This window comes from Heterocephalus glaber, unplaced genomic scaffold (assembly GCF_053883595.1).
Source record: "Heterocephalus glaber isolate CG9 unplaced genomic scaffold, H.glaber_assembly_v1.0 deba00000071, whole genome shotgun sequence".
NCBI classification, from domain to species: domain Eukaryota; kingdom Metazoa; phylum Chordata; class Mammalia; order Rodentia; family Bathyergidae; genus Heterocephalus; species Heterocephalus glaber.
In genome coordinates this window covers 12,054,234-12,342,591 of record NW_028258137.1, presented here as the reverse complement: position 1 = coordinate 12,342,591, position 288,358 = coordinate 12,054,234, and the positions used below count along the sequence as shown (strand labels likewise).

At 44.0% G+C, this 288,358-nt stretch overlaps 4 protein-coding genes, 1 long non-coding RNA gene and 2 pseudogenes across 9 annotated transcripts; 2 read left to right on the top strand and 5 right to left on the bottom strand.

Annotated features, from left to right (window-relative positions):
* The first annotated feature begins 4,058 nt into the window (after positions 1 to 4,058).
* Pdpr (pyruvate dehydrogenase phosphatase regulatory subunit) lies at positions 4,059 to 54,839 on the top strand. 2 transcript variants are annotated; one of them, XM_004842857.4, is made up of 18 exons: positions 4,059 to 4,246; positions 25,341 to 25,626; positions 31,010 to 31,143; positions 34,631 to 34,712; positions 34,805 to 34,968; positions 35,743 to 35,864; positions 36,667 to 36,784; positions 37,511 to 37,660; positions 39,270 to 39,462; positions 43,353 to 43,477; positions 45,390 to 45,545; positions 45,720 to 45,853; positions 46,220 to 46,368; positions 46,783 to 46,895; positions 48,017 to 48,111; positions 49,499 to 49,588; positions 51,805 to 51,987; positions 53,195 to 54,839. In XM_004842857.4, exons 2-18 carry the CDS (start codon positions 25,403 to 25,405, stop codon positions 53,597 to 53,599), a joined length of 2,637 nt encoding a protein of 878 aa, XP_004842914.2. In that variant the 5' UTR covers positions 4,059 to 4,246; positions 25,341 to 25,402; the 3' UTR covers positions 53,600 to 54,839. The 2 variants fall into 2 exon arrangements, with proteins under 2 accessions (XP_004842914.2, XP_004842915.2); XM_004842858.4 differs by lacking the exon at positions 51,805 to 51,987.
* Positions 35,453 to 35,656, top strand: LOC147830611 (U2 spliceosomal RNA; annotated as a pseudogene).
* A 331-nt stretch (positions 54,840 to 55,170) lies between the features above and the next one.
* On the bottom strand, positions 55,171 to 64,379 carry LOC110348769 (uncharacterized). Its single transcript, XR_002394296.2, has 3 exons — positions 64,173 to 64,379; positions 57,181 to 57,553; positions 55,171 to 56,325 (listed from the first exon to the last, which is right to left on the bottom strand). It is a non-coding gene; the product is annotated as an uncharacterized LOC110348769 (long non-coding RNA).
* Positions 64,380 to 80,289: 15,910 nt separating this feature from the next.
* Positions 80,290 to 216,079, bottom strand: Glg1 (golgi glycoprotein 1). Of its 2 annotated transcripts, none has more exons than XM_004842855.3 (26): positions 215,582 to 216,079; positions 141,129 to 141,161; positions 131,263 to 131,349; positions 127,310 to 127,525; positions 120,741 to 120,944; positions 119,813 to 119,884; positions 118,862 to 119,045; positions 117,529 to 117,743; positions 113,983 to 114,104; positions 112,277 to 112,378; positions 109,636 to 109,789; positions 107,206 to 107,343; positions 103,922 to 104,008; positions 102,726 to 102,788; positions 101,898 to 102,011; positions 100,706 to 100,794; positions 98,829 to 98,946; positions 97,428 to 97,520; positions 94,496 to 94,633; positions 92,325 to 92,448; positions 91,329 to 91,471; positions 91,041 to 91,142; positions 90,013 to 90,120; positions 88,081 to 88,201; positions 87,469 to 87,575; positions 80,290 to 85,064 (listed from the first exon to the last, which is right to left on the bottom strand). In XM_004842855.3, exons 1-26 carry the CDS (start codon positions 216,047 to 216,049, stop codon positions 84,897 to 84,899), a joined length of 3,570 nt encoding a protein of 1,189 aa, XP_004842912.1. In that variant the 5' UTR covers positions 216,050 to 216,079; the 3' UTR covers positions 80,290 to 84,896. The 2 variants fall into 2 exon arrangements, with proteins under 2 accessions (XP_004842912.1, XP_012926943.1); XM_013071489.3 differs by lacking the exon at positions 80,290 to 85,064 and adding an exon at positions 85,196 to 86,087.
* Positions 216,080 to 225,476: 9,397 nt separating this feature from the next.
* On the bottom strand, positions 225,477 to 259,502 carry Rfwd3 (ring finger and WD repeat domain 3). 3 transcript variants are annotated; one of them, XM_087204506.1, is made up of 14 exons: positions 259,356 to 259,502; positions 252,156 to 252,888; positions 247,586 to 247,782; positions 245,240 to 245,310; positions 242,397 to 242,591; positions 242,226 to 242,317; positions 238,444 to 238,558; positions 236,914 to 237,139; positions 234,257 to 234,407; positions 232,166 to 232,342; positions 231,092 to 231,306; positions 229,734 to 229,945; positions 228,272 to 228,434; positions 227,150 to 227,332 (listed from the first exon to the last, which is right to left on the bottom strand). In XM_087204506.1, the coding sequence occupies exons 1-13, from the start codon at positions 259,396 to 259,398 to the stop codon at positions 228,291 to 228,293; spliced, it is 2,571 nt and encodes an 856-aa protein (XP_087060632.1). In that variant the 5' UTR covers positions 259,399 to 259,502; the 3' UTR covers positions 227,150 to 227,332; positions 228,272 to 228,290. The 3 variants fall into 3 exon arrangements, with proteins under 3 accessions (XP_087060631.1, XP_087060632.1, XP_087060636.1); XM_087204505.1 differs by having other exon boundaries at positions 225,477 to 228,434; XM_087204510.1 differs by lacking the exon at positions 227,150 to 227,332 and having other exon boundaries at positions 227,599 to 228,434; positions 259,002 to 259,357.
* LOC147830610 (small nucleolar RNA SNORA1) lies at positions 249,391 to 249,515 on the bottom strand (annotated as a pseudogene).
* Positions 259,503 to 262,780: 3,278 nt separating the features above from the next.
* Mlkl (mixed lineage kinase domain like pseudokinase) lies at positions 262,781 to 287,953 on the bottom strand. Its single transcript, XM_087190474.1, is given in 11 exon segments — positions 262,781 to 264,071; positions 264,646 to 264,695; positions 265,038 to 265,164; positions 267,559 to 267,641; positions 269,496 to 269,631; positions 270,579 to 270,607; positions 270,609 to 270,674; positions 270,771 to 270,789; positions 276,222 to 276,474; positions 281,470 to 283,471; positions 286,425 to 287,953. Coding segments are annotated over 10 exon segments (1,473 nt in total). The 5' UTR covers positions 281,983 to 283,471; positions 286,425 to 287,953; the 3' UTR covers positions 262,781 to 263,874.
* Between the last annotated feature and the right edge of the window lie 405 nt (positions 287,954 to 288,358).

The window sequence follows — 288,358 nt, the reverse complement described above, 5'->3', positions numbered from 1 at the left end:
TACAAGAGACAGGAGAGGCCGCCGAGAAAAGAAGGATTTAGGTGAACACTGGCTCAACGGACTAATATCCAAAGGAAGATCGGAGAACTAAGGAAAGGTCCTAGTGTTTATACATTTGGTTGGGGGGGGGTGTCTTTTTAGTGACATAGCAAGTGAGCTTACAAGGGCAGATGGTTTTGTAATTTAGCCTTGAAAAGACAGTGTCTTATGAATCATATGAGAACAGTGTCATAAGCTTTGTTTACTGGACATAGTTGTCAATTTTTTTTTAATAGCAGCATAACCTTTATTTGGTGTAGGTGAAGAGTTCTCAAAGTTTTGAACACTAAATTTTATTCAAGTGATAATTTATTTTCTAAGCAGTTATGTGCTTTAAAAATACACATTAGGAACCCTGCAATTGGGTATATTCTATTTATTAGAAATATTTTTCATGGTAATACATGGTGGGGTTTTTTTGTACCAAGGATCGAACTCAGGTCCTTGTGCTTGCAAAGCAGGTGGGGAAACCACGGAGCTAAATCCCCGGCTCATGGTAATACGTTATGTAACTTTCTATACATAGTTGTCAATTTTATCTGTACCAGAACAAGGAGTTACAGCTGGGGCAGGGGTGGCGAGGTGAGGTGCGTGTTATCTGAGGTAGGGGAACTGCCCAAGGCTGGGAAGAACTTGTGGTTCTTTAAGTCCTGCTTCACTAGCACTGGATGGAAAGTCAGTGTATTAGTGCTTACTAGAGCTTGCAGGGCTAGGGGAAGGTTCCTCAAAAGACTGCGCATGCTCTGAATCAGATTTAATGCAGTACACAGAAATTTATAAGATTAGCCTATAATGGCTGCCCACAGAGTCAAATATAGAAGAATGCAACAGATCTGTCCCTATGCTAGAGATCTGAACGATCCAGCCAAAAGCCTGGAGCCCACAGAAATGTCCCATCCAAGTTCGCATCAGGAGGCCAAAGGATCTGTGACGGAAGACCGAGGGGTCAGCGCTAGAAGCAGAAGTGTGCTGTTAGGCCAAAAGGCCAGGGCTGGCAGCTAAAGAATCCGTCTGAAAAGCCAGGAGCTGATGCCCAAGGTGAAGGGGAAGACCGGAGCTCCTCCAAAGAGAAGACCCAAAGCTCCATTGAGGAAAATCAGCTGTAACAAAGCTCTTCCAAGAAAAATTAGCTGAAATCCTTTCCTTCTGATCTCCTTTTTATCCTCCTTAAAATGGGTCTTCCATGCCCAGAACTATGCTGACTCAATTCAGCTGTATGTTCCCCACTCAAATTGACAATTAATCAATTAACCTCCACAGTCAGATGTAGGCCTGTATCCTCCCTACCTTGGTTTCCAAACCCTTCCTTCCTTCCTTCATTTCATTTCACTTCATTTCTTTTTGTGGTACTGGAAAACTGAACATCTAGGGCCTTTCCACTCAGCTATACCCTCTGTCTTTTTATTTTTAATCTGGAGACAGGGTCTCACTAAATTGCTAAATTGCTCAGGATAGACTCAAATTTGTGATTGTCTTGCATGAGGCTCCCAGAGTGCTGGGATTATAGGTGTGTATCATGCCCAGCCAAATTCTTTCTTACCCTTTGATAACACAGGTATACCTGGCCTTATGTACCCTGTTTATCCTGTAATGTCAAATAATATACCATGCCAAGTTACTGCAGATGATGGACATTTCACTGGTCACATGGCAAGAGGAATTAAATGACTGTTTATTCATTTACATGGTTAGTAACATAAAGTAAAGATGTCACTTGAAACTCAGCTGGCTAGAAATATAGTGCATAGGGCCAGGGATTTAGCTCAGTGGTTCTTCGGCCTGCCTTGCAAGCACAAGGTCCCGAGTTCAATCCCTGGTACAAAAAAAAAAAGAAGAAAGAAAGAAATATAGTGCATAATGTTAAGACTGCATTCACAGACAGTAGAAATGGCTGATCACTCCATGAGTCCAACATTACTTTGGCTCTTGAGCAAAGGTCCTATTTACTCAAGTGTCTAGAATGTTTTCAGAATTATCTGCTACCTCTGTACAGGCACTGAAAGGGCCAACAAAACACGCACTTAAAAACACAAATAATGAGTTTCAGGACATTATGATCATTACAGTGGCATTTTACACATTTCAAGAGTTGAGGAAAGAGTAAAGTGTGAACTAGAAACCCTTTATTGAAACCAGCTGCTGGACTTTCTACCCTACACCCATCTGTTCTGAGGAAGGAGGGGCTATGTGGAGTGAAGGGAACTCACACTAAAATTAACTTTCTTTTTTCTCTATTCTTCCCATCCATATCACCATCTGACATCCTACAGTATAAGAGGCTAGTACCAGGCTTAGAGGATGGCGCTTCAAACTGCAGTTCTTCATGTCCAAAGGAAATCCTAGCACAGATCTTTTGAGACAGATGCTTAAAATAGTCTCCCTTCCTCTTGTAATCTGTCTTTGACAGGAAAACAAGGAGGCAGAAGATATTTGCAAAGGACAAAAAGTTAAATGCATCCAAATCTTATCAGAAAAATTACCCATAAAAATGTTTGACTCTTCAAAGCACACTCAGTACAACGAAACCAGAATCATTTAAGAAACAACTCTGACATTTTATGGAAAAAGAGAAGCCAAAAAATCATAAAAACATTCAATCCTCTTGAATATGTTTAACAATTTACTAGTAGTTATGAGCAACTATGAAGGACAATAATTATCACTTAAATGCAGGTTTTTGCACTTAGCATTTTATTTATTTATTTTTGGTACCGGGGATTGAACTCTGGACCTTGAGCTTTCAAGGCAGGTGCTGGAACCACTGAGCTAAATCTCCGGCCTGCACTTAGCATTTTAAAGTAGAGAGCTGGTAATTTCGATCTGGGAAGGAAGTAGGGGAGATCTGTCGAGTTCCTTACTGCATTGAAACAACATATTACATATCACTTCATCTCACCCATGACATCCTGTGGACACCTAGGTTTCTCCCAAATTCATATGCCTGGAAACAGCATGAGCTAGGTGGCTTATGAAGAAAACTTGAGACTTTTTCTTTGGAAACTGCCACACCTGAGCATCAGAAGAGGTTGCTCCAGGAATGTCTCTGATGGGACAGTCTCTCATTTTATGGACAGGTAGGGTGAAAACACTGGTTAAAATATGAAAGGATTCATCTAGCACAGGACCCAGATGCCTTGAACTTTCATGGATCAGAAGAGTCGGGAGAAGAATCTGAGTCTTCTGGGTGTGGAGTGTAAGTCCGCCAGCCAGTGAGTGGCGTTGCTAAGGTCCCCAGAGTCCCTGGGCTTGTCACTAAGGGCAGAATCCCTCACTTCCCTGTGTCCTGCTGTACCCCATCACTCAGCACAGTGCCTGGGTACAGGCGGCCAGCAATAACACTCATGACTGGTGTGTGGGGTAAGACGGGCTGCATTCCAAAGAATGGGACCTGAGAGCATGGCCCACGGTGCGGTGGTGGCCTCTCCATCAGGATGGTCGGGTCCTTTCCAGGAAGGACGCACTGGGAGAAAGGCCAGGCACCGGCTGAGGTGCAGAGAATACAACTGCGTGTGTCACTGAGGTTCTGTCGTCAGATGTCAGAGGGCTGGGCTCACGTCCGTGGGAAAGGCAGCCAGCACTTATACTTGAGGTAGTGACGAGCCCTCCGAAGGAAAGACAGCTGGGCGACCTGACAGTGGGGCGATGGTGGCGGCAGGGGACTCCTCTGAGGCTCCAGTGAATGATTCCGCCTCCTCCGGAGTAGTTACAAGCCGGGAAGGAACAAGAAGTAAGGTCGGGCGGCGACTCGTAGTAGAGAGGTCTCCCACGCCACCCTCGCTGTCCCGGGGCCCACTGCTCAGCTGCGACGTCAGCTCCACTTGGAGAGACCTGCTTTGGAAGCCCCAGCTTTAAGCCGCCTCAGTCAGACTCAAACTGAGGATGAGGCTGAGGCTGACACTGAGGTGCCCCGGGGGCGGAGCCTCGCGAGCCCCAAACAAGTCCACGTGGCGGGGGCGGGGATTCGCGTGACGTCACGCGCGTGCGCACTCGCCGTACCCTTGCCGGCCGTAAAGCGCGGAAGGTCGCCGTGCTCGGGAACTTTTCTTTCCTCCTTGCTCCTCCTTCCCATGTCCTGTGAACCCTTTTCCGGTCCGCCACGACCCCCGGCGACGGTGGTGTGTGCCTCGCTCCCGCCAGGGCGCCTCTGAGCGCGGAGTGTGCGTCGCTCTCGCCAGGGTGTCTCAGAGCGGAGTCCGCGCCCGGGGAGGTAAGGAGCGAGCTGCGGGCCGTGTGGCCTCCGTGTCCGCGCGGCCTCGGCGTCCCGGATCTTGGGCGTCCCCGCCTTGCGCTCCCCTCTGTCCTCGGGGTCCCCGGTGTCCCTTGACCGTGTCGGTTCCGCCGCCTCCTCTCGGGCAGGGGCGTCCTGGCGCTAGGACTCGGTCCCGCGAGCTGTCAGGCCTCGGGGACCCGCGCCTGCCCACCGGCTGTGCCCCGGGAACCTCGCTGCTGGCCGGCTCCTGGGCCCTCAGACCCTGCAGGGGGAGTTGTTTTCCCGCCTGGGAACGTGCGGTGCACCGCGCTCTGCGGACTCTTAGACTGCGGCAGAGTCCAGGGGAAGAAGCCACCAGCAAGGCCTGGGCCGGGGGAGCGGGCTTTCTTCTTAATGTGTGACACTTTGGGACTGTTGTGCTTGCTACTTGGGTTCGGGTCAGCAGTCTTCAAGCGCATTTCGCACCTGCAGGAAAGCACGCTGTGAAGGGAACTGTGTGGGGGAGGAGAGGCGGGGAGACAGATCGAAGCGTCCTCTTCACTGTGGTAGAGATTTTATTAGTTTTTTGTTGTTGTTGTTTTCTTTTTTGGTACCGGAGATCGAACTCGGATCTTGTGCTTGTGAGGCAGGGAGCAGAACCACTGAGCTAAATCCCCGGCCCGATTCTATTCGTTTTTATAACTCTTGATCTGTTGCACTCGTTGAAAAATACAGCAGTCTGGGCCTGTTGGATCCTTGGATTTGTTAACTGAACCCAAGACCTTCACACTGATCTATATCCCCGGCCCTTGTTGTTGTTGTTGTTGTTGTTGTTGTTATTGTTATTTAGGTTTTGTTTTTGAAACAGTCTCACTATCCAGTTAGGCTGGCCTTGACCTAGGGGCAAACCTCCTGTCTCAGCCTACCGAGTGCTGGGATTACAAGCCTACACCACCACTCCTGGCAGCCCTCGTTATTTATTTTTATTTTTGGTACCAGCGAACGAACTCGGGTCCTTGCGCTTTGTGAGACAGGTGTGGCCCCCCTTATTTTTTGAGATGGGGTCCTGCTAAGTTCTGAAGTTGCCCAGGCTGAGCTGAACTTGTGATCTTCCTGCCTCGGCCTTTCAGAGTATCGGGATCATAGGTGTGTAGCCACTACGCCCAGCGAATCTGTTGCTGTAAAGCAGGACTCCCAGATGGTTCTGTTGAGGCATGCTCGGGAAATGTGTTAATTCACCTTTACTTACCTCCTCTTGTGACCAGCATCCCACCTCTAATGCTGTACCTCAGGATGTTAGTGCTTGCTGGAGTTGGTGTGAGCACAGCTGAGCAGCAGCAGCCCCAGTCCTAAGGTTGTTCAGCAGAAGTTATTTTTCTTAAAGAATATTACCGTTATTTTCAAGAATTAAAAGCATATAAAATCTTTTTCTTTTCTTTTTTGGTACCAGGGATTGAACTCGTCCTTGCGCTTGCGCAGCAGGCGGCAAAACCACTGAGCTAAATCCCCGGGCCTAAAAGCATATAAATTCTTTATAAAGAATTTACAGGGCCAGGGATTTAGCTCGGTGGCGCTGCGCCTGCCTCACAAGCACGAAGTCCTGAGTTCGATCCCCGGTACCAAAAAATATATATATAATAATTTACAGAGGCTGTTTTATTTCTTTGAGTGTGACATCTTCAATGTCTTCCTTACTGGCTTTACTTCCTTTGCAGTCAAGCTTTCTTTGATTTTGCTGTCAAACCTCCTGGAGTAGGTGGGTGGGGAGTGCCTCCCTTTCCTTCCTTGTTTATTTTAAGCTGTCTGCCTTTCTGCCAGCACCTCTTCAGTTTCTTGGAGATCATGATGAGCACAAGGTCAACAAGTTTTTTCTTGTTCCTATCACCCTGGGCTCTCTCTCTCTCTCTCTCTCTCTCTCTCTCTCTCTCTCTCAGCACTGGAGATTGAATGCAGGGCCTTCACACTGAGGGTGTCCCTCTAGTACATTTGCAGTACATAGTGTTTATATTTATCTTAGGAAGCAGGTACATGCACTTACTATATCTTGATTCTTTTTGGGGGGGGGGTACCGGGATCGAATTTGGGACCTTGCGCTTGCAAGGCAGGTGTTTGAACCACTGAGCTAAATCCCAGGCAGATCGTGATGCTTTTTATTCCCCTTCCCCTCTCCTCCCTTTCCCTTCCTCCATTTCTGGATCTCCTTCTCATTTGTGAAAGATCTATCTCCCTGTATCCTACTACCTGTTCTTTTGAACTTTATGCTTAGAGTTTCTTGTGCAAGAGAAATTATGTGATATTTAAGCTCATGTGCCTGATTTATTTCACTTAACATTGTGGTCTCAAAGTGAATCTATTTTTCTACCAATGACTCAAATTTATCTTTCTTTATGGCAGAGTAGTAGTCTATTATGTACAAATACCACATTTTCTTTATTCATCCATTGATGGACATATAGATTGCTTTAATATTTAGCTATAGCCAGGGATTTAGCTCAGTGGCGCTGTGCAAGGTCCTGAGTTCAATCCCTGCTACTGGAAAAAAAAAAGATTTAGCTATAATGAATTGTGCTGCTATAAACATGAATATGATGTCATTAACTCTTTCGGGAAGATGCCTAGAAGGGGAATAGTTGGTTGAATGGAATTTCTAGTTTTTGTTTTTTGAGGGCTCTCCATACTGATTTCCATAGTGGTTGTACCAGTTTATGTTCTCACCAGTAATGTAGAAAGGTTCCTTTTATTTGTTGCAGCCTCACCAGCACTTGTTATTGTTTGATATTTTGATGATAGTTGTTCTTTCTGAAGTAAGATAGAACCTCTTTTTATTTACTTATTTTTTTGAGTCAAGGTCTTGCTGTGTACTCAGTATGTAGCCCAGGCTGGTCTCCAAACTTGGGGCGATCCTTCTGCCTCAGCCTCCCAGGTGCTGGGATTACAGATGTGCACCACCTGTAAGTCATTAGTAAAATAAAAATATTAAAGCAGAAACTTAATCTGCTGGAAGAAAAAATAGATAAAACTCTTAAAGGCATAGCACAGGAAAGGACTTTCTGAATGGAATCCCAATTACAAAAGAAATAACATCAAGTATCAAATGGCGTTATAGCAAATTAAAAAGCTTCTGCACATGAGCTGGAGATTTAGCTCAGTGGTTTTGCCATCTGCTGTGCAAAGGCAAGGACCCGAGTTCGATCCTGGGAACCAAAAAAAAATAAAAGAAAAAGCTTCTGCACAGCACAGGAAACAGCCAAGAGAGTGAAGAAACAACCTATAGAATGAGAAAAAAAAAATTTGCTAGCTATTCCTGACAAAGGACTAATACCTAGAATATACAAAGAACTTAGAAAAATCAGACCTCAAGTGGGGGATTTAGTTCAGTGGCACCGCACCTGCCTTGCAAGTGCAAGATCCTGAGTTCAATCCCCGGTATTAAAAAAAAAAAATCAGACCTCCAAAATAAATGACCAGGTCAAAACATGGGTAACTGAAATGAATAGAAATTTCTCAGAAGTGCAAATGACCAATAAATACATGAAAAAAATGCTGAACATCTCTGGCTATTAAAGAAATGCAAATTAAAACATCATTGAAGCTGGGCATCTGAATCAGATTAGTTGTATACTAAGACAGTATGTGGCAAATCTTCTGTTCCATTGATCCACATATCTTTTTTTTTTTTTTTTTTTTTTATACCAGGGATTGAACTCAAGTCCTTGCACTTTGTGAGACAGGTTGTGACACCACTGAGCTAAATCCCTGGCCCTTGAGGTTTTTTTTTTAGGTTTCAATTTAACATTTATTGCCAGGCATGGTGGTGCGTGCCTGTAATCCCAGCTCTGGGGAGGCTGAGGCAGGAGGATTGTCACGAGTTGGAGGCCAGCCTGGACTACATAATGAGACCCTGTTTCAAAAAAACCAAAAATCAATAAATCAATAAATTTAACATTTATTGCACTCACTATTGGATACTGTTAAACCCTCAAAATACGTAGCTTACTCCGCAAAACTTTATTCTCAAGGACTGCCGCTATTAGCGGCATAAAAACAATTTCATGGTGGGCTGGGGATTTAGCTCAGTGCTTCCGCCACCTGCCTTGCAAGCGCAAGGACCCGAGTTCGATCCCCAGTACCAAAAATCCCCACAAAAAACAAAACAAAACAAAAACCAATTTCATGGAAACTAGGAGAGAACAGTAATTTGAAAAAAATGGTGATAAAGGGATTGAGTTGGATATTTTTCTTTTTGAAGTTTTATGGTCAGTTTATTAAGTTCAATGGTGATTGTTATCAGAAGAATATTCTCCTGAGAGTTATTTTTTCTTAGAAAAAAAAGAAAGGAAAATTAAAAGCCTCTCAGCACAGCCGCAGATGCTGTGTCTGTGGAGCTCTCTGGAGATGGTGCATCAGTCCTCTGAGCCACTCCCTGGGCCAGCAGGGAGTCTGGCCTTGTAGTCTGGGTCATCCTCAACATTCTCCAGCTCCAAGTCATCCAGTTCCTGGAACAAAGACTCATCTACTTCCACATTATTTCCAGCATCCTCCAAGAACTGGATATCAGATGTGTCAAGATTATGATCGGTTTCAAACAGCTGTTTGCCACTTAGTTTATTTTTTCCTGCTTGCTCTTCTTCTTTTATCCGTTTCTTTGTAATTTCCAAGAGTTCTGCATCAAACTTGGCTTTCCAACATAAGAAATTCTCAATTGTAACAGGGGTGCCGTGGAATAATTGCTTCTCTGCTTCTTTTTCTTTTAGTTTCTTTTCTTCCTGTCTTCTCGTTTTTATCTGATCTACTTTTTCATTTAATTTTTCTTGCACTGCTGTCACTAGAGTAAAGATCATAACCACACGAAGATTTTCCTCAGCCTGTAATGCTAATAATTTTTAAATGTCTGTGACATCATTATCTTCTAGGTTTTCCTGGGAAAATATTTCATAAAGAGGAGCTTCATCTGGGTATTTTTCACTATGTAAACTTGAGGGTAGTCTGGACAGTTTCATCATTTACTCCAGCCTCAGATGTCTCAGTGATGGTGAAGCTGAGTGGATTTTCTGATAATACTGTGAAGGAGTCGGGGTAGATAGACTCCAGAGCCTCCAGCTCATTTTGCTGCTTCTCACTGTAGTCTGAGTTGGATATTTTACAAAAACATAAAGTTCATAAGCTTGAAAATAAATACCCCCCCCCCAATCTGTTATTTCACCTAATGACCCCAGGTCCTTAGTTTTCAGTCTTCAGGCATCGTTTTTTTTTGTTTTTTTTTTGTATGGGGGGAGGGTCAAACTCTGGACCTTGTGCTTGTAAAGCAGGCACCAGCACCACTGAGCTAAATCCCTGGCCCTAGACGTCTTTTTAGTCCTACTTTTTTTTTTGTTTTCTGAGGCAGGGTCTTGCTGTGTAGTTCAGGCTGGCCTCAAACTCCTGATGATCCTCCTGCCTCAGCATCCCAAGTGCTGGGATTACTGGGGTGGGATACCACACCTGGCTTGTACCTCTGTATCTGTCTTTGCCACTTTATACTTGCAGCTTTCTCAATTTCCTTGTCTCTGTCTACTTAGTTCACTAGCTTCCTAGCCACTACAAGAAAACTTTTGAGGGGACATTTTAGCAAAGCTATTTCAAATACATGAAAAGTTCTTGATTTTACTTAGCAATTTATACTTAGGAAACAGATCCTTCCAAATTCTTAAATTATTTAAGTGTTATTTATATTAGTATAACATTTAATATGCAAATGTTTAATGGGGAACTGTTGGTTAATTTAAAATACATCCATAGGAAATTTTTTTTTTGGTATCGGATTGAACTCGGGTCCTTGCACTTTCGGGGCAGGCAGTGGAACCACTGAGCTAAATCCCTGGCCCTACATCCATAGGAAATTATTAAACCATTAAAATTTTGTTTTTCAAGGACTATTTAATAAGGTAGAACATATGCTTACTGAACATATAACTTTATGTTAATAGAGCTAAAACACAACCACCTGGTTTGTCTGTGTAAAAAGGACCTGCTTTACATGTGTACATGCAGTGCAACCAAAAAATGCTGTAATTACAATTCCACAACATCATAATACGAATAGATGGCAGGTGTTCTCTCCTTTTTTTTTTTAATGTAACACCCTGAGCTTTTTTTTTCTTTTTTGTATCGGGGATCGAACTCAGGACCTTGCCCTTGTGAGGCAGGCGATGGCACCACTGACCTAACTCCTCGGCCCACCCTGAGCTTTTAAATATCATTTATTCCACCTTGAAACACATCTGTTTTTAGGATTGTGTGTGTGTGTGTGTGTGTGCGCGCGCGCGCCATCTTTGCAACTCTTTTTTTTCTGCTAGGAGATGAGCTTTAATTCCTTTCTCACAGTTGTCCTGTCTTTGCTCACCTGTTTGTTGTTGCTTTAAGTAGCAATAAATGGAGGGTTGTAGTGCTAGACTGGCAGGGTCTGAATCCTGACCCTGTTCCTGACTAGGATTAGAGGATGTTGGAATAGTAACTTCACCTAAACTATACCTCATTTTCCTGAAAGAAATGGAAATAATGTTAATATCTACCTAATGGGGTTTCTGAGGATTAGATTAGTCATATACCAAGGAAGTATGTGGCATGTTGTAACCACGTATAAAAATAGTTTCCATGGAGGGGTTCAAGGGAGAACGGGAAGGGGGAAGAAATAAGAACCAAGAGAGTATGTAAAGGTGCATATCTCCAATGATGAGTATCATTATACTGTACACCTAAAATGTACCAATAATAGGATAAAAAAAAAAATTTCCCAGGTGTGGTGCCACACGCTTGTTATCAAAGCACTCTGGAGGCTGAGGCAGGAGGATCGCCGTGAGTTCAAGGCCAGCCTGAACTACAAATTGAGACCCTGTCTCAAACCCCCCCAAAATAAATAATTTTTTAAAATACTGAGTTTTTACAAACATACTTGGAGGCATTTGGGTGTCGCATCCCCTCTGTTGTCTGTTCTCAGTCATCAGCATGTTTCCTGGGTACCCGTGGCGAATGCTGGGAAACTGGGGACAAGCTGTAGCTGCTGCCCGGCTCAGAGTCCATCGTGGTGGGAGAATAACCACCATGCCTGGGTGCTGCTGCAGGCCAGGGGCCTGTCCTTCCTGCCTTGTCGGGTTTAGTGTTTGCCGCAGCCCATGAGGTAGAGGTTCCGAGCCTGTAGAGCAGTGGGAAGCCTGACATAGTGCTGCAGAAACTTGCCCGGAGTCCTCCGGCCGAGAGGCTTTCACACCTAACTGCACCCCAGCCCGGGCTTCCCGGGCGGCTGTGCTCGCCGTGTGGAGAGTTGTGCATGGGGACGAGGGCAGGCGGCATGGGCCATCACAGAGGAGCCACTCGGCCACGCTGATGTCACGTAGATGTCCAGTAGGCTGTGAGCGAGGACATTATCTGTGTCTGCAGGAGGGTGGCAGGAGCTGTGGCGATGATCGGAGGGACAGTGTGTGCTGTCCTGGGAGGAGGGACGGTGAAGCTGCGAGTCTGAGGGAGTCTGAGTGCGAGGAGCCGCGGGGCGGGCACAGAAGAGCCAAGGCCTGGATGAGAAGCAGGCTGGGAAGGAGCTTGTCTCTGTGAGGAGCTCTCACTCGGTCGAGAGTTGTGGCGGGGCCAGAAGCAGGGCTGTGAAATAAGGCTCCCGAGGCAGAAGACCTGCTCGGCCCCTGTGTGGAGACCAGGCTGTGGGGGAAAAGTGCGAGGAGGAGGAGGTCGGGCGTCCTGCCCGGAAGCCACTGCCCGAGTCTGGGAGGGATGCGGTGGCCTCAGTCCTTAGGTTTGGCAGGAGGTGGAGTGAAGTAGATGACCTGTGGGACTTAGGGTGTGGCCGCGCCAGGCTTGATGAGTGACCGGGTAGAGGAGGTGAGAAAGGGGGCATCCTGGTGACAGCTGACTTCCAGAAATGGGGGCCTCTGGGGGCCAGCGAGAGCAGGCTGGGGGGCGAGGGAGTGGCTGTGTCGGGCTGTGCTGGTCACCTGTGGGAGCAGTGGAGGTGGCCGCTCTGCACTAGAGAGCAAGTCTGACCCCCAGGATGTGGGGTGTTAGGTTGCTATCATGGGAGAACTGAAGCCATGTGGGGAGCATGGATAAGAGAGAAGTAGGCCTAGAGGGCTGGGCGCAGAGGGCAGGGGCCAGCAAGGAGGTGACCGGGAAAGTAGGTGTGGGGAGCCAAGGAGGATCCTGTGTGTGAGCAGCAGGGAACCATCTGCTTTTCATGCTGTGGAGGAGCTTGGTGTGTCAGTGTCAGGATTGTGTTCTTGGAAACCAGAAAGCCGAAATTCTTGGCAGAGCAGTGTCCGAGCTGTAGTGTCTGGGGCCAAAGCCTGGCTGCTTTGGGCACAGCAAAGAACAGATTGGGGACATGAAAACCTGAGAACTAAGCAGCCTTTTCTGTTCACTAATTTGTTGTTAAGTGAAGTGGCTGGTGCTGTCCCATCTAGGTATGCGTCCAGCCTGAAATAGTTTTTGTTTAAGAAACTTGCTGCCAGATTGTCCAGCCACTAGGTCTGAGTAAGTCAGGACTTAAGACCAGGGAGGTGGCAGACAAGTGCCATCAGGGCAGCCCACTGCTGAGGGAACTGGAATGCTGGGAAAATGCCGTCAGTATTGGTGTTGCTGAACCTTTTGTGGTGGGAATCTTAATTCCTTCCTCTATTTGAGGCTTTGCAGTACCGTATTCTGTGATTTATATATTTTTTGTCAATACTGGGGATTGGACTCAGAACCGTGCACCTGCTAGATAAGTGCTCTACTACTGATCTACACCCTAACTCTTTTAAATTTTTTTTGGGGGGGAAGGTCTTAGTTGCCTAGGCTGACCTCAAACTTGTCATCCTCTTGCCTCAGCCTTCTAAGTGGCTGGGATTACAGCATGCATCATTGGATCTGCCCTAATGTAGAATTTTTATTTTCATTTTATTTGTTTTGCATTACTGAGAATTGAACTCAAGGCCTTTCCCACTGAGGTACATCCCTGGCCCTTTAAAAAATTTTTTTTAAATTTTGAGATAGGATCTTGCTAAATGAATAAGGCTCGAACTTGTGATTTTCCTTTCTTAGCCTCCAGACTGCTGGGATTACAAGCATGGGCCATCACAGTTTGCTCGTTTGTTTTTGAGACAGGGTCTCACAAATTTCAGGCTGGCCTTGAAGCCACTATGTAGCCCAGCTCTGGCTGGTCTCAAAATCATAACAATCCTTCTGCCTCAGCAGCCTGAATGCTGGGATTACAGACATGTACCACTACTATGCCTGGCTGATCACAGGTCTTTTAGAATTTTTAAAATTAAAAATTGCTACCTGAAGAAGATTTTGTTTCATTTCTTTTGTCCTCCCCCTCTCCCTGTTTTTTGTTTGTTTTATTTTGGTACGGGGGATCGAACTCAGGTCCTTATGCTTGGGCAGCAGGCAGCAAAACCACTGAGCTAAATCCCTGGCTCTGTTTTGTTTTTTTTTTTTTGAGACAGGTTCTCACTGTGTAGCCCAGGTTGACCTCAAACTTGAAGCGATCCTCCTGCCTCAGCCTCCTGAGTGCTAGGATCACAGGTGTGTGACACCACACGTGGCTTTGTTTCATTTCTTAAATCCCCTAGGAGGGAAGTGAGGCCATTTAAATGCTGAGGACAATGGGCGATGGGCTGGGGATTTAGCTCAGTGGTGCCACGCCCACCTGGCAAGTGCCAGGTCCTGAGTTCCATCCCTGGTACAGGGTGGGGGCGGGGGATGCTGAGCAGGAACCAGCCAGAAGGCAGGGAAGGTTGCAGGGAGTGAGAGCAGTGTAGACTTATGGGCCTCAGCTGGGTACAGGAAAGGGCGGAGGCCCAGGAGCGTGCCTGTGGCCAGGGAAAGGTGCAGGTGCAGTGAGTTCACAGGAGACTCAGGCACAGGAGACTCAGGCACAGGAGACTCAGGCGTGTGCTGAGATGGGCTGTGCTCTGAGAGGAGAGCATAGGAGGTGGGTTGAGGGCCGAGTATACCATGAGCTCAGCTGAGAGTGCGTACCTGACTGTGGCTGCCACACATGGCCCTGGAGGAGCAGGGTTTTTTTTTTATTTGTTTTTCTTTAGTACTGAGTATTGAACCTAGAGCTTTTTACACTGAGTTACATTTCCAGGCTTTTTTTCTGTTTGTTATTTTGACACAGGGTCTCACTGAGTCACTAAGTGGGCCAGGCTGGGCTCAGACTTGCAGTCTTCCTGTTTCAGCTTCCCAGAATGCTGGGATTATAGGATGAGCCACCATGCCCTGCCTAGGAGTAGGAGGTGCCTAGGAGTAGTCCTTTTTTTCTGAGCATAAGTGGCTTGGTTATGATAGTTAGGATGCCAGGAGGACAGGCAGGTTAGCAGAACAGAAATGTTGCTGTGGCATCTTCCCTCATGAGAACTCTTTCCCTTGGGATAGGAGGTGGCAAGAATGTTAGTGAGACAGGTGGACACTTAAGTTGGGGAAGAGTGGGGAAGTTTGAAGGAGGTTAGGGCCATGGAGAGAGCTGGCTTTGTGTAGATGAGGTTACAGAAAGACTAGCTTTGTGAAGAAGCTTACAAGGCATGATCAAAATATTACACAGTAAATGTTTAAATGAAAAACAAATTTTTAAAACATAAAAACAAAGTTATTACAAAAAAAGATATATTGCCATTAATCTCCCTCACTTCAAAACACTGATAGCATTGTTCTTGTTCTGGAACTCCTCTTTTATAGGTATCTTTATGTGGTGTGATTAAAAAATACAGTGGGGCCAGAGATTTAGCTCAGTGGTTCCACTGCCTACCTTGCAAGTACAAGGCCCCGAGTTCGATCCCCAGTACCAAAAAAAAAAAAAAAAAAAAAAAAGTGAATGCTGCTGAGTGCCAGCCAGTGGGAGAGCAGGCTCGTAAAAATATTAGGGTGTGGCCTCATCCACTGTATTCACCCGATAGGCCACTATGCGATTTCTGGCTCTTCCTCAGAGTCAATATGACCATGAAGGGTAAACGTTTTGAACTGTTTCAGGACATCCAGGCAACCACAACAGCACAAGTGAAGACACTCAGGAAAGAGGACTTCCAGAACTGCTTCAGAAAGTGGCAAGAACAAGAGGATAAGTGTGTTTGAAGCAAGGGGCAGTATTTTGAGGGGAATTAAATGGCAATGTGTTTTTACTCTAATGTAATTTTGAAATTTAAATATTCATTGTACTATTCAGTCACATCTTGTATATCTTGAGATGAAGCCTGGAAGGGATCAGGAATCTAGGAATCTGGTAGGACCATAATTGGTCTCCATTCTCATGAGCTTCCCCTGGGCACACAGTCAGTCTGCATTGGTTCCCTTAGATGAGGTGATGGGGAGCCATTTGTGGATTTGGGCGCTGAAGTGGAGGTAGTGGCAGCTTTACTACCAGTATGCTGCCCCAGTGCCCACATGTCTGCCACTCACTGTGTCTGAGTCCTCCTCCTCCTGTATTTTGATGCTGTCCTAGTCCACCAATAGATTGGTCTTAAGTTTCCCAAAACTTGAACAGTCCTGTTTTGCTGCTAGATTTTGTGAAAACCTTTAGTAACTCATTGTATCCTGATCACATCAGACCAAGTATTGTGCATCTGGCTCCACCCTCATTTCCTGCTGCCAGCACTCATTTTAGACCCTTTGGCCTTCACTGCAGGTCTCTTACTGTCATCCTAAGCAGACATCACAGACCTGTTCTGTACTTCTACTGTGTGTGGGTTCCATCTCTCTTTGTCTCTGTCCAAATTTACCCCTCCAAGCCTTAGCTGCACCCTACTTTCTATGTGTCCCTTCCCTGATGGCTCTAGCCATCACCCTTTTCATTTTGTTACCTCTTCTGTTAATTGTCCTGTAGAAATGTGTGCTTCATTATCCTTTGTGACTCATGTGTAAATGATAAGCCTCCCATAATTAATTATCCTTTCCTGGGCCAGAGATTTAGCTCAGTGGTTCCGGTGCCTGCCTCGAAAGTGCAAGGTCCTGAGTTTGATCCCCGGTACCAAAAAAAAAAAATCCTTTCCAGGAAAAGACATGTAATACTGAAATCTCTACCATATCACCCATAGAAACGCAGAGCTTCCCACCCTTCAAATGGGCTCTGGGTTCCAACATTTCCTTCCCAAGGACCCCACTTCTTGTTTATTTCTGTTTTTCCATTTTGCTCTGTTATTCCCCCCAGAAGTGAAGCATTCTTATTGTCCCCATCTTTTTTTTTTCTTGGTACCAGGGATTGAACTCAGGACCTTGCACTTGTGAGGCAGGTGCATCACCACTGAGGTAAATCCTTGGCCCTTGGCCCCCATCTTTAAAAAAATAAACAACCGGGCCGGGGATTTAGCTCAGTGGTTCTGCCGCCTGCCTCACAAGTGCAAGGACCCGAGTTCAATCCCTGGTACCAAAAAAAAAAAAAAATTTTGACCCTTGTAAATTTGGGCCGGGGATTTAGCCCAGTGGTTCCGTCGCCTGCCTCGCAAGTGCAAGGACCCGAGTTGGATCCCTGGTACCAAAAAAACACAAACAAACAACCTTGCTTTATCACAATTTTTTTTCTCTGGCCTTTTCCCCTCCCTTCCTTTCCCCTCCTGTGTTCCCCTCCCTTCCCCTGCCCTTCCGTCCCCAGGCAGGGTCTCACTATGTAGTTCAGGCTGGCCTGGAATTCCCTACGTAGCCCAGGCTGGCCTTGAACTTGTGATCCTCCTACCTCAGCCTCCAAGTGCTGGAATTACATATGTGTAACACCATGCCAGGTTTCATTTTTCTATTCCTCTTCAGTGCAAAATGTAAAGGGATTGTCTCTACCCCCTTATTTTGTCTGCTCTTCAATTTTCTGTAGTCTGTATTTCATCCCTAACACTCTCATGAAAGTATTTTCTTATCAAGGACACCAAGGCCCTTCTGTGTTATTCCATTCTTCTGGACACATGGTCATCTTACCTGATTTTCCAGTACTGCAATTAATCCCTTCTTGAAACACTTTCATATCTTGGCTTTAGTGGCATGTCTGTTCGCCACTCTTTATCCATCTGTGGCCAGGCCCTCTATCTGGATATTCTTGCTTGCTTGTTTGTTTGTTGGTACCAGGGATCGAACTTGGGTCCTTGTGCCTGCAAGGCAGGCGGTGGAACCACTGAGCTAAATCCCCAGCCTATCTGGACATTCTTTGTGTCTACTAGAGTTCAGCCCTTGTCTCTTGTCCTTCTTTGCTCATCCCCATTAGTGCTAGAGAACCTCAGAATTCTTCTGGTTCCTTTCTGAATGCCAGGGTTTACACACTATATTTAGGTAAGGTCCCCAAACCTTTCGGCTAAGTTGTAGGTGTGTATTATATTCAACTCTGCTTGGTGTTTTGACTTGAATGTGTAGTGGGGATCCCACACTTAGCATATGTGATGTGATAGAAAATTATATTTTTTGTTATTTTTATTTTCAAGACAGGGTCTTGCTGTGTAGTTCAGGCTGGCCTTGAACTCACTAGGTAGCCCAGGCTAGCATCAAACTCTTGGCAATCCTCCTGCCTCAGCCTCCTGAGTGCTGGGATTATGGGTGTGTACCACCACCCCCAGCTAGTAAATGTTTAAATTAAAATTTATTACAGTAATCATAGCATCATTAATCTCCCTCAAAATACTCTCCCTCGTTTTTTGTTTTTGTTTTTTTGGTACTGGGGATTGAACTCCGGTCCTTGCGCCTGTGCAGCAGGTGGCGAAACCACTGAGATAAATCCCTGGCCTCTCCCTTGTTTTGGTAGAGAAAATTTAAACTACAGGTTAGTTATTAAGGTAGCTGAAGTAGAATAAGTAATGCATTCCTTTAAGATTTACCTTTCCTGTAACTCTTGTTTAAGGTGATGGCTAACTGATCCTTTGACCTGTAACCTAACTGTAGATAACATTTAACCTGGAGAAAAACAAAGTAGAAATGTTTGGGTAGTTTACAATGTAAGTGTTTTAAGTGCCATCTGTTTGTTATATGTCTGTGACTATAACCATTAACAGGAACTAGTTGTAAAAGGGAAACAAATTTTACTAAGACCACCAGGAATGAGGTAATGGCTAAAAGAAGATATAAAAGGAATGGGGAAAAAATAAGAACCAAGATGCATTATGTAAAGGTACACTTCCCAATGAGAAATGTAATTGTGTTGTGTAACTACAATATACCAATAAAAGAATTTAATTAAAAATAAAAAGGAAATGTTAAAACAAAGGATGACGTGGACTCTGACCAGACCAGTTTCTGGTGGTCCTGCCTGCTTGCGAGTAAACTTATTATTTTACCCGAATTCTGTGTCTCTGTGTATTTCTTTCTGCGATTCTGAAACAGTTTCACCACACTTATTCCACTGTCTTTCTCACTTTCTGAAGCAGTTCTGGAAGTCCTTTACTGTATATCTTTAGTTGTGTTGTCATGGGTGCCTTGATGTCCTGAAACAATTCTGGCAAGAGCCAGAAGTCACATGATATGAGACCTGGTGAACAAAGGGATGAGGATGCACCATGATGTTTTTACGAGCTTGCCTTTCTGTTGGATGGTACTCAGCAGCAGTATTCACTGTAGTTTTGATCACAGCACATAAAGACACTCATGAAAGAAGACTTCCAGGGCTGCCTTACAAAGGAGCAAGAATGATGGAACAAGCATGTTTGAAGGGGGAGTATTTTGAGAGGAGTTAATGGCAATGTGTCTTTTATTGTAACAGATTATAAAAACAATATTGTATTTCAATCACACCTTGTACCTTAGCATATAAGATTTGACTGTAGGTCTCCTTACGTTTATTTCCTCCCTCACTCTCTCTTCTGCCTCTTCCCTTCTTTCTTATTGGTAGTCTTTCATACCAGTTGGCACCATTTAGCCCAGAAACTTTGCTATCTTTGTTAGTACTTGTTCCATCGTTAATATCCTGCTGGTTGGCAAGAGAGCTTTGACATTTCTATTTCCAGAACAGTTCATTCTTCTCTGTGACTCCACTGCCATTACCTAGTCTAAGCCATCAAGCTGCCCCCTTGGATTATCCAGCAGTTTCCTAACTCTTCTCTGCTTTTCCTCTCATTTCATCATCCACTCTCTACCTCAGTGCTGGATTGGCCTGTGAGGAATGTACCAGATCATTTCATTCCTTTGCTTTAGGGATTTTTCTTTGCATTGAAAATAAAATCTCACTTCCTTAAAATGGCCTCCAAGGACTCTGTAGAATTGGTTTCTCCATCTCTCCAGCTTTTTAAAAAAATTTTTATATTATTGATACATTTTAGGTATACAGTATAATAACATTCATCATTGGAAATTTGCACCTTTACATAATCTCTCTTGGTTCTTATTTTCCCCCTTCCACTGCCCTCCCTTCAACCTCTCCATCCCTCCCGATTTACAAAGATTTTGTTTCCTTTTTTTCATTTTCTCATGTTAATTCCATTCCCTTCTTTCCTTTCCCCTACTCCTCCCATTTCCCCTTTGCCCCTTTTCTTCCTATTTCACATTACCTATTATACCTTTTAGTCCTTATTTACACTTCCAGTTTCTCACACTAGAGAAACTATTCAGTATTTACACACGTGTGTCCTATTTTATTTCACTTAAGAGTATCGCCTCAATGTGCATACATTTAGCAATAAATGTCTCTAATTTTTTGTTTTTTATGGCTGAGTAGTACTCCATTTTATAAAAAAAACCCCACATTTTCTTTATCCAGTCTCCAGTTGATGGGCAATTGGGCTGCTTCCAAGTTTTAGCTATTACAAATTGTGCTGCTATGAACATGGGTGCACATATATCCTTGTGGTATGATTTTTGTAATTCTTTTGGGAAGATCTCCAGCAGAGGAATAGCTGGGTCAAATGGGACTTCCAGTCCTAGTTCTTTGAGGTATCTCCATACTGATTTCCACAGTGGTTGCACCAGTCTACACTCCCATCAGCAGTGGAGCAGGGTTCCTCTTCCCCCACAGCCCCGCCAGCATTTGTTATTGGTTGATTTCATGATAGCAGCCATTCTTTCTGGAGTGAGGTGGAATCTCAGTGTTGTTTTCATTTGCATCTCTTGAATGACCAGTGATGTTGAACATTTTTTCATATATTTATTTGCTGCTTATACTTCTTTTTCTGAGAAATGTCTGTTCATTTCAGATGCCAATTTTTGAATTGGGTTTTTGGATTTGGGGGTCTGATTTTTTTCAGTTCTTTTTTTTTTTTTGGTACCGGGGATTGAACGCGGGTCATTGCGCTTGCACAGCGGGCAGTGAAACCACTGAGCTAAATCCCCAGCCCCTTTTTTTTTCAGTTCTTTATATATTCTAGATAGTAGTCCTTTGTCTAAGGTACGGCTTCTAAAAATTTTTTCCCACATTGTAGGTGTCTCTTAGTTCTATTGGTGGTTTCTCTTACAGTGCAGAAGCTTTTTAATGAGATCCCAGTTGTTGATTCTTTGTGCTAGTTTCCGTGCTACTGCGGTTTTGTTCATAACATCTTTTCCTATGCCAATGTCTTCAATAGTTCTGCCTAACTTATCTTCCAGCAAGTTTAGTGTTTCTGTCTTAATGTTTAGATCTTTAATCCACTTTGATCTTAGCTTAGTGCATGGTGATAGGTACGGGTCTAGTTTTAATCTTTGCCAGGTTGAAATTCAGTTTTTCCAACACCATTTATTAAAGAGGCTATCTTTCCTCCAGTGAGGGTGGTTGGCTTCTTTGTCAAAGATGAGGTGGCTGAGTATGTCTGGAGTTGTTTCCGCATCTTCTATTCTATTCCACTGATCCTTGTGTCTGTTTCTTTGCCAGTACCATGCTGTTATTATCACAGTAACTTTGTAGTATAGTTTCAAGTTGGGGATTGTGATACCCTCAGCCATGTCTCTGTTGGCTAGAATTGCTTTTGCTATTCTAGGTCTCTTCTGGTTCCAAATGAATTTTTGGATTATTTTCTATCATTCTATGAAGTATGTTGTTGGAATTTCAATTGACATTGCATTAAATCTATATAGTAGTTTTGGAAGTATGGCCATTTTCACTATATTGGTTCTTCCTACCCAGGAACAAGGGATGTCTTTCCGTTTTCTTATATCCTCTTTGATCTCCTTTTTTTAGAGTGCTGTAGTTTTCAGTGTAGAGGTCTTTTGCTTCCTTTGTTAGATTGATTCCTAGATATTTCCTTTTTGGGGGATGCTATTGTAAAAGGAATTGTTTCCCTAATTTCTCTGTCAGTTAGTCTGCTATTTGTGTATAATTTAGGTTGGAAGTTATTTTCTTTTAGGGGTTGAAATACTTCATGCCAGGGTCTCCTTGATTTGAGGGTTTGTGTTGAGAAGTCTGCGATGATTCTGATGGGCTTTCCTTTGTAGGTGATTTGTTTCTTTTCTCTAACTGCCTGTAGGATTTTGTTCTTCTGTTGGGTTTCTGGGATCTTGACTATTATATGTCTATGTGTAGATTTTTTTTTTATCATGGCTAGTTGGAGTTCTGTATGTCTCACTTATCTGTATGTCCAGTTCTCCACCTCTGTCTGGGAAGTTTTCTACTACTACTTTTGTGATCAGTTTTTTTATGTCAGCTGTACTTTCTCCTGTTTTTTCGTGGACTCCTATCAGTCTTATGTTATTCTTTGCATCATCTAGCAGCTGCTGGATTGATTTCTCGTGGTCCCTTACTGTTTTGAAAAGATCTCTCTTTTCATGATCCTTAACTGCGATCCTGTCTTCTATATCTGATATTCTATCTACAGAGTCCCTTAATCTGCTCTGCATGTCTTCAGTGGAGTTTTTAATCTCCTGAATATCTGTTTGAATCTGTTTCATGGATTCCATTTCTTTCTTATGTTTGTTGATCATGGTTTCCATTTCTTTCTTCTGCTGGGCATTCATGGCTTCCAGCATGTTTCTGAGCTCATCTGTTTTTTAAAATCTGTTTCTGTTCTAGAGCCTGTAATCATATCTTTCACTCTGCTCACCATCTCTGTAGTTATCTGGGAAATTATTTCCGTTCTGAATTTTTCTAGAGCCTCATTCATCTGTTTTGTTACTTCCTGTTGTATCAGTTAAGGGCGTACAGGTGGTTGATTATCAGACTTTTCCACCTCACTTCCTCCAGAATTTGCCTTTTGTGGGGTGGAAGTCTGAGTTTGTGCCTTACTTAAATGTCTTCTCATTTTTGTTTTTGGTACTGTCCTTGGTTTAATTCCTGGGTTGATATTTTGAAGTTGCTTATTGTAAGTATCTTTGTTGCTTGTATTTAGAACACTTATGGAATGATTGCTTCTCAGAGGTGACTTCCAGATATAGCTGGTCTTTAGGTTTTGAGTCTCTAATGGCTCTGAGGCTCATTTTCATTATACCAGGAAGGACAACTGATTAGATCAGTCACAACACCTTAGCCCAAATGATGCAATCAGCAACACAATAGCATCAAGTACCTCTTAGAAAATGACAATTTGTAGTACTTATTAATCTATCACCTTTAACTGTGTGAATTAAATCAAAATCAAGGACCAATCCAACATAATATTAATAATGAGTAGACTCTTCAGTATAGCAACTTTACCCTTCAGGATGGGGAGTTAGAAGGAGTTGGGGAGAGAGGAATAGGTAAATAGAAGAATAGGGGAAGGTTAGCAATGAGGCCAGAGGGCACAGGTGAGAGAGGGAAAGAGAAGAAAAGAAAGATAAAGAAGAAATATGAATTAGGGGAAGAACAGGAGCACAAAGGGAGATGAAGAACAATGTTGTGTGCAAGGGAGCCAGGCAGAAAAGAAAGGAAAAATAAAAATAAAAATTTTAAAAGAGTAGCAAAGAAGAAAAAATTTAAAATAAGAGCAAAAAAAATAGCAATTTTGAAAATAAAAAAAAGATAAAAATGAAGGGCCTCCTTCAGGGTATGTCTCTGCTGTCAAAATAGGCAATGTGGGCAGCAGTGTGCAGTTATAAGTCAATGAGTCTCTGTAAGCCAGTCAGAGACCTGTGAGATTCAGGCAGATTTCTGGCTGCAAGTCCCAAGTTGAGCTCCCTGTCCTCCTACAGGGTTGAACGCTGGAAAGTTTTACTGCAGGTTCCAGCTGCCTTTCCCCTGAAGATAGTCCATGTTCCGATGGGAGGTGATGATCCCTCCAACTTACCAAGCATGGTGGTCTGCTGGGCCTTTACTATGGAGATTCTCTTCACTTTTCCAGTGGGGTTCAGTTTTCATCAGGGAGCCTGAGAGAGCCCCTCTCTGTGTTGTTCACTTCTGCACCTCAGGACAATGGCCTTTATGCCCCCCTGTGCCTCTGTAGTGTGGATCCAAGTAGCTATACAGCCAAGAGGCTGGGGGGGCTGTTGTTGCAGGCATCCCCGTGCAGTCAAGCCGGAGGCTGGTGGGTGTGCTCGGGGGTCCTCACCCGCTTGGTCTCTGGCTTGGTCTCCTGCCCACTTGTTGATTGTTTGTGCTAGTTCCTGGGCAACTCAGGTTTTGTTCATGAAATCTTTTCCCACACCAATGTTTTCAAGAGTTCCACCTAACCTCTGTTCCAGCTGATTCAGTGTTTCTGTTTTAATATTTAGATCTTTAATCCATTTCGATTTTGGTTTAGTGCATGGTGAGAGATACAGGTCTAGTTTTTTTTTTTTTGTACTGGGGATTGAACTTGGGTCCTTGTGCTTGTGCAGCAGGCAGCGAAACCACTGAGCTAAATCCCCTGCCCTAGGTCTAGTTTTAATCTTTGACAAGTTGAAATACAATTTTTCCAGCACCATTTATTAAAGAGGCTATTTTTCCTCCAGTGAGGGTGTTTGGCTCCTTTGTCAAAGATGAGATGGCTGAGTGTGTCTAGAGTTGTTTCTGCAACTTCTAATCTGTTCCACTGTTCCTCAGGTCTGTTTCTTTGCCAGTACCATGCTGTTTGTATCATGTTAGCTTTGTAGTATAGTTTCAAGTTGGGGGTTGTGATACCCCTTGCCATGTCTCTGTTAACTAGAATTGCTTTTGCTATTCTGGGTCTCTTCTTGTTACAAATGAATTTTTGGATTGTTTTCTCAAGGTCCATGAAGTATGCTGCTGGGATTTCAATTGGGATTGCACTGAATCTATATAGCAGTTTTGGAAGTATGGCCATTTTCACTATATTGATCCTTCCTACCCAGGAGCAGGGGATGTCTTTCCATTTTCTGATATTGTCTTCAATCTCTCTTTTCAGAGTGCTATAGTTTTCAAAGAAGAGGTCTTTGATTTCATTAGGTTGATTCCTAGGTATTTCAGTTTTTTTGAATGCTATTGTGAAAGGAATTGTTTGCCCTATTTCTGTCTCAGTGAGTCTGTTGTTTGTGTAGAGGAAAGCTATTGACTTTTGTGTGTTGACCTTGTATCCAGCTACTCTATTGAATTTGCTTATTAAGTCTAGAAGACTTTTGGTGGAGTTCCTGGGGTCTTCTACATAGAGTATCATGTCATCTTCAAATAACGACAATTTTACTTCTTCATTCTTTTTATTTCTTTCTCTTGTCTAATTGCCGTGGCTCATGTTTCCAAAACTATATTGAACAGGAGTCGTGATTCCATCTCTCCAGCTTTGTCCTAGATTGTTTTCCCCTGACCATACTGGCTTCTTTCTGTTACTGGAATCATCTCAGAGGTTTTGCACTTGCTCATTCCTTTGTCTAAACATGAAATAGCTGATATAGCTGGTTCCTTCTCATCCTGTTCTATTCAAATGATACCTTATTGGAGGCCTTTCCTACCATTATATTTTATTTTTATTTATTTATTTTTTTGGTACTGGAGATCAAACTCGAGTCCTTGGCGCTTGCGAGGCAGGCCACAGAACCACTGAGCTGAATCTCCAGTCCCTACCATTATATTTTACCATTATATTTTAAATATGGCCCTAGTTACCCTTTACCTCATTAGCTTTATTTCCTTGTTTTATTTGTATATTGGTTGTCCCCCTCCTTTACACACACAAACACACTCTCAAACATAAATTTTATAAGGGCAGAGCACTTTTTTATTGTCACAAATGTATCTATACCTAGCAGTGTCTGAAATTCAGCAGGTCCTCAGATGTTTGTCAATGAACAGTTACTGTTCCTTGTTCCTTTTCTCATTAATCCTGTGCACTGAGTTAAACAGAATAAAATGTGTTTGGTTTTCTCTGTCTAGCTTGAATTCTTGGGATCTCCTTAGCTGAGTGAGAGCACATCTCCCAGCTGGTGACAGACGTGATGTTTCACCGGTTCCTGTCGATTATCCGAAGACAAAGAACCAGCCCAAGATGCCAGAACTGGTGCTTGGCAAGAAGCAGTGCGTCGGCTGCCGAGGCCCATTCTGTCACCCTGCCTGCCCAGGCCCAGGTGGTCATCTGTGGGGGTGGAATCATGGGCACATCCGTGGCCTATCACCTCTCCAGGATGGGGTGGAAGGACATCGTTCTTTTGGAGCAGGGCAGGTGAGGACCAAGCTGGACTTGGCTTGTGGCTGTGCTGCACTAATGGTATGGGACACCCTCATTCTCCTTTTTCTGCTAATGTCCCATCCATAACCAGTCTAAGGGTTGGTCAGTAGCATGAGAAGAATCGAGATGAAACGTCCTGTGCTTTGTTTAGGAATTGCCTAATGCTCATGTTTTGTGCCTTTTAGAGCTGTCAGATTTCAACAAATCAGTTTGTTTGTTTTGGTATTGGACATTGAATTCTGGACCTTTACACTGAGCTACGTCTCCAGCCCTTTTAAAATTATTTTTAAATTTTTGTTGTTGTTGTCCCAGGATCAAACTCAGGACCTTGTGCTTGTGAGGCAGGGCTAAATCCCTGGCCCTATTTTTTTTTTGGTATGGGGGATCAAACTCAGGTAGTTGTGCTTGTGAGACAGGTGGCGGAACCACTGAGCTAAATCCCCAGCCCCCTGGCCCTCTTTTTTAAATTTTGAGACAAAGTCTTGCTAAATCACAGTCAGAAAGTTGCCCAGGCTAGACTTGAACTTGTGATTTTTCTGGCTTCAGTCTCCCAGAATGTTGGGATTACAGCTCTGTGTCACCACACCTGGCTTGTTTTATTTTAAGGTAGTTACAGAGATTACAATAAATGTGTGTGTGGGGGTGGGTTTTTTTTGTGGTGCTGAGAATTAAAGGGCCCTGTTCATGCTGAGTAAGCACTTTATCACTGAGCTACACTCCCAGCCCCGCAGTGTGCACTCTTATCACAGTCCATCATGAAGTAATGTTATACCACCACACAGATAACGTTAGACAAACAAGAGCATAATTCCATTTACCCTCTTTTGTCCTTTATGCTCTTGTATATTTTACTTCTATGTATACTGTAAATCCCATAATAATTGGTATGTTTGCATTAAATATTGAGCAATATTTATTTATTTATTTATTTATTTATTTATTTATTTTGGTACCAGGGATTGAACTTGTGTCCTTGCGCTTGTGCAGCAGGTGGCAAAACCACTGAGCTAAATCCCTGGGCCTATTTATTTATTTTTTATTTTTTTGGTATCAGGGATCAAACTGCTGGGGTCCTTTCCCTTGTGCAGCAGGCTGTGAAACCACTGAGCTAAATCCCTGGCCCTCTATTTATTTTTAAGACAGGGTCTCACTATGTAGTCCAGGCTGGCCTGAAATGCACTATATATCCTTGGCAGTGAACTCTTGAGCCTCCTGCCTTTACCTTCCGAAAGCTGACATTACAGGCCTCTGACACCAGGCCCAATGAACAGTCTTTTTTAGTAATTTATTTTGAAATAATTTTGAATCCACAAAAAAACTGTAGGAACAATACGAAGAACTTCCACACCTCCTTTGCCCAGACCCCCAGTTGCCCACATGCTAATGCACCTGTTTTGGCACTCCTCCTCTTGCTTGTGCATGGGTAGAATACGTGTACACAGCCATGTGGGCATACACACCCTTTACGGTCAGTATTTTTCTGACAATTTGAGCACAAGCTGCAGACCTAATGCTCTAGCACTCTAAGAATTTCAGTGTATATTCTCAAAGAACAAGACTACCCTCCTACATAACTGCCACACAACTGTCAAGAAAATATGGTTATAGCTGGGCATGGTGGTACACACCTATAATCCCAGTATGTAATTCCAGTAGTCATGAGGCTGAGGCAGGAGGATCACAAGCTTAACTTCGACCTGGGCAATTTAGTGACTTAATGAGATCCTGTCTCAAAAAACACCTTGGCGTGGTGGCTCATGCCTGTAATCCCAGCACTTGGGAGTGGAGGCAGTAGAATTAGTGTGAGTTTAAGGCAAGCCTGGGTTACATAGTGAGTTCAAGATCCTGTCTCCAAAAGCCAAAAATAGGGCAGGGATTTAACTCAGTGGTTTCACCGCCTGCTGTGCAAGCGCAAGGACCTGAGTTCAATCCCCAGTACCAAAAACCAAAAAAAGAAACCCAAAAGGTAAAGGAGGTATTATTAATAAATGAACCAGAGCCGGGGATTTAGCTCAGTGGCACCACTCCTGCCTCAAAAGTACAAGGTCCTGAGTTCGATCCCTGTTACCAAAATAAAAATAAATGGACCAACATGTGTAAACAGAGACTATCATAGTCAAACTGAGATGCTTGATTGCTTACACCTATGTAGTTTCCCTTTGGAGATAACTTTAGCTTCCAGTTTTGCTCAGGAGAGTCTGTTTTTATGCCTTTTCAGGGTAAAACAGGCCCTATGCAGTGACTAGTGTAGAAGTGTGCAGTGCGGGGCTAGAAACAGAAGTGATGATTTAAATTGTTTTCTGTTATATTTGTGTAGCATTAGCGAACTGCTTTACTGTTGCAAACGAATCTTATTTTATTAATCTGTAAATGTTAACTGCCTTTTTGTATAGTCTCTCTGCCAAGCCTTCAGTTTCTCATTTGCTCAAGACATTTTATTGCTTTTTGAGATGGGGTCTTGCCATCTAGTAAACTTGAACTCTGTAACCTATGCTGGCCTCAAACTCAGTCATCCTGTCTCAGCCCAAGTGCTGGGATTACAGGTGTGTTGGCCATGCCTAGCTTGCTGAAGACATTTTAAAGATCTGGCTGAATATGGGACACTTTCTATTCTTAGTACAGGATTTTGGGAGAGCTGAATGCTGTCATAAATTAAGATGGGGCTGGGGATTTAGCTTAGTGGTTGCTGCCTGCCTCAAGAAAAGTGCAAAGTCCCAAGTTCCATCCCAGTTCCAAAATAATAACAATAATAAAATAAGATAAAGATGCTTTTCTGAACTGGGCGTGGTGCTGCACGCCTAAAATCCCAGAACTCTGGGAGGTTAAGGCAGGAGGATCACGGTCTGGGCAATTTAAGGACTTTGTGAGACTCCTTCTCAAAAAAGAAACGGAGTGGGGGCTGGGAATGTAGCTCAGTGTGAAGGCTCTTGCTTCCCCAGTACTGAGAGAAAGAGGAAAAAAAAGAAAACACCTAGGGAGCTCAGTGGCAAAGAATAGCCCCATTCCTCTCTCAGAAATATCCCCCTTTTTCTGATCTTTTACTTTTCGTGCTCTTTTTCATATTAACACTTTCTCTTGCTCTTGGACCTACAAAAATAGAAGCACCATTTGTACGTAGATTATCTGTTCTGGGGAAGTTTCCCATGTTGTGCAACGTGAGTAGGTTTTCATAATGTTTCCTTGATTTCCAAGTCTTTTTTTTTTTTTTTTGAGACAGGGTCTCACTGTATAGTTCAGGCTGGCCTCAAATTTAAGGCAGTCCTTTTGCCTCAGCCTCCCAAGTGCTCGGATCACAGGTGTGTGCTACTACATCTGGCTCAAAGTCTTTCTCTTTGTCAAATCCTTTTGAATTTTTTTCCCTTCAGTGCTAGGGATTGAACCTAGGCCTTTGTGCATGCTAGGCAAATGCTCTATCACTGTGCTGCATCTCCAGCTCTTTTTTATTTATGTATATTTTTAAAATTTTGAGACAGGATCTTGCTAAGTTGCCCAGGCTGGCTTCAAACTTTCATTCCTCCTGCCTCCACCTCCAGAGGAGCTGGGATTGCACCCAGCTTGAAATTTTTAAAAATGATCAGGCATGTTCTGTCTGTAGAAACTGTTAACTTGTTTCAGTGTAAATATTAAGTGGGAAACACTAGGGAGATTCATTTTCAGGTTTAATTTGTTGATCTAATATATAATACCATAGACCTGACCTAACAGACTCTGTGCGCCTAATGCTTAAAAATAATTATACATTGACAGTGGCTTGTGAAATAGTTTCCGCATCCCTTTAACAATCATTGTTCCTCTTCTCTGTCACCACAACTCTCCCTCTCATAGGGTGGTTCGGAATATTATCTGCACATTAGAGTTACCTGGGGAGCTCAGAACACATTCAAATTCCCAGAACAAACCAGAATGTCTGGAGGCGAGGCCCTGCGTCAGTATGTTCAGAGGCTTCCCAAGGGACTCTAAGGTACACCCCAGGCTGAGAGCCACCGTCAGGGCTGCTGAATGGGTGCTGTCCTGGCAGAGATGAGAATTCCCTTCCCAGGCACAGCTCTGCACAGTGGCCATGCATTAGTTAGATGGTAGAAACATTTGTCTTTTTTTTTTTTTCCAGTACTGGAGATTGAACCTAGAGCCTTATGCATTCTAGGCCAGGACTCTACTGAGCTACATACCTAGCCCTTTTGTTTTGTTTTTGTTTTTGTTTTAAGAATTTTACAGTATTTGTCTCTGGCTTGCTCTCCTCCTGCCTCACCCTCCTGTGTAGCTGGGATTACAGGCTTGTGCAACTTCCCCCAAGGAAATGTTTGTCTTTCTTTAGGGAGCTGATAATCTGACACAGGAAGCAGAGCTGTTAAGAATAAACTCATTAAAGTTCAGTAGTAGAAGCACCAATGGAGGTGGTAGCTTGTTGAGGGCTAAGTAATTTGGAGGAAATGACCTGCTTACCAGCCACCCAGCTTACCTGATGTGTAGGTGCTTTGCAAAGCTAGGTGTTTGGGCTCAAGCATTACTGGGGCTTTCTGTGTTCTGTTGCCTACCATAAATTGGAGAACATTTTTTCAGTTTAAATTTTATTTTTGGATAGGTAATACATTTACATGATTCAGAATTAAAAATATGTAGAGAATGTAGAGGGGAAAAAAATCTTCCCATTCTTGACTTCTGACTACAAGTTTCCCACCCTAGAAGGCAAGTTAAGTTCCAAGTACATTCCCTACATAAACAGTATAAACAGATACATATTGGTCAGCATATATATGTGTATATGGGTATTCATTTATTTTCCCCTTTTTTATATAAGTTGTAACAGACTTTAAACACTGTTTTTCAGTTTGCTTTTTTCATTATGATTATCCCATATTGGTGTATAAGGAGCTGTCTCTTTTTTTGCTGTATACATGATCTCCAAAATTTTATCAGTACAACCTCAGTGCACATTTAAGTTTCTTTCTTTGTGTTTTTCTTTTTTTTTTTTTTGGTGCCAAGGATTGAACTTGGGACCCTGAGCTTGTGGGCAGGCGCAGGAACCACTGAGCTAAATTCCCGGCCCTCTTTGTGTCTTTTTCTCTCTCTTTTTGTCTTTCTTCCTCCCTCCCACTTTCCCTCTTCTTTTTTTTTTTTGGTACTGGGGATCCAACTCGGACCTTGTGCTTGTGCTTGCGCAGCAGGGGGGGAAGCCATTGAGCTAAATCCCCAGCCCCTTCCCTCCTTTTCTTTTGGGTGTGGTTCTGCAAGTTGAACCCAGGCTTTGTGCATGCTAAGTAAATGAACTATGTCCCCAGGCCTGTTTCCATCTTTTGATATTACAGATAATACTGTAATGAACTTGTATTCACAGATACCTGAGTCTACCTAATAGCATTTTGCACCCAACCTGCAGGCTGGCCGCTGGCTCTACCAGGTTCTGTGCTGGCATCCTGAGCACTGCCAGGCACTTGACCATCGAGCAGAAGATGGCCGACTATTCAAACAAACTCTACGAACAGCTAGAGCAAGAAACAGGGATCCAAACAGGTAAGCAAGTGATTTGCTGTCTACTGCTCCACCTGACCCCAGACTATTAGTATTTGTGGTATCTTGGGCTGGGGATTTAGCTCAGTGGTTCCACTGCCTGCCTCGCAAGCACAAGGTCCTGAGTTCGATCCCTAGTACCAAAAAAAAAAAAAAGAAAGAAAAAAATCTGTTTACGGTATCTGGTCTTACACCAGGTTTGCCTGTGATTTGGTCCCTGCGACTTGGGTTTTAGTCCAGACTCTGCCACCAGCCAGGGTATTACCATGGAAAAATCACACAGGTTGCTGAGCTGTCTTCTGTTTCCTTATCTCTAAAATGGGGGGATTACAGTCAATGTCTCAGATTTTTTTTAGAGCCTGTATCCTTTTTTTTTTTTTCTTAGTGCTGGGGATTGAACCTAGAGCCTTCAGATCCTGTAATTCTTGGACCATTTCCTGTGTATTTTACTTTAAGTATAGAAAATGGCAACACTTGGCTCCTAAACAAAGAGAAGAATTTAAGTTCAGGTGTTTGACAGTTAAGTCATAGTTTAACCCATTGAACTTCCAATTACTATTATAAAGCACAGACATATGTTTCTTATTATCTGTATAATTAGACTGTTGTATTTTTCTGCAATTTAAGATTTCTATAGTAAACTGGCTAAATATCCAAATTCCTAAACATCGAAGCTTGCTTTGAGGGAATTTCTCCTTCCATGGTAAAACATAAACACTCAGAGTGGAAGTTAATGTAAAATTTGTCTTACTTTGTATTCTGGAATTGACAAAAGGTGGAGAGAGATTCTCATGTGACCCAAGGTTCCTGCTGGTCATGTGGTCATAGGAAGTCCCATCTCCATAGTTCCTGGCTGGGCTTGGATGTCCTCCATTCCCCTAGGACCCCGTGCTACTTCTGTCTTCTACATCTCCGCCTTGGTGTCCTTGAGTCCGGTGCCAGTGGGGCCCCCTTTGTTGCAGCGGGAGCTCCCACCACCAGCCGGGCCGAAGCAGCAGGCTTGGAGGGCGTGCTCTCAGGAGGCGTGGGTGGTGGCTTGGCCTTGGTCCACATGATGTTCCATCTGGGTCACCCGCTGGCCGGGCTGGTGGCGTCGATGGGGAGGCGCCGAGGCCGGGGCACCCACATTGCTACGTCCAGGGAAGGAGCAGGAGCGGCAGAAGCTCCAGCTGCACCACAGAAGCTCCAGCTGCGCCACGGGCCTGAGGGCACCTTTCTGTGTAATTGGAAAGGGAATTGCTAAAAGCTAAATAGCACTGCAGTAAGAACTGTTTCAAGAACAGGATGCTAATCAGTGTGCACACCTGTAATCCCAGCACTCGTGGGCTGAGGTAGGATTGTTGTGAGTTTGAGACCAACCTGGGCTACACAGCGAGTTCAAGGCCAATCTGAACCTAGTGAGACCCTGTCTCAAAAAATAATAACAAGGTGGAAAGAAGGTCTGTCATTTTGTCTCAAGGTGATGGATTAACCAGATGCCAGAGCCACACCCTCCTGCTTTCTCAGCTAATGAAACCACCTTGCATTGCCTCACCCTCCTCCCTGCCCTCTGGTGGTGGCATCAGACGACTCCCTTCAGTGTCAGTGAACTTGGTCTCACTTCCTCTTGAGACAGGGGCTCTGGAGGAAACTTAGTAAGAGTGGTTCTGCTGTGTTGTCTGAGGCTTTGAGGAAGATGCCTGCTGCACACTGGGCAGGTGGGGAATAGTCCCTTTCAGTTAGATTGAGTTTGATGGCAACAGGCTGCTTCAGTTATTACATCAACCAGGCTTTGAGCTGGCAGAGTCCACAGAATGGCCTAGAAATGGAGCAGCCGACTTCCGGTCTGCTAGTTCATAATTAGTGTTTTGCTGAGCTTGCCATTACCATTTGGCTCCATTTCCAGAGTCCAGGTCCTAGGCTTCTTCTTAGACTAGCCTGGTGTTAGTTCTGGGTCACAGCCTAGAACCCTTGATTTGTCCTGACTGTTTTTGATACCTGTGGGACAGTGGGAAGTGGGGATGGGGAACAGTTAGGAAGTCTGGCGAGGGGGTGTAAAGCTATTAGCCATGTCTATCACCCCCATTGTAGTACCACTGACTCAGAGCCCGGGTCTTCAGTGACAGAGCGTTCTGGTAACCAGCGCTGCTGTGCACCTCTGTGCACAACCATGAGAATTGTTACTACCTTTTTGTGTGAGTGTGTGGTACTGATGATTGAACACAGGACCTTTGCACATTACCAGTCATAACACATAGGCGGTGGTAATTACCTCTGTAATTGTTGACAGGGACCAGAGAATAGCTCCTGAATCCTTTTCTGTTGTAAAGTAAAACTCATAGCGTGGTTAGTGCACAGATCCCAGGCCAAGGCCATTGCTGAGGCTGGTAGATCTACTATTTCTCAAAACCAGGGTCTAAGATTCAGTTCCTTCGAACTGGGACCTAGTCATGTCAGTGAAGGGCATATTTATCTGCAGATTTCAAAAGAAATTACTTAAATTATCCTGACTATACTTCTGTTTTAAAGCTATCTGATGGATTCATTTTCTTCACAAGAACTAAGACCCATTAGATTTTAGGATTGCCATTGACCTAAGTGTAATAATGGTCATATATCAGGACTGTCAGTTCAAACAGCAGAAACCTGCTCTGGCTAACAGGTAAAAAGGAGCCTGTTGGGAGCCTGATGGGCACCTGTGGAGTTGTGCGGGAAGCAGCGCGACACCCATGATGTGGGGACACTGCTGCCCCCGACGTGAGACCCCCAGTAACCCGCTCACTGGCTCAGGGCCAAGTGTGCTGGCAGGGGTCCAGCTGGCTGAGCTGAGGTCACAGGCTTGTCGTTTTGCTGTGCTGGGAAAAGGAGGAGGCTTGGCCTTCTGATAAATAATATTAGAAGTGGCTTTTGCCAAGGGTTAAACTCCCTCTAAGACTAGAGGCAGAAAGGGGAACTTGCTTAAAAGGAGCGAGGATGGGTTCTAGGTCCCATCTCTACCTCCCAGATATTTTTTAGCCAGTATGCCAGTAGGGTTGCTGTGAGTTTGAGGCCACCCTGGGCTACATAGTGAGGTTTGTTTTTTTTGATACCAGGGATCGAACATGGGTCCTTGTGCTTGCACAGAAGGCAGTGAAACCATTGAGCTAAATCCCTGGGCCCATAGTGAGTTAAAAAAAAAAAAGGGCCGGGGATTTAGCTCAGTGGTGCTGTCACCTGCCTCACAAGCGCTAGGTCCTGAGTTCTATCCCCGCTACCAAAAAACCCCAACAACAAATATTTTTTTAGTCGTGATATCATTCACCTTCATTATGAGTGATTTTTATGTACACTGGAGTCTCATTTGATTTTTGCAAAAATATGAGCTGAGAATGTTTATGTATCTGGTGTAAATTTCCACTAGAAGCTTGGAGGAAGCTGACTTTCATGCCCAGGATTCACAGCAGGTCTAACCTGTAATCTAGTGGGCCCAGTATATCTTAATCTGGTCTTAGTTCTGTGATTTTTCTTACAGGTTACATAAGGACAGGCTCGGTCTTTCTGGCCCAAACACAGGACCGGCTGATCTCCTTGAAGCGCATCAACTCAAGACTGAAGTACGTAAGAGGCTAGACAAGTCTTGACTTTACCAAAGTGAATTCTGCCAAAGGGCCCATGCATGTCATTGTCCCCTTGTGTTCTGTGGCAGTGTTATAGGCATCCCTTCTGAGATCATCTCCCCCAAGAAGGTGGCTGAACTGCACCCTTTCCTCAACGTGCACGACCTGGTGGGGGCCATGCACGTTCCTGAGGATGCGGTGGTATCCTCCGCCGATGTGGCCCTGGCCCTGGCAAGTGCTGCCTCCCAGAATGGTGAGCGGGGTTTTGCGTTTCCCTAACATGGATTTGGGAGGAAGAAGTTATTTAAGAAAATGTCTGCAGTACACAATGACATCAACTCAAATTGAAGAAACTATCCTCATTAGGCTATGCAGCTTCCTGTTTTTGAATACTGGATCTCCCAATTTTTTTTTTTTTTTTTTGGTACGGGGATCGAACTCGGGTCCTTGTGCTTGTGGAGACCAATTTTTAAATATAGTATCTGTTAACAAGCATTTTTTCTCATGGACACATTTTTTGGGAACTGCTTTTAGGGCTGATTAATGTATCTCAGATTAATGTAACCATCTCCTAGGGCTCGAGATACTGCAGGGTTAAAACATACCTTGACATCATGCCCAAGAGTTGGAATGAATGAGGGGAAACTTATTAGTGGCCAAAGTGTCACATACTTTGGATAAACTGATTCATGAAGTAGACAGATTAGGTTAGGAACCCCTGTTTAAACTCTCTTCCTATCGCTTCTTGGCCTTTTGGCTAAGATCAAGTGTAAACTCTCTTCCTTCTGTTCTCTATTTGAGGATCTCAGAATTTACTGTATATTAGCCTGTTCTTAAGTTAACATGCTCTTTTCAGTCTTGGGCAGTACTTATTTGTATCGTGTCAGGACATGATTCCTAGGAGGTTTTGTTTTTGAAGTTAAAACACTAACCTACTTCTTTAGTATTTCTTTGGGTAGAGAATGTGCTGCAGATGTCTTAATTCTGGACAGCAGATGATGTACCAACTCTCTTTACCTTGGGACAGGTGTTCAGATTTATGACCGAACAAGTGTTCTTCATGTAATGGTCAAAAAAGGTCAAGTTACTGGTGTGGAGACAGATAAAGGACAGATTGAGTGCCAGTATTTTGTCAACTGTGCTGGTCAGGTAGGTTAACAGCAGTACCGGGTTTTTGGTTTTTCTATTTAACTTGGATTTTTTTGATGTCTTTTTTTTTTCCTTTTTAAAAAATATCTCCAGTGTGAGGGATTTAACTCAGTGGAATCGCTGCCTGCCTCACAAACACAAGGTCCTGGGTTTGATCCCCGGTACCAAAAAAAAAAAACATCTTCAGTTCTGGGGATTGAACCCAGGGATCACTGAGCTATATATCCCCATAACCTCAAACTTTTGATCCTCTTGCCTCAGCCTCCCATGTAGCTGGGATTTCAGGTGTGCATCACCACTCCTGGCCTTTTGTGTCTTTTCTGTGGTTTTATAGTTCATTCTAAACCTAGCAGATAACATACTAGGCTATTTTATTGTGTCAGGACCATAGGTTCAGCTTCCAGAATACTAAGCTGCTTCAACTTTTGGAACAGATTGGTCCCTTTCTTTCACTCCATAGTCTTAAGGTAACCTAGAAAATGGTTTTTTTGCTATGTGAAGTTCATTTAATGATTGGTATTTGAGGCTTGTAGTTGAAAGCCTGTGATTTATTAAAAGGGTCTCCTTTGACTGGCTTGTCAGTCTGTCTTCCTTTGAGTAAAGTCATTTTTAGAGTTTAAAAAGTGTTGTTCCCCAACCAAATACTTAACTAAGTAAAGCAGGCTGAATCTGAGCTTCTCACACTGCCACTGTAGCAAAAGCACACAGAAGCCACTTGAAATTAACCTCTTTTCAAGAGGCTGACCTTGCTCATTTGTGTTTGTGTTCTTCTCCCACCCCCAATCACTCTGTCCATTTGTAGTGGGCATACGAGCTGGGTCTGTCCAACGAGGAGCCGGTTAGTATCCCGTTACATGCCTGTGAACACTTCTACCTTCTGACTCGCCCCTTGGAGACCCCTCTGCAGAACAACACACCAAGTGAGGACTTGTACTTTTTTACAATCCTATCTCCTTGCTAGTATCCTGTCCTCTGAAAAGGAAGACTTTCTACTAAGGACAGATCGTGCCTGAAAGAGTCTTTTCTGGAGTATGTTACAGGGCAGTAGGCCCCATTCTAACTTTTCTGTGATAATTCTCTATGAAAGGATGGCCCAAGCAGGCATACCACTAAGCAGTTTTTTGCTTTTGTTTTTTGCCAGCTTAATTTTAGTTCCAAACAGGTCATTGAGACTATTTGGGATATAAATTTGAGTTTTTAACTTGATGCTATCAGGTGTAGAAATGTTGTAGGTAAAGCATAAACTTGGGTAGTTGAGTGGCTCCCAGTGCTGGAGGAGAGGGTCATGATGTCGTGTGGAAGGTCTTACACCTCCAGGGGTCTCTGTGGTCCCCCTGCCTGTGAGACTCACTTGGCACAGTGGCAGTCATGCAGTTCAGGAGTGAGGGCTTGGAAAAGCATCCCGTTCCTGATGAGGGTAAGGACAGTCAGAGAACCTGTCTCCTCTGTAAACCTGTGTGGGATGACCCACCCGTGGGCCTCCAAAGGTGTGTGAAAGCTAACGGTGCCTGTGTGGATCGGATGCCATTTCATTAGTAGCTGTTCATGGGTGTTGTGTTTTGTTTCTGTCCATTTGGAAAGCTGGTTGCCTCTAAATCATTGTTTTTCTCTTGTACCTCCACTCCCTTGTCATTTCTTGTCCTCAGCTATCGTGGACCCTGATGGAAGAATTTATATTCGGAACTGGCAGGGTGGCATCTTGTCTGGGGGCTTTGAGAAGAACCCGAAACCTATTTTTACCGAGGGCAAGAACCAGCTGGAAATTCAGAATCTGCAGGAAGACTGGGATCACTTTGGTATGTGAAGTAGATCATCTGGGGATGGCGGTACATCCCTGTAATTCCAGCACTCAGGAAGGTGAGGGAGGAAGATTGCTGTGAGTTCAAGGCCAGCCTGGGCTGCATAGTGAGTTCAAGGCCAATCTGAATTGCATAGTGAGACCCTATCTCAAAAAAACAGTAATGCCTTCTGTTTGTTCAGATGTTATATTTTTCAAAGGATTTTCACGAATAGTTCGATTTATAACAACTGTTAGGTATAAAAGGAGTTTCAGAGGGCAGTCTACAAAAGAAATGAACAAAAAGGAAAAGGGGGACAGTGTACAGAGTTTGCCTGGTCTTGGCTTTTCATTTATTTACCTAAAAATCATTGCTAGAACTCTAGGCTTGAAAGAGACCTTTTTTCAGGTAGGACTTTGTATTAAAGAACTTTTTAAAAGAAAGGATTGTTTGATAATGTGGTCCTTTATTAAATTTTAAAATAATTTGATTCATTGAATAATTAACATAGTCACATGGATCCAAGTTCTAAAGATATGAGAGCCTCTGATGAATTTCCCTCTGTCCGTGATGGACTTTTTTTTTCTTCTGCAGTGCTGGGAATCAAACATAGGCTTAATGCACACTAGGTGAGGGACATGACATTCCTCACCCTGTGGACTTTTTTTTTTTTTTTTTTTTGGTGCCGGGGATCGAACTCAGATCCTTACGCTTGCGCAGCAGGCAGTGGAACCACTGAGCCAAATCCCCAGCCCCTAGCCTGTGGACTTTTTAAAAATAATCTTGGGCTGGGAATTTAGCTCAGTGGCACAGCGCCTGCCTCGAAAGCACAAGGTCCTGAGTTTGATCCCTGGTACCAAAAAATAATAATAATCTTGAGGAAAAAATAAAACTACTTTTGGGAGATTTCAGAATTTCATACTAGAAGGAGTGGAGTGATCAGAACTTTCCCTCCCATGCTGCCCATCCAGCACCCACCAGACAGCTCCAGCCTGATTCATCTATTGTCACTGTCCCACAGGATTATGGCCAGATGACAAATTTACTCTTCATAGGGGGGCTCTGTCTTTTGTAACTATTCTAACAGGGAAACGTTGCTTTTTTTTTTTCTTTTGTACTGGAGGTTGAACCTAGGGCCTTCACACTGAGCTACATCCCCAGCCCTTTATTGTTTTTTTTTGTTTTGTTTTGAGACAGTGTTACTAAATTGTCCAGGCTGGGCTCCAACTTGCATATCCCTGCCTCAGCCTCCCAGAATGCTTGGATTACAAGTGTGCATCACCATACCTGGCTGAAAACATTGTTTTTCATTAAAAGTTCCCCAAATGCTATGTAAAGAGCCTTTCCATTCCTGCTGAAGTCCTTTGATATTACTGTCTCTACCCCCATGTATTACTTGCTAGCCTGTATCACCTTTCCTTTCCACATATTTTTCTCAGTCTTTATGCTAAGCATTGTGCAGATGTGTTCTGCAATTTCACCAAGCTTTCTTCTTTTGATAAAAGGCCCAACTGGGTCTTAGAAAAATTCCTTCCAGGAGACTTTCTGAGAGGAGGATAAGGGCTTGGAACAAGTTTCTAAACTCCCTAAAGCTGAGGGCTGTGTTGGGTTTGTTCTCGTCATTCAGAGCCCCTACTGAGTTCCCTCCTGCGTCGGATGCCAGAACTGGAGATGCTGGAGATCCTGAAGCTGGTGAACTGTCCCGAGACCTTCACGCCAGACATGAGGTGCATCATGGGCGAGTCCCCTGTGGTCCGTGGCTACTTTGTCCTGGCAGGGATGAACTCGGCCGGCCTGTCCTTTGGTGGAGGGGCTGGGAAGTAAGTCTTCTCACAGTGTCAGCTCTGAGCTTCTGCCCTGCTAGGATTACCTCTTGTTAGTACCTTGTGTAATATATTTAATCTACATGTTAATAATAAGGTATATAGTTTATAATAATGATGATATATATCAAATAATTTGGGTTGTTTCTTTCAAAGGAGTCACCATGAGAAGTTCTCCCTGCACTCCAGAAGTGTCACTCTGGAACCTGTTTTGAGACTCCTCTTTTGGAGTCAGCCATAGAGCCCGTGTTCTTTCATTAACAGTGTTGGTCCTTTGAGTATATATTTAAGTTTAGAAGTAGCCAAGTGTGGGGAATGAGGTTGGCAGTCAAGCTGGGTAATATGCTTTTATTTAAAATTTATGTACTAATAAAAATGAAATAAGCCAGTCACCAAGGGCTGCAAATACTGTGGAATTCCATGCGTGTGAGATCCCTAGAATGGTCACATTCCTAGAGACAAAACTCAGCAGTAGCTGCCAGGAGATGAGGGACTGAGGAGTCACTGTAAACAGGTACAGAGTTTCAGTTCTGGAAGTGATGGTGGTGATGGTTACACAGCCATGTATACTTAATGCCACCGAACAGCAGCCTGAACAATAGATAATGTTTATATGTATAATCGATCCTCGAACAATTTGGGGTTTAGGGGTGACAATGCTTGCACATAGTTGAAAATCCACTTAGGACATAGATACATACATATTGCTTTAGCCATACTGAGGATTAAACCCAGGGCCTTGGCCCTGAGCTACATCCTCAGCCATTTTTAGTTTTTATTTTTTTCAGACAAGTTCTCACTAAATGCCCATACTGGCCTCAAATTTATGCTTACAAGTGTGCACCACAGTGCCAGGCTTGTAGATTTTTATTAGAAATTAAAAATGAAGTTCTGAAAAATTTCAACCTGACCAGGTACAAAACAATTTAAAAACCTTTAAAGGTATAGTGCAAAAGGACAGACTTTTAAAAAAACCCATGTTAGGGGATCGGGGATTTAGCTCAGTGGTTCTGCCACCTGCCTCGCAACCGCAAGGTCCCAAGTTCGATCCCTGGCACGCCCCCCCCCCCCAAAAAAAGGTGCAAGGTCTCAAGTTCAATCCCTGGTACCAAAAAAACCCCTAAAAACCCTTGTTAGGGCCGGGGATGTAGCTCAGTGACGCCTCGTCTGTCTGGCAAGTGCAAGGTCCAGAGTTCAATTCCTGGTACCGAAGCGGGGGAGGCCCATGTTGTTGTTAACTAGGAGATGTATTTAGGTAAAATAACAATTCCGTGCTGCAGAGATAATGCAAATAGTTATAGTTGTCTGGTCACTGGGCAAAAAGGAAGCACTTCAGGTCTTCCATTTTGATCTTGTGTTCGTTCTGTATTTGTTTCTTGTTGGGTGGCGGATGATGGAGAAGGTAAAATGGCATTTACTCAGCCCTGCCCTGCTCAGCCTTGAAAACCCTCAGCTTCTCAGCTGGTGGACTGGCTGCTTTTGCCTCTTTGCCATCTTATGGTTTGGGGTTTTCTGAGCACCTGCATGGGTAGTTGAGGTGGCTGCTGATCTCAGGTCTCCTCTCCTTGACTATCTTTATTCTCTTCTTTGCTGTCCTGTATGCTGACTATGGCAAGGAGGGACCCTGCAGAATTGTGGTCTGTAATCCTATATATCCTGCCTCGTTGGTCTGCCTTGTTCCCTGAATGCTGCTCATTAGCACCCTGTACCACCTGGCCCTGGACAGCGGGGCTGGCAGACTGTGGTCCACACCTTTTGTCCATCTCTAGAGTGCTCCCAAATCCCCATCTGTTCCTCACGCCTCTGTTCTGCCATGAATAGCATCTAAGATGGCTCTGGTCTGCTTCGTACTTCCTGTGTTGAGCCTGAAGTCCCCCCAACCACACTCCATTTGCTACCTCTGTCCCTTTTTCTCCTTCCACATCAAACTCTCCAGCCTCTCAATCTCCTACACTGGGAAGGGACTTCCTGGGGTTCTTTAGGGCAGGTTAGGCTCAAAATACATCTTTCTTGTGTCAGTCTGTTGAATCTGTTGATGAAACCATATCCACTTCTTACATTGAAGCATTTTACTGTTACTTTTCTGGGGTGATCTTTTTGTACCTACCTGCCAGCACCCCCTTGAGGCCACCAGGCACCACTCCCAGCACAGCTTGGTATGGGCAGAGCTGAGGGTGAACCCCTGCTGGGACGTGGCCTCCTGTTCTTGGTGTGATGGTGGTGACAGTCTGCTGTGGCTGCGGCAGTGGCAGCTTCTCCTGGGCGGTGGTCGCTGGCCCAGCACCCAGAGCAGGTTGCTGAGTACACTGGGCTCTGCTCCCAGTCGAATTCCTTGTGTAACATTTGGTTCCCCAAAAGTTAACTACTCATAGCCTGGTGTTGACCAGAAGCCTTACTGACAATGTAAACCGTCAGTTAACACTTTTTGCGTGTTACATGTAAATAGTAAAAAGTGCAAGAGAACTAGGAGATAGCTTTTTTTTTTTTTTTTTGTACCGGGGATCGAACCCAGGACCTTGTGCTTGCAAGGCAGACACTGGAACCACTGAGCTAAATCCCTGGCCTGGAGATATTTTTACTGTGGTTCTAGGTACTCTGGGTACTTACAAGAGATGAGTAGCATCTCATTATTATTATTTTTTTTTTTTTTTGGTATCGGGGATTGAACCCAGGACCTTGTGCTTGTGAGGCAAGTGGTGGAACCACTGAGCTAAATCCCTGGCCCATCTCGTGATGTTTTAAGTGGATATTCCCAACACTTGTGCTCACGCCAGTAGTACAGGACAATGCTATGAAATTATCACACTGTTAGTGAAGTGGATCTATGCAGTTACAGTTTAATACTACATCTTTATGTTTGTTTACATTTCTCTTGACTGCAAATGGCACCATGTATGACCTGTTTAGGAGTGTAAATATTGACAATTTTTAACTTTAGTAATAGATTTGTATCTATTTTGTGGTAGTAAATGATAAAACAGACATATATAATGCATTCATGACATATCTTTTTTTTATTAATTTTTTCAATATATCTAGATTACGTGGTTCTTCAGGGAGTTTTATCAAATAGTTTGTAAAGTCTGCCCCCCCCAAAAAAATCTGCACATAAGTGGACCTGTGCAATTTAAACCTGTGTTGTTCAGGGATCAACTGTATTTTTATCATAATTAAAAAAATTTTTTTGAGTAAGGCCAGTTTTCTTGAGTGAACAGCTCTTGCAGAACAGCTCTGAAAAGTCACAGTAGCTAATGAGAACATATGGAGTGGGGGGTGTGATCAGATAACAGCATGTCCCAGGTGACCCCAACATCTGGTGTGTAAATTAAAGCACACATGTATGTGTGGTCTTGTTTCTTCATAGATGTGGCTTATGTCTTAAACACTTTCTGGGAACCTGATTAGCGCTAAAATCCTCCTAGTGGTTCTGTGATTGTAGTACTTGGATCCCTGTTTGTTTATTCCTGAAAAAAATCTGTGACCGGGCCGGGGATTTAGCTCAGTGGTTCCGCCACTTGCCTCGCAAGCACAAGGACCCAAGTTCGATTCCTGGTACCAAAAAAAAATAAAATAAAAGTAAAAAATCTGTGACAACATAAGCAATTTTGATTCCACTGGTTATTTTTCCACTTTGGTGCTTTCTATCACTGAGCTCCATGCCCAGCCCTCTGCTGGTTCTTGATTTGTAGAATATTGTTTTTATTTTCTTGTGTATCACACCTGAGGCAAGTTGGAAGAAGGCAAGGAAAGGGGAAGGAGAGCAGAAATGAGTGCTTTGTATTCACACAAGAAGTGCTTTCTTAGCTTGCTAGCAAATGACAGATGGATGAACATTTTTATCTCGTGTATCACATTTGAGGCCCAACATTTGTCCCCCATCCCAACAGGTACCTTGCTGAATGGATAGTACATGGTTATCCTTCAGAAAACGTCTGGGAATTGGACTTGAAACGCTTTGGAGCCCTCCAGAGCAGCCGTACCTTTCTGCGCCACCGGGTCATGGAAGTCATGCGTAAGTGAAGCTTTACCCTAGCTGCACCTAGCTGCAGGCATCTTTCTGGTGGCCTGTTTTATCATTCACAAGGCAGATTTTTCCCCAGTTCTTTAATAATTGCTTTGAGTTGGGCATCTGATTTCAGGCCTGGATGGGGCCTCATGCCCCATGATATTTACAGAACATTGTTAGTATATTGAACCTTGTTTACTTTTGGGAACAGGAAAATACAGTAGGGTTTACAGGTGCTATGCAGAGGCTTCCTGTATATTCCTAGCAATGTCTCCTTTCCAGTTTGCCTTGAAAGGCCCTATGATGCTCCCATGCTCCCCACTCGTGGGTTTTGTTTTCAGTGTTGGGGATCATGTCCAGGGCCTCACATATGCTAGGCAAATGCTCTAACACTGAGCTACATCTCCTGGCCCCCTGTCCCACTTGGATTTTGAGATCACTGTTTTCTTTCCAAGGCAGAGGATTTGCCAAGGTTTTCTCAGATCTTTGGGCTTCTCTGAGTGACTTTTTTCATCAAACTGTCATATGCTAGCAAGCTAAGAAAGCATTTCTCATGTGAATATAAAGCATTCATTCCTGCTTTCCTTCTCCTTGTCCCCTTCCAACTCTGAAGTATTGGCCTCTTCATTTTAACTTGTTCCACTTTGTCTTTATTTTCCAGCAAGCCTTTAGAGACAGCTTTTGTATCAGAAATTAAATTACGTGGGCTCTGACAAGTTATTTCATTTTCCTACACTGAGGAACTATTCTCAGACTTTGCTAAATAATTTATAAATATTTGGGGCATGTTTATGCTCAAGAGTAAGTTTTTACATTGGCTGTGCCCACCAAATGCACTGCTGCTGCCTTAGTAGTGGAATGACATTCACGGTGAGGCCTTTGGATGCCCTTTAACACCTGAACACTTGCTTTGCCTTGTAGCACACAACTTCCATCCATGGGAGATGAAGGACTAGCAGCAATATGTCTAACTGCTAAGGTTAATTTTAGCAAATATCTTAGCTAAGATGTTCAACTATTGTAATTTGAGGTTTCTCCACCAATTGTTACAATAGAACGTGTGCAAATTATAATTGCGTTTGAGCTTCTCCTTGGTGATGTGACACTTTCAATGGCCTTTTTTTTTGTCTCAGAATTTATAAGCATGATAGAATAGGTTTTAGAACCTAAAGTACCATAAGAGGTGATAAGTTGTCACAATACAAGAAATTTAGTGTGGCCTCCCTCTCCTTAATCTCCCAACCTTCCCCACCCCTAGTGTACCTTTGGCTTGGACTGAGGTCAGGTCTTTGGAAGAGACTAGAGATCATATTCTTTCTGGCTCTTTTTACTTATTGCTGTTGCAGATTGGACATTAAGAGAAATGAATTCTGACCCTAGCTTTGTTATGTGAATAATGTCACTGGGACAATACATTGCAACCTCTCAGATTTCAGAGCCACCAAATCAAGGTATGCTATGTACCCTTTCACTTCAGAAATGGGTTAAATATTAAGAGGAAGAAATGTCTGTAATAGGTCTGAGATCCCAACAACACAGGCAAAGATTCAAGTGCCATTTTTTCACACTTCATCATCACCTGTGTCTCACTTAGATATTGCCTTCATCTGTGCTATGGAGTTGAGCAAGGTTTCCCCTTGGCTTCTCTCCTATCATTTCTTTGGAAGTATAATTGTGACTGGAGAGCATGAGTCACTAGCTGGATAGCTTTACACAGGATAATCAGGATAATGCCAGCTCTGCAGCACTGTCCATCTGGAGCATGCCTGTAGTACTGGGTGATACTGACAGATTAGGCCATATCAGCTGCAAATTATGCTCTCTTCAATAGGAGTGACTCCAGGGTCTAGTGGATATTGGGTACTCACCTCCGAGTGTGTGACTCACAGCTTTGACAGACTGTTCTCATCTGTTCTAGCTTTGATATACGACCTGAAGGTTCCCCGTTGGGACTTCCAGACTGGTAGGCAGCTGCGTACTTCTCCGCTGTATGACCGGCTGGATGCACAAGGGGCCAGATGGATGGAGAAACATGGATTTGAGAGGCCAAAGTACTTTGTTCCACCTGACAAGGGTAAGAAGTATCATTTTTGTTCATTTTTTCTTGGTCTGGATATTTGTAAATGTATGTAGCTAGGCTATATTCCTGGAAAAACCACAAAAAGGACTGCTAGGCCACACTAGATGGTAGGAGTCCCCAGTGTACAGTCCCTCCTTTCCTTTGCACTTGTTTTTTTCTGTTCTGTAGACCTCCTCGCGTTGGAGCAGAGCAAGACTTTCTATAAGCCAGACTGGTTTGACATTGTGGAGTCTGAAGTCAAGTGCTGTAAGGAGGCAGTGTGTGTTATCGACATGTCCTCCTTCACAAAGTTTGAGATAACAGTAAGTGTTTGGGAATCCAAATAACAGACTGGAAAACTGCATATTTACTGAATGCCTCCTGTATTTCATCTGTCACTTCAAAACGGATTCTGTAAGAACTGTGGTCTATTCAGTGTTTCATTTGTATACTACATTTTTCTGAATTTTTAGCTCCTTTTGTCTGGTTTTTAGTTTGCATAGAGAGGCCCACTGACCATGAGAATCAGTAGTAGCTTTCGCCAGAGCTTCGTACATTGAGTAAATCTACAGTTATTATAGCATGGGTGCTGGCTCGTGGGATTTCCTCAGAAAGACTCAGACTGTTGGCCCTGCAACCACCCAGGTGCTTTTGTGCTCACTGCCCCTGCTTCATTCCCTCCCCTCCAGTCCACTGGGGACCAGGCTTTAGAAGTTCTGCAGTTCCTCTTCTCCAACGACCTGGACGTGCCCGTGGGCCACATCGTGCACACAGGCATGCTCAACGAGGCTGGGGGCTATGAGAACGATTGCAGCATCGCACGCCTGAGCAAGCGCAGGTGAGGTCACCACCGCCACTGGCCCCGACACGCTGCTCCCCAAAGTATTCTGTAAGCAGAGCAGAGCCCCTTGAGCACTTCTCCAGGAAGTCTGCTTATCCCAGGGACTGAACAGCCAGGTTATTAATTCATGGCCAAAGCATTAGGCCCTACACAGTAATCAGAAAGGACCCGGCAAACCATGTCAGAGCCAGTGGAGAAGTTAGTCACCGTCCTGGAGAGTATGCCTTCCTTCATGTAGTAAGTCTGGATACTTTCTGGGCACTAACAGGAAGCCAGAATTTTGTTTTTCGTTATGTAAGTTAAGAGATCATTCTGCAGTATTCTCAGAGGAGCTTTGAAACTAGATGAGAACTTGCTTCCTGATCCTCTTTCTGCTACCTGGTTTTAACACTCTCGGGGTTTCCCTTTCAGTTTCTTCATGATCTCTCCAACCGACCAACAGGTCCACTGCTGGGCCTGGCTCAGGAAGCACATGCCCGAGGACAGCAGCCTGGTGCTGGAGGATGTCACCTGGAAGTACACAGGTGAGGGCCTTTGGGCCGTGGGTGGGAGGCAGCAGACACAGGTGTGTCAGAAATGTCAGAGTGAGCATCAGAGAGGGGCTTAGGTTGCAGATAGCTGACCTCTAATACGTCCCACTTTATTATCAAAGAAGTGTAACATGAGTGGTTTGGTTTCTATTTATTTTGTTTATTGTTACCTCCCCTACAGCTAGCATGTGGGATTGTGTTTATTGGATGAATGAGTCAAGAATATTAAGAATTTTTATATTACCTGAGTAAGTCTTCAAGATTTCCCTTTACCTTTTGTTTCAAAGAGTACACAGTTTTTGTTTTGTGACAAGAGTCTCACTATGTAGTCCAGGCTGGCCTAGAACTCATAGCAATCCTCCTGCCTCAGCCTTCCGAATGCTAGAATTACAGGCATGTGCCATCATGCCCAATTTGAGTACATAATTTTGAAGGATGAGTTAATCTCCTGCTTCTCTTTCTCAGCAGTCCTGTTTGGGGAGTGCCTCCCTCCTCTTCCACCCTGGTTAAGGGTCAGCCCCTCCCTTCCTCCCTCATGAGCCCACGCTGTACCCTGCCAGTGTTGATGTTTCCAGGCCTCACTCTTGATTTGTCATTAGTAGCAAATGGGATTCACTCCTTGCTACCAAGTTGCCAAACTACAGAATCTTACTGAAAGTTGTGTTCTAGCCTGTGCATAAGTTGCTGTTACAGACATCAGAGATCAAAGCGAGTGAACAGCTGTCCTCTATGTACTGAGTTGGAATTGGGATTTTTTTCCAGCTGTGCTCGGAAGAGAACAAGAATCTAGGTGGGGAGGGCAGATGGGAGGTGTGGCCAGCCCTGAAGGTGTCTAACTGGCCAGAATTTGGGCTCCTGACCCTGTCTCACTGGAGTCGTCTTGTAAACCAGGGTGAGCTCAGTCAGCAGCTGCAGCCAGCAGTCCTGTTAGCAGAGGTCTGTGGGCCAGAATCTGGGGGCTTGGTGTCCATGCTTGGCTTGCCTAAGCAGGACACTCCTGTGGTCCTGCCTGCCACTCAGGCCTGGCCATTGGTGGCGCATCCTGAGCCAACCTTTTCCACTGGGCCAGCAGTTCACCTGGAGAAGCTGGACATCTCTTGTTCTTTTCCATGTAGCCCTCAACCTGATTGGCCCGCGAGCTGTGGATGTGCTGTCTGAACTGTCCTACGCCCCTATGACTCCAGACCACTTCCCGACTCTGTTTTGCAAGGTGGGTGCTGGTAAAGTTTTTTTTTAAAAGGACAGAGTTTTTTGGGGGGGTGGGGAACAGTTATTTCTTTTACAGTGGTGACAGATACATATTCTTACTGTATTTTTAACTCCAACAAAGTGTTCTGACCTTTATTAAGTGAACAAAATGACTGAGTAATTCTTTTACTTTTCACCTTTGAGGCTCTCCGTTGCTTAGGAGGGAATCTTTTTTTTGGTACCGGGGATCGAACTCGGGTCCTTGCGCTTGCGCAGCAGACGATGAAACCATTGAGCTAAATCCCCGGCCCAGTAGGAGGGAATGTTTGAAGTGGGCTTCTGTCTATGGGTTCTGTTGCAGTGGATTAAAATTTCAAGTTAGAAGATTACATCACTGACACTATTCAGAGGAGAAATGGTATAGCTGAATCCCTAAACAACTTACATATTTTCTTTCCTGTTAGTGGCCACTATAGCTGAATGGAACAAATTGTAACAATAAAAGCAATGATGATTGAGTAGCAGCTGATTACCAAGAACCCAGTGGACACGTCTCTGGCTTCTGGAACACTCAACTGCGGGCCAGTTACCAAGGGACTCATAAAGTTCAAACCAGATTTGGGATCCACCTTACCAGTTATTTCTAGTTTCCTCTTTTCTCTGAGGCAGAAAGAAAGCAACAGAAAACCCCACACTGGCTCTGAGCAGACCCCTCCAGGAATTCCTTCGGCCCACTTGCACCTGACATGCGCCCTTCCTGTGGAAGCAGCCTGCCTCTGTGCATTCCCATACTCACTGCTTTCCCTTTACAGGACAGGGACTGAGTCGGTGGCCCTGCTAGGTACCCGAGCTGCTGTAGCAGTTTTGAAAACGAACAGCTAGGTAACAAATGTGTTCAGTGCGCACCAGGCATCATCATTTTTGTTTTTTTGTACCGGGAACCAAACTGAGGGACTTGCACTTGCCAGGCAGACGCTGCACCACTGAGCTACATTCCCAGCCCCAGGCTTCATCTTTTGTATGGCAGGTGCCAAGGATTTGTCTGTAGATTCCTCCAGAGGAGACACCTGGCCAGTCCAAACTTTTAGCAGGACTTGGGAAAGAAAAAGTCCATGCTTACTAAAGACAGGGCTTGGGGCCGGGGATTTAACTCAGTAGTTTTGCCGCCTTCTGGGCATGCGCAAGGACCCGAGTTCGATCCCCGGTACCAAAAAAAAAACAAGAGACAGGGCTACCCTTTCCACTGTCTGCTTAGCTAGCACCGTGGTGTTCGGGGGAAGAGATGTTGGATGAAAAGCTTTCCTTCATGTGCATCTCCTTAGACTAAGCACAGGGTGCAGTGTGAATGAGATGTTCCTGTCACAGGCGTGAGTGCCCATTTGCACTCACTGCTGTCTCTGTCTCTGCAGGAGATGAGCGTGGGCTACGCAAACGGGATCCGGGTGATGAGCATGACCCACACCGGAGAGCCAGGTTTCATGCTGTACATCCCCATCGAGGTGAGGGTGCTCAGGGTCTGGGATGGGTCAGTCTTCCCAGGGCTCCTGCACACAGGCAGCTTCAGAGAGCTAGACTTGGCTGGGCTTTGGGAATCGAGGTAGGTTGTATGCAAGAGGACACTCTACTACTGAGCTACGTCTCCACTCCTTTTTGAGACAGGGTCTCACTGAATTATATAGGCTGGTCTGGAACTTTTTTTTTTTCTGGTACCGGGGATCAAACTCGGTACCTTGGGCTTGTGAGGCAGGCACCAGAACCACTGAGCTAAATCCCCGGCCCTGGTCTGGAACTTGTGATCCTCCTGCCTCAGCCTCCCAAGTAGCTGGAATTGCAGGTGTACACTATGCCTGGCTGTCCTTCCCTTTTAGCCTTTTCCATAGCACTTATCACTGTAGTAAAACACAATTTATTTTGTTCATTAGGTCACTTTATACTGTTAACTTTTATGTCCCCATCATCTGTCTAGAGAAGTGTTTGGAGGGCGGGGATTTACTTTTTATTATGAAAATGTTTCATACATTTCAGACTGGTTTTTGTATTTTTATGTACTTAAATTGAAATTGATTACTTCTTTTTGGAGATAATGGAGTTTTTCTACTCACGGTTATACAATGTTTCCACTTTTTCTTCCAATGCTTTTATAGTTTTTGTTGTTGTTCATAGTTTTGGGTTTTAAAAAGTATTTAAAATGTTTGATCCTTTTTCAGTGTCTCTTTGTGTATTTTATGCAGTATGAACCAAACTGTTTCCCCCCTACATGGTTACCTGATTACAGATCCTGCCTTTATTAATACTAAATCCTACAGGTACTTGGGTTTATTTCTGCACTGTTCTTTTCTATTTGTGTATCTGTTCATGATCCAGAACCATTCTGTTGTTTTGTGGCAATGGGGATTGAACCCAAGGCTTCGCACTAAGCTACAACCCTAGTCCTTTTTTTGATCTTTGCTAAGTTGCCCAGGCTGGACTTGAAGTTTCAGTCCTCCTACATTACTGTCCTAGAGTGCTGGGCCCTGTGCCACCGCCACCATGCCTGGCTCAGAACCACACTATTTTTAAGTCTTTTTGATATTTTTTAGTGCTTATCCTTCATTATATTGGAAAATTCTGGAAAAGAAGTTACTGTTTCCTTGCTTCGTTCGTGAACTTTTTTTAAAATGGAGGAAACAGTTGGATGTGATGGTGTGTCCCTGTCAGCCACAAAGGAGGCTAAAGCAGGAATATCAAGGTCAGCCTGGGCAGCTTAGCGGTACTGTCTCAAAGCACACACGCACAATACCATTTACATTTTTTGGATTGTGTTACTTTGTGTGTGTATGTGTTACTGGGGATTGAACCCAAGGCCTTCACACTGAACTCTATCCTCACCACCCCCTTTTTTTGAGACAGGGTCTGATTTAAGTTGCCCAGGCTGGGCTTGAACCTGGGATCCTCCTGCCCCACCCTCCCACAGTACTGGGATTATAAATGTTCACTGCCATGCTCAGCTGAGAATTGAGTCTTATGATGTACTGGATGTAGTCAAATGTGCGATGTCTTGTCTTGGATTTTTCAAGTTCTTTGGTGACTTTCAGAAGTATTTTGAAATCTTCATTAAAGCTTATTCAGTTAATATTTTGCTGCTGCGAATAGGGATGGGTGTCTTTGTTCCAATATTCTGAGTGGTGACGTTAGTCTATTTCCTTATGCAATTGTATTGTTTATAGTCTTTATTTTTAGATGATTCTCTGGGATCATAAGCAAACAGTAATCGTGTTTCTTCTTCCCAAGCTGTGGCTTAGTATGTGTGAAAGGTCAGGTGAGGTGTGTGTGCGTCCGTATATAAGGTTATGTATGAGTTTGGGTTTTGCAGCTTGGGCCAGTGCATGAGGTACTAGCACAGGTTTGGAACTGGAGCAAGAGAACAAAGCTTGGGTGGAGACTGGAGGTCACCTGAGTGGTTTCTTGAAGAAATTGGTCATTTACCAAACAGCGAGTGCTTCTGAGCTGCGTGGTAACTGCTGTGTGAAATCCCCTTAGGGAAGCGAAGGGTAGGGATTCTGCTTTGGTGGAGCCTGGCACCCAGGTCGGGGGACCCCAGCTCATTACTGCTGGCTCCAGGCCACAGCTCCTCAAGGATGAGATGTCCTGGAGTTTTGCCCACGTAGCAGCATGAGCACCGACACTTCTAGTCCTGCTGTTTGCTGGCCCCTGACCTCTCCTCTCCTCCCTCCAGTACGCTCTGCATGTGTACAACGAAGTGATGAATGTTGGGCAGAAGTATGGGATCCGGAATGCCGGGTATTATGCCCTTCGCAGCCTCCGAATTGAGAAGTTTTTTGCCTTCTGGGGCCAGGATTTAAACACACTCACCACCCCGCTGGAATGTGGACGAGAGTCTCGGGTGAAGCTGGAGAAGGTACCATGTTCATCCAGTCACTCCTGAGGGTGGCGATCAGCACTGGGACAGGAGAGGGGAGGTGCAGGGTGTGTGAAGAGTGCCATTCTGTGACGACGGACACCAGCCAAGGCTCCTATCAGCAGCTTGGTCTGAAAGGATCAACGCTGGGCAGGAAGGTCTCTCGAGTTGATTTTGGTGATTTAGTACATGCCACATGGGTTTGTATAAATTAGTTATCTTACAATCAGCTGCTTAAATTTTTTTTTTTTTAAATGACTTTTTGAAATGCCTGGTTGCAGAGCATGTTCTGTGGAACATTCTGTCCACTCTGGGGTGCTGCAGTGCCGTGTGTTCTTCCCCTCCCACTGTTACCGACCTGGTGCTGTGGTCCAGCACCTGCTGTTCACACAGCACAGCCTCTAGCCAGTTCTCATCGGTACTGTACCTGTAGTACTTTCTGTGATACTACAGTAAAACCTCATTTTGGAAAATAGGAAAAAAAGCTATCAAATGGCCTATTTTTTTCTACCTATCCAGGTAATCAGTGTTCATTTACTCGTCTCTTGTACACAGGCATATATAAATATGTATTTTCTGATAGGGACGTGCATGGGCTTTTGGCTGGGATAACACACAAACATTATCTTCAGCTGGGTACGGTGGTGCACACCTATGGTCCCAGTTTCTTGGAAGGCTGAGGCAGGAGAATCACTTATGCCGAGGGATTTGAGGTCAGCCAGGGCAACCCAGTGAGACTCCATCTCAAAAAAAAAAAAAATAGAGAAATTCTAAAACAATTCTAGCAAGTATTTTTGTGTGATTTCTCTTTCTAAATATTGTTCTATGTGGTGTTGTGGTTGAAATCTGTTTATAAAATAGAAAAAGCCAGATGGTGGTGCACACCTGTAACTCCAGCACTCTGGGAAGCTGAGACTAGAGAATTGCAAGTTTAAGACCACCCTGGGCAACTGAGCAAGACCCTGTCTCAAAAGAAAAAATATAAAAATGGCTAGGGAAAGCTCAGTACAAAGGCCCTTGGCTTAATCCCCAATACTGCAAGAAAAGGAAAATCTATACTTCTGTTTTCACAAACAGCGTTGATGGAGTTTTCTTATTGTGAATGCAGCTTGCACATGGGGGTAAAAAGCCATTTCACAGACGCCAGCCAGCAGGACTGTGGGGCAGGTGCAGTGTCGCCACTGTCTCAGCATCTCCTCTCTCCTAGGGCATGGACTTCATGGGCCAGGATGCCCTGCTGCAGCAGAAGCAGAACGGGGTATACAGGCGCTTCACCCTGTTCATCCTGGAAGACCACGACACGGACCTGGACCTCTGGCCGTGGTGGGGGGAGCCTATTTACCGGAACGGCCAGTACGTTGGCCAGACCACCAGCAGTGCCTACAGCTACACTCTGGAGCGCCATGTGTGCCTGGGCTTCGTGCACAACTTTTCCGAGGACACTGGGGAGGAGCAGGTGGTCACAGCAGATTTTGTCAACCGGGGAGAATACGAGATCGACATCGCGGGCTGCCGATTCCAGGCCAAGGCCAAACTCTACCCTGTTGCCTCCCTCTTTACACACAAGCGCCGAAAGGATGATGTGGAGCTAAGTGACTTGCATGGGAAGTAACACCGGGGCAGTGTCGCCTTCTTCCATCGTCTCAGCTGAGGAGTATCCCTTTCCCTGACCTGCTTCCTCTTCACTGAACCTTTGCCTCAAATTTCTTATCTCCTTGATATAAGTTTGAACTTGACCTGCTTTTCAAATTTTGCAACCTTTGCCTTCCCATCCATCCCCTGCTTAGAGTCCCACGGTGGCAGGAAGTGTACCTGACAGGACAGAGGCAAGCTTCCCTGTGGAATGGCGTTGAGGTCAAATTCTGTGTCTCTAAGGAAGGCCTGCAGTGTTGTCCAGGCCTCAGGGAAGGGTCCATCTCACTGGTCTCCGGTTCCTCAGAGAAGCCTGTGAGATGCAGCCCGGGCATAGCTTGTGCCTTTAGCCAGGCAGATCATTGTCGCATCCCATCGCACTGTGGGTTGGCACCTGATACCTCTACCAAGAGGATGATCATCTACCTCACTGACAAGAGGCGGTACCCAGCCGCATCTGGTCCACGGGAGAGACGAGTGGGTAACTTGGTACTGCCCTCATCTGCCCTCTGGAGCCAGTTCTTACACCTTCAGGCCAGGGCAGCCTGCCTGAAATTTTCTTCATCTCTTGCTCATCTCTCTAATGAGGTGATTTTTTTTGTTTCCTAGCTGAATAAGCAAGTATGCCGTGTCGCTTTTCCCAGCACAAGGGTCTAACTACAAACAGTATGTCACTACCAATGTGTGTTTCCTGCTGTGAAAACAGTGCTGCTTCCCTTTCGGTTCAGAGGTCAGTCCTGTCGATTTTCCTCCTCACATGACTCAGCCTCCCCTGTGTACTGTGTACTCGGCTCAGGAGCTCAGCATATAGAGCTGCTCCTTTAGAGCAGGAAGGGGACAGTCAGGCTGGCCAGAGTGAGTAACGAAGAAACCTTGTTCACACTGAGTTCACAACAAAACCTGGAACTTCACGCCCCTGGCATGGAAGAAACAAAGCCACAGAATGAGTGCAGTGGGTGTGAGTGGTGTGCGGCTTTCCTCTTTTCATCTCGGCTTGCTTCCTCTTCTAGTCATCCCCATGTGCCCTCAGACTGAGCTATCCAGCCCCAGCACTTCATTTTCCCATGTATGTAAACTGCCCTAATCTGTTGGGGTTTTTTATTAGTGTAAAAAAACCTACTAGAAATGTTAGTTCAGCAGTAGTCTTTGTTGTCTTGGTATCTTGGAAGCATTCGTTTTGTTAAACCTGTAGATACATTAAAGATCGTTTCATGAGAGCAGCTTAACATCCTCGGGTGTCTGCCTTAACCTTAACTGCTGTGGAATCTGTTACCCACTTGGCAGATTGGCTTCTCCTGGACATCTTGCTGTTTCCCCAGCCAGCCCCCCCCGCCTCCTGCATGGTGACGTTGCCTCCACGTGTGTGTGTGTAAGCGTATGATTAGAACTGTTTGGGCCCATTTCATTTGCTGAGAGCTGCTGCTTCTAGGCAACCAGGAGGGTGCTGAGCAGGGCAGTGGCAGGGGGTGCTACCCAGGGCAGAGGGACAGCCCTCGGCCACCTACAGGCAGGGAGCTGGCTGAGTCAGTTGGAAACAAGGTATTCACGCGCTTTCACATGTTTGCACCACTCCATATCTTTATATCCCGAAGAAATCCTTGATTTATGCACAGATAGTACAACTGTGGCAATAAATTTGAGCTTTAACTTACATAGAAGTGTCACCACCTAAGTTCCAAATTGAAAAAGTAAATGCAACCTCAATATGTAAGTGTCACCAAAGTATATTCAAAATAGACTTTAAGGCTGTATCATTTTTGCACTTGTTAATCTCTAGCAAATTACTGTTCTGTTAATTAGCTGTGCTGAGCAGGAGGGACATCTGATGTATTGAAAATCATGTGGCGACTTTGTTGTACTGTAGAGCTAGAAATCCTTTCCTCCAGAGGCTGTCATTCTTCCCCTTTGAGCCAGTGGTGGTTGTCTTGCTGTAAAGGGACGGAGGAGGGGCAAGCGCTCAGGACTGTGCTTTAAAAACCTCTTAAGTAGGGTCTTTCTCTTACTCTTCTATGCCATCACTTGTGCCTGGAATACAGAGGTTTACCTTTGGCACTGCACATGCACCCACTGGTCTCCTCCCTTGGAAGTACAGTACTTTCCCAGCTTTCAGTCTCATGCACACACAGGTGGCATCATTTGACTTTTCTGTATCTGGTCCTGATGGGAGCACTGTGAACAGAGACTCCTCCCTGCCTTGGTGGTCAGGATCAGAAGCAGTGGAAGCCCGACAGCTGAAGGTAGGCATTATGGCACCCTGGGCTGCTGCAAAGAAGCGCTGGATCTAGAAGACAGCTGAGATACTGGCGGGTATAAGGAAGGACAAGCACAACCCCCTCACACGTGTCACTCCATCTGTCGGGCAGTGGGGCCACAAAAGCTCGTCTGGTGTGACAACATACCAGTGTGAGTCAAGGAATTCTGGCCTTTAGGTGGTTGGGTATTATCTGGAATTATCTGTTGGGGAGGCACTGCACATTCTGTTGTCAGCATTTACTTAAATAATCTTTTTCAACCTAGAAACAGTATGTTGCCCTTTAACCAACAAAGACTCAGAGGTGCAAGTTTTCTGTCTTCTTCCTTTATGTTCCTCCCCCAGGTGCTATTTTGTAGCGTGCCATGGTCCTTTGACTTGAGCTTGCGTAGGCAAGATTGCCCTCCACATACTTCCACGGAGGTGACCACAGCTCTAATTCCGCACTTTAAGAGCTAAAAAGGGAAAATAACTTACTGCTTAGCTCACCTATTTGGTATCCTTTAACCTTCTGTAATAGCACTATTTACAGTGCTTCTTGGGGGGGGGGGTGTCCTTATACCCCCAAATGGATCATTTAACCCAGAGACTAAGTCCCAGTTTCACTCTGACCCTGAGAGCTGCCATCAGGCTGTATGCTCTCCCTGGGGCGTCACTCCTGGACACACAAGAATCTTACCTGCTCATTTTCTTTCCTAGGCTGTTTCCAAGAAAGAAACTAAAACATGAGAAATAAATTCCCAGCTCTCAGTCCACTGCCCTGCTTTTGCAGGTACCTGAAATGTTAGCGCCCTCCTTCTCCCACCACCTGGGTGGCAGTGGTAAGCAGCATGGAGCAAGTGGCAGGTGCCTCCTAGAAAAGATGCCCACAGCCTTGAAGGCTGGCTGTTTAGCCTGTCACTTAAACAGACACATGTGCTGGCATCGGAATGTGTCTTCATCCTTGAGGAACCCAGGCCAGAAGGGAACCTCAGTGCCCTCCAGTTGCAGCAAGTCCTGGGAGACCCTGTCCCGGCAGAGCACTTGCATTGGGCAGCTTTTGGGGCTGAGCTATAGCTTCATGTCTGGTGCTTTGATGCTTCCTGCCCAGGGTCCTAATACCTAGGACAGAGCTGAGAGCCACTGGGCAACGCTGCAGAGTAAGGTGCTGCCACTTTAGTTTTCCTTCTGCACCCACCCGAAAGTGCTGCTGTAAACAGCAGGAGCACTGTATGAACACAACATAGGCAGATTTCTCTTAGGGGACAGAGTCATCCTGGATGCTGCAAGAGGAACGGTAACCCCGTAGCACATGCCTGGGCTCCACTCACCTGTACATGAAGAAAGCGTGAGCGAGCCAGGGTCTGTCGGGCAGCAGCGTCCTGCACCACTGCTTCTGGCCTCCACTTCAAGGTGCTGAGTTGTGAGCCCTCTCATTCAGGTCACCACAGGGCTCACTGCCGAGGTCCTCATTACCATTCCACTGTTTGTCACAAGAACCGAGTATGTTTTACATCTCTGCCTTCTCTGTCCCCTGAACAGCAGGGTGGTTTCTTGCATGATTCTTGACTTCTTCGAGCAGAGCACATCTGTTAGACAATTTATGCATTTCTTCATGGGCCATTTTTCTCATAATAGTCAAATGCCCCTGTTTTTAATCCTTTGCAAACACCTTGTTTTTCTGTTCATAAAGGACAGAAACTACTAGGGGAGAGAAGGATAGTTTTAGTATCTATTCAAAAAAATCTAAGCCAGGATTTCCATTGCACACCAAAACCTGCAGCTTGGAGAGCAGTTCTAGTGCCCTACACTCCATGACCACAGTGCTGGATGAGGCAGAAGGAAGGGAAGCACTTTCCAGTCAGTGAGTTCCCAGCCCCCACAGCCTGTCCTCTCTGAGCAGATGGCTGCGGGGAAAGGTCTGCTGCTTGTTTTCTAGTTCAAGCTCCACTCCCTGCTCAACTCTTGGATGTACAAACCCACCACTGTAAGGGCTGTAAAGTCTGGTAACTCATTTGCAGCATGTGATTCTGTTGAGCCCCTTTCTGTTCCATGAGAGGTGACAGGTTATCCTGAAGACAGGTGACATCCTCAAGGGCCTGGATGACTTTGGACACATGGGGTGACCGAGCCTTTCTGCCCTCTATGAATACAATATGAACACTGCACTGTATGTGTGGCTGGCTGGCTTTCAATGGGATTTTCTGTTCATTGAACACAAATAAACATTGTACTTTCCCTTGTCATCTCACCTGTGGAATGTCCATCTGCAATAACTCGGTATAGTGTATTTGCCCATCACAAAGGATAAATATCATACATAAACCCATTTGTACCTGTGATACCAAAGTATAAGAAAGAATTTGGAAACTGGTAAGGAGGATGCAGCCTGACTCCAACTCTGCATCGCTGGCTTGGCTGGGGTGAGCGTACCTCCCTTCCCACAGCTACTGTTGCTGTCACTGCACCTGACATCTCATCCCTCGCTGAGTCACAGTAAGGACCTGGCACTAGGCACACAGCCCATGCACCAGTGTGGAAGATACATGTGCATTCTTGCCACACAAAGAGAAAGAGAAGCAGCCAGTACCTTTTCCATCCTGTTTCCATGCACAGGTTTAGTCACAGGGTTTTATCCTATTTTTTGCATTGCTGTATATAAAGATCCCAGAGGACCTAATCTCATGGATTTGCTTGCTCACACTGCACACTTATACTACAAGGGCCCACACACAGAGGTCAGGAAGCCCACTGCTCCTTGGATGCTACTGCACTTCAGCCCCTGATGCACAACATAACATGGCTTGAACCCCTGGCATGATGTGGCTAAAACCTTAATGGACAAGCAAATGCCCCAACACTGGTTCCTGCCCAACAAAGCATGAGAGTCCTCGCCGCCTATCCACATACAGAGCTCTGGCACTGCAACTACAGCAGTGAAGTGGCTGTTGGTGGATCCTGGCCCTGGCCTGCAGGTCAGCAGATGCCATGAAGCAGCTGCCGTGAGGCCCAGATGCACAGGGCCAGTGGCGAACATTTCCAGTAAGCATCTGTGAGGTCAAAACAGCAGCACACACACCACAAGAAACGGGACACAAAGACCCAAGGAGAATGAGGAAAGAAGAAATCTACCATCTAGAAAGAGAAGGCATTCTGAAGATTTCACTTGAAAGAAAAAGAGGAAAAACACTGGTTATTTTTGGGGGTCCCAGAGACAGGCTACCACTTGGCAGCATGGAGCCCCTATCTGTTCCCTTGTATCAACCTGAAGGAGGCTCAACAGTTTGGCCTCATGTATGTGAGGAAGGACAGCACATGCCCATCACCGTGAACTACCCTATGTTAGACAAAGTTATTAACATATTAATATTTATTTATTTAAAATGGCCTCCATGAACGCCTAGTTAACATAGTTAATATGGTCAAATGTAAACTGAAATGGGGTATTCCAGGCTTACAACTTAACCTTTAATTTATAGTGAGGTGGCAGCTGGTTGTGCTGGCACACACCTGTAATCCCAGCGCTCAGGCAGCTAAGGCAGGAGGATCACTGCAAATTCAAGGCCACCCTGGGCAACATAATGAGACCCTCTCTGGAAAAAAAAAGTGGGGGGAGGGGGTGGCTATATCTACTCATTCTCCACTTAAGAGCCCAAATTTGTCTCCTTTAAAAACAACCAAACTGGCCGGGGATTTAGCTCAGTGGTTCCACTACCTGCCTCGAAAGCCCAAGGTCCTGAGTTCGATCCCCGGTACCAAAAAAAAAAAAAAAAAGATTAAAAACAAAAAAACAACCAACCAACCACATCCAGAGCCCCTTACAATGGCTTACTCCAACTTCAACATTTTCCACTGCCAGCATTCCATGCCTGACAACAAATGCTACTAAATTACTGAGTGATTCAATTCGCATCTGGTAAACGGCACTCACAGATGAGCCAGGCGTGGTGGTGCACACCTATAATCCCAGCACACAGGAGGCTGAGGCAGGAGGATCGCTGAGAGTTCGAGGCCAGCCTGGGCTACATAGTGAGTTCAGGGCCAGCCTGAACTACAAAGGGAGACCTTACCTCAACCCCCACCCCCCCAAAAAAGGATGCACTCACAGAGCCACAGCCCTGCTCAACACCTCCGCTGTGGGCCTGCACCCCTGAGGGCCATGGGTACCTTCCCAGGCTGCTGGTGGGGACCTCCACAGCTTGGTCACATACAGCACATAAGATCTTAATGAACCCACCTCCAGGAGCCCAGGTATGGCCCTACACTGAGGACATCTTCCTCCCAGGAGATTCATTTGATACACAAATTAAGGATGTTTAGGTCCAGGGTTTCTTAGTATGTACTTTTAAATCCTGTTAACAATGTATTCCTTTCTCATTTACATTTTCTAATGCCTCCTGGATTTAGATCAAGCATGATGGCCATTGAGTGCTGTACCTATTAAAGCAACATGATTGAGTCTTGCAAAGTGGCACACAACTGTAATCCTGTAATCCCAATATTCTGAGAGGCTGATGCAGGACGCTCGATACCTGTCTAAAAGTTCAAACTTTTAAAAAGAGGTAGGGATACAGCTCAGTGCAAAGGCCTGGCTCCAATTCCCAGTACTGGGACACCTGTACCCAAAACCCATCAGATGGAGCTGCACGTGTCTGCCAACTGCTGCTCTGAGTGCTCCAGTCTGCAACAAGTGCCTGAACCTCCCAGGAGACACCACTGTTTCAACCAACTATGACAAATGCCAAGGCCTAGGCACCTCAAATGGATCCCTGCTTGAAAAGGACACTGAAGTGCCCCGTCCCAGGTGATGCTGCCCTGGCCCCAAAGTTTGCAGCTAGAAATGCCAGCATCTCAGTCAGACATCACCTACCTGAAGATCGCAACATGGACATGATTTCACCCCTTACTCTAAACCACACACTCCAGTGACAAAAGCAATTTCTGCTTTTCTTTCAGACCTCACTGCTCTCTAGTGCAGAGCAGCCACCTCCACTGCTCCCACAGGTGACCAGCACAGCCCGACACAGCCACTCCCTCGCCCCCCAGCCTGCTCTCGCTGGCCCCCAGAGGCCCCCATTTCTGGAAGTCAGCTGTCACCAGGATGCCCCCTTTCTCACCTCCTCTACCCGGTCACTCATCAAGCCTGGCGCGGCCACACCCTAAGTCCCACAGGTCATCTACTTCACTCCACCTCCTGCCAAACCTGAGGACTGAGGCCACCGCATCCCTCCCAGACTCGGGCAGTGGCTTCCGGGCAGGACGCCCGACCTCCTCCTCCTCGCACTTTTCCCCCACAGCCTGGTCTCCACACAGGGGCCGAGCAGGTCTTCTGCCTCGGGAGCCTTATTTCACAGCCCTGCTTCTGGCCCCGCCACAACTCTCGACCGAGTGAGAGCTCCTCACAGAGACAAGCTCCTTCCCAGCCTGCTTCTCATCCAGGCCTTGGCTCATCTGTGCCCGCCCCGCGGCTCCTCGCACTCAGACTCCCTCAGACTCGCAGCTTCACCGTCCCTCCTCCCAGGACAGCACACACTGTCCCTCCGATCATCGCCACAGCTCCTGCCACCCTCCTGCAGACACAGATAATGTCCTCGCTCACAGCCTACTGGACATCTACGTGACATCAGCGTGGCCGAGTGGCTCCTCTGTGATGGCCCATGCCGCCTGCCCTCGTCCCCATGCACAACTCTCCACACGGCGAGCACAGCCGCCCGGGAAGCCCGGGCTGGGGTGCAGTTAGGTGTGAAAGCCTCTCGGCCGGAGGACTCCGGGCAAGTTTCTGCAGCACTATGTCAGGCTTCCCACTGCTCTACAGGCTCGGAACCTCTACCTCATGGGCTGCGGCAAACACTAAACCCGACAAGGCAGGAAGGACAGGCCCCTGGCCTGCAGCAGCACCCAGGCATAGTGGTTATTTTCCCACCACGATGGACTCTGAGCCGGGCAGCAGCTACAGCTTGTCCCCAGTTTCCCAGCATTCGCCACGGGTACCCAGGAAACATGCTGATGACTGAGAACAGACAACAGAGGGGATGCGACACCCAAATGCCTCCACACATGTTTGTAAAAACTATTTTTATAGGGTAGTTACAATGTCCCCCACACTGCCTAAATCAGTGATGAACTTTTTAGAGATTTCAATGATACAAACAGCCTGCTGCAGCATGCGTATGGTAGGTTCAGCACCACTGGCCTAAATATTCAACGAATCTAACCCTATGAAGTAGATTTCACCTCTTCTAAGCTTGAAGAAACCAAAGCACAGGTACAAGTAATGATTTCCCCAGGGTCTTGTAATGCTGGTGAGTGGCAACTTCACAATTCAAAGCCTGCAAACCTGGCCCTAGAACCTGTCATTTTTCACTGTTGTCTGCTGACTACCAAACAAGGTGAGCAAAGTCATAACAGCTGTGAGGACAGAAACATCAAGCTTTTCCCCTAGCAGGAAAAAGAACATTGCAAAGGCAGAAGCAGCAGCACAAAAAGATGAATTTCAAGATATAATATGCCAGCAAGCATGGTGGCACACACCTGTAGTTCCAGCACTCAGGAGGCTGAGGCGCCGAAGAGTTCGAGGCCAGCCTAGGCTACATTGTAAGTTAAAGACCAGCCCAAACGACATAGTTTTTGAGACCCTGTCTCAAAAGAAACACCCCCAAAAAACAAATACATAAAAAAGATGGAATAGCCTATGTTAAAAATCCAAGGTGAGCTAGGTGCAGCGGCACAAGCCTGTAATTCCAGCTACTAGGAAGGCCAAGGCAGGAGGACTTCTCCTGCTCAGCTCCCGGGGGAGATTGGGCTGTGGGAGAGAAGTGCAGGTGGGAGGTCGGAGCCCTGCCACTGTGAGCTGCAGGCCAGCCTGGGCTACATAATAAGAATCTTGTCTCAAGAAAACAAAACAAACAAAACTACTGCTTTTGTAGGCCTCAAGTATAGCTCAGTGGTCAGGGAGGGGAAACAGGTCTTGGGTTTGATCCCCAAACCACCCCAAAAGAAGAGAAATAATTTCTACTCAATAACCTTAAAACAGGGCTTCACTGGAACGTGGTGGTGCACTCCTGTAATCCCAGCACTCAGGAGGCTGAGGCAGGAGGATTGCCAAGAGTTCGAGGGTATAGTGTGGGCTACATAGTGAGTTCAAGACCAGCCTCAACTACAGGGAGACTCTGTCTTAAACAACAACAACAACAAACAAACAAAATAAAAGAATGGCTTTGGGGCCGGGGATTTAGCTCAATGGTTTGGCTGCCTGCTGTGCAAGTGCAAGGACCCCAGTTCAATCCCCGGTACAAAAAAACCCCACAAAAACGGCTTGTTCTGCCCAGATCTGCCCATACTGACAGCAAAGTGACACCTGTAACGTCCTAAGTCATTGCTCCAGTTGCAGTATTAGGGATAGGTGGGCAGCTGATCACAGGGAAGACCATAAGGGAAAGGTGGAGCCACACCACACTCCCCACGTGTGCTTCAGCAGTAACACCTGAGACACCAGCGTCTGATCCTGTTGGCCCAGGGTACTGTAGGCCCAGGGTGCTGTATTTTTCAGAAATTGCACCAGGAAGCAGAGCATGGTGGTGCACACCTGTAAGCCCACCACTGGGGAGGCCGAGGCAGGAAGACTGCATGTTCAAGCCCCACCTAGGCTAAATAACGATAACACGTCTCAAAAAGATGGGCTGAGAATGTAGCCCAGTGGCAGAGGGTCCCTGGATTCGACCCCCAGTACTAGGAAAATCAATCGACCAATGACCAAGTGATCAAGTAAGTTTAAGAAATTAGTACACAGATCTACCATGGAAAATTAGTACCATCCCTACCTTTCGGCTCCCACCATTCTTATTGTGTTTTCCTGCATGTGCGAAATGGGCTTGAAAACTGCTGACCCGAACCCAAGTAGCAAGCACAACAGTCCCAAAGTGTCACACATTAAGAAAGCCCACTCCCCCGGCCCAGGCCTTGCTGGTGGCTTCTTCCGCTGGACACTGCCGCGGTCTAAGAGTCCGCAGAGCGCGGTGCACCGCACGTTCCCAGGCGGGAAAACAACTCCCCCTGCAGGGTCTGAGGGCCCGGGAGCCGGCCAGCAGCGAGGTTTCCGGGGCACAGCCGGTGGGCAGGCGCGGGTCCCCGAGGCCTGATAGCTCGCGGGACCGAGTCCTAGCTCCAGGACGCCCCTGCCCGAGAGGAGGCGGCGGAACCGACACGGTCAAGGGACACCGGGGACCCCGAGGACAGAGGGGAGCGCAAGGCGGGGACGGCCAAGATCCGGGACGCCGAAGCCGCGCGGACACGGAGGCCACACGGCCCGCAGCTCGCTCCTTACCTCCCCGGGCGCGGGCTCCGCGCTGAGACACCTTGGCGAGAGCGACGCACACTCCGCGCTCAGAGGCGCCCTGGCGGGAGCGAGGCACACACCACCGTCGCCGGGGGTCGTGCCGGACCGGAAAAGGGTTCACAGGACATGAGAAGGAGGAGCAAGAAGGAAAGAAAAGTTCCCGAGCACGGCGACCTTCCGCGCTTTACGGCCGGCAAGGGTACGGCGAGTGCGCAAGCGACCTGACGTACGCGAGGCTCCGCCCCCTCTACGTAAGCTTGTTTGGGGCTCGCGAGGCCCCGCCCCCGGGCGACGCCTCACCTTCAGCCTGAGTCTGACTGAGGCGGCTTAAAACTGTGGGCTTCCCACACAGGTGTAGGAGCTGAGTAGTCGCCCCACGGCAGCGAGGCGTCCTCGCGTCTTCGCCTGACCTTACTCCTTGTTCCTTCCTAGTCATTCACTGGAGGCTCAGAGAAGTGCCCTCGCAAAGTACTGGCTGCCTTTCTCACGGATATAGGCCCAGTCCTCTGACGACACACGCAGCTGTATTCTCTGGACCTCAGTGGTGCCTGGCCCATCTCCAGGGTGTGGTTGAGCCGGGGATTTAGCTCAGTGGTTCTTCTGCCTGCCTCACAAGCTCAAGGACCCGAGTTTGATCCCCAGTACCAAAAAAAAAAAAAGGGGGGGGGGTGGCTATGTTTTTTAGCATCTATTTAAAAAATCTATGCCAGGATTTCCATTGCACACCAAGACCTGCAGCTTGGAGAGCAGTTCTAGTCCCCTACACCCCATGACCACAGTGCTGGATGAGGCAGAAGGAAGGGAAGCGCATTCCAGTCGGTGGGTTCCCAGCCCCCACAGCCTGTCCTCCCTCAGAGCAAATGGCTGCGGGGTAGAAAGGTCTGCTGCTTGTTTTCTAGTTCAAGCTCCACTCCCTGCTCGACTCTTGGATGTACAAACCCACCACTGTAAGGGCTGTAAAGTCTGGTAACTCATTATTTGCAGCGTGTGGTTCTGTTGAGCCCCTTTCTGTTCCATGAGAGGTGACAGGTCATCCTGAAGACAGGTGACATCCTCAAGGGCCCGGGTGACTTTGGACACATGGGGTGACTGAGCCTTTCTGCCCTCTATGAATACAATATGTCTGGGGATTTAGCTCAGTGGTTCTGCCGCCTACCTCGCAATTGTAAGGACCTGAGTTCGATCCCCGGTACCAAAAAAACAAAACAAAACAAAACAATATGAACACTGAACTGTATGTGTGGCTGGATGGCTTTCAATGGGATTTTCTGTTCATGTTACTAGGAATGGACATGAATAAGCCGATATTTTAATTTTTCTTATCATCTCTACTTTTGAAATGTCTTTCATCTTCATTAACTTAGTATGGTGTATGTATTTGCCTTCAAAGGTTAAAGCCATTTACTTGTGATACTAAGAATTAAACACCAAGAAGACTCCAGCTTTTTTCTTTTTTTTGAGACAAGCTCTCACTAAATTGCCCAAGGTGGCCTTGAACTTGGCATCGTCCTGCCTCTGCCTCTCAGGTACCTAGAATTATAGGCATGCACCACCATGCACAGCTCATCCTATTTAATCTTCATGACAACCTTAGGAGATAAGCTTGTAGCAGATGACACAGATGCGGACACAGCATGGCTCTCCAAGGTCACACAGCTGTGGGGACAGCTGCACATGGAGATCTCAAATCTGCTTCATGCCAAGGCTGCACAGCGGAACCCATGATCTTTGTGTAGCAAAGGGAAGAGAAGTGGCCAGGAGGGCAGCTGTGGCTGGGGCGACCCAGTGACTGATAAGTGGAAGGAGCAGAGAGCGGAACAGGAAAGAGTCCAAGGAGCCTGGCGGACTGCATGTTATCTCAGTTCCTCCTTCCCTCCTGCTGTGTGACTTGCAGTGCATAAAAGAGGTGGAGATATCTCCTGTCCCACTGATGGTAGTGGCTTCTGCCAACCTTTTTCCTTAGGTGGGCAGAAGCCAGAGAGGGCAAATGTGGAGCTGGACCCTAGGAGGCGCTGTGCATCGTCATGGGCTTGAAACCACTATCTAGGAGCCGTGGAGCAGACAGGGTGGGAGATTCAGGGAGCTGACCTGATCCCAGCCCTGGGAGCCAGGCTGAAGCAGGGCTGTACAGCCACCCACAGGCCCACAAGTGTGACACCACACACAGGTTGTCAAGCCCTGGCTCTGGGGCTGGTTTGTATGCAAGCTTTTTCAGAGCTCTGACTATATAGGGACTATGAAATCACGTCCTTCACCACACGGAATTCTTCATTCACTGCTAAATTTGAAGTCAGTGGTCTTTATTCAGCTTCTCAATTTCCTTTTTCAGTACTAGGGATCAAATCAGGAGGCACTGTACCACTGAGTTATGGGGAGAAGGCAGTCATATATATATATATATTTAATTTTATTTTATTGGTACATTTTAGGTATACAATATAATATAATGACATTCATCATTGGAAATTTGCACCTTTACATAATCTCTCTTGGTTCTTATTTTTTCCCCCTTCCCCTGCCCTCCCTTCAACCCCTCTATCCCTCCCTATTTACAAAGACTTTGTTTCCATTTTTTCATTTTCTCATGTTAATTCCATTCCCTTGTTTCCTTTCCCCTATCCTTTATAATTTTTGAGACAAAGTCTTGCTAAGTGCCCAGACTTCCCTTGAACTTGAGATCCTCCTGCTTCAGCCTCCTGAGTAGTTGGGATTACTGGCATGCACCACCTCACCCCACACTCGGTGAACTTTTTCCCAGCTCCCTCTGGGAATCCTGCAGGCGAAAGTGCCTGCAAGCACCTCTTCATCTGGTCTTCCAAACCTCCTCCCTTTCAGTTTCCTAAAGAGTGGACCAAACCAGAAACTGGGAGTCATCTCCCCTCCCCTCCACCTGCACTTCCCAGGCCATCCTCTGTCCCCTGCAGCCTCCTGTGGACGCTGCCCCTGTGTCCCTGCTCTGGCGGCTCTGACAGTCTCTTCGGTGATTTCCCTGCATCCTGTGTCATCGCATCGTCACTCTGCAGGGTTTTCTTTCCAAACCCCGGCAGGCTTGTTTGCTCACTGGCTGAAAACCCTCACCCCGCAGCAGGGCAGACCGGGTCCCTGTGGTGTGGCTGCCAGCAGCGCCGCAGGGGTGACCCTAGAGTGAACCAGGGTCCGAGGCTGACCCAGCCAGAGCTCAGGGAGATGTCTTCGTCCAGTGCGCACCCCCACGCCCTCCCGGGCCCGCCCTGCAGTGCCTTGGGGAGCCCTGAGCTGGGTCCTGGAGTCCCCACCTCGCCCTCAGCCCAGCTGGAAGAGCCGGCTCAAAACCCTCAGCCACAGCCCCCGTCTCCTCAGCGGGGCCTCGCTCCCCAGGAGAGCGGGCCGCCTCGCTGTTCCCACTGTCCCCTTTCTGACGTCTCTGCTTCTTTGTCTCCCCCAGTGGGTCTGTCAATACCCCTTGGCCGGTGTCTCCAACCCCTAGCCTGTGCCTGCATTTCACAGTAGGTTAAGGGAAAGGGGAGAAGTGGAGAGCAAACCCTTTATAGTGTTTTCAAGGTTTAAAAACTAAATGTGAGCGGAGCGTGGTGGCGCACCCTGTAATCCCAGCACTCGCGAGTTTGAGGCAGGAGGATTGCCAGGAGTTCGAGGCCGCCTAGGGTACATAGTGAGTTCAAGGTCAGTCGTAACTACGCAGTGAGACTGTCTCAAAAAAACTAAAAAATGAATAAAATGTTAAATGTGTTTAGGTGTTTTGAACGATTGCTTGCCAATCTTTAACACAGGGATCCCGCAGCAGCGGCCTCATAGACCACGTGGGGGCCTCGGTCCGCAGCACCCACCAGTAGGTGGCGCTGGGGCCTGCGACTTGAGGGTCCCTGGACTCCACAGCCTCTCACAGCGAGTGGCCACTGTCAGGGTTAGAGACCCAAGGCACACGCATAACATCTCCTCACACAGGTTGGTAGCTCAGTGTGACCTACAGTAGGGGAGAGAATAGGAGCCTGGGGGGTAGGAAGTGTCCTTTCCTCTGGCTGCCTGTTCCCACCCAAGGTTCTGCCCATCAGGGACCCTCAGTCCCTCAGTGTTCCAGCTCACCACGGCTGGTGACTAGCGTGACCTTGGTGTCCCCCTGGCCTGGGCCTGAATGCCAGCATCACCTGTCCTTGGCCTAGGAACTTGAGGTTGTATTTCCTAGGCCTCTGTGTTATGAAGCTGAGAGAGAGAAGCTGAGAGAGAAGCTGTAAGAGAGGAGAGGAGAGAGAGAGAAGCTGTGAGAGAGGAGAGAGAGAGGAGAGAGAAGCTGTGAGAGAGGTGAGAGAGGACAGAGGAGAGAGAAGCTGTGAGAGAGAAGCTGAGAGAGAGAGAGAGAGAGAGAGAGAGAGAGAGAGAGGGAGGGAGGGAGAAGCTGTGAAGTCTGAAGTCATGGAGCCACCAGAGGCTAGACATTGGGGAAGAACTGAACATGCCATCTCCCGTCCAGAGAAAGTCTGGAGGCCAGATTCCTTCTTCCTCAGAGGACTGTAGTCTTCTCTCTTAAGGCTTTGAATATATTATGAGGCTAATCTGCCCTACTCAGTCTCTTGATTTTCTTTTTTTAGACAAGGTTTCATTATGCAGTCCAGTCTGGACTTGAACTTGCAGCAATCCTCCTGCCTCGGCCTCCACAGTGCTATAATTACAGGTGTGTGCTACCATCTCACTCGGCAGTCTCTTGATTTAAATGTTAATCACATCAAAAAAATAGCTTCACACCAATGTCTAGACTTGCACTTAACCAAACATCTAGGGACAATAGCCTAGCAAAGTTGACTCAGAAAATTATCACACCATCCACTTACTTACTTGTTAAATGAGCTATGACAGATTTGGGTTTGTTTTATGGTACTAGGGATTGAACCTAGGTCACTCTACCACTAAGCTACATTTCTAGCCCTTTTATCTGTCTGTCCATCCGTCCATTTATCTATCTATATGAGTTCTTGTAAACTTGCCCAAGCTGGCCTGGAACTTGCAATCCTCCTGCCTCAGCCTCCTGAGCAGCTATGATTACAGACATGGCCCACCATATTGGCTTTTTGATTTTTGAGATTCAACCAATGACAATGTTATTCTGTTGATGACCGGTCTTTTCTTGTTACTCTCACAGGGGCCTGGCCTGACCCCTAGGAATTGTAGCTTGTGGGAGATAGTGGGAGAGAGGCCAAACCGAATGACCCAAGGAGGTTGTCATGGTATTTACCGAGAGCCAGGGAACACGGGCCCAGCCCTGTCAGCCATACGCTTGTGACAGGAGCTGGGCTGGAGTCCCCAAGGGATGCAGGTGCTGATGTCTTGTAGCTCAGCTCATTGCAACTTGTTTACTTCTAGCACCAACCTCAGGGGCCTGGGTGCCCCAGGAGGTGACTGCAGCTGGCTGTGTGGCGAACTCTTTCTCTGAATGGAGCATAGCACCCGTGACTGCCGTTTGTCCTGTGACTCGGTCGCCTGAGCTTTCCAGTTCTCCAGGGCCCCGCATCCTTCATCTCCACTCAGACCAGCTGCTGCTCCACCCTGCTGTGCTCCTGATGGTCACAACTGGGCATGGATGGAAGAAAACCATTGTGAAAACAATTTCAGGTAGATACTTGGCCTCTGAGTCTCCTCAGCCCAATGCCACAAGGGATGATTCTGCAAACCCTGAAGACTTCAGTTATCAAAGCCCAGAAGTGACTTAGAGACAAAGAATTTGGACAGTCTTTTCCCAGAAGAGAAAGTCTATTCCTAGGTGTTCTTTGCTTCACTCCCAGGATTCATAGTTGAAGTCTAGCAGAGCGATGGTACAAGGGCTCTGAGCAACTGAGGCTTGAAATTAGGGCATGGCCAGCTGGCTGGTAAAGTGTGTGACCTGCCAATCACCAAGACCCAGGAGACAGGCGCCCAGGCTCTGCACCTGGAACCAATCAGAAAGTGCTGTCTTCAATTATTTATTTGTTGAGACAGGGTCTTGCTATGTAGCTCACACTGGCCTTAAACTCACTATGTAGTCCAGGCTGGCCTCAAACTTGCAGTGATCCTCCTGTCTCAGCCTCCTGAGTGCTAGGATTACAGGTGTGTGCTACCATACCCAGCAGCCAAATCTTCAATCCCCCTCCCACCCCGCCCTGAACCTTCGATTGAACTCAGGACCTTGTGCTTGCCAAGCAGGCACTGGTGCTACTTAGCTAAACTTCCGGCCTTCAATACTGGGGATCCGCAAGGTGCCATTGAGCTGAATTCCTGGCCCACATCTTCAATTCTTGAGAACTCAAGCAGGTTTTTGATAGGATGGTCTAGACTGACATTAGTCTAAGCAGTCAGAGATATAAAGATTGCAGCCCTTAAGCACGTGGCCACTGTGAGCCTTTTCCTGGCAGCTCTCACTCTGTATATTTCTTTTCCTACCTTTAATAGATATAAAAACAATGAAGTGGTAGAAGAAAAAAACATCAACCTTGTGATAGTTAAGTGTGTCAATTTGAGTAAGAAATGCCCAACTAAATTGGATCAGCATAGTTCTGGGTGTGACTGAAGGGATTTACTTAAAACACAAAACCCACCTTGGGTGTGAGAGACACCAACCAATAGGCTTGCCACCTGAATAGAATAAAACAGAAACAAAGAAGGAAGGCTCACTTCTCTCTCTTCAGAGGAGCTCATTTTCACCTCCTCCTTGGATGTCATCTTCTGGCTTCTGGTGCAGACCCTTCGGCCTCCTGATTTGGACTCATAGGACAGACACTACACTGAACTCCAGGCTTTGACTGGATCCTCTGGATCTCCAGCATGCAGACAGATCTTTTGCATTTTTTCACACCTGATTCTGTGGGTGGCCAGTGTGAGCCAATCTTGGAAATTCTTTTTTTTTGGTACCAGGGACAGAACTTGGGACCTTGGCTTGAGAGGCAGGCAGTGGAATGGAAATTCTTATATATCTTGCATTAAATCTATTTCTCTGGTAAGCACTGACTGATACAAACCAAGACTTCCACATCCAGCAAACTGTCCTTCAGAAATGACAAGGAAAGACAGATATTCCTAGATAAACTAACACTGAGAAAAACAAAATTGTAAAACAATTATTAGGTTCATAACACACAAAGAATTTGTATGGAAATAACAGCACAAAATAAGAGGGTAGAGAATGACTTTATATCAAATTTTCCATATAAATTAGTATTTTGTTTGTTTGTTTGACAAATCTTTAATAGGCTAAAACCTCTAAAGCTCTTGGAAATTAACTTTAAAACTCTTTGGCTGCTTTACTACTAGACCACACCTCCCTAGGAGGCCTTAGACAAAACAGTTAACAAAAAAATGGTTTACATTTGTGCTTTGCTACCTAAAAATGAGAGGGATCTCAACCAGCTTTTCTCTTCTTCTATGTGCTTGTGGAGACCTGATGAGTGTGCCTTGTAAACTTTGAACAATGTATAGCCTTTGTCTTGCTGCTGGAAAAAGCTGCCTAGGTGATCAGATAACACAGCTGTCTTGGCCATTTTCTTGGAGGACAAAGATCCCCACAGGCTTTTGTCCTCTTCTGTGTCTAAAAGTGCTATCTTTTGCAAAAAAAAAAAAAAAAATGGTGCAGCCATTTAATCTATCTGCCCCATTCTCGCTCAAAGATTTACAAAATAGTGACTTAGATACTTTGACTATTGGTTTGGCTAACAATATTTCCTTCAAAATGACATGGATTTATGACTAAAATCAATTATATCTTAGGCTTTTAAAATACATACTTAAAAACACAAGTTCCCTTGGCCAGGGATTTAGCTCAGTGGTTTCGGCTGCCTGCTGCACAAGCTCAAGGACCCGAGTTCCATATAAATTAGTATTAAAGTGAAGTGGATTGTTTATTATTTTTGTTTTGTTTTTTGAGACCGGGTCTCACTATGTAGTTCAGGCTGCCCTTTAACTTGAAGCAATCCTCCTGCCTCAGCTTCCTGAGTGCTGGCAATATAGGAATACACCACCATGCCCAGCATAAATTGTTTTAAAGTTCATATAGTAATGCCAAGAGAAATCACTAAAATTATCATTCAAAAAACATTCAGCCGGGCATGGTGGCCTATAATCCCAGCACCTGGCTAAGGCAGGAGGATCACTTCGAGTTTGAGACCAGCCTAGGCTACGTAGTGAGTTCAAGACCAATCTGAACTACAGAAGGGTGGTCTTGAGTTTGAGGCCAGCCTGGGCTACACAGTAAGCTCAAGGTTAACCTGAGCTATATCACAAGACCCTGTCTCAATAAACAAACAAACAAACAAACAAACAAACACAGGACCGGAGATTTAGCTCAGTGGTTCTGCCGCCTGCCTTGCAAATGCAAGGTCCTGAGTTCAATCCCTGTCCCCCCCCGCAAAAAAAGTCATAATACCCATATTTTTAAGCACAACCACTTTGGAAAATGGCCAGCAGTTTGTTTTTTGTTGTTTTGAGTCAGGGTCTTTTTTTTTTTGGTACTGGGGATCAAACTCAGGACCTTGAGCTTGGGGGCCAGGTGTGGTGCTGCTGAGCTAAATCCCCAGCCCAGTCAGGGTCTTGCTATGTACTTCAGCTGGCCTTGAACTCACTATGTACCCTAAACTGGCCTTGACTTCATGGTGATCCTCCTGCCTCAGCCTCCTGAGTGCTTAGATTACAGGTCTGGGTTTAAACTATGTAGCCCAGGCTGGCCTTGAACTCAGGGCAATTCTCCTGCCACAGCCTCCCAAGTGCTGGGAGGCATGTTGGCCTTACTGATTTTGTCATTTGTGAAGGGCCTGTTCCAGTCTTTTGCACATTTTTCTATTGGTTTGTTTGATTTTGCTCTCTCAGTGTCTTGCAGGAGGGCTCCATCAAGTCCAAATAGACATCTTACTTTTTGAATATCTTCTAGTATGGGGCTCTCTTTATTCCTGCTAATGGTACCTTTTGATAAGCAGTATCTCTTGATTCTAATGTTGTTCAATTTATAGTTTTTCCAATATAACTGATTTTTGGTTTTGGAGGTGTGGGGATTGAACCCAGGGCTTCAGGCATGCTAGGCAAGCACTCTAGCAACTGAGCTCCACTCCTCAGCTTGCCTTTTTTTTTTCTTTTTGGTGTTGTATTTAAAATGGTGAAATGATGGTTAAGGTGGGGGTCAACTTGACTGGCTTTGGGACGCACTGGGAACTGGTGGAGCACACTTCTGGCTGTGTCTGAGTGGGTCATGGAGGAGTGGCCTTGGGGTCTATATATGGCCTCTCCTTCCTTCCTTCTTTTTCTCACTCCTCCTCTCTGCTGCTGACCCTGCTCTACTTCCCAGCTGCCACAGGCAGCAGTTTTGCTCCACCACATCCTTTTGCCATGTTTCTTCATTGAGCCAGCTGGCCATGGACTAAACCTCCTGAAACCATGAGCCAAATCAGAGCTCACCTTCTAAGTTATGCGTGTTGAGGATTGTGTCCCAGGGATGAGAAAACTTACACTTATGTTCATAAAGATACAGGCCTATGTTTTCTTCCAAAAGTTTTACCTTCCAGATTTAGATACATAATTCAGCTGAGCTGTTTTCATTATGCTTTGTCAAGTGTAGAGGTTCATTTCCTGTGGATATCAAGTTGGCCCAGGACCATTTATTGGAAGTGCTGTCCTTTCCCTCCATATTGCATTACCACCTGTGGTGTAAAATTGTATAGGTACAGGGTTTCAGATTGTGTGTTCTGCTCCACTGGTCCATGTGCAGTGGACCACCAGTAGGAAGCTGAGCAACTGACAGTATTATACTCAGTTTTGAATGTCTTGGCTCCAAGGGAGTGAGTCTTCCAGCTTTGTTGCTCATTGGAATTGCCTTGGATATTCTAGGTCCTTCACAGTTTCATGTAAACTTTAGAATCAGCTTGTCAATTTTCTTTTTTTTTTGTACTGGGGATTGAACTTGGGTCCTTGCACTTGTGCAGCAGGTGGTGAAACCACTGAACTAAATGCCCGGGATTTATTTTTCTTATTTTTTATTTTTTTTGGTACCAGGGATCAAACTCAGGTCCTTGGCTTTTGAGGCAGGCGGCGGAACCACTGAGCTAAACTGCCCCCCTTGATGCTTTTTGATGGTATCATAAATGTTTGTAATTTCATTTTCTATTTGTGACTGTTATATAGATAAGACAATTTCTTTTTCTATATTCACCTGATATCCAGTGACCTTGGTGAATTAATTTATCAATTCTAATAAATTATTCATTGGGGGGGCAGTATTGGGCATTGAATTCAGGTCCTCCTGAGTTATAGCCCAGCCTTTTTTCATTTTTTATTGAGACAAGGTCTTGATAAGTTGTTAAATTGCCCAAGCTGGGCTTGAACTCACAATCCTGCTTCAGTCTCTTTTGTGAAGGAATTACAGGCATGTACCACTATGTCCAGTTTAATAGTCTGTATATTAAAAATTTTACTACATATACCATCAGGTTGCTTGCAAATAATTCAACTTTTATTTCTTCTTTTCCATTACTTATCCTTTTTTTTTTTTGGTACCGGGGATCGAACTCAGGATCTTGCACTTTTGCAAGGCAGGCGCCGGTACCACTGAGCTAAATCCTTGGCCCACTTACGGTTTTTATTTAAAACGTTTTTGAAATGTAAATATCATAAAATTCACATATTTTAAGTATACAAACTTAGCTCTTTTGGTAAATTTACCAAGAGGTACACTATCATTATAATCATTTTAGAACACTGTCATCATCCTAGTAAGTTTCCTCATATCCTTTTTTTTCCTTTTTTTTTTTTTTTCAGGCAGCGTCTTGCTTTGTAGTTGAAGCTGGCCTTGAACTCACTATGCAGCCCAGGCTGGCCTTAAACTTGTGGCAATTCTCCTGCCTCAGCCTCTCAAATGCTGGGATTACAGATGTGTGCCATCATTCCTGGTTCTTGTTTTTTGAGACTGAGTCTTACTATGTTCTTCAGGCTGGTCTCAAACTCCTGGGCCCTAGTGATTCTCCTGCCTTAGCTTCCTGAGTACAGAGATTACAGGTGTGTGTGTCTGGCTCATCAGTATTCTTTTTTTTGGGGTACCGGGGATCCAACTTGGGTCCTTGCGCTTGCACAGCAGGTGGCAAAACCACTGAGCTAAATTCTTTAGAAAAAAATAAAATTCTTTTCTGGACCCAGCTGAGGATCACATAACGCATTTAGTTATCTTGGCTTCGCAGTCTCCTTGCATCCATCGGTACCTTCACACTGAAGAGTGCAGTTCCCTCTGCCTTGGTTGCTGGCTCAGGTCAGACTGGGGCCCTGCACTTTGGCAGGAAGCCCAGAAGGATATGCCCTGGGGCACTGTACCAGGAGGCCTGCGGTGTCTATATGTTCTGTTTGTGACGATGGTGACTTTGAACCCGTGGTTACAGGCTGTCAGCTGTTGGTACTCTCAATTACTTTTTTCCTCTTTACAGTTAAATAATCTGTGCCAAGCTACCTTGAAAATATGAGTATCTCATATTCCAAACACAAAAAAACAAACCAAATGCCTGGGACTTTCATCCACATCTCCTCACCTGTTGAAGTGTCTTGTCAGTACAATTATTACTAAGAAAAAAAAATATTACTAAGGTTGCTGTCAAATGCAGATTTTCAAATTTCAGAATTTCATCCATGTTTACTAGCTGAATCTATGGACTGTCGTATTTGTTTATTTGTGCACTGCCACACGGGGCTGTCTCTCCTTCCGAGATCTGGGATGCTACCTTCCCAGGCCTGTGACTGCAAAATTCTCCTCTGCTCTACACAGATTTGGGCTCAGTTCCCCCAACACCAGTATTAAGGATTGAACCCAGGGCCTTCACAGCGAGCTACATCCCCAACCCTTTTTATTTTTTACTTTCACTACGGCACTAAATTATCCAGGCTCAGCTCAAACTTTTTTTTTTTTTAAATCTGTACAAGCTTCTACTCTGAGAACCGTTTGGTCTCCACAGAAGCCAGAACTGAGGAGGTGATTTATTTGTCATCACAGTGCCCCCAACTTGCTGCAGAGTATGTACATCAAGAGACAATATAGAGATTCCAAGTGACTGTGATCAAGACACCAAGGGAATTACTTACAAAGATTTTCTAAAATGTGTAAGTTCTACTGACTGCCCAGAGAGATGCCAACAGTTGCTGTAGCCCCAAATGCTGACACAAGATGGCAGCTAGAACATAAAACCCCATCACCCAGTGAACCAATCACTTCTCAATCAAGGGGCAGAGTGGAAGCAGCAGGGAGTGCAGGGAAGGCTGTTTCAGCAGGAGTGCAGGTTTGGTTGCAGCCACAGGACAGCTTTCCTTGTCTCCAACGTCAGCTCGAACTTTCGATCCTCCTACTGCAGCCTCCAGAGTGCTGGAATTACAGGCTTTTGCCCCCATGCCTGGCTTGGGCTGAGCTTCTTAGGTTTGCTCAGATTTCAGCAAATGGCTTGAGTCCTGACAATCTAGTGGGTGAGACTCACAGACACTCTTGAGGCCTCCTCCACACCTTCCGCCCTCTACCCGAGGTCCTTAGCCTCTGGCCAGTTGCAAATGCAGGGAGCTGAGCTCTGTACATTCCCCTGGCCACGGATCTCAGCCTTTAGTCATTTCAGCTTCTACAACTCACTCAAACCACACAAATCACTGGTTTCTCTGGCCTTTCTAGGTATTCTTTTTAGGACCATTTTAGAGTGGTAAATACTCCACTGTATCCTGAAGTGGAGTTAATTATACCTATAGGATACATTTATGGAGAGAATTTCCAGTTCAGAGAGCATGACGATACAATTAATCTGTCTTTATCTTCGCTCATTTTATAGGTAAAATACCTCACTTTAATTTAGTTTTACTTAGTACTGAGGCTGAATTATCTTCTCAGTTACAATGCTTCTCCCTACAGTGAAATTTCACAGGGACAGAACTTTCGTCTCAGTCTCTCCTATATTGGGTACGCCAAAAGCAGGCTCTGGCAGGCTTGGCATACACCTCTGATGCTCAAAGTCAACATGCTTGTTCACCGCTGTTGCTCGTTTCCCTGGCAATGTTTTGTTTTTGGAGTGGCAGCAGACACTGCTTCTTTACTTCTGACGTCCCCTGTGCTCTCCGAGGTGCATAGCTGCTAAGTGAGCTGGGAGTTATTTCCAGGTGGTGGCAACCCCATTGCCCCTCAGCTGCCTCAGCCTCTGTCCACTGTGTGGCACAGGGCAGCCCCGAGGCTAGGAAGGGTCCCACCTCTATGCTGAGTCAGCTACAAGTCAGTGACCTGTGGCTGGGATGTGACTCCTCACTTGCTGGAGGATATGGATCCAGCCCAGGGCCACACACCACAGGGTAGGCAATGACAGTCCTGCCACGGGAGCACCTACTAGAGTGCCCACTACCCGTCACACCCTGGGCAGAAGCACAATCCCCGACTTCCTGACCCCTGTGCTGAGCCTGCTCACTCCAGCCTTGGGTCCTCCCTCCCTCCCGCTATGTGTGGCTCTAGGACAGCACCTGCCCCTGTGAGGGTCCTGGAGAGAGGACTTCATGGGGGTCCTGGGGCCCTTGCTCAGCTGGCTTGGGAGGCGAGGCAGGGTAGGGCAGGGCCAGGTGACAGAGGACTGAGGTTCTCCTCTTCCTCCTGCAGCTTCTCAGATCTGGATACTGAATCCACTGTGTCTTCCGTTTTCCTTTGTGGATTTCTACTTTAAGACCTCCATGACAGCTGGGTGCGGCGGTGCACACCTGTAAGCCATACACTTCGGGATCCTGAGGCAAGAGGATCATAGGTTGGAGTGCAACCCAGGCAATGTAGTGACTTAGAGACTCTGTCTCAAAAAAAAAAAAAAAAAAAAAAAAAAAAAAATATATATATATATATATATATATATATATATATATATATATATATGGATGCATGCCATGGATGTAGCTCAGTGCAAAAGCCCAGGGTTCAATTCCCCAGTTAAAACCAAAACCAAAATCAAAAACCAAACCAATCACCCAAACAACAAAAATCAAATGCCATGGCTTTTCTGTCTCCTGAGAGTAAAGACAGGTTCCTGCTGTGTGGATGGCTACATCCTGCCTAAGGGAGAACTGGGACCTGTGCCGAGAAGCTGGGGGACAGCTTGCCCACCACGTCACACTACTGTCTCACTCCCCTTTCAGGGAGGTGGCAGAGGGGAGAGGCTGGAGGGCATGGGCTGTGCTCCAGGTGCAGAAGGCTAGAGCTGGACGCAGTGAGGCAAGCACCCCTGGAAGGATGCCCGAATCCTGACCTGTGACCCTCTACTGTCAAGCACAGGCACTTGGTAACTGCTGACAGAGAACTGAGCAGTCAGGTCAAGCAGTCTGAGCATCAGGGGTCTGCAGGCTGGGTCAGATCCGGAACCAATGTGTAGAGCACAGGGAAAATGTGCTTCAAGTCCTCTGAGGAAAAGGAAACCAGAGACCTTCCGGGCAAGGGGACCAGGCCCGTCCACAGCAACGGGGTTGGGCTGGGTTCTGCCCCCACCCTGCCCTTGGGTGGGCACCGCTCCACCACACCCAGCCCTGTGGTACAGAGAGAACAGAACAGAAGCCACTGTCTCCACAGGGTAGGTGAGTTTCTCACCTACTGAACGAACGGAACGGAACGAAACGGAGTGTCAGTTCCCGCACAAATCTCCACTGATACCAAACTCTCCAATGCTCTGGTCCCTTACAGAAAGTGAGTAGATTTGCATGTGACCTGCACACAACTTGCTGCATACTTTATATCACCTCCACATCCCTTGTAACATCTGAAACAATGCGAGCGCTATGTAAACAGTTGTGCTGTACTTTTTAGGGAATAATGACAAGAAAAGTCCACTCTGACTCTGGTCACTGCTCCCTCTGCCTGCAGGGGCCTCTCACTCAGGAGGGCAGAGCAAAAGCCCCTGGCAGCAGGCCCCAGCAACCTGGCAAGCCCTCTGGAGGGAAGGCAGTGCTGACAAGGAGCCCCGACCCTGGATCCCACTTCTGGAGCTTAGACCCAAACCAGGCAGCCTCGCCCAGATGCTGAGGGCTTTTGCCACCACACTCCTCACACTCAGAGGCTGCCGACAACCCAAGGCTCCAGACACAGGAGCATCTGTGCTTAGGACTCAGGAGGCCCCCAAATCCCACTCCTCCCCTCTTCTCTGCACCTTTTCCCACCTCTACTTGTGCGCAGGCCACTGTCCTCTAAGTGACAGCGCCAACACAGACTAGAGGGGTCCTAGGCTGTGCTTCCCTTCCACTGGATACCTGTGCCCCTCTGGAGGCACAGAATGGACATGACTACTTCAAGAATCCCTCTGCCAGTAGGGGAAAGGAAAAAATATGAGAAAAGGAAAAAATGGAAACAAAGTCTTTGTATATAGGGAGGGGTGGGAGGGTTGGAGGGAGGGCAGGGGAAGGGGGAAAAATAAGAACCAAGATACATCATGTAAAGGTACAAGATCCCACTGACGAATGTCATCATATTGTACATTTAAAATGTACCAATATGGGCCGGGAATTTAGCTCAGTGGTTTTGCTGCCTGCTGCGCAAGCACAAGGACCCGAGTTTGATCCCCAGTACCAAAAAAAAAAGTACCAATAAAACTTAGTGAAGGAAAAAAAAAAGAATCCCTTTGCCAGTCAGATCTCCCAAGTGATTTAACTTTCTTTTTTTTTTTTTTTCAGTTCGGGGGATTGAACTCAGGACCTTGTGCATAACCTCAGTGGTGCCACTGAGCTAAATTCCCGGCCCAGCCAATTAACTTTTAACACAGGGGTGCCCATTAGCTTTTTGGAGAATGGGGGCAGCAGAAGAAAAGGCCTCAAACACAGGGCTGGGCTGTTGGGTGGGCGGGAACAGGGCACCTCTGGCAGGGGCTCCCTGGGCTAGAGAGCTTCCAGGTCTGCTGCCCCCACGGCAGCAGGATCAGTGATGGTGGACAAGGCAGCCCACATCAGTAAACCCCAGATAGGACTTCTAGCTCTGTCCTGGCACAAGAACATGGGGCGGAGGTTCCTTTCCTCTACACACCCTGCAGTGCTGCCCTGTGGCACCCCATGGGCCACTGGTGAGGTCACAGCTCAGTTCCATAAACTTCTACCACATGAGCAGGTGGGTGGAGATTCCTTCCAGTCACCACAGAGAAGATTTAACAAGTACAAACCTGCAAACTCTTTATTAAATTCTCCCATTTCATCTGTACAGAAAAAAATGCACATTATGTTCAGAATCTCAGTAACATCTCAAAATTACACAGCATGAACATGTAAAAACAAGGAACTGCCAGGATTTTATACATAAAAAGGAAACCCATTTACAAAAGAGGCTTAATTGTACTTTTTTTCTTTCTTTCAAAAAAAACCCCAAAACCAAAAAACAAGTAAGAGGCCCCAGATCTCACACGGCACTAATATGCAGCCCATTTTCCTGCCAGGACGAACCTGGAGAGCTGTTCTACCACCTGGCAGGAGGCCGTCTGGGCTCTGGGATGCAGGGGCCAGGCCTATGTGAGGGGAATGGCCAATGCAACACAAAGAAGCGGTCCGCACTTCCTCCTTGCCTGTGAAGAGCTCTCCAGGGCAGGATCAAGGTGCCCGGGCCAGTGGGGCAGGGAAGGGCTCCCCGCTGTGGTGCTGTCACCATCAACCTCATCTTTGTGCCCTGGGTGACAGTCCCTTTTCTGTGTCCCTGCAGCAGTCTCACGGATGGCTCAGGGGAATGTGTCACCCTGAAGCCCACTCACCTGTTCTCTGAGGCCTGGGAGGGAAGGGAATCTGACTTAGACCAGACTGCCCTGACATGCGATCCTGGCCCTCCCTGGTGGAGGGTCCAAGGTGGAGTGTGGTTACGGGTGGCAGACCCAAGACAAATGGAAGGAGGGGAGGCTGGTGTGTCAGATCTGGCCTGGGACACCTTGGGAGCCAAAGCCAAGCGGTGGAGAGGTGAGCTGGGAGACAGACCCCTAAGGTGCCCGGTACCACATGTTATAAAAATCACTCAGGAGTGCTCACATGGCAAGGAATCTGAGGAGGCATTCTGAGCTTTGAGATGTTTCCACCTCATAAGAAGCTGAAATCCAAGTAAACATACTGAAATGCACATGTTCCATAAAACCACATTCTTCTCGTGGTTCTACGGCACAATTTAGGGTGCTGGTGCCACGCTGGGCTGACTTCCAAGGGCCTGCGTGTCCTCCCCCACCTGCCTCACATACTGAGATGGGTGCACGTGGAGAAAGGTGTTTTCGGGAATGGGGAGGGAACCTTTTCTTAAGAGGACTTGAGACCAGCCAGGAAAGGAGGCCCAGGAAGCTCTCTCGTCATCAATGACTCTTTACGGGGATTTTTAGGACAGAAGTGGTAGCACAAGCCTGAAGGTGGAAAGGATGGACAGTTCCAGAAGTCACAATGTACACAATGGTACATCTCCTCTTGGGAAGGTCAAAGGCCTTGAACTACAATATTCCCAATATGTCTGATAAAATGCAAATGGCAATGTCCTTGCCATTGGATTCTTCTTCATTTGACCTCAGGAAACAGGAAGACATGAAATCTGACAGTGACTTTCTGTTGTATCTTCTAGGAAAGTGTCCTCCCCACCCAAGTTTTTCACTGTATCCCAGGAGGGCAAGCACAGAATGAGACAGCGCAGCCAAGGTAGCTGTAGCAAGTTCCTGTCAACACCTGCTCATTAAATACTAACTCATCGCTTGCCCTAGAGTTCCCCTTACTTCTAAGGACACACTTATTGGCTCAGACAGCCCGGCTAGATCCACAAACCAGGCCTGGGAGTGGCAGCCATAGGTCTCCCAGGAATGCAGAGCACCAGAGGCACAGACCTCAGCCTTTGGTATGGCTCTGCTGTCAGCAGATCTTACCAAAAGATCTATCATGGGGCAGGAGCGATGGCAGAGAACTCCAGGGATGCACCACAGTAGATAATGGTAGATCGATCACTCACGGAGTGGGCCCTTCTGTGGGGGGAGTCCCATGACAGGGAGCAGTTAGTCCTGTCTATGGGATTCTGTCCGGATCTCTGACGGCCCCTGCCATACACAGCACCTCCAGCCCTGGTGTCAGGCTTCCAGATCCTTGGAGGGAGGTGGAGCACTAAGTCTACTCTCTGAGGTACTGGTATAAGCTGGCAAGGCCAGTGACCTGGCCGTTGTAATTTTTAGCAAGTACCTGGAGCTTTGGCTGTGGCCCAAATCCTACCTGAAAGGTGTATTCTTATCCGGGATGCATAAGGCCAAACCCCACCATCGGCTCCTGACTAGTTCCCGACTGCTGATTTATGACCTCGACTGACCTATGAGGCCAGGGACCCAGGTGGCCCAGAACCTGCTCTGTGATGCCAAATGAGGTGTAGGATGAGTGGGATGGGGCTGCCAATGCAGATGATGCTGGATCCCCTGGATTTAGGAAAATTTGCTCAAGACCTTTCCAGTCATAGGAAAACACTCACAAGAGGATGGTGCATACTTTCTTGTAACAAGCAACTCCAGATACCAGCAGAGTTATCCTTTCTAGTCTACTTCTAAATATGACAAATGTTTCATGAACCAAGTTCATTTAACCTTCAAATCTGCTGCAGACTACTAAGGGGATTTCCTGTCAGTTCAGAAGAATACAAATATAGAGGCGCATCAGAACCACAAGGATGCTTTACCGGGAGTGACACTCCCCACCCAAGGAAACAAGAATCATATCCCGAAAAGCACACTGCTGTAACATTGGCTGCATCCATGGTGCCTGGCGCCCCTTGATGGGTAGCCCCAGAGAGGGAGGGGCCCCCCAGGCCAGCTCAGCTCAGTCTGTAGAGCGTGCGGGCTAGCATGGTGCTCACACTGCAGCGTTTCAAGTCTCATGAGACTGAAGACTCCCAGGACAACTGCTGCGAATCAGGAAGACCCTAGAGCAGGACCCTGAGGGACCAGGTGGCTTAGCAGCTTTTCTTGGTGACTTGCATTACCCTAGGCTGGGGACATACAGCTGGCTTCTGGAACCCACTGCCTCTAGGAAAGGCAGCAAAAAAGACAAAGGAAAGAAAAGAAAGAAGAAAACCACAGTATTCAAAGGTACATCAGTCAGGTTAGACGAGGAGCATCTGGGTCGACAGATCCGCAATGGACGCAGCCTGTAGGGGACAGACTTCAGGGAAGACAGATGCCGCTCCGGTAGGTGCTGGCATTCATGGGCTGCACCCAGGGCCTAGGAGGAGGAGAGGTGCTGCGATGGGCCTGGGTCTACAGGGCCAGGTTTAGGCACATGATTTATAATACTTTGTGGACATTTAACAGGTTAATAAAATATATATTATATAAATATATCTCCTACTGTACATGCTGCCCTCCCGCGCAGCCACTGTCACGCCACTGCCACAACGCAACCAAAGGTGGCCAGGCTGAACTTCGATGCCCAGGCTCCCCCTCCTGTGCCCCAAACCTGTCGTCTCCACCCTGGAGGGACAAGGAGCGTGGCCACGAACGGTGCCCCTATAAAGCTCGGATTCCAGAATGTCCAGGTGTCACCAAAATACTGCACTTAGCTAGTGCCTCCCAGGGTGCGTGCAGCACCAGGGTGCAGCAAATGGACAGAGAAGAACGGAGACAATCCTCCATCTTTTAATGCCACCACTCACCATGCCCTCCATGTGAGCACAAAGGAGCCTGTCTGGGGATCTGCCTGGAGCGTGCGGGGTGGCCAGGCGGGGCACCAGTTACTCCCAAGACCACACTAAATCTCCACCAGCCACTGGCTCTGGTCTGTACTGTAGCTGGAAAATAAAGCCACGTGGGTCAGACCCTTGCGCTTTTCACCCTGTCTCGCAGGATCCTCTCCTGGTGGCAGAGAACTTCGAAAGCAATGGCCCCTCAGTTGGGGCGACCTTGCTGGACAGTCCCACACCATCCTGGGGAGGAAGGTGATGGCTCCTGCTGCCTGCACACTCTGAATCCGGTCACCCCGCAGATCCTCGGCAGGACGGTCCCACTTCAGACTCCTGAGCTGACCCCAGCTCACTTGCCCTCAGCTCAGGGAGGTGAACACCTTACCGCACTGTGGTAAGGAGATCACAGAAATACCCATGGCTGTGGGACTGTGATCAGCAGTGGCTCATTTTCAGTGACAACTGGAAGCAAACAGGACCCAAATCAGGCTGGTTAGTGGCTTCCCACTACCCAGTGAAGTCCCAGGCCTGGCATGGCCTGAAGATGCTGCTGGGAGACAAGCCAGACATCTCAGTGACTGCGTACTGGGCGTATGGGTCTTCTCAAGTTCCTGCCTTTATCTGACGAAGCTACATGGAAGAAACAACCCTGCTGCCCAAGTCAAGCCTGGAGGAGATGTGTTATTATATACATTTTTTTTTCTTTCTTTAAAAATTTCTTTCCTTTTTTTTGGTAGTTTTTTTACAAAAGCATGAGTTGCAGGTCAGGTGAGTTGGTTCTGGAAGAAATGGTAGTTCTGCTGTAGGAGAGAGACTTGTCTACAGGCAGGTAACCCAAGTTCGCCAACAAGGCAACCACCAAAGTGGCCAGCTGTGGACACTGCACAGATGGCGATGGCAGCGGTGGAGGAAGAAGACACCGTGGGCATGGCCAAGTCTGGATGGGACAATGCAGAGGGCACCTGCTGCTGCTCTATCGTGGGTGTTGGTGCCACCTCTTAGAAGGGCGAGGTAAGAGGGTACACTATACAGGAAGGCTGTACAAACGGGGCACTGGGCAGGGAGTTCCTTTGGTGCTCAAGGCAGCTCTACCTGTCCTTGAGTTCTCGTGTCACTCGTTTGGTGATCCGTCCACACATCAGACCGATCAGGAACAATATGCAGATGCTCCCACTGATCACAGACAGGATGTAGTTCTTTGATGGTGATGTCATCACTTGCATGGCAAGGTCAGAGAAGCCATCTGCTGGGGCCACCTGGAAGGAGACACAGCAGTGTGATGCTCTGGGGGACAGTGGGTAGCGGCAGTGCTTGGTCTTATGCGCTACAAAGAGGCACAGCTGTTGTGTCCAGATCGCGAGGTGTCCAAAGACCACCAAGGAGCCGATTCTGATGCAAACACACGAGGGTCGTTTATTTAAGCTCGAGCAGGGGCTCTCATCCGACACCGACGCAGCGGGTCAGGGTTGAGAGCCCCGGCTCTAAAACACCAGGGGTTTTTATAGAGGTTACAGCAAGGCGCGGGGTTTCAAAAAGGCGAGGGGTTTCAAATCACACACAAATCATACAATTGGCTAGCATTTAGCAAGTTTTGAAAGTTTAAACCTAATTGGTTGGGCCTTGCGTGCTGAACTGCAAACGGCTGTTCAAGTCATCGAAAAGAATATCTGGGATACTGGGGTATTGGGGTAACTACTGATTAGCTGTTGCAGGCCATTGAGAAGAGCATCTGGGACACTGAGGCAGCTACTGATTAGCTGTTGTTAGGCTAGTTGTTAGGGGGCTGTTGAACATTATCACAGGCAGGTGGCCAAAGTGTATCTTGTGGTTTTTCTTGGAACTAGAATTTATGTCCAGGCCACCTTACTCTAAAATGGGGCCAAAATTTTAAAATGGAGTCACTCAGGTCTCACACAGCCACCCCAGTTCCCTCACGATGACCATCACTGAATGGCCACACAAGAATGGCCCTTGGGCTGTGGACGTGACCACACCCACCAGGGGCAAGGGGTCTCACGATTCCACTTATGTCCTGTTCACCCCAGCCCCCGGGGGCAGGCTTATCATGCCCACGTCACAGATGAAGACCTGTGGCCTGGGTCGGGGGTGGTGGTGGTGGTGGTGGTTGGAACACTGGTACAAGGCCACAGGGTCTCATATGGTTTGACTTATGTTCTTCACCATGTTTGCTGCCATTAGGAATAACAGACACAGGGCCAGGGATTTAGCTCAGTGGTTTCGCCGCCTGCAGTGCAAGCTCAAGGGCCCGAGTTCGATCCCTGGTACCAAAAAAAAAAAAAAAAAAAAGGAATAATAGACAGGTAGAGATTGTGTTGTATGTTCTCTCTCTTGGGTTTGCTCATTACATCACAATATGCAAGCGTGGCCTGGATGCGCTGTACCCCTAGCTCAGACTTCATCCCATAGCACTTGTGCACGTTTATGTTTTGGTCACTTTTCACCTTGTTCCGATACTTTCTCCAGTGGAACTCTGTGCAGCTTACTACAGAGGAACCAGGACCAAAAGGTTCGGAGGGTACAAGAAAAGCTGATCTCTGAAGTCTCAGTCTGGACGTGAGGGAAGGGTCTGGCCCAGACACCCGGGCTGCTCCTATGTTCACCCCAACGTACACAGGACAGAGCAGGCAGAAGTGGGATTAATGAGGTTTGAGCACCCACACTTCCAACACAAAACAAAACACACACGGAGTCACTCTGGCTACAGGAAGAAGGGCAAAGAAGCAGAAACCAGTGTGGGAAGAAGGGACAGTGCAGTCAGTGTTGGCCTGCTGCTTCCTGGGGCACAGTTTTCCCTTGGAAGAAAGAGTGTGATCCTGTGACATTTCCCTTCCATCTAGGTATGAAGACTTTCTCTGGTTTCTTCCCCTGCCTTGTTACCCTTCATCTTTTTGTTTTGGACAGTCTTGCTATGCTGGCTGGGCTGGTCCCGAACACCTGGGCTCAGGGGATCCTCTTGCCTCAACCACCCCAGTAGCTGGGACTGGAAGCACATCCCACTGTGCCTGGTTTGTTAACTCTTGACCTTGAGTAGATGAGTGACAGACCTGGCCAAGGTCACTGTCTTGACCGAAGGTCACTGGGATGTCTCCCCCAGTGTGAGTCAATACAGAAGCATGGATCTCGAAACCCAAGGGACCTAGGGCAAGTCATAATCTCTAAAGTCAGTTTCTTCCACTGTAAAGTAAGGTAATAATCATCACCGGGATCCGAAGTGCCACCGAAGTGTTTTGTAAACTACAGAGCAACATACACAGGAGGCGAATGTGTGTAGGGGACCCTCCCCAGCCCTGTCTGCCTGCGCTCCATACATCCTGAAGCCCCTCTGCATCTCATCCTTCTCCCTGACCCAGCCAGCTGCGTGCTGGTTTTCCTTGGTGCTGGTATGTACTTGGTCTCCCAAAGCCTGTGTAAAAGTATACAAGTAAGCCTAAAGACTCTTGGATTTCTCTCTTTTCCCATGGGTGTGATGTGTCTTACCACTGAGCTAAATACCCACTCCTAGCCAGGAAGTTTTAAAGGCTCACTGGCTGATTTTTCAAAGTACACCTACTGCTCGTCTCCCAGCAAGGACAAGCAGAAGTCTCTCAGAGACAGGAAACCCACAGAAGAGATGGCCATGTTAGACTCTCTTGGTCTTACCTTTGCTGCATAACTCCACATTTCAATCCGGTCATTGAGGCGCTTTTTGCACTCGGGTTGTAACCGTACCCGTTTATCCTCCAGGGCCTCCATCAGGCAGGACATCTCTGTGGGAGGAAGGGGGTAAGAACAGTCTGCAACTGTACAGAGCGGAGACATCTGTCAGGGAGAAGGATCCCCAGCCACCAGAGATCTCGGATCAAATCCATTCCTGGGAACTTGGTGCAAGATCCAATATGGTGAGGGGTGGGATGCAGCTGCCAGGGGAGACCTCTCTTATGTTCACTGGTCATGCTGGGTGCAGAACAACCAACCTCAGAAAGCTGCCTACTGTGCATGCCTTTGCAGCTACCAAGGAAGCTCAGTGTGGGAAAGGAAGGGCGGGGAGAAGGCCATCGTGATGACTTAGCTTTTGCTTCCCTGGTAAGTCACTCAATTCTCTCCCTTTACCAAATCCTTAGCTCTGGTTATGGCCAGATCAGTTCAGACCTGCAGGATTATTCCTAAACTCATTCTGCCACAAAGGCCAAGTTTCAGCAGCAACCAGGCCTCCAGGGGACGCTGCAGCTCCCAAGAGAGCACAGACAGGGCTGAGTGGACAGAGAGACTTACGGCGCCCACGGCCAGGGGTGATGGCCGCACAGTGGTGTTTGATGTCCAGGGCACACGCGGTGTGAAGAACGGGGTCCACAAAGATGTCTGCCTTGCTTTCCTTCAGCATGTTTAACACTTCCTGAAAGGGAAGGTCATTGTGGAGAGAGCTTTTGTAAAGGAAATGCATCATCAGATCTGTTGCGTGTGAAAACTATATGCACACAAACAGGACAAGGAGCGAAGGGCGGAGGTTACACTACACTGGGAGAGGGGCCATGTGGCTGTGATGTACACAATGCAGACTTTCGGTCCCCGATTTAATTCACTAACTACTCTGAGGGCTCCGGCATGTGCTAAGGGAGGTGGGGACTGTGCTTGACTGGAGGATCAGAGATGGATTCTTGGCATTCTGTTGTCTTATTATTTTGCTTTTGATACCAGGGATCGAAATCAGGACCTTGAGCTTATGAGGCAGGCATGGTGCCACTGAGCTAAATCCCCAGCCATGTCTTATTATTTTAAAGAACCTAAATATTATTATTTATCTGTGTAATACAGTTATTTTGTAACTTTAAGAAATCTAAAAAAATATGAAATTTGAAAATCAGATTACTAGGTCATATATCCTCAAAAAGAAAAAGAGGATGCACAGAACATAACTTATATTGCAAGAGGAATTATTCAAATTTAAAGATGTTCTGAACAATGAAACTCTTTTAAACAAGGTTAAGCTTTTTTTTATAAAGGTCAGATATTTTATTTTCAACACTGCAAGATAATGTAGGTTAGAAGGCATATTTTGATAAATTTGTTTTTATGTGGTATTTCTGAAATGAACTATATCTTTACTTCCATTGGTTTTCATGAATGTGCAACACTTACTGGATGGCCTAGTCACGGTCATCAATCATTAGTACATCTGAACAAATGTTTAAAAAGATTAATGGTGAAGGACCAGCTTAAGGTTTGGAAGAAGGAACAATATGGAATGCTGATCAGGGCCAGGCATGGTGGCACACGCCCATAGCTCGGGAAGCTGAGGTAAGATAGCAAGTTTGAGCACAGCTTGGGCATTGTAACAACTTAGTAGGACCCAGTCTCAAAATAAAAAGTAAAAAGGGGTCCCCAGCACTTGGGAGGCTGAGGCAGGAGGATCACTATGAGTTTGAGGCCAGCCTGGACTATATGGTGAGTTCAAGGTCAGCCTGAATTACATAGTGAGACTCTGTCCAAACAAACAAACAAACAAACAAACAAGGGCTAGAGATATAGTTCAATGGAAGGGGCAGTCTTGGTGGCACATTTCTGTAATGTCTGTAATTCTAGCATTCTGAGGAGGATGAGGCAAGAGGACTACAAGTTTGAGCACAGCCTGGGCAATTTAGTGCCTTAGTGAGACCTGGTCTCAAAAATTTCTGGGCGGGCGTGGTGGCACACGGCTGTAATTCCAGCACTCCGGAGATTGAGGCAGGAGGAGCAATGTTAGCTCAAGGCCAGCCTGGGCTACACAGTGAGATCCTGTCTCAAAAGTGGCTGGGGAGGGGCTGGGGATTTAGTTCAGTGCAAGGACCCGAGTTTGATTCCCGGAACCGGGGAAAAAAAAAATGGCCGGGGAAATAGCTTGGTATGAAGATCCTGGGTTCAATCCCAAGTGAATGGCAGAAAGGGAAAAACAAAAGAAACAAAAGGAAGCAGGAAGGCTTGTTTTCAACTTCCTTATTAAGGAGTAGACGCCATAAGATCAAAAGAAGAAGGGGAAAATGGGAGCAAAGCCAGGTGCAGTGGTGTGGGGCCTATAGTCCCAGCTCCTCGGGAGGCTGAAGCAGGAGGATCACTTGAGCCCGGGAGTTCAAGGCCAGACTGGGCAACATGGGTGCACACACAAGGGCGCACGCACACACACACAGAAGTGGACAAACAGAGTGAGGGAAACCGGAAAGGGTTGGCTACCTTTTTACACATTTCCGTTTTGATCTTGAGCAGGTTGACCTTGAGACACTCCTCCACTTGACCTGTCTGCTCCTGGGCTGCTGCTTCCTCAGCACAGAGACTGGCAATCTGCTCAGGAAACAAAGGGAAACAAAGCCGTCCCACTGGGCACAGGAAGGGCCAGAGCCGAGGAGCCTGCTGTGTCCTGCCCATCCTGAACACCAGTGTCTGCGGTTGCTGCTTACAGACAGAAACTTGGGCCTTTAAACACATGCGCATCTCAAATAGCTTCCTGGTGAGGCACACCCCCTCCTGCACTGAATCCAGGCACCCAGGCTCTGGGCTCCTTCACAGAGCTGCAGTTAGTAAATGCACAGGAGTCAGGTTGCCCCCAGACTTGTCATCAACAAGACCACACTGATTCCACAGCAGGGAGGTAGATACCCAAGCAAAATCCAAAAGCAAATGCTTAGGATTTAGAGTTCAAAGTCAACCTCTCTCAACTTGGACAGACACACACATTCTTTTTTTTTTTGGTTCCGGGGATTGAACTCAGGAACTTGCACTTGAAAGGCAGGCAGAGGCACCACTGAGCTAAATCCCTGGCCCAGGACACACATTCTGAAACAGCCTAGAAGCAAAGATAACAAACTTGACTTTCTTTGCACAGTTTTATGGGTAGGCATCTTTGAGATATCTTTTGGTGTGATTTCCTAAAGTTGACACATGTTGAACAGCTATGCCTTTTCTTGCTATGAGGTCAAATAATTTCCAAGGAAGAGCACTTCCTTAAAGCTATATCTGGTCTAAGGGTATTCTGAGTTGATGATATGGAATAAGGAAAATGGAAGAACAAATAATATGCAGGAAGCAAGAATAAAAGAATACCCTTGTTCAAGAGAGACCCTGGGACTCAGAGTAGAGAGCCTTAAAGATGGGCCTGCAACTAACCAGGAGCTCAGGGCCGAAGAGAAACAAAGTACAGCAGAAAACTTTTCTTACACAGTCTTCCCCCAGCAGCTCTGGCCATACCAGTTTCGCTCTCCTACCTCATCTGAGCAATGGAGCTGGAGCTGAGGGTCGAGGCGGTAATCTAGTGCCGACTCCTGGATGATAATCCGGATCTGGTCCTCACAGTCTGAAGAGAGCCGCTACATGTGACAAAGGGACAGCCCATCAGAAAATGTCAGGTTTTTACTTCACCCCTTAGCTGCTGGCTTGGGGAAGGGCTAACAAAGGTGTTGGGAAAACAAGAGCCAGCTGGGCCTCCCACCGAGAAAGCTCTCACAGGGACAGAGGCGGCTCCCTACACACTGCCATGGAGCCTGGCCGGTTACCTGGTCAGCATATCGCAGCTTGAGGCAAGAGATGACTTGGCCTTCTAGCTCTGAATCGTCCTTGGCCTTGGTCAGGATGCCATGACAGAATTTTGGAATGTCAGCTTTACAGGCTTTCCTCAGCACAGGGTTTAAGCGGTAATCTAAAGCAGAAAGTGTAAATACACAAAATATTACATTGGAGACATTTTCACAAATTTTAGAAATCCACCTTCCAAAAGGGGACAATAACCACAACTACATGGCAATGCACATCAATGGCCCAGACTATAAGCACTAATTTGTTCATTCAGTAAACATCTACGGAACTCTTGCTTGGCTGTTGTTAATGAGCAATGTGATTTAGTTCAAAAGTACTATAGGTCCCCAGACATTCTACTTTGTAGGATTTTCTGGTCCTTTATTAAAAATGTCAAGGAGATATGAGCAGCCTTGCCCATGATAGCTATTTTTGAAAACGCCAAGAAAAAAATATCTAACATGGTTTGCCCATCAACCTATAAGGTCTTGCAGCCCAGTGCTCAAATTTCTCTGTTCTAAACCAGATCACCTGTATCACCTGCCATGTTCATGAAGCTGTATTAAATCTACACTTTTCTTTCCAAGAAGTTCTAGCACTGATTCCTTTGGATGTTCTTTTATTTTATTTTTGGTTTTCCGAGACAGGGTCTCACCATGTAGCCCAGGCTGGCCTCGAACTCATGGCGATCCTCCTGCCTGGGCCTCCCAAATGCTAGGATTACAGGCCTGCACCACCACGCTCGGCCCTTCTGTATGTTAAGGGCAGTCTCCAGACTTTCAGCCTCTCCTTTCCCCTGTCCCTCACTCTGTTTTCCTGGATGCTCTTCACTAGAGGAGAAAGGCACACCGTTACACCCAGTCTTCTCCTGAGTCTGCCAGCAGCAAAGCATCTGGTTGAACTGGGTAACTGTGTGCCTACTCTTGTTTCCCTTAGTTATATCCAATGGGACCTGGGAGAGCTGAGCCAAGACGTACCTGTGTTCTGGGTGATTTGGCGCTTGGTTATCATCTGTTTGCACTTGGGATCCATCAATTCACTGTTTTTATTTTGCTTCAAGCACTGTAACATGGTTTTAGAATCTGCTTCTGGGCAGAACCTCTGCAAAGAAACAAGGTTTTACGAAATCAGCTATCCACACCTGGACACTAACTCCCTTACAATCACTGTTACATCTCTCTGAGAGCTCACAAAAGCAGCAGCACGAAGGCATCGCCGGGACAAGTGCATAGCCAGGTCGGAGTAAGCACCCAGCCCCGAGTTCCCTTTCTGTACTCACTCTCTTCTATGCTTGTCAATTTCTCTCCATTACCTTTCTGGTAACTAATTTGCATGGAATTGACCCCTATGGCCATGGCTATGTTAAAATGCAAGCCATCTCAAGAACTTAACTGTTTGAGTATGAATATAACACTGTCCTCGGTGGCCATCAAGCCTTTAAACTGCTACCTACTCAGTCTCAGCAGAAAAAATGTAGGACCTGCCCACCAACCAATGCAAACAAGGATGTGGGGTAAGGCCACCTCTGGGATTGATTGATTGACTGATTGATTTAGAGACAGGTTATATAGCCCAGGTTGGCCTCAAACTCACAATGATCCTCCTGCCTCAGCTTCACAAGTGCTACGATTTCAGGCGTGCACCACCATGCTGGGCTGGTTCATCTTAAATATAAGGGCTACAGTCCTACCAACACTGTGGGGCTGTCCTCTACATTTACTATTGTCCTGTATGTCAGAGCGCAGTTTTGGACTAGTACTAAACTCTGTTTCTGCTTATTTAATCTAAAGGTCTTTAGTGTCACAATGTCTGATAAACTCTAGTTGGGGCACTTTAGCATCAAGCCTCTCTTCCTAAAGCATGTGTGATTATAATCTATTGACTTAATGCAAGCGTATGGATTATAGACTGATTTTTTTTTTTTTTGGTACCAGGGATTGAACTCAAGACAGCACCACTGAGCTATATCACCAGCCCTGTGTAGACTGATTTTTTTTTTGTACCAGGGATCAAACTCGGGACCTTGTGCTTGGGAGGCAGGCACCGGAACCACTGAGCTAAATCCCCTGCCCTTAGACTGATTTTTATAAAATCTTATAACGCTCTCTCAAACCAGAGCCTCGCATTTCCATATTTTCAGGATTCAACTGTGCTAGGCCTAGGTAAAGAGACTTATGCTTTCTGGGGGATGTTTGAGGTACGGTTTCACTATGTACTTCAGGCTGGCGTCAAACTTGCTATGCAGCCCAGGCTGACTCCAAACTCTTGATCCTCCTGCCTCAGCCTCTTCGGTACTGGAATTATAGGCATGTGCCATCCATCATGCCTGGCTTACACTTGTGAGGCTCAAATTATCTATGAAATTGTTTTTTAGAAAAGGATAGCCAGGCATGGTGGCACATTCCTGTAATCCCAGCACTTGGGAGGCTGAGTGAGGGAGAAGGACTGCTGTGAGTTTGAGGCCAACCTGGACTACACAGTGTGTTCTCAAGGCCTACATGAAATAGCAAAGGTTTTTTTCTGGTCTCAAAAAAAAAAAAGAAAAACAAATAAAATGTTGGTTTTCTTAAGGTTTCTTTCTTAGTATATGTGGACAGATCAAGGAACTTCTGATATTAAGGAATATTCACTGGAGAAATAAAGCAACAGAACCTCAGAACAGAAAAATCATAGCTGGGTATGGTGGTACTGCACCCTGTAATCCTAGTACTGGGGAGGCCAAGGCAGGAGGACTGCCATGAGTTCAAGGCCAGTGTGAACTACATAGTGAGACCCTTTCTCAAAAAACAAAGCAAAACAAAACAAATCTTTTGAGGGTGTGAGATGATCTGATCAGGACACTGGATGGTGGCTTTATCAGTACACCTATCCTCAACCACCCTCAAAACCAGTCACGTATGTACGGCACATCTATTTACTCATGACTCAGCTCTGGATTTTCAACTTGAGGCAGCATCATCTCACTGGGAGGGCTGTGGACAGATGGCCAGCTCCATGGCCAGAGCTTCTGATTCAGTGGATCTTGGGTGAGGCCCAGGAACCTGCAAGGTGCTGGGAGAGGCAGCTGCCTAGGAACCCCATCTTTAAGAGGTCACCATGCAAAGAAGTTTACACTATCATTTTCACGTACACTGCACTTGGCTCTTACCTTTATCATCTGCTTGCACACTCGCATGAGTGTATAGTCCAGTTCCGGGTCCATCATCTCTGTCTCCTGCAGCTTAAATACTTTCTGGTGACAGCGGGTACTCAGTTGCTTCTTGTTTTCTTTTAGACATTCAATAATCTATGACATAAAGAGTTATAGTCAAGGCCGAGGATTTAGCTCAGTGGTTCCAGCGCCTGCCTTGTAAGCACAAGGTCTCAAGTACAATCCCCAGTTAAAAAAAAAAAAAAAAAAAAGTTATAGTCAAGTGGAGGTGTGTCAGGGCATTCAGTTCTTAATGCATGGCCCTATTTTCCTACCCAAACACCTTGTTTGTAGTTCCCAGAAACAGGAATCAAGACTTCCTCAGTGAAGAGAATTACACTTGCAGATTTCCAACCTTAAGGCCTGTACCAAACCAAACAGTGTAAAACTTCAGGCTGACTAGCAGGTTGTACTGGGGTCTAAAAGGAAGGGAACCCACTCTGATGTCCTGGTTTCTTCTGCCTTCTAGAACCATTCCTGCTCAAGATTCCTTGGAGAACACATGAGGCTCCCTTACATGTGCTGCAGCAACAACTCTGACTCAACAGGAGGCCTGAGCTGGGGGGTTCAACTCAACTCACTGTACACCACATGAGAAGGTACTGGTAGATGCTACGTATGTATTAGACCCAATCTTTGGCCTTGACAAATACAATCCCACAGGGCAAGCTACAAATAACTATGACAGAAAAGATGAGTGATGACATAAAAGCAAAAGTGTCATGGGAGAGATTTTGAGATAATTAAGTATATCCTGAAAGCTTCCCTTCTCTACACTAAGCCTTAGGCGTAACAAAAACACCAATAAGGAAAGCAGAGGGGAAGCTATAGCATCCAGGGCAGTCATGAGCCTTCTCTCAAATCCTCAAGGGACAACCAGGAATCAGCAACTAGCAAAGGCAGACTAATACCTTAAGAAAAGATGACAGATAAATCAAGGACTCACAGCTGAGGGAAAAGGTAACAGAGCAAGCAAAACGGTAATTCAAAAATATCTTTAATATCCTCAGAACAACACAGAAAGAAATGGTAAATAAGAATCAAGAATAGGTAGTTAAAAAAAGAACGGGTAGTTATACAAAGTAATAAAGATCAGAAGGCATATAAGAAAAAGTTAAAGTGAGATGGAAGACAGACACAAGATGCTCCAATTCTTTATAGGAATTCAGAAGGAAGGAAGAGGCAATTTTTTTTGGTGGTACTGGCGTCTCACACAAGGAAGCAAGTGCTATATCATTTAGATACATTCTAGGCCATCCCCCCTTTTTTTTTGGTACTGGGGATCGAACTCTGGTCCTTGTGCTTGCGAGGCAGCCAGCGGAACCACTGAACTAAATCCCCAGCCCTCTCCCCACCTTTTTGAGACAGGGTCTGGCTATACAATTCAGGCTGGTCTTGAACTCATGGCGATCCTCCTGCCTCAACCTCTCAAGTACTGAGATTATAGGCATGGGCCACCATACCTAGCCCAAGCCCATTTTTAAAAAAAAATCGAGACAGAGTCTTGTTAAACTGTCCACGTTCCCCTTGAACTTGTGATCTTCCTACCTCAGCTTGCTGAGTAGCTAGGATTACAGAAATGTACCACCACACCCTTGCTATGAAAGAATTATCTAAAAGAATAATGACCAAGAATATCCCAGAACTAAAAGAAACGAATTCTGATATCAAAAGACCCAATCTGGACAAAGAAAACAGAAAAGTGTACCTAATCATATCTCACTGAAGTTATACAGCATTAAAAACAGAAAACATACTGGGCATGGTCATACAGGCCTGTAATCCCAGTGCCAAGTTCAAGCCCAGCCTAAGCAATTTAGTGAGACCCTGTCTCAAAATAAAATTTAAAAAAGGGATGAGGATATAGCTCAGTGGTAGAGCACTTGCCTAGTATAGGTTCAAACCTTAGTATCACAAAAACCAAACCAGACAAAACCAAACCCTACAAAACACAAACTTATCAGAAACAGATTACAAACAAATGAGAATCAGACTGGCTCAGACTTTGCATCCCCAATGGTAGATACAAGATAATAAAAGGATTATCTTAGAGGCTAAAATAATACCATGGCAATGCCCTTAACTAAGAGAAGCTGAGTAATGGGAAAACATTTTTAAAAAACCACTTGTCTGGCCGGGGATTTAGCTCAGTGGTTTCGCTGTCTGCTGCGCAAGCGCAAAGACCTGAGTTCGATCCCTGGTACCAAAAAAAAAAAACCCATTTGTTTGAAGTTAGGCATGGTGGCGCACACCTGTAATTCCAGCACCTAGGAGGCTGAGATAGAAGGATCAATGCAAGTTCAAGGGCGGCCGGGACTACATAGCAAGACTCTGTTTCAAAAAAAAAGAACTGGGGATGTAGCTCAATGTGGGACCTGGGTTCAATCCCTAGTACTGCAGAACACAACCAAAAAAACTCCTAGATGATCCTTATGTAGGATCTAATTAAAAACTTTGGTGTGCACACTGGGTATAGTAGTCTGTAATCTCAACTACTCCAGAGGCTGAGGTAGGAGACCCCCAGGTTCAAGACCTATCTCAAAATAAAAAGGGCTGGGGGTGTTGCTGGCAGTTCTTTGGGTGCAATGGGAACACAGGGTAATTCTGGAGGTACAGAGTCTTGGAAAGCTATATAGAGAAGGCACTTGAAGGATCACTAGGAATTTATAAGGGAGACAGGGTAGGGCAGGACAAAGTAACTGGAAGGAGGGAAGAAAATGAAAAGGAGACAAAGAGGAGTAAGTATGGGGAGGAACTCTCGGAAGAGTACCCTGGTGTGGCATGAGGCTGAATAGGATGTGACAGGTCTCCTCCCGCCAGCAAAGAATTAGTTATTACAATGATATTTCCACATGACCTCTGCAATTAAAAAATTAAAGTGAAAAGTCACCTGAGCATTGCCATACTGCACAGTGGAACAGTGGTTCCGGATGTCACTCTTGCAGGCTTCATAGAGATCTGGCTCCAGACGGATGTCCTCTGTCTGCATGAGAAAGGCAGCACAGATAGGTGGGCTTATTTCAGGCCAGAGATGTCAAATATCCTGCAGACCTATTTGCTGACTGGGCCTTGTCTAGTGACCACATCTCTTACAAGTGGCAGCAGCATGGCCATGTACCAGGAGAACTGGGATTTATTCCCAATCCTGCCAAACAGCTACATGGCTGGGAGCTTTCTCTGCAGAATGAAATACATGTCTACTCTGAAATGTCATGGCCTGTCCTTCAGAGGAGTGCTGACAGAGAAAATAGCATTGCATGAAAATCACTTCCAAAAGTTAAAAGCTTTATGTCAATGCGGGGTTTTACCTTTCTTGTTTTATCAAAACAGAGTCATCATTCAATCACTGGAGTGTATGTTAACATGTGGTAACTTCTCGGACATTAATAGTGTTTGGTCTCCGTTACTAGTTTTTTCTTAGACTGAAATGAACAATATGGTCCACAGCACAAAACATATTAAAAATATTTCTTAGGGAGGGGAGGGATGAAATAAAATAAAATATATCAAAAAAATATTTTTAGCAGTTTGGGGATGACCTCAAAAGGGAAGCAAGCAGCTTCTCTTCTTGTGCACAAGGTGGAGGACGCCCCCAGACCCATCTGCTTAGAGAGCTGTGGCTCCTTAGTCCATGGTGTGCCCCCGGGGACTGCTGCTAGTTAGGGAATGGGCATAGATCCCAAGCTGCCGCAACCAAACTGAAGGGAAGGAGCTTCATTTCACCATAAGGAAGGGTTCTCTGTCTTGTCTTCCTTTTCTTGCTGAAGACAAACAGCAGAGTAAGTAGACAGTCCAGCTGTTGCAGGCAGCCATCATAGAACAGTGAGGGAAACCAGCCTTAGGGTGAAGCCGATGCTACCACCACCAGAGTGGAGAGGAAAAGACCCTCAATCCTTGAGGACATGTTCATCCAATGATTGCATCACATACTTAAGAGTCTGTCTTATTCCTAGACTTCTAGGTGTGTGTGGTTAAAAAAAAAAATTTTTTTTTAGTGAGATCTCACTATGTAGTCTAAACTGTGCAACTGTGTGTACATTCCCCGTGCACACTTAGTGCAATGCTCCTGCCTCAGCCTCCCAAGTTCTGGGATTACAGGCTTGGACTAACACAACCAGTGTACAAAAAAATGCCTTATTCAAAATCAAAGCAAAACAGTGAAAATGGAAGCTAACTGTCACATGGTAGAATTTCAGCACATGACTCTGCATCTCATCCATCACAGCAGCTGCTAACGTCTCTCAGCTGGCCTAGCCCCTCCCCAGCCCCACTGGGTTCTAGGGACCATTACCATCTCCAGCTCCTCCACGCGGAGCTGCTTTCGGCACTTCAGGGACACTCTGTGCTCCTTGGCTTCCTGCAGAGTATCGTTGCGCACGGTGGTGCTCAGGCAGATGACCACATCCACCCTGCCAAGTGAAGAAGGTGTGAGACTGGCCTGAGCCACACGAGGCAGAGGGCCCGAGAGATGGGCTGGGTGGGGCAGGGACCACACCGGGACTCGGAATTCACTCTATCATGTTTCCAACATCTTTCCTGTAAGCCGCACTCTTTTTTTCAAGGTGCTAAAAGCAGTACTTTGACTGTACAGCAGTCTCCCCTTATTTTATATAACAATCACCCCAGGGCACAAGAGTAGTGACACTGGCAATTTAGATGTGCCAAAGAAAAGCTGTAAAGTATGTCCTTTAAGTTAAAAGGTGCAAGTTCTGGACTTAAGGAAAAATTATATGCAGAAATTCCTACAACATACAGTGATTGCAATAAGATACTGAGAGACAGAATAAGAGGAAGAAGAGATCACATTCATGTAACTTTTATTACAGTATATTGTTTTCATTGGCCTAATGTATTATTATTGTTATGGTTTTATTATTACAGTACTAGGGATTAAACCCAGGACCTTTGCAATGAGTAACATCCCAAGCCATTTCTTATATTTTTTAAATTCTGAGACAGGGTCTTGCTAAGTCCTCAGCTTCCCAGAGTGCTGGAATTATAGATGTATGCTACCATTCCCAGCTATTTTATATTCTTTTAAAAAATTATTTTCATTTTCATGTATTACAAATAGATATTAATAAAGAAAATATAAAAGCCATTCTATGAAAAAATAATTTTTCATAACAAAAACAATTAAGAGAATAACTATGGTAAATACATTGTGTATCATGATCTTTTTTTTTTTTTTTTTTTTTTTTGGTACCGGGGATCGAACTCAGGACCTTGCACTTGTGAGGCAGGTGCCGGAACCACTGAGCTAAATCCCCGGCCCTATGTATCATGATCTTAAAAGAATATATTTTCATTTGCTAATCTACCACTCAGCTAATTTCCTAATAAGACTATACCTTCTTTTTGGTATCTTATTAACCTCCTACTACATCTACTTTATAACAGGTATACAGGTATAGGGAAAACCTGGCATATATAGGGTCTGGTGCGATCTGTAGCTTCAGTCACCTGTTGGGGGCTGTGGAACATACCACTGAGGATAAAGGGCCTGTCGTATGTCAGGGAAGTCAGGCAGCACCCTGAATGTTGGTTATGTTCCTGGTGGAGCAAAGGCCAGATGTATATAAGGACAGCTCAACACTTGTTTGGCAGAAACACCCGCCCACAGAGGATGCTCCTCTCAGCTCTGGGGCTGTGCCTTTGACATACTGTGGAACTCATTCCTGAGAGGTCCAGAAACCTGGGCAACATGGGAGCCTGGTTTATGAGGGGAAATGTGCCCTTTCAAAGAGCACCATGGAAGCACTTGGGCAGCCATGCTGTCAAGCTCCTCAGTCTCCTCCCCAAGACCTAATTCTTTAGTGTACCAAGGTTCTGGTTCTTCACTACATATCTAATGCAGTGAGGCCACTAGATATCTAATTCAGTGAGACGAGAGCATGCGATGAGGTCGGAGGAAGCCAGTCACCTGCATTCACAGTGCAACTGCTTCTCTAAGTACACAGAATCCCTCTGCATTCGCAGTTGGGTAGCTGAGCCTGGAAAGACTGAGTCTGTTCCTGTAGCCTACGGGCTGAGCACATGAGACTGCCACACTGGCATCTCCTAGAAGCAGTGAAGACCTGGAAGGCAGTGGCTGCACAGATGGAGGCATTCAGACAGGGCTAAGAGGGACTTGGGGGAAAGAGAATAGGTCAGTTAAAAGCTACATACTTCTTTTTTATGTTGGGGCAAAGTTTCAACACATCCTCCTTACAGGCCATTTTGAACTTGTAAGAGAACCGAAAATCCTTCATCTGCACCTGAAAGATGATGAGAAAGGAAATCTGTGATGAGCCATAGTGAGTAGTGGGCATGACACAGGCCTCCTGGCACTCCAGTGACACACAGCTCCCTCGGCTGGAAGTGCTCTCCTTCAGATCTCATGTAGTGCGCTCCATTACCTCTTTCAGGGTTTTGTTGCAGGACACTCTCACGATTAACCTTTTCTGCTTCACCCTCCAACCTGCTTCAGCTTTTTTCCCCTTGAGCTCCCCAAGACTGTGCAGTCATTTTTATATTGCGGCACTGGAATCCAGAGACCACTCGGTAGTGTGCTATTAACCCCAGTGGAATGCAGGCTGGCTGTGGGCCATGAGAAGAGGTATACTATCTCACTGGATGGACTATCTCAGTTCCTTTAAGGAAATGCCTGCTACACTGAAATATCCCCTCCTTCCAGTATTCAGATGTATTGAGCTACATCCCCAACTCTTCTTATTTTTTGCTTTAAGACAGGGTCTCACTGGGCTGGGGATTTAGCTCAGTGGTTCCACCGCCTGCCTCACAAGCGCAAGGACCCGAGTTCGATCCCCAATACCAAAACAAAAACAAAAACCTGGGGCCGTTGATTTAGCTCAGTGGTTTTGCTGCCTGCTGCACAAGCGCAAGGACATGAGTTCAATCTCCAGTACCAAAAGAAAAAAAAAAGACAGGGTCTCACTAAGTTACCCATGCTGGGTTCAAACTTATGATCCTCCAGTTTCAGTCTCCAAGGGTGCTGGGATTACAAGTGTGTGCCACATGCAGGGCTAAAACACCTCTTTCCTTACATGTTTAACTACAAAGACTTTGGTCTAACCTTTTCTTTCTTTCCTTTTTTGCAGTACTGGGGATCAAACCTGGGGCCTCATACATACTAAGGACTCTGCTACTGAGCTACATCATTAGTCCTTTGTGGTTTCTGAGATAGAATCTTGCTAAGTTGCCCAGGCTGGCCTCAAAGTTGTGAAGCTCCTGCCTCCGCCTCCCAAGTAGGTGGGATTACAGCCACATACCACCATACCCGGTTGGTCTAACTTTCTTATTCAAATGCTGAATTTGAAAAAAGTCTGACACAGGAAATCAATAGCCAGGTGTCACTGACCAGCTGGAAGTGGGTGACTCCGATGGCACACTTCTCGTTCATGTCCTTCTGGTGCTTGTTCTGTATCAGACACTCCATCAGGTCCCCAGAGTCTATCTGGTTGTCTGCCACATCCTGAGGAAGACAGTGCACACTTAAGCTGCATTTGTAACAATTAGTAAGTGACACTTGTAGCTCAATCCATGAAAAAAGGAAAATGACAGATTCTGGATGCATCACAAAAATGACACATTATAAATAATTCACAGTAAGCCTGAGAAACCAGGAAAGGTAAACATTCACTAGACTAAAATTTACACAGCAAGTTTTGCTGCATGAAGCAAGCATCTGTACTCCGAGGGCTTTTACTCACTGTCCTTATGCAACACCAATAGCTGGCTTTGGGATCATATCTAACATGGCCTCCTGCAGTCAGAACTTAATTGCTCCTGGGTGTGTTTCGGTTCCACACTTCAGGTAGTTCACTAAGCGAGTAAGGGATATATTCACTCACCACTGAGGTAGAAAGGATACAACTGGAAGGGGAAGCCACTAATCCTAGGAAGCAACTCTACTACACTACTCGGGGCTTCTTTGCTCCACCTTTTCTTCTATAAAGGGCATCAAGTATGGCTGCTACCCACATCCCTGCTCACCTCCAGAGGCTAATCGAGCAAGCTTTCCCAGGACAGCGACCCCTGTCTCTCGTTCTTGTAACAATTCCAGCTTTTACTTGTCAAAGCTGACTATCATCACCCAGGAGGAATGAGGCTGAAGACAGAGATGATCCAACACCCTCAGGGCAGAGTCCCAATTAATTCTAATCCTGGTCCTCTAGACATCACTTACGTGGCAAAAGTTCTGAATGATGGGCTCGCAGGCTCTCATCAGCAAGGCTTCTATTTGAATATCCTGTAGATTAAATACATGAATCATGCAGTTTCTCCTCAATCAGCAGTATGGATGGACAAAGAGTCTAATACGTACTTTTAGGAGCTATTCTAGTATTTAAGTTAGACAGCCCCAGAATACACAGAAGTGGTCCTACACTGTATTCTGAAAGGCAAATTTCCTAAAGTCAGATGGCTCTTGTACTTCAACAAAAGACCAGGCAGGGGCTGGGGATTTAGCTCAGTGGTTACACCACCTGCCTTGCAAGCACAAGGCCCCAAGTTCAATCCCCGGTACCAAAAAAAAAAAAAAAAAAAGAGTAAGGCAAAATTAAGAAAAGTATCTGGCAGTAATTTTAGAGAAGTAAGGGCTATGGAGTTGTTTTGCAACCAGTAAGCAATTCAAACTGAAAACAGTGGCAACTGACATCTGTCTTTTGCTTTAAGTTCATGACCAGGTCACTGACTGGGACCAAATAAGGACTTGCACTGCTGTGCAAGAAGCATCGTCCATGAGACAGTGACATGGAGCCACGAGGGCAGGGAGAATGGGAGAGGAGAGGTGGGAAAACCAGAGGAGGCAACAAACTTTTGAAAACTAGAAAGCAAACAACTAATAAAGAAATGTAATTTTTTTATCTTGCCAATTTTGACAAATCAACTAGTATGAAAAGGCTTATGATGAAAAAACCAGCAATTTTTCATTTTTCTGATTTCTGCTCCACAAGATAACTTTAACATTTTTAGCTGCCTCCTTGCCACAGTAGTAAACTATTTCTGAATAATATGCCCACGTTTATGAGGTTTTAAATTCTCGTATTTTATATCTTAGTGGTTTTGAGAACAGAACAGGGATAACTGCCTGAGTTACTCTTGGACGTGACTTGTAGATGTGAGGTGCAGCAGTTATCTCTTCTAGCGGGGAGAAAGGCCTAACCACTGTGATAACTGTGAAGGCAACCGAAAGACTAACTGCATGGAGTGCTGTCCAGGGCAGCGAGGAAGGGTCCGGAGACACCACGGTGCCCTTCTTTATAAGCATGGGGAGAGTCTGATTAGGCTTCCTGACTGAAGGGGATCCACATTCTCGAGAATGCAGACAGCAGAACTGAGCATCGGAAGCCCCTCTCCTTCAGGGAGCTGCACACCACGTACCTCTGACTCCAGCTCGGTGAGGTTGCCCACTATGTCTCTGCATTCCACGGCCAAGTCATCCAGATGGTCCTGGAGGCACTCAAGCTCCTGCACATGAAAAGGAGACAGGGTCTCAGTCTGTAATTCAGGCTGACCTCAAACTTATGGTGATAGGGCCAGGGATTTAGCTCAGTGGTTTCACCGCCTGCTGCGCAAGCACAAGGACCCAAGTTTGATCCCTGGCACCACAAAAAAACCCCAAAAAACAAAAAACAACAAAACTTGTGGTGATCCTCCTACCTCAGCCTCCCAAGCGCTGGGATTATAGGCATGTGCCCCCATGCCTGGCTCCTTTTCCTTTTAAAACTACCTTACTGTACAGAACACAATAGCTTTATCTGATTCCCCACACTCAAACTGTTGAAAAAATAACTACTTGATATAGCAGGGTGACCAAGAGGGCCAAGGGGGTACAAATCCCATGGAAGCCCAAATCTACAAGTCCAATAAGAGTCAAACCTCTAATGGCCTGAAAGTCTAAAATTGCACCAGGCTTTTATCCCATTCCATCAATACTCTGCCATTCCTTTTTTTTTTTTTTCCAGACAGGATCTCACTATGTAGTTCAGGCTGACCTTGAACTCACTATGTAGCCTAGGCTGGTGTTGAACTCGAGGTGATTCTCCTGCCTCAGCCTCCTCAGCCTTCCAAGGGCTGGGACTACAGGTATGCCCCACTAAGCGCAGCCTGACATTTCATTTTTAATCTGCATTCTGGTAATTTTTACCTCCTATTTGAAATATGCACTTTGATAATGATCACTGAGCAACATATTCACAGTGAAAGACATGGATTACATTAAGACTATGGGCAAAATAGATGGGGACCAGGGACCCAGAATATAGGATAGGGCTGAAAGCTTTTGCAAGTTAGATCTGGGATTCTAACCCAGCCCATGGCAAAAGGATCCTGTGAGGAAAATTCCAAAAACAAGTGAGCACATTAGAGTTTGGATATTTAAAAGCTATTTTGTCCTAGTTGGGAGTACCCTGCTACCTTAGTCTACTACTATTCCTTTCTGAGGTTTAGAGGTTTAAGTGCAACCTTCGCTCACTTTCCCAAAGAACATCAATAGCTATTTATACAGCTTACTGACCACTCTGCAAGACTGTTTATTTATTTATGGTACCGGGGGGCCGGAGATTTAGCTCAGTGGTTCCAGCGCCTGCCTTGCAAGCGCAAGGTCCCAAGTTTGATCCCCAGTATCAAAAAAAAAAAAAAAAAATTTAAAAAGCAGGGGATTTAGCTCAGTGGTTTCACCACCTGGTGCACAAGTGCAAGGACCTGAGTTCGATCCCCAGTACCAAAAAATAAATAAAATATTTATGGTACCAGGGATCGAAATCAGGACCATGCACTTGCGAGGCAGGTGGCAGCACCACTAAGCTAAATCCCCAGCCCTGCAAGACTCTGTTTAGAATTAGAATAGGAAGATAGGAGAAGGGTTAGATGAATCATACAACAGCCAGAATGGGGTGGGGATTGGGGAAACACCACACTTTGGGGAATAAAATAAGCAAATGGCTAAGGGAAACATTTTATTCACAGAACCCTTTCTTAGGTAGGCTTAGCTTCTCAGTAACAGGCTGCAACTCAGTGCAACTTTCTTGATGCTTACTGCACAGAGGGGATGAAGGAAACTGTCTCCTGGGATTCTGTGTGAACACAACCTTTGTTCCACTGAACAGAGGCAGCAGAAAGCTAAGACGACAGGCATTTCCTAACAAACCCAACAGAACAGTAGCAGGCTCACGAAGCAAACTGCTGAAATAGATTATCTCTCCACCCAGCAGAGCTAGTAGGCAGCTATGTTGCTTCTTTAAATGTCCAGCTCCCACACATGTGACTTTTTAGCACTTTCAGTCCAGAAGGGACATTGCCGAGGTATAAATGGAGTCTGGAAGCCCAAGTTTACTCCTTGTTCTAGTGTTAATACAACTTTGAGTGAATAGCTAATAATCACTGCTCATCACCCTGCTTTACGATGGAAGACATGCTAACTCCCAAGGAACTTGCATTCCTGTAGCTGTTCTTTCTTTCCCCCAAACCAAGCACACAATCCTAAGGAATTCACAGCACGCTCGTAATTCTTGAGAGCTACTCCTCCATGCTTTCCTAAATGGGCAGGGCATGATAAATGGGACAAATGCTACTTAGGCTTAGACTTGACTTTTAGGTAAGGAATTCAATACACTTCTTTGAGACTCAATTTGGCAACTAAGTTTAGTTCTATGTATTTTTTTTTTTTTTTCGGGTACCGGGGATCAAACTCGGGACCTTGTGCTTGTGAGGCAGGCGCTGGAACCACTTATGTATCTTTTTTTATTTTGTTTTCTGAGACAAGGTCTCACTACTTATTCCAGGCTGGCCTTGACTTCACAGCAATCTCCTTGCCTCAGCCTCCTGAATGCTGGAATTGTAGGTATATAGTGCTATTCTAAGGCATGTAACCGGTTCATGCATATCAGTACATATTTCCATACATATGAATAAATGCATACTTTGGTTATCTCAAAAGGACTTAAAGGGGCTTATAAGAAAAAAGAAAAGGGGGCTGGGGATTTAGCTCAGTGGTGCTGCTGCTTCCCTGCAAGCGCAAGATCTTGAGTTTGATCCCCGGTACCAAAAAAAGAAAAGAAACAAGAAAAGAAGGAAATGGCAAGACAAAACAAATTAAAAGTGAGTAAAAAAGAGGAAAGAAAAGGAAAAATACGTTAAGGAAAGCAGGATGGAGCCAGTACTAAGCCTAGTACAAAACTGCCATATATACTTTCTAGAAGCAGGCCATATATTTGGCTCTAAGCCTTCTAAGGGGCAACATAAAGAGGGAAAATAATCAATTACAAATTGTAGTAACCATAATATAAAGAAAAAGTAGCTACTTAGGAAAGATACAATTATTCTTTTTTCCTTTTTTTTTCTGGAGACAAGCTCTCATTATGTATTTCAGGCTGGTCACAAACTCACTACCATTATGTAGCTCAGGTTCTCCTTGAACTCACAGCAATCTTCCTGCCTCAGTCTCCTAAACGCTGGGAATAAAGCCATGTACCACCAAGCTCAGCTTGAAAAAATACAATTATTCTTGATATAAGACCAAAGAATATTTTCCTAAGCACTTTGTCTAGAGAACACTCAATATAACAAATCATATCTGTGAAGTAAGCACCGAGATAAACCGCACTGTGTGCCCTACATAAAACACTGCTGTTATCATAAGACAATCAGGGTGCCCTGTCACTTACCTGCCCAGTCTCTGTTTTCTCACTACACCACTTCCCCAGATCTATGAGGCACTTATCCTGGAGGGCAGGGTCCAGCTTCACATCCATGGCTCGCTGGTGCAGGATCCTTTGGACTTCAGCTCGGCACTCCCGAGAGAGCTGCACAGGAAACAATGGCAAAAGGCTTTAAAGGCCACAAAGCCTTTATACATGAAGACTCTAGCAGAGCACACCTGTTGTCAGGGAACTAACAAATAACCCTGTAGTTTATAGCAGTGTCTCTGTTCACGAACTCAATCCTCTCCACCATTCTGGTTACAAACCGAACTGAATGAGAACTGAATCAAATTTCCTCATAAGGTCAACATTGAACCTAACCACTGAATTGATTCAGTTCTTGTCTAATTCGGTCTGTGACCAGAATCATGGGAAGAATTACGTTTGTGAATCGAGGTACCAATGTAATTTCAGAAACTTTATACCACAATCTCTTCTAGAATAAGAAAGAAATGTTTCAGAAAACTTTTTTAAAGTCCCTATCTCTAGGAGTGCAATTCTACATTTGGCATTTTCTAATATACTATAAAAAATGACATACTTTTCCGAGAACTGGATCCATTCACATTAGGTTAGAGTTTCTGTTTAGCAAAATTAACTTGCAACTCTGTGCATACGGATACCTCAGATCCAAGTCAGGTGAAAACACGTACTTGGTTCAGGAGTTCAACCTGGCCAATCAAGTGAGCACCTGCAGGAGCCCAAGTCACTAGGTCAGGACCAGACTGTTCTAGGTGAGTATGTGGGATGAACAGAGGGAGAAAAGAGGAAGCTGGCACATTCTGGAAGGGCTCTAAGAAAGCTGTCATTGCAGACCCAGTTTCTCTTCCTGAACACTTGGCACACCTCATCGCTTCTCGGCCTTTTGGCTAAGATCAAGTGTAGCACACTGAGGGCAAGGGTTGGACCTGACTCCTTCATGGGCATGAGGTTTCCTTTGGAGTCATGGAAGGTTTTGAAACTAGATAGAGGTAGTGACTGCACAATACTGTTAAGGTACCAAACTGATTTCTCTTTAAAATGGGTAATTTTATGTTATGAGAATGTCATTCAATTTTTTTTAACACCCACCTCTCACCCTGGGCCTCTGCACTGAGCTGCATTCCCAGGACCCTTTGTGTTTTGTTTTTTGGGGTACTGGGGATCACACTCAACCTTGTGCTTGTGAGGCACATGTGGTGCCACTGAGCTAAATCCCAGGCCCTCCACCCCCTTTGTTGACACAGGGTGTCACAAAGCTGCCCAACCCGGGCTTGAACTTGTGCTTCTCTTGCCTCAGCCACCCACTGGGCTGGGATTACAGGTGAATGCCACCATGTGTGGCCTAAAGTTTTTTTTTTAAAGCTATTGCAACCAGGACTGGTGGCACATGGCTATAACACCAGCCCTCTGGGTGGCTGAGGTAGGAGAATTGCCAAGTTCAAGTCCAGCCTGGGCAACTTAGTGAGACACTGTCTCAAAATAAAGTAAGAAAAGGACAAGGGATGTAGCTCAGTGCAAAGGCCCTGGGTTCCATCCCTAGTACCACACATACACATCCAAAAAATAAATAAATGATTCCACCCCTTTCTTCATTCATAAGAAAAGGAATGCCATACTGTTATGACTAGCCAGATGCCAGATATAAGACCACTTGGGGTTAATGACAGGCTCATTATATGAATAAAAATGTAACAAAGTCCCATGTTTCTTGCATAGTATAAAAACTGGGTTAGGCTTGCAGCAACTGAAGAACAGCATTTTTCTACTTGAGTCTCCTCTTTCTGAGTCCTTGCCAGTCACCCTTTTGCACTGAGCCTAGGTCTGTTTGTAAAAATACACATGAAGTAATACCCTGGCTACCTTCTGCAACAAATGTAGGATTGCCTTGTTAATAGGCAGTCCTCACTTAGAAAGCGAGGCAAACAGCGTGGCAGGTTGACACCACAAGGCGGTTCATGCTGCCCAAGAGTCAAGCATGGACTAACATTGCATCCGAGGGTAGCAACTAGAATAGACGAATGCCGAGAGACTGGACTATGGGAGTCTGCTCCGACTAGTGTATCGCCAGAGCCGCCACATTCATACAGGCACTGTGGGTCTAGCCCTAGGGCAGAAGGCAACAAAACCATTTGGATCCTGGCTAAAAGCTTCTAGTGGATCTTTAAAGCTAAATAAGGACAAAAAATTTAACTGTCCACTGGGATTCAGATTTTAGTAACTTAAAGAAAAAATCTTGAAGCGTTCCTCTGCTCACCTTTTAAAAATCAGATGGGCAGAAGCTGGTGAAACAACTGCTGGTGCAATCCCCTCCCCACCAGATATACTAAAGAAGTCTGCTGGGATGACAGAAACCAGAACACTATGGAGCAAGTGATTGAAAGTAAGAAGCCAGCTTTGCTGGCACGGGCATACCCTCCGTCCCTGCTCCTCGGTGCGATAGGCGTGTCTATACAGACAGGAGAAGACGGCGCCGGGGGGCATGAGCTCGCTGGTCTCGTTCCAACCGTGGGTGTGGCACAGCCGCGAAGCATCTCCCTGGCATTTGCGGTACAACACCGGGTCCAGCCTGTAAGGTGCGAAGAGAACTGCTACTTCCTATGCTTTTCCTTCTCACACATGCTTAGGGCTCGGGCAGGTGCATGCTTGTGTAACTTGCTGACAATCACACCCAGTGTAGTGGAGACAGCAAAAGTATATTCTCAAATGCTGTTCTCCCTAGACACACAGTGGCCAATTTGTAGAAGTTTGTTAACTTTCACACATAAGGCTTACATTCTACCTTCATGTTATTTTGGCTACATAAATTATGTATCTTACCTAATACCACATTAAGGTGGTATTCATGTGCCTGGGCTGATTTACTAACTTCTTTTTCTTTTTTCTTTTTAAACTCAGGGTCTCGATATGTATTTAAGGCCTCAAACTCAGAATGTAGCCTTGGGCTGGCCTTGAACTCGTGGCAATCCTCCTGCCTCAGCCTCCCAAGTGCCACCACACCGAGCTACTAAGTACTTTTTCCTGAGTATGAATGTAGTTCAAATCTACATATACTAAATTCAACAAAATCAGGAAATAACAAGATAAATGGAGTCTTCTACTCAAGTTTTTCTCTAATAAAACGGCTCCTCTTCTTATCTCTTGTAAAGTCAGGCAGTGAGTTTTTAGTTTATCTGAATAAGCTTATCAAGTTATAAAAGGGGATGTTTAATTTTGAATCTGGAGACAGTGGAGAGTGATAAGCCTGCTTTTCTCCAAATTAGACTATGGGATGCTTAATTCTGTCCACATTACACTATCAACTGCGAGAGAATTATTTAATGGGAAGAAAAAGGCCAATATTTAATAAGTAGACTAAGACCATGAAGGACTTTTTTGTTGGTGGTACTGGGGATCAAACCCAGGGTGTTCTACCACTGATCTACACCCCTGGCCCTTTTTTCTTTTTTCCCTTTGGTACTGGGGATTGAACTCAGGACCTTGTGCTTTCCAGACAGGCGTGGTGCAACTGAGCTAAATCCGTGGCCCCTTTTTTATTTTATTTCAGGTACCTGGGATCGAACTCGGGACCTTCTGCTTGTGAGGCAGGCGCCGGAACCACTGAGCTAAATCCCCGGCCCCCCTTCTTTATTTTTTGAGACAGGGTCTTGCTATGTTCCCCAGACAGGACTTGATCTTATGATTCTCCTGCCTCTGAGCTCCCTAAGTGCTGGGAATTTATAGGCATGTGCCACCTTGACCAGCATAGGAAGCACTTTTTGTTCATGGGGGAAGGAATTAACGAGAAGAGAAACTAGACTGGATTAAGGCGGCACACTCAGGGAACTCTTGGTTATTTCAGTTTACATGGCTGGAGTAAGCACAGGGAAGTCACAACCCAGCTTTCTGTGGTCCTCTCCAGGGGTAATTTGAAGGAAAAGATGCTAAAAACAGGTCAAATCTTCAGGTAACCTTGTTCTACTGAATACATGGGGAAAAACAGATTAATCACCAGCAAAGGTTACTGACCACAACAGAGTGGTTTAAGCAATCAGACACAGTACTGACAGCTCTAGAGGCAGAAGAGAAAACAAGACACAGGAAGAAGAGGGGAATGCAATAAACTACTGATTTTGATGGTAGAAGAGACCCTCCTAGTTCATCCCCATCTACCTTTCTTTCCTTTCCTCCTTTTTTTTTTTTCTTTCTTCAGTACATGGGATTGAACCCAAGGAACTCTGAGCTACATCCCTAGCACTTTTAGAATTTTGAGTCAGGCATTGCTAGGTTGCCCAGGCTGGCCTCAAACTTTCAACCCTTCTGCCTCAGCCTTCCAAGAAGCCAGAATTACAGGAATGCACCACCACACCTAGCTCTCCCTTTTCTTGGTAACAAGATGAGAAGGGAATTCAAGAATCAAGTTGCCATTTATTGACAAGAACCTCTCAAGATAGAATAAATTCAATAACCTTGAATAGTTAAAGAAATAAAAGCAAATTCCCATTCTCAGTGCAAATCAATAAACATATAAATGCACTATTATCTCCTTAGAGTCATATCTGAAAATGTTTCTGTTGCCCCCACAGGTGCCAGAGTTCTTTCTAGATAGATGTTTGTGGCACTAGAAACATTTTGACCCTGACTTCTAATCCAAAGTAGTGGGGAATAGGGACGTTTGGTGTAGACCTGCAGCGGACTGACTCTGCTCTGAGACACTGGTGTCACTGTTCTGGAAGCAGTAAGATGGCAGGTGTGTGTTAGCTATCCCAGAACCTGAAAATAATTCCCTACCCATTGTTACAAAATAGACAGGTTGGGGAAGGGAGCGTAGCTCAGTGGCAGGGCAGGTGCTTAGCATGCTTGAGGCCTGTGTTCAATCCCCATCACCAAGACGCCCTCCACTCCCTCACAAAGGTGACACTGACTACACAGGAGAACAGGGTGGGCAGTGCCATATGCCGGCTTCAAAATACTCACTTCTATGGGGCCGGGGATTTAGCTCAGTGGTTCCAACACCTGCCGTGCAAGCGCAAGGTCCCGAGTTCGATCCTGGTACCAAAAAAAAAAAAAAACTCACTTCCAGTCCCGGGAGATGAAATACTGCAGCTCCAGGAGACGATGCTCACAATCTTCTACCATCTTCTCTGTGTAGAGATGTTCCATCAGGCACGAGAGGATCCTAGCCACAATAGAGGTGGAATTATACCAACAAAGAGATAATGTTCTGTCAACAGGTTCACAACTCTCACTTCCATATAATATTGCCTGTGGTTGGTAGAAAAAGCCCTTCAGCTATTTTTCTAGGGCATTCAGATTCATTTTCTGAGAATCACTTAAATTAACTGAACTTGACAGTGATTATGTCTTCTATCAACTCTGGAGCCACTCAGCACACAAAAGATCTGTGCACAGCTGCTTTATTTTGAACAATTTATCCCCAAAATTTTCCCACACCCACAAAAGTGAGAATGGTGCACTGGCTACCTGCCCTGCTCATGGCTTTATCTGCCTGTGGCCAAGTTTGCTTTACCTCCAAGACCCTTGCCAGTATTCTAAAGCAAATCTCAGACCTCACGTTTCTTTAGTAAACACTTTAGCATGTTTCTCTGAAAGATGAGAACATAATACTGTTGCCACACAACTAAGAAATTTAAAAATCCTTAATATCATGTAATATACTGTTTGTTTTAAAATTTCCCAATTATCTCATGCCTTTTTACATGTTTTCTCAAATCAAGACCCAGCAAAGGGCCACACATTGCATTTATTTAAAATATCTTAAATCTGTTAAAAATCTGGAAAGTTCTCCTTTTCTTCCCTTTCCCCTGCACTTCTGGTCGATGCAGTTACTTTTATATTAGCATTAAGCATATTAAGCATATTGGTGAATATGCTTAGTCTCAAGCGTATTCTCTCCTCCATGCATAGAAAAGGCTTTAGGGAAGAATAGCGGGTTTTTTTTGGTACTGGGAATCGAACTCAGGACCTTGTGCTTGCCAGGCAGGCGGAGCAGGACTGAGCTAAATCCCCAGCCCTAAGAACAGAGTTTAAACTCTCTACCACAGAGGGAACACCAGGAGCTCTCACAAAGCAGAATAATGATCAACCTGGGCTATGTTCACATATTGTGAGGTATGGCCAGCTGCAAGCTATGAGGATTTTTATAGAATGGGAAACCTGTTCTTACCTGCAACCTGGTTTTGAGAACTGTTTTCACATCACACAGAATAAAACTAATGCAAGAGAATCAAGTGCTTATCATAGCATTTTTCAGCTTTCCTAGATCTTGGGTATAAGCCTAGTATTCATTTTGTTCATGACCACACCCTCCAGATATCAGTTTGCTTTCTGTTTCAATTACAGTGAACTACTTTCTAATGATTGCAGTGCAGCCAACATATACAATGGATTAATGTACAAACAGGATGAAAAGTACAGAGTGCCAGTGTACTTGTCACTTTATCCTCTCTACGGTTTCCATCTACATTAGAGGAAGTTATTAAGTGACCTTATGAATAAAGCCGTATGTGTTCAATCACTGTCAACAAACATCATCACAGTGCTGGGTCTAGGTGTCTCTCTACAACATGGAGGAGACAGAGATAAATCGGAATTCTGAATTTCAATATAGTTTTAAGCAAAAGTTGGTATATCTTCCTGCTCAAAAAATTTCCTCTCACAATGTTATATATAAATAACCCACCCAAAAGTCATTTTGGGAAGGTTTCCCGTGCTGCCAAGTAAAACACAACATGGATGAATACCACAAGGAAGATAACCTACATTGGGTCTCCCGATCGTATGTGTTTGCAGGCTGTCTGTATTACAGATTCACAAGCTTCATTCAAAGCACGGTCAATGCGGTAATCTGCACCTGGGTCCGTCTCCTGAATCAGTGTTTGAAGCTGGATTTTTAAAAATTAAGAAGAAGAAAGTCAGGCACCAGAGCAGCAATGTCATCAGCTTCTCAGGCTGGCACATCACAACATTGTCTAACAAGGGACACAGTGGTCACTGGCCAAGCTCAAGAACTCTTGCCAAATTTGTTCTGACTGGTTTCTCCACCATGCTGCACGTTTCCTGTTAAGTCATTGTGCAGACTGCTTATCTACAGTTCTGAACCATGGCCCCAAGTCTGTAAAACAACAGATCTTTACAGTATAACTATGTGGGCTCTCTCCTTCCTCTTATCTGCATTCTTGTTAATCAGATTACTAAACCTGACACTCAGGGCAAAGCCAGAATTCACTGGACAGAAAGAAAAAGATTTCCTAGGGCTGGGGTTGTTGCTCAGTGGCCTAGCATGCATAAGGCTCCAGATTGATCCTGAGCACTTTATTGGAAAACATGGTGAGACCCTAACTCAAAAAACAAAACAAAAACAACAGAAAAAAAAAAGCAGAAGAAAAGGTGCCTCAGAGTCTCTTGTCTTTGAGGAGAAAGGATTTGAGATTTGAGGCACAGAGGAAAATGTTTTACATTAAAAGTCAGAAAATCCAAGTTCTATTAATGGTTCCGTCTCTGCCTGGTACTAGCTTTAAGAACATGGACAAGTTGATTAACCTCTAAATTTCAGTTTCTAAACTACAGATTACAAGAAACAATACTACATGGAAAGCCTGGGTAAATGGCAAAGCACCTTACAGATAATAGATCATTATTACTACAGATAGGTGGAAGATGGTGTTTGGGGGTGGGAATCTTAAATGAGTGAAAGAAAATTTGAAAATTACAATTCTTACTGGTTTGAGTTCCTTTTTTCCAAGCTAAAGAACAGGGGCCAAGCAGGGATTTAGCTCAGTGGTTTGGCTGCCTGCTACGCAAGAGCAAGGACCCGAGTTTGATACCCAGTACCAAAAAAAAAAAAAAAAAAAGAACGGGTCCTTTGGTATTGCTGGCTTATCCTCTCTGGGAGCCTTCTCTGATCTGCACACCTCTGACCTGCCATCTTCACAGGGCTCATGCAAAGGCCCTAGCCCCTTCACATATTTGTCACAACCCAATTCTATTAGCTATCTCCAAAAGAAGTCAATAATCAAGAGAGGAATAGAAAAGATTTCCAATATTAGGGGATGGAAGTTCTCTATACTGATTCTTGGTGGCAACTTGAAGAAACTACAACATGCTGTGGTAAGCTGGTAGGAAGACTATGTTGGTGAGGAAAATGATAGTCGATGCTATTTATGACATTTGCTGACAAAGACCAAAATAGTTATATCTTTTCTGAGGACAGTTAAGAGGAGAAACAGGAGTCTGGACATCTCTGCAAGGACTGCGTCAGTTACATGTCCATGGCTGACAGGCAACGGTGAGAACTTGTGATGAATGCTCTGGTCTGCAGCTCATATTAATAGGAGAAAATAGAGCCAAGTAGGCTAAGGGCTCAAGGGATCACTGCCATGACTGTGGGAAATACACACAAAGAAGGTGAACTGCTACAAGACTGTGCATCTATTCTAGCCCCTGACACACCCAGGAAGCCCTGAGGAAAGCTTTGGAGGAATGATTAGGCCCTGAAATGATTGGGTTGAACTCATTTGGCCATAACTGAAGAGAACGTAATAGTCTATGATTGGATGAATTTGATCACAATTGACTGAAGAATATGCACAATTAAGATAATTATCCTTATGTTTTTCAGGTTACTATTTGTTGAGAGATCACTAAATCAAAGCAGATCACTAAATCAATCCAAGCAGCAAACTGGGAAAATTAATGGTCAATCACAAACAGGTACTGAAATCTGCTGTACCAAAGAAGAAAAGAAGAAAGAAACCTACTCAAAATAAATAATTTCAAAACACTCCTCAATTTGACTGAGGATGGGTAATACAGAAGACAACAACTGAGGAGATTTTTCTCCCTTTGGAGAAATGCCTTCCGTTTTTGTACGAAAGCTAAAACCATGGGCCCTAAGAACGTGTCTCCTCCCCAGTGGCTGGTCTTACTGCAGGCAAAACCAGGCAGTTCACTACTTGAGGCTCTCCTCTAGGTTGGGAAAGCACTTCCTTCTGGGCACAAAGGGTGATGTGGGTGCTACTTATTTATCTTTCAGGTTGAGTCACTCCTTCTTTCAAAGAGCTAAATTTTAAAAGCCCTGGGAGTGGACTAGATGCCTCAAAATAAAGTCAAACCGGTCTACTTTCTTTTTTTTTTTTTGTATATGTTACTACAGGTGTAGGCTGAGTCAAAAGACAGGTTTATTCCTGACCTTCCTCCACAATGTTCTGTGCTGAATCAGGGAGGAAAATCAAACACAGCAATACGCTCGCTACCGACTTAAGTCTTGTGTGGAGCCCAGGCACATTTGCTGGCACAGAAGTTTGCTAGCGCGCCCCTGCCAGGCCACAGTGACACTGTGACACTCAAATCACAGCAGGTCTCAGAAGCCTTCCTTTCAGCCGGGCTGGATATTTTAGAAGAGGCTACATTTTTCCCACCATGGTGTGTGTGTATAAAATTACGTACACCGCTGTCTACTCTTGTCAGGGTAAGAGAAGCTAAGAAGAAATTTTACTCCATATCTCAAGTCTATGGAAATTTGTGTTTCAGATTATGAAATTCTGATTTTACATGATTGTAGAACAAAATTCAGTACTCAATTTCCTTCTACTTTAGGATATAAAGGCAAATCATCTTTTGTGCTTCCTAAAGGCAAGTTCATTGTACAGGGTACTATTGTTGCATCTGATATTTTAAACTGTTTAAAGACTCTTATTCAGGACAAAACAACAAACAAGGATAATGATAATGAAATAGATGCATTATATCTATAATATTGTTAGCTTTGTATTATATAACTGCCCTATAGTTTATAAATGCTGGATCAAAAATAACTTCTAGGGCCGGGGATTTAGCTCAGTGGTTTCGCCGCCTGCCTTGCAAGCGCAAGGACCCAAGTTTGATCCCCGGTACAAAAAAAAAAAACAAACTTCTAAAGCAAAGTGTGCTATCTGGGGTGACAAAAGGAAGATCTTTCCACTCATAGCCACCCTGGTCTAATCAGAAAAATGGTGTACTTCTGAAAATGATGGGCTTCTCTGGCCGGGTATGGTGGCACACACTAGAGATCCCACCACTCGGGAGGCTGAGGCAGGAGGATCACTGAGTTTGAGGCCAGCCTGGGCTACACAGTGAATTAAAGACCAGCCTGAAATACACAGCGAGGTTCTGACTCAAAAAAAAAGGCTGGGGGGCAACCCACTCTCTGGTTCCCCTTTTGTCTCTCTTAGACAGAAGCTTTCTTTCGCTCAATAATTTTTCCTAATCTTAAAAAAAAAAAAAAAAAGTGACAGACACTCAAGGCAGCAGTAGAACATTCTTCCTTACCGCCTGCTGGCAATTCATCCCCAGGTTCCCCTTCTCCCCTCGAACCACTTTCATCAGACAGTGCAGGGTTCGCCCTTTCCGATGTAACCCAGAACAGTGGTGTTCGATCTCCCCTCGACAGCTCAGGATGATCTCAGGGCTCAAGGAGAAGTCTTCCATCAGCATACGTCGGTAATCCAACATCTCCCCTTGGCACTCACTGCTCACTTGTCGCCCTAAGGCAGGGTGGAAGTTACACATTAGGAGGGTGAGCACGAGGGAAAAAGTAGACATTTCTGTCTGGAATGTTAATATTTCAGCTGAAAAGCTTAGATCTTGGCAAAAGCTTTTGCAGCATAAAGTGGGCTTAAGACTCCAGACTCAGGTTTATCTTGCCAATGTTTGCATTATATAGATTTTATACTCCTAAACTAATAATGCAAATGTTTTGCTACTGAAGTCTTTTTTGTGTGTGTGCTGGAGATTAAACCCAGGGTCTCATGGATGCTAAGCACACGAACACTGAGCTACATCCCCAGTCCAGAAACTTTATCAAGAAGAAAATTACTGGCAGTAAAAGTGAAAGCCAGAAAGAACAATCCCTATTGGCCTACTTGTGCTTAAAGCCTGTGGAAAAGACTACACTTCAAATATTTACTTTATGTCCCAGTTTCTTTAAGCTATAAATGCCAACCAGGAAAACTTAAGAGAGACTAAAAACAAACAAATAAGCAAAAACATAAAAAATGGTCACCTAGCCAGTTAGTTTAGTGATATAGCCATATAGTGGACCTTCGAGTTATGACAGGCCTGACATATGAACAACTTGGGTTACAATTGAATTTTAGTTTTAACTTACAAACAAAGACTTGAGTTAGGACCTGAATGCTGGGTGCGTGCTTCCAAATGGTCTTGGATACAGATTTAACCCTTAAAGAGTTCTGGAAGGAACATTACAACATCCTTTCCTGTGTGGGGTTAACTGAGAAATCCTGGGCCAGCGTCTCTCTAAGGACCCTGAGATCTGCCTGTGTACAGGAGAGAGAATTTGAAGGCTGGGTAGAGGAGCCTGAGCCTTCAACGGATCAACCTGAGTCACAACCAGCACTTGGGAATGAACTGAGTTCCTAAGTCAAGGGTCCACTGTAAATCGAAGCCAAGTCTCTCTGACCCAAAGCTGATGTGCTAAACCATGTTATCTCAACTCTCAAAAGTGCTACATAATATGGATTTTAAAAGTTAAAAATACTTAGAGGAATAAATATAGGAGGAAATTGACATTTAAAGGTATGAGAAGCTTTGGAGTGGGAATCCAAACAAGGAATGAAATGAATAGAAAGAAACGAAGCCTTGCCTCTGTGCACAGCTGACTCCAGGCACATGAGAAGGTAGGAGAGTCTGGCTTCCCGGGACCGAGGAAGGTTCTCCACATTGCACCGGTACTTCTTCAAGTCACTCTTGCATGATTTGGCCAGTGAATAGCTGACTTTATAATCCTGGGCAATCAGCTTCTGGCGGGTTGTCAGTGCTTCCCGACACTGAGGAAATAGGGCAAGACAGCTATAGACTTCTCACATGTGGCTCATGTGTATACTTCCAAGACAAGTACATCTCAACACCTGCAGTTGCTACCAATATGCCTATCTGTGAGTTCAGTTAAAATTCAGAACAAGTGTCTTAAAGTTGTGTGGGAAGAGGCAGGAGAACATGGATGGGGAACCCTGAACCTCTACAGTGAACTGCTAATTGATGCTACAAAAGTAGTCTTTTTCTTTTGAAGAATATCCCCCATATAAATTTCACTAGAATCAAAGTGACAACTGGTATGGACACTTGAGATGCTCCATTTTATATTTTCATCAGACAAATAGACTTTGGTTCTCTACTTAAACCCAAGTATCTTAACTCTGAAAAAGGTGTATATGTTTTCTTAGTCATTTATATTTTGGCATAGTCAGCCACTGCATCTGGAGATTAAAAATATTTAGGGGGAAAAAATTGTGTTTGTACTAAAACAGACTTTTTTCTTATCATTATTCCCTAAACAGTTCAGTACAGCAACTATTTAAACAACACTTACACTGTATTAGGTAGTGAAAGTAATCTAGAAAGGATTTAAAGTATATGTGACAGGTTATGTGCAAAATACTGTCTCATTTTACAAAAGGAACTTGAGCATTCTTGGATTTTGGTATCTATGAAGAGTCCTGGAATCAAGTCCTTGTGATACTGTGAGACAACTGTAAAGAGATTTGTGAAAGCTTTTAAAAAGTTAATAAAGTATTAATTTGTTTCAAACAAATACCTTTTCACTCATGGATTCTTCAAATTTATGGTTGAAGAGGCATTTATACACTCTGCCTTCACCAGCTTGTGTCTGTAAGATGAAACACTCATATTATTATTACTGTTTGCTAAGTAGTTGTGGTGTACATAATCTACAACCCCATATGGAACTTTCTATTAAATATACTGTTAGAGAAGCAAAAGAAGTGTTAGAGTCTCCTTTTTGACAACTTAATGCTGGAGTAAAAAAAAACTTATTTTCAGTGGCTCTGATACTTAATGCTGTTAATTCTAAACAGCAGGCAGAGACGAAGTGTATACAAGTCACTCTCAGTTCCATGTTATGAAGACAGAGATTAATTCTGTTTGACGTGTTAGAAAGTTGTCTATGGGGCTGGAAGTATTCATTGGTAGAACACTTGTCTAGCACCCACAAGGCCCTGGGTTCCATTGCAAGCACTGACAAAGCAAGGAAGGGGCAGGGGAGGCAGAGGGAGAGGTGGAGTGAGGGAAGGAGCGAGGGAGGGGGCTGTCTAATGGGTCATTAGGTAGTAATCAAGGATTTGGTTTTAAAAATTAAAACCTGTTGTTTTCTATATCTTAGCCAAAATCATGTATGCTTTAGCCACAGAATAAATCAGAACAGGATTCCCTGGTAAAATAAGATTCCTAAACATAAAATAGACTTCTAAGAACTGAAACTGAGAAGTGAGATAAAGTAGAAAAAATGTGTGGAGATTGGAGAAGCCAACTGTTAGCTCTATGTTAAATCTTCAAGGCTGAGCATCCGATACTATTTTTTGTCATCTTGGGACCAATTCCACCTTCCATTTCAGTGGCTTTTTCACAGTAAGGGTTTGTGATGGTTTATGTTATTTTAGAATAGAATATTAAAGATGTTTAAAAAGAAAAGGAAGAAAAGAAGAACAGCTTCTGAGCTGACTCACATTTTCACAAAACCGCTCACGATCATCTCGACAAGCAAAATATAAATGCCGGTCTAGATGAAAGTCGTCTGAGGACAGCTCAGCCACCCGGAGAATGGCTTTCTTACAGAGTTCAGAGACCTGAATCTTGGGTTCTTTTTCTTCTGCCTCCTTCACGAGGCCTTTCTCCAAGCACGACACCACTTCACCTTGTGAATGTGCATCCTAGAAGAGCAAGATCACCAATATCTTCTAACTTTCACTACATGGGTTTCAAATAAACATCATTTTGTTAAGGAAAAAAAACCCCAATCTATTGTTAATTTATTGATGTTCTACTGAGAAATCAAGTGAGAATCAAACACATGTGAAAATTAAAGAAAATGGCCTCAATAATCTTTGTTAGAATCCATATGCCATATGCTACGAATGAAATAAAGATACTGGGAATTTTAAATATAGGTTAGTACCAGAAGTAAGAACTTGAATTTTTAAAGCTTAAGCATTGAAAATTCTTAAGAAATGGCATCAGCTCAGCGCTCTGATCACAGGTCATGTCAGTACTGAAGTAACACTGCACAAATCTCTATACGTTTACCTCTAAGAGCTAGGCATTTCCTAAATAACAGTGCTTTCAGACAAACCTGGTTGGGGGATGTGGCTCAGTGGTACAGCATGTGCTTAGCATGTGCTAAGTCCTAGGTTCAATCCCCAGTACCAAAAAATAATTAAAAAATTAAAAACCCAGAACAAACCACAAAATCTATTGAGCAAAGATATTATAAAATCTCGTCTCCTTTTTCTTTCTTTTTTTTTTTTGGTACTGGGGATTGAACTCAGGACCTTGTGCTTGCGAGGCAGGTGGCAGAACCAATGAGCTAAATCCCCAGCCCCTCATCTCCTTTTTCTACTCTATAGTGTCCTCAAACTCCCCAATATATGCCAGCTGGAGTGCAATATTTTGATGTTTTGGATTGATCTGAACATGATTTAATAAGATTATCACTATCTATACAAACTGTTTCTAAAAGTTCTTCTAAAACCATTTCTATCATCCCCTACCAACCACAAGCATTCATTTACCTGTACCAGAAGAAAGTTCCCCTAAATTGTTTCAAGTGACCTAAACTTCTATACTCATGAGATACATAACAACAGTATAAAAGGTAAACTACTACACTAAAACCAAAGCAAGTGAAAATACAGCGTTACTACCTATTTATATGCATATAAAATGTTGCAGTAAAATATAAGTCTATGAAACTATTAGTATATAATAAAAAGATTCCTAAAGTCAGATAGGGAAACATCTACTTCAGGCAAAATTTCAGTAAACATATGTATTTTCTATCTTGGTTCTACAATACATTGATTTCCAGGTGTTTTCATGAAAACGTCCACGTTCTCTCTTAATCTACCTATGAAGAAGGGACAGGGTTGTGGTAGCTACAGTGCAGATGAATAAGCAGAGGCTCAGGAGTCTGCAACTCATCCAAGCTGCAGAATGTAAAGTAGTCTATCATTTATTTTTCTGGTCCTGGGTTTAATTTGGGTGGGTGGGGTCTATGAAACTTCTAAAATTTATATGGGGTTGTGTATATTTTTCTGAGGCAGGTTCATAGTTTTGAGTTTTCAAAAGGCTTGCTGACCCAAAAGTGATAAAGAATCACACTGCAGTAGTAGATTCTCAGCCCACCCTACTGTAGTGGGACCTTGACTTTCTCACTAGGCGGAGGAGTTTATCCACTGATTAGAAATGGGATGACCAGAGTGCTCTGGGAAAGCAGTTGTGAAGAGATAAAACTCAGGGATAAGCAACATCAAAATAAAGACACTGAGAAAAGTAGACACCCCAGAAATTTGGACTAAGACTGACTTTTTCCTTCCTAATTTATGAGTACCACTTAAACAAGGCCTACATATTTCTGTCTCCCAAACAAATCAAAGATAAAGATCTGGACAGAAACATAACAATCACTTATTAGTTATAGTACACCAGTGATTATTATAAACATATTATAAAACAGCAACCTAGTCCAAATTTTAGTAGGTCATAAAAACTTAGATGGCCACTAGCAATTAAATTTCTTCTTCCAATTTAAAAAAAATTAAATCTTGATCACATATAACAATGTATAAAGTCTACAGAACCACACTTTTGCCACTAAGAATCAAAAGACTTGCATTTTTTCATCATAAGATCTGACAGACTACGGATCATACAGAAAGTCATCTAACAAAGCATCAAAAGAAGGTTAAAAATAATAGCATGATAGGTAACTCTTGATTGAAGTTCAACCTTTAATCCTGGCATTTTATAAAAAATAAGGAAATGACTTCCGTGTAATGATTCTGCTTGCTAAGTGTTCCCCTGTATATTTAGGTTTATAATTGTTTTAAATATGTCACTAGAAAAATTAAATATTTAGGATATTATGTTTCTTACTGGTTTTCTCTGCTTCTTACCAGATGTAAGGGATTTCATTTTAATTACAGCAACTGTAACACCTCACATTGGCATTAGGTCACAATACCACTTCCATTAAACCTTTTCACTGTATTATTTCAGACAGATAATTTTTTCAAATAAAGATATTTCAGGAGCTCCCCAGAGTCTCTGAGCCATTTGAGATATATAATTGAAATGTATATAAACATCTGACAATGAAGACTACATGGCTAATTATCAAAGATGAATGAAAGAGAGTGAGGTAAACTACATACTTGTACATTATCTATGGGAAAATAAAATTAGCTTAGAATAGTTTGGTTACTAATATGCTGACTTGACATATGAATAACAAATGATCCTGTAAATGGACTTAATGGGGGATCGGGGGAGTTTTGCTAGGGACTGAACCCAAGGCTTTGCATATGCTAGGCAAGCACTCTTACCACTGAGCTATATCCCCAACCCACAACAAATTTGTATTAATGTTTAAAAGTGTCTGCTTGAAAAGTACTGCCAGTGTCTTGATCAGGTTTTAGAAGTCTGAAATAATTTTTCTTCTTCCTCATATTTCTTATCCTTAAAAGACTAAAACACCCGAGTTCGATCCCCGGTACCAAAAAACAAACAAACAAACAAAAACCAGACTAAAACAACAACAACAAAAACACAGAGAAAGAGAACCCTAATTCAAAATAGTAGGAGGGGCCGGGGATTTAGCTCAGTGGTTCTAGAGCCTGCCTCGCAAGCACAAGGTCCCGAGTTCGATCCCTGGTACTGGAAAAAAAAAAGAAAGAAAGAAACAAAATAGTAGGCAAGTACCTAGTTTTCACCTCTGCTATAAACCTTTTTTTTTTTTATGCTTCTGGTGTCTCCTACAATCTACTTCGAGAGAAAGAGAATGTCTAAATTACTCAAAGTAATTGGTTAAAAGCAATAAAAAATAATTACTGAAAGTATAAAAGTAAAAAAAGTATACAAGCTGTAGTACTATGGCACAAGTCTACAATTAGTTCCTTTTGAGGCCACACCCTACTTTTTCATTGGCTGATATAAATCAATTTACACTTCTACTTTTGGAAATTTTGGGACACGGCTCTTTTATTGTTTCTTTTGTTTTGTTTTTTGAGACAGGGTCTTACTATGTAATTCAGGCTGGTCCTGAACTCAACCATCCAGTGCAAGCTGGCCTCGAACACATGATCCTCCCTCCTCAGCCTCCCAAGGGCTGGGAGTACAGGCATGTACCACCATACCAGCTTACTGTCCTTTTATTTTAACAATATTTAGAAAAATTCCACAGATTTTACTAATATATTTTCTCTGTTCTAAAATTTAATATGTTGGAAAAAATTACTATAGTTTTGAAATCGTGACGTTCATGTGTTCATATGGACACTGCACAACAGACAACCACAAACTTCTCCTCTCACCTCTGGAGGAGGTCAGTTTTCATGTTTCAGTGGCAACAAATTTGGGATTGATGAGCCTATCTCTCCTGTGGTCAGCAGCCAGATAATTTTCGTATACAGATAACTGACTTTGGAGATGCAAGCTACAGTTAGAAAAAGCAAGGAAGGGACTAGGGATTTAGCTCAGTGGTTCCGCCACCTGCCTCGCAAGCACAAGGATCCGAGTTCAATCCCCAGTACCAAAAAAAAAAAAAAGAAAAGAAAAAGCAAGAAAGAGTTGAGTGCATGTACCCTGTATAGGAAGGGAGTGCATAGGAACCAAGATGCTTTCTCCGAGGCAGGAGCACAGGCACAAGCCCATCTCACGGTCCCCTACCTACAGAAAGCCCTTGACGTGAAGGTGGTGAGCTGATAAAAACAGGAAGCTCACCTAACGGGCAGAGACAGAAAAAGACAGAAACAAACAGGAGGTGCATTGATGATCCACACAAACATTCTTTGTTATTTTATCAAAGGGGAAAAAACTTTGTGCATGCCTACAATCCTAGCACTTGGGAAGCTGAGGTAGGATTTAAGGCCAGCCTGGGCTACACAGTAAGACTCTTGTCTCAAAAACAAAACACCCTGAATAAACAATTTTATCATGGCCTTTGGCTCCAGCAGGACTACTTCCTGTTGCTAATTCAACCCACTGCAGACCTGGAACTCATACATGCAGTTTAAACCATGTTTTACATTAACAATTTGGGAGCTGGGGGAAGCTAATTAACTATTACCTTGATGTCAAAGGCAAGAACTACCATAAAGAGGGCCTGGATTTAGATCAGTGGCGCTGACCTGCCTGGCAAGCACAAGGTCCTGAGTTCAATTCCTGATACTGAAAAAAAACCAAAAAACTACTATAAAGAAAAGGGGACTTCAAAACTGTCTACTCTATCTTGTGACCAAGGATCACAAATGTGAAAAAATCTCATCGTTGATTGCTCTAAAGTATGGCTAGAACACTATGTGGAGATTTTCAGAGGAAAGGTTTGGAATTGGTTATAATCTCTATCACCCCACATAAAGTCAGAGGAGCTTCCTGAATCATCAGGGTTACTTAAGGCTTTTGTGTCATTTTCTAGTTTTCTGGGAAGGAAAAAAATCTGTCCTTATTAAAACTGACCTTTCTTTAGTTGCTGGAAGCTTTATGCCAAGCTTATAGAACTTTCAAGATGACTCAGTTACCTGAAGGGGACAGGGGCCTGTTCTTATAGAAAAGACAGGGCACCAAGGCCTGGTGACAACCAGACAAAGCCCAGCACTAAAACCTTCATGTGAGCCGCTGTGCTCAGTTACAGATCCTAACACCAGGCTCCCTTTGCAAAGACACTTGTAAACCAAAAGCAAAGAGAGGGCAAAGAGACAAATGGGTTAGCTGTGACAGTGCACATCTGTAATCCCAGCACTGGGAGGCTGAGGCAGGAGTCACAAGTCTGAGCCCAGCTTGAGGGACTTAAGTGAGACCCTGACTCAAAAAATGAAGGGGCTAGGAGATACAGCTCAATGTAAAGGCCTGGGGTTCAATCCCCAGTAAAGAGATAGACATAGGGAGAGGGAGGGGGAGGGAGGGGGGAGAGGGGGAGGAAGAGGGAGAGAGGAAGAGAGAAAGATAGAGACAGAGGGAAAGGGAGGGGAGGAGAAAGGGAGGGGGAGAGGGGGAGGGGGGGAGAGAGGAAGAGGGAGAAAGGGAGGTTTTATTTTCCATCCTATGCCCTTAACAGCAGATTAATGAGCAGCAGCAACTAACAGCTGATGCCAGAAGTCTCAGGCCACCTCTCCCCTCTCCCACCGGTATTCATTACTTTTCAAGAGTTCCTTTTTTTTTTTTTTTGCTGAGGAACAAATTCAGGATAAACCTGGCCAATCCTCCATTGGGACCTTCTGCTTGTCAGGCTAATAATTTAAAACATAAGACAGCTATAACTAAGGAAGAAGAAACTAGCTAGTGAGTTATTTTCTGTATTTACTAGAATCGGTTCTGAAATGAAGATAATAATATATCACAATTTCAGAGGACCTTTCTTCTGATAAGTTAGAAATACCTTCACATGTTAAGTTTTCTAATATTTAAATATCTCACTTTACAGATGGAGATGAACCGAACCAGTGTTTGCTAAGTAATTTTTTTTATGGCAAACATGAAGAGAAAGATTTGCCAGAGATGCACTATAAGTAATATTTTGAAGATAATGCCTTTTATTTTTTTCTGTACTGGAGATCGAACCCAGGGTGCTCTACCACTGAGCTACATCCCAGCTTTTTTTATCAGTTTTTTATTTTGAGAAAGTCTCATTAAGTCGCCCAGGCTGGCCTTGAACTTGCAATCCTCCTGCCTCAGCCTTCTCGGCAGCTGGATTATGGGTACATATCACCATTCCCAGCAATACTACCTTTAGCTGATATTAATCCTTCTACTTCCCCATACAATACTGAAATATTTTGTTACAAACACTACAGTCAGAGATCAACTAGTTTCAGATCCTATAGGATCTGACTTTTTTTTTTTTTTTTTGGTACCAGGGATCGAACTCAGGCTCTTGTGCTTTTGAAACAGGTGCGGTGCCACTGCACTAAATACCTGGCCTAAGGCAAGTTTTTAATTTCAACTGTAGGATCCCTGCTGTCCTGAAGTTTGCCCCTTGCGTGCTGACCCATGGTTTTCATTTACCAAGTTCACAGATAGATACCTTTTCACCAAGTCGAATGCTTCCACATTTCAGAATGTTGATGTCATTTTTGCAGTCATCCATGAAGCCACAAATTAAACGGTAATCACTGAAAATTATGGCCGTCATCTTGGTAATGTACTGGTGACACTGATACTCAGTGATGTTGCCTCGATGATCCACCAAGCAGGAAACCATGTAACCTTTTCCAACTGGTTCATCAGCACATTCTTTAATCTGCTCAAAACAAAGTGGCTGTGTTACAAGTATTCTGTGCTCATATAAAACAACATTTTTTCTTTTTTTTTCTAGTACCAGGAATTGAACTTGGGACCTTGCGCTTGCCAGGCAGGCACGTTACTACTGAGCTACATCCCTGGACCTCTTTTTGTTTTTTAGACAGGGTCTTGCTATGTAGTTCAGGCTGGCCTTGAATGCACTATGTAGCCCTGTCTAGCCTCAAACTCACAGGGATCTTCCTGCCTCAGCTTCCCAAGAGCTGGGATTATGGGCATGTACCATCATGCCCAGCTTTAACTGGTTTTTTGAAACCAACAGATCAGTGGTGGCGAACCTAAGGGATGTGTGCTGCAGTAAGTTATTTATAACACTGAAAGTTCTAAAAGGTTTGCCATCAGTGCAATAGATCATTCCACAAGTTATCCTATAGGAAACTGGGTCTAACTCCAGCAGCAAATCTAGACCTAGTTTAAGACAAAAGATTTTGTTTACGTTTAAGGAAAAAAACCAGGAATTTAACTAAATAGTCAGCCAATGGCTTCAGAGGCAACAGAGATCTTCAAGAGTCAAGGTGAACATTCTTTTGGCTTAACCTTGAATACTTTTTTTGGTACCAGGGATCGAACTCAGGCCCTTACACTTTCGAGGCAGGCGGTGGAACCACTGAGCTAAATCCCAGGCCCCTTGAACACTTTTTTGGTAACACCTAAAATCCAGGGCCCTGAGTGTATTTCTAACTTTTGTTTTACTTTTTAGCAAAACAACATTAAGTTCAGAAGTAAAAAAAAGAAAGGGAAATGGACGGTTCAAAATCCCAGTATTTGCAATTCAACCACAGGAAAAAAATCCTGTATAAAGGACTAGTTCTGGGTTTTAGGACTTAATGGCATAAAGAAGTATTCATATGGGCCCTTATACTGGACAATCAGCAGTTTAAAACTGTAGAAAAACCAAGAGCACATTTTGAATCAGAGCCCCAGTAATAAGCCAAACATATTTAGCTTCAATTACTTGAGATTTTCCTGAGATGTGGAGACATAGTACTTATTTGTATTTCAGTTCACCAACTATTAATTACAATAGGGTATAATGTCTGAATGAGAAGTTTCAACCATTCTACTAGATAATACTTTCCTTTAGTCTAAGATTAACAGCAAAAACAGCATAAACTGGGCGCCGAGATGCACATCTCTAGTCCCAGGACTTGAGAGGCTAAGGCAGGAGGATCACAAGTTCAAGTCCTTCCTGGGCAGCTCAGAGAGACCCTATCTCTAAATGATAAAAAAGAAAGGGACACAGTGCCCTCACTTAGCTTAGTGAAGGCCTTGGGTTCAAGCCCCAATACCACAATAACAAAAATTAGTATTAAAACATCAATATGTGATATAGCATGTGCCCAGCATGCACTAGGCCATAGGTGCATGGGGGGGGGGGGCTGAGGAGCTGATTCATTAGGTGCACTAGAAAAATGCTTGAGTATTTAGCTCAATTGTGGAGAGTAAATAAGTTTGGTTTGCAGGGGTTTTTTTGGGGGGAGGGAAGGGGACAGGGTCTTGCTGTGTAGCCCAGGCTGGCCTCGAACTCACAGCAATCCTCCTGCCTCAGTTTCCCCCAGTGCTGGGATTATAGGCATGTGTCACCATGCTCAGCTTTGTTTGCAGGTATTCTTGTGATGTTCCTTTTCTCCATGAAAGTAGGATTCCCAAATTAAAAAAAAAAATAGAAGGGTGACACAAAATAAAAGATTTTATTTTCTTTTTTTTCTTTTGGGTACCGGGGATTGAACTCAGGAGCTTGCGATGTCGAGGCAGGCGGCGGAACCACTGAGCTAAATCCCCGGCCCTTGAATAAAAGATTTTCTGACAATTATGTTCTTCCTGATATGGTACTTAATTTTCCCAACTCCTGTGTAATCTCTTTATAAGACAGGAGAGGTGTCCTTGTTACTTGGATCTTTTACAAAACTGTAACACAGTTACAGGGTCACGGGTCACCACAAAATATCACTAGTTACATTATGAGGAAGGCAGCCTAATGCAGAGTGAAATTATCATGATGAATATGCATATACTCTGAATTAAATTTCCACATGGTAATTAATCTGCACAATCTAATGCTGATATAAAATGAGACAAAACAAACATGTATATATATTCTAATGTGTCCAAAAAAGAAAAAATAACCTACTTACCAGTTTTTTTCTTCTTTTCTTCTCCACACTGAAGGTTGAACCCAGGGCCTTGTGGTTATCAGGCAGGTGCTGCACCACCGAGCTACATCCCCAGCCCCCTACTTACAACTTAGTTCCATAATAAAGTGAGACTATACAAGCCTATTTACAGTTCAAGCCTGGGATTGTTTCTTTGTTAGTATTTCTTTCTATTACTAAGTAATCACTTTTCCTTTTTGAGATTTTTGGGTTGGTAGTTTAGTCATATAGCCAGCTAAGGGAGTTTAAGATGTAGAATATTAAAGCTAGAAGCCAATGCTATTCTATTCTAAAGCCAAAGTAAATATGAAGGGTCATGACTTTAAAAGACTAAAACATGTCTAATCAAGTACTGGAAGGGCTAGAATTGATAGGTTCCACTAGTCCCAGAAATGATGTAGATGTGAAACACAAGCTAAAGGGGCCCCTGGGTGGGACAGGGCCTTCCTTCAGAGCTCTGACTTATGTTATCCACACTGTCAATTCAAGCAGATTTTAACTTTGGAGTAAAAAAACCGCAACCGTTTTCTCCACAATTTTCATATTTTAGTGTGGAAAAATTTAAGGCTTTCTGGGATTTCTATTACTGATTCAAAACTTTCCTCCCAAAAAGAAATCTCAAATACCACAATTTTCAGCCCAGCATGGTGGCACATGTCTATAATCTCAGCACTTGAGAGAGGCTGAGGCAGGAGGATTGCCACGAGTTTGAGGCCAGCCTGAACTACATAGTTAGATGCAGTCTCAAAAACAAAACCACCACCACCACCCCCGAAAAAACTAAAAACAAATCCCCACAATTTTCATTAATATCATTTGTTCCTTACATTGAGCCAAGATAAATAATTCAAAAATTTCTCCCATTAGTATCTGTGTAGTGCTATCCATTTTTTCTTTCTTTCCTTCCTTCCTTCCGTTCTTTTCTTTCTTTCTTTTTTTCCCTAGTACCAGGGATTGAACTCAGGACCTTGGGCTTTCGAGGCAGGTGAGGTGCCACTGAGCTAAATCCCCATGCCCTAGTGCTACCCATTTTCATTATTTGTTTTTGTCTTTCTACTCAGTATCAATTTATAACTGTATGACTGTGAATATCCGGAACCTTCCTAGCACTAACTCCTGTTATTTGAAGCATATGCCCCTGTGGTTCAATTGATCCAGCTGCCAAGCCAGAACAATGGGAATATTTATAAGCCTCCTGGGGAAAGTTTTGGATTTGCCTCAGGCACGGCAGATGTGAAAGGTGTGAGAGCAGCCATGATAACCTCTGCAGGTGCACGGACATGTGGGGACCAAGAGAACCTGATTCTGAACTATTCCAGTCAATAGCATCCCGCTGTCAGTGTAGGCGGTGTTAACAAAAAGAAGTCTAATTACGCCCCCCTTCCTATCTCTCAACCAAGACAGATGTGAATTCTAAGAAAAGAAAAATATCTGAGTCATTCCTCTCTTAATGACTGGTCTGGTCAAGAGATGTTAATTTTCTCTTCTAAGTCGTAAGTATTCACAAAACTCTTTTATCACCTACCTCTGATATGGTTGATTTGCAAACCTCTCTGGCCACAGATTCAAATTTGGGATCAGTAGTCAGGTTCAGTTTGTAATTCCACAACAACTACGTTCAAAGAGAAAACCATACAAAGGAAAAAAGACTCCAGTTAGAATAGTATGACATTTATCATCAGTGGTCACTACAGATGATAAAAACCAATTATACAGTCAGATGAGTCATACTTACACATTAGGTAACAAAAGGTCACCACATCACAGATAGAAGGGAAACAAAAGCAGTACCATTTGCAGACAAAATAAAAGCAGTAGCATTCAGACATTTTTTCTTTTACTAAAGGCCAATTTTTTAAAAAATTATGAATTTAAATCATTTAGTGTCAAGAAAAAATTCAGTATTTAAGTCCCTGATAAAAGCTTTCAGAGAAAAAATAGATTACAGAAGCAACTTATGCTTAGACCAGAAAGTGTAACCCAGAAGTTCAGATGGGGTAGATTCTGAGATTGCATTACCAACAGTGCTTTTTGGGTATTGTTTTGGGTTTTTTTTAGTACCGGAGATCGAACTCAGGACCTTGCTCTTTCAAGGCAGGCAGGGGCACCACTGAGCTAAATCCCCAGCCCTCAACAGTGCTTTCTTTTTTCTCATTTTTGTTTTTTAGACAGGGTCTCTCTATGCAGTGCAGCCTGGCCTCAAGCTTGCAGTAATCCTCTCCCTCAGACTTCCTGGTGCTGGGATTACAGGTGTGCACAACCAAACCCAGTCCAACAGTGCTTTCACTGATCAGTTTTATGGAGTCACTCAGGGTCTACTTTCCACAGTGATCTATTTCACTCCTTTAAAACACTTCACCATACACTACCTGTTTTTTTCTTCCATTCTTTTTTCTCTTGTTTTGTCCTTTTGTTTGTTTCTTCTTTGTTCTTTTCTCTTTTTTTTGGTACCGGGGATTGAACTCAGGACCTTGCGCTTTCAAGGCAGGCCACCGAGCTAAATCCCTGGCCCTGGTTTTTTTCTTTCAGTGCTGCTGGGGGAGGGCTCTACCACTGAGCTATAGTCCCAGTCGTGTACAATTATTTTAACCTGTGGCAATCTAAAATACAATATATCCAAAGCCATTATTATTCTTAGGTGAGGGCTGAACATTATTGTCTCTTTGGAGCTTCTGTTAAATATTTTTATTGAGTGATTCCATTTCTCCCCCCCAGCCCCGCCCTGTATCAGGGATCCAAGTCAGGACACTGTGCTTGCAAGGCAGACATGGTGCCAATGAGCTAAATCTTCAGATATTTCTGAAAAGCAGCACTACAAGCCTTCAAACCGTTTAGTAGGAGAGGCAGAGCAGAGGCTCTAGCTAATGCAGAACATGAAGAGACTGTTTGGGAGGGGATCCATTCCTTTCTCTCTAACTGCTATACTCCAGGACAAAGGAACGCAACCAGCCATTCACTGGATTAGTACATCTGCTTAGCTCGGCACCACAAACAATCTAGTTTCCAGGAGTTTGGGAGGAGACAGAAGCAAGCATTTATGGAGTGCATACTGCACTACAAGCACTGTGGTAGGGACTGCAGCATAAAGCAGAAGGTAAGAGAGACAGACTGCTCAGTAGTGACTATGGCCAACTGCAGGGAGCTGTGAATGGCATCACGGGTACCGCGGCAGCATGGGAGGAGCACCCCATGTGGAAGTGGGATGACAGTTTGGCCAGGAAAGGTTTTCCAGGGAAAACACTATCTACGATGATGATCCCGGAAAGTCAGGATCAGTCAACAGGATAAAAGGGTAGGGAAAGTATTTTAAGTAAATGAAGCTGCATGCAATGAGGGTGGGCGGTAAAGGAACTCAAAAGTCCAAGGGAGGATGACTCGGGAAAGGCAGGCTGGGGCCAGACCAGGAAGCTGTAGGCCATGTGCGAACTTTAACCCCAGAGGGAGGGTCACTGAAGGAAAGTAAAGGGGTGACATGACTGGATCTGCTTTCTGGAAGTGGAATGGAGGCACAGAAAAGTGCCAATAGGCACGACATGGAAAGAAGTAGGTAAATCCAGGAATGCCGAGAAAGACTCAATGAAGAAGTAAAAGGATGAACAGGGTCTCTTCCTCCATCAAAACAGAGTTAATAAGTTCCAGCCTCCCAACCATCATCAACAAGCTCAGCCATCCGAGGACAAATGAAGGAAGCCAGAAGAGAACAGCAATAAGCAATACTCTGGGAACACAGGAAAAACACACCTCAGTGAGTGATGGAGGAGGTGGAGTGATCAAGTTGCCCTGGGCTTGTTGCTCGGGGATTAGAAGAAATTCTGTCAGATGAACTGGGGAAACTGGGGCTCCGGGTATGTAAAAGTAGAAGGAAAGAAGGGGTGAGGATGATGCATGGGAATCCTACGTACTTCAAATCGGCTAGAGTGGCTGGTATGAAAGATAGGGACGGGGGAGACAACAGGAGTCAGATTACATTGAGTACTGCAGTTCATATCAAAGAAATGGGAAGCTAATACATAATTTATTTGGGTTTTTTTTTGGTATCAGGGATCGAACTCAAGTCCTTGCGCTTGTGCAGCAGGCGGCAAAACCAATGAGTTAAATCCCCAGCCCAAATACATAATTTAAACCAGCACTCAAAAGAGCAACTCTGAGAAAAGTATGGAGAAGGTCAAGACTGGGGGTGTTAGATTAGTTAAGAGGCAAGAACTGACTTGGATGGGAGAAAAATGGGAAACATTTGAAGTAGGAGGAATAAAGTAATTACAAAACCAAGGTGTGAGAAATGAAGGAAAATTTCTTTACAATCAATTCTTGGGTATTGTCTATGGCTGGGCATGGTGGCACAAGCCTGTAACCCCAGCATTTGAGAGGCTGAGGCAGGAGGATCGCTGTGAGTTCAAGGCCAGCCTGACTACACAGTGAGTTCAAGGTGAGCTCAAAATACATAGCAAGACCCTGTCTCAAAAAACAAGGGCTGGGGATTTAGCTCAGTGGTTCTGCTGCCTGCCTCGCAACCACGAGGTCCCAAGTTTGATTCCCCGGTACCAAAAACAAACAAATAAATACATAAAATCTGAGGAGCAGCAAAGAGGAAGCCACTGTGGCTTAAGTGGGGCAAGGGACAACAGTGGTAGAAGAGGTCAGAGAACAGGCCATCGTCAACAGCTGTTGAGTGTAACAGTGAGGACGAGGCTTAAAGAGTTGGGGCAGAGCAGTTACACAATCTGACTTACGTGTCACTGAGGTCACTCAGGCCATAGCATGGACCGCAGAGGGACAGGAAGAGGAGACCACTTAGGAGGCTCTCACAGAAGAGAATGGGAGGCTCGGCTCAGCGACAGTGGTCAGACTTGGGATATACATCAAAGGGAATAGGGACAGAGAGGAAGAGAGGAATGAAGGGTTTTGATTTGAGCAACAGGAAAAATAAAGGGCTACTAAGATGGGAAAGAATGTAGGAGGTGAAGGTTTAAGGGTGGGAAATCAAAAGTTTGGTTCTAGAAATGAATATCAGACAAAGAAATGTGGACTTCACAGCTGGAGTTGAACTCTGTGGAAGGCCTGGGATGGAAGAAAAGACAAGAATCACAACTACCCACAGGGCAGCACTGATTGTCCCTCTTGGGCCGGGGATTTACCTCAGTGGTTCTGCCACCTGCCTTGCAAGCACAAGGACCCGAGTTTGATCCCCGGTACCAAAAAAAAAGAATGCACCTGATTGTCCCTCTTCAAGAAGGAAATGCCTTCACTTAGAAGCCGTATGCCCCAGGGGAGTGCAATGTTTTAACACTCCTCTGGCATAGCTTCCTGGGCTCCTTCTAAGGACACACCCAAGTACAAGAGTCACCACATTCCGGAAGTGCAAAGTGCAACACATCTATGGGGTTTTATAATTCATTTATAGTTCTTTCCAGTCCATATGAAATTTACCAACTGGGTCACTTTGATCATAAGCAATGCTGCCCAGAAATTCAACTGACATTTTATTCTTATCAAGTTAAGAGAATTGAGCTGAGAAGTTAGAATTCACAGTTGTGCACACCTATAATCCCAGCACTCTGGGAGGCTGAGGCAGGAGGATGGCAAATTCAAGCCCAGCCTGGGCAACTTATTGACTTAGCAAGACCCTGTCTCAACATATAAAAAGTAAAAAAAGGACTGGAAATGTAGTTTAGTCTGGAGGTCCTGGGTTCAATCCCCAGAACTGGAAAATAAATTAGAAGGATTTTGCTCATGGTTTATAGGGCTATTACAAGCTGCTACAAATGTTCTTGTACAGGCCCTTTTATGTAGATTTATATGCAGTTCTGTTGGATAAACATCTAGAAGTGAAATGGCTGGCCATACACTACGTCTGTGTTTTCAGCTTTAGTTAAAAATGCCAGAGTTTTACAGCCAGGCATGGTGGTGCACACCTGTAATCCCAGCACTCGGGAGGCTGAGGCAGGACTGCCTCAAATTTGAGGCCAGCCTGGGCTACATAGTGAGTTCAGGACCAGCCTAAACTACATAGCGAGACCTTAACTCCAAAAAAAAACCCAAAAAAAAAGCCAAAGCACTTTGAAAGTAGATGCACTAAATTACGGCAGTGCACAAAAGATGCCTTGTTCCTTATTCATACTAATATTTGATACACTGTCAGTCCTTTTAATTTTTAAATTTGTCTTTTTCAATTTCAGTGATTCTAATAGCAGGTATCTGATCACTAATGAGGTTGAGCACCTCTTTTCCATGTTTATGCCATTAGATATCATCTCCATTTTTTTATTCCTTTGTATTTCCTTTACTGTTTTGAGTTCTTACATATTTTGGCTATATTGTCAGATATATATATATATATTTTTTTTTTTTTTTAATTTTTGGTTTTTTTTTTTGTTTTGGTACTGGGGATCGAACTCGGGTCCTGGTGCTTGCGCAGCAGGCAGCAAAACCACTGAGCTAAATCCCTGGCCCTATTGTCAGATATATTAAAAATACTTTCTCCTCTATGACTTGCCTTTTCACTTTCAATATTGTTTTTCGATTTTTTTGTTTTTGTTTTTTTGAGACAGGGTCACACTATGTAGTTCAGACTGGCCTCAAACTTGAATGATCTTCCTGCTTCAGTCTCCTGAGTGCTGGGATTACAGGAGGGCACCACCATGCTTGCCTTACTATTGTATTTAATAAAAAAAGATTTAAGTGTGGCGCTGGAGATTGAAGGTTTTATGCATGCTAGGTAAGGGCTCTACTACTACTGAGGTACATCCTAGCCCCAATAATAAATTTTATGTAATTCAATTTATTAATCTTTTAATTTATGTTTAGTGCTTTTTGTTTCTCTCTCTCTCTCTTTGTGCAGTACCAGGGCTCAAACTCAGGACCTTATGCTTACAAGGCAGGTGCGGTGCCACTGAGCTAAATCCCCGGCCTTGTTGCCTATTCTTGACACTGTTTCCATATACATTTTAGAGCCACAGAATCATTTCAATAACCACAAATATGGAATTGTAAGGATCTACAGGTAATTCAGTAAGAGCTAACATTTTCATAGTAATAAGATTTCCAAGTCATGAGCACAGTTGCTCATTGATTTACTTCATTCTTCAAGTTTCTCTTAATATTTTATAGCTATCTGCAGAATAGTCTTACACATATTTTTTAAAGTAATTTTATGTAGGTATGCTGTTCCAAATAGCATCAATTAAAATTTTTACTTATTTCTATTATATAAAAACATAATTGAGTTTTACAACTGACTCTATCTAGGAATTTTACAAAATACGTCTATTAGTTACCCGCTAATAATCTATCTTTTGGATTTTCTTTTTCATTTTTTTTTTCTTTTTTTTGAGACAGGATCTTGCCATGCAGTTTGGGCTGGCCTTGAACGCACCATGTAGCCCAGGCTAGCCTCCAATCCTCAGCAATTCTCCTGCCTCAGCCTGCAGTGCTGGGATTACAGGTATGTGCCACCACGCCTGGCTCATCTTTTGGATTTTCTACTAATATAACCATGTCATCTATAAATAATGATAGTTTAATTTTTCCTCTCTAATTCTAACCTGTTTTCTTTTTTCTCACCTTACTGAACTGGTAGGACCTCTCTTACAGTGAGCAAGTGTGCTGTGTTGCCAATCTTAGGTAGAAAGCTGTCAATATTTCACATTTACTGTAAGTTTTTTTCACAGCTACTATTTAGGAAATTAGATAAATTCTCTTCCAGAATGAGTGCTCAAATTAGAAATTTGAACACTAACCAGATATTTGATTAGGAATTATGCAATTTTAAGACATACAATGGCATTGTGGTTACGTTTTTCTGAAAGTCCTTAACTTTTAGAGATATTTACTGGAATATTAACACATGAAACAATATGATGTTTGTATTCTGCTTCAAAATAATACAGAAGGAGAGAGCCAGGGATTTAGCTCAGTGGTTTCACCGCCTGCTGCGCAAGCGCAAGGACCCAAGTTCGATCCCCGGTACCAAAAAAACAAACAAAAAACTACTTTTAAGGACCCCAGTTTGATTCCTGGTACCAATAATACTACTACTAATAATATAGAAGGAGGGAAAGGAGATAGGAGAAGACACAGGATCCATCTGAATTAATAACTGAAGCTGTGTGATGACTGCATGGGTGCTGACTATAGATATAATGCACCCCGTAAAATCTACTCTTCCCAAGTCCAACTGGGCAGTGAACGTGCACAAGGTTGTGCACACATTATCACTGATTGCAGAACATTTTCATCATTCCCCAAAGAACCTCCACGCTTATTAGCAGTCATTTCCAGTTTCCCCATTCCCCCAGCTCTTAGCAAACAATAACCTTTCTCTCTGTGTGGATCTGTCTACTCTAGACAGTGCATATAACCGAATCATGTAAATACGCGACCTTTTAAGTCCAGTCCTTGAGGTTCAGACATGTCGTAGCATGTATCAGTGCTTCATCCCTACTTGTGCCAAATAATATTCCAGTGTATGAATACATCATGTTTTATTTATCACTCATCAGGTGACAGACATTTGAGTTGTTTCTACTTTTAGATCATTATGAGTAATGGTGCTAAAAATGTAGCCTTGGTGGGGGTGGTAGTGAGGATTGAATGGAGAGCCTTTACACTGAGCTACACCCTCAGTTCTTTTTTTGGGGGGGGGGGCGGGGACACCAAGGTCTCATTAAGTTGCCTACATTGGGCTCAAAATTATGATTTTCCTGCCTCAGCCTCCCAGAGTGCTGGGAATACAGACATGTGCCACCACACCCAGCTTAAAAACATACACATTTTTATGTGAGCACGTTCTCAGCATTTTTGGATACTGTGATACATTTACATATACTTATTTTTTAATTTCGTTTTTTGTCTTTGGGGTATTGAGGAATTGAACCCAGGAGTGCTCCACCACTAAGCTATAGCCTCAACCTTGGTTTTTGTTTTTCTTTTGAGACAGGGTCTCACTAGTCCAGGCAGGACTCAAATTTGTGATTCCCCTGCCTCAGCCTTCCTAAGTGCTAGGATTACAGGTGTGCACCACTGTACCCAGCTATATTTTGGGTTTTGTCCATGGTTCCTGGCTCTTAACCTCCTCTTCACAGACGAGCATAGAAACTAGAATTTCTTTTCCCTGACACAGGTCACAGAAACTCTAATCTTCCTCTACTTTTCTGTCTTGGAATAGCCATGAAGAAACTCTCTAACCTACTCTTTTCCAAGAGTAAATTGTAAGACCCTGCTCATTCCAGAGGGCTAGTTGGTGTGGTGGTACACACCTATAAACCCAGCAATTAGGAGACTGAGGCACAAGGAGCTGAAGTACAAGCCCAGCATGAGCAACTCAGTGACTTAGCAGGACTCTGTCTCAAAATAAAATACACACATAAATAAATAAAAATGAAAAAGGGACAGAGATATATCTCAGTGGGAAGGTCTTTGGGTTCAATTCCTAGTACTACAACAAAACAAAAGAAGTGAAGGGGAAGACTACAGCACTGGTGGTTTGCCAATGGCATCTAAAATGTATGTGTGGTTGGGCCAGGGATTTATTAGCTCAGTGGTGTCACTGCTTACCTTGCAAGCACAAGGTCCCGAGTTCAATCCCCAATACCAAAAATAAAATTAGAAAATTAAAAAATTAAATGTTTGTGCAGTAGTCTTGGGGACTGAGTCTCTCAAGACAGTGCTGGGACCAGAGGACACCCAGATGGTGTTCACTGCTGTAGAATTTGTTGCTTGCTGATGGGACGAAATCCCCACACCTTTTGAGGTCACAGAAGTCTTCCATGTTGACTGTCATGGTGGAAAACATGTTTTTTGGACAGACAGGCAAACACCTAAGAGAGGAACTGATGGGTCACGACTCTGTTCAACTCTGACCCTGCCGCCCTGTCTGCCACAGTGGGCGAGTTGCTTCACACTCCCACCAGCAAGGTAAGCAGACGTCCATTTCTCCATGTACCGAATACACCGACATCTGTTCCTGCCCATCTTGCTGGTTACAGCCGTCCTGGCAGGTATAAAGGAGAATCTCACACAGCTCTGATTTGGGCTTCCTTAATGACAACGGTGCCAAGTGCCTTCTGTGAGTCCTGGCTTTTAGGGAGAGATGTCTATTCGCACCCAGTACCCACTTTAGTTCGGGTGGTGGGATTGAACTCGGGAAGTCACATGTGAACCACAAGCTCTACCACTGAGCCGCACACTTCACCCTAAATTTCTTTACTCTGGAGTTGTAAGAGATTTTTATATTCTCGATGTTAACTAGCTCCTTTATCAGGAAATGTGTGCAAAGTATTTTCTCATATTTTGTGGGTTGTCTTTCAATTTTCTTAACAGTATCATTTTTCACCTTTTGAGACAGGGTTTCTTCATGAAGCTGCCTCAAATTCATCATCCTTTGGCCTCAGACTCCCAAGTGCTGGAATTACAAGCATATGCCACCACAGCCAGGCTTGGCAGTATTCATGAAGCACAACAATTTTTTAATTTTGGTGAATTTATCTTTTTTTTTTGGCACTGTGCCACTGAGCTACATTCCCAGCCCAGATTTATCTATTTATCAAACTATTTTGCTTGTTTTTTAGGTGTCACATCTAAGAAAGCATTGCCTAATCTAAACTCATAAAGATTTACACACACATATATATTTTTTTGGGGGGGCGGTACCTGGGATCAAACTCAGGACCTTGTACTTGCAAGGCAGGCAGCAGAACCACTGAGCTAAATTCCTGGCCCTACACCTATATTTTATTCTATAAATTTTACAATTTAGCTCTTTCGTGTAAGTTTTTTCACACAGTGTGAGGCAGGGTTTCAAATTCATTCCTTGCATGTGATTTCTAGTTGTTCCACTCTTATAAAGATTTTTCTTTCCCCCACCAAAGTATCTTGGCATCTTTGTTAAAAATCAATTAACTACACACACACAACTGTAATCCCAGCACTCAGGAGGCTGAAGCAGGAGGATCACTACAAATTCAAGGCCAGCCTGGGCTACACAGTGAGTTCAAAGCCAATCTAAATTACACAGTGAGACCAAAAGAGTAAAATAAAATAAAGCAAACAAACAAAAAATATTCCCCCCAAAATAAAAGAAAGTTTAAGCCTAAGTACATAAATATTATTTGGCACAACCTGCTGTTTCTGCAATGAAGGGGAATTTGTGGATTTTGCCAAGGTTCTTAAAAGTTTATCATAATTTTAAGATTAAGAGAATCTAAGAGGGGCCGGGGATTTAGCTCAGTGGTTTTGCCGCCTGCTGCGCAAGGACCCAAGTTCGATCCCTGGTACCAAAAAAAAAAAAGACAATCTAAGAAAACATAAAGCTTCCTCAAACAACAGGAAAAGCATCCCAATATGTCATCATATATATAAAGCATATATGGTGAGTTACAGAGAATCCATACTTACATGATTGCAATCTGAAGAAATTTCATTTTCAGGCTGGAAGGAAAAAAAAAAAGACATGATATTTTAAAAAACAATAAATAAATACAAAAACCTCAAAATTTCAAGTACCACCAAAATAAACTCAAAACCAGAAATGTGAATATTCAATTGAACATGTTTCTTCGCTATACACAGTAAAATGGCATGTATGTCTTGTACATGCTGGGGAGAAACGAATCACAAAGTACAGACAAGCCATGATCCCCTCTTACCTGATGGTACAAACTGGAAACGGAAAGAGCAGAGCAAAATGTACTAAAGCAGTAATAACACAGGGACACTTTCCTTTGACCTGATACTTTTCAGTTTCATGGTTTTTGTTTTGTTTTGAGACAGGATCTTGCTTTGTCATTCAGGCTGGCCTTGAAATCTCGATGTGACTCAGGCTGGCCCTTGACATGTGGCGAGGCCTCGGCCTCCGAATGCTGGGATTACAGGCGTCCACCATATGCCCAGTGATATATTCCAATTCTGAAAGCTAAAGACTGGGCGTGAAACAAGTACACTTTCCTTAAAGAAAGCTGGACATCTAAAGATACAGGCTTGTAAAAGAATGCAGAGGTCTAGGAATAATTTAAAACTGATCTTAAATGTCACCACTGGGGGAAGCTGTGTGGAGGGTACACAGGATCCCCGTTTGCCCGACGCTGCAAATCTCCTTTGGTGTCCTTGTTCAGGCCAAAAGGGAGATAGGGTTATAAAAACACACATCAAGGGTCGGGGATTTAGCTCAGTGGTTTCGCCGCCTGCTACGCAAGCACAAGGACCTGAGTTTGATCCCCGGTACCTAAAAAACCACATCACAAGGAAGTGCTGTCTCCTTTCCATTACTAATGATATTCCAACATGTTCAAATAAATTCTGTGTATTTTCCATGAAACATTACCAATTTTGGCTGTAAAAGCTGTCTCTCTTTTTTCTTTGCAGTAGTGGAGATTGAACCTAGCAATTGTATATACCAGGCAAGCACTCTAGTACTTACTACATCTTTTTATTTTGAGATGGCCTCACTAAGTTATCTACACTTTCTTTAAACTTGTGACCCTCCAGCCTCAGCCTCCTCAGTAGCTAGGAATTACAATGTTTGCCACCCTGGCCAGCAAAGGTTCCATTTTCAAGATAAGAAGATATTTTTATACACAGTTTTTTGTTGGTTTTTTTTTGGTACCAGGGATTGAACTCGGGGTCCTTGAGCTTGTGCAACAGGCGGCGAAACCACCGAGCTAAATCCCCAGCCCTAAGAAGATATTTTTTATTCAAAGGTAAGGAATCCAAGCGTGGTGGCCCAAATCTGTAATCACAGCACTTTGTGAGGTCGAGGCAGGAGGATCAAAGTTCAAGTTCTGCCTGGGCCACTTAGAGATCCTGTTTCAAAATAGGGGCTATGGTCATAGCTCAGTGGCAGAGTGCCCGTGAGTCTGAGCCCAAGAATCCCAGTATCCCCTGACACACACAAAGATTAATACATATTAACAAATCAAGCAGCCACACTCACCACACTTTAAGCAGCAAGTAAGTTTCTAGGGAATTTATTATTAAATTCTGCCGCAGAATTTAGTTGGCAGCAGCAAAAATTCTTTTAAAATATTACATTAAAATTTAAGTTGACAGGCAATCATGAGATCATAATACTACTTCTGAACTTTCTCCCTACTTGTCTAAGTGAGAACAGATACTTTTTTTTGGGGGGGGGTACTGGGGATCGAACTTGGGTCCTTGCACTTGCGCAACGGGCAGAGAACAGATACTTTAAGTCTGTTTTTTTTGTTGTTGTTGGTTTGGGTTTTTTTTTGTACTGGGGATCGAACTCCGGACCTTGCACTTGCGAGGTGCTTGCGAGGCAGGTGGCAGAACCACTGAGATAAATTCCCTGATGTTGAGGTTTTTTTGGGTCTTGCTATATAGTTGAGGTTGGCTTTGAACTCACTATGTAGCCCAGGCTGGCCTTAAACTCATTCTCTTGCTTCAGCCTCCCAAGTGCTGGCATTACAGGTATGTGTGCCACCATGCCTGGCAAGAACTAATACTTTACTGCCTTTCTGACTCTCAAATTCAGCCTCTACACTATGGGCTTAACTCTTTCCTCTCCACTTCAATTTGAAGTGCTTAATTTATATTTAACAATTTGTTAACAATGGTTATTGGCATAGGACCGGGGATTTAGCTCAGTGGTTCCAGTGCCTGCCTTGGAAGCGCAAGGTCTGGAGTTCGATCCCTGGTACCAAAAAAAATTATATATATAAATAAATAAAACAATAACCATAGGCAGTTTTCTGTTCTATTGCCATCCCCCTTTTTTGGTCTATTTTGAGACAGGGTCTCGCTATGTAGTTCAGAATGGCCTTGAACTTGCAGCAATCCTGCTGCTTGAGCCTTGTGAGTGGTGAGGTACAGTTGTGCGGCATCACGTCAGCTCTATCCCCTTTTAATCTACCTCTTAAATTTTCCAATCAGCCATTCTAGTACTTTATCAAACAAGGCATGGAAGGCAACATCACAATCCTCTGCTTGTACACATTTCTACTAAACAGTAACTTTGGCTAAAAGGAGCATTTTTGAAAGAAATCAATCATTTTGGAAAGAGCACTGGAGAATTTAAAAAATAATGTAGTCAAGATGAAAACTACTTATGGAAAGCAAGTGCTCTCATCTTTATAGCCCACAGGAAGTGCACTAGCAAATTAATGATTGTTTTAATGGCTTGCTTCCCTACACAGGATTTGTACACCAGATCCTTTGAAAAATCCTGCCTTGGGCTGGGGATTTAGCTCAGTGGTTCTGCCACCTGTCTTGCAAGCACAAGGACCCAAGTTCAATCCCTGGTACCAAAAAAAAAAAAAAAAAAAAAAATCCTGCCTCCTGCTATGAACTGATCTACATCCTGGGCCACTGATGGTGAACTAGACCACAGGCTGGCTTTGGCCAATGTGATTTTGGCAGGCATAGCCAGGAGCAGAGGCTTTAAGTGCTTGGGAGGTTTGGTTGGTATTTTTGCACTCCTGCCTTTTCTCATGAGAAGAACATGTGCAGGTAGCTGGTTGTACAAGGAGGACAGATGTGGACCATATCTGAAGCCAACTTTCTGCCTGGGGCAAAGCAATTCCAAATAACCTGCACAGCCATGGGCAAGAAAAATAAATGAGCCACTCAAATTTTGAATGTTTATATGAAGAAAAATAACTAATATACCTATCAGGCAAATAAAATAATTTTTTAGTTTCTTTCTACATTTAGTTCCTCTAGAAAAATGAGAATAGAGGAATGCCGTAAGAACAGCATTGTGATGTTAGGCTTGTAAGATTTATGGAACCACAAAGCTACTGTCTTCAGAGTCAAAGAAAACAGCAGTGATTTTAAAAATGAACAGAGCCCTGCGAAATATAAAATTCAAAGCAGTATTTTATACAAGTTTGGCAACATCAATGCCAACACAAATTAATTACAGAAAGCATAAAAAGAAAATGCTATGGTTTACCACCTTGCTGTTTGATAAGGAACTAAAGGACAGAAGCCTCAGGAATAAAAACAGATGTGGGTGCCAACTCAGGTTTGGTTCTCAGAATGCACTATTTCCCTGATGTCCAAATCAAATCACTTCATCGAACATAATGTATCCACTCCTTCAAAATGGTAAATGTGAATAGGCTTGATTATCTCTAATCCTGGAAGAGCAGTACAGAGTATAAAACCCAGAATTAGTGAGGTAGAGTAAGGTTAAAGACATTTTTTCTTTTGCTGATAATCAGTGAAATAATACTCTGAAATGATCCCAAGAAATAAATCAACAAGTATATATTCAATAATGATGTACCTATAATTGTGCTAGACATTGTTGCAAGATACAAAAGAAACAAAAGACCTCATCTAGTCTCTTCTTGGATATTTTACAATCCAGTTGCGCAGCTAAGTAATGAAACCAACAATAAACCAAGTGCAGGGACAAGAGGTGGGCCTAACGAACTAGACAGAAGACTGAGCAGCAGAAAGGGCTACAGTGATTTGCCCAGAAAGGAAGCTGCATGATCCCCCAGAGTTCAGGAATAGAGCTACTGCTGCTTTGTTTTATGTTACTTTATTCATTTATTTTAGTTTCTCGAGGTAGGGTCTCACTATGTAGCCCAGGTGGGCCTCGAACTCACAGCAATCCTCCTGCCTCAGCCTCCCAAGTACTGGGATTACAGGCCTCCACCACAATGCCTGGCTCTTACTGTTTTTTGTTTTTTTGGTTCCAGGGATCGAACTTGGGTCCTTGAGCTTGTGAGGCAGGCAGCAGCACCACTGAACTAAATCACCAGCCATCTTACTGCTTTTCTTTAAAGCTCAGTCTTTAATTTATATTTTAATGTATTTTTAAACATACGAACTATTAAAACAATTGCCATTTTGTGAATAAATATATATCTACTTGGGTAAACCATGATTTTTTTCTAATTATAATAAGAACACAATCAAGATACAGGATTAAGAGGTGAAATCCCAATCAGTTTAGGACTCCTACTTTGACCTCTACCCACAAATCAGAGCCAGTGTTGGCTCCCTGTCTGCAGAAGCATCAAATTAAAAGCTGAGCCAAGCTGTTTTATCAGCGGGTTTTCATCACCCTGGAGCCAGAAATCTGGGCTTACAAAAGAAAGGTCTCTTACCTGGAGTGTTACCCCCCGGAAAGAAAACAACTGCCCTCTTACAATGGAAAGTTGGGGGAAAATTTTTATTAAGTTTCATAAATCTAAATCAAATAAAATAAAATAAATAAAAGTTTCATAAATCTTTAACTTAATGATCAAATTTTACAGAAGAGACTGCTGAGGCTGCATACACTAGTACCAATACAGAAACTATTATAAATGGAGGAAAAAGAGGACCTAGTATGGTTCTCCACCCCAAAAGATTAGTGACTAAAACCCAGAAGGCATTTAGTTAATGGTGTATAAATGATACACAGTACATGATACAGTGGAGCGTTGAGTACTTGGGAGACACTTGCCTGACTCCTATTAAGAATGTGGGGCTGGGTATTAAGCTCAGTGGTTCCAGTGCCTGCCTCAAAAGCACAAGGTCCTGAGTTCGATCTCTGGTATATAAAAAAAAAAAAATCCAGGAATAATCACTTTATGGGCCAGGGATTTAGCTCAGTGGTTCCACCACCAGCCTCACAAGCTCAAGTGGGAGGACCCGAGTTAGATCCCCGGTACCAAAAAAAAAAAAAAGAATGTGATGGGTGTGGTGTTACATAAAAGCTGCCACTTAACTAAGCCAGATGCTACATTTCTTTCATTTTGTTGTACCAGGGATCGAACTCAGGACCTTGTGCTTGCAAGGCAGGCATGCTAACATTTATTTCTTACAACATGAGACTGCAAAATAAATGGGATTGTGTCCAATTTTATAGAAGATACTGAGCAATCTGATCAAAGGTACACTGCTGAGATAATAAAGCTGAATGTAAATGATAGTAAGTGACAATTTAAGCTTATGTGATGTTCCCGCTTGAGGCTTCCCCCAAAAGGTGGGATAGGTGGTATGACTCAGACGTGCACAGTGAGGGGAGGCCTTTGAGAGAAGCAAGAAAAGGAAGAAGCAGACATGACCACGCATAAATGTAGTGATCTACAATGATTTTTCTGACAGTTACATGATGGATTTAGGTGTTGCCAGTCCAGATAAGAAAATGATGAAATAATGAGATATACTGTACTAGGGATCTGGATTAGCCCTAAATAACCACAGTGAGTTATAAAAACTTTGCTTAGTGTATTTGGCTTTTCTAAATCACTGACTCAAATGTTTTGGGTATCCTTGTACTTTTCTAGTTGAGTGGAAAAAAAAAAAGCCGAAATCATTGATTTTAAGGACTGAAATCCCTAGCTCTTCCTCTAAGTTCTATAAATTCAGAGTTGGTTTTAAGGAAAGAGAACAATGGAAAAAGAACTAACAGGAGTATTCAGCTTCAGGAGTTTTGCGGCCTTACATATGTCACTTTGCTTCCCTAGACCCCGTATGGGCAGGCTTTGGACTAGAACAGGGATTTCTCCTCTAGGATTCATCAGTATGTTTTAAGAGGTTGAGACTGTCTTTTGACATATTTTTAAATATTTATAACAAGAAACAAACATCGGTTGAACACTGGCTGAGGTCCTTTCCAATTTTATGAGTCTATAAAATCTGGGATGTGGAATTTAAAATAGAAGTATTTATTGAATTTCAAGTCTTTTAAGGCTAGCAATTTGCATACTATGATGACTCCTGCTGCTTTATTTTAATCATTCTCTGCTGGTCAAAGTCACAAAAGCAGGTTTCAGAATAAACTACTGAGAAGTTTGGGTGTGAATGTCTCAATTAAGCCAACCATCCCATTCACTTAGGAGAATGTTTTATACTTAGAATGAGTCTAGAACTATGATCTCCCCAAGGTGAACAACCTGAGTTAATGAGTCTGGCTAGAGACATCAAAGGATTCCCAAAACTAACCTGGAAGCTGCCCTAGTTTCTGAAATGAATGCTTGGGAGATAGATGGTGTCTGAAAGACGGAACATTCAAATCAGGCATGGGGTGGTGCATGCTTGTAATAGTAGTACTCTGGGAGTCTTGAGTCAGGAGGATTGCAAGTCAAGCCTAGCCTGAACAACTCAGCTCAAAAATGTTTTCAAGAGCTGGGGAGGCAGCTCAATGCCAAGGTCCCTGGTTCGGTCCCCAGTACTACTAAAAGAGACAGCACATTTTGCAGTTACATTGACTTAAGTTCAAACAGCCAAGGATCACAAAGGCATTTTTCTAGGCACCTGACAACAGCTTTAGACTCATCCCAGGGAAAACAAACAAAAACCATCAACAATATGCCCGCTTTTATGGCTTTGCAAAAACCTGAAGGCAGCCACAAACTGCTGCTTCCTCTGGACTGGAAATATTTTTGCTGCAGTAGTAAGAAAACTCTCCTGGGAGTTTTTTCATTAAGAACTCAGTAAACTCCCAATCACACGGACAAGTAAGTTATTTGTTAACCTAGTCCAAAGCCCACTGCCCAAAGCAAAATGAATACAGTTGCTATCTAATCAGATAAACACAATCTTTTAGTCCAGGAAAATTTCCCCGAGCAAGTCTAAAGGGAATCTTAATCCTCAACCAGATTCTTAACTACTTTCCTTTTGGTGCCATATTCCTGCTTAATAAAAAGAATTTATTGTTCTTATTTGTCTCCAGGGATAGCAGGGATGAGTGTTATTTTTCCAAAGGATAGTGATCAGCATCAACTCTATGCCCTCCAACAGAGCTAATTTACTAAAGGGTTGTGCTTTTGTATGACTTCAACATTCACTGACCTTTCAAAAAGATTTACTTTACAGGTTCACTGGGAGGGTTTTTTTATTTTATTTTTGTACGAAATACAGATGCTGTCTCTAGTAAATTAGTATGGCAAAGAAGATCAAACATGAGTCCACACATAATCATCTAATCATCAGTGACTTGAACATGGAGTTTATACTGGGGAAGAGGAGGGTAATATTATAAAAAAGGAAAAAAGCACCATCAAGCCCAAGAGTAGGACAGAGAGGAAATCAGAGAGCACTGCATGCAGGAAGACACATTTGAGGTCTGTGCAGAAGGCAGAGGCCCAAGAGAGAAAGTGAGGAGCCCTATAGAGACTGCTCTTAGGCATTATTTCTTTTTTTTTTTTTCTGGTACCAGGGATTGAACTCAGGATCTTGAGCTTGTGCAGCAGGCGCTAGAACCACTGAGCTAAATCCTCAGCCCTTCTTAGACGTTATTTCTTTGGGTACCGGGGATCGAACTCGGGTCCTTGCGCTTGCACAGCAGGTGGTGAAACCACTGAGCTAAATCCCCGGCCCCAACTACAGGGTTTTGATAAAAATTTCAACATTGGTTCAATAATGATTTCCCATAGTCCAAGTATGTTATTGCTAACTACAATGTGTTGGATTTAGTTTACTTTTGTTGCCTGTGTGCTTCCCAAGTGGGTGGTAGGAATAATAGTATATACAACAGATTAATATTACCTAGCTACCTGCTTGTACAGCAACATCTTGAGTTCGCAAAGGGGTAGAAGGGAAGACACAGTCAGGGCCACCTGACCCCTGGCTACTGGATAGCCACACACAACAGTGCTGGGCTACGTAGAGACCATGACCTCCTCGGTGCGCTCAGCTCTAGTAAGGTCAGATGTCCATCAAGGAGGGAGTCAGCAGAGCGGCTCACAGCACACTGACTCATCGATATAAGTACTGGCAAGACAGTGAGCTCTGTCAAATACTAATTAACTCGTCTCCAGTAAAGTTAACTTCTATTCTGAAAATATGAAAACACACAGCAATCTGGCTAGTTACTGAAAACCACTGCTGTGGTCTTAATAGCTGGCGCGCGCGCACACACACACACACAAGACCCTAAGAAACTTGACTCATGATGACTCATTATAACCTTAAACTGAGAAGTCAAATTACATATATATTTTTCTAAATCATTTTATTTGAAAATACTTACAACAGTTTTACCTTCTCTTTTAGGATTTTTTTTTTTTTTTGAGACAGGGTCTTGCTATGTAGCTTAGGCTGGCCTTGAACTCACTATGCAGCCCAGGCCAGCCTTGAACTCACAGAGATCTTCCTGCCTCAGCCTCCCAAGTGTTGGGATTACAAAAGTGTGCCACCACACCAGCCAAATTACATTTTATTTCTAGTTAAGAAAACTCGAAAACTAGTTAAACTGACCAAATAGAAATACTAAAAATTAATAAATTTATCACCTGTGTACAGAGCAGGAAATGAAAAATACCAAATAAGGATACAGTAATCTAATTATTGAACAAAAGCTCCATGATTATGGCAAACACAATGATTTTCTACATTGAATTATCATTTTACAAATCCATAAATTTGTGTTTTATAAGTATAAAATATAAATTTTACAGTTTGTAAAAATATAAATTAGCCAGATATGGAGGCACACGCCTATAATCCCAGCACTCTGAAAGGCTGAGACAGGAAGATTACAAATTCAAGCCCAACCTAGACAATTTAGTGACTCAGTAAGACCCAGACTCAAAATAAAAACTAATAAAGGGCGGGGGATATAGTTCAGTGAGAATGTCCTGAGTTCTATCCTCAGTTCCCCCCCGAAAAAAAAGTAAATTATGGGCTAGGAATTTAGCTCAGTGGTACCGCTGCCTGCCTCGCAAGCCCAAGGTCCCGTTTGATCCTCAGTATCAAAAAAAAAAAAAAAAAAAAAAGGTAAATTATAAGCTGATACAATGGCACACATTTGTCATCCACACTAGGAGGCTGAGTTTGATGGCAAGTTTGAGGCCAGCAGGGCAAATTAGACCCTGTCTCAAATATAAAAAAGGAAAAGGGCTATGGACGTAGCTTGATATTCCTTGGGTTCAATTCCCTGTAACCCCACCCAAATTATAAAATCATGTCATTTTTCTCATAACAAATAATGTGAACAACTACCCTCAAAACCTTATTTTCCAGTCTGCACTGTCCAATTGCCTGGGGATCAAACCCAGGGCCTTACTCACTTTAGGACAGTGCTTTAGCACTGGAGCTACATCCCCAGCCCATTCTGCTGATTCCTCATCTTTTGTTCTTACTTTATTACTATGAATTAGAAATGAAGTACCTATATACTATAGGAGAAAAGTCACTCTCAAAGGAATATATAAGCCCAAGACATTTCTTTTCATACATCAAGCTCAGCCAACTTTTTAAAATCAATTTTCCAATTGGAACTGGCCAATATTCAAGAAATGTGAGGACTCTTTGACAATGATAAGACATTTTCCTCTAGTTCTGAGGACTGAACCTAAGCTTCTACACTGAGCTACATCTCTAACCTATTTTTTAAATTTTGAAGCAGAGTTTCACTAACCTGACCAGGCTGGGCTCCAACTTGCCGTCTTCCAGCCTCAGCTTCCCAGAGTGCTAGGATTATAGGAACTGGCCACCACGCTGGCTTGTATAGAACTTTTGACACCAAAGATACCCTTAAGCACCAAAAGCAACACTGCTGCTATCCAAAAGGCCATACTTCACGCAGGCAAAGAACAAGAATTCAAAATACATGATACAGGGCCAGGGATTTAGCTCAGTGGTTTTGCCGCCTGCTGTGCAAGCGCAAGGGCCAGAGTTCGATCCCCGGTACCAAAAAAACCCCCCAAAAACCAAAAAAACAAAATACATGATACATATTTGATCGTGTGTACATAGATATCTCCAAAATAAACTTATTTTTACTATATGTGCTTTGCACTTTTTAAATTTTGTACCATGAGGCTGAGCATGGCTCACATCTAAAATCGCAGCACTCGGGAGGAGGCTGAGGCAGGAATATTGCCACTAGCTTGAGGTCAGCCTGAGTTACATAGTGAGTTCAAGGCCAGCCTGAGCTACATAGCAGACCTTACTTTAAAAAACAAATAAAATTTTGTGCCATGTGTCAGGACAGAAGAAAGAGAGGAAGGAAAAAAAAAAATCAAAGGCAATTTCACTTTAAGATATATACAGGGCTAGGGCCAGGGATTTAGCTCAGTGGTTCCGCCACCTGCCCTGCAAGCGCAAGGACCAGAGTTCGATCCCCCGTACCAAAAAACAAAAAACAAAAAACAAACAAACAAACAAAAAGATATATACAGGGCCAAGGATCTAGCTCAGTGGTGCCACTGCCTGCTTCACAAGCGCAAGGTCCTGAGTTCAATCCCCGGTACCAAAAAAAGAAAAAAGAAAAAGAGAAAGACAGATAGATAGATATCAGGTATGGTGGCATATGCCTGTGATCCCAGTATTTGGGAGGATGAGGCAGGAGGATCCCTGTGAGTTCGAGGCCAGCCTGTGAGATCAAGGCCAGCCTGAGCTACACAGTGAGACCCTGTCTCCAAAACAATAAAAGAAAAGATACAGATAGATAGACAGACAGACAGATAGATGTCCCTAAAAATATTTGGAATATATCTTCATGGTTGGGACCCTAAGGGAGTTTAATGATAAACGCACTCTCTCTCTCCATATCTTTCTGTTTTGTTCTCTTCTGCTGCCTATTTCAAAGGGTGGTGAGGACCCTCTGGGGAGACATGACAAGTAGCTTCCAGCTCTCCGAGCTCTAGACTGGTAGTTCTGCTCTAAGAAAAGCACACCTGATGGTCTAGTTTCCTTAGGATGAACAACCCCACCCTGCCCTCAGGACTGGGAATTGGACCCAGGGCCTCTTACTGAGCTACAGCCCCAGCTCTCTTTAGAGACAAGATCTTGCTAAATTGCCCAGGTCACAATCTTTCTGACTCAGTCTCCCAGAATGCTTGGATCACAGGGGTGTGCCACCAAGCACAGATGGAATAAACCAACATTTATGAGAGTTTAAAATGAGGGGTAGGCTGGGCATGGTGATATGCACCTATAATCCCAGCACTTGGGAGGAGGCTGAGGCAGGAGGACTTCTGTGAGTTCCAGCCTGGGCTACATAATGAGATTGAGGAAGGGAAATTCTTTGAGGGGCATTATATGAATAGTGCACAGAACATCAATAGCGATAGTGACACAAGAGGAGGCTTCCGGGCTGCCAGTGAGCCACTCCCAGCACACAAGAGGGCTTCTCGGCCGCTGTACCATCCCCACCAGCACACAGGAGGTGAGCTGCACGGGTGCCAGCAGCAATCCCCCCCAACACACCCTCATCAAAATGAGAAGGCACATAAGCAAGTCTCAAAACCAGACTTCCAGATCACCTACAGCAACCCCAAAGGGAAACGAGATGGAACACTCTGATACTCAACCACTTGGACTCCCTGAACTGGCAATAAAAGAAGATCTGGAAAACATGAAATCAGAAATAATTTCTCAGTTAACAGCAGAGATTGTGCCCATAGTGCAAGACATGATTAATAAATCTAGAGAGGAGCTCAGGAACATGATGGAATCCCAACATAGGAAACAGATGGAATCCATAAAGCAGATGCACACAGATTTCCAGGAGATTAAAGACTCCACTGAAAGTCTACACAGCAGAATGAGCCAATGTGAGGAAGGAATTTCAGATATAGATGATAAGATTGCAATTAGTGACCAGGAAAAGAAAAACTGCTTTAAAATTGTAAGGGACCATGAGAAATCAATCCAGCAGCTGCTAGATGGTGCAAGAAGAATAACGTAAGACTGATTGGACTCAATGAAGAAACAGAAGAGAGTGCAGATAACATAAAAAAACTGTTCACAGAAGTAATGGCAGAAAACTTCCCAAGGAGGGGAAAAGAACTTGACATACAGATAAGTGAAGCATATAGGACTCCAACTAACCTTGATCAAAAAAATCTACACATAGGCATATAATTGTTAAGATTCCAGAAGCCCAACAGAAGAACAAAGTTCTATAAGCAGTGAGAGAAAAGAAACAAATCACATACAAAGGAAAGCCCATCAGAATCACAGCAGACTTCTCAATGCAAACCCTCAAGGCAAGAAGAGCTTGGAGTGACGTATTTCAAGCCCTAAAAGAAAACAGCCTCCAACCCAGACTTATGTACCCTGCAAAATTATCTTTCAAGGGCCGGGGATTTAGCTCAGTGGTTCCAGCTCCTGCTGCGCAAGTGCAAGGTCCCGAGTTCGATCCCCGGTACCAAAGAAAAAAAAAAATCTTTCAAAATTGATGGAGAAATGAGATACTTTCATGACAAAGAGCTCCTTAGGAATTTCATGAATACCAAACCAGCACTCCAAAAAATTTTAGACAATATCCTAGGAAAAGACAACGAGGATCACAACCCCAGGAAGCCCAGTAGAATGAATCTGTCAGGTGCGACAAGAAATTAAACGCAAAGGGGGAGAATCGAACAAAAAGAAAAAGTCATGACAATGATAAGTCAATATGTATGAGTTATAACCATCAATGTTAATGGTCTCAATTCACCAATCAAAAGAAATAGACTGGCAGAATGGGTCAAGAAGCAAGATGCAACAATTTGCTGCATACAAGAAACACATTTAATTCAAAAAGAAACTCACAGCCTGAAAGTTAAAGGGTGGAAAACAACACTCCACGTGACAGGAACCCGAAAAAAAAGCAGGAGTAGCTATCCTCTTTGCAGATCAGGTGGATTTCAAACAAAAATCTGATATACTCTGGTCCCAAGAATTTCAGATAAGGGATACTCAACTTGTATATACAAATCCATTGTGAACACGTGTTTTCATTCCTCTCAAGTAAAAACTGAAGAGCAGGACTGTTGGTTCTTAACAACAATACAAGAAATTTCTATATTGTTTTCCAGAATGGTTTTATTATTTTACATTCACATTAGCAGTATTAGAAAGTTCTTACTGGTTCACACCTAAGGTGACATTTGTTCTTTCAAAACTTTTAACTTTGGGCCAGGGATTTAGCTCAGTGGTTCTATCGCCTGCCTCGCAAGGACAAGGACCAGAGTTCAATCCCCAGTACCAAAAAATAAAAATAAAACTTTTAACTTCATCTCCCTAAGTGTATAATTGAATCTGGTTATTGTTTTGTTTTGTTTTGTTTGGTACCGGAGATCAAACTCGGGTCCTTGCGCTTGCGCAGCAGGCAGCAAAACCACTGAGCTAACTCCCCAGCCCTCAATTTTGTTATTGTACTGATTATATTTTTCTGATTCTAGTGTCGCACACCTTTCCTTGTGCTGAACTAGCTATTTATCATCTTCTTGTGTCTACTTTCTAATTGGGTTGTCCATTAATGAGCTGTAAGAGTTCTTTATATATTCTGGTCATAGGTTATGCATTGTAAATATGGTCTGTTTAAGGACTACTTTTCATTTTCTTAACGATGTCATTTAAAGTTCTAAATTTTGATGGAATCTCATTTTTCAAGTTTTTTCTTCTATACATCATGTTTTCTATATCCTAGAAAATTCTTGCCTACCCTAAATTCATAAACATTTTCCCTTATAATTTCTTCTTAAAGTTTTATACTTTTAGGCTTTCATATTTAGGTTCATAGATCCTTTCAAGTTATTTTTATATATGGAAATAAAGGGTTGAGGTTAATTTTTTATATACAGATACCAGGTGTTCTAGTGCCATTTGCTGGAAACACTATCTTTTCCTCAGCTCTTGAATTGAGTTTATGTTCTATAAAATGTTAATTTTAAATAATCTTTCAAAACTCAGTGGACCATATATGTGTGGTTCTATTTCTAGATTCTGTTTTATTCCAATGATCTATATGTCTTTCCTTACACCAACACTGCCTTGATTACTGTAGCTTTAAAGGAAGTCTTAAAATTACGTACTAAATGCCGGGGATTTAGCTCAGTGGTTCCTTTGCCTGCCTTGCAAGTGCAAGGTCCCAAGTTCAATTCCTGGTACCAAAAAAAAAAAAGAAGAAGATACTTTCTAAGCCCGTTAGGGGCCAGGGATTTAGCTCAATGGTTTCACCGCCTGCTGCACAAGTGCAAGGACCTGAGTTCGATCACCAGTACCAAAAAAAAAAAACCAAAAAAAAAACGATACTAAACGTCTTCCAACACTGTTATTTTTTTTTCTCTTTTTAATTTTCCAGGTCCTTTGTACTCCTACATAACTTTTAAATTTCAATATCCAAATCTTCATTTATACCAAGTATACATAGATCTGAATTTTTTTATATACCTTGTGTTTTCTAATCTTGCTAAAATAAAATACTAGTTCTAGGGGCTCTTAGAGATTTCTTAGTATCTTCTCTGTGGATGATCATTTCATCTACATATTAAGATTTTACTTCTACCTTGCCAATCCTAACCTAATTGTGTCATTTTATTGCCAGACTATTTTGGTTTGGGCCTATGTTTCAAAGTTTAATGGACAGATAAAGAGTAGGTATATCTGCCCTTGTTCCCCACCTTAGAAGAAAGCATTGTATCTTCTCCATTCATATAAGGAGTTTTTGCTGCAAGTATGGAGTACATGTCTTTGATCTGTTGAGAAGGTTCTGTTCTACCTCTAGTCCCCTGATCGCTTTTACCATGAACAGCTGTAGAATTTAGTCCAATACTTTTTCTCCAACTACTGACAGGATCATACGGCTTTTTCCTTTCCTCTGTTAAAATGATAACTTTTGGGGGTGGATTGTCCAATGCTGAACCAACACTGCCATCCTATAATAAAACCACTTTCTACATACTGCCAGATCTGACTTCTAATAGTTTGTTTTATTAAACAAATTTCTATCTATATTCATACTTCTTTCTTCTATTATCTTTATCCAGTTTTAGTATTAGCACAATGTTGAGTTCCTAAAATGAGGGGAGAAGTGTTCCTTTTTTCTACTTTAAATGTTTGATATAATTTATTAGTTAAAATGTATATGAGCCTGTTGTTGTCATATAGGTAGGTTTTCAAGCTAGGAATATACTTTCTTTAATACGTGCTATTCAAATTTTATATCTCCTCCAGAGTTAGTTTCTTTTTTTTTTTTTTTTGGTACTGGGGATTGAACTCAGTCCTTTGCACCTATGAGGCAGGCAGCAGGCAGTGGAACCACTGAGCTAAATCTCCGGCCTAAGAGTTAGTTTCATTAGTCTTCCAAGGTACTTCTTAGAAGTTGTCAAATTTATTTCAAAAAAGATTTTTGTAATATGCTTTCTATATCCTTTTAAATTCTGTAAAATCTGTCATAATGTCTCCTAGATCTTGATATTGTAATTTTAAAAATGCATAATTGATATTGTGTAACAGGAAGAAAAGGTCTAAAGGAGCAGGGGAAGTGGGAGGGGCAGGGGAAAGGAAAGAAGGGAAAAGAATAAATATGACAAAAGGAAGAAAATGGAAAAGAAGTCTTTGCAAATAGGGAAGGGTGGAGGGGGTGAAGGGGGGGAGGGGAAGGGGGAAAAAAAAGAACTAAGATCCTCATGTAATGCTACAAGATCCCAATGATGAATGCAACTCTATTTTATTTTGTGTTTGGTACTGGGGATTGAACTCGGTTCCTTGTGCTTGCGAGGCAGATGGCGGAACCACTGAGCTAAATCCCCAGTCCTTGTAACTGTATTTTATACCTAAAATGTACCAATAAACTTAATGGGAAAAAAATATCAATATGGCATCCTTGATAGTCTTTATTTCTCTGTCCACTCAGATCATTTGGACAATGGAACACAGTTACAAGTTTGTTAAAGCAGTAGCTAAGATAACCAAGTACAAAGGAGAAAACCATAGTAAAACAGAAAAAACATTTCCAGACATGTGACAGCACCAAAGTCAATAATATTCAGTAGGTAAGGGGCCAGGGATTTAGCTCAGTGGTTCCACCGCCTGACTCGCAGCCACAAGGTCCTGAGTTTGATCCCCAGTACCAATCATCATCATCATCATCATCATCAGGTGAGAAATGACTCTGTCAATCTGTTACTTCTATAATTTTAAAAGGATTTTAAAAGGGCATGTATGATTGCACGGTGAAAAAAGGTCAAGAAATTAAATATTTTTCATGCCCCAACCCCAACCAGACCAGTGGTGAACACATGGTTTCCCTGACTGGCCTCGGCAGAGGAGCCAACGGGGCTGAGTTCCAGAGTGCACAGCCTCCCTTCGTGGAGCTCTCTCAACTACTGGTGCTAATGAAGGATGGCAGGCTCGGCCACTGGCCTTCCATCTGTATTTCAGCAGCATGCAACAGTACTGCACCATTCTTAAAGCCACGTAGCTCAAAGGCGTGTAGGCTGAATTAGGGAAAATTTAATTGATATTATTTATTTTTCTCATGCATAGTCAAATATTTAATAACCTTATACAAAAACATACTATCTCACACAAATGCCCATTTGCTTAAATCTTACTATAACAAAATAAATCCAGCAAAGAAAACAATGAATCTGGTTAGAGTTCAGATCCATAGGAGGTTTTTAAAAATTAATTTTCGTGGTCCACTTTATACATAAAGATCACATTCATCATAGGGAATTAGTACCTGTACATAACATATCTTGATTCTTCTTTTTTAATATATTTTTTGTGATTTTTTTTTCCTGTGTACTGGGGAATCGAACTCGGGACCTTGAGCTTGCCAGGCAGGCACAGCACCACTGAGTTAAATCCCCGGCCCTTTTAAAAAATATATTTAAAAAAGTAGATTTGGGGCCGGGGATTTAGCTCAGTGGTTCCAGCGCCTGCCTGGAAAGCAAAAGGTCCCGAGTTCAATCCCTGGTACCAAAAAACCCCCCAAAAACTAGATTTGCTAGGGTTCATAAACATTAGTAATATGCATAAAGTCTGATAAAATCTTCTAAGAGTCTCCACATTTTTTCTTGCTCTGATAACATCATTCTACAGTTGGTAGAAAAAAAGGTACTATTAAACATTAACAATCACCACTTTATCAGACTATAAATGCTGAAATGATACAAACTAAATACTTATTTTAGGAAATACTGACAAATTAATATAAACATTAACACAAATGCGATCTTTACAAGAATTCTCCATAATCTCCAAATAACACCTATGCACTCTAAAGTGGTGATTTTCCATTATAAAATTAGCTGATTTTATAACCAGGTGGTTGGTTTTTTTTTGGTACAGAGGATTGAACTCGGGACCTTGTACTTTCGAGGCGGGTGCCGGAACCACTGAGCTAAATCCCCGGCCCATAATTTTATAACCAAAGCACAAAGCATTAAAGATAAGGAGGACACTTTGAAGGTACTCCAGCTGAGCAAAAGATCACTATCCCACTTGGACAAATCACTGTGTTCCAATGAGAAGAGGCAGAGAGAACAAAGCAAAAAGACATTTTGACTCCAATTATTGCAAATCTAATACAATTCCATAAAAAAAAATGACTCTTGTGGCACATGCCTATGATCCCAGGACTCTGGAAGGCTGAAGAAGGAAGATCCTAGTTTGAGCCCACCCTGGGGAATCTAGACATTTAGCAAGACCCTGTCTCAAAAAGCACGCGCATGTGTGTGGGGGCCAGGGATTTAGCTCAGTGGTTCCTCCACCTGCCTCACAAGCATAAGGTCCCGAGTTTGATCCCTGGTACCAATGTGTGTGTGACATGTAGCTTCAGTACCCCTGGATTCACTTCCCCAGTGTAGGAGGGGAAAGTTTACCTTTCCAAGAAAGAGGAAATACTGTCAAAGAAATGACCAAGAGAAAGTGAAAGGAAAGAGGGTATTGAGGTTTGTTGTAGAAATACCATTCTAAAGGGCAGGCATGGTGGCACACACCTGGAATCCTAGCATTGTAGAACTTGGGAGGCTGAAGCAGGAGGATGGAGGCGAGTTCAAAGCCAATCTGAACTACATAGCCAGACTGTCTCAAGAAATGAATGAATGAATGAATGGTAATAGAATAAAAATAGAATAGAAAAAAGAAATAATGCATGAAAACACTTCGTACGTATGTCAATGACTTAAATTTGCATCACTTCCATAGCACACCATTTACTTCCAGCAAGGGTGACCCTGTCTCAAAAACAACACATAGTCCAGGCTGGCCTCAAACTTATGAACGATCCTCCTACCTCAGTCTCCTGGGTGCTGGAATCACAGGCGTGTACCACCACGCCCACTCTCACTTTTATTTTTTGTTTTGAGACACAGTCTTGCCAAATTGCTAAATTGCTCAGGCTGGGCTGAAGCTTACCTCCAGCCTCAGTCTCTTATTAGAGTGGTGGGATTACAGATCTATGCCACCTCACCTGGCTTAAAAGCTATATCCATGTGATGTATTCATTTAATCTACCTATGATGGCTTCAACTCACATTTCTAGAACAACAGAATAATTGAGAAAAGAAAAAAAAACCCCCAAATTTAAAGTCAATACTCAGTTTCTGTTTCTAAATGAGAACCTGACACTGAACCTTTTAGCTGTACTCCTCTTCTAAAACCATCGCCCACATACGTTATGCCAAGATGACAGGAACTTTGAACCTATGCTGCAACTGCGACATCACAGAGCAGGCAACTGGGATATACTTGATTCCAAACTGAAATTCTTCCTGAAACTAAAATGAAATAAATTCTTGGTTGATCACATACCCCCCACACCCCGCATCACATCTATAGAATTTTTCTTAATATAACAGTCCTGATACTTAAGAAATTTCTTAGGAGGCAGGAATCTCAACCTGGCCTTCCACAATACTAGGTACACACTGGCATGTGTCTGTTACTTGGTTAATAGGAACTCTATCTGACCTCTTCATTCCCAAATGCAAGCTGTCAGTTACTTGGTCAAACTCCAGTATAAACAACTTCTTTTTCCCAAGTGTCTCCTTTTCTGGTATATTTTTCAGGCCTTTCAACATCAATTCTCTTGACTTAATAGTTCCAAATCAAGACCAAAGCTGGGGATGGGAGTGAAGATGTGGCTCAGTGGTGGAGTGCTTGCCTAAGCATGCACCAGCCTCCAGGGTTTAATCCCCAACATCTTGAAACACAAAAATAAGAAAAAACACTAAAAAAAGGACAAAAGCTGTTAGACAGAATCAAGCTGGACAGAACAAGAAATGATTAAATAAGGCTATCAGAGCACTTTTAGAATTAATGTTATTCTCTGAAAGTCAAACCCACTATTATGTTTTCTCAAGGAAAAGCAGTAGCAGGGGGGAAGAATAAGATTATCAAAAATTAAGCTTCTGGGCTGGGGATTTAGCTCGGTGGTTCCAGTGCCTGCCTTGAAAGCTCAAGGTCCCGAGTTTGATCCTCGAAACCAAAAAAAAAAAGCTTCTACCAGGGTGTGGTGGTGCAGCTGATAATCCCAGAACTCTGGAAACTGAAGCAGGAGGATCAGTTAGGGGCCAGCCTGGGCTACATAGTCAGTTCAAGGTCAGTCTGAGCTACATAAAGGTGACCCTGTCTGAAAAACAAAACAAAACCCCCAGAAGTATGCTTCTAGCTGGGCGTGGTGGTGTATGCCTGTGATCCCAGTACTCTGGGAGGATGAGGCAGGAAGATCACAAATTCAAGCCTAACCTGGGCAATTTAGCAATGACCTTGGCTCAAAAATTTACCCGGGTGTCATGGTGCATGCCTGTAATCCCAAAATCGTGAGTTTGAGGCCAGCCTGGGCTACCTGGGCTACATAGTGAGACCTCATCTCAAAGAAAAAAAATTTTTAAATGTTGGGCTGGGCATGATGGCATATACTCAGGAGGCTGAGGCAGGAGGACTGCCATGAGTTCAAGGCCAGCCTGGGCTACATAGTGAGTTCAAGGCCAGACTGGCCTAAATAAAAAGATCCTGTCTCAAAATAAACAAACAAATTGGGGCTGGGGATTTAGCTCAGTGGCCCTGTGTCTGCTTCACAAGCACAAGGTCCTGAGTTCGATCCCAGAGGGTGGGGTGGGGTCTCAAAATAAATAAATAGTCAAATAAGGGGGTGGAGGTGGGATATAGCTCAGTGCAAGGACTTTGAGTGCAATCCCCAGTATCAGGGTGGGGTAGAGAGGCTTCTGCAGTTCCTCTGCACACCTGTAAATGAATCAATGTTCATTTCATTCCAATTCCCCCAGAGGAAACTGATCGGCCTTCAAATGAAATTTTTAGAGATGATCCAGGGGAAAAAAAATTCCATGAAAATAAATACCAATGGATTACATGAGAGAAACTTCTGAATGAAGTTACAAGCCTAATTACTTCATGAGGACAATTTTAACTCTTTAAATCTTTCCCCCAAATATATCCTTTTAAGAATTTCTGGGGCTGGGGATTTAGCTCAGTGGTTTTGCCGCCTGCAGTGCAAGTGCAAGTGCAAGTGCAAGGATCCGAGTTCGATCCCTGGTACCAAAAAAAAAAAAAAAAAAAAAGAATTTCTAACAAATTTGGCTGATGCATCACTGGCTACAATACACGGGAGGGTAACTGCTACGGTTTTTCCGTGCCCCACAGTGTACACATGCCGAAACTTTAATTCCTCAGCATGGCAATGCTGGGAGGTAGGGTCTAGGGAAAGGTGCTTAGGTCATGGGGTGGAGCCCTTGCTCATGGACAAGAGCCATGGTGGCGAACTTATGGCGCATGTGCCGCAGTGGGCATACAGGACCAAGTTGTCCCAGTAGCCAAGCATTGGAAAACAGCTGATTTTCTAAACTAAAACCTCAGCATTCAGGTTTAACTGCAGAGCTGGCACTTTGTGATAAATGAGCGGGTTTGGGGTTGCAGTTTGGGCACTTGGTCTCTAAAAGGTTTGCCATCACTGGCTCAGCTTCCCTTTTCTTCCCGTCCCTTCCAGTTCCTCTTCCCACTCACACCAACATCTGAGATTCATACTTGCATTTGCCTTCCCTTCTGGATATGCAGTTAGGGCTAGGGGCAAGTATGAGAGGAAGACATTATCATCAAGAAAAGCCAGGGCCCGGTGTAGCTCAGGGGTACAGTGCCTGCCTAATGTGCACGAGGCTCTGGGTTCAATTCCCAGTATCAGGCAAAAGAAAAGAAAGGAAGGGCATGGTGGTGGGGCAGTGCTAGTACTTAAGAGATACTAAATATTACTGATTGGATTCTAAAAAGTGCATACTCTCTGTGGTAGTCATTCAGCAGCTCCTTTCTGAAGTTGGCTAGGGACTGCAAGAAATTTTGAGTGTTTTTATAAGGTGGTCAGATGCCGACAGGAGAGAGCGGAAAGCCTCAAGTGCAGGACACCTCTATGCACTAGAACCCTAATATACCCTGTCGATATGTTGGCTTTAAACAGATGAGCATAGGGGAGCAGTGGGTCCACTTTGCGTTTCCACAGCATGCAGGTTTCTGAGCAGAACAGCAATCCCACCATATGGTGCGGCATTTGTTGGCACTGGCAGGAGGGAAGAGGCCAAAAACTCAATGTGCTATTTTGGGCCATGAAACGTGATAAATTCCAAATTTAAAACATAAGAATTTTTTAAATTAAAAGATACTTTTAAATTTTAAGCTTTAAAAAATATTAGATTTTTATCATTTAAGGCTCATTAGGAATAACTCCCAGTAAGATAGACTCAAATAAAATATGACTAACAACAGTGGCTGCTCACACAAGCTCATCTAATGCCTGAAGTCAGAGTGACCTTGGAAAGACTCAGGAGGAAAATAACAGACAAAAGATTCAGTCCCTACAAACTCAGCCCTGGCTTTGAGTCATGAGATTCAGAGTTCTAAAAGCAAGAGTTTCAAATTGAGGCTGGTAACACTAATTTTAGGAAAGCAATTTTTGAGCTTCCTTGCTACTGGCCTTTCAAACTACAAGGCTGCTCCTTTCCTCTCATTAGGTAAATTATAGGTAATAAAAATAGCTTCTTATTAGCCTGAGCTGACAAAATGGGTTTTATGAACTGCTTTGTATAAGACAAGAAGTTTTTAAGATCAGGTTGAACTTGAAACTGCAAGAGAAAATTCCATTTTACTTCCCTGTGATACCCTGAACAACAAACACAAATCACCTAGAGTAAGGTGAACTGTAAAATGTTATTCAGCGTTTACCTAAGGAGGCCACCCGAAGTATGCAAAATACCCAAGCTGCAGTGTTTTCATATTGTGTGAGTATTAGCATCACCTGTCAGAAACTCAAGACCCACTGAATACAAAACTGGAGGCGAAGCCTGGCAACCTATGTTTACTAGGCCTCCCACATGATTTGATACACACTCAGCTTTAAGAACCAACGAGGTAGCTGGGCATACTGGCATGTGCCTGTAATCCTAGCAACTTGGGAGGCTGAGGCAGGAGTGTTACACATTGGAGACTAGCATAAGTAACTTAGAGAAACTCTGTGAAAATTAGGGGGCAGACTTGCTGAAACTACAGTTCAGTGTGCCCAGAGTGCTTGCTAGCATGTGGTCCTGGACTCAACCCCAGCACCACCAAAGGTTTTAAAGTGTCAGTTTGGCTGAGTTGGCCCAGAATGACTGTATGCTGCATAAGGATGGGATATGGCTTTAGGTGTCACTGCTAAAGGCTGTAACGATATTATGCAGTCCACTTCAAATGCACCAGAAGATCTACTGGAGAGAAGTAAGGAAGGCATTTTTTTTAAATACTTTTTTCCAGCTGGGTGTGGTGGTTCATACCTGTAATCTCAGTATTCAGGAGGCTGAGGCAGGAGAATGCCTTTGAGGCCAGCTTAAGACTACAGTACAGTGAGTTCAAAGCCAGTCTGAATTACATAGAGGGTGCGTCTCAAAATAACAAAAATAATAATAAAATACTTTGTCCACATTCAAGCTCTTAAGAATTTTCTTTTTTCTCTTTTTGGTACTGGGGTTCAAACTCAGGACTGTGCACTTGCGAGGCAGGCACAGTGTCACTGAGCTAAATCCCCGGCCCAAGCTCTTAAGAATTTTATCCATGGGCCGGGGATTTAGCTCATTGGTTTTGCCGTATGCTGCACAAGCGCAAGGACCTCAGTTCGATCCCCAGGACCAAAAAACAAAAAAGAATTTTATTCATTAATAGACATAACAGAAGGCAATCTAGAAAAAGATGTGAATTATAACTAGATGAAACTGACAAACATCTTGCTAGTTTTTCTTTCCTACCAGTTCTTCACTTTTTTTTTACCTCAGTATTGGGAATTGGAACTCAGGACTTTGCGCTTGCCAAGCAGGCTCGGCACCGCTGAGCTACAACCCTGGCCTTCTTCACATTTCCTAATAAGAGTTAAGTTCTATGCAAGTTAAAGTTTATATAGTTTAAGCCGTAGCTATGACCTAGTTCAGGATATGCAGAAAATAGGCTATACAAAAATTTTCCTTGCTGGGCACGGTGACATACACCTGTGGTCCCAGCACTCTGGGAGGCTGAGGCTGAGGCTGAGGCAGGGAGGTGTAAATTCAAGCTCAGCCTTGGCAATTTAGCAAGAAGACCCTGTCTCAACAAAAATGGGGGCGGGATTCCAGTGTGAAGGCCATGGGTTCCACCCCCAGGACCTAAAACAAGCAAACAAGGCCAGGGATTTAGCTCAGTGGTGCCGCAGCCTGCCTCACAAGTGCAAGGTCGCAAGTTCAATACCAAGTTCGATCCCCCATACCAGAACAAACAATTTTTTCTCTGAGCAAAGCATATCCAACATCTACTTGAGATACAACGTGGTCAGGGATGTTTTACCATCTTTTCTTTCAAGTGCCTTAACTTAGAAGTCACAAACTCTAAATTACAGGGCCTTTTGCTTAAGCCAGCATTTAACCTATGCTTTGGAAACATTTTAACTTGCATTTAAGTCCACAGCTGAGTCACAGGACCTTGCTGTATTACTTCTTTCTTAAAGTTTGACTATTTAGGGGCCAGGGATGTAGCTCAGTGGCACCACACCTGCCTGGCAAGCGCAAGGTCCTGAGTTCAATCCCTGGTACAAAATAAAAAAAGTCTGACCATTCAGATTAACCGTGTTAATTACGTAAGTGGCAATTTTCTATAACATTCTTTTTTTGGCGGTACCAGGGATCAAACTCAGGACCTTGCAGTTTCAAGGCAGGCGCAGCGCCACTGAGCTAAATTCCCAGCCCAAGATTCTTTAAAATAGCTGTAGACTCCACAGTCATTTCAACTTTAGCTCTCATGTTTTGCTATCATTTTGGTCTACTTATAGCTTCCAAAAACTGAATTTTCCTTGTCTATTAAAATTCCAGAAATAGATAAATAAATATTCCATAATTTGGTAAATAGGTCTTTTATAAAAATAACCATCTGAGCATATGGGAGGCTGAGGCAGGAGGATCTTGATTTGAAGACCAGTCTAGGCTACACAATGAGTTCAATACCTGCTTGGAGTACAAAGTGAGACCCTGTCTCAAAAGAATCATCTGATAATAGTAAGGCTCATATACAAAGATATAATTCATCAATCTAGATTTATTATGGGGTTACTAGAAAAATACTAAACCATATGCATCCAATCACAGCCTGGTAAACAAATAACAGATGTATTAAAGAACCAGGTACAACACAAATTAATAATCCATAGGAAATAACCAGGGAACTACTGTTTGGACAAGATCAGTCTTAAAAATAATTTGGTACAGGGCCAGGGATTTAGCTCAGCGGTTTCGCCACCTGCTGCACAAGCGCAAGGACCCGGGTTCAATCCCTGGTACCAAAAAAAAAAAAAAATCATACAATAACCCAGAATTATTTTTAAGCCATACTTTGTTCCAAAATTATTTAAAACAGGGGTAAGACTTATGCTTCTTTCAATTTATTCCTCCTAAATATGAGTTGGCCATTTATACTCTGCAGATGGGTCTTCCTTAAATCACGATGAAAGGAAAGTCAAGAAAAGAACTATTTTATGGTCAAGAACTCTAGGGCCAGGGATTTAGCTCAGTGGTGCTGCTGCCTGCCTTTAAAGCGCAAGGTCGCAAGTTCGATCCCCTGTACCAAAAAAAGAACTCTGATAAAGTGCATGGATACAATTACTTTTTGAGTTGGGCGTAGTGGTACATGTCTGTAATTCCAGCCCTTGGGAGGCTGAGGCAGGAGGATCAGGTTAAGTATGAGGCCAACCTGGGCTACATAGTGAGTTCAAGGTCAGCTGGGACTACATAGCTTGACCCTGTCTCAAAAAACCTTTTATGTACATATCTTACTACTATTCACTTCCTCAGCTTGCAAAGTCAATGACATCATTGGCCACTTTCACTCACGATGAGAGAGAGAATGAAAGATGTAGCTTCCCTCGGTTTCCTTGCCAGGACTGCACGGTGAAACCAGGCACGGGGAGGGGGGACAGTCACAGCCAGACTTGGAGACACCAACCACACAGACTATTCCCATGTACTGACCAAATGATCCTATGGTGCTTTAAAACCCATTCACACCAGGCGTGGTGGTGCACGCCTGTAATCCCAGCACTTGGAAAGCAGGAGGATCGCTGTAAATTCACAAGTTTGAGGTCAGACTGGGCTACACAGTGAGACCTAGTCTCAAAAAAAAAAAAAAGTACACACACACACACACACACACACACACACACACACATATATTCACCAACAGCAACTTTTCCTTTACTGAAAACTGGATCAGGTCACTAAACTCCCCAAATTATAATTATTATAATTTTGTTTTTGTCTTGTGGCTCTGATCCAGATTGACAAAACATAAACTAAAGTAGTTATTCATGTTGTGAAAGGATCAAACAGAACCTAATACTTAACACAAGTTTCCTTCAATTCCATCAATATACTTAAAATATGATTCTGTTTTCCAGAGAACTTGCAACAATTTTTTATGCTTCTGTATAAAATAATGAACATCAAGGTTACTGTTAATGTGTGTTAATCAGTTTCTATAATACAAAGCAGCAAGTGGCAAAAATTTTACCTCCTACACAGGCTGGCATAAAGTCTCTTGCTAGAATCTTCTATAGTAAGAAACAGAATCATTCTTGTGCTTTCCCTTACTTATGCTAAGGAATTCAATTTGGAGTGTATAAATCTATGTTGCGTTTTACTGTTTCCTTTAGCAACCGATTAAGGTAATTATTAAATTACTGAAATGTGCTCTTACTTTTTAACAAAGGCTGACTAGTGGCTCAGAAACACTGAGTTTCAGGAACAATTAGTCACACACACACACACACACACACACACACACACACAAATCTCTTTTGCTCTAAGAAAGCAAAAATCAGTCCTATGAGATATGCATTAAGGGATAAAAAGGTAAAACAAGCTGGACTTTTTTTCTTCCTTCAGTGCTAAGGATCAAACTCAAGGCTACATCCCCAGCCCAAAATTAGCTTTTGTTCCCAAATAACTAGTATGTGAACCATCCCCCCCACACACACCCAAAGAAAAAACAAAAACAAACTAGTATGTGGTCTGTAAAAGAGAACTCTCTTATTTCTCCTTCTGTGGAAGAAAAACTGGTCAAAGACCTATGCTCTTTAAGTCAGGACAACTTCTAGGGAGGGCCTGAGCTCCTGGGACTTGGTTTTCCAGCCCTCCAGCCTCTGCTCCCTGACCCTTGCTCAGTCTCAGATCTCTCTGGTTTTGGCCTATCCGCTTGCAATCTTCTGCAGCAGCTGGCCAGCAGCTTGCCAGGAGTTCTACCTACCAGTATCAGCTGTGCTCTTACCCCTTAAACTAGAGACCACGTATTTTGTGTATAATCTGTGTTCTCCATACAAATGTTGGTTAAATAAAACTTTAAAAGAAAAAATTTTTATATGCTATGGACACATACTAATATAAAAAGAATGTACTCCGCCACCTGCATCGAAAGTGCAAGGTCCCAACTTTGATCTCCAGTACTAAAAAAAAAAAAAAGAATGTAGCTCAGTGGTAGAGCACTTGCCTAGTGTAGACAAAGTCTTGAGTTCAATCCCTTGCACAGCAGAAAAATAAAGGAGAGAGAGAGAGGGATTTTTAATGCCAGGCAATACATTGACATAAAGAAAGCAATAGGTTGGGCCAGGGATTTAGCTCAGTGGTTCTGCCACCTGCTTCGCAAGCATAAGTTCCCGAGTTCCATCTCTGGTACCAAAAAAACGAAAACACACACACACACACACACACACACACACACACACACACACACACACACACACACACACACAAAGAAAGCAAGCAATAGGTCAGTGTGGTGGCCCATGCAGGTTTCAGTACAGCCTGGGCAAATTAGGGAGACCCTGTCTCAAAAGACAATGAAACCTTAAGAAGTAAGAACTTAAAATGCTTTTATTGTTATTTTTATTTACAGATGGTCTTCACCTTTTACAGTTTGATTTTCATATAAAATATATAGTTATATACCTGAGAGCCTTTTAAATGCTCATTTTACATTTTGTGTTTATCATCTAACAAACTTTTAAACTATTGAGCAGATGTACTACTAACCCAACATTTGACATTTTTGCAGAATCACCACTCTGGTGTATATTTGTAAAAAATGCAAGTGTTATTATTATTAAAAAGAAGCATCTCAATCTAATTGAAGCTTTCTGGTTGTAAGCCAGTCTTCCAAGTACTTAAAGATGACGGACAGGGCCAGGAATTTGGCTCAGTGGTTTCACTGCCTGCTGCGCAAGTGGAAGGATCTGAGTTCGATCTCTGGGACCAAAAAAAAAAAAAAAAGATGACCGACAGACAATAAAACAAAAGAATGTGCGTTGTCTCAGTGCTTTTACTGAAGACTGTACCTAAAGTGTTAGGTGCACCTCAGGATCCTGTAATATTTGTTAACTCACTCAGTACCTAGTTTTAAACATGAAAGTTTGACTAACCTGTCTGGCTTTCATCTGTGTCTCCATGGATGCACATCCATAAATGGGAGGGGCTGAGAACGTGAAGATATTTTTAGAGGATGTGAAGAATCTGCCCCGCCACCCCGAGTGGAACCTCATACATGCTAGGCAAGTGCTCTCCTACTGACATCCCAAGTGCTCTGCTAATTCACTTTTCCGAAATTTACTATAGCTAATTTTTTCCCCTATGAAGAAGTTTTATGCATTAGTTAATTTGGCCTACAGGTATCATGGGGGAATGAAGCAGCCAAAAGAATTCTGCCTTCAAACCTGTAATCGCACCTGAAAATAATATGTATCTTGTCTATAAACAGTTCTGTCTTGTGCATCTTTTCACTTTAAAGGCGGAAGCTGACTTATTTCCTGCTGCATGTAACTTTTTACCATTGAGGGTAGTCCTTCCTACCCCTTCTTTAGGCTTTCTAATGTTTCTGTTAATGTTTAAAAAAAAAAAAAAATCACTCTCCTACTTAGCGCGGTCCTCTCCTCTTTAAGTCAGGCTCACTCCTTATTTATTTTGTTTTTTTTTTTTTTTTGGTACTGGGGATCGAACTCAGGTCCTTATGCTTGCAAGGCAGGCAGTGGAACCACTGAGCTAAATCCCTGGCCCCTCACTCCTTATTAAACCTCTCTCTTCTTTAACTTTAATTTTGGACAGTGAATGGTCCCAATAATCTTGTCAGTACATCCTTTTTCCTTCCTATAACTCTAGACATCCCTAGGATTTCATTCTCTGCCCACATTTTCCTTGCTACTCATTCCCTTGGTCACATCTCCCCACAGACTGTAGCATCTCTGCTGGTGTTGACCTCATTTCATCTTCAGCCCTGAACTCTGATGTTTATCCCCCCCTCTTCTCGCTTTGGAGACAGAATCTTGCTATGTTGCTCAGGCTGGCCTCAAACTTACCATCTTTCTGCCTCAGCCTACTGAGTAGCTGGGATTACAGACATGTGCCATCATAGCCAGCCATCTTTTCAGTTACTTGATACACCTGTCTTGAATGTCATCATCACCCAACATAAATGCCTAAAACAAAATGTATTTTTTTTATTTTGAATCTTATTATTTTTGAAAATAAACTTTTCATTTTATTAATTTTTTTTTTGGTACCAGGGATCGAACTGAGGACCTTGCGCTTGGGAGGCAGGCAACGGAACCTCTGAGCTAAATCCCTGAAAAGTTTCCTTAGATTCTTATTTATATTCTTCCTGTGGTTTTGTTTTTGTTGTTTTGTACTGGGGATTGAATGAAGAGCCTTTGCACTGAGCTACATCCTCAGTCCTTTTAAAAAATTTTTGAACCAGGCAGGGTCTTGCTAAGTTGCTAAATTGCCCAGGCTGAACTCAAACTTGGTATCCTGGCTGGGGATTTAGCTCAGTGGTTCCATTGCCTGCCTCGAAAGCGCAAGGTCCTGAGTTCGATCCCCAGTACCAAAAAAAAAAAGAAAGAAAAGAATAACTTTAGGCTTAAGCTTGGCAGGCATGGTGGTTCATCCCAGCATTCAGGAGACTGAGGCAGAAGTGTCATGAGTTCAAGTCCAGCCTGGGCTATATAGTGAGTTCAAGGTCACCCTTAACCACATAGCGAGACCCTGTCTCAAAAAACAAAGCGGCATAGACAGCATGGAGTCCCTACTATAGATACCTTGCCCAGTCTTCCTCTTAACAAGTTACACTGTTACGCAACATAATTTGCCACAGTTGAAGAACCAACAAATACACACTTGATTCAGATTTTACTAGGTGTGATGGTTGATTCTGCATGCAAACTGACTGGGCCACAGGGATCCCAGTCATGCGGCCATCTATACTTCTGCTATGTCTAGGACAGTGGTTTAGACGGGATTAACGTTTTGTTCATGGGTGACAGGTTTGGGGGAGAAGACCACGAAGGTAAAGTGCCACCCCAGGTACCTCACAGCGGGGTGTGCAAGCCTCTGCTCTGTGACAACACTCCCTCTCTCCTGCCGTGATCGGCTTAGGAAGCAGCACACTGAGCTCAGCCTAAACTCAAGGGGAAAGAGGGAGTGAAGCCCCACCTCCCAGAGGTGAAAGACAGCAAAAGAAGTTACTCGTGAGTCTTCTTCCACAGATATGCCTCTTCTTCCCTGCCTATCTTCCTTTTCTTTTCTTTTCTTTCTTTCTTTTTTAAATATTTGCTGTTTCTGGCGGTGCAGGGAACGGAAGCCAGGGCCTCACGCATCTTACGCAGTGCTGCATTGACTGAGCCACACCCCCAGATCCCCCTCTGTTTAACAGGATTTAATGTCTTTCTCCTACCAGACTCACCTCTTCCCCAGAAGCAGCCCTCATGTTCCAGTGCTCATCTGTGATTCCCCTTTGCTCCTGTAAGTCCCACACTTTCTCCTTTACCAAGCTCTCCTTAGCCATCCTTTTTCAGTGTTGTTCAGTCTTAAGTCTCCTTTTCCTGTCATCACTGTAATCTGGCTGATCTCATTTTCTAAATGACAACCTCTGCACAGATCTCTCCCCCACTCTAGGCGCTATTCTGCTATCGTCTTTCACATCATACACTTACAGTGTCAGATCAATGTTCTCAGAGTTTTAGGAGCATGATTTTAGTAGAGGCAGGCGTATTCTCTACCTTAGAAACATTCCCAGAATGTAGAAGGCATATAATAGTTGACGGGAAGTTGAAGATACAACAAAAACTTTCTCCACTACTATTTAATGTAATTTCCTACGCTAAGAAAATAAAAACATATTGCTGGAAATTAGAGAAACAATAAAAATTTTACATGTCAATTATTTAAAACCTAATAATATATTCTAAGATGTAAATTTAAAAGTACGGCATATATATTACATATATCATATATGTCAGAAAGTGCCAGGCATGGTTGCACATGCCAGTAATCCCAGCACTCAGGAAAGCTGAGGCAGAAGGATACCAAGTTTCTGGTGTTTTTTTTGGTACCGGGGATCAAACCTGGGACCTTGTGCTTGCGAGGCAGGCAGTGGAACCACTGAGCTAAATCCCCAGCCAGGATACCAAGTTTGAGTTCAGCTTGGGCAATTTAGCAACTTAGCAAGACCCTGCCTGGTTCAAAAATTTTTTAAAAGGACTGAGGATGTAGCTCGGTGCAAAGGCTCTTCATTCAATCCCCAGTACAAAACAACAAAAACAAAACCACAGGAAGAATATAAATAAGAATCTAAGGAAACTTTTCAGATCACTTAATTGTCTGCTAAAAGCTGGTGTTGAACTTTCTCTAAGAGAAAATTTTGACTACAATTCCACATCCTGTATGCTAGGGATCCCACTCTTGTTTCTTGGCCTGTAAGTGGGGGACACTAGCTAATTAACATATGAAATAAGGGCAAATAAATGACAAAATAAAAAGAGGGCTGGGGGAGCACATCTTATTTTTGTGGAAGAAATAAAAGATAAATAAATAAAGTGTGAATTCCTCAAAAGCCATTTACCGTTCTTGGTTTTTATGAATATTAACAATCTATTTCATTGTCTATTTGTTTTTTGTGGTACTAGGGATCAAACCCAGGGCCTCGTGTATGCTACTGCAAGCAAACACCCTACCGCTGAGCTTCACCTCCAGGCCAATAATGTACTTGAGTAGAAGGGATTAAAAATTACTCTTCTGGCCAGGAGAGGTAGTACATGCCTATAATGCCAGAACTTGAGAGGCTGAGACAGGATTTCCATGAGTTCAAGGCCTGCCTGGGGTACATAGTGAGTTTAAGGCCAGCCTGAACTACACACCAAGAACCTGTCTCAAAAAAAAAAAAATTACTATTCTGAATATAGGCAGATTGATTACATAAAGGTAGGAAGCTATTTAAATCAGCAAACCACCAAAACTTCATAACTATAAAGTTCTGATCTCCTGGGGTTTTGTAAGATCCTGATTTGGGTCACCCAAAAAGTAAAACTTCCTTGCTAGGTGTGGTGGTGCATACCTGTAAGTAATTCCAGCACTGTAGAAGGCAGAAGCAAGAGGGTGGCAAATTCGAGCTCAGCCTTCATAACTTAATGACCTAGTAAGAAGCTGTCTCAAAATAAAAAAATAAAAAGGGGTGTGGAGGTTGCCTTGAGATGTAGCTCAGTGCTAAGGCCCTGGGTTCAATTCCTAGTTAAGCTCTCCAAAATAAAAACCACTGTTTCCATTTTGACCCCTCACTACACATGGTGAAGTTTTGTGTGCCTTCCCAGCATGCCGGCTTTCTTTGGGGAATTCGCTCTCTTCTCACTCTTCATCCAAATGCTCCAGGTAGGGCCTCATACCTGAGACAGAGAAAATGAGTCCAGTCTAAATTCCTAGCTGCTTCAGGGACTCAGACAATGACAAGCTACTTTGGCCACCTTGCCAGAGAGTGAAGGCTGGGAAGGAAGCCATCCCAGAGACAAGAAATCAGTAATTGAGTTGAGTTAAGCTAGTGGTATGCCTTATCTTTATGGTTATATGAGGCAAATTCTCCTCTTAGTTGTAGTTTGGTTAGAACTTCTAGTTACTACAAAGAAATTATTAACTTCTAACTGATAAAGTGACAGCATGTAGTTTTCCCTTAAATCTCACTCTGATATAGCCGAAGAAAACAGGAACATAACTTCACTACTTTTTAATCTAGCCCATATTTAGAACTGACATGATAATGAAGGCATTTCTGCTTTAAAAATAGAATCCTGGGGCCGAGGATTTAGCTCAGTGGTTCTGCCACCTGCCTCGAAAGCGTAAGGATCTGAGTTCGATCCCTGGTACCAAAAAAAAAAAAAATAGAATCCTGTAAGCCAGGCGTGACGGCACATGCCTGTAATCCCAGCACTCAGGAGGCTGAGACAGAAGGATCACTGTGAGTTTGAGGCCAGCCTGAACTACATATCCTGTCTCAAAAAAAAATCAAAACCAAACCAAACCAAACCAAACAACCAAAGAAACACCTTGTCAGGTAAAAGGGCTGAAAATCAAGACCAGACCAGGCCACAACAAGCCTTTATTAGGGGAATAGATCTGCCAGGCTGTCTTTGAACAAAAGAGAAACAAAAGCAATATGGCTGGGGCAGGGAGAGTCTTTTATAGAGACTGGGGTGGGGTTTGTAGGGGTTGAGCAGGGGTTGAGTGAGGTAGTGACTAGGGAATGGAGGAGCCAGTGACGTCACTAGGTGGTAGGAGGTGAGCGAGTATTAGGTTACTCTCTAGGTGAGAACAGGGGCATGCTGGGAAGAAGGGTTTGTTCTTTGGTGGGAGCAACCATCTTGGCATGACGTCACACAGGGGAGGGGGCAAGGCACAATAGGAAGAGGGCAGCTACTATACATAACAACAGCTGCTGAGGTAGTGGGAGACCTATCACACCTATTGTGTTATACATACTATATACTAAATGCAGTGAGTTACCCAGTTAAATTCAAGAAATACAGGGGGAAATGGTCATCTTTAAGACATTTAAGCTAATTATTTTGTACTCTGACAAACAGACCTGCTTAACCCTAAAATACATTTAACAATGATTTGTCTAGTATTATTTAAAAATAACAGGACAAACTTTCATATTCATTATCTATCAAATCTCAGGAGGATCTGTTAGCCTTCTAAATTATATTTCCAGCCAGGCATAGTGGTGCACCTCACCTCTGTAATCCCACCACTAGGGCAGGAGGATAGCATGGCCATGAGTTCACTACATAGTGAGTTCACTACATAGTGAGTTCAAGGCCAGCCTGAGTTACATAGCAAGACCCTGTCTCAAAAAAATAAACAAAATTTTCAGTAAGGCCTAGGAAAGGTACTTATCATGTGTTTACTGGAAGTCTCACCTCGGTTTTTGTTTGTTTGTTTTCTTTTGTTTGTACTGGGTATCAACTGAGGGGCCTTTGCACTGAGCTACATCTCTGGCCTTTCTATTTCTGAGACCAAGCTGGGCTCAAACTTGTAATATTCTTGTCTCAGCCCCCCCAGAGTGCTGGGATTACAGGCATGTGCCAACACACTCAGCTTCAACCTGTTTTTTAATAGGCAGATGGCAAACTACTAATTCCATATGTCAATATTAAATAAATTCCATTTACATATCTCTGGCTGCAGCTACAACATGCTGAAATCCCAAAGGGGATTTCCATGATCATGTCACAGAACAAATCAAATGAAGTTCTGTGAAACTACTGAAAATCAAATCCCTGCCTCTCTGGAAGTCCAGAAGCTGGTGGCATGTAAGCACCCCAAAAAGGCGTCACCATGTTGTTTCCTTAGAGGTTACGATTGTGAAATCAGACCCATCAAAAAATAGTTCTAAGGCTGTTGGTTTGTAGTAGATGCTATAACCACTACAAGGGTGTAAGAGCTAAGAGAGAAAACAAAAAACAAAAAGTGTATTAAACAAGCTAGATGTGGTGGTGCATGCCTGTAAACACAACACTTGGGAGGGTGAGGCAGAAGGATGGCAAGTTTGAGGCCAGCCTAGGCTATATAGGAAAACCTTGTCTCAACCCGCTAAGTTTCTTAAAGAAAAAGACAAGTTTAAGAAGAAAATTTGCAGGACTGGGGATGTAGCTCAGTGCCTGACATGAGAGGAGCCCTGGGTTCAATCCCCAGGGCATGTGTGTGTGTGTGTTGTGTATGGGTACTTGTTCATGCTTTCATAACAATGGGGCAGGATCATTGATGTAAACATGTGGTAAATGTTTATAACCTGGTAAGCATTAACACACTCAGTGGTGTAATTCAAAGCATTCTGACTTTTTCACTGCCTGGAATAAACCCAGTTTGGTTTTGTCATGACTCTCTCAGTGGACAATGACCCAGACAATTCATTATACAAAATGCAAACATCAGTGTTGACTTTAATGCGTAATAAACTAACCTATCATGTATAGGTATGTTATAAGGCACACTAAGAGTTGTCAAATCACATAGAAGGCAAAAGTTTCTTTCCTTATGGCACAAGTACATTTATTTCTTCTTTCGCCTTTGTCAATTACAAATTTCGATGAGTGGGACAGAAGTACTCACAGTACACACATAGCATCCATTTACTTTCATGCCAATTTGATGCACTTTCTCTCATATCTTCTGATACACTGCTCTAAAACATTTGTTTGGACGTTAAAGAAGACACATCTGAGACAGCTAACCAAGAATCTGCAGCAACCTATAGCTTTACTACTACCTTGGGTAATCCACAGCAATATAAACCATTGTTAAAGAAAGGAAAGTAGCAAGCAAAGCTGCTTGTTAAGTGATAAAAAGCTGTCATTTAGGCCAGGGATTTAGCTCAGTGGTTCCGCTGCCTGCCTCACAAGCGGAAGGACCCGGGTTCAATCCCTGGTACAAAAAAAAGCTGTCATTTTTCCAGCTACAGCAGCATGTAAATGTAACAGAAAATAATTAGGTAGCAAGGAAAAGAAAATATATACAGAATAGAAATCTTTAGGAAACCAAATAGTTAGATGAAAGGCTTTTACATCTTACCACTAGGACTTAAGATAGACAGGAGGATGTCAAATTACCATTACCTTGCCATACTGATGTAAGATGGTTTAGAAAAATGAGAGAGAGAGAGAGACAGACAGAGAGAGAGAGAGAGGGAGAGCAAGCTTAAAATAAATTGAACCACTTTCAAAGTTAGGTTGATCTAAGACTTGAAACCCTAAATTTGCACCAGGCATGACAAACTCCTGAGCACAGCATGTACCCTCCCATCACCCAGCACCACCATGGCCATCAAGAAGTGGGTGTGGTCAGGGCCTGGGATTTAGCTCAGTGGTTCCACTGCCTGCCTCGAAAGCACAAGGTCCTGAGTTCAATGCTGGTACAAAAAAAAAAAAAAGAAGTGGGTGTGGTCATCGTTTTTTTTCCTTGTAAGCTTGAATTTCCCACATTGGTAAGCACTCAACTTCCTACTGCCTCAACTATATAGGACCAACTCAAAAGCTATAAGCAAAGACAACAAAAATACTGTTTCGCCTTTTGTTTTATGACTAAAGAAAGCTTCCCTCTGTGTTCATGGATGTATACACATGTGTGTACTTACACTGAAATGAAATTATCCACTGACTTAATGACTCGAGTTCTACCTCCCAAAATGTGAGTCCTTGTTTAATTTTTTTTTCTTTTTTCTCATTTAATTTTTATAGTTCTACATATATGTCTACAATTTGCAGAATGCTTAACCACTAAGTACCCTAAATCTAACACATGCACATGTGAATTAACAGGGAATAAGGAGAAAAAACGTGGTTATCCACTTCTGATAATGGTAGGTTAGATTATTCAGAACAACCCTCTAACTATAAATAACTAAAAATGTGGGGGGGGGGGAGTGGGAAGATAAAAAATTTGAAAAAGCAACAGAGCATTAACAATACTATTACCAAGACAGCTAAAGGAGAAAAGGATACATACTCAGAAGCTTAGGAGAGCTCAATTCGCACTTCTGCCTTGAGGGTACTTGATAAACCTATCAAAGTACCTTTCCCTTTTGAAGGGCCATGTGGGCAGAAATCTAGCCCAAGAACTGCCCAAATCTAGCCCATAGTCACTGCTTTAAGCCAGCATTTCAAAAAACTATGATCTTCAGGCAAGGGCAAGCCAGGAGTAAAAACAAGCCTTTCTGCAGATCTGAACACAAACTTGCATTGTCTAGGATTTCTGAAAACCTCAGAGTATGAAAATGACTTAGGATGGTCTTAGAATGATAGTGGTTCAAACTGCCTGGCAGGAGTAAATGACAATCATTTCCTGAAAAACAGCATCCTCATCCTAGGCCCAAAATTATTCTTGCAAATAATTATCCAGTTAGCAAGGCAGGTGTTGTGGCACACACCTGTAATCCCAGCTACTCAGGAGGTTGAGACAAGAGGATCAAGAGTTTGAGACTGTCATGGGCAATGAAGCGAGATCTAGCCTCAGGGGAAAAAAAGAGAGCGAGAGAATGAGCAAAGAGCAGCATAAAATAAAAGTGACTCCATACACTATAAAACAAAACACCAAGCACCAGAGCAGCAAAAAGACAAAGTGATCTTAAAACTTTAGGGTCTGAGGTGTGTGGCTCAGGGTCATTGTGCATGCTTACGTACGTGCTGAGCTACTGATTCAATCCCAAATCACCTCCCACCAAAGCTTTAATTACTGGAATTATTAGACAGAAACGATAAAACAATCACACTGACTGGCTTCCCTATAGAAAAGTAGGAAAAATAATTAACATTTACTTATTTTTGGGTCTCTCTCTCTTTTTTTTTTTTTTTGGTACTGGAGATCGAACTCAGGACCTTGCACTTGCAAGGCAGGCACAGCGCTACTGAGCTAAATCCCCGGCCCTGTTCTGAAATTTTTGATGGTTCATAATTTTGTTGAAATCTCGAGAACAGTCTCATTTTTGCTCTAAAACTGCAAAACACTTTCATTCATATGCGTGTGTGTGTGTGTGCGTGCGCGCGCATGCACAATTTTTTTGAAACAGGGTCTCGCTCACTATGTAGTTGAGGCTGGCCTTGAACTCACAGAGATCCTCCTTCCTGAGTCTCCCAAGTGCTAGGATTACAGGCATATTCCACCACACTTGGCTTTCATTCTTTTTTTTCATTCTTATTAATATAAAATAATTATGTTTTTAAAATATTAATAATTGATAATTTTACATTAATAATTCTTATTAATATAAAAATGAAAGCCAGGTGTGGTGGTGAATGCCTGTAATAACATTCAAGAGGCTGAGACAGGAGGATCAGCTTGGACTACATAATGGGGCCTTGTCTCAAAATCCAGCCCCTCCCAGAAGGCTTTTAAATATAGTAACAGTATCTTAAAGGATTTTTTAAAATTGTAATGCCTATGGCCACTTCCAGATGTTAATTTAATTTGCCTGAAACATGTGAGTATTCTCATTTTTAAAATCACCTTAGGGCTGGGTATTTAGCTCAGTGGTGCTGTCGCCTGCCTCGAAAGCCCAAGGTCCCGATTTTGATCCCTGGTACCAAATCACCTTAGATGAAGCTGAAGTTTAGAACCACTGACTTAGAAAACTTATGGCTATATATTTAAAGCATTAACCCTCACCTTCCTTCCCCTTTTAATCATCTTGGCTCTTTTTAAATTACTGACTTGTGGCCGGGTGTGGTGGTACACGTCTGTAATCCCAGCACTCAGGAGACTGGAAGCCAGCCTGGGCTACACAGTGAGTTCAAGGCCTGTCTGAACTACATCTTGAGACCCTGATTCAAAAAACCAGGAAAAGAGCCAGGGATTTAGCTCAGTGGTGCCACCACCTGCCTTGCAAGCACAAGGTCCTAAATTCAATCTCCGGTACCAAAACAAAATAAACCAAAAAAATTACTGACTTGTGATTCTCCATTGAAATCCATTTTTTAAATCTTTTTTTTTTTTTTTTTGGTACTGGGGATCGAACTTGGGTTCTTGCGCCTGCAAAGCAGGCAGCGAAACCACTGAGCTAAATCCCCGGCCCTTTAAATCCATTTTTAAAAAGACTAAGGACTTAGCTTAGTGCTAGAGTGCTTGCCTAGCACATACAAGGTCCTCGCTTTTAATAACCAATACTGCCAAAACAAACAATCAAACAAACAAAAACCAAAAACTTTGCTGCATATAATACAAAGTGGCTTGGCTTGTGTGTGTGTGTGTGTGTGTGTGTGTGTGTGTGTGTGTGTGTGTGTGTGTGTGTGTGTGTGTGCGCGCGTGCGTGTTTTAGGACACCGTCGTGCTATGTATGTACTCCAGGCTGGCCTTGAAAACTTGGAGATCCCCCTGCCTCACAGGCTATTCCCATGATACCCAGCTTGGATTGGCTTTAGAGATCTCAAAAAGAATTACTATGTAACTTCTAATTATTTTTTTATTAACAGCATATTACGATTTAAATTCACAAGTGTTCACAGTTAACAAGAATCCAAGAAAATTTCAGCTAAGGCTATGCTAAATAGATTTTCTGGTTAATGGTTTTCTTTTTTGGGGGGAGGTACCAGGGATTGAACTCAGGACCTTGTTCTTGTGAGTCAAGCAGCGACACCACTGAGCTAAATCCCCAGCCCTGGTTAATGTTCTTCTACAGTATATTCATTAAATAGTAACTAATATAAAAGACCAGGCTGAAAACAATGAATCGAATAGGTAAACACAAATCAGTAGAACACATGAACCATACTTTATTGAATTTATTATGATGCACTATTTATTTTATACTAGTAGGGGGGAAAGCCTCTGTCAACTACAGGTAAAATTATGTCATAAAATCTAAGTACATTCTGATTTCAAAGATGTTAAAAAAGATAAAAAATAGCTTAGAATCAATAAAATATGATGAATGACAAAATATTATAACCAGGCAACCAGGTTTTTTTGCTAGAAGTTAGTCACCAGTATTAACCCTCTCAACAAAGTTGAGTGTGGTGGAACATGCCTATGGTCCCAGCTACCTGAGAGGCTGAGGCTGGAGAACTGCTTCAGCCCAAAGATTTCAAGGTGAACCCGGCAACAGAACAAGGCCTCATCTCAAAAACAAAACAAAACAATTCTCAACCAATTGCAACCACACAACCCACTTTAACATGCAAATACAACCTCAACGATGTGACTCACTCTATGCTGTAGGCAAAGTTATCAATGAAAAAATGTCAGCTAGGGGGCCGGGGATTTAGCTCAGTGGTTTTGCCGATCGGACCAAGTTTGATCCCCGGTACCAAAAAACAAAAAAGAAAGAAAGAAAAAAATGTCGGCTCTACAGACAAACGAAAATATTCAAAATTCATGACTACCACTCTAAAGCAGTGTCCCAAAAAAGTACACAATGAACAGCAAGCACAAAAGAACAGGTGAATGTGCGCACACTGTGCAGATGCAGACACTAACAATCCAAACCAGTTTAATCAAAGTGTGATATTGTATATACACACACTTGGCCCTGGATAGTCAATGTTCAAACTAACTATAAAGACTGAAAGATTTAGTAAATTCCTACAAAAATATAACATATGTAAAGAGAAGATAGCAAAATATTTTCTTAATTGAAGATGATGCCAACGTAGATGGACTGCAGTCCATTTAAAAAGCGCCCCACATACCACATGTACAACAGTCTAAGACAAGTGTCAGAAAACCTTTCCTGTAAAGGGACAAACAATTATTTTAGGCTTCATAGATCAATTTAATCTCTGTGCTGTCTTCTTTTTTTGTTTTGTCTCGTTTTGAGACAGAGTTTCCCCATGTAGTTTAGGATTTCCTTGAACTCACTATGTAGCTCATCCTGGCCTCGAACTCACTGCGATCCTCCTGCCTCAGCCTCCTGGGTGCTAGGACTACAGGTGAGCACCACCACCCCCAGCAACAGACTTTTAAAACTGTAAAAACCATGCTCACTTCCACTGCCACACAAAAACGTCTTGTGGACTGGATTTGGCCCCTAAACTACAGTTTGACACTGGCGAGGATAAAAACATGCACGAAAGCATGATTCATAAAGTAATGGTGCTATAGAAATTAGAGAACAGGGCCAGGGATTTAGCTCAGGGGTTCTGCCGCCTGCCTCGAAATCACAAGGTCCCAAGTTCGATCCCCAGTACCAAAAAAAAAAAAAAGAAAGAAAGAAATTAGAGAACAAATCTACTCTTGATATTTAAGAAAAACACTTAAAAAAATTATTCTTTTCATGTGTGAGATAATCTTTGATTAGACTCTGTTTACTCGCAAATAAGATTCTGAGGGTCTGGGATTTAGCTCAGGGGCACTGCACCTGCCTGGCAAGTGTGAGGTACTGAATTTGATCCCTGGTACCAAAAAAAAAAAAAAAGATTCTGAATTGAGTAGCTAAAATAGATGCTTTACTTCTTGGAAAAAATTATGTACCCTGCATACAAATTCTAACTGATCCTAATTAAAAACAGCCAGGCATGGTGGTGCATGCCTTAAATCCTAACACTTGGGAGGCTGAGGCAGGAGGATCACTGCAAGTTTGAGGCCAGTCTCAGCTACATAGTGAGTTCAAGACAGCCTGAATCACATAGTGAGACCCTGTCTCAAAAAACAAAACAAAACCAAATAAATAAATAAATAAATAAAGAGGCAATGAGCATGTCTTTTTTTTTTTTGCTACCGGGGATCGAACTCAGGACCTTGCACTTGCACTTTAAATCCCCAGCCCTATGACCATGTCTTTTAATGACTTCTATCATGCTTTATATATAGGACTCCACCGACAAATATATACTTCAACACAAATACACAAAAAATTACTTAATACTTTTGCTAATAGCTACCTCTGTCTAGCCTATGATGAGCATCAAAAAAGAAAAAAGAAAGTTTTGTATTACTATGTTTCTTCTTTGTAAAACTCTTTTTTGTTTCCAAGTAATTACTTTGAAGATAATGGTAATACTGTGTATTAACTATTGTTATTCTCTTATTACTTTGTTATGAATTTTTTATTTTTTAATAAAATATGATTAATCTCTGCACCAATGAAAAGCCATGGCTAAGGAAGCAGCTTTTGTATTAATGCTGTTTAATATGCACATGTTTATAAAAGGGAAAATAAATTTACTGCTGTTTTATATAAACAGCCAGGAGTTATTGAGAGAAACTGAAAAACTAATACCAATTTAGGAGAATCTCTCTGTCAAATTACCCAGACAAGTAACCTTAGGCATTCTAAAGTAGAAAACTAGCTGGGAGTGGTGGCCCACACCTAATCCCAGCACTCGGGAGGCCTAGGCAGGAAAACTCCCAGTTCCTGGCCAGCCTAGGCTACATAGTGAGTTCAACACCAGGCTAAACTACAGACAAAGACCTGTCAAAAAAAAAGGGGGTTCCAAAAATAAAAGGGGGGGAGGAAGGAAACTTTCAAATGCTAGATTTTCACAAATTCTAAATATAATATATGTATTTGAACAACTTGTTTGAATTACACAAGAAATCACCAGAAGGTAGATTCTAGAAAGAATAAAACCCAGGTGCAGTGATTACAAGCCTGTAATCAGAGGCTAAGGCAAGAGTGCCAGGCCAGCCTTGGCTACACAGGGAGGCCTTGTCTCAAAAGAAATTAAAAAATAAAGAACTCTACAAGATTATAAAAGGCCATGACTTTGGGGCCAGAAATGCAAAAGAAAAAAGATTAAATAAGACTATAATTTTTAACAAGAATCGCAAATATAATAATGAAAATTATAAAAAGAGGGAATCACATGCTTTTCTCTAAGTATTCTGGCTTCATACTAAAATATACTATAGCAATGATTGAGATTTGCTCCTTGTTTGCTGTTAAAACTAAAAGAATGAATAACATATAACTTTGGGTCGTTTAGAGACGTTTTTGTTGCATGCTTTTTTTTTAAATCATCAGTCCTAAGCAACAGGAAACATTTTTAAAAATGTTTACTGTATGAGTATGGTGATGACTCATGACTGATGAATGAGTCTGGGACAAGAAGAAATGGACTAAAATTGATCTCATTAAAGTAGGTAAAAGCTTTCTGTAGAACTCAGCCAACTAATGCCACATTCCAGCTACTGACTTGTCAGAGCTCTGTTTGCAGTTCACCATAGTTCATTTTATGCTTCAGCTTTGTAAGATTTCTTGCTCTGGGCCAGGGATTTAGCTGAGCGGTTTCGCTGCCTGCTGCGCAAGAGCAATGACCCAAGTTCAATCCCCGGTACCAAAAAAAAAAAAAAAAAAAGATTTCTTGCTCTATGAAGTTCAACTTCAGAGTTCATACTGCTGAGTGTGTTTTATGAGGATTAAATGTAAATTTTAAGAAATGAATAGACAGGCCGGGGATATAACTCAGTGGTATAGCACATCCTTAACATGCTTCAGACTCAGAGTGATCCCCAGGGAAAATGTACATACGATGTATATAGACAGACAGAGCCTGCTATCAAAAAACCAAGAGAACAGCTAAAGTATTCAAAAATTAGGCAATAGCATAGAGAAGGCTAAGCTTCAGACATTTATAGCTGAATGAATGGACCTTGAGACAATACTCTTAAGTGAAATAAATTGGACACACATGTTTAAATATCACACTATTTCTCTGGTGTAAGAAACTGAAGGTGGAAATAAGGACTGAGATGTATGATGGACGTTAGGAAATGGGAAGAAAGTGTTCAAATGGGAAGGGGAACAAGGAAAAAGGGAAGGAGAAAGGAAGGAAGTGACATGAAAAAAAGTAAAAATAGAAGGAAAAAGTGGAAACAAAGCTTTGTACATGGCGGGGGGCTTGATGGGGGAATGGAATAAAATAAAATGTATTAAAAAATAAAATGTAAAGGTATACATATTCCTTATGTAATTTTTTAAAATTAGGCAATATAAAAATAAAGAGTGAAGGGGAAGGGGAGGGGAAGGGAAAAAAGAATTAAGAAATGTCATGTAGGGGCCAGGGATTTAGCTCAGTGGTTCCGGCACCTGCCTTGTAAGCGCAAGGTCCCGAGTTCAATCCCTGGTACCAAAAAAAAGAAATGTCATGTACATGTACCAACTCCCCATGATGAATATAATCACTATGTAGTACCAACATGTGCCAAGAATAGTTAAAAGGGTTAAAGTGTGGAGAGCTAAGATGGATTAGTTATTCATATAAACCCAGAAGCACTGGTTTTAAAACTATGTACATAGAAGATGCATTACTATCCTACTCAGCTGTGCTTCAGTGCACACAAAGTCTGGTCTAGGGATATTTGCTGGTTTCATTTTAATATCCCAAAATACAATTTGCATAAATTATCTTGAGTCATCCTATTGAACAAGATTTAAGAAAAGGCCTCTGAAACGTTTTTTCCAAGATGGTCTTACAAAGCACCTGAGTAATCTTTAGCTGGAAATAAGTCTATGAGCCTGGGAAGCTCTGTACTTACTGAGAGGTGCCTCTTAATCTATACAAAGGGTACAATCCTGAACCAAGTTTGCCCCAAGAATGCTGAGCAGCAATTACATACCAGGATTTAAGAAATTAAATGCATAAATGTTTTAAAAATTCACAAAATTGGGCCGGGGATTTAGCTCAGTGGCACTAAGGTTCTCAGTTCAATCCCCAGTACCAAAAAAAAACAAAAACAAAAAGATCTTCATTTAAAGACTTGTATAAAGGGCCCGAGATTTAGCGCAGTGGTTTCGCCACCTGCTGTGCAAGTTACCAAAAAAAACACAGCAACAAATAAAGACTTGTATAAACCAGACATGGTGGCAGGCACACACCTGTAATCCCAGCAGTTGGGAGGCTGAGCCAGGAGGATCACCATAAATTCAAAACCAGCCTGAACTACATCAGCAAGATCCTGTCTTAAAAAAAAGACCAGGGATTTAGCTCAGTGGTTCTGCCGCCTGCCATGCAAGCAAGCGCCTGCCACACAACCAAGTGCTAGGTCCTGAGTTCCAGCCCTGATACCAAAAAAAAAAAAAAAAAAAGCTAGTATAATTTTTTCAGAATAATTAAATCTCAGGTTGGGACCTGGCTCAGTGGTGCCGCACCTACCTGGCAAGCCCAAGGTCCAAAATTTGATCCAGTTTAATCCCATACCAAAAAAAAGATAAACCAAGCTGGATGTGGTAACCCATGCCTGTAATCCTGGCTACCTGGGAAGGGAAGGCAGGAAGATGACAAGTTAGAGGTCAGCCCAGGCAATTCAGTAAGATGCTGCTAGAAAGAAGGAAAGAAGGAAAGAGGGAAAGAGGGAGAGAGGGAGAGAGGGAGGGAGGGAGGGAGGGAGGGAGGGAGAGAGGGAGAGAGGGAGAGAGGGAGAGAGGGAGAGAGGGAGAGAGGGAGGGAGGGAGGGAGGGAGAGAGGGAGAGAGGGAGGGAGGGAGGGAGGGAGAGAGGGAGAGAGGGAGAGAGGAGGGAGGGAGGGAGAGAGGGAGAGAGGAGAGAGAGGGAGGGAGGGAGGGAGGGAGGGAGGGAGGGAGGGAGGGAGGGAGGGAGAGAGGGAGGGAGGGAAGAAAAGGGCTGGGGATATAGCCCAGTGGTAGAGCACTTGGCTAAGCATGTGTGAGGCCCTAGGTTCAATCTCTAGTACTGACAATCAATCAAAGAACCAAATGTAAAATACAGTGGACCCTTGACTTATGAACTTGATCGGTTCCTGAGGGCTGGTTGTAATTCAAGTTTAATCAACACAGCTGGGATCTGGATGTTTACCTGGGTACATGCTATAGATAACAAGATGTAGCTGAATCTTCCATTAACCAAATTAACCCAAGTTGTTCGTATGTCAGTCTGGTCATAACTTGGGGGTCCACTGTACTGTCCTTTTTTTTTTTTTGGAGACAGGGTCTCCCTATGTAGCCCAGGCTGGCCTCAAACTCACAGTGGTCCTCCTGCCTCAGCCTCCCAAGTACTGGAATTACAGGCATTCGCCACCACACCCAGCCACTGTACTGCTCTTAATAGGAATAATAAACAATTCTAGTGAGGCTTTTCTTGGCCTAGCAGAAAAATAAATGGGATACACAAAGACCAAGTATGAGAAAAGCAGCAGTTCATCAAAGGAAGTCCTTAAAACTCACAAGTGGCAGCCAGGTATAGTGGTATACAGCTGTAATCCCAGCATTCAGGAGACTAAGGCAGGAGGATCGCTACAAGTTCCAGGCCAGCCTAGGCTACCTAGTAAGTTCAAGGCCAGCCTGGGCTACATAGTGAGTTCAAGGTCAGTCTGACCACAAAGAAAGACCTTGACTCAAAATGAATGTATGAAGGAATGAGACAATTTAAAAAGTGGCACAATTATTGTGGCCAATAGTGTTTATCTCTAGTTTTGTTTAAAGTTAATGGGAGAACAAAAGGTTCTGAGGAAGGAAAAAAAGGAAGCAGAACAACCTCTATTCTGGATGAGGAGATAACCAAGAGTCCCAATTCTTCTAGGAAATAATAACATTTTTTAAACTCAGAGGGCAATAATAGCCTCATTTTGGGGTTTGGGGGAGGGTTGGTTGTTTTCTTGGTGGGTTTTTTTTTTTTTTGAGTCAGGGTCCTACTATGTAGCCCAGGCTGGCCTGGAACTCGTGGTGATCCTCCTGCCTCCCAAATGCTGGGATTACAGAAGTGCACCACTACAGCTGGCAATACTAACCTTTAAAGTATGGGGTTATTGGGGATGGCGGATTACCAAGTATTAAATCCAGAGCCTTCACACTGAGCTACATCCTCAGCCCTTTTTATTTACTTTATTTTGTTGAGACAGGGTCTCGCTAAGTCACTGAGTTGCCCAATTGAGTTTGAATTTATATCCTCCTGCTTCAGCCTCCAGAGTGCTGGGATTACAGACATGCATCACAACACCCAGCTTTCTCTTTTAAAAATTATAAATATTTTCTGACACCAACCTGATTCAAATTCCTTTCCTTTCCCTTGTGTGCGTCAGTGTGAGTGTATACGTATGTGTGTGTAAACCCAGTGTTATGGTTTCGGTCTAGATGTCCCCCCAAAGCCTCATGTGGTCATAGGCTGGATCTAGATAGAGCATGTGAAGCTGGAATGGATTCATGATGCAATGCTAGGCTCAAGGGCACTAGGATTAAGGGTGTGAGCGATACCCTCCTAAGTAGTCTGGATAGGGCCTGGGATGTAGCTCAGCGGTGCTGCATATGCCTGGCAAGCTCAAGGTCCTGAGTTCAATCCCCAATGTGGCAAAAAAACCAAACAAACAAACCCTAAGTAGTCTGAATAAGATAAAAGGGGCAGAAAAATGCTGTAAAACTCTCTTATTACCTTTGGTACCTTGTGCATGCCATGTTGTTTCTCCTCCGTAATGCTTGTTTGTCATCCCAGCCTCAGAGCCACCCAATTATGGAAATAAACTCCTTTCCCCTTAACTTTTGGTATCAGGTATTTTGTCTCAGCAACAAGAGAAAAGTTAACTAACACACCCAGGGACTTGTATTGAACTACATCTCTAACTTTTTCTTTTTTAGGGGTGGAGGTCAGGATCTCACTATGTAGCCCTGGCTGGGCTTGAATTTGTGGGATTACAGGTGTGTGCTACCACACCCGGCTGCTAGCCCTTTTTTGAGTCAGTGTCTCCCTAAATTGCCCAGGATGAGCTCAAACTTGCAATTCTTCTTCCACAGCCTCCCAAGGAGCCCTTTCCCTTCTTGATAAACACTTATATTCATCCTCCTCCTCACCAGTATTTACAATCACCCATCCTCTTACTTGTCTTTAAAATAGATTTTCCAAGCTGGGTGTGTGGGGACACCTGCAGTCCTAGGGGAGGCTGAGGCAGAAGGACAGCAGCTAGTTCAAGGCTGGCCTGGGCTACACAGTGAGACCCTGTCTCAAAAAACAAGAAGAAAGAAAAACAGAGAGAGAGAGAAAGGGAGGGAAGGAGGGAGTGAGAGAGATTGATTGAGATTTCCCAAACTGGGCTTGGCACACGCTTGTAATCCTAGTACTCTGGGAGGCTGAGACAAGAGAATCCTAAGTACAGACACGCTCAGCCTGGGCAACAAAGGGCTGGGACGTGACTTAGCCCAAAGGCCCTGAGTTCAATCCCCAGAACACCCCTCCTCAAAAAATTAAAAGTAAATTTCTGAGTCCTTTCTGAGGGGTAGGGAGATTGAACCCCAGGCCTCCTGCATGCTAAGCTCATGTGCTACCTACCTACCTATCACTGGGCTACAGCCAAAGTGCCAGCTTCCTTAATCTTGAAAGATCTTCAGTTAACCAGGATATTCTCCCTTTTACACAGTCTCTCTTTTCACTATCAAACTTCTCAAATAGACTAACATACTCAAACAGTTTTTCTTTTTTCTTTTTCTTGGCACCGGGAATCGAACTCAGGACCATGCACTTATGAGGTAGGGGGGCGCTGCCACTGAGCTAAATCCCCAGTCCCATACTCAAACAGTTGAAATACACATTCTGTAGTACTTTTCCAAAACACTTGTTCTTTTTTATTTTACTATTTTATATTTTGTGGCCCTGGGGATTGAAAGCAGGGAGTCCTGAGCTATATCCTCAGCCTTTGTTATTTTGAGACAGAGTCTCATTAAGTTGCCCAGACTGGACAGGAACCTTCCACCTCCTGCCTCAGCCTCCTGAGTTGTGGGAATAACGTCACCATCCCCAGCTCAGGCCCTGCAGCTCTTTAATCTGTCTTTAATTTTAATTGTGGGCTTCTATGTAGCCTATGATTACTACCACCTCCATTTAAACTTCTCTCTCCTTGACTCCCACAACTAAAATTTCTTTCCTTGGGTTCCAACTAAATTCTTATAAATCTCCTTTTAATTCTCCACCACTCCTGTTCCCCGAATTTCCCTCTACAAGCCTCTTTCCAGCCCTTAATTGTGAGCATTCCCCAGGGCTATCCTTGGAATCATACTCTCTATTTACACATTCTTTAAGGAGGCCCGACCATTTCCATAGCTGCAACTACAGCCCTTTATTTAAGCTAGATGATGACTGCAAAATTTAGATCCAGTTCAAGATTCAGTTCCAAATTTACATCCTCTTACTGGAAATTGCTTGAAATGCCTGAATGTCATTTCAAACCCAACACACACTAAAAATTATATGCTTTTGTAAGTAGTCTAGCAGTTAAACTTTGGCTTCTTTCTTCCTTACCTAGTTAACTTCTGCTATTCCTTTAGCTCAATCATCATTTTCTGAGAAAAACACTTCCTAGCTCTCCCCCTAGCTCAATGTCCATGCAACTCTTTCACAGCACTTACACAGCTACAATTTTCTATTTATTCTGTGATTCTGTAATGTCTACCTCTTCGGAGTGAGGTACACCTGTAATGTCAGCACTCAGGAGGCTGAGACAGGAGGATCATCACAAGTTCAAAGCCAGCCTAGACTACAAGACCTTGTCTCAAAAGACCAAAAAACAAAACAAGAAATTCACCACATTCTCAGTACCTACGATTAAGTTTTTAGCATATACCAAGTAATACTTATTGAAATTTGTTCAAACAAATGAACAAAAGCTTCCTAAACTTTCTTGTGATGAATCCCCATCAGTCCTGTCTCCATCCTTCTTGCTACCAGCTCACCGCAGCCTGAGTCTTTACACTTGGAGCTTTTATTACAACAGCAGCTCAATCATCTCCTTCCAGTTTTCTTCACTTCAATTCATATTCACAAGAATAATTTCCTTAATTGATTCATCATTACATTCTCCTGGCCAAAATATTTAGACTTCTTCCTTCCCTCAAAAACAAATCGAATGCTGGTTGGGATGGCACACACCTGTAATTCCAGCCCCTCAGGGGCTGAGGCAAGACAATCAAGAGTTTGAGGCCAGCCCTGGAAACTTCGTAAGCCCTATCTAATAAGCCCTATCTCGGCTGCAATCTCCTGGTTCCATCTTCAATACACCCCAAGCCCAGCTAAACTAATCCAGGCCCTTCACTGAAGGACTCAGTCTGCCAACAACAATAGTGTCACAGCTCAGCCCAGTCCTTCCCACTGCCTGTGGCTCTGAAAAACACTGGTTCTTTTCTTTTATTTATTTATTGATTTATTTATTTTCTTTTTTTGGTACCGGCATCGAACTCAGGACCTTGTGCTTGTAAAGGCAGGTGTGGTGCCACTGAGCTAAATCCCAGGCCCTCTTTTATTGTCTTTTTTTCTAAGTTCCTTGTCAGCCAACAACAGCAATATTTCCTTGGAAATGTTACTATTGACTGCACCACAAATGCCTAGCGTTAATTAACCAAGTATTGTCAGCAATGCACTTGTAAACCATAATTAAACAAGTTTTGTTAGCAATATATTTGTAAACCACCTCTTAGGGTATGTTTCTTACAAGGCATGATTAATATTATTCTTTATAATATTCTTATCAATTAGTGTTTCATTTTATAAATTTGGTCCTTATATTCTTTTTTTCCCCAAAATCAACTTTAATAATACATATGGCCCACGATGCTTGGACCAATACACAAATCATTCCTGACTGTATAAATAGACATGGAGAATCATTATTCTAGGCACAAGTATGGGAGGGAAGGACCCGGGAAGAGTCAGTGTGGAGAAACATGTGAGGACGGCAGCAAGCAACAAAGGTACCCGGCTCGGTGACCACAAGGGCACGGGCAGGTACCACATAGGGTCCTCATATTCTAATGATTACAGGTTGAAAAATTCTAAGTAGAATTATGACAAATCAAATTTAGCTATCTAAAGTAACAGATGGTGGTGCGTACCTGTGATCTCAGCACTCCCAGCACTGGGGAGGCTGAGGCAGGAGGATAATCACAAAAAGTTTGAGGCCATTCTTGGCTACCTAGTAAGTTTTAGACCATCCTGGACCATATAGCAAGACCTTGTGTAAAAAAAAAAAAGCAAAATTTAAAATATAAAATTAACAGGTAAGCCAGGAGTGGTGGCACACACCTGTTATCCCAGCACTTGGGAGGCTGAGGCAGGAGGATCACCATGAGTTCAAATGCCAGCCTGGGACACACAGTGAGTTCAAGGCTAGCCTGAACTACATAGTGAGACCCTGTCTCAAAAGAAAAAAATCAACAGGTGTGTGCTGCCTCAGCATCAGAAAAAATGTGCTAATGTAATATATGGCATTAAGAAATCTGCCAGGCATGATGGTACATGCCTGTAATTCTAGCATGTGAAAGGCTGAGGCAGGAGGCTCACAAGTTCAAATCCCATCTGGCCAACTTATATAGCAAGGCCCTGTCTCAAATAAAAAATACAAAGGGCTGGGGATGTAGTTCACTGCAAATGTTCTGGGTTCAACAAACGGAAGGAAGGAAGGAAGGGGGAGGGAGTTTGCTTTTCAAGAGATTATTTCTTCACAAAATAAAATTAACAGAATATATATGTAAAAATAAGAAATTGAACTAAATGTGTATTATGCTATGACACTAAAATCTTCATAAATAATAGTATGTAATACAATCAAGTAGCTTAGCTTCTCTTCATTATTTAAACCCAATGATTTAAATTGGGTTTTATAATGCTAAGTACAATGCTTTTTGCTGAGATGAATTATTCACATCATTTGCAGTAAGACTCACAGGGAAAGGAATATTACCCAGCTTTTTAAAGATTCTTTGATTTCAAAACACTCATAACACCTGTAAATAATTTAATCATAATTATACATGCTTCAATATAATAAACTTCCTGAGAAATTCCATCATTAAAGTTTGAATGCTTCTATTTAAAAAATAATAGGGGCAGGGGATTTAGCACAGTGGCTCCATGCCTGCCTAGCAAGCGCAAGGTCCACAGTTTGATCCCCGTACCAAAAAATAATAATAATAATTTAAAAAATAAAACAAATAACAAGTAATAAAAAAGAGTAGCCAGAGTCAAGTGTGGTGGTCCAGACCTGTAATTCCAGGACTTAAGAGGCTGAGACAGGGCCAGGGATTTACCTCAGTGGTTCTGCCACCTGCCTGGAAAGCACAAGGTCCCGAGTACAATCCCCGATATCACAAAAAAAAAAAAAAAAGAGAGGCTGAGACAGGAAAATCACAAAATCAAGCCCAGCTTGGGCAATTTAGCAACTTAGAAAGACCCTGTCTCATAATAAAAACTAAAAAATGAACTTGTGATGTAGCTCAGTGTAAAGGTCCTGGATTCAAACACCAGAAATTGGGGGAGGGGAGCTTTAGACATCATGAGCAAAGATTTCAGCCAGGAGTGGTGATGCATATCTATAATCCTTGCACTCGGGGAAGCTCAGATGGGATCACAAATCGAGCCCAGCCTGGGCAATTTAGCCATTCAATAAGAACCTGTCTTAAAATATCAAGAGAGCGCTGGGTAGCTCAGTGTGAAGGCCCTGGGTTTTATCCCCAATATCAAAAAACCCCAGAAAAACAAAACAAAAATACCTCTAGATTAACAAGAGTAGCCAGAGCTGGGTGTGGTGGCATACACTTGTGATCCCTGTAATCCCAGCACTCCGGAAGATGAAGCAGGAAGATCACTACGAATTCAAGACCAGCCTGGGCTACATAGTGAGGTCAAAGGCCAGCCTGAACTACAAAGAAAGACCCTGTCTCAAAAAACAAAACAGAGGGCTGGGGATTTAGCTTAGTGGTGCCACTGCCCGGTTCGAAAGTGCAAGGTCCCAAGTTTGATCCCCAGTACAAAAAGAGAGGAGGGGAGAGGGAGGGAAGAAAGAGGGAGGGAAGAAAGAGGGAGGAGGGAGAGGGAGGTGGGAGGGAGGGAAGAAAGAACAACACAACTAGAAGATTACTAGTAAACATGACCCAAGAATCTTTTTTTTTGAGGCAGGGTCCTGCTATGTAGTTCAGGCTGGTCTCAAACTTGTGGCCATACTCCTGACTAGGAGAGAAAACTATTAAATAGCCCTGTTAAATTTAGTGCTTACAGACAGTAAAATAGACCTTAGTTCCTTATTAAAGACAATTTCTAAATAAACGAAAACATTGGTAATTACACTCTTAACTTTACATAAATAACCCTGGCCTTACCCTGCATTTAAACTGAAAAAGACAATGCAGTTAAGTTAGGCATGGTGTCTCTGGTCCCAGCCACTAGGGACACTGAGGCCAGAGGATCATTTGAGACCAGGACTTCCAACCAGCCTGGGCAACACAGCAAGACCTGGTCTCAAAGAATGAATAAATGAATGAATGAATGAATGAAATTTAACCACAAAATTTGAAAAGAATTCCAGTTCGGTTTTTCAAATGGAACTAAACAAGGATTCCAATTGTTCTGTGTTTTATCTCCCGTGTTGTATTAAATCAAGAGACATTAGGCAATTCACCCAAAATTAAAATTAAAATGAGGGAGGAAGAACATAAGCATGACACAGTGGAATAAACCCAGAACTTGCCTTACAAAGATTCTGAACAATCACCCTGGATGAACGTTTAAAGCAAATACACAGGTCAGGGCACGGAAACCAAAGGGCAAAGAGGGCCCGCAGTAAGAGGTCTCTATTGTTGCGTTTTTTGTTAACATAGGAAGGAGCCCAAGGTCAAACCTAAATATTAAACTAAATCCAAATTTGCAGACAATTATCAAGTTAACTAATAATTAACAGGACTAGTTACTTCAAATTATCTAAAAACATTTCTAAAATACATTTAGGTATTTTAAAATACATAAACTGCCCCAAACTTTGAACAAAACACCCAAGATTCTCTCTTCCAGGAAACACTACAATGCCATCAGATGGTCTTACAGCTGCTCTTTGTACAGATAAGGAAGCTAAAGCAAACAGACCACACAAAATCATTCAGCTTCTATTCTTCTCCTCGGAGTAAAAAGAAAATAGTGAGTGGAGTGTGGCTCCATGGTACAGGGCTTACCCGGAAGGTCTGAGGCCTTGGCTTTCACCCCAGCACCGCAGAAACAGGAAACAAAAACCACAGTCCCAGAAGAGGAGAACAGCAGGGAGTCTGCACCTGATAACCAGGGACAGGCCCCAGGTCCGACCCTACAGCAAGTATCAAACTGGAACTGAGATTACCACAGGCTGAAGCTACTTCCATATTTTAAATCAAATCAAAGAAATTAGAACACTGAAAATTGATCACCAAAAGAGCATCTACTTTTCTTATGGAAAGCTGAAAAACTAGGTGTAGAGGTACAGTTCAGGGGTGGAGCACTTGCCGAGCACACAGGGGTCCTGGGTTCAATCCCAGCACGACACTCACTCACTCAACCAGAAGAAATAAAGGCTTAATGACATTTTCTAGAGAAAACAGGAAGAATGTAAACTTCCAGACAAGACAAATCAAAGGCTTGTCCTAACATGCCCAAGGCAACTATGGTAGAGCTTGCTAGCTGTCCGAGTCTAGAAGGGTTCTCGGAGAGCATCACCCACGCCCCATGTATTCAGGTACAGCCGTGTGAAGAACTATCACCACTGCAGTGTGAATAAGAGCAGAACTGAGCAACTCCTCCCAGCACTCAGGCTAAGGCAGGAGGATCACCGCAAGTTTGGGACCAGCCTGGGCTGCAATAGTGAGCTTAAGGCCAGCCTGAACTACATAATGAGACCCTGTCTCAAAAAGCCACCAAAAATTAAAATTAAAAATAAATAACCTCAATGGTTGGGGATTTGGCTCAGTGGTTCCACCGTCTGCCTCGTAAGGACCCGAGTTTAATCCCTGGTACCAAAAATTAACTAACTAACTAACTAACTAACCTCAGCAGCACAGCCTTTAGGGACAGGATGTTAAATGGGTGGATTTTATTGATAAGAGTTCTCTGCTAGATAAAATGGCTCTGGCAGCCCTACCTCCTAAATGCCTCTTCCCGGCAGATAATAAATCACTCAGGGAAACAATAACCTAACTTTCCAGTCTCAAAGCTCTCCTGCTTATAGTCCTTCCCACCAAGAAATTCAAACTTGCCAATGGATTTAAACCTCACCTCTGGCTGCAGCCAAACATCTACCTCCACTATGCCCCCGCCCCTGGTGCCCCTTGGCCATAGAAGAGGTCACCTAGCCAGCCCCTGGACATTGCTCTCGCCATTGTTCGAGACAGCCCAGCACCCCAACCCCTAATAAAGGCCTAGTCTCGGGTGTTCGTGTTTTCGCTCACTCTCATCCTCTCATGTCTGGTATGTGAAAACATGCTTCACAGGCCTGGGGAGTGATAAGAGCTTTTTAAAAGAAGCAGCAGGCAAAGGGGCTGGGGATTTAGCTCAGTGGTTCTGTCGCCTGCCTTGCAAGTGCAAGGACCAGAGTTTGATCCCCGGTACCAAAAAAAAAAAAGCAGCAGCAGGCAGGACTTCACTTCCTTTCCTGATGTACACTTAAGTCTCCAAAGCCCTAGGAAACAGCCCCAAGACAGAGGGCATCTGCGTCTCAGATCACCAGGTGGCTAGCAGTTGCCCACAACTTCTCCGTGCAGCTGATACTTGTGGGTCTGTTACGACAGTTCATTTTGCCCTAAATAACACATAAACTGATTTTTTTTTCCAGTAATAGGGATTGAATCCAGGGCGTTGCACACACGAGGCAAATGCTCTACCCCTGAGCTACATTTTTATTGTTCATATCTCTCTCCCTCCCCACCTGTGGTACAGGGGTTACACTGAGATATATCCCCAGCGGCTGCCTCCCTCTTTGTTTTTTTAAGATAGGGTCTCACTCTGTAGTTCAGGTTGGCCTCGAATTTGCAGCAATCCTCTTGCCTCAGCCTCCAGAATGCTAGGATTACAGGCATGTGCCACCACACCCAGCTGCCTGCCTTTTTTTTTTTTTCTTTGGTACCTGGGATCAAACTCTGGTCCTTGCACTTGCAAGGCAGGCGTTGGAACCACTGAGCTAAATCCCAGGCCCTGCCAGTCCTTTTTTGATATTTTATTTCCACACAGGTCTTACTAAATCACTAAATTGCCCAGGCTGGGCTCAAACTTGAGATCCATCAGCTTCGGCTTCCCAGAACCTTGGGATGGCAAGTACCACCAGGCCCGGCTTAATTCTTCCTGCTTCATTACAAAAAAGATGGTGCACCATACTGAGGTGGACCTTTCCTTTCTTCATTTACTATCAGGTCTTATGAATCTTTCCGTACATGACATAAAGAGCTTCTTTTTCACAGCAATACAACAGATCATTGTGTGAATGCACTATAACCTATTTAATCACTACTTTACCGGCAGGTGTTGGCTTGTTTCCAATTGTTTGCTATTACCAAAGAAATGCCTTCTACATTGATCTTACTGCTTATGAATAAGTTTATCTGAGTAAATCTTCAGAAACAAGGCCAAAAGATACATATCTCATACACACACATTTGTAATTTTAGTAATTCTTACTCTTTTCTAACAAGTTTCCCTACTCACTTCCATTTAATATACCAGATATTAAAATTCAAGGAGTGCTTATTTCTACTCTCACCCATGAAGGATTAAGTATGGTACCATGGGAAGTGTCTTTCTTACTACACTGTGAATGACTAGACAAATATATGAATACTCTTCAGTCACTGGACCACAGGAAGAATGGGACCATGATCCCCAGAGCAGGAAATGAACCAAGGGAGCCTATGGTTAGCCCTCCTCATGGCCTGGGAGTGGTTTCCTAGCTACAGCAGAGGCAGAGGGAACCCAAACTAACCCTGCTGGTCTTATAAATAGAGGAAGGAAACCACAGTTCAGGGGATCCAAAGTGGTTAGAATTTGCATGATTGAACACTGGAATACAGAAAGCAGAAGAGCAGAAACCAGAGAAAGCACAAGAGATCAATGTAAGCCCAACAATTATCTACCACACTTATTAAAAAACAGGAGAGCTGGATGTGGTGGTGCATGCCTCTAATCTCAGCACTTGGAAGGCTGAGACAGGAGGATCACTGGGAGTTTAAGGGCAGCCTGGGCTACATAGTGAGTTCAAGACCATCCCGAACTGAACTGCAATAGTGAAACCTTGGGGGAAAAAAAAAATAGTGAGACCTTGGGAGGGAGGGAGGGAAGGAGGGAGGGGTGCATGCTAATAACAAGAAAAATTAATCAACAGAAAAAATACCAAGAAATGACCGAGATGATGGGATTAACATGAGGCCCTTTTTCTACTAAGTACTTGGGTTTTGAACCTGGGGCCTCATGCACGCCAGGTCAATGCTCCACCACTGAGTTACATTCCCTGTCCATTCTTCTTTTCTTTTTTTTTTTTTTTTTGCCATGAGGACCTTAAAACAGGTGTTACACTGATGGATGTCAAGGAAAATAAAAACACAATGAAGAGAAGTGGAACATATTTTTAAATGACTCAAATCGAACTTCTACAGATGAAACAATATCTAAAATAAAATGTAACTGGCCACAGTAGCACACGCCTGTAATCCCAGCACTTGGGAGGCTGAGGCAAGAGGATCACCTTTAGTTCAAGGCCAGCCTGAGCTACACAGTGAGTTCAAGGCCAGCCTGGACCATACAGTGAGACTCTGTCTCAAAAGAAAAAAAAAAAAAAAAAAGAGAGAGCCCAGAAGAGGAGGGCAAGAAAATTGATTCACATAAAAATGGGGAAAGACAAAAAGGAACAATAATGTGGAAATACAGTAGCTATGTAAATGTGAAAATTAGCTGAGAAGCAACTTCTGAAAAGATTTTTAATTTTAAAACAGTTGGGTTGGAGTCTAAGCTCTGTGCAACTTGGGCAAAGAGAAACCTATCAAGGGCTTTTGTTCCGTAGTACTTGCATTCTTCTGAGATAAAGTCTCACTCCTGGCGTAGCCTCAAATTCCTGGGCTCAAGCAAGCCTCTAGCTGGGACTACAGGTACGGGCACCACACTTGGTTTTTGGTTTTTTGTTTCGAAGACACAGTCTCACTACATGGCCTGGGTTAGCCTCGAACTGAATGTTGGGGCTACAGGCATGCACCATCACACCCAGCTTCCAGCTTGGTTTTTTAATCTGTGAAATAAGACTGATATCTCTAGGGGCTGGGGATTTAGCTCAGTGGTTTCCGCTGCTTGCTGCGCAAGCGCAAGGACCCGAGTTTGATCCCCAGCACCAAAAAAAAAAAAAAAAAAAAAGACTGATATCTCTTATCTACTCCACGTGATTATCAAGAGCTAAAAATGATTTTTTTTTCCCCGGTACCAGGGATTGAACTCAGGACCTTGTGCTTGCAAGGCAGGCACAGCGCCACTGAGCTAAATCCCCAGCCAAATGATTTTTTTTGGTGGTGGTGGGGGGTACCAGGGATCGAACTCGGGTCCTTGCACTTGCGCAGCAGGTGGCGAAACCACTGAGCTAAATCTCTGGCCCTAAAATGATATCTTTTTAAAAGGCTCTATAAACGAACTGTCAAAGATTGCAGCTGGAGCCAAGCATGGTGGTGCATGCCTATAAACCCAGCACTCCCAAGGCTGAGGCAGGAGGAAGGACTGTCAGAGGAGTTTGAGAGGCCAGCCTGGGTACATAATGAGTTCAAGGCCAGCCTGGACTACACAGCAAAAAAAAAAAAAAGATTGCAGCTGGACTCAGAATAAGTTAACTACCTGAAGAGAAGGTTTTAGAGCAATACTCAGTTTTCAAAAAAATCAGGATTATTTGCTGAGTTCCTCTACAACAGCTGCACCTGGTTCTATATTTCTTCTTTATAAGAGAGTTAGAAAAGTTTTGCTGTGCATAGTGGTGCACACCTGTAATTCCAGCTACCTGGGAGGCTGAGACAGGAGGATTAAAAATTCAAGGTCAGCCTGGACAATTTAGAGAGACTCTGTCTCAAAATTAACAAGAAGGGGCCGGGGATTTAGCTCAGTGGTGATGCCCCTGCCTTGCAAGTGCAAGGTCCTGAGTTTGATCCCCAGTACCGAAGGGAAAAAAAAAATGGGCTGGGGATATAATTCAATGGTACAGTGGTTGGCTAGCAAGCAATCCTTGGTACTAAAGGAAGAAGGAAAGGACAGAACAGGGCAGGATGGACAGGACAAGACAGGACAGGGGTAAAGGAGGGGCGGGGGAGGGGGAGAAGGAGAAGGGCAAAGGAAAGGGGAAAGAAGAGCCACAAGTTTGGCTTACTTTCATGTTCCCATTACTGTGGGAGGCTGAGGCAAGAGGACAAGTTTGAGTCCAGCCTGGGTAACTTAGCAAGATCTTGTCTCAAAATAGTATAATAAAGGACTGGGGATGTAGCTCAGTTCAACCCCCAGTATTGGGGGGGGGGGTCGTCAGAACATGCTATTTTAAGAAACAACAAGAAGACCACGGATATAGCTCAGTGGTTCAGCACCTGCCTGGCAAGTGCAAGGTCCTGGTTCAATCTCCAGTACCAAAAAAAAAAAAAGGAACAGTAAGAAAGATGTGGGAAGTGTAAATACCAAATAGTTTTCTCTGGTGTGAAAAACTAAAAGTGTAAATAAGGTTCAAATGATATAATTGATGATGTGAAATAGGAAGAAAAGGTCTAATGGAGCAGGGGAAGTGGGAGGGGTAGGGGAAAGGAAAGAAGGGAAGAGAAAAAATATGAGAAAAGGAAAAAAAGGAAACAAAGTCTCTGTAAATAGGGAAGGGTGGAGGGGGTGAAGGGAGGGCAGGGAAATGGGGAAAAAATAAGAACTAAGATACACCATGTAAAGGTACAAGATCCCTAGGGCCAGGGATTTAGCTCAGTGGTGCCAGTGCCTGCCTCGCAGTCCCAAGTTCCATCCCCAGTACCAAAAAAAACAAAAAAACAAAGGTACAAGGTCCCAACGAGGAATATAACTGTGTTTTGTACCTAAAATGTACCAATAAACTTACTGAAAATTTTTTTAAAGTTGAAAAAAAGGGGAAAGATATGGGAAAAAAGTAATAAAAAAGAACTTTTTTTTTTTTTGGTATCGGGGATTGAACTCAGGTCCTCGCGCTTGCACAGCAGGCGGCGAAACCACTGAGCTAAATCCCCGGCCCAACATGTTATTTTATATGACAGAAAATTCCCAAGTCATCATTTCCATGAAAATAATTAATTAAGCCATACAGCAAGAGGTAAGGAAATATTTTACAAATTAATGTGTAAAAACAGAAGATAATCTACACAGGTTCTCTTTCGTTAGTCCTGCAGGCAGATACATCAAAAGAAAAGTTGAAAAAACTTTTTTCAGAAAGGCTGCCAGGGGGAATGAAAGCCCTGCCCTAAAATGACTAATTTCTCCAGATCTAACTCTTAATAGTACTTTCAATATGACAAAGAAGGAAACAATGAAATGGTTGGAAAGACAGATACTGTTTACTCAAGTGTGAATATTAGGTTTGAACTATATGAAAATGCTGCTTTATAAGCCAAATATAATGGGATATTAAAAAGTTCTAATGGTTCAATCATAGAAAACCAGGTGGTAGAGAGAGGGGTCACGGGGTGTGGAGAGGAAAGGGTACTGTGAAATACTCTGGTGCAGAAAATTCCCAAATCACTGACTATAACATCTCTCCACTGGGCATAGTAGCACACATCTGTAATTGCAGCACTTGGGAGGCTGAGGCAGGAGGACTGCAATGTTTGAGGCCAGCCTGGGTTACACAGTGAGTTCAAGGCCAGCCTGAACTGTGTAAGGAGACCTGTCTCAAAAAACAAAATATTCGGGCCGGGGATTTAGGTCAGTGGTTTCACCGCCTGCTTCGCAAGCACAAGGACCTGAGTTCAATCCCCGGTACCAAAAAAAAAAACAACAAAATATTGGGCTGGGGATTTAGCTCAGTGGTTTTGCCACATGCCGCACAAGTGCAAAGACCCGAGTTCGATCTCCGGTACCAAACAAAAACAAAAACAAAAAAAAACCCCAAAATATTTCCAACAACTAACATTTATATATAAACCCTGCAAACTCAAAGCTGTAACTGGATCCTCCATAGAAGCCCACACCACTGCTCGATGCATCTTCGGGTATGGACAGCAAGATGGGCAGACAGCAAGTGCAAGTTAGGCTGGAAAACAGGCTAAGCAGATCAGGCTAGAGAATGTGAACTGTTTCCCTAAGAAAAAGGGAACCTTACCAGTATTTTTTCTGACTTCCGCCTTCTCTGTCCTAATTTCTATTTGAGACACTTTCAATTTAAAAGTAAAAATATACAATAGTATAAATTATTGAAGCTTTTTACAATGTGTTAAAAAACAACTGCCAGGGGCTGGGGATTTAGCTCATTGGTTTTGCCGCCTGCTGCACAAGCACAAGGACCCGAGTTTGATCCCTGGTACCAAAAAAAAACCAAAAAAAAAACCCTGCCAGACAAACTAAAGGCCATTATTTATACAAAAAGTAACACAGGTCCTCCCAAACCTGTCAAAGAGCTTTAGTTTATGCACAATTTCTTCTATTAACCCTGCTGCCTAACCACCTCTGCAAAGCTTACAGACTGAAAGAATTGTGCACTGTCCTTAATGTGACTAAGCTTAATTTTTTTTTTTTTTAATTTTGTGAAACAGAGTCTCCATATGTAGTTCACCCTGGCCTTGAACTCACGGCAATCCTTCTGCCTCAGCCTCCCAAGTGCTGGGACTACAGGCATGCGCCACCACACCTAGCTAAATGGTTCTTAAACTACCACCAAATTCTTTATGTCTTTGAGGTTCATTTCTCTGTTTCCTCCAAGTTCAAGTTCCAACTTAGCAATATAAAAGCAATTACCAATTACCTTCTCTGGAAAGTCACCAACTTGCAGGAAAACAATAGTGAATTTTTTAAAACTCTAATGTACACAGATACAGAGATACAATCAATGCCTTCAAATCTATAAATGGTAAAAGCGTTTTGCTTTGCTTTTTTTCCAGTACCGGGGATCGAACTTGGGTCCTTGCGCTTGCAAGGCAGGTGGCTGAACCACTGAGCTAATCCCCGGCCCTAAAAACAGTTTTTAATAATTCCATTCCAAGCCAGGGATTTAGCTCAGTGGGTCCCGAGTTTGATCCCCAGTACCAAAAAAATAAAATAAAATAAAATAAAAATTCCATTCCACAGAGGGAGATCTGTTTTAAATAATGCTACCTTGACAAGAATGACTTTTTTCACTCTTATACAAGAGAATGAAGTTCTCCTTTGACAGGCAGCACATTCCAAAGTTAGCCATCTTTGGCCCTGAACACTAAAGAATATTGGGGAACATGGATTTTTTGAAACTTTACCCATCGAGTCTGCCCTTTGCCCTCCACAATCTCAAAGTGAGCACATTTAAATATCTGGTAAGGGCTACACCAAAAGGGGAAGCGCCACTGAACCTTCCCACTTAGCTACATTCCCAGTCCTTTTATTTATTTATTTTTTAATTTTGAGACAGCACCTCACAAAGCTGTTAAATTACCCAGGTTGGGCTTGAACTCTGAATCCTCCTGCCTCAGCCTCCCAGAGCACTGGGATTTCAGGCCATACAGATGTTCTTGACTTTAAAAGTTTTCTTGACTCAAGACTTGGAAGAAGTATATAAAAGGCACTAAGGGCTCGGGATTTAGCTCAGTGGCACACCTGGCAAGCTCAAGGTCCTGAGTTCTATCCCCAGTGCACACCCTCCCCCCAAAAGGCGTGAAGTGCTAGATTCATTTTACATTTCTCCTAAGACAGTAAATATAGAGCATTATCTTGAACAATTTCATCTGCAACAACAGAGAAAGGGAAAAGAGAGACCATTTATAGATTTGAAAATTGAAAATTTTAGATTACTGTAATCTGTCCAAGGTCATGGTGAGGTAAACAAACTAGAATTTGAATCCAGGACCATGGTTCCAAAGCCCATTTTGTTTTTCCACTTAGCACAGTGTGTTTCCTCATCTCACAAGCCACGCCTGACTATACAAGACCACCTCTCCTGACTTTCCCTTTCTATATAATAGGTATATACTCTCTGGAGGGCGCTATGTTCATTAACTCTCCATCACATCCTCTTCTCCACCCTTAACGCCACTGCCCGCCTCATGCTGTTCACATTACAGAGCTAATTCAACCTGCATAAGAACTCTAGGAATTATTATGTTGACTTATGGGCTGACTTTCTACTCTCTCAGCTTTGTCTTTACAGTACTGGGAGTCAAACCCAGGGCTCATGCATGCTAGTTAAGTGCTCTACTCCTGAGCTACAACCCAGACCTTACTTTCTTACTTTAAATTTAAATTATAAATGAAACCTTCTGCTGGGGGCATGGTGGTGTATGCTTATAATCCCAGAACTCAGGAGGCTGAGGCAGGAGGATCACCTGAGTTCAAGGCCAGCCTGGACCATATAACAAGACCCTGTCTCAAAAAACCAAAAATATTTTTAAAATAAAAAATAAGTGAAACCTTCCTAGATACTATAGCACTCTTTGAACATGATTTCTTTTGCTTTCTTTCTTTTTTCTCCTTATTTTTGAATTGATTTAAAGCTTGCACCCTTGCATGCCAACATGCCAAAAGAATTGAAATTTTTTTTTTTTTTGGTACCGGAGATCAAACTTGGGTCCTTGCACTTGCACAGCAGGCGGCAAAACCACTGAGTTAAATCCCCAGCCCAAGAACTGAAATTTTTTAAAAAAATTTAAAAAGCCAGAGGGACCAGGGATTTAGCTCAGTAGTTCTGCTGCCTGCCTCGAAAGGGCAAGGTCCCAAGTTCGATCCCCAGTACAAAAAAAAAAAAAAAAAGGCAGATGTGGTGACGCAGGCCTGTAATTTCAGCACTCAGGAGGCTGAGACAGGAGGAACGCCTCGAGTTCAAGGTTAACCTAAACTAGATACTGAGATGCTGTCTCATAAAAAAAAAAAAAAAGATTAAAATTTAAAAATTAGGGCTGGGAATGTAGCTCAGTGGCACTGAGCCTGCCCTGTAAGCACAAGGTCCTGAATTCAATCCCTAGTACCAAAAAAAAAAAAAAAAAAAATTAAAACAGAGCTGGAGACGCAGCTCGGTGGTAGAGCATGTGCCTCAGAATAAGGCTCTGGGTCTGATGGGGGAGGGTCAACAAGAAAAGCGAGGTTGGCCGGGGATTTAGCTCAGTGGTTCCGAAGCCTGCCTCACAAGTACAAGGTCCTGAGTTCAATCCCCAGTGCCAAAAAAAAGAAAAGCGAGGTCAATGAAATGCAAACTTACATCCACATTCTCCTGGTAGTATTTCTTACATTTCAGTTCACTGTTTGTCTTCCTTATTGTTTTAAATATATACTAGACTTAGAAAAAAAAAAAACAACTGTGAGTTTTTTTCTATGTTACAAGTGTATAGATCCAGAAATTTCAGTCAGCCCCTGTTTTCTGTGATTCCCCTAGTGGGGGAACATTATGCAAGCCTTCAATAGGAGGGTTTACAGGTATCAGAAATATCACACATTTGATCTCAACATTTTCTGCTTTCAGTAAGATTACAGCTGAATAAAAAATAGATGCCTGGTTCTCTGCCTTCATTGTTTTTAGATTCCAGTCCACACTTCTTGTTCTTTCACACTCTATTTTAATGCAGATACAGAGTTTGTACTGGCACAATTCTAAGGGCCATCACTTGAGATTCTTAAGTTTCAAATTTATCTAACTAAACTAAATAAAGAGAAGGCACTTGTGACTTCCAGTTTTTTGTTATGTTTTCTTTTGGTTTGTTTTATTCAGACAGGGTCTCCACATTAGTTCAGGCTGGCATTGAATTCTCTATGTAGTCCAGGCTGACCTCAAATTCATGGTGATCCTCTTGCCTCAGCCTCCCTGCGATTACAGGGCAGTGCCACCAAACTAAGGAGCTTCCAGTTTTATCCAAGTATCATTCCTCTCAAACTGAAAAAGCTAAAGCATCCATTATAGTTCACAGACTAGGCACCCTGAAAATATGACCCACCCATTAACAAGATTAGGAGGCATTTGTAAGTAGGTAAAGGAGGCTGAGGCAGGAGGATCACCGTGAGGTCGAGGCCAGCCTGGGCTACATAGTGAGTTCAAGGCTACCCTGAACTCCACAACGAGACCCTGTCTCAAAGAAAAAAAGAAGGCAGGTAAATTTTAAAATTTTAGGGCCAGGGATTTAGCTCAGTGGTTTCGCCACCTGCTGCACAAACACAAGGACCCAAGTTCGATCCCTGGTACCCAAAAAACAAAAACAAACAAACAAAAAAGCAAGCAGAATTTTAAAATTTTATTATATAAACCCCAATTTAAGAAAAATAAAATATGCTGGCTGGGGTGCTGCATGTCTGTAACTCCAACACTCTAGGAAGCTGAGGCAGGAGGATCATGAGGTTCAAGTCCAGACAGGGCAACTTAGAGACTCAGCAAGACCCTGCCTTGAAATAAAAATTCAATCCCCAGTACTACAAATAAAACCACCAAAAGCAAACAACAGCAACGTGCTAATAATAACAATAATGATAATACATCTATCACAGGATTAATGAGGGCTGGGGATGTAGCTTAACAGCGCAGCACCTGCCTGCCAAGCACAAGGCCCTGAGTTTGATTCCTGGTTTAAAAAAAAAAAAAAAGGATTAATGAGACAATACCTTGGACAGGGCAAGTAAAAACCTCTCAATAAGCCAGGCATGGTTGGTAGTGCATGCCTCTAATCCCAGCTACTTGGGAGGCTGAGGCAGAAGGAACACATGTTCAAACCCAGCCTGGGCAATTTGGCAAGACTTTGTCACAAAATTTAAAAAAATAAAAAGACTGCGATGTGACTCAGTGAGAAGACCCTGGGTTCAATACTCAGTAAAATAAATAAATAGGGGCCCAGGCATTTAGCTCAGTGGTTCCACTGTCTACCTTGCAAGCACAAGGTCCCAAGTTCGATCCCCGGTACCAAAAATAAATAAATAAATAAATAAATAAATAAATAAATAAATAAATAAATAAATAAGACTGGGGATATAGCTCAGTGGTAGAAAGCCCCTGGGTTAAACCCAGAGTACCACAAGAAACAAAAGTATAAATAAACAGGGAAATAGTTTTGTGTGAAAGCCCTGGGTTCAATCTCCAAGTACTAGAGAGAGAGAGAGAGAGAGAGAGAGAGAGAGAGAGACAGAGATAGACAGGAAGTGAAAGAAGAAAGAAAAAAGAGAAAGAAAAAGAAAAGAAGGGCTGGGGATTTAGCTCAGTGGTTCCGCCGCCTGCCTCACGCACAAGGTCCCAAATTCAATCCCCAGTACCAAAAGAAAAAAGAAAAAAAGAAAAGAGGGCCAGGAATGTAGCTATAGCTCACTGCTCCTGGGTTCAGTCTCCAGCACCAGACACACACGTGGGAAGGAAGGAGAGAGGGAGGGAGGTACTTTCTTAATAAATACTACTTATTATCATCTGTATCCTCCAACACTGAGCACAGTGCCTTCGCATGGTAGGATTCAATGAATGTTTGCTAGGTGGGTGTGGTGGCACACACTGTGATCGCAGCACTTGGGAGGGTGAGGCAAGAGGATCCCAGTGAGTTCAAGGCTAGTATGAACTACAGAGTGAGCACCCGTCTCTAAATAAATAAATAAATGTTTGCTGAAGAAAAAAACCATTTGTAAGATAGCCCATAAGCCATTTTAATTGCTTCTTCTTAAAACATAAATATCTCATATAAACAAGAGATTTTTTATTATTGATGACTAAATTTGTTTTGAGCACATTAGGAGAAATGTACAGAAGAGAAATGTAGCATTTCTTCTTTTTAACTGTTCAAGTATCTTCTTTCCTTCTACAGAACAATGAATTATTATCCAACTATATGCTATAAAGCACTTTCACCAAGAGACTTCTTGAAAAGTATCTGCCATTAGTGACAATGCTACTTTATAGGTAATTCTCAATTATCTGCAGAAATATCTTTATCTCAGTTTAGAATAAAAACACATCCCATTTCTGGACTTTACAGTATCTGGAGAACCAGTCAGTGGTAAAAATAAGACCCATCTGGACTGAAAAACTTCTCGACCTCTCCACCTCAGGCACAATGGCCCTTAGCTCCTCAGCAGCTCCCACTTACAGCTGTGCGTGTGCCACACGTCACACAATCAGGAAGCACCACAGCTGGAGGTGTCTTCAGAGACGGCCCAGTCTGTTTCCCAAAGTATGTGCACTGGTGGTGTGCAAGAGGAGTCCAAATAGCAGAGCCGATAGCTGTCCCATAGAAGAGTATACACACACACACACACACACACACACACACACACACACACACACACACACACACACACACACACACACACACACACACACACACACACACACACACACACACCCCTCCCTCCTGGATTCTGGATTCACGGGTATTTCACTCAGAGTAAAACTAAAGCATACAGTCCTTACGAGAGAGGGGAAGAAAAAACAATGATGTGAGTTTGACGGAAGTGAAGAGTAGCAGGGGTCAGGTGGACATGATGGCAATGCCAATAATCCCAGCTACTTAGGAGGCTGAGAAGGTCACAAGCTCGAGGCCAGCCTGCACAACACAGTAAAATCCTGTCTCAAAATAAGAACTTAAGCCGGGGATTTAGCTCAGTGGTTCTGGCACCTGCCTCAAAAGCGCAAGGTCCCGAGTTTGATCCCCGGTACCAAAAAAAAAAAAAAAAGAACTTAAAGCTGGCCGTGGTGGTGCACACCTGTGATCCCTGCACTTGGGTGGCTGAGACAGGAGGATCACCTTGAGTTCAAGGCCAGTCTGAACTACTTAGTGAGACCCTGTCTCCAAAAAAAAGCCTTAAAAAGGGGTGGGTGTGTACCTCACTGGTAGAGGGCAGAATGTGTGAGGTCCTAGGTTCAATCCCCAGTACAGGGATGACCCAAATCTAAATGTGCTCATTTCACTGCCCTAAGATTAACACTCTTACATAATTGCTTTTTGATGACAATCTCATTTATCAAACCAACTGTAAGCAATGGTGATGTCTTGAAGTACTAGTGTTCTTCCACAAGGATAGGTACATAAAAGGAGATCAATAATGACTTGATTATGTGGTTAGAGGGCTCCCAACCACTAAGAGTTAGCTTAGAAGGAAATTTCATACTGGCTCAAACAAAGCAGTCATATCCTAAAGTTAACAATGATTGGATTAATTGCTGTTTGTATTATTCATGTTGCTATCTCCCTCTATGAATGAATATGGACTCAGGAAACAGTATATGTAAACATCCTAGAAACTGTACAATATACAGAGTACACAGAAAACGATGCATATAGGTTGGATAAAACAGATCTTAAGACATTGCTGCGCACCGTGGCTCACACCTGTAATCCTAGCTAATGGGGAGGCTGAGGGAGGATCCCAAGTTCAAAGCCCCTTGAACAATTTAGTAAGACTCTGTCTCAAAAATTGTTTTTAAAAGGCTGAGGGATGTAGCTCAGTGGTAAAGTGCTGGCCTAGCATGGGTGAGGCCCTGGGTTCCACCCCCAGTTCTACAAAAAAATAAGAAAAGATCTTAGAAAATTACACTGTTAACCAAATTCCTGTTTAACATACGAGAAAACCAAGGCTCACAGTGGTAAAATGACTGTCCCATAGTAATACAATTTGCTAATGCCAGAGCCAGCTGTAGGGCCGGGGATTTAGCTCAGTGGTTTCGCCGCCTGCTGCTTGAGCGCAAGGACCCGAGTTCGATCTCTGGTACCAAAAAAAAAGGAGACAGAGCCAGCTGTAGACCCAGTTCCACTCCACTTTTTGTGCTGCTCCCTGGATTCAATTCAAATAGCAGGGAAATATAATTAAACTCTTTACTGTACTCATACAAATCCTGCTTCAGATGAGCTGCAGTTTTTTGTTTTGTTTTGCTTTTTGATACAGAGTCTTGCTACATACTTCAGGCTGGCCTTGAACTTACTATGTAGCCCAGGCTGGCCTCAAACTCCCAGCAATCCTCCTCCCTCAGCCTCCCAAGTGCTGGAATTATAGGCATGCTCCACCAAGCCAAGCCCCAGGTGAGCTGTTATCTGAAATTCTTTTCATTAAACAGAAATTCTGTTCGTGATGGACTTAAACTAGTAATCAAAATAGCTTTGTGGTAATGTTGGCCTCTGCCATAAAAATCTTCAATACTGGGCCAGGGATGTAGCTCAGTGGTGCCACGCCTACCTCAAAAGTGCAAGGTCCTGAGTTCTATCCCTGGTACCGCAAAAAAACAAAACCAAAAAAAACCCACTTCAATACTTCAATGCATAGGTGCTGCTCAACTGTCTGTTTGTTTTGTGGTTTTGGGGATGGAACCCAGGGCTCACATGTGTTAAGCAAGTGCTCCACCACTGAGCTACATCTCCAGCCCACAACTCTTTTTGATAGTGAAGAAAAGAGGCTTTTAGTTCACGGTGACCTCCCCATTTAGTGTCCACTTGTAAACCCACGGCGTCCTCAATAGTCACATGCTAATTTCCCTCGCTGGGGTGAGTGATGGATTGGAAGAATGGGCTTTAAGTCAAGGAAGGCTTGGTAAAGGACAGCTCTATTATTACTTACAGTGCAATAAGGGACAAAGCCCTTTCTCTGAGCCTATTTCTCAATTAACATAACACAATCCACCACACGGGACTACGAAGAGTATTAAATGAAGCAGGGAATGGTGGTACACACCTGTAATCCCAGCTCCGAGGAGGCTGAGGCAGGAGGATCACCACAAGTTCGAGGTCAGCCTAGGCTACATAGTGAGTTCAAGGCCAGCCTGAACTACATAGCAAGACAGTCTCAAAAAAATAAATAAATAAAATAAATAAATAATGATAATATAGCCCACTATCTCAGGAATATACAGTCATGTGAAAGATTAAGAACAGAGTAACAGGGCTGGGGATTTAGCTCAGTGGTTTCGCCGCCTGCTGCGCAAGTGCAAGGACCCAAGTTCAATCCCCAGTACCAAAAAAAAAAAAAGAACAGAGTAACAAAAAAATTCACCTATGAGTTTGAAAGTGGGTTTATGGTTTATAATGCTGAAATGCTAATTCCTTTTCTTTTCTTTTTGGTACTGGGATAGAACTCAGGACCCTGTGCTTGCAAGGCAGGCGGCAGCACCACTGAGCTAAATCCCCAGCCCACTAATTCCTGTTCAATACATGAAATAATCTTGTTCAATATATAAGTAATAATGTAATGATCTTAAATATTCACAAAGTACATAGCTTTAGATAATGGATCACAAATTTATAATCCAGAGAAGATACTTAGGAAATTCAGGCCTATGTCGGCATGGTGGCACATGCCTGTGTTCCCAGCATTCTGGGCGGCTGAGGCAAGAGGCCTGCAAGTTCAAGCCTAGGCAATTTAGTGACTTAGCAAGACCCTGCCCTAAAAAAGGCTAGTGTAGCTCAGTGACAAGGCCCTGGATTCAGTCTCTAGTACCACCCAAAAAAAAAAAAAATGGATGAGAAAGAAAAAAATTCAGAAGAAATATTTCACAATGCACTTATATGTAAAAAATAACACCAGTTCTTGTTTTGTTTTGTCTTTATCACAAATATACACTGAAGTGTTTATGAGTAAAATGACATAGTATCTAGAATTTTCTTCAAAGTACGTTAGTCTCCTAGCCAGGTGTGGGGGTGCGTGACTGTAATCCTAGCAATAGGAAGACCGAGGCAGGAGGAAAAAAATAATCAGTCTCCTAACCCTATGGCACCCCCAAAAAGGGTTAGAGAGGGGGCCGGGGATTTAGCTCAGTGGTTCTGCCACCTTCCTCGAAAGCGCAAGGACCAGAGTTCGATTCCCGGTACCAAAAAAAAAAGGGCTTGGGGACAGTTACAGCTGGGACGGACAGACGGACGGACGGATGGGGACACACACACACACACACACACACACACACACACACACACGACTGCTCCCTCACCATCACTGCTACTCCATCTACTATGTAAGAGTGGGCCTATTGGGTACACTGGGCCTTTTTAAAAGTATGACTCATCTAAGAGCACAAAAAAAGAATGTCCCACATAACATACCTTCAAAATAATGGAAAAACTGCCTGAGGAAAATCTGTGAACTAGTGTATCGCTAATGTGCAGTTTTACTACAGTTTATACAAAGATTTTGATTTGTTAGAATAGGATGCATTTAACAAACTGAGTATAAACTGAAATTACCTATAGGTAAACACAAATACTTTAAATTAAATTCTGTAGGTGAATTACTACGTAACTTTGAACCACACTAGAGAAACTTTAAATATCTGAATTTAAGGGACTGGGGATATATAGCTCAGTGCTATAGTGCTTAGCATGAGCAAGGTTCTGAGTTTAATCCACAGCACCCATAAAATTTTTTTTTCTTTTGAACATAATACTTAACCTAACACTCTGGACGTGGTGGGACATGCCTAATCCCAGCATTCAGGAGGCTGAGACAGGAGGACTGCTGCAAGTTTGAGGCCAGCCTAGGATACATAGTGAGTCCAAAGCCAGCCTGAACCACACAATGAGACCCTGTCTCAAAAAAAAAAAAACAAAAAAACTTGGGCCAGGGAGGTGCCCTTGCCCGAGTTTGATTCCCGGTACCAAAAAAAAAAAGACTTAACGTAATACTACATATTCACATTGTGTTAGTTATTTTTCTCATTGCAGAGACAAAATACCTGACGCCCAAAGTTAAAGAAGGAAAAGGGTTATTTAGCTCACAGCTTGTAGAGGTTTCAGTCCATGATTGGCTGGCTCCAAGGCAGGGTGGCATGAGAGAGGAGAAACAGTTCATGGCAGGCAGAAGGTAGCAAAGCAACTAGGGATGACTTTTCTTCCTATCACTTATATCTTATCCAGGCTACTTAGGGTGGGTAGTACTCACACCCTTAATCCTAAAGCCCTTGATCCCACCATTGCACCATGAATCAATCCTAGTGTCACATACTCTAGATCCAGCCACCTCTGAAAAAGCCCCACCTATGACTACATGAGGCTTTAGGGGACAGCTAGGAATAAGCCATAACACACATGCTGTTTCTAAAATAAAAATGTAGTTTGCTATCTTTTTCTTTTTTCTTTTCTTTTTTTTTTTGGTGGTAAACCACACTGAGCTACATCCTCAACCTGTTTTGTTTTGTTTTGTTTTTGGTACCACGGATGGAACTCAGGTCCTTGCGCTTGCACAGCAGGCAGTGAAACCACTGAGCTAAATCCCTGCCCCTGTTTTGTTTTTTTTAAATAAGACAGCATCTCACTAAATCACTAAACTACCCAGGGTGGCCTTGCAATCCTCCTGTCTCCATTCCCAGAGTGCTGGGACTATAGGCATGTACCATATCATGCTACTTACTACCTTTTAAATACTAATACACTGCTGGGCACACCTGTGAGCTCACCACTTGGGAGGCTAAGGTAGGAGGACCAACCACTGAGTTCGAGGCCAGCCTGGGCTACATATTGTGACCCTTTCTCAAAAAAAAAAAAAACCACAAATAAATAAACAAATAAAATAAAAACTCAACATTCTCTACCCTTTCATGATTCTAATAGCAAGTATACAGAGAACAACCTTCCTTGACTCTGTACCTAAAAGGATTAAGGAAAAACTTAGGGCTACTTCTCTATTAAATGCTCTTACTTACTAAACAGCAAACACAAAACATATCCCATATATTTCTCTTCAAATATGACTAGTTTACTTTATACATTATGGACTTTCAAATATAAATCAATCAATTCTCAAACTAAGTGAAATTTCCTCCTGCTTTAATAACTTCATCTCCTGAAGAATAAATGCAGGTATTCATGATCCTCTTCTTTCAATACTTCTGTGTATAAAACTAGAGGAATAGCTGGGCCTAGTGGTACATGCATATAATCCCAGCACTCTGGGATGCTGGTTTAGGAGGATTTTTTTCCCCCAGTGCTGGGGAGTGAACCCAGGGCTTTGCACATGGTAGGTGAGGGCTCTACCAGTGAACTACAGCCCCAGTCCAAGACCCTGTCTCAAAATGCAAAATAAAAAGGTCTGAGGATATAGCTCAGTGTGAAGAAGGTCCTGGGTTCAATCCCCAGTACTATCCTCCCCAAAAAGTACTCACTAATTTAAGCAGACTCCAAAATTACACAAACTGAAGTTATTTATGGAAAGACACAAGCCTCCATACACTTCTACTTCCATCACAAAGGATCATTCCTTCTGATAAGTGGAGGCTTCCAAATGTCCATCAAGCACAAGAACAGACAGGAATAGCCTCAATGGGTCATTTTTGGCCACTTTATTAACATCCTGTTCCTGCCACCATCCACTGTTTGGTCACCAGTACTAGGATCCCAGTTTGAGAAAATAATATATATTATATACCCTCAAAGACCAAATAGGCATTCGCACTGGGGAGGCTGAGGCAGGAGGATCCAAGGGGAGTCTGAGACCAGCCTGGGGAAACATAGTGAGTTCAAGGCCAGCCTGGACTAATAGCAACACCCTGTCTCAAAAAAACAAAACAAAACAAAAAGACCAAATACAAAATTCTAAAAAGTTTTATACAGTTAATATCTTAGCAGTACTCCACTATAGGACTAGCTGAAGAAGGGATTATCCTTCTAGTTTTCAAACTGCAGTGGGCCGGGGATTTAGTTCAGTGGTTTTGCCGTCTGCTGAGCAAGCGCAAGGACCTGAGTTCGATCCCCGGCACCAAACAAAACAAAACAAAACAAACTGCACAAAAGTCAGGTAAGATCCTACATTTCTGGTGGCTCTGGAAACTTTCTCCTGATTATGTAGTGTGTCTTTTCCTTTTCTGAATTACTTTTGAATATAATAAAGAGTAAACAGGGCTGGGGATTTAGCTCAGTGGTTCTGGCACCTGCCCTGCAAATGCAAGGACCCAAGTTTGATCCCCGGTACCAAAAAAAAAAAAAAAAAAATTTAAAAGAAGAAAAGATTAAAAAAAAAAAAGAGTAAACATCACAGTGGGATTATGGGGGAAACTGCCAAGAACAGCAAATTTCTACAAAGCAGTGGTCTTCCTGTGGCCAATTCAGATGATACAATATTCGAAATGAAATTATATCGAACAGCAACAGCTTCATTCTACTTGTTAACCTTTGGAATCCTACAGACCTACACCTCTGAAAACTCTAAAAAAAAGTATTCCTACCAGATTGGCTCCCAAACGTTAAGTGACAGCTGTCAAATACATATTAAGTCTGTACCGCTAAATCCAGAAAAAGGAATTACTAATGCCTCTTAAGAGAATCACACTAAGCAGCAACAAACCTAAATCTCACTAAGAGATACTGTTAAAATTACATTCAGACCTCAGGCCCCACACCCAATCACACTGTACGGTGTATGTATTATTACAGCTTCAAATCCTGCCCCAACTTTTCAAGCTTTAGAGTTCTAAGTCACTTGGAGAAATAGCTTGAAAATGAGGTCCACTACCAACTGACCAAAGGAAGTGAAGAAAAAAAAAGCATACGTTCCTTTCCGCACCGGGCACGTAACAAGGATTTGTGAATTACGAAAGAATGGGGAGCAAAAACAATAAATTCTGCTACTGACTACAATGAGCACCAGAACAGAGCCCGAGTTATCAACCTAACCAAACATTACCTACGTGCTAATCAACAGTGGGCCGGTCTTTAACAGTTTAAGTATGCCAACCACTTTTCATGTTTCAATGTATTGCTACAAATTCTCCAGGTCAAAACTGACCATAAAAATCCTAAACTGGTTTTCGGAGAGGAACCACTCTGCGTAGAGCATCACACACAAAAGAAGAGCAAAAAGAAACACTCTCTGGGCCTTGGCGGATAGCGGCCAGGAGCCGAGGTCTTCATTCCAGACCCCCCGCAACTAGAAGACGAAAAAAGGGCTCCGGATGGGGGTGGGGAAAGGGTGGGGGTGGGGTCTCCCTCCTCTACTGCTCCGGCAGGGAGGGGCAAGGAGAGAAAGGAGCGAGCGCAGCAGAGGAAGCAAGGGAAGTGGAGGACCAGCATCCCCGGCTTCCAGGCCAGCGACACCCTCGGGCCCGCGCCAGGCCTGGCCCTCCCGGCCCCGTTGCGTCTCCTCACCTCCCTCACGTCCTGCAGGCACTCGAGCACCGCCAGGTTGTTGCTCCAGGTGTGCTTGGGGCACACCCGGGTCACGTCCTCCCTGCAGGACTCTTCCTCCGCCAGCTTCCAGCTCCCACCAGCCCCGCCGGGCCCCGCTCCGCCCCGCCGGGCCGAAGGCCCACCCGCTGGGAAAGGCGGTTGCGGAGGCTGAGGAGGCTGCTGTTGTTGCTGTTGTTGCTGTTGTTGTTGCTGCTGCTGTTGTTGCTGAAACTGCAATGACTGAGGTACCTGGGGCTGCTGCTGACCCACTGGGCCACCGCCTCCAGCCTGCCCGACAAAAGGAACAAAGTTGGCCCCTGCACCCTGCCCCTGGCTGTGGCTGCCCTGACCCAGGAATTTCTGGGCCCCGACAGCCGCGAGCAGCAGCACTAGCTGCAGCACCGCCGACGAGCGGAACAGTCTCAGTACACGTCCACACGCCGCCATCTTGGTTCCGCTGCGAGCTCGACGCACCCGCCGCGTATTTAAATGAGGGGGCGGGGCCAGCGGGGCGCCCGCCGAGCCCCTCCCCGGCCGGTGACGACCCGAGAGCCACCGGTAGTGCGTGGAAGGAGGTCATGCAGTCGGGCACGAAAAGAGCCAAACCCTGAACCTGTGGGGGAGGAAAGCGGAGCTCCCTATCCTGGAAGTTGTCGAGGCGTCTTAGAAAACCTCAGCAGGGACAGAATGGTCTAACTCCCTTGGTTGTCGTCACAGAAAAAAAATCCAAACGAGTTGGGGTTGCCACAATCAAGATGGCCGGTAGAATATGTCGACGGTTCAATGACTTGCGGGGGCGGAAGGGGGGAAACTTTTGTGTGTGCAGGTAAATTTAGAGATGCTGTATGTCTGCCTCCATCCTTCCACTTGCCTCCAAAGTCTTTCTTATCTACAAAGCAGGGAGCCCTTCAATAAAGTTAAGAGAAAATAAATAAATAAATAAAATTTAAAAAATAAAGTTAAGAGGACAGGTCATGATCCTTGCTAGGCAAGCAAGGGTTGACAGACTAGGCAAGAGCATTTCCACTGGAAAACTAAATTATGAAAATTGGAGGGCCGGGATTTAGCTCAGTGGTTCCGGCGCCTGCCTTGAAAGCCCAAGGTCCCGAGTTCGATCCCCAGTACCAAAAAAAAAAAAAAAAAAAGAAAGAAAGAAAGAAAAAAAGTGCAAAACTGGCCATTAAGGACTCTGTGTCAGCGACCGTTTTTGCTGTCCTGCATGCAGCATACTCAGCAGCACCATGGCATCCCACGCTAATATCCCCTCTTGCTTAGGTGAGATGACAGATTCCCAAAGCCTCTTCACAGCCATTGTGTCACGTCAGCCATGCATTTGGGTTGGGTTAGATTTGAATCCAACTGAGGCACAGTACACAGATGTTAACCACCCTGCACAGGGGGATTATGCTGCCCAGAATGAATTCTGCCAACCTGTAGATAGCCTCCGCCCTGAATCCCTGGCTCTTCCCACTGCCCTGGTGCGCTTTTATCTCACTCTTCCAATGCCACATGTTGGAGAATAATGTCACCATGTTCAGTAATGCAGCTTCTGCTGTCCTGACCCACAGATGGGCAGTTAAGACCAGATCAGAAGCTGGGTGTGGTGGCACACAACGGTAGTCCCAGCACTCAGGAGGCTGAGGCAGGAGGAGCGAAGGGAGTTTGAGGTCAGTCTGGGCTACACAGTGAGTTCAAGGCCAGCCTAAACCACATAGGAAGACCCTGTGTCATGAAAACAACAACCACCCACCAAAGAAAAAAAAAAAAAGACTAGATAGCATATAACTAGGACCTAAAAAGTTGAGTACAGGCTTAGGGACAACAAAAGGAGCTTCTGCGAAAATATTCTATGGATGCAAATTGCCAGGTGGGAGTGATCCCAGGCTTCTGTCCGTAAGAATGAGAGTACATTGACATCACCACCATTCACCTTTGCTACTGCCACAAAACAATCCCAAGATAACACCCAACCTTGAACACTGATTAATGTAGCTGGGTGACCAAGTAAATGTAAGTGCTCAACAACAGACTGATGGCATAGATAATCTCAGACAGGCAGGTCAGAGAAATCACCAGAAGTCCTTGAGAAGTCACAAGGGTCATTCCTTTTCAATGCTAGGTCTGCATGCAGGCAGATAATAAGTAGGAGATAATTTTAAGACAGTTTAAGGCTACTAAAAATGAAGACATGGTCAGAGGAAACAACAGGGCCTACCTTTCATCATCCACTAAGGAAATCTGATATCGGACCACAGATTGCCTAGGGAGATAGGGAGAATGGTAAGCCTATCTTGAAATCATATTGACCAAAAAGGAAGAAATGGAGAAATCTGGGCTCTTGGCCAGCTCAGGCTTTGTTAGGCAAATCTAGACCTTACAGAAGTCATAATCCAGTAGATTGTGGTAGTGCGCACCTGTGATCTCAAAATTCTGGGAGGCTGAGACAGGAGGATTGAAAATTCAAACTCAACCGGAGCAATTTAGGGTGCTGCTGTCTCAAAAAAAATAGACAGGTGTGGTGGAGCATACCTGTAATTTTAGTGCTCTGGAGGCTGAGCCAAAAGGATTGCCACGAGTTCCAGGCTACCCTGGGCTACATAGTTCAAGGCCACCCTGAACTACCTAGCAAGACCCTGTCTGAAAAAAACAAAAATAAATAAATACAAGCTGTAGATGCAGCTCAGTGGAAAGGGTCTCTGGGTTCAAGCTCCAGTATTAGCAAAAAAAATTTTTTTTTTTTTGGTACCGGGGATCAAACTCGGGTCCTTGCACTTGGGAGGCAGGCACCAGAACCACTGAGCTAAATCCCCGGCCCACCAAAAGAATTTTTTTAACTCACAATTCCCCAAACCAATGGACAGATAGGTGACCTAACTTAGGTCTTCTGCCTCGTTGACTTGACCTTTCTTTCTTTCTCTCTTTTTCTTTCTTTCTTTCCTTCTTTCTTTTCTTTTTCTTTCTTTCTTTTCTTTCTTTCTTTCCTTTTTTTTCTTCTCTCTCTCTCTTTTTCTCTCTTTTTGTGTGTATGTATACTAGTGAGACAGGAGATTAGGGCATGGCAAACCTGGCTGGGGAAGTTAAGTGTGACTTGATAGTTAACAAAATCCCAGGACACATGCACAGAACAGTTTCCAAAGCCCTGCACATGGACTTCTCACAAGAACAGGCGCAGGTTTTCACAGGATGCCCTAGACCTGACGTCAGCCTGAGGAGCAGATGGTGCAAAAGCGACCGCCCACATTGAATTTTTGCCACTGTGTTCTCTCTCGTGTAGATGACCTGCCCTCATGCTGTAGGGCAGTGATAGCAAACCTTTCAGCAACTGAGTGCCCAAACTGTGACCCCAAACCCATTTATTTATAGCAAAGTGCAGACACTATAATTAAACCTGAGTTGTTCATCTGAGAAATGTCTGTTCATTTCAGATCCACATTTTTGGACTGGGTCTTTAAATTTGGGGGGTCTGGTATTTTTTAGTTCATTGTATATTCTAGATAGTACCCCTTTGTCTAAGGAACAGCTGGCAAAAAATTTTTCCCATATTGTGGGTTGTCTCTTCATTCTGTTGTGTTTTCTCTTGCTGTGCAAAATCTTTTTAATAAGATGAGATCCCACTTGTTGATTCTTGGTGATATTTCCTGTGCAATTGAGGTTTTATTCATAAAGTCTTTGCCTACATCAATGTCTTCAAGAGTTCTACCTATCCTATCATCCAGTAGATTTAGTGTTTCTGTTTTAATATTTAGATCTTTCATCCATTTTGATTTTAGTTTAATGCATGGTGAAAGCAAGGGCTCTAGTTTTAATCTTCGGCATACGGAAAGCCAGTTTTCCGAGCATCTTTTTTTTTTTTTTTTGGTACCGGGGATCGAACTCAGGTCCTTGCGCTTGCACAGCAGGCAGTGAAACCACTGAGCTAAATCCCCGGCCCCTCGAGGACGATTTATTAAAGAGGCTATCTTTCTTCCAGGGATGGTGTTTGGCTCCTTTGACTAAGATAAGGTGGCTGAGTATCTGGAGTTGTTTCTGCACCTTCTAGTCTGCTTCACTGATCCTTGGGTCTGTTTTTTGCCAGTACCATGCTGTTTTTATCATAGTAGCTTTATAGTATAATTTCAAGTCAGGGATTGTGATATGCCTTGCCTTGCCTTTGTTGCCTAGAATTGCCATGGCTATTCTAGGTCTCTTCTGATTCCATATGAATTTTAGGATTATTTCCTCTAATTCTGTGAGATATGCTATTGGTATTTTGACTGGGATTGCATTAAATCTGTATAACAATTTTGGAAGTATGACTATTTTCACTATATTTGTTCTTCCAACCCAAGAACAATAGATATCTTTCCATTTTCTGATACCCTCTTTGATCTCCTTTTTCAGAGTACTGTAGCTTTCAATGTAAAGGTCTTTTCTTGAGCATTTTTTTAATATTCCAAGCCTTGCTTAAGAACTGACTTATATGAGAGACAAACAATAAAACAACAACAAAAAAATTTCTTTTTGGTACTGGGGATCGAACTCGGGACCTTGCGCTTTCAAGGCAGGCGGCGGCACCACTGAGCTAAATCCTCACAACAAAAAATGTTTGAGACAGGGTGTAGCTAGGGTGTAGACAGGGTGAGACAGGGTGTATGTAGCCCAGGGTGGTCTTGAACTCTGGGAGATCTTCCTGCCTCGCCTCCTGGGATTATAGGCACGTGCCACCATGCCTGGCTTGCAGGAGCTTTTTATAAAGGCAGCTACAGAAGGGCTCTCTAAATGATAAGTAAGCATTAATAGGCATAAAATTTGTAACTATGGGCCAGGTGTGGTGGCCACCCCTATAATCCCTACTCCTTGGGAGAGTTCAAGGATAATTTATCAGGCCCTGTCTCAAAATAAAAATAAAACAGGCTGCAGGTAAAATAAAAATAAAGGGGGTGGTGCACACCTGTAATCCTAGCACTCTGGGAGGCTGAGGCAGGGGGATTGCCTCCAGTTTGAGGCCACCCTGGGCTACATAGTGAGTTCAAGGCCAGCCTGAACTACATAGTGAGATTCTGTTTAAAAAAAAAAAAAAAAAAGGCATAGTTTATAGGAAGAGAGCCCACACAGAACCCACTTGCTTTTCCCCTCTACTGAAGACTGAACCTGGGGAGCACTGAACTACACTCCTATCCCTTTTTTTTTCTCCTATCCCTTTTTATTTTTTGAGACAGGATCTTGTTAAATTGACCGGGGTGGTCTCAAACTCACAATCCTCCTGCCTCAGCCTCCAGAGTAGCTGGGATTACAAGGATAAGCCACCATACTCAGCTGGAAGTAGCAATGGTACCGGGGATTGAACTTGGCACCTTTCGCTTGTGAGGCAGACGCTGGAATCACTGAGCTATATCCCCGGCCCGTGGAAGTAACAATCTTATTGCCCTAGAAATAGACAAGCAGGCCTTCAGAGCCCCCAAAGTGTCTGAGATTTAAGGGCCAAAATACTGGGAAGAAGGAAGCCACAGAACAAGAGCCAAAATCTGTGAACAAATCTCCCTTGTCACTAGCTGACTTCTAAACTGCCTTCAATGGGTGAGACTCCAATAGCTGAGAGCAGCAGACCCAGAAGTGCCGGGGAAACAGACAGGGTTGAAACCCTGCTGAGGTGCAGGCGCCAAGGGTAAACACTCCAGGCTTTTCACTGAGGCCCAGCAGGGCTACACCCTTGGATCAAAGGCCAGAGCCCAGGAGGAAGAACAAGAGCTAGGAATGAGGACCTTGCCCTGGGAGAAAGAGCAAAACTAAAATAGAGCAAACCTTGTAAAGCCTAAAACCTACCCACAGGGATCAAAGTGAACCTCCAGTTCCCTGTCTACCTGAAGAAGACTGAGTCTTTTTTTCTTTTTCTTCAGGTATTGGTCGTTGAACCCCAGCCCTTTGTACTGAGCTACATTCCCAGCTCAGCCCTTATCTCCACTTTTAAATTTTGAGACAGGGTCTCTCTAAATCCCTAAATTCCCCAGGCTGGGATTGAATGTGCAACCCTCTTGCCTCAGCATACCAGAGTCCCGGGATTAGTCATGTACTGCCACAACCTACTAGTTTTCTCAAACTTAACTGTGCAGCTGAATCATCTGGAAGTTTTCAAAAATGTCTGATCAGGGCTGGGGATGAAGCTCAGTGGTAGAATACTGCCTAGCATGTGTAAGCACTGTTAAATCCCTAACACTACAAAAGAAAAGAAGTGTAGGGGCTGGGGATTTAGCTCAGTGGTTCCGCCACCTGCTTTGCAAGTGCAAGGTCCCGAGTTTAATCCCCGGTACCAAAAACAAATTAAAAGAAAAGAAAAGGGCTGGGGATTTAGCTCAGTGGTTCCGCCGCCTGCTTTGCAAGTGCAAGGACCCGAATTCGATCCCCAGTACCAAAAGAAAAGAAAAGAAGTGTGATTATAATATCCAGGAATATTCTTTTCTAACAACTAAACCTACAGATTCCTGCTGAGTGGTGTTGGCGCTTTTGCTCTATTTGCATGACATATTGGGGGGTCTATATTTTCGCAGGCAGCTCTTGGCTTTTGCCATATCCAAGACTTCAAGATCAAAGAGGTGACTACTTTAGCTCATGAAATTCTAACAATTTTACCCTAAGTATTTTTTCTTAATGACCTTTTCACAAAGCTCAACATTTCTGAATTTCCCCGGGAAAATGAACTCTCTGTTAACAGATCATTTTTATGTTCATTTATTCAGCAGGTTTTTAAAAAAAAATTTAAGGTTTTTTGAAGCTGATTTTTTTTTTTTGGTACTGGGGATTGAACTTGGGTCCTTGTGCTTGCGCAGCAGGTGGCAAAACCGCTGAGCTAAATCCCTGGCCCTTTTTAGGTTTTTTGAAACAAGGTCTTGCTATGTAGTCCAGGCTGGCCAGAAATTCACAGTGGTCCTCCTGCCTCAGCCTCCTGAGTGCTGGGATCACAGGTATGCACTCCCGGCAGTGTCTGAATTCATCCTACCCTTCTCAGTGTGATTTTGTCATGTGTATCTACTAGTCAGAGGGGCAAGGGAGCATGGAGGCACCAAGACGGTCACCTGACTCTCCCCTGCTCCCAGCATGCAACAGCAGCCCCACCGCCTCCTGTGATCAGGGTTGGCAAATAGGGCCCATAGGGTTCCTCTGCTCACCTACTCATCTCTGGGCAAAAGGAGTCCACAGTCCCCTGGTGGTAGCCAAAACCTGTAGTTCAGTACAGGTTACTTTGCAAAAGTGTATTTTTTCCCCCCAGTATTGGGGGTTGAACTCCGGGCCTTTGCACTATTTTGAGACAAGGTGTTGCTAAGTTGCCCAGGCTGGGCTTCAACTTGTGATCCTCCCTCCTCAGCCTCCGAGTGATCGGATTAGAGGTATGCACTAATACACCCAGCTGTGTTCTGTAAGAACCTAGGACCATTAACCATGCAAGGCTCAGAATTGCCAAGATGGGAAGCACGGAATCACCTGCGTCCTTGGGGTGGAAGTAAGACCACGGCTGTTTCCCTCCCTTGGCTCCCAGACTCTTGTATTCTTCCCACTGGAGACATAGCCCCAAATAGGTATGTCTCTAATCTAACACTGCATCCCAAAGAATGTCACCCCATCCCTTTAGTGTTTTTTTTTTTTTTAGTACCAGGGATTGAACTCCGGACCTTGCGCTTGTGAGGCAGGTGGCGGAATCACTGAGCTAATTCCCTGGACCTTTTTAGTGTTCTTATCTAGTGCTTCAGCTGTTTTTTTTAAAAGACTGGGTCTTGCTATGTAGTGTTCCAGCTGGCTTTGAACACAAGGTTATATAGCCCAGGCTGGCCTCAAACTCTAGGTGACCCTCCTGCATCAGCCTTTCAAGTGCTGAGAGTTCACAGGCATGTGCCCCCACTCCCACTTAAACCCATTTTTTTTTTAAACCCATTTTCTTAGAACATTCCTGGCACTATGTGTGTTGGTCCAGCCATGGATCATGATGAAGATCCAATGCTGTGTGAAGGAGAAAGGGAAGGAAGAAGTGTTGGGTGTAAATGTCTAAGACTGAACTTAAACTGAAATTCAATTTTTTTTTTTTTGGTACCGGGGATCAAACTCGGGACCTTGCGCTTGCAAGGCAGGCGCCAGAACCACTGAGGTAAATCCCCAGCCCCGAAATTCAATTCTAAAAAGTTTGCCCAAGGCTATTAGGGAGTCCTCCCTCAAACAAAAGCTGAGTGTGGTAGAGCACTTTTGTAATCCCAGCACTCAGCAGGCTGAAGCAGGAGAATCACTGCCAAGTTTGAGAACATCCTTGGCTACACAGTTGAGCTGTAGGCCAGCCTGAAATACATAGAGACCCTATCTCAAAATAAAAAAAGGTCTGGGGATGTTGCTCAGAGAAGGCCTTGGATTCTATCCCCAGTACCTGGAGAGGGGAAAAAAACCTTTAAAGTGAAAACAAGAAACACCCTCCTAGACACCTTGAAATTATCCAGATAAGGCCCCTGAACTGTCACAGAATCTCAGTAACTGTCCTGGGCCTAGGGCCTAGACTCTAGACCAAGAATGTAGGACCCAGAGAGAATCCCTCAGCAGCGTTCTCATCTGTAAGCAGAGAACTGTGACTGGAGTTGATGTCCTCCCTGCTGCAGTAGTTTCATTTCTGTGGGGGTGGGGGCTTAAGCCGGGAAACCAGTCATTGCCTGGTAACGATGCAGTTGGGAGGCAGCCTGTGCCCACTAATGGTGTGGCTGAACTGCAGTCATGGCCAAGTGCAGACTTCCCCTGGGGTGTGAGCTCGGTGTCGGTTCACATGGCTTAGATTCTGCAGCTGTCTCTCTTCTACCACCCTTTCTCGTGTTAGGCCCTCATTCCTTCCATCTGCTCTCACGTACTGGAACATCTTTCTTCTTTCTGCGGTACTGGGAGTGAGAAGAGCCTTGACGCTGAGCTACATCCCCAGCTCTTTTTGAGTTAGGAAGTCAGGGTCTCACTATGTTGTCCAGGCTGGAGTCGAACTTATGATCTTCCTGCCTCAGCCTCCCACAGTGCTATGATTACCGTATGTGCCAACACACCCGGACTGAACCTGTTTCTTTTCATGAACTATTTAACATATTATGAAAGAGCTTTCTAAATTGTCAAAGGCAAAATAGCAGAGGTTGCTGCCGATAAACTGAAGTTACTTTTCAGAATTTCACTTACAGCCATTCACTGACATGGATAACAAAAGAGCACTGTGAAAAACAAGTTTTGGGTTTCCTAGCAATAGGAGTGATTTCTACCCCAGGACCTATCACTTTTCCACTTTCCTTTCCCGTGGAGCATAACAGTTTTACCTATGATCCCAGTCCTCTTGGAATCCAGTATGTTCCATTTGCTGTTTAGCTGGAAGACATTTTGGCCTTTCCAGCCTAATCCCAGAACACCATGATTTATAGCAACAGATTTCTGAACTCAAAATGAACAAAGAAACTGAGGCAAGCAGCCAGGACAGTGCTGAACAAGAACCCGGGAGCTCACACTTGCCTCCTGCTGCCACCACCTCAAAAGCGCTGCCAACAACTAAAAATGAAAGGGAAAAAGCCCTTTCCTCCCATATTTGAGTCTCCAGGATCCAAAGAAACAGCAAGAAGCCAGCAAGCAGGGGAGTCTGGGAAATGTAGAGCTCAGGATCTGGGAGTAAATGGCCACATGACCAGGACAAGGGGTTAAGAGGCAAACACTCAGTTCCTGTCAGCACCAGAACAGACTTGCCAACCAAAGCCTCAACTCCTTCATCGGTTTAAATAAAACATTTACTTCAGCTGCAGGGTCCACCATGTCAAACAGCCCAGCACTGGATGATACGGAGCAGTTCACGCCCTCTCCAGACACGTTTCTAGTTCTAATAGACAACGAGACAAAAGGCACCAGGTGCTGTTATTAAAAATGGCAAATTCTTTATTTTCATATTAACATCAAAAGACAAACATTAAAACACAGAACACAGATTGAAATCCTACGACCTATTTTCAAAGCGGGTGCAAGGACACACAATGACAGACTAGTTTGAACTTACTTAACTCCAAAACTTCAAATGGAAAACAATCCTGGAGGCAGGAATGAGGGAACTCGTGGGGCAGAGGCCCCGATATGCTCAGGAGAGCAGAGCCTGGGTCTGGACATAGCCTCCTCCAAGCGCGGTGGGCAGAGGCCAGGATGAGGTTTCCTTCTTCAGGGAAAACTATCAGTCAGCTGAATTTGAAAATTTGAGTTGGGGATGTAGCTCAGTGGTACGGCGAATGCATAGCACACATAGCACACATACGGCCTTAGGTTCCTGGAAGCCTCCACCCCAGACAAATGTATCAACTGGCAAGAGCTGACATTCACTTGCACCTTTGGGAGTGCGTTCCCCGGCTCCTCCTCTCAGGGGAGTCAACTGGCACCGCTGAGTTACTTCAGGGCAGACAAATCCTAATGCTGACCCGGCCCAGAGGTGACAAAGGCCGACACCTGGATCCTCTATGGCAATCTGCAGAAGCCACGTGAGTTTTGCTTCTTAATCCAAACCCCAGGGCCGGGGATTTAGGTCAGTGGTTCCGCTGCCTGCCTCGAAAGCACAAGGTCCCAAGTTCGATCCCCAGTACCCCCCCGCCAAAACACAAACCCCATTCTGCCAGGGAAACTCCAGGCCAGGGCAGCCATGATTCATCAACATAACAAAAGCAGTATCTCCTGAAAAAAGGGGGCTCTTCCCAGGTTGCAGCTTTTTTTTTTTTTTTGGTACGGGGGATCAAACTCGGGACCTTGTGCTTTCGAGGCAGGCATTGGAACAACTGAGCTAAATCCCCGGCCCAAGTTGCAGCTTTTTGTGATAGCTTCAAAAATAAAAAAATAAAAGGTATCCTAACATAGAAGGTTCCATTAAAAGGCACAGCCAGAACTTGAAGCTACAGGAGCTGGGCATGGTGGCGCACATCTGTAATCCTAGCACTTAGGATGAGGCTGAAGCAGGACGATCACCATGAGTTCAAGGCCAGCCTCAACTACATAGTGAGACCCTGTTTCAAAAAAAGTTGGCAATTTGGAGCTATGGGGAAATCTACCTTAATCCCCTGCTGGTAAGAAAGATTTTGGAAACAGCTGAGGAGTGGACAAGTCAGAACTGTTTCATAGAAGGCTCACACCTCGCTAACAATTATTTAAGAAATCATACTGTTAGCCATGCTGCTTCCAAGAACACTGACCTGTCCACACGGGAAGTGTGTCAGGGTGGTTCAGCACAGTAGCCAAAGGCAAAGCAAACACAGCCTGCGCCTGCCCTCTGCTGGAGAGAAGCGCAGCTCCTCCAGTTGGAGACAAGGACTGGAATGAGAGCTGGTGGTGCCTCCCTGCCGTCCACACAGTGCAACCACTGGTATCTTCCTGAGAATAACCACATTACCAATAACACTCAGAATTCTGAGGTTAGAGAGGTAAGCCAGGGGAAAGAGGAAGCAAACATCAATTCACAAGGGGAAACCATTACCTTGGAATTATAAACATGCTCAGTAACAGCTCCTCACAGAGGGGTTGCTTCTAGTTAGCGAATTTTCCAAAGTGAGAGACAAAGCCTATTCCATTCTCCACAGCAGCTTTCTGCTCCGTAGGCTTTCTTTTCTTTGTTTTTCTGAGACAGCAACTCACTGTAGTTCACACTGTCCACACCTGACTCAGCTTTCTTATTCAGTCCCTTGCTCCAGATATGATGGAAGACTCAAGTAGCTTTGACCTATTACTCATCTTTTCCTAGTAGGGGGAGAGAAGAGTAGTCTGTAAAGTACTGGCTTAGATAAAATCCGAGATCCTAGGCACGCTGGTTCACACAACTGGTCCCCTTCCTTAGCTCCTACAATGCAGTGAATCTTAGCACACACAGCATTAGCTGAGGCTTTGGCTCACCAGCCACCTTCATCACTGGATTTGCCAACACCCTACACCACTGCATGCCAGAACATGACTGCTGTTGCCACAAAGCACAAGAGGCACCCTACCACACACTTTCTTTTTTTTTTGATACTGGGGATTGAACTTGGGACCTTGAGCTTTCATGGCAGGCAGCAGAACCACTGACCTAAATCCCCGCCCCAATAAAGTGTTAAATTCTTTGTTTGTTTTTGTTTTGGTACTGGGGATCGAACTCAGGACCTTCTGTTTGTGAGGCAGGTGGTGGAACCACTGAGCTAAATTCCCAGCCCCCCTACCACACACTTCTGTGCAGATGAGGCAGTTACTAGGTCATAGGCCTTCAAGTTCCGAAATAAGATCACACCCTACACAGGCTTCTCCAGTGGCCTCTTGTGTTTAGCGGGAGACAGATTCTTCTGCATCAGGGCTGCATCAACCCAGGAAGGTTGGCCCCTTCCAAATGTATCAATTAGCCCAGCAAGGTGCTCAGGTGGGTGGTGGGTGTAAAATCACCCAGAAAACACTTGGTACACACTCAAATCCTACATGACTGCTGAGAGGACTCCCTTAGGTCCAGCAGAATATAGATTTCCAGCAAAGATTCACGAAGGCTTTTAACCCGAGAAAGCAATTACACAGATGAATAGCAGCAGTCATGTCTTCATGGATAGAGCAGATACACCTGCCTCATGACCACCCTAATCTAAAGGAGCCAGAAGTTCTCATTTGCAGGCACCAAGCAGGTATCTTGCTCAGGGGCAAAGAACACTGAAGGTCAACCTGCAGCAGGCCTGAGAGGTCACTCCCACTTATAGATGTGGACAATCTTCTCTGTTAAGGTGGCCAGGTAGCTGCTATGGTTCACATCAAACGGGCAGATGTCCAAGACAGGATGATCGGTCTGCAGGTCCTGCAGTAATGACGCACTGCCAGCATCCCACAGCTAAGGACAAGCGGAGAGCAAAGAAGGGTCAGCAGACAGTCCAGCTGGGGGACTTGCTCACCCTCATCAAACAACTGAGGAAAGAAGAGAATTGTTCAGGGAAAGGACTGACCCAAACCTTCACAAGGCTGCACAGTGCCCACACAGCCAACACAGGCCGGGACGGCCTTCCCCACCATAAGCAGCAATTAGTCTGCCTGGGAATACTCATTCCTTCCATCTGTGTGCCACGCAACCTTCTAGGTACTGGTCCTTCCAGGGACAGAGGGTCAATAAGACAAAGTTCCTGTCCCAATTGTTTCTCTGCCTTTCTCTATCCAAAGACAGTAAATCGAATGGACTTTTGCTTGTTTTGGGGTTTTTTGAGGCAGGGTCTTGCTACGTAGTTCAGGTTGGCCTTGAACTCACTATGTAGCCCAGGCTGGCCTCAAACTCACGGTGATCCTCGTGCCTCAGCTTCCCAAGTGCTGATTAAATGGACTTGTGAAGTTGGGAGATAGAATAGGAGCTTGCTCCACCCACTCCACAGATCAACCTGGTATTGCAGGAGGCTGAGGCAGGAGGATCACTGCAAACTTAAGGCCAGTATCTCCAGGAATGGTACCTCCACCAGGGGAAAATAAAGCTGGTGTTCAACTGAAAAAAAAAATTCTTGGCCCAGTCCTCATGTAATCTACATTCTAAATAGTACTTTCTTTTCCTTTTTAAAAATCTAAAAAACACCTGCTGTCCTGAGAAATACTATATGGTAACATATGGCCATAATCCTACCACCCAGGAAGCTGAGGCAGGAGGATCCAAGTTAGAGGCCAGCCTGGAACACATAGCCTGTTTGAGGTCAGTCTGGATTACATAGTGAGACCCTGTCTCAAAAAACCCAAAAAGCAGAGAAAATGGCACAATGACCCCCCCCTTCATTCAACAATTATTAAGCCTTTACCCACACTTGGCTTATGAATCCTTTTTCCTTTGCTGATTTTATGTTATTTTACCCTCATACATACTTAAGTATGCAGCTCTTAAAAAAACATTTGAGATTATCTATTTGGGACCCCTCCAGTCTCTCAGGAACTATTCCCATTCCCCAATAAATTCTCCTACTCTAAAAAAAGGGACATTTGAGCCGGGCGTGGTGGTACATGCTTGTAATCTCCTTGGGAGCCTGAGGCAGGAGGATCACTCCATGTTCAAGGCCAGTCTGGGCTCCACAGTGAGTTCAACACCAGCATGAACTACACAGCCAAAACCCTGTTTCAAAAAACAAAATAAACAAAAAACCAAACCAAAACTCGCACTTACCAGGGCAGAATTTGATGCTTCATCGCCAGTACAGACCAGGATGCTGCCATCATTCTCTGGGCTTTGAAATATGGCACTTTTGGTCAACAGTTTGCAAGTGGGTCCCCCAAGGAATGTCTGCACAGGATGGCAGGAGCAGACTGGCTCTCCAGCGTCATCCAGATTATAGGACATCTGCATCAGCACACTTCGCATGGTGTTGTGGTTCTTATCTGTGGGACAGAGAAGCCAGCGCTGGCCCATGGGGATGATGCCTAGACAGTAACCGAGCACCTAAGCCCAGGACACACACAGAGCAGCTGGGTAGGAGAGTGTAAGTACATTAGACTACAAGAACAGCTGTGGAGCAAACAGTAACAGCACCAGTGAAATTCAGAAACCTCAGCTAGGACAAAGCGAATTACCTACAACAGGCTTTTGGCTATAAAAAGAAACGATTCTGAGGATGTACACCCATTTTAGGAAAATCACTGTATCCTGCCAGACTTCTGTGGAATTCATCTCTCAAGAGTTCTCGTTTTTTTCCCCTTCCCCCAGTGAACACCCCAGGACCATACACTCTTAGTAAAAGTATCCTATTCCAGAAGGAAAATCGTACCTGAGGTTCTGCTGGGAAGCACATAAAAGCTAAGAGAACAGAACAGAGTGGTATTGGGCATTAAGATGGGAAAGGCCCACCATATTGAGAACAATGTCTCTGAGCCTGTCAGGGTTCCTGTGAGAGGGACACCTGGTCGCAGGTCAGACCCTTGGGCATTAAGGCTGTCTTCCAGGATATGTGAAAAGTATATGGAGGGCCGGGGATTTAGCTCAGTGGTTTCGCCGCCTGCTGCGCAAGTGCAAGGACCTGAGTTCGATCCCTGGTACCAAAAAAAAAAAACAAAAAGAAAAGCATATGGAACCAGCCAACACTAAATACCCACAGCCCCATTAGGGCAGGGCTACAGGTTATAGCCATTCTCCTGAGGACTCAAGACCAAAGGAAGAAAGGAAGAAAATCCACAACACTGACATCAGTGTGGTTCATCAGGAATTCAGGCTAGAAAGAACCTGTGAATTTAAGAAGAGGCTGGTCTAGGCCACATCTGGGCCTTCCTCTTGCATGAGGTGCGTGGCAGGCAGAAGGCATGAATGATCTGAAGGTGGCTCACAGCCTCCAGAGCAGCCCCCTCCCCCTCCGAGAGAGAGGCGAGCCTAGAGAGGCATCACCACCTGGGAGAACTGCGCCGTTCTCACAAAGGAAGCAACTAGCAAGAGCTGCAAGTCTGTCACCACAGCCACCCAAGGGGAGGGCTAAGCTCTCCCCTCCGCCAATCTGCTCCGGAACACCCCCGGAGGCCCCAGGGTCGCCCACTCACCAGGCCTGTGGGTTACCAGACAGTGTCGGGTGCTGCTCTCTGTCTGAAAGTCCACATAGCCCCCTGGCTCCAAGGGCAGCACGTGAGGCCAGTGTGAAAAGCCCATTTTCAGTTCCCAGAAGGAAGCATGCTCCAGGGTTCCAGCCAACAGCCCACCATATGGAAATGCAGCTGAGGCAGCTCTGGGCATGTATGACAGGGACACCAGAGGGCATCTGAGGACAAAAGGGAAACCGGGGTTTCACGTTCCACAGCCAACACTTCGACAGTGCCTGACCCTTCTGCCAGGACCCACATTCTTTTTTTTTTCTTGGTTTTTTTAAGGCAGGGTCTCCCTTTGTAGATCAGGCTGGCCCTGAACTCACTATGCAGCTTAGGCTGGCCTCGAACTCCTCTCGGTAATCCTTGTGCCTCAGGTCCCCCAGTGCTGGGATTACAGGGATGTGCCACCACACCTGGCTAGGAGCCCACATTCTTTTTTTTTTTTTCTTAAATTCTTTTATTGGTACACTTTAGGTCACATTCTTACTTCTAAGGAAGGGGTTAAACATCTGTGGTCAGCATGCCCTCACATCTAATAACTCTTAACCCTCTAGTAGGAAAAGGGCAATCTGCAAGATACCAGATACTTTAAAAGAAATGGAAAAAGCTATAGTAGAAAAAACCCACAATAAAAATGTAGCCTAGGCCGGGGATTTAGCTCAGTGGTTCTGCCACCTGCTCTGAAAGCACAAGGACCCAAGTTCGATCCCCGGTACCAAAAAAAAAAAAAAATGTAGCCTCAACCAGTTACATTTTCCTACCTCAGCCTCCCAGGGTGCTGGGATTACAGGCTTGTGGCACCACACTCGGCGACATGGGTATTCCCGATACCAGAGCTTTCCACCCATGAAATACCATGAACACCATTCCTAAAGGTCTTCCCGATTCTGAAGTGAGACAGCTTCAGCTGGCCTTAGTGAGTTGCCCTCCTAGGGAACTGCTGGCCAACTGAGGACAACCCTGAGGACCGAGCCATTACAGTAACAATCTGAGAGAAAGCTGCTTACCGCACACGAGTGAGTAGCTCCTTACCTGGCTTTCTGAGGGACTAATTCCTGCACATGACAGCTTGTGTTTCGCAGGTCGTACACCAGAATTGACCCATTGGCCAGTCCAGCATAGACATAGTTGTTTTCATCGAGACACCAGCAACAGCTCCAGACAGGTCGCCCAGTATTGTAAGTCTGGACCACAGTATTTGTCTCCAGGCTGTAGAGTTACAAATTAACAGAATCAAATACATGACAAAGAGGCAACAATGATTATTTCATGATCAATAATGCTCTCTGAGAACACATCCACAAAGCCAAACCATCTGGGTTACTAATTTCCAAATTACCCCTTTAAGTTCCAAAACTTCTGTGTTTGGGGGCGACAGGCTTTCCTCTTGAGCTATGCAGCAATTAAAGAATAAGCGGAAAGAACATACTGCCCACTCTTCTCCTACTGCCTTTACCACAGCTGCCTAGCACACAAATAACCTGTAAGCAATGCAGGAAAACTAGAAATTCCATGTAAGAAAAAATAAAATAATTTATAACCCAACCACTCAGGGGTAACACTTTGGAATTTAACCCCCGCCCCCACAACATAAGCATCTACACACATAAAAACATAATGTTACATTCAAGTTTTGGCCAAAAGTAACCTGAAGTTTTTTTGGGGTGTGTGTGCTTGGGATCAAATGCAGGGTCTATTTGTTAGGCAAGTGCTCTCCCACCGAGTCATAATCCCAGCCCTGAAACACTCCTACAAAGTCAAAAGGAACCAGGTGTGGTGATGCATGATTGTAATATCAAGACTCAGAAGACTGAGGCAGCAGGACTGAGAGTTAGAGGCCAGCCCGGAATACACAATGAGACCTTGTTTCAAAAAACCAAAAAAGCTGAGGATTTAGCTCAGTGGTACCTTGCCTGCCTTCCAAGCGCAAGGTCCTGAGTTTGATCCTTAGTACTGGAAAAAAAAAAAGAAAGAAATTAGGAAGGCAATTTTTTTTTTTTTTGAGACAGGGTCTTGCTATGTAGTTCAGGCTAGCCTTGAACTCACTATGGAACTCAGGCTGACCCTGACCTCAACAGTGATCCTCTTGCCTCAGCCTCCTGAATGCTGGAATTACAGGCATGCACCACCACACTCAGCCGAAAGCTAGTTCTGAGGCATCTGATCAGAACCACTTTCTAAACTACAAAAGCTTGCAGCTCACTCAGATCTGCTTCATGGTACCCACAGAGTATGTGAAAGACAAAATGCCAAAACCAAGGAGACGAAATCATCACAGCACCAAAGACAGCTAATGCCTGGTGAGCATCCTCATCAGACAGAATCACATGGGTGGACAGAATTAGGGTGGTGTGGCAACTCTATGGTATGGGTACCAAGGGCTCCGCATAATGTCAACTCACCATTTCTGGGGTGTTACTGAATCCAGATCGTTTAAGGTATATTTTATAATATATATACCTACTCAATACAGTTTAGTAACCTCTGCTTTTATTTATTTATTTATTTTGGTACCGGGGATCGAACTTGGATCCTTGCGCTTTCGAGGCAGGAGGCAGAACCACTGAGCTAAATCCCCGGCCCTACTTCTACTTTTATAAGGAATCCCTTTTTCCTTTTTTTTGGTGCTAAAGAGTAAACCCATAACCTTGTGCATGCGAGGACTCTTAGCACTAAGTTACATCTCAAACTACAACTTCCTGGCCCCCATTTTTTGTGTACAAGGATTGAGACCAGCCGCTCTACCACAGAGGTACAAGACAAGGTTATACTAAGTTATCCAGGCAGGACTTGAACTCAATCCTCATGCCTCAGTCTACCAAGTGATGTGAGTATAGGTGTGTGGCACTATGCCTTGCTATCTCTGTGCTTTTTAAAAATTTTGAGACATGGTCTTACCGAATTACCCAGGCTTGAACTTGCGATCTTTCTCTCAGCCTCCTGAGTAGCTGGGATTACAGGTGTGCACTACAATACCCAGCAGGAGTATGTCTAAAGCAGATCTGAGAAGACAATGCTTCAGACCAATGAGAGAGAGCTGGGCATGGCATCCTAAAGCTGACACAAGCCTGATGCTGCCCAGCGCTAAGTGGCCGAGGCCCTACCTCTCCCTGACTCACCCACCTGGTCAGTTTAATAGTGTTGTCAAGGGAAGCAGAGAGCAGCAAGCTTTTGGACCTCGTGCTGAAAGCCAGCCCACGGATCTGTTTGGTATGCATCGGGATATACTGACTGCTTTTCATGTTGGCAGTGCTCAGCATCTTCACACCAAAGCCTGCCAGAGAAGAGAGCACAGGACAGTTCAATAGAAACCAGGTTAGTTCAAAAGCAAATGAACTTGCTCCTTTGTTCACTTTTCTTGGCATTTAAGTTCCTGGGCAACGGCTGGCCAACGAGGACAATAAATAAAAACACACCTCCTAAATGTCTGTCAAGAGATGGATGAATAAACAAATCTATTGCATATACCAACGGTGGAATATTACCTAGCACTAAACAGGAATGAACTATTGATTTACACAAAATATGGATAACAAAAATGAATAAATGATATATGGTTCCATTTACATAAAATTCTAGAAAATGGAAACTAATCTTTAGTGACAAAAAGTAGATCAGTGGTTGCCTGAGGATGAAGAAAGCATAGGATAGGTAGAAAAAAATTATAAGAGGGTGTAAGAAAGTTTTAAGGATAATGTTTATTATCTTTTCCATTTCTTTCCTTTTTTCAGTACTGGGGACTAAATTCATGAGTGTTCTACCACTGAGCTACATCTGAGACCTTTTATTGTGAGGTCTTGCCAAGCTGCCCAGGCTGGCCTCTAATTTGCAATCCCTTTGCATCGGCCTGAGTGTGCCATGTGCCCAGGAATTACAGGGGAATTCCAGAGGTGTGTTGCAGTGCCTAGATTCATTACATACTGATCACTGTGATGCTTTCACAGTGTACGCAGTCAAAACTCATCAAATCGTATGCTTTAAATATGTATGGTTTATGTTAACTGTTATGAGATTCTGAGAATATTCGACCTGAAACATAGGTAGTCCACATGCAGAATGAACATGAATAGTAAAGAACTTTCTTTTTCTTTTTCCCTTCTCTCTCTTTCCTTTTTGTGTGGTACTGGGGATTGAACCCAGGGTCTTGATACTGAGCAACATCCCTAGCCCTTTGTTTTTTATTTTGAGACAGGACTTGACAAGTTGCTAAATTGCCCTGCCTGCTCAAATTTTCAATCCTCCAAGAATGCTAGGATTACAGGTGTTACTATGTTCTCTTATTATGTTCATTACTATGTTCTCTTACTATGCTATGCTAATATTTATTACTATGTTCTCTTACTAGGCTATACTAATATTTATTTTTTATTTATTTTTAGTAAGTATCAATTAGTTTCGGAGTTACTTAAATCCTAGGTTCAGGACAGTCTTGAAACACATTTCAGCTTCTGCAGACAGACAAGTAGGATAAAGTTCATTGTGTTTTCTGAAAAGAATGAGGAAAGATAGAGTGACCAATAAGGAGGTCCTAGGCTTTAAATCTAGGGACAGGAATACATGCTTACTCAGTCATTAAGAACAAGGACAAATTAGTACCAACAGTTGTCTAGAAGACCTATCTGGAACTAGAATAGACACACAGCATTAAGAAAAAAAGGGGGGCCAGGGATTTAGCTCAGTGGTTTTGCCACCTGCTGTAAGCTCAAGGACCCGAGTTCGATCCCTAGTACCAAAAAAAAAAAAAAAAAAAAAAAAGGGCCAGGGCCAGCTATTTAGCTCAGTGGCACCACACCTGCCTGGAAAGCACAAGATCCTGAGTTTGATCCCAGGTACCAAAAAAAAGGGGGGACAGCCAGGTGTGGCGGCACATTAGATGTGATAAAGAATGTTATAAACAATCCTTTTTTATCTGCTCAATATGGAACCGCCTCATAGACTCTCAGTTGGTAGCTATTATCACTAAACAAAGAAACATATGATTAATCTAGTGATTTAATACCCCAAACCTATACACACCTAAGTTTGGGGTGTATAGTACATAGTTTTGAAGTACTAAAATGTCTAAGTGGGGAAACAGGATATAGAGCTGAAGGAACCTCAAAGCTGGAATAAATCATACACTCCAGGGAGTAGAAACATCCCCAACATTTATGAACAATTTAATTTGGCTCGTCAGGACATTTGTTTTTTTTGTCTTGTTTTGTTTTTTGAGACATGGTCTCGCCATGCCTCCCCAGTGCTGGGATTAGGTGTGTGCCACCATACCTGGCTACCGACATTTGGTTTTCAACATTAAGGCACTCTACAGTTGCTTTAAATGCATAAAAGATTAGAGAAAAATCAGCATATTTATTAATATATTCTACAAGTTCTAACTTGGAGTTTGTCAGTTTGAACACTATTGGAAGTATTAAATTTTGTTTCTATTTGAATTAACCCTTGGAATAAAGAATGCCAAGTCTAGAACAAACTGGTAAAACGGATGGGACACACAGGGCCTTGCCCTTGTCCTTGGAGTACAGCAGTGACCCACAGCACGTTACCATCAGGATCAGTGAGTCGACTTTCCTAGTGAACCCGATGTCAGAATGAAGGCTACAGACATCCCAGTGGCACCTGAAGCACCTGTGTCAACGCTGAACCGAGGCAAGAGGGTGACGGTGCCTGTGGTCAGTGTTTATCCATTGCTAAGTCCTGGGTTCTTCGAAGAGGGAGAGAAGGGAAATAAACAGAGGAGAGTGGGACAAGGGACATGGCCACAAAGGCCCTGAAATGTTTACCCGGAAAGAAGGAAGCCTGAGGAGAAGGCTGCGAAACCACTAGGCAGCTCAGAGCGCCACCGTGGGCCATGGTGCGGCAGTTCCCCGTCTGGGACACAGCGAAGGCCTTCTGGAAGTGGTACTGATGCTGGCTCCGGCTGGCAGGCAGGGCGTTTGGGAAATGAGCACCGGGGCCCTTGCGCTGCCCTGAAACTGGACCCCGTTCCTGCGTAAGTTTTTGCAAGTCCTAAGATGAGAACAACTTTGTAAATGCAAAGCTTTTTCATTAACATTCCCCTCAAGAACATTATCTCAATCTAAGATTTCTTGTCTATTATATGAAAGTATTACCAAAAGTTCTAGAGAAGGGGAGTTTGTACAGTTTTTCCTTTTAAAGATAGGATCTTGCGGGCCGGGGATTTAGCTCAGTGGTTTCACCACCTGCTGAGCAAGTTCAAGGATCAGAGTTCGATCCCCGGTCCCCCAAAAAAAAAAAAAAAATAGGATCTTGCTATGTAGTCCAGGCTGGCCTTGAGCTCACTATGTAGCCCAGGCTGGCCTCCAACTCTTGGCCATCCTCCCGCCTCAGTCTCCCCAGTGCTGGGATTACAGACGTGTGCCACCATGCCTGGCTCCCCAGCCCCACCCCTCTGGGTACCAGGGAACTCAGGACCTTATGCTTGCAAGGTAGGTGCGGTGCCACTGAGCTACATCCCTGGCCCTCCCCAGGCCCCCCAGCCCTTTTTTGAGACGATGTCTAAGTTGCTGAGTTGTCCGCACTGGGCTTGAACTTGATGTCCTCCTGCCTTAATGTGCCAGAATGGTCGGATTACAAGTACGTGCTTCCACACCTAACTTAATTTAAAAAAAATTCTGATTGCAGCCGGGTATGGTGGCACACGCCTGCAACCCCAGCATTCGGGAGGCTGCAGCAGGAGGATCACAGCAAGTTTGAGGCTGGCATGGGCTACATAGTAAGCTCAAGGCCAGCCTGAATTACATAGCGAGACTCTGTCTCAAAAAACCAAAAACAGGGCTGGGGATTTAGCTCAGTGGTTCCAACACCTGCCTCGAAAGCAGAAGGTCCTGAGTTCGATCCCCGGTACCAAAAAGAAAAAAAATTTTAGGGCCAGGGGTTTGGCTCAGTGGTTCTGGCGCCTGCCTCATAAGCGGAAGGACCTGAGTTCGATCCCCGGTACCAAACGAACAAAACAAAGCCAAAAACAACCCCCAAACAAAACAAAACAAAACACAATACACAATTCTGGTTGCAGGAGAATTCATCCTAAAGTGTTTTGGACAATCACTGTAAACAGAAAGAAAATGAATTGGTCATAATTATTTAATTAATTTGGCAGATCTTGTTTGTATTTGAGATGAACTTAAATAATACTTAGATTTCTCTTAAATTCTTTTTCTTTTGGGGGGGCTTGTTTTGGAGATTGAACCCAGAGCCTTACGCATTCTAAGTACACACTCTAGCACTGAGGTACATCCTAGTCTTCCTCCTCCTAATTCTGATTCCAGGTCTGAGTTGAAGGTCACACTCACCTGGACACAAGTGCGAAGTCTACTGCATTCCTCAGTGAGGACCTGAAGCTGGAGCCGGCACTGTGCAGATTCTAACTCGGCCTGCTTCCTTAGCATTTGCTCCTTCACTAAGGCACTGGAATGGGAAAGCCAGCAACAGGTAGGGATTAGCAAGCCTTCCCATTGAGCTGGGGGAGTAAGTTCACTGTGTCACACATACTGTGTGGTAAATACATCATGATAGCGGATAAAACATAAAGAGAGAAAAATCTCTCCAGTCTAGAAACACTACAGGATAGCAGCAGGCAGGGCTGAACTCAGGAGCCTGCCTGGGCTTTGAAATTCCAGCAAACACTGATGGCCAGGATGTGACTCCCACCAGGGAATGAGCATTAAAAGAACCATAAGTAAAAAGAAAAAAAAAAAAAAGGGCCAGGGATTTAGCTCAGTGGTTTCGCCGCCTGCTGTGCAAGCACAAGGACCCAAGTTTGATCCCCGGTACCAAAAAAAAAAGAAAGAAAGAAGAAGAAAAAAAAAGAACCATAGGTAAAGGAAGGAATACAGCCAACTCACTCCTTGAGCTAAGGCAATTACAAAAGATTAAATTTGTAAAAAGTTTATTTGCTTAATTAAAATAATAACCCATTGGTTAGCTGTTCATGAAATACTCAAGTTAAATAACATCAAAATAGGGCTGAAGTTAAAAAAAATATATAGTAGGGGTTGGGGATTCAACTCAGTGGCAGCACGCCTGCCTCAGAGGCATAAAGTCCTGAGTTCGGTCCCCAGTACCAAAGGAAAAAAAAGTATATAGTAAGCAAATGCTAACAAAAGAATGAGCAATTAGAATTAAGGCAAAAAGAATAACAGGCATAAAGAGGGATAATATATAAGAAAAGGACACATTCACCAAGAGTAACAATTATAAATGTGTATGTACCTAAAAATAGTTTCAAAATACGAAACACAAAAAACAAAAAACAAGGATATAATTCTACTCCAATGAAATTGGAAAGGAAAAAGGTAATGAAAATTAGAAAAGAGCAAGCTGGCTCTTGTTACCTTTGCTGCCTTGTGTGCCATGTTGTTTTTGCTTTGCCATGCCTGTTTGTTGTTCCTGGCTTGGAGTTGTCTGATTATGGACTGAAAGCTCTACAAACTGTAAGCCAAATAAACCCCTTCCCCTTCCGTGTATTTTTTTTTTTTTCGTACCGGGGATCGAACTCAGGTCCTTGCACTTGCGAGGCAGGCGGCGGAACAACTGAGCTAAATCCTCGGCCTCCCTTCCCCTTTGAGTGTCTGGTATTTTGTCTCAGGAACGAGAGAAAAGTAACTAACATAGAAATTTGGTACCAGAGAAGTAGGGTCGTTGCTGTGACATTACTTGGTTATTCGGGTCAAAAGCCTTTGGAACTGGCTTGTGGAAAGAACAGTTAGGAAAGATGCAGAGACGCCAGGTATAGAAACAGCTCTGGAAACCCTTAGGTTGTTCTATGTGGGAGATTCTGGTCAGAGCTCAGAAGATCTGAAAGCTGGTAGAAACCAGGCTCAAGAGGTTTCTGCTGGGAAGGGCTGCACTGGCTTAGCAGAAAGTTTGTCTGCATTTTGATCATGTCCAGAGACTTTGCCTGAGACTGAGATTAAGGGTAAGCGTAAGGAACCAAGTCTGAAAGAAAAAGCTGGGTGGTAATGTATGCCTGTAATCCTAGCACTCGGGAAGCTGAGGCAGGACTTAATTCAAGGCCAGCCTGGACTACATAGCAAGACCCTGTCTCAAAAACAAAAAAAAGGAAAAAATAAAGCTGCCTTCATTTATTTTCACAGACAATTCAAGAGAACCTACAAATTACAGTTCAGCAAGCCTGCTGGAATCAAGAATAAGAAAATCAGGGGCCGGGGATTTAGCTCAGTGGTTCTGCCACCCGCCTCAAAAGCACAAGGTCCCGAGTTCAATCCCCAGTACCAAAAAAATAAAAAAATAAAATCAGATCAGCAGGGTATGGTGGCCTGGTTCCTGGATCTCAGCTACTCAGGAGGACCCTGAATTTGAGGACAGCAGGGGTAACAAAACAGACAAATATAAGAAAATCAGGTGAACAACATTCCCCATGAACCAGATAACTCATTCGTAAATGTAAGAGGAAAAAATTCATTCCCCACATTAATTTTAACAACAATCCAGGAATAAAATCAAAGCATATAAATGACTTTTATAAGCATGCTGTATATGTTCAGGGAATGAAAGTTTCATGGAGATGGGACTTCTCAAATTAATGTAAGGAATTTAATGCAGTTGCAATAAAAATCCCAAACGATTTTTGTTTTCTTTTTGCAGCGCTGGGGCCTGAACTGCCAGTGTTAGGCAAGCATTCTGCCACTGAGCTACAGACCAACCTGATTTTGCCTTTTCAGCACAAAGAAATATTTGTTGGAGCAAATGAGTAAACACAAATAAAGAGGAAAATTAAAATAAGTTGTGAAAACCTTAAGTCTTTTCCAGTTTATAAAAAAACCCAATCAAAATAATAATATGCTTTCCTGTATTATGTGTTTTTTGTTTTGTTTGCTTGAGAGAGCACCTTGCTATATAGTCCAGGTTAGTCTGGAACTCACAATGATCCTCCTTCCTCAACCTTAGTGCTGGATTGACAGGCAAGTGCCAGGACACCAGACATCAGTTTTAATGAATGTATAGTATTCCAGCACATGGATATGCCACAGTTCACTCAACTAACTCCTTTGGTCTGGATTATTAATAATGCTAAACCAAGTTTCATTAAATAAACTGTTGGACGTATCCTTGTGGTTTTAAGGACAAATGCCTGAAATGGAATTATCAGACATATCTGTACACATGACTACCAGTAGAATATGAGAATCACACCTCTGCAACTCTCAAAATGATGGATATTTTCATTCTTTAACATTCTTTTTTTTTTGGCATTGGGAATCAAACTCATGGCCCTGCACTTGCCAGGCAGGTGCTGCGCTGCTGAGCTACATTCCCAGCAACATCCTTTTTTTTTGTTTCTTTTTTTTGGTACCAGGGATTGAACTCAGGTCCTTGCGGTTGTGCAGCAGGCACCAAAACCTCTGAGCTAAATCCCCTGCCCCCCAGCAACATTCTTAAAGGATATTTTAAGTAATGTTATTAGCAACTGCTCAGGGTCTACAAAATCTTGATTTTTTTTTTTGTATTGCACACACAAACTTCACTTACAAGTCACCTGTGAATAGATAAGAGCTACTGTATGTGGGTTTAGGATCATGAAAAGCAAAAATGGCAACAGTGAAATAAATGTGCCAGATACTCTTTTTTTTTTTTTTGCGATGAAGTCTCACTCTGCTACCCAGGCTGGTCCTGAACTTTTGGGCTCAAGTTATCTTCCTACCTCAGCCTCCCAAGTACCTGGGACTACAGGAGCATGTCACTGTGCCCAACTCCAAATTCTCATTTTTAATGTTATATGGAGACAAACCATTCAGATTGCCCTAAGAGGATGATCAGAAATGAATTATGAGTAAGTGTAAAGCCAGGCTGCAATGATCCCCAGAGATCCCAAGTCACAGGTAGTGAAGTGTCAGACCCACACTAAAACTGGACTCCTTTTTTTTTTTTTTCTTGAGACAAGGTCTTGCTAAATACAGCTCACGCTGGCCTTAAAATGGCAATCTGCCTGTCTCAGCCTGAGTGCTGGGATTACAGGCATGCGCCACCACATCTGGCCTGGACACCTACTTTCTTTTTCAGAGCTCTGCATGGAACTAAAAGGGAACACTGCAGCTAGACTCTTACCACCTACCTTTTTACACGTTCCTGTTCATTAGTGTCCAACGCTCTCAGGGTTCGGGCATAAAGGACAACAATGTCATTGTGCTTGGCCTTCTTGTTGCACTACAGATTCAATGGGACAAAATTAATGTGACTGTACGAATTTAGACTTAACATGTTAGGTCTTTACTATGGTCCTTACCTGGGGACACTTCCGTGTTTGCCCTTTGAGCCACTTAAAAATGCATCTGTATCCAAAGAGATGGCCACAGCGTAATGCCGAGAGCCGGTGGTCCCCAGCACTGGTCCACTGTTCAAAACATATTGTACAAATGTCCCCCTCTTCTTCTTCATCCATGGAAGCAGTATTCAGAGGAGTGCTGGGCTTCTGGGGAGACTGTTGGATGAAAATTGGAACAGATTCAAAGAGAAAATGCATAATCAGGGCCCAGGAACATAGCTCAGTGGCACAGCACCTGCCTGGCAAGTGAGAGGTCCTGAGTTTGACTCCTGGTACCAAAAAAAAAAGAAAGAAAGAAAAAAGAAAAGAAAAGAAGGGCCTAGGATTTAGCTCAGTGGTTCCACCACATGCCTCTCAAGTGCAAGGTACTGAGTTCGATCCCCAGTACCAAAAAAAGAAAGAAAGAAAGTGCATAATCAATCTCGATGGGGAGGTTATTATTTCTTTTTTTGGAACCAAGGATCAAACTCAGGACCCTGTGCTTATAAGGCAGGCGCAGTGCCATTGAGCTAAATCTCTGGCCCGAGGTAGGGAGTAATTATCAAATTAACATAAGTGCACAAAAATCATACAAACCTAATTGAAATGACTGCGAGAAAACTGCAACACCATAAAGCACTTGTAATTTTTTTTCTAGAATAAATTCCGGCAAAATAAAGTATAAGCAATGAGATTTTTTTTTAAGTGCTGGGGATTGAACCAGGACCTTGTATGCTAAGCATCCACACTATCACAGAGATACATCCTAGGAACACTACTTTTTGATTTTATGAAATCCTTGGGTATTTTTTCCTTCATTCAAATAAAGCAGCTACCTGTAGAAAGATATTTTAAAAATACCTTATCAACTACCAAGACCATCAACAACAGAGACCAGTAGGTTTGTTATACATTTAAAATTAGGTTATCAACTCAGATATGCCTAGGTGGTGATGACCAAGAACCACTGAGGATGACAGAAATGGCCATGCTTATATATTATTGACGTAAAGGTAACACTGCACACATTTCAGGGCGGCAATTTGTTTTTTTGAGACAGGGTAGCCCAGGCTTGCCTCAAACTCACAGCAATCCTCCTGCCTCAGCTTCCTGAGTGCTGGAATTACAGATGTGTGCCACCATGCCCGTCTTAATTGGTCTTAGCTATAAGGAAAACACATGTGTTTTTCCTTTGACACAATCTTTCTACTAGAATTACTGCATACCCCATCAATATAATCACAAATATTTGCTAAGACAATTGTACAAGGATGTTCAGTGCAGCATGATTTCTATCAGAAAAAAAAAAGAAACAATCATGATGCATATGACAATGGAAGGGTTAACTAAAATGTATTTCTATGATGGAACACAATGCAGGTATTACATGACTCAACTTTCTATGTACTGGGGGCCGGGGATTTAGCTCAGTGGTGCCACCACCTGCCTTGCAAGCATAAGGTCCTGAGTTCGATCCCCAGTATCAAAACAAAACAAAACAAAAGAACTTTAAATGTACTGACTGCAATGCTCTCCAGGATGTAATACACTGGGAATAAATAAGCCAGACTCAGAACAAGATACTGTATAATATTTTATTTACCTTTTTTTTGCAGTCCCGAGAATTGAATGTTCCCACTATTATTTTTTTCTTTTGAGACAGGGTTTCACTTAGTCCCTAAGTTGCCAAGGCTGGGCTGCTCCTGCCTCAGCATCTGAAAGTGCTGAGATTACTGGTATGGATCACTATGCTTGGCTGAGTATAATTATAATTTTTTTGGAGGTACTAGGGATCGAACTCAGGACCTTGTGCTTTCAAGGCAGGTGGTGGCACCACTGAGCTAAATCCCCAGCCCTTAATTGTTATTTTTTATTTTATTCATTTATTTTTGTGTGGGGGGCGTTTTTTGGCACCAGGGATCAAACTCAGGTCCTTGGGCTTACAGGGCAGGCCGCAGAACCACTGAGCTAAATCCCTGGCCCTGTTATTTTTTAAAAATAAGTTGTTACAGGGCCGGGGATTTAGCTCAGTGGTTTCACTGCCTGCCCTGTAAGTGCAAAGACCTGAGTTTGATCCCCCATACCAAAAAAAAAAAAAAAATCAAAAATAAGTTGTCATCACATAGTACAAACACTCTGCTCAACAGTTTATAAAGCACACTGATTATCTGTTTTTATCTTTTTTTTTTGGTACTAGAGATTGAACTCGGGTCCTTGCACTTGTGCAGCAGGCAGCGAAACTACTGAGCTAAATCCCCGGCCCAATTATCTGTTTTTTTCAATTGACACTTAACCTTGGTAGATAGACAGACAGGTTATCTTCAAACACCTCAGCCTTTTTAAGCATAAGAGAAAGCAGTCACAGGAACAAAGAGTAACTGGGATAGGAACCACACCTGGATCTTGTCTACAAAACCTGAAAGTTTCTATTTTATTTATTTATTTTGGTACCAGGGATGGAACTCAGGACCTTGTGCTTGTGAGGCAGGTGGCAGCACCACTGAGCTAAATCCTTGGCCCTAAAAGTTTCTATTTTAACCTGTAGCCTCCTTTAAAATGAAAATCCACATTGGCACATGCCTATAATCTCAACTAAGATCCTGAGACAGAAGGATTCCAACTGTGAGGCCAGCCTGGCAACTTATTTCAGTGGCAATGTGCTTGCCTGGCATAATGAGCCCCTGGGTTCAATCCTCAATACCACACACACACACACACACGCACGCACCAAACTTTCACTTAAAAAGGGCCAGGGATGTAGGGCACAGGGCCCTGGTTCAATCTCCAGCATCACTGCTAAAGGAGTAGGAGGATGTTCACATTACCTCTTTGGTGAGGGTCTCATCTTGGCTAATATGTGTAACTTCTTGCTCTGCTGAGACATCTCCTCGTTGTTCTGCCAAGTTGTACACAGAAATGACAGGAGAGATAATATTCAAAAGAAGACAAATTAGTAGGGGACGCTAGAAGAACGCCTAATTCAGTGCAGCTCTATTTCTAAGGGGTGGTGTTCCTGGCAAAAGGGGTAACAATTGCCCCAAGTAGCATCAATGAATTCATTATTATTATTTTACTTATTTGGCTAGCCAGTCTGCCTGCCTGCCTGCCTGGCTGCCTTCCTTTCTTAGTATCTGGGATCAAACTCAGGACCTTGCGCTTTCGAGGCAGGCATGGCACAACTGAGCTAAATCCTCGGCCCTTTTTTTTTTTTTTTTTTTTTGAGACAAGGTCTCACTATGTAGCTCAGACTGGCCCAAACTCATGGCAATTCTCTTGCCTCAGCCTCCTCCCAAGGGCTGGAATTCATCTGGCATATTTTATGTATTTTGGATATTTTCATAAATGAAAGCAGACAGAATAGTGAACTCACAAGTACCCATCACCCAAATAAAAAAATAACCAACCGGGCCAGGGATTTAGCTCAGTGGTTCCGCCACCTACCTCGCAAGCACAAGGTCCCGAGTTTGATCCCTGGTACCAAAAACAAAACAAAACAAAACAACCCTAACATTTTACTAATGTTGTTTCAAGCCTCCATTCCATTGTTTTATTTCAACAAACTCTAAAAATTTCATATTTTTAAAAAACTTATGCAAGGCCAAAAAGAATTCTTTTTTTTTTTTTGGTACCAGAAATTGAACTCGGGTCTTTGCGCTTGTGCAGCAGGCAGTGAAACCACTGAGCTAAATCCCCAGCCCCAAGAATTCTTTTTGTTCCATACAAAGTATCATTAATACAACTGACAAAATAAAGAATCTTTTAACACCATCTACTACTCAGACATCCAGTTCATATTGAAAATTTCCCAGTAGTGTTAAAGCTGCTCTTGCCAGGCATGGTGGCACACCCCTGTAATCCCAGCAGTCAGGAGGCTCAGGAGAATCTCAGGGAGTTCAAGGCCACCCTGGGCTACAAAGTGAGTTCAAGGCCAGACTGAACTACATAGGGAGATGGTTAGAAAAATCAAAAAATTGCTGTAGTCCCAGCATTTGGGAGGCTGAGGCAGGAAAATTGCCATGAGTTCCAGGCTAGCCTGAACTATATATAGCAAGACCTTGTCTCAAAAAGCCACAGAAGGGCTGGGGATTTAGGTCAGTGGTTCCACTACCTGCCTTGCAAGTACAAGGTCCTGAGTTAGATCCCTGGTCCAAAAAAAACCCCCAAAACCCCACAGAAAAGTTAAAAAAAAAAAAAAGGGTGCTCTTCATAGTGGATTTATTCCCATCAGAATCCTTTAAAAAGGTCTCCAAAGTGAGCTTGACTGTTGTGTCTTTAGTCTTTCTCATGCCATTACAATTCGTCTTCACTTTTTCTCCTTGTCATTGATTTGTTGGGGAAATCTGGTCATTTGCCTTATGATATCCCCTGCATTCTGGATTTGGCCAATTGCTTCCTCAGGATATTATTTAACTACTATACACAGTAAATTCACAGCAGGCAGCTACCACCATAATCTAATTTAAAACATTTCTAGGAGCAGGGTGGGATTTAGCTCAGTGGTGTTGTTGCCTGCCTTGCAAGCGCAAGGTGCTGAGTTAGATCCCCGGTACCACAAAAAAAACCAAAACAAAACATTTCTAAGATCCTGGTAGTGGTGAGGAACTAGAGGCCCTGCCTCTCAAGAGGTTGAGGCAAGATCACTTCAGCCCAAGAATTCAGGGTGAGCCTGGGCAGCATAGTGAGACACATTCCATAAACAAAATCAAACTGTCCCCAGCTCTTTTTTATCATTAAGGATCTTGCTAAATTGTTAAGCTGATTTGGCTGGGCTTGAACTTGTGATCCTCCTGCCTTGGGCTCCCAAGTGCTGGGATCCCAGGCATGCACCACCATGCCTGGCTTTTTTCCTCTCCTTTCCTCCCTTGCCTTTCCACTGTCAGCTTTTGGTAAGTTTTTAACGTAAGCAGGGTATCTGCATTAGAGGCCTTAGAGGTCTGTACTCACTCCTGAAGTTCCACTTACACAGTACAAAACATGATATGAGAACTCAAAACTAACAGCTCTGACAAGGTGCTGAAATTTAAAAAATTTTAAATAAAGAATCTACGTTTTTCTCTGATGTGTAACAAAAGGGAATGTCAAATGCCATTAACAAGAATCGCTGGGACACAAATCACATCAAACAGCTTTGTGGCTGTTAGTCTTGTGAGCACAACCTGGCTGCTACTGACCTTCTACAGCAACAGCTCTGGGTTCCTCTGCCTGGACAACTTCATACTCTGCAGAGTCGTCACTGTCGGAATCAGAACTACCTGACTCCTGTACGTCTTCAGAGACTGGATTCCTAATCTGTGAATTGTAAGAGGTGGCTGGCAAGTGGGGCTGGCTCCTGCTCACCTGAAAGTAAGCATCCAATGGTGTTCTGGACCTACACACGCAGAAAGAGAACACAAACAGAATTACAGCGCAACTGACCATCATCAAAAGAAACCTAGAGTCATTTGGAGGTAAATCCTAGTCACTTCAATCCATTTCCAAGACATTAAATGCTAACTTTAAAAACAAGGGGGGAACAGGGGGTAGTGTCCCACACTTGTAATCCCAGCTACTTTGGAGATGGAGGCAGGTGAATTCCAAGTTCAAGACTAGCCTAGGTAACTTAGTGAAACTATCTCAAAATAAAGATGAAAAAAAAAAAGGGCTGGGGATGTAGCTTAGTAGTATGTGTTTGCCTAGCATGTGAGTGACCTAAATTCCCTGTAACGCATCAGAGGTTTTTTTGAAATCTCTATGAAGATCTCATTCCTCAGATTTTCCTTTTATGATTTTTGGCTAGTCTATCGTTCGCTCTACTGAGTATGTGTGCATGGTTTTTGGTTTTGTTTTTTTTTTTTGGTACCAGGGATTGAACTCGGGTCCTTGCACTTGTACAGCAGGTGGTGGAACCACTGAGCTAAATCCCCAGCCCCCTACTGAGTATGTACTGCCTCAGGCAGGACCTAGGGAAAAACATTAAATTTTTTCTTTTTTGGACCAGACTGAGTCACAGCCTTGCAAGTGACTGGGCACCACCAGATAAGTCACATTAAGAACATTCCTTAGGAATAGCAAGGTTTTGAAAGAGTGCCAATCCATTCTGTTCCAAATGGCGGCTGCCAGGCTCCTGCTGGCTTTCATGTGACTGCAGGTAGTTTTCAAGACTCCCAGGGAGCTGGAGAAGGGGATGGGAATACAGAAAGCCACAAAACAGACTCAACTGCTTTTCTTTTACTCCCTGGATTACAAGCATTTGGTTAATTTTGAGAGTTTTGAAAAAGTTGATCCTGTCAGGTTTTGCCAGTTGTGTGTCCTCTCCCCCTGCCCCTCAGCACCACTCTGGCTTTTTTGAGACAGGGTCTCACTATGTAGTTCACGCCGGCCTTGAGCTTATGGCAACCCTCCTGCCTTAGCCTAACGAGTGCTGGGATTACAGGCATGCAGCACCACACCAGGCAGTTTCACTGTTCCTTTCAAATTTTTATTATTTAAGGAATTTTACATATAATTCCTTCAATACTCATCAAGGTCACTATAGTGAGGTTGTCTTCAAGAAAGCCCTATTTAAAAGAACTGATGCTTAATCCAGTCATCCTATCTGCCCACAATTCATTTTTTTTTTCTTTCTGGTATTGGGGATCAAATTCAGGACCTTAAGTCTTCGAGGCAGGTGGCGGCACCACTGAGCTAAATCCCGGGCCTCTGCTGACAATTCTTTATCTCCACTTGAATCATGGACAATGACAGTTTCAAAACTCCTGGGATCTTAGATCCAAATTGCTTCTACCAATTTATACTTTCGGAGCCTAGGATTTGAATTGTACAAAGTATTGGTATTTTAGCACATGATCTAGATTACTTCTAATATTGAAAGTCAACACTTTTAATTACTCTTTTTTTTTTTTGGTACCAGGGATCAAACTTGGGTCCTTGCGCTTGCAAGGCAAGCAATGGAACCACTGAGCTAAATCCCTGGCCCACTTTTCATTACTCTTAAGCAAAATGTTACAGGCTTCAGTACTGCATTCTAACTGTGATGGAACCATGAGCTGTGTCTCCATTTTAGCCACACTAACCAATCCTGAACATCAATCAACAGTGCCCACTCTAATGTAGAATGAGGCATTAGTTTCACTGTTTTTGTCTATTTGTTTTTGCTTTTGGTACCAGGGCTCAAACTCAGGACCTTGCACTTGCCAGGCAGGTGCGGTACCACTGAGCTATAACTCCAGCCCATAGTCACTGTTTTAAGGAGCCAATTTTCTATGATCCTTACTATGTCATTTTTGGTATCACTCACACTTTCTTTTTTCTTCCTTTTTGAGACAGGGTGTCAGGGTGCAGTTCAGGTTGGCCTTGAACTGGCTATGTGGCCCAAGCGGGCCTTAAATTAATGCTCCTCCTCCCTCAGCCTCCTTGGGTGCTAGGATTACAATGTGCACAGTGGCCCAGGTTCTTTTCACAAAGATGCTAAGCAAGTTTACCAACTTGTTAAAAAAAAAAAAAAAAGTTTACCAACTTGTTTTTGGAGATAGTGAGTAAACAGTAGTCACAGCTACAAGAACCAATGCAAATGAATAGCATTTTGTGCCAGACATGGTGGAACACACCAATAATCCCAGCACTCTGGGAGGCTGAGGCAGGAAGACTGAGTTTGAGTCCAGGCTTGGCAATTCAGCCACATCCTGCCCAGGGGTGGGGGTGGGGTGGAGGCCAGGGATGTAGTTCACTGTAAAGGCCCTGAATTCAATTCACAGTAAAAAAAAAAAAAAAAAAAAAATTCCTAAGAACATGTCAGTCAAATTAAATACATATAAAAGTTAGACTAGGCTAATAGGCTAAGTTTAGGCTACTGATAAAAAAAATTAAGTATTTAAAAAATTCTGTAATTTTTGCTTTTACATAGCAACATTAGCATTTCCAGGGTCAGGTGGGGACACAGAAAGGGAACCAAGAAGAACAAGAGGTAGTGTTAAGGTTTCTCAGAACCCAAGAAATTTCCTCCTCTGCACTTAGCATCTCTGGATTACATGATGTATTTTGCTCTTATCTTCTACAGTCTTAAGACTCCCCACATGTCATGGCAACAGACTCTCTGATTTGTCCTGTTCTCCAATATACCTCCAGGGCAAAGTTCAGTCTCATACAGAGGAGAGTTGTAAATATTTAACGACTGACTGATGACTGGCAGCCAGAATCAAGCAGCTCCAAAGAGAAAGGAGAGGAGTCTGTGGCTGCCCAAGAATCCTGTTAGGGAGAATAGCTCACTTGGGCCAGGGATTTAGCTCAGTGGCACTACGCCTGCCTTGAAAGCACAAGGTCCTGAGTTTGATCCCTGGTTACCCTCCTCCTCCCTGCCCAAATAGCTCACTGACTTTCTCCAAATTTGGCTTCTTAGCTCAGTCTGGAGGAAAAACTATTCAACTTGGCCCTGTTTCTTGACACCTACCTGGCCCAGAGATAGTCTGTCAGTGAGTAAATAGCAGATGTCATATTGAGATATTGTTATGGTAAAGTTGTCCACTGCAAAGATGGAGAAGAGGAGAACCTGGCTGCTGACATGGACAGGACAACTTTTAGAAAAGATGGCCTGAGGACATCACAAGAACAAGCAGCACTCCAGTTTTTGCAGCCTCAGAAATACAAAGGTGAGGGCCAGGGATGTAGCTCAGTGGTGCCGCGCCTGGCTGGCAAGCGCAAGAACCTGAGTTTGATTCCCAGTACTGGAAGAATAAAAAAGTGCAAAGGTGAAAGACTTTGCTGGCTTTCACCTAGATGGCTTCCACCTTTTCTAGGTGTCTTCACCTAGATGAAAAACACTTGGGAGGCCAGGCAACAAAGAGGGCAGTGTGTGAAGCCGTGAGTGTGAAGCCAAAGGTGCAGTGGAGACCCCAGAAGGCTGGAGAAGCCAGGAGTATGGATCACCTGAGGAAAACTGCAAGGAGTGACCAAAGCTGGCCAAAGAGAGAAGCCATGGGGGCTACTAGACATGCTGTAGGGGTGGACCCAACCTTCTGAAGTTTACAACGTGCCACAGAATGCGCCAGATGCTGGACATGGAGCTACAGCTAGGGATTGCCCTACTGGATTTTGGTCTTGCTTTGTTCTTATTCCTTTCTATCCCCTTTTATACCTTTTGGAATAGAAATGTCTATTTGTGCCATTGTATGATAGAATTAACTTTTCTTTTCATTTGTACAGGCTCTCACGCTAAAAGTTTGTCTTAAATCTCAGAAGACTTTAGTTTTTTGTTTTTGTTCTTTTTTTTTTTTTGGTATGGGGATCGAACTCAGGACCTTGCGCTTGTGAGGCAGGCAGCAGCACCACTGAGCTAAATCCCCAGCCCCTGATTCTACATATATCAAGGAATTTTCTGATGAAAGTACCCACTATGTGTATCACATTAAGTCAAGAGAATTTGGACAAAGCCATCCTCTATAGAAACTTGCTATCAAACTTACTAAAACTGCTTCCTTCCAGTTTTCTAAGCATATCAGGTAACTTATACCCTCTATTACTTAGTAAACCAGGGAAACACTTTTATGTGTCTTATAAGGAAAGGAGGCTCAGAAAAGCTATCCTTGAGCCAGGTGAAAAGGTACAAGCCTGTAATCCCAGCACTGAAGAGGCTGAGCCTGGACCGTAAGTTCAAGCAACACCCTATCTCTAAAAAGGAGAGCAAAAAAAAGTTATTCTTGGCATCCCTAGGGTATGACCAGTTTCCTAATTCCTGCAATGCACCACAGACCTTGTACACATATTTACCTGGCAATGTCTGTCCTCTGGGATGCTCCAGCTCTAACCCTACGTGAAATGCGCCCCCTCCTTCTTGCTCTCAGTGGCCCCACACTGTGGTCTGAAGGCGGAGGCCTCAGGAATTCCAGCATGCCATGAAGTCTCTGCAGACCACTGATGAAGCTGTTCATTGACATTAGTGAGGGTGTTTGGACAGGGTGGTTAGCATCAGATTCCTGCCGAGGCTCCCCTGAACTTCCTGGATTGATGTTCTCCACATTCTCTTCTAAGTGTTCTACTTCCTCCGTCAGGTCAACTGGAGCAGGCTGGAGCACAGGGGGTCCCCCTTGACTGCTGGCCACTTGAGGAAGAGGCTGGAGGAGAGGACCCTCTTGGGTGTTAGCCACTCGAGGAGGAGGAGGAGGAGGAGGAGGAGGAGGAGAAGGAGGAGACTGGAGGAGTGGTCCTCCTTGGCTGTTGGCCACTTGAGCAGGAACAGGCTGGAGAAGCGGTGGATCTCTTTGGCTGCTGACCACTTGAACAGCAGCAGGCTGGAGCAAAAGTGGTCTCCCTTGGCTGCTGACTGCTTCAGCAGGAGCAGCCTGGTGTAGGAGTGGCGTCCCCTGGTTTCCAGCTACTTCAGTAGGAGCAGGCTGGAGCACAGGCAGTCTCCCTTGGCTGCCAACCAACTCAGCAATAGGATCTGCTGTATCATCATCTAAACGCACTGGAGGATCATAGCCCAGTGCTTCGTAAGCCATCACTGGGGAAACAATATTTGCAAAAAAAAATCACTAGTAAAATAGATAAAACATATTATGAGCTAGTTATAGTGACACATGCCTGTGACCCCAGTACTCTGGGACCCTAAAAGGATGACCAAATTCAAGCCTAGACTGGGCAACTTAGCAAGACCTTTCTCAAAAGCAAACAAGCAAACAATGGGGCTGGCAATAGAGACCAGTACCAAGGCCCTGGGTTCAAGCTCCAGTATTTGGAAAAAAAAAGCAAAGAAAAGAAAAGAAAAAAAGCTGATATAAGATAGCCTGATTAAGAGCATTCTTAGCCAGAGAGGCTAGTATGCACAATTAAATAAATAAGGTTATTTTAAATTTAATTTTAGTTTTATTTTTGGTACCGGGGATGGAACTCAGGACCTTGCGCTTGCAAGGCACGCTTGGTGCCACTGAGCTAAATCCCAGTCCTGTTTATTTACTGAGACAGGTTCTTACTTTGTAGTTCAGGCTGGCACTAAACTCACTATGTAGCCCAGGCTGGCCTTCAACTTGCAGCAATCCTCCTGCCTCAGCTGAGTACTGGGGTTATAGGCATGTGCCACCATACCCGGCAATAAGGTTATTTTTTAAAAACCAAGGGGGAAAAAAAAGACAGGCTTAAAGAGAACATATTAGTTACTTAAGTCAAGAGTGTTTGACAATTTTCTGTCTATAAGAAGCACTTACAGTCAGGTATGGTGGCACATCCCTGTAACTACAGCATTCTGGGAGGCTGAGGATGGAGGACCATGAGTTCAAGGCCAGCCTACGCAATTTAAAAAGGGGAAGGAGTGCTAGAGATGTAGCTCAGTGGTAAAAATGGCCCTGGGCATTCTGTAGCAAGGAGGGTTATGCATGAAGTGATTAGTTTGTCTCCTACTCAAGCATACACCAGCCAGTCCAAAACAAAGACAAAACCCTCTTCCCTCTATGTTGTAGAAAACTGGAATTTTGAAGATACGCTTATTACCAGGAGAAAGTGGCTCAGCAGTAAAAATAAGGGGTTAGAAGAAAGTCTACAACGTGGTGTACTTCCAACTCTCCTCCCAGCTTCTTTCTCCTGCACAAATCCAGGACACAATGCTCAGGTTTATATACAGTACATTCTTTGTGTCCAAAGGCAAGAGATTAGAGCATTGTGAAGAAAACCTGGACAAGAAAAAAGATCTTGGAGTGGGAAAGGAGGAGAGAGGAAAGGGACAAAAAGAATTAAGATGTATATTTACACATACCAACTCAAGATGAATGCAATCATTATGTACTGCAAACATGTACCACTAAAAATTAAAACTGGATCGCCTCTCAGACTTCTGGTTAAGGTCAAATATAAAAATTATAATTGGAAAAAAAGGAAAAAAGATCTTCATGGACTGACAGCTATGAATCCTCCAACCGACAGCTTTCTATGTACCTAAAGTTAAAAGCCAGTTGATAAGGCTCAGCCACTCGCACAGAGCTTCTAATCAGCTTGCCAGGGTCTTTAAAAACGAACAGGTACAATGGACCCTCGACTTACAACCGGCTGACATATGAACAACTTGGGTTATGACCAGAATTTTAGTTTTAACTTACAACCAAAATCTTGAGTCATGACCTGAATGCTGGGTGCTTCCAGAGATGGTCTTAGATACAGATTTAACCCTTAGAGAGTTCTGCAAGGAGCATTACAACATCCTTTCCTATGGTCGGGTTAACTGAGAAATCCTGGGCCAGTGTCTAAGGACCCTGAGATCTGCCTGTACATGGGAGAGAGACTTTGAAGGCTGTGTAGAGGAGCCTGAGCCTTCAATTCACCAACTTGAGTTACAAGTAGCTCTCAGGAACAAATTGAGTTCCTAAGTCAAGAGTTCACTGTACTCAAGAATCAACTGATATTTGAGTAAACTTCTCAACAAGAATGAGTCCAGCTGGGGATTTAGCTCAGTGGTGCCACCTGCCTCCCAAGTGCAAGTTTCTGAGTTCGATAGCCAGTACCAAAAAAAAAAAAGAGTCCAGCTGGGTATGGTGGTGCATGTCTGTAATCCTAGCACTTGGGGGGCTGAGGCAGGAGGACCGCCACAAGTTGAGGCCAGCCTGGGCAACATAGTTTGAGGCCAGCCTGAAACAAGACCCTGGTTCAAAAAACAAAACAAAAAAAACAAATAAAAGAGACCAAAGCAGATAAACCGAAAAAATGGAAGGAAAAAAAAAAAAGAAGATAATGCAAAAAAACAGTAAACAGACAAAAATTCCAAGTTTACAAATCAAGGTAGTTAAAATCCTTAGATTTTTATTGGTTTGGATACTATACTCATAAAACAAGAAGAGACTGAAGAAAGAACAAATCCAAGAACAAGACAAAGCCAGAGATGGTGGCACAGGTGCTACAATCTCAGCACCTGCGAGGCTGAGGCAGGAGGACTGTGAGTTCCAGGCCACCCTGGGGTACGCAGAAAGTTCCAGGCCAGCTGGAACAACACACCAAGGCCCTGTCTCAGGCCTCCCCTCAAAAAAGATAAGCCAGTACATCTGAACTGAAAAATCATAGAAAGAATACAGAAAATGGAGGGGAAAGAGTAAATCAAAACTCCTGGACAAGATGGAACCCCAGCCAGTGTGGTGGCACACGCCTATAATCCCAGAATTTTGGAGGCTGAGACAAGGAAGATGGATGTGAGTTAAGGCCAGCCTAGGGTAGTGAGTTCAAGGTCAGCCTGAACTACATAGTAAGACCCTGTCTCAAAAAACCAAAAACGAAGGAAAGGAGGGAGTGGAGGGAGGAAGAAAGAAAAAGAAAAGGAAAGGAAAGGAAGAAAGAAAGGAAAAGAGAAAAAAGATTGAGTGGCAGCTCACTGTAGTAATTCTAGCAACAGGCAGAGAGAAGTGAGTGGGCAGCCACGTGGTGGAAGAGCAGAGAGCAGAACCAGGTCCTGCACAGGGAGAAACAGAGCTAAAGGGGCTTTGCCTGGGGGGCTCACTGTCCCCCCACCCCCTACCAGTGGTTCACAGTCCTTGCCTTATCCGAGACTCTCCACCCACTGCAGCAGGTGGACCCTGCCCTGGGACCGGCAGCACCCCGGCACTATTCCACCCGTTTGGGGACACTTCCCATGCAGCCTGGCCTGGGATGCGCTCCTCGCTGACGCTGGAAGGCTGGATTTCCTTCAGGTAGTGGAAAACCCACATGGGCGGCCACAACACACCCTCTCAACATCTCGACTACCACTAGGTATGATGGTATTCTACTTCCAAGAGACTGGCAACAGCAGCAGAGGCCTGGCCCCAGTGAGGACCTCTTGGAGAAATCCCAGCTACTGCCTACCTTCTCAACCCCAAGCCACAGTTGTGTCCCTCTCTGCCGGGTGACCAAGCTGCTGGGAAGCCACCTGGTAAACCAGCGCTTCATCTGTGACCAGACCATTACCAATGTCATCACCCGGGACTGTATGAGAGCGGCTTTGCCACCACCACCAAGTGCAGCTCCAAGCGCCGCACCCAGGGCACCAACCCCTCCAGGTCATCCCCTACCCTCAACCACAGCAGCTGCCCAAGCCCTGCACCTCCCGACTCCTTCGCTCTGCTCTTGAACATCTACCACAGGAGCGACTGCAGAGCAAGAGGATGAGGAAGAAATCAATGTATCTGGGTAGAAAAGAGGCAATTCCCTGCCAAAAGGTTGGCATCGGGGTCACCCCCTGGAAGAGACAGTGAGGCTCCCCACAGCCCTTGGGTCCTCAATAGGTGCACGCCCTCACCCATCAGCACAATCAGACAGCTACCTCCCAGAAGGTCGCCTATCTGGCCTCCCAACAAGGGAGTCCTGAAAAAAACCAAATCAGCAGCAACTGCAAATGTGCTGTGAAGGCCCCAGTCAGCTCGTCCTCTGTCCTCTACCCTCCCTCCGACACGGATGCGGAGAATGACCAGGGGCCAGCACCGGCACTCCAGTCTTGGAATGCCAGAGGGACATGGGGTTTTGCCTCCGTGTGAGCAGATCTCAGAGATGGAAACAATGAAAAGGCCGCCGAGGTAGCTGCCCTTAAAAGTCACAGCCAACATGATGGGCCCCAACAGAGCAGCAAAGGCTCGCTTCAGAAAAGGCTTGGGGGAGTGTGAGAAAAGCCGAGACACACTTGAGCAGCTCCGGGGAGCCAAGGAGAAAGGTTCCCTCTGCTGGAACTACCCCAAGTCATTCTGCAGTGTATTTCACATGCACAGTTACAACCAAAGCTCTGGGACTGTGAAGTTTAACCATAAACTGCCTCACACAGTACTCTGGGCATAAAAGAAAATATTTTGTTATACTTGACAGTTTTTTTTCCCTTTAATAGATTTGTATTTAAGAACTGTTTTTTAAAAAATCTTAATGGTGACAAACTTTCCCTGTGTAAGTATGGATATTTAATGTAAGTAACTTTAAACCATAGTTTTAAAGCACTTTTTTAAGGTTGATTTTTTTCTATTATTTTAGAGAAAAAATATATATATATTTGTGTGTGTGTGTGTGTGTGTGGTACTGGGGATTGAACTCAGGACCTTGCACTTGCCAGGCAGGCGCCAGAACCACTGAGCTAAATCCCTACCCTCCAGCATATTTTTTGTTTTTTGAGACCGGGTCTCGCCATGCCATTCAGGCTGGCTTGAACTGGACTAGATAGCCAAACCCTGTCTCAAAAAACAAAACAAAACAAGGAAGAAAAGGGCCAGGGATTTAGCTCAGTGGTTTTGTGGCCTGCTGCGCAAGCACAAGGACCCAAGTTTGATCCCCGATACCAAAAGAAAAAGAAAAGAAAAAAGCAACAAGAAAAAAGAAAGCCACTCTCAGCAGGTGGCTACCATACAGAATAGCAAGAGACACAGAATGTTTTTATCACAGAATGAAGATCTCTGGAACAGGACAATTCTTGATCAGGCTTCCCTACCAGCGTGCCCAACCAGGGAAAAGTCCCTGGGTTGCTGCTGCCTTGTCTTTTTTTGAGCCAAGGTCTTGTTATGTAGTTCAGGCTGGCCTTGAACTCACTATGTAGCCCAGGCTGACCTCAAACTCTTGGCGATCCTTCCAAGTGCTAGGATTACAGGTGTGTGCCACACCTGGCTAACCCCACTCTTTTACTTCAACAAGCCACAAGAAAACTACTTTCTGTGTGTGCCAGGAAAATGTAAGCACTTAAAAATCAACCTTCTCTGGCTGGAGCTCAGCAGTGCTGCACCTGCCTAGCAAGCACAAGGCCCTGAGTTCGAGTCCTGGTACAGGGGGGAAAATAACCTCATTTGCCATCTTACTAATTTTTAAACAATTTTTTGGTCATGACAATCTTCCTGCCTCAGCCTCCACCTATGCTGGGATTATAGGTGTACACTATGACCCCCATCCTATTAAAACAGAACTTAAAAGGAAATCAGTTCTCCTTGCTGAAAGCAGTCTAACAGCTCCCCACTCAGGTTCCACGCCCCTCCCCCCTTCCTGTAACTACTGACCCTGGTACTGACAAGGTAGACAGTCATATTCCTAAAAATGAAGTTTTGTAACCCTTGGGGATGTTCTATAAACAGCCGATGACACTCTGTTCCCGATTCATAAAACGCTGTCTTCTTACAAAGTTAAATTACTAAACTGTCTGCCCTCGTCCTGGTAAACACACTTACTGCGCCACTACAAAGACCACCCCCTTCAACTAAATGTATACAAACTGGAACTCTCCTTTGTTCGATCGCTCAAGCTTTTGGACAAGAGTCTGACTGGGTCAAGTTGGACCAATAAATCCTGATTTCCATTTGGTCTCTCTTGTTCTTTTAGAATTCTGCAATAACTACGCTTTTTTGTGGGGGGTTTTGGTACCGGGGATCGAACTCAGGACCTTGCGTTTGCAAGGCAGGCGCGGTGCCCCTTAGCTAAATCCCCGGCCATGCAAATAACTACGTTTTGAAACTCAGGTTTCAATGTCCACAACAGGCGGGTATACAGGCCTCGGAATAGGCAGGATTTGAGGAGGCAGCGGGGAGTCAGATCGACAACGGTTCAAATCCCTGCTCGGCCCCTTACCATCTGGGGGACCGGAAGTGGGTTTCCTAACCTCTCCACTTACTTGTTCACCCATAAAATGGAGATAAGGGTACTTACGTCACACCGTGGCTGTGAAAACCTCTAAAATATTAAATCCTGTTCATTTCAAAGTGGGGCAAGGAACAGGTGCTCCACCCGAGGCGGGGAAGAGCCGGACTTGGGGGGAGGGGCTAGGTGTCCACGAGCTCGGGCCCTTCCGGGTCGGCTCAGCGTCCCCGTGCTCCCCGCCCCCACGCCCGCCCTGCAGAGCTCGGAGCCCTCAGCGCTGAGTGGCGCCCGCCCGGAGGCCGCGCAACCTTCTCAGGCCCGCCCGCAGCCCACCTCTTAGGTCCCGCAACCAGGACCTATGGCCGAGAAAGTTATTTTAAAACTAGAAGCCCAAGGCCTGGGGAGAAGCAAGGGCCGCCTCACCTAAAGGCGTGGGCACGCGCCGGAACTTCCGAGCCGGCTGCATTACGGTCGTTACCGCCGCAAAGCTCCCTACGCGGGGAGACCTCCAGCCCTTCCTAAACACCTCACGCTGCCCGCCCAAACCTCAGGCTCGGCGTGCTTCTATTGGACGGCAGCTCCAGCCGGCGACCAATAACCGGACTTCTTCCGCTGGTGGCCAAAAACTGAAACAGCGGCATTCTCATTGGCTGGTCTTGGTGTACTCACTAGGCGGGACCAGGTACCTACAATTGGTAGAAATCTATGTCTGTCACCTTGGCGCATCCCTGAAGGGAAGAGCGCAAGATTTTTTTTTTTTTTTTAACCGCTATTAATTTGAACTTTCTGGCGGGAGAAAGTTGGCAGAAAAAATTATCTTGGCCTATTTGAGAATGAAGATAAAAATATTAAATCTGTGGGCTGGGGATTTAGCTCAGTGGTTTCGCTGCCTGCCGCGCAAGCGCAAAGGCCCGAGTTCGATCCCCAGTACCAAAAAAAAAAAAAAAAATTAAATCTGTGCTTCTTGCTACTTCTCCCCAACACTTTAGTGAAGGAGCGATTTTTATCCAAAGAATATTAGCTGATCGAATAATGTCAGAATACTGCCCTCTGAATTGTGGAGCCTGTAAAGGTCTATGGGACGATCCCACGCATACATATTCTCTTTCGGGCTTGAAGAGCTTGCCTATAGGATCAAAAAAGGATTTGCCGGGGCCAGGGATTTAGTTCAGTGGTTCCGCCTCCTGCCTCGCAAGTGTAAGGACCCGAGTTCAATCCCTGGTATCAAAAAAAAAAAAAAAAAGGCAAAACAAAACAAAAAACAAACCAACCCCTTCAGGCATAACCTGTGTATTGCCAAAATGTTATTACTGCCATTTTCAGAACTGGTAGCAGAGAAGAGGATAATTAAAAGTAGTAGCCGGGGGATTTAGCTCAGTGGTTTCGCCGCTTGCTGCGCAAGCGCAAGGACCCGAGTTCAATCCCCGTTACAAAAAAAAAGTAGTAGATACCCGAGTACTGACTTCAATATTTTTTCCTCCAAACCTGTCACCAACATTTGTACATCTCCTTTTCCTGCTACCGGGGGAAGTTGCTGCTGCTGGCTAATACGAGGAGAAGGAAAGAAATTTTATAAACTAATGGATGGCAAGGCGTGGTGGGCCACACCTGTAATCCCAGTACAGGGATTACTTACTGTCTGGAAGGCTGAGGCAGGAACATCACCCGAGTTCAAGGTCAGCCTGAACTACAGAGACTCTTAAAAAAAAACAAACAAAGCACATTCTAGGTTAAAAGAGAAAAAGCAGTCCCAGATCCCCACTGAACAGGCTGAGACCGTGGTGCTCAGCCAGCTCTGCCCCATTCTCCGCTCCCAAGAAGGGTGCAGGCCCAGCTGGGCTCGGTGGGACTCTCCAGCCTGGGGGGCTCCCCAGGGGTCCTGACCTATGCTGCCACGGAAACTGACCAGAGTCCTGAGGAGCAAGGACCTGTAGCCTCCCCACTGTGGGTCTCTGCTGTCCTGCCCCTCAGCCACTGTGAGTCATACTGGGGCCAGGCTTGGGGACTCCCTGTCACTCACCTGCACACCCAGGCTCTTCAAAGCTGGGGGGCAGCAAGGAGCTGTGAGTGTGGGGAGACAGAAGGGGGCAGCAGCAGGGGCCCACAACCCCCTGCCCCCAGCATTTTAAAGTCCTTAATCCTGAGTCTCTAAAGCCCTTGGTCACTGCCTTGACAGGGTGGGAACTTCTTCTCAGGGATACTGTGACTCAGCAGCGCCTTGGCTCCCCAGAACACTGCTCCTACCATGGGTGATGTGGCTGCCCCTCCTCAGTATGCCGTGTCCCTGCAAGATGGCCAACACTGTCACCGGTCTCACAGAAGAGAAAATGGAGGCTCAGAGCCCCCACCTGACCTCCAGGATAAGCCTCTAGGCCCTCTTCCTCTTCCTCAGGAGAGAGGGCCAAGCAGAAGTCTAGCATCCACTTTCAGAGCATCAAGATGAGCTCTGGAGACAGGAACTTGGTGTGGTGCAGGTGTGGTGCTGCCTGGAATCCCAACACTGGTCCCACTTAGACTCCACATGATGGGATGAGCAGCCGAGTCACATTGCCAAGAGGTGTGGACACAGGAGATGGTTTATCAATCTGGCCTTGAACTCGTAGCAGTCCTCTTGCCTAAGCCTCCCAAGTGCTGGGATTGCAGGCATGTGCCACCATGCCCAGCTAAAATAATTTGTAATGAAATACCAACTTTTTGGGGGGGGGCGGTGCCAGGGATCATACTTGGGACCTTGCGCTTGCAAGGCAGGCATCGGAAACACTGAGCTAAATCCCTGGCCCTGAAATACCAACTTTTAACAATACAGACAACAGAAAACTCCAATTATCTGGCTTGTTTTAACAAATGTAAAGCTCTGGAAACATTGGGATTCTGTTCCTACACCATTACAAAAATAGCTGAGCAGAAAGGGTGGTTTCCAGAAAGCCCATCCTTTCCCTGAAGGCCCCTTCAGGCTCAGCTCCCTGACTTAGTTTCCCTCCTGGGTCCTCTGGGAGTCAGAGGTTGCAATCCACACCAGGAGAGCACTGGGATCTGGTGTGGAAAGTTAAGTGGGGTCGGAGATCCACCCAAAGGAGGAATTAGTACTCAGTTCAGCAAAAGGAAGGGTGGGCCAGCATTTACTCAGTGACCACTGTTGGTAACAAATCATCCAAATAGTGGCTGAAGTCAACGATTCATTTATCTAGCTCCTGATTCTGTGGATGGGCAAGTAGGGCTGGGCCCGCTGGAAGGTTGTTTGGTCTCCACTGGGCTCTCATCAGGGTCAATGGTGAGGCTGGCTGTTCCCTCGGGATCTCAGCTGGGACAGATCCCTCTGTTCGGCCCCTGTCCTCCAGCGCACTAGCCCAGCTGGCTCACGTCTGGGCAGGGGTCCAAGAGAGGGAGTGGACACTGTAAGGCTCTTGATGTCTAGGCTTGGAACTGACACACTATCACTTCTTTCACATTTTATAGACCAAATCAGGTCACCATGTCAGTCCAGATTCAAATGGTGTGGAACAGACTTCGCTTTTTTTTGTTTGTTTTTTGAGACAGGGTCTTGCCACGTAGTTCAGGCTGCCCTTGAACTATGTAGCCCAGGTTGGCCTCAAACTCCTGGCGTTCCTCCTGCCTCAGCCTCCTGAGTGTTAGAAGTACAGGCAGGCGCCATGAGTCTGCACCGCTTGGTGGGACAAGTGGAAAAGTCACATTGCCAAGAGATGTGAACACAGGAGATCATTTATTGACATTTTCAAGTCAGAGACATCCAGTTTGTGTTTCTCTCAGCCGCTTGTCCAAGATGCCTGGCTTCAGGTTTTCACACACTACTCAGTAAAGGCAGACAGCTTCTCTAGGATTTCTGTGAATGAACAGACAGGAAGTGAGACCTGCAGGGAGCTGAGCACCAGGCTAGAAACACAATACCACGTGTGCATGGCACAGTCACATGGAAACCATGTCCCCTGGTCTGGCTGATGCCCGAACCACCATCTGCACTCATGCGTTTGGGACAGGAAGTTCTCCTCTTACTTGATCAAATCTGATTTTTTCTTTTTTGAGACATTTGAGTGGGATCATTCTTTGTTGCAGAGGGCTGTCCTATGCATTTTAGAAAACTGAGTAGAAACCTTGGCCTACGGGATTAGCTCAGTGGTTTCGCCACCTGCTGCACAACCACAAATGACCCAAGTTTGATCCCCGGTACCAAAAAAAAAAAAGAAACCTTGGCCTAATTTCTTTAACTTTCTCTCTCTCTTTCTCTCTTTTTTTTTTTTTTTGGTACAGGGATCGAACTCAGTTCCTAGTGCTTGCACAGCAGGTGGCAAAACCACTGAGCTAAATCCCAGGCCCTCTTTTTTTTTTTTTTTTTTAAACTGGGGATCGAACCCAGGGGCATCATATTGAACTACATTCCTACATCTTTTCAATTTTTTTTTTTTGGTACCAGGGATCGAACTTGGGACCTTGTGCTTGTGAGGGAGGTGTCGGAACCACTGAGCTAAATCCCCAGCCCTCAATTTTTTTGAGGCAGGGTCTTGCTAAGTCACCAAGGCTAGGCTCAGACTTGCAATCTCCTCCCTCAGCCTCCCAGAGGGCTGGGGTTACAAGTGAGCAGCACCTGCCAGGCTGATTCCTGGCCTCTCATCCCTTAGACACCAAGAATATACTCCCCACCCCTGAGTTGTAACTGTCAAAAGTGTCCTGAGACATTGCCAAAAGTCTGTGGGTGGGCAAACTTACCCCTCAATGTAAATTACTCTCTTGGAGCTTGTAAAAACAAAATCTGGCTGGTGTGATGGTGCATACCTGTAATCCCAGCACTCAGGAGGCTGAGGCAGGAGGATCACAGCGAGTTTGAAGCCAGCCTGAGGTACATAGTGAGTTCAAAGCCACCCTGAACTAACAGCAAGGTCCTGTCTCAAAAAACCAAAATCAATCAATCAATCAAAACAAAAATCTTTCACAACTGTGAAAGAAACACAGGACTCATGCCCCTCTCAGTAGGAAGAGCTTTACTGTCCATGGAGGGCCACGCAGAAGGCTCGTAGGCCTGGCACTCATCAATGACCTCCTGCAGCAGGGGAGAGCAGTCTTTACTCCGCATCTGCTGCAGCTGCTTCTCACACACCAGCTGGCAGATCTCCTTAGAATTACAGCCTGGTGCAGCAACAAGAAGATGGGAGACTTTAGATATTTCACTAACGGGAGGTAAAAAGAACTACAATATGCTATGTACACAACCAACCACCCACGATGGATGGAATCGTATTTGTTTTTGCAGTACTGAGGCTTGAACCCAGGGTCTTCACTTTATTTTTATTTTTTTTGAGACAGGGTCTTGCTAAGAAATTAAGTCACCCAGGTTGGCCTCGAACTTGAGATCCTCCTGCCTCAGCCTCTCAGAGTGCTGGGTTGACAGGCATTCACCACTACACCTGGCTCTGAGTGTAATCACTACGTACAGCAAACGTACTCATAAAAATTACAAACAAAACAAGGCAAAAGCAGTGTTCTGGCAGCCTCACACATGTCTCTCTAGGTGCTGAAGGCTGCTGGGGGAAGCAGGAACCTCAAGTATGGAGAAGACATGGGTGACCACTGATGCCATTGACGAATCCAGACACTTTCCACATCAGGACCAAGCACGTGGGCCAGCACTAGCAGAGATTTCTAGTCTCGTGGACAGGGGCCAAATCCCAATACCAGCAGAGCCAGCCTGTATGGTCTTCACCTTCAAATGGGATCCTCCCAGTGGCAATTTCCCAGAGAACAATTCCAAAGCTAAAAGAAAACCAAGAAACTTAACACTATAACAAGTTCCTTTCCTGTGTCCCTCTAGCCATTTCCAGAAAACTCGGTGACTTTTCTGATTACCCCTCAACTCTGCTCAACAGAATTAAGGTGGTCCTCCGAGGAGGTATTTTTGTTTGTTTTATTTTTTTGAGATGGGTTCTCACTGTGTAGCCCAGGCTGGCCTCAAACTCTTGGTGCTCCTCCTGCCTCAGCCTCCTGAGTGCTGCCATTACAGGTGTGCACCACCTCACCTGGCTCTCAGAGGAAGTTTGCCTTGGACTTCCTGTCCTGTTTATCTGAGGTGGGATGAGTGTGAGAACATGAACATACCTGTATATTTCAGCTTTAATGTCGTATTTATGAAATGGATTGTTCAGTCTCTGGGGTGAGATGTATGCTGTTTTAGTCTCCTTAATTTTCTGGCTGATGGAAGTCTGTGCTTCTCTCAACTCAAATCCTGTGAGCTAGACAGAAAGATGAGTTAGAGACAGAAAGAAGCGGCAAGACTTGAGTGGAGGGTAGAGGATGGGGGCTGGTCCAACTGTGATTGTCAGAGAATGGTCTCTTCCCTGATGGGCTGATTTCCAATGTCTGTGGTGCTACAATGCTGGCTGACTTCATTTGATCCATTTATCATAGTGCATTGACCAAGAGAAATACAGAGAGGTTTCTCTAGTATGTAACAAGGATGATGGCAGTGAGGATTATTTGAGATAATGATTATAAAGCATGTGTGAGCCAGCACTTGTAAGCCAAGCAGGTGCACACCTGTAATCCTGGAATTCTGGGAGGCTGAGGCAGGAGGACTGCAAGTTTGAGGGCAGTCTGGGAAATTTAGCAAGTCTCTGTTATTGAAAAAAAAAAAAAGAAGAAGAAGAAGAAGAAGAAAAAGGGTTGGGGATGTAGCTCAGTGGTAAAGTACTGGCCTGGCATGCCTGGGGCCCTCGGTTCAATCCCATTTACTGGGGAAAAAAAGCATTTTTTGTAAGACTTGGTAAATTGGTTGTTAATAATATGGTGTTGGGTACAGGGCTTTTGTTTTGGGTTTTTTTGGTACTGGGGATCGAACTCAGGTCCTTGCGCTTGCACAGCAGGCAGCGAAACCACTGAGCTATATCCCCGGCCCAGGGCTTTTGTTTTTGAGACAAGGTCTCACTATGTAGTTCAGGCTGACCTCAGACTCACTGTGTAACCCAGACTGGCCCCGAACTTGCATCTCAGCAAGGGCTGGGATTACAGGTGTGTGCTACCATGCCCTGCTCTTCCTTTGGATTTTACAGGAAAAGTTCGAGGGATCTTCATCAACCGTGCATGGCCATACAGTAATCTTAACACAGCCAGGCACAATGAATGAGAGCACAATTGCCAACAGCTCCAAGCTCAGCCGGGTGCCCAAATCTATGGTCAAGGTCAAGAGGGGTAAGGAGCTGGGCATGGTGCCCCATACCTAGAATGCCAGCATTCAGAAGGCTGAGTCAGGAAGATCGCTGTGAATGAGAGGCCAGCCTGGGCTACATAGTGAGACACTGTGTCAAAAAAACAAAACAAAAAAAGAAGAAAAGGTAAGACACCGAGGCGAGTCACCCTCTTTCAATCATTCATTTGCTCCCACGTTCATGGAGCAGATGTTATCTGATGTTACCATGCTATAACCAGAGATGAAAGTTACAGCTGGGTAGGGTGAGGACAGGACAGCAGCAGACACACTGCTTTGGAAACGCTTGTGTCCATGCGGGTGGATGGAAAGGCATCTGAGAGGCAGAAAGAACTGTCTGCTGCCAGGTGGGCTGTCCATGACATTCCTAAGGCTGGGAGAAGGAGATCCATCTAAAGATGACAAGTAAAACGTTCTTTTAGAATTTGGGAATGATGGGCAATGGTTTAACAAAGCTCTTTACTCCTCTGAGCAAAGGAAGCAAGTCAGGGCTGATTTTCAGAGAACTTTTCAGCTCAGTTCCCCTGAAAACCCCATAAAGACAGATTGTCCCTGTGTTCTTTGGTAACACTGGTGCTGGGAAAGAATGACCGTGGAGTGGCAGGTTGCTTTGGATCAGGGTTGGTGGGTAAGGGGACTGCAAGTAGCTGGTACGGATGCTGTGTCTTTGTAGCAACTCTTTTGTTTTGTTTTCTTTTGTTTTTTGTGAGACAAGGTCTCAGTGTGCAGTTCAAGTTGGCCTCGAACTTGTGGTGATCCTCTTGCCCCAGCCTACTGAGGGCTGAGATTTCAGGCCTGTACCACCACACTTGGCTAGTTCTCAGATTAAAGAGGGAACTGGTGGTGCTGGGTCATAATTCCAGCACTCTAGAAGGTTGAAACAAGAGGAGCTCAAATCTGAGCCCAACCTGGGCATTTTGCCAAAAACCTGTCTCAGAAAAAAGCTGGGCAGACTGAGGCAGGAGGATCACCAGGAGTTCAAGGCCAGCCTGAACTACATAGTGAGATCTTGCTTCGAAAAAAACCCAAAAAGAACTGGAGACAGAGATACAGCTCAGTGAGCAGGCCTTGAATTCAATCCCCAGTACCAATAATAATGATGATGATGATGATGATGATGATGATGATGATAATAATAAATTAAGAAGGGAAACAACCAAACATAGCCTTTCTGAGACACTTGTAACCTTCTCTGAACACTGACAGTCCTTGATGGTGTGGTGGTGCACACCTGTAATCCCAGCACTCGAGAGGCTGAGGCAGGAGGATCTCTACGAGTTCAAAACCAGCCTGGACTACATAGCAAGACCCTGTCTCAGAAAACAAAACAAAACAAAACAACAACAAAACACTGACAGTGCTGAGGGTTTGACAGACCCAAAGAGCTGGGGATTGGGGGCTGGGGGTAGGGCTCACCTTCACTTCCGTAGCTCTTGGTGACCAGGAAACTGGAGCTGCTGATGTTTCTTTGGAGGTGCGGGCCTCCGGAGTGGTGTAACCTGACACAGCCAAAGGCAGGGAGCATTAAGGGCCTCTGTGGACAGCCCTTCCTCACTACTGGGAGGAGGAAGCAGCTGCACCACACTCCCACACGGTGGCGCTCCACAGCCTGCCCAGCGGCAGAGGTACCATCGGACAGTGCTCAAGTGCTATGGCCCTGTGGTAGACCTGGGACTATGCAGCAGGCAAGGATGACAGTCCCAGTGGCCTGTGCGCAATCTGGCACCAGGGGTCACTGTGGGTAGAGAACGAAACCAGCGTGGTGGCACTTGGGAGGCTGAAGCAGAAGGACGGCCTCCAGGGCAAGGCCAGATGAGGCTGCACAGTGAAGACTCTTGTCTCAATAAAACTTAAAGCCAAAACATCAAATTAATAGCTAGTATGATATTTCCAAAGCTATGGGATATAGCAGTATGCAAGATTATATATGGAGAGCCAAGCGTGGTGGTGCATGCCTATAATCCTAGCATGTGGGAGGCTGAGACAGGAGAATTGTCATGAGTTTGAGGCCAGCCTGGGCTCCATAGTGAGTTCAAGGCCAGCCTGAACTACATAACGAGACCTTGTCTCAAAAAAAAGAAATAAAAAAGGATTCTACATGGAGAAGATCCTCCTCCTTTCAGTTTATTCTAGTCTTTCTGATTCTATCAAGGAAAAAGTCTCAGTTTGGTGATGGTATCCTTGATACATCCTTCAGTCAATTATTGTGTATTGTGTACAAGAGGAAGTGGATCTGAATTACAGACCTGCTAGAAGCCGGCCTTATCCGGCCAGAGTCTATTTACATTCTTTCCTTTTCATTTGTGGTCACCTCTTTGTGGAAAGTGATTCCGGTTTTTGATTTATGGTAGGAAACAAAGTATTTTCTTGTTGGTTTTTGTTTGTTTGTTTGTTTCAGGGCATTGAACTCAAATCTTCGCACATTCTAGGAAAGCATTCTTCCACTGAGACCTTTTTTATTATATTTTATTTTATTTTATTATTATTATTTTTTTGGTATTGGGGATCAAACTTAGGACCTTGCGCTTGCGAGGCAGGCAGCAGCACCAATGAGCTAAATCCCTGGCCCAGCAATGAATTTTTAAAAAATACAAGTATATACCAAAACTGCATGGGACATAGTTACACTAAAGAATAATATTTGTTTACCTGAAATTTGATATATCTGAAATTCAGTGAACGTTCCACCCAATATTTAGGATATACTTATACTATATAAATATTCACGATTCAGGCAGCTATCTAAAATTTAAATTGAACTGAGTATGTGTACTTTTATTTGCTAAATCTGGAAACCCTAAGAGTAGGGTCTGTTTAACTCCACAAGAAGCTGGGTGTGGTTCACACACTTGCAATCCCAACACTTTGGGAGGCTGAGGCAGGAGAATCTCAAATTTGAGTCCCCATGGAGAACATAATGAAAAATTGTCTGAAAATTTAAAAAATAAAATAAAAATAAAGAGGGCTGCGGATGTAGTTCAGAGGTAGGGAGAACCTCCCAGGCCCCCAGCCCCAGTATGGAAACAAACATAACCTGGCAAGAGCAGCCTGATTGGCAAACTCAATCTGCAGTTCTGGGAACCACTGCTCATTGGGTTAAGCCTCCTGTCCTTCTGGCATGGTGCTTTAATCAGATTAAACACTGACATGGGCCAGGGATTTAGCTCAGTGGTTCTGCCACCTGCCTCGAAAGTGCAAGGTCCCGAGTTTGATTCCTAGTACCAAAAAAAAAAACCCCACTGACACAGTGGGTGGAGGGGAGACTACTGGGGCTTCCCCCTTTCCTCCCAGGATCCTCATGGGTAGCCCAGACAGATTGGTCCCTCTCCCAGGCGCCTGGCACCCGCCAGTACCAGTAAAAGCCTTTGGCTGCTCCCAGGGCTAGGAGGATGCGCAGACCCAGCTGGAGGTTCCTGTCCTCATCCAGCACGTCCCGCAGGCTCCTGCACTCACAATACTCCATGACCATGCAGAATTGAGGTGAACTTCCTGCGGTAGAGGAAGCAGCCCCATTGCAAGCTCCTGCCACCCATGCCCAGCCTTTGCTGGCTCTCTGCAGAGAGAAACAGGCTCTGCCATGAGACTCCCGTTCCCCGTCCTCCACTCCCACCTCACACGGGGTGCTCTCTGACCTCCTTGAACTGGTCCAACGCCTCCAGAATTCCCATCTTTTCTTCATGATGTTTATTTATGCATTTTCTTGTTTTTGAATTTGGCTTTGACGTCACTGTGTAGCCCAGGCTGGCCTCTCCTCCTGCCTCAGCCTCCGGAATGGTGGGATTACAGAAATGTGCCACCACACCCAGCTGAGCATGGAGGAATTCTACATTTGCTTGAGTATTTATTTGAGTCATGCCTTCCTCACTCAACTGTGGGCCCCAAGAGGGGTGCAAATGAATAAGCACCCCTGGGGGTCCCAGGGGACTGGCAGAAGGAGGCGTGGCCACATTCATGCAAACAGCCCTTGGCCCAAAGCCCTGCTTTCATGAAAGACTGGAACTTGTATATTGAGACAAAAAAAATTTCACTCTGATAATAACCACATTGTATGCTAAGTGTGGTGCAGCACACCTGTAATTTCAGTACTTGAGAGGCTGAGGCAGGAGTCACTGCCAGTCTGAGGCCACCCTGGTCTATGCAGTGAGTTCAAGGTCAGCCTCAACTACATAAAGAGAGGCTATCTCAAAAACAAAACAAAACTAAGCAAAAGAAAACAAATCTACACTGTGTATGTAGATCATGCCCTTTTAGATGTTCCTAAAAAATACAACACAGGGCCAGGGATTTAGCTCAGTGGAGCTGCCACCTGCCTTGTAAGCGCAAGGTCCTGAGTTCGATCCCTGGTACCAAAAACAAAACAAAACAAAAAAACCCAACATATTAAAACACAGATGGCGATCCTAGGCCATCCCAGAAGCCCCCTTACCCCTCCTTACCTCTTTCAACAATGCAAATCCCGAATGTACAGGATATTGGGAGAGTCAAACTTCCTCATGTGGCTGATCTCCTTGTGGAAATGCTTCCTCACTATTCTAGGAGGGGAAGAGGAGGGGTTAGCATACAGAGCCAGAAGTCCCTGAGAGAGTTAACCGGTGTGCGTGGGGGGGATGCGGTGCCAGCAGCCTCACTGGTGAGGGGTAAACCTGGCTGCAGTGGCAGACAGGACTCCTCAGGTGAACCTGCAGCAGAGTTAGTCCCCAGGTGTCTGTAAAGAATAATGTGGCCTGCTAATCTGGTTTTGGTATTTCAAATGGCTGACAGAAATGCATTAATTAATTTACTGATTTATTTTGTTTTATTGAGACAGGGTGGTACTAGGTAGCCCAGGTTGGCCTTCAACTCCCAATCCTCCTGCTTGGGCTTCCCGAGTGCTAGGATTAGAGGTGTGTGCCACCGTGCCTGGCTAAAACTGTATTTTATGATCTATAAGGCTTTACTAGACAAATCCACAGGTCACATTTTTGTTCTGTGTGGTTTAGTGTATGTTCTGATAGACTGAGGTGTGTATCCTTGATTGGAAAAAACAAATTCAGGTTTTGTTTTGTTTTTTTGAGACAGGGTCTTACTACGTAGTTCAGGCTGGCTTTGAACTCACTATGTAGCTCAGCTGGCCTGAAACTCACAGTGATCCTCCTGCCTCAGCCTCCTGACATGACTAGGGAGGTATGGCATGAGCCAGAGCTGGCCCAGGGGCACTTCCAAATGGAGTCAACCCAAGGTAGAAGGTCCTCTGCTTCTAAACGACCTGCAGAGAGAGAGCTGGAGGGTACGCACTTCCTTGCCCTCCTCTTCCGATCCTGCTTGTCTTTCCAGCCTTAGCTTCTTTTGGGGGGGGGGGCGGAGACAGGGTCTCACTATGTAGTTCGGGCTGGCCTTGAACTCATTGTGCAGCCCAGGCTGGCCTTGAACTTGCAGCGATGGTACTGCTTCATCCTCCCAAGCACTAGGATTACAGGCCTGCACTGTGGGTGGTCTCTCTAGAGGGAGACCTGGAACCCCAGAAAGCACCGACTTTTAAAGAAATAAAAGGAGACAACCTGGGGGACGAACAACATTTTAATTCCTCTGGCACTATTCAACAATCACAAAGGAAAGAAGCAAGGCTTTTATACATGTAGGAAAGCAGCTTAGTTATTCTGGCTATCATCTTTCTGATTTTAACCTCTGGTGACAAATGACTTTAAGTGACTCATGAAAGCTACAGGAGAATTCACAAGTTCCGTTTCTGTTCACCAATCTCATACATCAAAGAACACACCGCAGCCCTCTTCTTTATCAGATGGTATCAAGAGAGCAGGACGACTTTAGCCAAAATCAAGCCCACCGGCCCATCACAAACATCATAGATGTGCATAGTGAGTCGTATCTCTCTTACCACCCGTACAGTCATTGGGTCGCGGTCCTCTGATCCCAGAAAATGGTAAATAAGAAAACTAGGAAAACCTGTTTTTCTCCTGTGAGACTTTTACAAGGTCTCTTAAAGTTTTCTGGCATTCTTTGAACAAACAGACTTGTGGAATTTCCCAGAAACGACTTAATTCTCTTAGTTAACAAACTTCTTGTGATCTATTCTTACAACTAGATAGCTGAATTCTACCATTTCCCACAATTCCCCCTTTTTTATTTTACTTAGGCTAAATTCTTATTCTAACGTCAAGAAGATCAAGAGACGGGATCTTGACAGGCCAGGAAGGGAGACGTCTTATGTTGGCTCAATTTGATGTCTGGTCCCTCTATAATTTTATAAAACAGCAAGAAATATAGTAAAAGAGGAAATAATATTGAAAAAAAATCATCTTTAAATTTATCAATCATTGTATAAAGGGAACAGAGATGGTTTCTGTTTTTGTTTTAGCATATAAGTAAATTCTTTTTTGGGGCACAATCCCACATAGTAAGGTAGGGCATTGTACGCCGCAACACGATAACAACAAACATATGACAACAATTATGACTACAAGAAAAAGCTGTTTTAACCACTGCATATTAGGCAACCATTGAGTTAACCATTGAAACAAATCCCATCCTAATTTTTCATTATGTATTTTCTATGTCAATTCTTCTAATTGTTTTATTTTTTCCTGAATCCCTGGGCTATTGTCAGTCATATTAAAACAACACATATTTTTTATTTTTTCACATCCTTGATGATGGAACAAGAGTAAGTAATCTATTGCTGCCCTGTTGTCTAGTATAGCCTGTCGGTGTTCTTCTAACTCCTGATTAATTAATGCCAACACAGATGAGATAGCGTTTAAACCTTTGACCACCTTGCATGCCAATTTTCGTACTGCCTTTTCTGCATGAATTCCTATGGCAGGCTGAGCAAGCACAGATACTATCATAGATATCACTTGAGCATCTGTCAAGAGACCTACATCATCATCACATCTTGGCTCAGTATAGGGTGACCAACGTTTAATTCTTTTGGGTGCTATCAAATCAGTTCGATCTGGCAATATTATGGCCAAACGACTCAGGCAGCAGCGAGTCTCAGACAAGCACGCAGGGATATAATTAAATGTTACTCCTTCACATGTACAAAACCATCCTGATGGTAAAGGTATATGACCATCACTATATATGATTTCTTGTTCCTCATAACAGGTCATTTTTTTCTAACTTTTTTAATCTTAGACATTTTGTAGTACAATTTTTATATATAGCACATTGTGTATTGTTTCACATAATCATCTGAGGTGTATACAACTTAATAGCATTTTTTGGTTTAAAATAAGAGGGAGTCCCCCAATTGTAACTATCTTTACACATAAGATTTTTTTCTGGGATATCTTTAAACAGGGTATAAGGTTGTATCAGACTCAAAGGAGTGCACACCGGCATGAGACAACTCCCTAATACATAATGTAAATTTACATCTACATTTAAACAGAACTCAGACAAATTAAGTGATTGTGCCAGCTGAATCCAAACATTACCAGCAAGGTCTAATTGTTTTTGGGGTAATAGTGCCAATGTTCCAGAAAATAATGACTTAAAAATAATGATCATGGCCGGGGACTTAGCTCAGTGGTTTCATCGCCTGCTGCGCAAGCGCAAGGACTCGAGTTCGATCCCCGGTACCAAAAATAATGATCATAATAAATGCTGAATTACGGGTCAATATAGCAAACATTATTATTCCCAACAAAAGTAATCCATCAGTTTCCCTTTTTACCTCTTGGACTTTATAAAAGTTTTTGTTTGAATCTAAGAACATTTTGTTAGAATAGAGAGGGAGAGTCCAAAAGGGATCATGAATATATATTATAGGTTTTACATGTATCCAATCTTTAATTATAGTAGTACTAGTATCATTTTGAGGGACTAAATAATCACAATCCAACATACTTACACCTACCTGAGCAGTGGATGAATTTAATAGAGATATCATAGTAAGGAAGAAAAGTACTGAGCGTCTAGGCTCAGGGGGGGCTGGGCCCATAGGTGACATGTAGTCTCGAGCCTTTGTTACCAGGTTAGTTAACATATCCCAATCAGGGAGTTTGGAATGGTATTTAGCGTGAGACTTTTTCTTTCTTTTTCTCTTTGGTTTAAGAGAGAGCTTTCTAATTTTTTGAACAACCTCTTCTTTCAATCTTTCTGGAATAGTGCTTAAAGGTTGTCCAAGCACTACCTGTTCTTGGAGACCCACCGTCCAGGCCATTGCCTTGACTCTGGAATACAACTCCTCATTCAGGAAGCCAGACCTGGGTCACTCCACCATCTGTGGAAACACAAGCATATCCCTTCCCCTTTGCAAGCATTTGTCCTGATGTCCAATTATCATGATCTAATTTTACCCAGACTGGTTGAGGTGATTCTGAATCAATTTCTTTAAAATGCTTTTCAGCCCTGATTCAATATCTCCTTGTGGCAAATTTTAAAAATTTAATGTAAATAAAGTAATATGTAAAAGTTGATGTGGTGTTTGTATTGTTTCATAAATTTCTTATAGGTTACATTTTTGTCCTTCACCTAAGGAATCAATTTCCTTTTCCCTGTATTCCCTTTGCCCGTATTCCCCTTTTTTTATTTTATTTAATTGTAATTTTAACGTATGATGAGCTCATTCTACAAGTGCCTGTCCCTGAGGATTATAAGAAATGCCAGTAACATGTTTAATATGATATTCTTGTAAAATTTTTTAAATTTTAAGCTAGTATATGCAGGTCCATTATCTGTTTTTATAGATCCAGGAACTCCCATTATAGCAAAACATTCTCATAAATGAACAATAACATGTTTAGTTGATTCTCCTATACGAGCAGAGGCCTATATGAATTTGGAATAAGTATCAATGCATACATGTAAATAACGGAATTTGCCAAAAGGAGGATAATGAGTAACATCCATCTGCCAAATTTGATCTGGTTTTAAACTTCTTGGATTAATTCCCATTGGCCCCTGTTTTAAGTGTAGTGGATAACAAATTGGACATGATCTAATAATTTTATGGGCTTGGAAATATGGAATTTTATATCTCTGATGTAGCCTCCCTGCATTAGTATGTAAAGTATCACGTTCTTGTTGAGCATTGTTGAAAAAAATTAAATTTTTGTTAGGACATGTCAATCTATCTGCTTGATCATTGGCAAAAGTTAAAGATCCTGACAAACTGGAATGCGCCCTTATATGAGTAATATAGATAGGCTGTTGTCTTTTTCTGATCAAGGCTTGAATTTTTTTAGTTAGAAATTGTATTATGAAGAGGTGTATATAACAGCAGTTTCTAATTGATTAAACAAATTAACCACATACATTGAATCTGCAACAATATTAATAGCTACATCAGGCTTCCATTGTAACAGAGCTAAGACAGCAAACAATTCATTTTGTTGTGCTGTATGATATGGGGTTAATATAACCTTTTGTTCTTTGGGTGACCATATAGCAGCCTGTTTTTTCTTGTTGCCATCTATAACATAAGTTTCTGTTTTTGTAAGGGGTTTAGTAACAATGATTTTATTAATAACCCATTCTGTCATGATAAGAAAATTCCATATTTTTCCTTTAGGGTAATGAAACATTATATTTCCAAAATAGTCTGCTAATGCTAATTGTAAAGTATCTGTTTTTATTGTTTTCTCAAATTGTTCTTTGCTAAATGGTAAAATAACATTATCTGGTTTTTTACCTAACATTTGTTTGTTTCTGGTTCTTCTAAAATTAATTTACCAATTATACTAACATATGAATTAATAGAAGAATATTTATGTTTAGAATGTATCCATTCTAAAATTTTTTGATCTTGAATCAAAACTGGAGTAGGATATAATTCAGCGGGAAGGATCATGAGCCCTATACCCAATTCCGGATCAAATCTTGTTAGCATTTTATTTTTAAAAGCTTGTTCTACCAATTGTAACTCTTTTTTTACCTCCTGGAGTAAGAATTCTGGGGCTGTTTAAATCTGGATCTCCTTGTTAAATTGCCAGTAACAATGCCTAAAGCAGGACGGACCCAATTAATATTACCTAACAATTTTTGAAAATCATTTAATGTTTTAATTTACTTTTATCAATGGTAATTGATCTGGGAATTATTTATTTTATTTTTATTTTTATTTTTGAAAATACCTTGGTGGTCGTACACGCTGATGTATGAGATGTCCACTGCCATGGCCCACACCACCAAACTTGTCATATCCGGCAGGCTGCGCTCGTCCTCGGTCAGCACCAGTCGTACGTGCACCGGCAGCTTTCGCAGTGCACGGCCGTCTGAGCGCCAGCGCAGCCTGGCCAGGCCGGTAGAGCCCGCGCGCGCCCTAACGGGGTGGCGCCGGGGCGTCCCGAGCGCCGGGGGGCTCGCGCCGCACGAAGCCGAGCGGCGCTAGGACCACGGTGGCGGCGGCGCGGCAGCAGCGCCTCCAGGCCAACGTCCAGGCGCTGAAGCGGGCGGGCAGGCACGCAGACCGCGCGCGGGGCAGGCAGCTCCTGCGGGCCGTCATGTTCGCTCCACACCGGGCGCCCGTTACCTCCTGCCGCCCGTTACCTCCTGCCGCCACGGCGGGCCATCTTTACTCCGCGTCCGCCCGCATAGGCACTTTGCTCGCAAACGCCTCACTTTACCCTCGCCGCCATATTCCCCTGAGCTACTTTCTCAGGAGGAAGAAGAATCAATATTAAATTCCTGTCTTTTGCGATTTCGGAGAGGATATGATTTTATCATGGGCTGTTTTTTAGATTTGGCTTTTAAAGATTTATTATTGTTTTTAATTAAAGGCATAGGCTGATCTATGGGTCCTAAAAGGTCTTGTTGCATGGGCATAGTTTTATTAGACATTTTTGCTCGCGTTGAGGAACAAAGGTTTCTAATTTTTCCTTCGGCTGGAGTTAGCATAGAAGTAGCAGAGGGTGTAACTTGAGGGAGAGGTAAAGGAGCCAAAGGACAAGGAAACCCTTCTTTATCAGATTTATCATCCTTATCCTGAGGTATAATTTGAATTAAATCATTTGTCGCATTTTTCTCATCTTCCTCAATTAAACCTTGTTCTTTAAGAGCTAATTTAGCCTGATCTGATAACTCTGTTCGCGCAGTTAAGCCTTTAGCACGACGAAGGACAAGCTGAATTGCAATCACAGTTCCCCAAAACCTGTCATCAATCATTACTCCTTTTCTATAAGCCTTTCGGACACAAGCAAGCATTTCATTTAGCCTCGGACCAGCCCTCCTTGAACTCAGCCAAATTATAAAATCCATTTGCTGTAAGCAAACATCATTTTAGATCCTCCTTATGGATCTTAAATCCAAACCTCCTTTAATAAAAGTTTCAGGTTTGAGGGCCAGGGATTTAGCTCAGCTGTTCCGCTGCCTGCCTCGAAAGCGGAAGGTCCGGAGTTCAATCCCTGGTACCAAAAAAAAAAGTTTCAGGTTTGAAATGGCTTCACTAAACTGTGAAGACCCCTGTCTCATTGTTACCCAGAAATTTCCCGAGTCTTCACCGACTCAACAGAATGTCGATCACTCCCTTATTTTCACCTTACCTGTGCTGAGAGGATTCAAGGTCCCTGTTTGGGCACCACTTGTTGGTGGTCTCCAGGTCTCCCTCTAGAGAGACCACCCACACTGCACCACCACATCTGGCCAGTCTTAACTTGTGTCCCTCTCACCTAGAAGTTCCTCCTCCTACTGCCACACAGCTTGGTGCAGGGGCACCTGGCATCCTGTCACTCCAGAGCAAACTCACTAACTTCCCTGTGGCAGGGTTCACTCTCTCCTTCTCTCCTGTCCTGCACCCCAGCCCTAGGCTCCCTGAACTCTCCACCATCTTAGCGCCCTCTTGCCCAGCTTCCTACAGTATGAGTAGATTTCCTCAGCTTGACTGAATGGAGAGCACTTGAAATTTGATTTGAATTTCTTCTTGGACATTCAGCAAGTGAGCTGAAGTTTTGATGCTGCCACAGTTTGGATCTGGAATGTCCTCTGAAGGCCCATCTGTTACAGGCCAGCTCTCCAGTGGCGCTCTGGGAGGTGGTGAACCCTCTCAGAGGCTGGTCCTAGCTGAGCCCTTGAGATCCTGGGGGGGGGGGGCGGCGGCAAAGGATTGTGGGACTCCTTGACTTCCTCTTTCCTTTTCTTCTTGGGCCTGAGCTGAGTACTTTGGCTCAGTCTCCTCCACCTACCACCATATGCTGTTTTACCACAGGTCCCAGAACAATGGAGCAACTGATTAGGGAGTGAAACTTCCAAAACTATGATCCAAAAGAAACCTCACGTTCTAAATCCATTATCTCTAGGATTTGTTATGGTAACCGAAAGCTCATGTAGACATTATTCATAGAAGAAGTTTCTAGCACTTTTGATGGGTGCCTGGGGATCTTTTGCTGGACAAGATGCTCCTTTATTTATTGTTTTGTTTGATTTTGTTTTTTGAGACAGGGTCTCGCTATGTAGACCAAGCTGGCCTCGAACTTGAGACAAACCTCCTGCCTCTGCCTCCAGAATGCCGGGATTACAGGAAGAAGCTCCTTTAAATTCTGCTATGTGAACAGAAGCCTGGCCCCACTTTGAGCACACCCCAAACCTGTGGCTGCTTCCAGAAAGTGGGGTAAGGCAGGGGTAGATGGGAGCCAGAGCTCCTGGAAAGCAGGTGACTTGGGCCAGGGATTTAGCTCAGTGGTTCCAGCACCTGCCTCGAAAGCACAAGGTCCTGAGTTCGATCCCTAGCACCAAAAAAAAAAGAAAGCAGATGACTTGTACTTTGAGAGCTGCAGCTTACAAGGGACCTGGCAACTTACATTTCTTCAAGGCATCCTTGATTTCTAATGTGCATTTCTAATCACCTCAGTGTAGCTTCTACATTTGTATTATCTGCAGGAGAAAAGGAAAAGTACTAAAAGAATAGAAGTGACCGGGGATTTAGCTCAGTGGTTTCGTCGTCTGCTGTGCAAGTGCAAGGACCCGAGTTCGATCTCCGGTACCAAAAAAAAAAGAATAGAAGTGTTAACTAAAATTGATAAAGAAATAATGCACAACAGGGCAGGCCTTTGTTGCCAAGTCACCCCCCCCCTTGCCTTAGGATGTTCTGTTTAAGCAGTGTAACTGTTTGTACTGCAGGATGTTCCTGCCCAATGTATCAAAACATTCTGTTCAAGCAATGTAACTGTGCTGCAAAGCAATGTGACCTTCTGCTACACTATGTTTGGACCTAAGGTTTCAAGAATATTCTGTTAACTCCGCCCATCTGCCTCAATGAGCATGCTCACCTGGTAGGTAGGGCCATGGTCCATTCTCCGAAGATCTCTATATAAGGCTGGTTGCATTGCTATTTGGGGCTCAGATTTCAGAGTATGAACTCCGCTGAGTTGCTGGTATAATAAAGAATCCCTCGGGCCGGGGATTTAGCTCAGTGGTTTCACCGCCTGCTGCACAAGCGCAAGGACCCGAGTTCGATCCCTGGTACCAAAAAAAAAAAAAAAAAAAATCCCTCTATCTCTCTCTCTCTTTTTTTTGGTACCAGAGATCGAACTCAGGACCTTGTACTTGGAAGGCAGGCTTGGTGCCACTGAGCTAAATCCCCAGCCCCTCTATCTCTCGAGTGCGGCTCACTTCTTCACTGCCAGAGACCTTCACTTAGCCGTAAGAGACCTTCAGATAGCCGTAACACTTGGCTGTAACACTGAGCAGTGACAAAATCACATACTAGGCAAAACCAAAATGCTATCGAAAACCACTGCGATACCAGTTTTTACCTGTCACAGTCATTGTCAAAGCCTCAAAGTGAAAGATGTGTGTCACCTCCCAGCGGAAGCAGGTCATTGATTCTGTTCAAGCCACAACCTGGCTGCTTTGGTTTTTTTAGGTTTTTGTTTTTCGTTTGGAACTGGGAGTTGAATCCAGGGCCTTTGTACTGAACTATATCCTTAGTCTTACTTTTTATTTTGAGACAGGGTCTCACTAAGTAGCGAAGTTGCCCAGGCTGGGCTTGAACTTGCCATTCTCTGCCTCAGCCGCCCAGAGTGCTGGGATTATGGCCATGCATCACCACACCCAGCTTTCCTCTCACTCTAATCTGGTTCCACCCTCCTTTGCCTATTACACTAAAGGTGCCTGGCCTTCTGGCTCTTCCTTGTACTTGCCGTATTTATTGCCACCTCAGGGCCTTTGCACTTGATGTTTCCTCTGCCCAAACGGCTCTTCTCCCTCATCCCTGTATGGCCAGCTCCCTCTCCTGATTCAGGAAACCTATTCAGATGTCATCCTATCACCCTGACCACTCTTTCTGCACCATGTTGCATCTCATCACCCTACTTTAAGGTTTTCATTTTCTGTAGATAAAACAATTTACTCAGTGATTAGCAAACTTTACACTCTATGAGAGGTGAGCCTTTCTTCTTTTCTTTTCTTTCTTTCTGTTTTCTGAAACAGTATTGCTGTGTAGCCCATCATAGCCTTGAACTTTCAGCAATGCTCTAGCCTCAGCCTCCCGAATGCTGGGATTACAGGTATGCAGCACCATGCCTGGTGAGAGGAGAGATTTCTGTTTTGCTCTGTGCTGTACCCCTAACATTTAAAATGGTGCTGGACACTGTACTCAATTTGTGTTTGCCCAGTAGTAAGTTACTTAATTCTTCTTCCTGGACAATTTACATCTTAACTGAGAGTCTTGGAGAAGCTAAACCTGGAAGGAGTGAACTTCTAGAATTCCAAGTAGCACATCAAAGTGAGAATGGGTGCCGGGCATGGTGGTACAAGCTGTAACCCTAGCAATCCAGAAGGCTGAGGCAGGAGGATCATAAATTGGAGTCTAGCCTGGGCAAGCTGGTGATTTATGGTGACTTAGCAAGAACCTGTCTCAAAAAGTAAAAAGGGCTGGGGATGTAGCTCAAGCTGAAAGCCCTGGATTCAATCTCTAGTCCCAGAAAGAGAGACAGGGAGAGAAAGAAAGAGAAAGAGCTATCAGCATTGTCTCCCCTCCCCAACATTGGCTTTCCTGCAGTTCACCAGTCCCCAGCATATCTGGCCTCAAAGTTGTTAGGATCTCTGAGCCACAGGTAAACACAGCAGCTGGTGTGGTGGCACATACCTGCAATCCCAGCACTCAGGAGGCTGAGGCAGAAAGATCACTAGGAGTTTGAGCTCCGCCTGGGCTACATGGTGAGTTCAAGGCCAGGCTGAACTACATAGTGAGACCCTGTCTCAAAAAACCAACCAAACAAACAAAAACAACAAAGACAGAATAACAACATAAGAACCCAGAACAAAACAAAACACCACAGTTACTCAAACTTCTTCATCCTTCTTGCTCCTTTGGGAAATCAAAGTAAGACTAACCCCTCATCCCCATCACACCCCACCCCTAAGAAAGAAAACCCCTAACTTAACCTCTTTCAGGCTTTGGAAAGCCAGCAAGAATCGTCTGTCCTTCTCTGCATCACTCTGATCTTCCTGTGGCCAGAATTCTCCTTTGCTGATGCTTGAAATACACACATGTTGATCAATCTGAAGTTGCAGCATGAACACCTCCCAGACATCTCTCAGCATCTGGTTGACTTCCTTGAAGAGTATCTTGTTACTACCTGGCATTAGAACCTTCCTGAAAATGGTCTGAGTGTTGAATTTTTCCATCTTCTCCATAGCTTTCTCCAGGGCATTTTGGAAGTTATCCAGGACAGCAGTTATTTCAGGGGACAAGTTCCTTGTTCCTTGGTCCTGGAGCCACTGCAGAACCTGAAGGAGCCCACTTACGTGGTCCCGCAGACGCTGGCTCTGATTCTGGCAGTATTTGAACTCTTCCCACTGCTTCAGGATTTGCTGGCCTAAGGAGATGATCTGCCCCAATTTATCCATACCTGGAAGAAGTGGATGGAATTTGTTGAAGTCTACAATCTCAGGCATATTTGTGATTTGGCTAAGGGAGACTCAGGGGTCCCTGGGATCTTAATGCTGGAAGAAGCCTCTCAGCATTTTCATGTAAAGTAGACATGGTTTGCTTGCTGCCCACCAAAATCAGTTCAGCCCTTCCATAACAGAGTTAGATCTGCGGCATGTGGGTCCAGCTAGAACTACAGCTCCCAGTCTTCCTTGAGGTGCTATGCAGTCATGTAACTAGTTCCCACCAATGGGCTGTGAATGGATGTGACCTGCGCTACTTTGCACTAAGGCAGGTTTCCATCCACTATAAAGTATCATTCTCTCCCTCTGCCAATCTCACGCATGGGATGATGTAGCCTTGGAGGAGAGCTGTCCACAGACCTGGAACATCTTCAGATCTGTGAAGAAACTGACAGTAAGTTTCTGTTACATATGAGCCATTATGTTCTGGGGTCTATTTGTTACATCAAGTTAGCCTATTCTGATAAATATGACCTGCTGGATATGGGGTTACCTTTAAGTGTCAGGCAGGCAACTCAAATGTGTAGAGTGAGCTGAGCTAGGAATCATTTCTGTTGCTACAAAAAATATGCTTCCTCCCTTTCCGTGAAACATGAACTTTCTAGTCTAGCTTTCATTTCTCCATTTTTTCCCCCAGAACTGGGGGATTGAACCTAGAACCTCTGCACTGAGCTACATCCCTAGCCTTTCTTTTCTTTCTTTAGTTTTTGAGACAGAGTCTCTATAAGTTGCTCAAGCTGGGCTTGAATTTGTGATCTTTCTACCTCAGCTTCCCAGAGTGCTGGGATTATAGGTGTGCACCACTGTGTCCAGTTTCTTTCTCCAATTTTGATACAAACAAGAGTATACTCTCTGCAGTCCTGTAGGAAAAATAAAGTCTGAACTTGTGACAAGACAGAGGCTGAGGCAGAATAATCACTGTAAGTTCAGGGCCAGCTTGGGCTACATAAATTCAGGGCCAGCTTGCACCACAAAGCCTGTCTCAAAAAAAGTTTGAACTCAGCCTGGGCAATTTAGTGACTTACTGAGACCCTGTTTCAAAAACAAACAAAAAACAAAACAAGGCCGGGGATTTAGCTCGGTGGTACTGTGCCTGCCTTGTGAGCCCAAGGTCCTGAGTTCAATCCCTGGTTCCAACCCCCCCCCCCAACCCCAAAACAAAAAGCTCAGTGCAAAGGCCCATGTTTCAATCCCCAATACCACTCCCCCCCCCAAAAAAAGTGAAATAATTAATAGAGTGAGTAATTAGTAGACTTATCTGTTTGTTGTGTTAGAGTTGCATAGATCTGTCGAGGGAGGTACAGGTATGAGGGTCTTCCCTAAAGACTCAGGCAACCTAGCTTTTGCCACTGCTGAGCAGATCTTTATAAGGCCATCTCTTGGGATTTGTGAAGGCAGAATTCCTCAGACAGAAACAGATGTGAAGATGTTGCTTAGATAATTGCATTTCAACTTCCCAGCTCCAGCTTTCAATTATCTATCTCCGCAGGGACTGATCAGAAAGGATAATGAGGAAAATATCCCAGTCATAGAAGTGATAAACAATTTAAAATACCACATTTTGCAGGAAATGCGCTGGTGTGGTATGAAGAAAAACTGTATAAAATGAAAGTTTGAAGAAACAGGGCTGGGCCGGGGATTTAGCTCAGTGGTTCCACCGCCTGCCTCACAATCAGAAGGACCCGAGTTCCATCCCTGGTACCAAAAAAAAAAAAAAAAATGAAAGAAAGAAAGAAACAGGGAGAAGTGGTACATTTCTGGTTGGAAGATTCATACTGACTAGCCTGGCAGTCCTTCCAGGATGGAAACCCAATTTAAGGCAGTGGCAATAAAATTCCTAGTGGTATATTTTGGGACTGAAATCAAGTGATCCTCAAGTTTACTTCAAACAGGATATTCATGGGGATAATGAAGATTTATTTATTTTTGTTTTTTTTGAGACAGGGTCTTACTATGCAGCCCAGTCTGGCTTGTAACTTGTGGCAATCCTTCTACCTCAGCCTCCTGAGTGTGCTGAGATTACAGATGTGCACCACCATGGCCAGCATGGAGATTTTTTAAAAAGATAAAAATAAGGGAACTGACCTATAAGATATTTAAATATATTAAAAACTGTCTGGGAGGGCTGAGGATTTAGCTCAGTGGTTCCACCGGCTGCCTCGAAAGTGCAAGGTCCCAAGTTAGATCCCCGGAACCAAAAAAAAAAAAGATTCTCTAAAACTGTCTGGGAGTGTAGCTCAGTAGTAGAACACAGACTTATTATGCCCAGGGCCCTGGGTACAATCCTGAGCACATAAATAAAGAAATAAATAGGCCTCAAAACTGTGAAAATTAAAATTGTTTAGGCTTTTTTTTTGCATATCAGAAATACATTTTATTTGAAAACAACTTAAATTTTTAGACAAATGATTTCAGTATACAAATCTGATTTTGTTTTTAGATAGAATATAAAGATTTGCCTCATTAATCTTCCATGTGAAGGGTATTATAGGCTGGAAGGAAAATACGTTCTGCACACAAGTGTGCATCTTTCATGTGCGGCACTGGAAATGAATGGCGTAGTGCTCCTACATATTAATTAGATCACTGTGACATTACGCATTACAAGAGGGGAGGGAGAAATATTCTAGTTAATCAGATTGAAGAAGCAAACATGACACAAAAACTGTGCGAATAAGACCAAGTCAGAAACTTTAGTTAGTACACTACAGGTTTGGGGGGCTATTGTGTATACCGCACTGAAACAGCAAGGCAGAGCTATTATACAGAAAGACTGGAATGAGGGATTTTCACTAAAGCAAATTAACTTGTGAACTGCCAAACAAAACTGAGCACATGAGTGTTAGTATACGGAAGGCATGTTATGCCATTTTCTGTGCAGCAGCTAAAGGGTAGTTAGAGTCTTCACTGATGCATGAGTCCTTAATAGTCACGTTCTGGCCTCTTGCCAAATTTCAAGTATGTCTTTTTTTTTAAATTTAAAGATTATAAAATTGGTTTATTGTAAAAGCAATTCAAGCATAACCAGTTAAAATCTTATCCCCATGCTACCCAATATGGAGCATAGCTTTTATCTCTTCTTTCATCCTGTGAAAATATGTGAAGATAACATTCATTCTGTTCCAGAGGACGACCAGTGACCTTGTTTATAAACTGCTCCAGCCCTTAGCTTCCTTTCCAGTAAAATGGCTGTCAAATATTCCATCATCTCCTCTCAAAGGAAGTTGATGCAAAAATGCTTTCCCAGGGAGGATTCTAGCCTCTCTTTCTAATTCACTTCATAGCCATTCAAAGTCACTGTATCTTCTTCTAACAGTCGATTCCTTTAGCTTGAAAATAGGAAGATTTGTCTTGACCCTGATCTTGTAGGTGGTGAAGCCTATTTATTTATGTATTGAGACAGGGTCTTGCTATGTAGCTCAGGGTGGCCTCAAACTCTTGGTAATTCTCTTGCCTCAGCCTCCTTAGTGCTGCGATTACAGGTGTGCACCACCGCACCCAGTTTAGGTATCCATTTTCTTTTTGTCTTTGTTTTTTTTTTTTTTTTAAATAGGGTCTCGGTATGTAGCTTAGGCTGGCCTTGAACTATGTAGTCCAGGCTGGCCTCGAGCTCGTGGTGATCCTCCTGCTTCAGCCTCCTGAGTGCGGGAATTACAGGCCTAGCCACCATCCCGGCCAGGTATAAATTTTTTAATGAACCATCAGGTTACTTTCCTGGTGCCTGGAAATAGGTCGCCTAAAAAGAGGGTACTAGGTACGGAGGCTGAGGCAGGAGGATCACAAGTTCCAGTCTAGCCTGGGCAATTTAACGAGACCTGTCACAAAATAAAAAGTGAAAAAAAGAGCTGGGGGTGTAGCTCAGGGATTGAGGGCGCTGCCCTGGCAAAAGGAGGGCAAGGAGGAGGGGTGAGGAGGAGCAGGAGGAAAGGAGCGGGCAGAAGGGAAAGGAAAGGCGGGGCGGACTAGGCTAGGCGGGAAGGGAAACCACTGTTGTCGAGGAAACTCGGGGAGTTCGCCACGCGACGCCCTCTCCTGGCCCCTCCGCCCAGTCCGGCGCGCGGCTCCCCTGCTTCTCTGCATCTGCGGACGCCAGGCCCGGAGAGGTCGGGCGCACGTAGCTGCTGGCGACAGCCAGGCCAGTTCCTTTCCCTTTTTTGGGACCCCTCGGCCGGCCGCCACAGATGAGCCCAAGGAGCAAGCAGCTTCCCCCCAGTCAGCCCTTGGGACCTCCCTTGTTGTCCCGCGCCCTCCACCACCCAGAGCCGCGGAGGCCTGCGGAGGCCTACGGGGAAGGCGGCAACGGCGAGGCTCCTGCTGCCAACTTCCCGGCTGCCGGTGCCCAGGCCCCCTAGACTGCCTTCACCCTCCAGTTATGCAACCCCGGGCCTTTGCACAGCCTCCGCGCCTTCCTAGACTCCACTGAGGGCCAGTCATGGAGCACTCACCCGCCGAGGCCCTCTCCACGCGCTGGGAGTTTGGCGAAGAACAGGTGCGAGGGAGCTCTGACGTCCAGGACTCAGCTGGGACAGCCCGGGAGGCGGAGAAAACCGCAGAAGCCAGTGTGCAAGGCACTTACGCCAGCCTCCAAGTGCTGGGTAATACAGGGGAGTGTGGGTAGGGCAGGGAAATGGGCAGAGACACCGTGAAAGGAGAAATCACTTCCTCTGATGTCACTGCGGAGCTTGGTCATGGTGTCAGTCCTGCTTTATTAGGCAGTGGGGTACACAGCTGCGCAGTCGGTTTCCCTTTGGCCTGTACTGTTCCTGTTCCCCTACGGAAAGACTGGGCTGGGAAAGTGGAGCTGTCCGGGGTGAGTGGGGATTGTTTATTTGCCCCTGAAATTGCTCTCCATTACTGTACATCTGTTTCCTTCTTGTCTGGGGTTCATGAGATTTATAGAAAGAAGATGCTCAGGACAGAGTAGGAAGGGCAGGGGGAAAATGCCCAACAGGATGTGGCTTGGGGGACTCCTGGCAGATCCAGGGACGTCAGTCAGCGGGGAACAGGGAGGCCTGGTGCATGCAGTTCGTCTAGGCCCGAGAGGACCGATTTCCCAGTGTCCCCCTCAGCATTTCATCTTGCCACCGTTTTTGATTTCAGCCATTCCAATAGGTGTGTGGTGTTGTCTCAAAATGGTTTTAGTTGCATTTCCTCAGTGTCTAATGATGTTGGACCTCTGTTTTTGGTGCTACTGGACGTCTGTATGGCCTCATTGGTGAAAGGCCATGTCCTTTGCCAATTAGAAATATATATATATGTGTGTATATATATATTAACTATTAAGTTTGTGTGTGTGTGTGTGTGTTACCAGGGATTGAACCCAGCACTTACACTGAGCTAAAGAGATTGACATTATGTAAAGTATCTTCTCCAATTATAATGGGATAAAACTAGAAATCAATAAAAGAAGGAAAACGAAAACATTCATAAGTATGTGGAAATAAACACATTGTTGAACAACCAGTCGGTCAAAGAAGTCAAAAGGGAAATACTTAGAGATAAGAAAACAAAAATACAACAAGCTAAAACTTAGGGGATATAGCGAATGCAGGACTGAAAGGGAAATTTAGAGCTGTAAATGCCTAATAAATAAATAAATAAATAATCATCTCAAATCGGCAACTCAATTGTACACTCTAAGGAACAAAAGAAAGAAAAGCCAAACTGATGTGTAGCCAATAGGAGGAAACCATAAAGACTAGAACAAAAATAATCATGCTGGGGATTTAGCTCAGTGGTTTCACCGCCTGCCTCGCAAGTGCAAGGACCCGAGTTTGATCCCTGGTACGAAAAAAAAAATATCAACAAAACCAAAAGTTGTTTCTTTGAAAACATTAATGAAATTGACAAACCCAGGCCAGAAGGTCTCACTGGCAAATTCTCAAATCCTTTTTTTTTGTACTGAGGATTGAACCCAGGGCCTTTCCACTCAGCTACATCCTCAGCCCTTTTTATTTATTATGTTGAGACAGGGTCTCGCTAAGTTGCTGAGCTGCCCTCTCTGGGTTTGAGCTTGTGATCCTGCCTCAGTCTCTCAGAGTGCTGGAAAACAGGCATATGCTACCATGCCTGGCTCTACCAAGCATTTAAAGATGAATTAACCAGTCCTTCTCAAACTCTTCTCAACTCATTTTATGAGAACAGCACTGCAGCTTAATTCCTCCAGATCCCTCCCCTAAATCCCCCTTTCCTATGTGCTTCTGCCATGATGTTGTCCACCATAATATGACACAGGCAGGTTCCCTCAGCAGAGGCCAGACAGATGAGGCTACCTGATTGGACTTTCAGCCTCCCAAACTGTGAGCTCAATAAACCTCTTTTCTTCACAAAGCCCCCCATCTCAAGCATTTTGTTAGAATCACAGATGGACTAGGATGGC

What these genes read in the sequence shown, in the direction of transcription:
- Pdpr (XM_004842857.4), top strand. Translation starts at nt 25,403, where the DNA reads ATGTTTCACCGGTTCCTGTCGATTATCCGAAGACAAAGAACCAGCCCA. An exon ending in TCTGCAGAACAACACACCAA is followed by an intron (nt 36,785 to 37,510) that starts GTGAGGACTTGT and finishes TCTTGTCCTCAG; the next exon opens with CTATCGTGGACCCTGATGGA. An exon ending in TCCCGACTCTGTTTTGCAAG is followed by an intron (nt 48,112 to 49,498) that starts GTGGGTGCTGGT and finishes CTGTCTCTGCAG; the next exon opens with GAGATGAGCGTGGGCTACGC.
- Glg1 (XM_004842855.3), bottom strand. Translation starts at nt 216,049, where the DNA reads ATGGCGGCGTGTGGACGTGTACTGAGACTGTTCCGCTCGTCGGCGGTG. An exon ending in GAGTCACCCACTTCCAGCTG is followed by an intron (nt 100,795 to 101,897) that starts GTCAGTGACACC and finishes ATCATCTTTCAG; the next exon opens with GTGCAGATGAAGGATTTTCG. An exon ending in GCGTGGAGGAGCTGGAGATG is followed by an intron (nt 97,521 to 98,828) that starts GTAATGGTCCCT and finishes TTTCTCATGCAG; the next exon opens with ACAGAGGACATCCGTCTGGA.
- Rfwd3 (XM_087204505.1), bottom strand. Translation starts at nt 259,398, where the DNA reads ATGCAGCCGGCTCGGAAGTTCCGGCGCGTGCCCACGCCTTTAG. An exon ending in ATGAGACCCTCACCAAAGAG is followed by an intron (nt 242,592 to 245,239) that starts GTAATGTGAACA and finishes TTCATCCAACAG; the next exon opens with TCTCCCCAGAAGCCCAGCAC. An exon ending in GAACAGGAACGTGTAAAAAG is followed by an intron (nt 238,559 to 242,225) that starts GTAGGTGGTAAG and finishes TTCCCATTCCAG; the next exon opens with TGCCTTAGTGAAGGAGCAAA.